The sequence below is a fragment of the Schistocerca piceifrons genome, chromosome 8, assembly GCF_021461385.2.
Source record: "Schistocerca piceifrons isolate TAMUIC-IGC-003096 chromosome 8, iqSchPice1.1, whole genome shotgun sequence".
Lineage (NCBI taxonomy): Eukaryota > Metazoa > Arthropoda > Insecta > Orthoptera > Acrididae > Schistocerca > Schistocerca piceifrons.
The window spans coordinates 119,469,097-119,712,889 of NC_060145.1; the positions used below are offsets into that span (position 1 = coordinate 119,469,097).

The following is a 243,793-nucleotide window of genomic DNA, read 5'->3' on the forward strand; positions in this document are numbered from 1 at the left end:
TTTTACCAAATAGTGAACAAAAAGCTTCCTGTCTATCCTAGTGCAGTAAACCAATAACCAGTACAAAACAAGGTCCCAGTAAGAGAACAACGAAACCTGTAAAACCATCCGGAAATGGATATGTAAGAAATTCTAAACCGTTTGATTCAGATAAAACCGTATGAAACAAAATTTGTAGCTAGTTGCTGTTTCAGTTATAAACCGTATTCATTTCTGCTTAATGCCGATAACGTATGCTTTGTTTTCCCATTCGGTAACGGGCAGGCCAAAGTTACCATCTAGTATTACAGTGTTTCTGTACTACCGAGTTTAGGCTATCTTTGAAAGAGTCTACGAGCGATGGGCCTTCATCTGGTAGTCGGTAACAACACCCAATTTTACTCACTAGACCCAATGATTATGCTAGTAGCTACGAGTATAAATACTCTTTCTCACAGAGAGTCTAGTCTATCTTCTCGATATTCATTCCATGTGTTGTCGAAAATTTCTCTACTTTCTACCTCAGCCTTCAACCAACTCTCATCAGTTCCGACTATATTCTAAGAGAGCTGTAAACTTTACTACGGATACTCCGGTTCTTAATAATATTCTGAGATCTTCAGTCTACACATTTCCTATCAAGACTGTTGAAATAATTGGCTTATCTGTTGCTGGTTTGTCTATTGGGAGTCTGAATTTGGAGGTTTAATCTAAATAACAATAATAATAAAGTGTATTCCATACATACTTTGCACCCGAGAGCCGTTTCCGGTATCTACTACAAACCTGACCCATCTTTTGAGACTTTGCGAGTCTCCACCTTGTAGCGTAGGTCGAAGATTCTGCAGACTAGTTCGTCACAGAACAGGTAAAGCGTCTGGTTTAAACCCTCTATTCGGCGCCAGATCAGAAAGCGACAATCAGTCTTCAGAACGATGCCGCAAATCGACAGCTCCACAGAGACCTGAAGACTGAGATTAGCTGCCTTCACCACTAGCAACGATCTGCAACTGACTGCAACCTCATCATCACCCTCATTCGTGGATTAGTTTCGAGGAAACTGTTCCGACTTCAGCTTCTTAGTTCTCATGTTTCCTCTGCCCGCCGTATTCCATCCTTTGAGTAATTGGCATATCAGAGGAAAAATACTCCTATCGGAACTCAAAAAAGCGAATATGCTCATCTTTATTAAAAGACTCTAATTGAAAAGTGGGGTTACCGGCTGCCTCATCCTATCTTCCTCGGCAGCTGTAATAATTTTCGCAAATATATTGGTATGCTAATATATTTGAACTCTTTTTAACATGCAACTCACCTCTTCCTCCCAAAGGCTGCCCTAACCGTAAATCGTTCACATTCACTATTCCATTCCTGCTCGCGCCCATCCACTCCCAATTGCCCGTTCTCACTCACCCATTCGAAACCAACTCATTGTCATTATCACTTTCTGAAAAATTGTCACTGTCTCCTGTCTCAAAGCCACAATTGGTTTCGTTCTTTCCTACTACCCTACTAGTACTGTCTCCTCTTACTGCCACTGTCTCCGTTTTGTTTTCTCTTACTGTTACTATCTCATTCATTCCTTCCCACTACTTCTGTGTCTTCTGACTGTCGCTCTCTCTATCTATCTATCTCTCTCTTCCTCGTTGTCATTGTCATAGACTCTGTCTCTGATTATCATTGGCCCTCACGCACTTACACTTTCTCCTTCTCTTTTTTCCTCTCCCTCTGGCTCCGTCTCCTTCACTCTTTTCCTAGCGCTGTTCTCTCACTGTCTGCTACGTTCTGCTGCCACTGTGTCCCTCTCTTTCTCTCATACTGTCATTGTCTCCTTCGCTCTTTCTGTCCCACAATATCGCTGTCTACTACCTTCCAGTATCTGTTGCCTCTCCATCTCTTCCCGCTGCCACTGTCTCGTTCTGTCTCAGCATAAAAAAGTGCGAATATGTTCGCATACCGATATTTTTGCGAATTTTTTTAAAGGTGTTGACGAATTGAGAACGAAGCGCTGGTACATCACTTTTCAGTCAGAGCCTTTTAATAAAGAGGGGCATATTCGCGTTTTTTGTGCTCTGGTACGAGCATTTTTCCACTGTCTCCCTTCTTTTCCCTACCATGAGGGCATGTCACTCATATGAAAAGAACTTGATGGGTTAGTAAATTTAAGATAATTTTCTTCAATGAAATTAAAATAATGCAAAAATAATATTTCATCTCAGATCTGATTTTACACGCACCAAAATTTTACATGTGCTTCAGTACGTCAACCTGGAGTTCCCAGAATCCTTCTGATAATGACGGAGACTTGCTACATCGTATTTCTTTGTGCTACATCACTTAATAAACTACGTTTTCGCCTCACACCGCCCTCTACGAGGACAAGTAGGGTAACTTCGAATTTCTGTATCTCGGAAGCTGATAAAGATACTTAGAAAATTTTCAAAGTTCCTCGAGACCGGAATCTTAGGAATGTATCGTAACATTGCAGCCATTTTCTGTGGGTAGCCGTCTCAGAATCCGCATCTGGTTGCTGCATATTTGGTAATTTTGTGGTTTACGGTCGCTGCACGACTTGGGAACCACATGGAGCCCACCATTGATAAATTTATTTAATGTTTACGTGCATATTTTAGGTGTACGAGTAACGTAATTTTGAAACTCAATATCTGGAAAAGAGATAAATATATCACGAAAACTTTCAAATTTGTTCGAGATCGGGATCTTAGGAATACATCGTAAAAATTTCTGCCATTTTTGTGCATAGCTATCTCGGAATCCTCGGCTGGGGTTTGGTCCGCTGGTGACAGCGAAAAATCGTAAGAAATCCCTTTTCTTGGAAGCTTCCGGAGAACTGTCCATGAACTAATGGTGCCTGCATAATTCTGATCAAGCTGATTGTAGCTCACATCAAATGGAAAAAGATTTAACTCATTTACTCCATTTGCCTAAGTAGGGGGAAGTGTTTAATATTCATACTTTGACCTTTGACCTTGTACTATGGGACAGTGAGTGTAAGATGAAACTTCTGTCGTGTATACAAATGGTCCCTGGCCAGAGGAATATCCAGAACACTTGACCCTACCTTTCCCACGTCAGTAGAACCAGAGGTATGAGGACCGAAAAATCCCGTTTTTATGCACGGCGTTGTTGAACGTATTGGTAAGCATGTTGTCGCATGCACAAAACTGCAAAGCTTTTCAGGATACTTGCTTTGTTTCACTCTGTTAACATGTTCCCTACATTTCTAGTCATGTGTGTCGTAGTATATAGTATTGAAAATATTTTAAACTTATTTCTATTATCTTCGTTTCTTAATCTGTCTTCTAGTTTATATGCTTTAACTGATCTGAGGAATTTCATTTCTGGCGTCACTACCGAATTTAAGTCTTTCATGTTTGCCATCCAATCCTCAGGTCCATAAAGGAGTAAGAGAACAGGTAGTTGTTTTAATATAATTTCAGTTCAGTTTCTTCGATTGTCACAGAGAAGAGACAGGTGCACGAACAGGAGAGAGAACACCCAACGGCTCTTCTCATTACCAGCGGGAGACAATGCCTCAAACCTATTCGTTAGAGATACAGAGCTAGCTTTTGAGCCAATATCCGCACAAAGTCTTCCTCGCGAAATAACTCCACATCTGGGCACGTCCGATGGCCGCTTGGTTCCAGACAGAATTTTGTAACGTAGGAGAAGAAGTACCGTCGGGAGTATTGTCACGACTCTGATGGGTGTTGAGTCGTTCTTGGATAGCTCAGTCTGTAGAAGGCTTGCCCGAAAAAGATAAGTCGTGGTCCGGCAAACACAGTTTTAATCTGCAGGAAGTTTAAAATCAGCAGGCACTGTGCTGCGGAGCGAAAATTCAGAAGGGGCTGTCCTCTTATCATCAGACTAAATGTATTACGCAAAAACTTTGTGCACCAATGGGCGTACCTCACAAGCATCGCATGCTCATGGATCCTCTTGCCTTAGAAGAAATCTGTGTGTCAAATGGTGGTGCCCATACGTGCAGCGCGTTAACAGAACTTCGTCTCAGCTGAGTGGCTGAAGGAAGCTACGCCACAACCAGGCATCTGGCTTCACCATATGAAACTTGTTATCCCTTTCTTTGAGCCTCTTACTGATGACCAGGAACGTCATTGAAAAGATCAGCCCGTCTAGAAGGACACCACAGTGTGAATCATGTTAGCCGCTGCGTCCGACGGATTGAAACACGCCCCGCGGAGTGGTCGCGCTGTTTGAGGTGCCGTGTCACGGATTGCGCGGCCCCTCCCGCCGAAGGTTCGAGTCCTCCCTCGAGCATGGGTGCGTGTGTGTTGTTCTTAGCATAAGTTAGTTGAAGTTAGTTTAAGTAGTGTGTAAGTCTAGGGACCGATGACCTCAGCAGTTTGGTCCCTTAGGAATTCGCACACATTTGAACATTTTGAAACGCCTTCACTGACGCAAGGAATTTCGAATTTTTAATTTTTTGGGTGGAGAATGCTCGGCGTGCCTGGTCTCGCGTATAAAGACAGTTCCAAAATTTTATCGTCTGAGTGTGGTAATAAAATAAATCACTTTTTGGAAGGTGTGCAAAGTATGTAATAAAAATAGGCTACTTGCAGTAACTCAGTCCATCTCGGTAGAAACACAGCTTTCTCCGTCCGTGACAACCCAAAATCAGTGCGAGAACTGGTATTCAGCCTTTCGGATGAGAAGCATGAGGGGAAGCATCTGTTGTGATTTACAGAGATGTTTCCGTGGCCTAGAATAGCTTCTCCAGCGTCCGGGAGGAGTTTTACAACGGCAGAAGTGGGCTGGCCGGCGAGGGAGCAGAACAGGGCTGTGAAAGCTGTCCTCGCAAGAGGCTGGGTGCACGTGCACGCACACACTTACTCACGCATAAAGGAGGTGGGTACCTGTCATCTGGTGAGAGAAAGAGATCACTGAGCACTTCGTGATGATGCTTTGTATCAGTGCATGGGCACAGAGGTCCTCGTAGTAACTCTCTCTCTCTCTCTCTCTCTCTCTCTCTCTCTCTGTCTCTCTCTCTCTCTCTCTTTCTTTCCTACGATTTATACCGTAGCATGGGATCTACATCTATATACATGCTCCGCAAACCACCGTATGGTGTGTAGTGATGCTCCGATACCGTCAAAATATCGATTTCAACTCAAACGAGTAGTAAGGCTTACTCATATCATCTTGCGATACTACTAGTATGAGTAGTCCAAGGGTATTGATATATACACACATCGACACTTTTTTAATTTATTATGCAAATAAATGAATGCTGACTATACATAATATTTTACTTGTCGCTATATTTATGTATTCTAATAAAACACGTTACCTACTTTTATTTCTTTATTAATGGTAATCCGTAAACAAAACAGTAGCTTTTTGGAAGGTTTTCCAGAAAGAACTACTGCCTTAAATACTTAGGAAACGATTTATTTCTATTCTGAGTCGTAGTTGCATCAGCTTTTCAAAATACTCACTAGGCACAGATTTAGCAACGGCAATAAAGTATTGTTGAGCACGTTTGCGCAAAAGGAAAAATACTTTAATGTCTTCCCATTCTGCAAATGAGTAGCTTTTGAAATGTATTACAGGGTTTGACAATGGTGTGTTTCCTCGTTCTTTACGCGGTCGTGCGCTAGCTGTTTATATTTGCGAAACTAGAATTCCTGTGTTGCACTAGACGAAGCATCATTTCATCTTGCTCAGATTAACTTGGGCTGCTTTGTTGCTAGTAAACCATACTTCTCAGTTGTTTTATGGATCGTTCACATGTTGCTGGTTCTTGAAAGCCCAGGTTTTCAACCTTGGATCCAATAAACGAGGTGAAAAAGGTCATGGCATAGTCATGTGCACACATACCGATGGTGTTAGTATCGCGTACACAAGGTATAAGAGGACAGTGCACTGGAGGAGCTGTCATTTGTATTCAGATGATTCATGTGAAAAGGTTTCCGACGTGATTATGGCCGAAAGATGCGACTTAACAGACTCTGAACGCGGAACGGTAGTTGGAGTTAGACGCTTGGAACATTCCATTATGGAAATCGTTAGGGAATTCCATATTCCATAAACCAAAGTATCAAGAGTGTGCTGAGAACACCAAATTTCAGGAATTATCTCTCACCACGAACAACGTAGTGGCAGACGGCCTTCCCCTAACGACCGACAGCAGAGATGGTTACGTAAAGTTGTCAGTGCTAACAGACAAGAAACGCCTTTGAAGTAAACCGCAGAAATCAATGTGGGACGTACGCCGAACGTATTCGTTAGGACAGTGCAGCGGAATTTGGCGTTAATGGGCTGTGGCAGCAGCGAGTGCCTTGCTAACAGCGCGACATCGCCTGCAGGGCCTCTCTTGGGCTCGTGACCGTATCGGTTGGACCCTAGACGACAACCGTTGCATGGTTAGATGAGCCTCGATTTCAAGTGGTAAGAGCTGACGCTACGAAGGCATGGACCCATGCTGTTAACAAGGCACTGTTCAAGCTAGTGGTAGCTTCATGATGGTGTGTGCTGTGTTTATATGCAATGGACTGGGTCCTCTGGTCCAACTGGACCGATAACGGACTGTAAATTGTTGTGTTCGGCTACTTGGAGATCGTCTACAGCCATTCATGGATTTGATGTTTCCAAACAACGATACCGTTTCCACGGATGACAATGCGCTATGTCAACAGGCCACAACTGTTTGCGACTGGATTGAGAAACATTCTGGACAGTTCGAGCGAATGATTTGGCCACCCAGATCGCCCGACATGAATCCCATTGAACTTTTATAAGACGTAATCGAGAAGTCAGTTCTTGCAAAAAGTCCTAAACCGGCAACACTTCCACAATTATGAACTGCTAAAGAGACACAGTGGCTCAGTATTTCTGCAGCGGATTTGCAACAACTTGTTGAGTTCACGGTACGTCTAGTTGCTGCACTATGCCGGGCAAAACGAGGTCCGACACGATATTTGACGGTATCCGATGATTTTTGTCGCCTCACTGTATTGCAACAATGGCTGCTTGGCCAATTAACTCAATTAATCCGTACTTTTCTTGAGGTCTCTCAGTGAAACTCCTTTGCATTCTTTGATAATTGGTAAGAATGATACTAAACTATTAAGTTCTCTTCCAAAAAAATTAATCATTGTTGTAATTTGTATATTGTAACATATTTTTGTCTTGCGAGGTATCCAAAAGGATAAGAAAACTGTAGGATAGTACAGTGTTTTCATCCATAGAGGCCGGCCGAAGTGGCCGTGCGGTTCTAGGTGCTACAGTCTGGAACCGAGCGACCGTTACGGTCGCAGGTTCGAACCGTGCCTCGGGCATGGATGTGTGTGATGTCCTTAGGTTAGTTAGGTTTAATTAGTTCTAAGTTCTAGGTGACTGATGACCTCAGAAGTTAAGTCGCATAGTGCTCAGAGCCATTTGAACCATTTTCATCCATAGAGCAGACGCAAGCAGCCACTCACCCAATACTCGGATACGTGTGTGAAACTGATTCGATACAAGTATTTTTCTTTCAATGCCGAGTAAGCACCGAAAGAATTATGCGAGTCTAAAAGTACCTTGTTCTGTGTGTTACCTGTCTGTGTGTCGTGTTTTCTGAGGCAGACTGGAGACCAGTCCTGTATTAGCATAAGCGATCATGGAAAACAACCTAAAAGCCTCAATTAGGATTGCCAGAGGTGTACCACACCAAGGGTCGTTAACCCGTTGGATGGATTCGATCCGGGTCTACCTTACTTGCCAGTTGGTAAGCTAAAGCACCACGCATTAACCTGTACGGGCAGGTCGGAGTTAAATACGGCTAATTTACTAACAGAGGCAGTGTGCGGTTTGCAGGGAGGGGGGGGATGGGGGGGGGGATTTCCCCCCCTCTGCATCAGACCATCCCCTCCTCTGGTGCTAGTTTATGCGTCCCAACCTGGGATCTGCTGAACGGAATGAACAGTCTAATGAGTACACAGTATGGTTTGAGAGTAAATCGGAGAAAGACGAAGGTAATGAGAAGTAGTAGAAATGAGAACAGCGAGAAACTTAACACCAGGATTGATGATCACGAAGTCAATGAAGTTAAGGAATTCTGCTACCTAGGCAGTAAAATAACCAATGACGGACGGAGCAAGGACGACATCAAAAGCAGACTCGCTATGGCAAAAAAGGCATTTCTGGCCAAGAGAAGTCTACTAATATCAAATACCGGCCTTAATTTGAGGAAGAAATTTCTGAGGATGTACGTCTGGAGTATAGCATTGTATGGTAGTGAAACATGGACTGTGGGAAAACCGCAACAGAAGAGAATCGAAGCATTTGAGATGTGGTGCTATAGACGAATGTTGAAAATTAGGTGGACTGATAAGGTAAGAAATGAGGAAAGGAATATGTGGAAAACACTGATAAGGAGAAGGGACAGGATGATAGGACATCTACTAAGACATGAGGGAATGACTTCCAAGATACTAGAGGGAGCTGTAGAGGGTAAAAACTGTAGAGGAAGACAGAGATTGGAATACATCTTGCAAGTGCTACTCTGAGATGAAGAGGTTAGCACAGGAAAGGAATTCGTGGCAGGCCGCATCAAACCAGTCAGTAGACTGATGACCAAAAAAAAAATGTGTGTCAGTTTTCTATCGTCAGAATAAGTACAGCTTTTCACAAATGTGCCTCTACTTTTTGAATTCCCCTCGTATACCTGTATGTAGAGGATTTTGTAAATAAGCTTTACCAATCATATACTTTTAAAGATATAGCAAGGGATGGCTTTTCTGATAGTGCATACGCGTCCATAGTGAGTTTCAGCATTAACATCTGTTTATAAATAGTTGTTTAACCATGCGTAACGCCACGGTCCAAGCTACTAACATATATAATTCTAATAACCCCCGAAGACAACCCCCCCCCCCCCCCAACTGGTAAAAGCACAAATCGCACCCTGAACAGAGGTGATAAAACCGCAACAGTTACCGGTATATTTCAGTTCAGCTAGCAAAGTTTTTTTTTAGGATTATATAAAACGCAAACCTTCACCTTCTTTTTTTCTGAAGGGTTTCCAACTCTGCAGTCGGCTGTGACGTGGAAGAAATAACCAAAAGTTATAGTCTAAGGTTTAGAAGACATCGAGAATGTAAGCGACGAAGCACAAGATGTTTTTGGACAGCCATGTGGCAGGATATTAGCTTGAAGAGATTCATGAAAGCTGTTGAACGCCCAAATTTGGATAGTCGTTCTGTAATTTCTGCTCTACCTCTGCCAAACGTGAGATAAGTGTCTTGAATGACGCGCCGCTGTGCCTGGTGCGAGCCACGAAATTATAGAAATTTTCCGAGTATATGTACTCTAAAATCAAAGACATTTCAAGTCAATCGGAGTTGGTATTCAGAGATGGTCTGCTGCTGCTTTTCTCCTACCAGTCGAATGTGTAGCTAAGTGCGTAGGCTGGGTGAGTGTAACGAGTGCATATGCAATGTGTTTGTTTTGTTACGAATGATCGTGTACCGAGAAGAAGTAAAATAATGAAACGGAGAACCAGCACACATTTTACTTATTTATCATGTTCCATGGGACGATGAAAGCCAAAACTACACGACTTAGTCCATAGTTTACAAAATCCTGGTTATAAAATTTATAATGTAAACAAACAATTAAGAGAAAACACGGGAAAATTCGAGAGGGCATACGAATAAATAATACACTACAGATAATAGAACTCAACTACTGACAGGACAAGCTCCTGTACAAAATAGGATTGTGCCACATTGAAATCTTCGAACTTAAATTTGAAGTCTTGGGGTTTATCACTCAGTTTTCGCAGTTATGCTCAAATCATATCAAAAATGAGACCTGTTGAATAGTGCACCTTTCTGTACAACAATCATTCAAGTGCAAATCGTTTTTCCGCCTAGTGTTCATTGAATGAGTGTTGCAATTTCTTCCGAAAGAGTCATTATTGTCAACAACAAATCTCATGGTGGAGTCCACACTAAACTAAATTAAACTCCGCCCGAACAGGCCATGACGGCCCAAATGTACTGACCGGCCGCCGTGTCATCCTCAGCCCACACGCGTCACTGGATGTGGATATGGAGGGGCATGTTGTCAGCAAACCACTCTCCACGCCGTCTGTCAGTTTCCGAGACCGGAGCCGCTACTTCTCAAACAAGTAGCTCCTCAGTTTGCCTCACAAGGGCTGAGTGCACTTCTCTTGCCAACAGCGCTCGGCAGACCGGATGGTCACCCATCCAAGTGCTAGCCCAGCCCGACAGCGCTTAACTTCGGTTATCTGACGGGAACCGGTGTTACCACTGTGGCAAGGCCGTTGGAATGGAGGCTAAACTATCGGTTCAAAAAGTATAAGGACACCCAGAAAATGGCTCTGAGCACTATGCGACTTAACTTCGGAGGTCATCAGTCGCCTATAACTTAGAACTAATTAAACCAAACTAACCTAAGGACGTCACACACATCCATGCCCGAGGCAGGATTCGAACCTGCAACCGTAGCGGTCGCTCGGTTCCAGACTGTAGCGCCCAGAACCGCACGGCCACTCCGGCCGGCTCACCCACACGTAGCGCGGAATTGACCACCAAATCACTAGAGGCGGTCCCGCCAGTATAAAAGGAAGAGAGCAGAAAAGCAGGGTGCAGAATGAGTCGGCCCGGAGAGCTCATTGGCTTCGGTCGTCGGCTTGTTGCTGGATATCATTTGAGCAACTAATTTATCACGGAGATTCAATGCTCATAAGGTACTCAAATCGACTGCTGGTTACGTGATTGTGAAGTGGAAATGCTAAGGAACGGCCACGGGTAGACGAAGAACAAGTGGACTTCAGCTACTGACGGACTGGGGCCATCGAGTATTGTGTTGGTTGTAAGAAAATCATAAATCAGCAGTCCAGTGTGTACCAAAGTGCTCCAGGCAGTCCAGTTAATACAATGTCTATGTGTAAGAAGTTAAAACTAAAGGGGTATGATGCTCGAGCACCTCTTCATAAGCCACACGTTGCTCTAATCAGAGCTAAGCGACGCTTGAAATGTTGTAAAGTGGGACGCCACTAGGCAATGGTTGAGTGTAAATGAGTGCTTTGGATTGATTAGTGCCGACAGTTGGTTGGTTGATTGGGGTTGAAGGGACCAAACAGCAAGGTCATCAGTCCCTTGTTTCAAAGGTGGTCCATTCGGACGGATTTACATCTCAGAAGAATCATAACGATAAAAGGGAAAAGCTATAAAACGTAAAAGTGCAGTCGTGTTGTCAATGGTGAAAACAAAGGGGGGAGTCAACAAGTGGGCAACCCCAAGGCTATGCTAGATGCAGAAAATATCCCACCTCTGATGCAGTACAGGCAAGATAACCTGCTATTCAAAAACATTCAACCACTATGTAAAGCGGTATTGCAAAAGGAGACTAACCAAATCTAAAAAGCGATAAAAACAGAGTAAAAGGGAGAGGAAAGAGGATCTTGGCCAAAGAGGGAAGTCAGGACTCTCAAAACACAGCTTACAGTGGGAGAAACCCCAACCCTCACCGCCCTGCCCCTACTCCAGAGGGAGATTAAAGACCTTAGAACTGAAAATAAAAACCAATTTCACGGAGGAAACTGAGAAAAGGTTCAACCACCCAGGAATCATCTGCCAATATTAAAAGTATAGTGCGAGGATGTCTATGCTTAGTACGCAGAGCCAAAAGAAGGGGGCATTCCACCAAAATGTGGGCTACTAACTGGAAGGCTCCACAACCACAAAGTGGAGGTGGCTCATTACGCAAAAGAAGACCATGGGTCAGCCTGATATAGCCGATGTGGAGACGACACAGGGTTGTCGAGTCCATGGGACAGGTGTCATCTAAATAGCACGAAGTTTATTAGACAGGGAGGTAGCCTCCCAAGAGTTGGCCCATGATTGTGCGAAGTGGGATTTGAGATGAAGCCGTAAATCCGCCGCAGGAGGGGTTACAGAGAACGGGAGGGGGGGGGGGGATGACTGCTCCCCCAGCCAAAAGATCAGCAAGCTCATTACCTGGGATACCCCCATGGCCAGGGACCCAAGGAAGTCAACGGAACAAGCAGCATGGTGAATATCAGCGAGATGGTCATGAATGCCCAAGACCAAGGGATGGCGGGAAAAACACCGATCAATAGCCTGAAGGCCACTCATTGAGTCCATACATAACAAAACGCGGTTGAGTTGGGACTGCTTAATAAAGGTAAGGAAGGGCCTGGGAAATCCCAAGAGGTGTGGGCAAGGAAGCGAAGGACATTGGGTTAGTGCCGACAGTGAAGAAGCATGGAGAATGTGGTGTTATGGAACTGAGATGTCTAGCGTAGTTGGTCTGGGGTTTCCTAATTGCGTTAATACAACGCTAAATACAGGACAAGAACATGTTTTAAAGAACTGTGGAGTGCTTACAGAAAAGGAACAATTCGGAGACAATGGTTGTTTGTATCAGCGTGACAATACACCGTGTCAATAAGCGGCATTTGTGAGACAATGATTTGTGGACAAGAACATTCCTGGTAACGAATGGCCTGCCCACAGTCATTACCTGAACCCAACGGAACGCCTTTGTCATAAGTGTGAAAGTCGGCTTCGCTCCATATCTCAGCCTTCAACATCACTACATTGAAACTTCCTGGTAGATTAAAACAGTGTGCCGGACCGAGACTCGAACTCGGCACCTTTGCCTTTCGCGGGCAAGTGCTCTACCAACTGAGCTACCCAAGCACGACTCACGCCCCGTCCTCACAGCTTTACTTCTGCCAGTACCTCGTCTCCTACCTTCCAAACTTCTTCGCAGAAGAGCTTCTGGTACACAGTTTTAATCTGCCAGGAAGTTTCATATCAGCGCACACTCCGCTGCAGAGTGAAAATCTCATTCTGGATCACTACATTATCTGATTTACACTGCCGAGGAAGATCGGGCTGCCATTCCTCTTCAGATATTGAGGTACCTCACTGAAAGTGTCTGCAACAGAGCTGAATCTGTCATAAAGAAGAAGGATGAACACATCTCATATTAGTGCCCACTAGTAGGTACCCGGATACGTTTTACCAGATAGAGTACTTTTATCTACTTTCATACACAATTTGTCATTGTTCTTCCAACATCTGCCATACCTATCAACAAGTTTACGAATTTTGTAGTCAAAGAAATCTCCCTGACCGCACTTTTATGGACTAAAAATATTGTTATTAAGTGACCAGAGTTGTCCTAAAGCATAAAATTTTGTACCATAGGAGGAAACTGAGTGGAAGTAAACGAAACTTCACTGCTGTACTGAGCACAAGCGCCGCAAGCACACACTTAAAACAGCCGAGCAAATCTGCCATTACACAATATAGCGTTGGCATCTGTCATCCTATAGAACGCAACAACACGGTGATTCTGGCATGCACTTCCAGCTATTGGCATAGTGTTAGTAAGGAAGCAGTTGAAGTTAAATCAGCACGTGAGCTCATAAACAGAGGTGGAGGTTTTAGCTTAGAGATTATTATTATGATGAAGATAGCTAAATTCAGTCTCTGTACAAGGTCTTGCGCGTAATACTTCGAAGGACGATTTTCATCTACGCTCAGTCCTAACAAGGGAAACTCCTCGTCGTACCCCCGTCAGATTTAATGGTAAGACGGCGCAGTGGAGAGCCGGTCAAAAACTGAACACAGATTAAGCATGAAAACAGGAAGAAGGTGCACAGAACTGTGAAAAAAGAAAGCAAAATAGAAATAGGTCCAAGCTCAACAAGTGCAATATCGACAGAACTTGAAAAGCTGTGGCGTCATGTTGAAGTATCACACTGTTAGGCTGCTTGCACATTACACGATTTCGCCCGTACGGGCAAAAACCGTTCTTAGTCGACTGTTGAAGAGCATGAGACCTTTCACATTGTACGGCTACAACACGAGCACGGTTTTTAGTCGTGTTGCAGCCGTCCAGTGGCACTGCCACCACACGGCACCGTGCCGTACTCTCGGCTTAGTGGCCCACGTGACCAAGTCCACGCTTTCACACTACACGATTCCTGTCGTACGGGAGCTGTCCCCACGAACGCCTCAGCCATTTGCAGTCATCCAACCGCAACCACTTTTAAACATTCAACAACCTCCATTTCCGCCTCAACAATATGCAGGGCCTAGTTTATCCAGTCAGATTACAACTAGCGTAGAAGAACATTCCTTGTATCACCATAGGCCTATATGTTGACTGCAAAATCATTCAAAGGAAGCACACCATTCTACGACTCATCAAAAAAGTACACAATCCAAATCAGAAACACAGACAACATCACATGACCTGCACGATATTGTTCACAGTGAGTCTCCACAAAGTTTCAGGTACCTACAATCTTTGTATTTTCCGAATTTTATAATTGTTCATAACTGTATTTTTATTGATAACATAATCTCAAATCCAGCCTAATAAGTAAAATCGATAATTTTACATGTGTTTTACTGTTTTGCCTGCAACCACAATATCGCCGTACTGCATAACCATCTTTCCTGTTTGTATGGTACTTTGGTAAACATAAATATAATAATAGAATTTTATATATAGAATTTGAAAAAATACAGCGATAAGAGTTTATGCATGTATTATTTAGTTTCAATGGCATATTTGTTCAAACGCCAGTAATAACAAAGCTGTATTTAAAAACTTACCTTAAAGTCATTGCCAGAATTTCGATAGGCTGTATACAGTTTCCGAACTGCGTGTTTTGGCTCTGCAGAACATTCTTCAGTTTCCCGCGCAATTCATCGAAGGAGCCAACTGACATACGAAAGAAGTTAAAAAACTTTCGGTCGTCGTTTCTCAGGTCTACAAATAATGTGTAGAAAACCCCGACTTCCTCACGTCTCAGATTAATTGGATGAGCCCAGTGAAGGCGATTGCGCCTTCGCCTTCTCCGACGTCAATACAGTACCCATAACGCAGTGACTTGTTCACGATCCATAATAAGAAATGTACCAGGTCACACTTTGAAGGGAACTGATATTCTTGATTAACGTTTAAAAATCGTTCAGTGTGAAAATCAACTGACTACGATTTAAGCCCGTATGGTTTTTTCCCGTACGACCGAAATCGTATAACGCGCAAGCAGCCTTTGACTGTAAAGTGGACGAGTCGTGTTCAAAACTTCCTCATGCCATTCATTTTTATTTTATTTTGTTTCACATTATCAACTGTCCATCTGCTCATTGAAATGTTTGTTCTTTTTCTGTAGTCTTGCCAGTTGTCATACTTCGCATTGTTTGTGGAGTAAGAGTCATGTGGTAATAATACGTCACCGTCCAAGTAAATGTGACGAATAGTGAGAGCAGGCGAGATACCACAAAATCGTCTCACAGAAATGAAAACAACAAATAAACTGGTATGAACTATGTTACAACAAAGGAATTCAGAAATCAAAATTTCCAAAACGGAACGCAATTTCAAAAACGTTAAAAACATATGTACTTACAACGCACAGAGAAACAGTGTGACTGTGAAACTGTTGCGTTCATTTGTTGCAGCCTGTATGACAAACTATTACATTTTCATCATTTCCTTGGGAGTTATCACATTCACATTCATACGAACACCTAAATCAGGCAAGGAGACATATCTCACTCACTTACCAGGCGTATAAACTGGGTGTAGCGATAACAGATTACTATCATATGATACACGTACTGTCAGTAACGTATGACACGCCAGACGTGTTTTCCAGTGGACGATACGGTTGACTTGCCGCCATGTCATCAAACGTTTGCGGTTCACATTCGAAAGGGTAGTTACGCAGAATCAACTGTCATCATAGATACCCTGCCTTACGCCTCGCTGCTGCAAACGGACGTTACGCCACGACACAGGTACAAACTCGAATACAGCGAACAGCCACGGCTCGTGGCGCTTGACAGCCCAACCCCGTAACCACTTAACCACGCTGCCTTTGCTCTTGACTGGCTGCTCTGTATCGCTCTTCTTGTCCTTGGACCATTCACTGTATTTTGCTTTCTTTTCTTAGTTCATTATACCTTCTTCCTGTTTTCAAGCTTGATATGTGTTCAGTTTTTGACTATCACCAAAGAAGATGGTGTTGCACTTTGCTCACCAAGAAAACAACTAAAGACAGAAAATCAACGCACTAGCTCATGTTCTTGTACTGAATGATATAAACACATCGCTCACTCATGCCACTGCAGCACCTACTCGTAATAATAACCAAAACATGTACACAGTATACATTATTACTTTGCAGAATAATAGACATTAAGATAAACTGCAATCCTATGTACGCAAACAGTAGTATACTTTGAGACATGACAGCCCATTTTCATACGAGTTTGAGGCCAATTCGGATCGCTTGATCGAGCGTTATGTCATTAAGTAAGGACCCATACATGTAATTTCGCCTTTTAAGCTCTGTGATGTGATTTTCAACTACTTCATGCCAAAGTATTCGCTAATAGTACGTCCATCCATTGGTAGGAACATGTATCGTCGATTCGTTTAATTGCAACTAGCACTAATCCTTTACAAACAATTGAATAACAACTAAGCATCAAATATACTGTATTTTATAACGTTAGAAACATGTAACATCTCCGTTTGTCATACTGTCAACTTGTCATACTACTGCTGAAAATGGCGACGTCTAATTATTTCGTAATTACTGTAATTCATCATACGAAACTAAATTCAGAGTGTAAAAACAGTATTTATTTAGGCTACTGGATTGTGTACTGAAATTCCACCTACACTAAAAAAAATTGAAGCAGGAAACACGGTAGGAATACAAAATGTAATCAGCTTTCCTTATCTCAATCATTTCACTTATTTTTCCACGAAAACGACAGGTACTATGTATTTGATCTTGAATCCTTTTTCATGTGTTTCAGTTGTAACCACCGAATGAAAATATTTTCCGTAATTCTGAAGAACTTCTGTGACTGTAATTAACGAAGTTACTAAATGTAACAATGTTCTGATTGTCAGCAGATGTATATAAGACGCGCGAACGGCCCAGTACAGAATTTTGAGTTGCACTGTGACGCGTAACATCAAGTAACGAAATAAACAACATTCAGAGCTCTAAATATGACTACGCGTGAATCACTTTTTGACCATTGGAGAACCATAGTGATCTCTAGCCCTTCATCACTTACGAAATTTACAGCATGAATCAACTGCAGCGGAGCAACGAAAAGAAGTTAAGTTCACGCCAACGTCTTTTTTCCGTACATCTTCAAAAACTTTTATTTCCGCTCCCTGCTTCAGGATTAATATTTCTAAAGACTTTTAATTTTATTTATTTTTTCAACAATTATTTTCCCCAGCAAGGCGGTTACGCTGCAACTTGTCTTACTATCCTTTCACAGCTTTGACCCCAGTGAGAGTTCTGAGAGTTCATTTAGTTTATGAATATGAAAAGGTATCAGCAAGGGTCAGATTTTTATAACGTAAAAAACTGGAAAATTATCACTAAAATGACGAAAAACTTATGCAAACTATGTAATGTGAGCTATAAAATTAACTGTAGGAATGAAAAGCGTTACGCCGGCCGCTGTGGCCGAGCGGTTCTAGACGCTTCAAGTCGGGAACCGCGCTGCTGCTACGGTCGCAGGTTCGAATCCTGCCTCGGGCATGGATGTGTGTGATGTCCTTAGGTTAGTTAGGTTTAAGTGATCTAAGTCTAGGGGGCTGATGACCTCAGGCGTTAAGTCCCATAGTGCTTAGAGCCATTTGAACCATTTTTGAAAAACGTTGTAGGAATCTGAGTTTCTCCCAGCGTATACGGCAATGTAACTGAGTGACGTCTTCGACAACCGCTGGTATTTCGACACCCTGTCATTTTAAGGTAAAACTGCAGAAAGGAAGCGCTCTGCAAGGGAATTTAAAATCTCAATATGCCGAGAATTTACGTAAATATAAACCACCCATAAACGTACACTGCAAACACTAGAGCCATCACACAACCGTACATGACCGATGCCAGATGTCATCGATAGTGAATATTAATAACCAACAGGTAAGGCAGCGTTAACTCTGTCCCTATGCTTTTGACAAGGAAGAGAGCAGGATTCCATGCAGAACTTATGCTACAACCTCCATCTCCATTTATAAGCTCACCTCCTAATTTAATTTCAATGTTTCCTTAATGGTTCAAATTGCTCTGAGCACTATGGGACTTAACATCTATGGTCATCAGTCCCCTAGAACTACTTAAACCTAACTAACCTAAGGACAGCACACAACACCCAGTCATCAAGAGGCAGAGAAAATCCCTGACCCCGTCGGGAATCGAACCCGGGAACCCCGGTGTGGGAAGCGAGAACGCTACCGCACGACCACGAGCTGCGTTTCCTTAATAACACTGTCCCAATAGCTGGCAGTGCCTGCGAGAAGCTCCGTGTTGTTGTACTCCATAGGATGACCAATGCTAAGGCAATGTTCTGCAACGGATTTCTTCGGCTGTTGTACGCGTGCGTGACGTTTATGCTCAGTACAACGGACCTCCAGGGTCTTGATGACCTGACCAACATATGAAATACCATTTCTGCAAGGAATAAGATAAACACTCGCCTCACGCTAACCAAGACCATCCATTACGGATCCTAAAAAGACCATAATATTAGATAATGGTCTCAAAATACATTTCACGTCGTGTTTCTGCAAAATACCACCAGTCCCCTAACAAATTCTTCTTGCATAAGGTTAGGTTTTGTGCTGAATTAACTAACTTATTTCGACACGTGTTGACTTCAACTTACTTTTTATTCAACGCCCGGTACCACGAACAGACGGATTGATTTGCGATAGGAAGCACACTGTCACCTATTATTGTCAATTTGTTTATGGAAGACTTCAGACATGTAGGCGATACTTTTGTTGTTTGGCCTCATCGTAGTGAAAATTTGAATGGCTTTTTAGGAAATGTGAGTTCAGTCCTCCCGAATGATCATTTCACGATGAAGTTGTAAAAGTATGACTGTCTTCCCTGCCTTGATGTGTTGGTTAGGTGGATGATTGATGGCTGGGTATATGCCATTTATTGGTTGCCAACTCACACCGACTTGTATCTACAGCCTGATAGAAGTCACCATCCGGTTCAGCGTGAAGGGTTACTTCTTACCTTGACTGAGAGGGACCACGTCATCGCAGACTCTGAGAGTTCGTCAGCTGAATTAGTCTATCTTGAGGCACCTTTCGTCAGGATGGTTACAGCGAAAGACAGATCAAACGTGTGTTGCACTATCGACCAACCGTGCACATGGTGAGTGTTGATAATATGGAGGTGATACCAAGATCTGTTTCCCTTTTCCTTACGCAGGAAGCATTTCTAACAAGGATTCGGCGTATTAAAAATGGAAATATGATGGAAAATTTGTTCTTCGACCACCAGCTAAAATTAGGAGCCTTTTAAGATTCGTAAGGAATGATCTCGTTTTGCATAAGACAGGTATCTGTTGTGTTCCATGCATACTCTGCCGGAAATAAAATGCAGCAGCCTCAAGAGCTGTGTTTAGTGACACCAGGCTATGATATGTGCGTAGTCAAGGGTCGTAGTATTAGTGGTTCTTTTGTCGGGACCATCGGCATTCAGATGGCGCTATCTCTGCACCCTCTCTTTTGATTCTGCAGGCAGTAACTGCGCACAGTTTAGAAGTGAACAGTGTTTGCAAATTTATTTAGGGTACAGCTATATTGTTATTTGTATTGAATATTACGGTTTTGTAGACATTTTTCAAACGGTGTACTGAAATGTCCAGTGTGTGATTTGTCCTGTGGTAATATGTGGTAAAAGCTGTGGCAGATTTCTTGTTGTGTGCTCTTGATTCCTTTGGAACTCGCCGTACTTATTTACAGGTCCGTTAGCAAATCTCCCCAGCACCTCTCCAACTCCGCGTCGATGTAGTTTATCTGAACCTTTCTGTAGTTAGAATAAGTAGAAAGAGTAATATTTATGTTCGATTCTGACCTAATGATTTATCTGAGATGAACATACCTTTGTTTATTTCTTGAATACAACTATTACTACCGAGTTGTAATACGTAATATTCACAATTATAAGTTCCCTTCGCGTTTATCCGAGAAAAAACAAAATCGGAGTTGTTAACATTACATTCTAAAACAGAGATAAAATCAGAGACAATACAATGATAATGTTCGCTTTTCTTATGCAAGGGATAGTGTCTTTGGTTCCTACACGTAGCACAGTATCTGACACAGTTATCTCCGTAATAAAATGTGATATTATACAACCATGCCCCACTCCTCGAACATATCCGCATACTCTACACCTCCCGCCGCCTTGATCTTCCTCATCCCCTGGTTGCTCCTCTCTTCTCCAACCCCCGCCCTCTACCACGCCTTCACTGTAGTGTCCCCCCTACCCTCCACCTCTACACCCTTCTTCTCCTTTCCCAAGGTGGCGTCCGTCAACTCCCCCTCCCGGATGATGCCCTCTCTCCCTCCATTTACCCCTCCTACCCGCTCTGATCCTCATCTCCCCCTCCTTTCCTCTGTCCTTTGCCTGGGCTCCCTCTTCCCCCCATTCCATACTGTTTTTTCCCTGCCTACCCTCTCCTGCCTCTCTTCTACCCCCCCCCCCCCCCGAGTCCTTTTGCATTCCCCTCCTCTGCCTTTCCCCACTCCTTCTCACGTCTGCCCAGCCCCCCCCCCCCCCCTCCCACTTATGGGTCCTCATCCTCTGTCGGCTCCTTTGCCCCCTCCCCACCACCACTTCACTTTTCCTCCCCTTCCCCCCTTTTCTTTCCTATCATCTGTCCTGCCCCCCCCCCCATCTGCCCTCGGCTGTGGTGTGCCATATTTGTGCCAACTTTTTAGTGCAGTGATCAAGTGAGTGTTCAGTGTTGTGCGTCTTTACAAAGTGTTGCGAACAGAAATCATGCTGTCGCTGGGTGTGATTTTTATATCTCTTGTGAACAGAAACCAGAATGTCGCCATGATTTTTAATTGTCCATCTATTATTTTACCAGTTTGCTTCCTGTGTATTTTATTAGCATCACCAACCCTTTGTTTTATGTTTTAAGTTCCACAATGTTCCGCCATTTTACCATTTAAGTCACCGATTTCATCCCCTGCTTTTATTATTTATCATCTTTATTCTTTAAAACAAATTCTCTAGGCTTAAAAGCGGCATACTAAGCTGCTGCCAGCGCGCCCCCCTTTGGGGGGAATCGAAATTCAGTAAAGGAAAAAAAAAAAAACATGCCCCACCAACGAGCACGAACTTCAGTTGAACAGCTTCAGGCATTTAAACGGGGTCGCACTGTGGGCCTGTGAGCAGCTGGATGGATGTATCGACGGATTGGTGCATATGTTGGGCGCAACGCACAGGTGGTGTGTCGCCGTTGTCAACGGCGGACTGCGGAACATTACGACATCTCGTAAGGTTCTCTCAGCGTTCTTGTCTGGATGTAGTGTGTGTCCTCAATTGATATGAGACATGCAGGACAAAGTTCCGATGATGCAACATGGTTGTGTGCATACTTGAATATTAATAAAGTGTGTACTTTGCTTTTGCAGCGTCGTCTTCTTTGAGTTAGGTTATGTGCTTCAGCTTCTTTGATTCTGTGAAAATATCCTTGAGGAAACTGTCTCTATTGTTGTTCTGTAAAGCTGGTAGACATTTGGATTTATTAGCTGATACCTTTTCCATTATCCAGCCTTTGCATTGCAACACATTCCTTTTGTATTGCGCTCTCTTGTTACTGATCCCAGTACACATACGTCTGATCTCAGGAACATTCGCTTTACAAGTGCCTCTCGCGTCAGAAATGCTTTGGGTCTTCAGAACAAGTCCAAAGTCAACTGGTTGTTTACAATATTAGTTTTAGGTAAAAAATGTTAGGAAGGGTTTACAACACGTGTGAAATTTAATGCACATATTGATGTGTTTTCTACATAAATCGGATCTTATAGTATTGCTGTTTAAATATGCAGATGTGGTTTTACAAATTTTTTGTAAGTTGTACATGTAATTTGACTAGGTTTTATACTTTGGGCTATCTTGTCAACAGTGATGTTTTGTTGAAAGTTCCTAAAACTGTTGGGTTTTTAGTGTTATTTAATTAATTTGATAGTATGAAAATATATGTAGAGTTCTGAATATGACAAAGGTGAGAATCAGTTGCATTTTGAATAAGTTATTTATGACGCCAAATTCGTATTTAAATCGAATAATCCCCAATCTATCAACGTTCTAACGGAATATAAACTTCAGCAACGCAACGATAGTTAGTTTCTGATTTATGAATTTTCCTAAATTCTGTGTCACTTAAAACTGAATGTTGATTTCATCTTTCTGTGCCTTTAAAGGCTGTTTACAATTCGTGGCATATCACAGACTAGATTAGGGGAACCATACCTAAGAGTGTGAATTAAGGAACAGCCGTAAGCATATGGGTTATTATCAGCATAAAAATAAATTCACTTTAGGTTTATATTTATTAACACAAAATCTAAAAGTTCAGAAAACTACAGCAGCAGAGAGGTAATACTTTCTTTGAAGTTTTAAAAAATACAAAAAATGGGAAACGTGCGATCTTTTTTTCACCTCCGTCTAAGAGTACGCAAAACATGGCAAAAGAGTACGCATTGAGCAAATGTCACAAATGAACGCAATATCATCCGCAAACGAAGAGCGCTGTTCGTACCACCATCTTTCACACTCGATGCACTGGATACAGTCCTCTGGAAACGTCAAAATCCATGTGCTCTACTCACAGCTTTCAGCTATTCCTTGAAGCCGACTCCGTACCAGGAGCAGCGGCAGCATTTCTTTGCTGTCTCCATTTTCAATTCGTTGTGTGGTCTGATTCAACAGCTCTTCAGTTTAGATGAGCTTCCTGTCCGATTTTCTTACTTAATTTTAAGTCATTCAGAAACAAAACCTATCCTTCGGACTCCACAACGCAATTTTGCAGTTGTGCCCTAAAGAGAGGCCGAGAGTGGTGGCGCAGTGGTTACCACACTAGACTAGCATTCGGAAGGACGACGATTCAAAGCCGCGTCCGGCCACCCTGACTTAGGTTGTCCGTAATTTCCCTAAGTCGCTTCAGGCAAATTCCGCGATGGTTCCTTTGAAAGGGTGCGGCCGACTTCCTTCCCCATCCTTCCCTGATCCGATGGGACAGATGACATCTCTGTTTGGACCCCTCCCCCAAATCAACCAACCAACCCTCAAGAGAACCGACACACTCTTTCGTACAGAGATGATTCCAAGTGAAGTCAGCAGATGGTACCACAGGCTACATTTGCAAAATATGTGTACGCCGTATGGCATTTTGCAACGCAATCTTTCAAAATGCAATACACGATTCAAAGTTACTGTTCGTCTATTCTGTGTATTAACTTTCTCAACACAGTACCAGAAGTACATCAAGAAAACTGGAAATTGATTCTCACATGTTTCACTACCGAAACACAGGATTTCTTCAAACAACCTATATGAAGTGATACCAGTCTGAACACAACTACATCAGTGGTGAGCTGATCAGTGTAGTCAAATGTCAGGGAGACAAGCTGCGCTCTCTTTGGACTGCGTACTCTTTGGTAAATTTACGCTACCAGTATGTTTTGTTGTCAATTAGTATTGTTCAAATGGTTCAAAATGGCTCTGAGCACTATGGGACTTAACTGCTGTGGTCATCAGTCCCCTAGAACTTAGAACTACATAAACCTAATCAACCTAAGGACATCAAACACATCCATGCCCGAGGCAGGATTCGAACCTGCGACCGTAGCGGTCGCGCGAGTCCAGACTGTAGCGCCCAGAACCGCTCGGCCACTTCGGCCGGCCAATTAGTATTGTCTTAGTACCTAGGTTCAATCATGCTACTGATTCTGATTCATCAATAAATGTCATTACATGAAAGAGATGACTTCGTCTTTTACGCCAATGAACACATGTCGTCATTTCAGATAGTATCGAGAACATTGTTATTCAAGTTACTAACGTTAAACTTTACTTACTAGTGAAAAAATGTCTGGCGAATTTCCTCATACCACTTCTGACGAGATTAGTTGTTCGGTTACCGGATTGAGTATCAAGTGCAGGGGTCGATACCGAGCGAGCTGTGGTGGTCGACGGTATATCATTCACAGCCGTTTTAGCGACTGACGCGCAGGCTGTCGATCGCGTTTTACTTTTTATCCGCCGAAGCAATATGGCGAAGGCCATTTAATTTTTAGTTTTGGACCTCCAGTTCTGCATGGTGTCTTTTTAGCCCTTTTTCCACGTGCCTGTTTTTAGCTGTCTTCTCTTTCTTTCCATTGGGACTGTCGTATAGTCGTTTAACTCCTCTCTGTTTTTGTGTCCTATAGTTTTGATTTGGGTGCGTATGACCCGAGTTGTTTTTTGCGCCCTAAAGCAAAACAAAACAAATTCAGGGACGAACTCTGGACATACCTGCACCTGCTGAATCATAAGCGACCATTGTGAAAAAAACAAAAACGGCTTGCATCAGCATTAAGGTCACGTGTGCCTCATACCAGCATTCTAGGTTTTGCATTGAATGCTCTACGAATTTGCTGAGGCGAAAATCCATTCGCTTTAAAAATGCTCATGAGGAATGTGAGCTTTTCTTGCAAATTATCTTTATCCGATACACAGTGCGCCGTGGACATGCCGTACATCGGAAACCAACTCACCCAAATCTATGTATATATACACCACTGGCCATTAAAATTGCTACAACACGAAGATGACGTGCTACAGACACGAAATTTAACAGACATAAAGAAGATGCTGTGATATGCAAATGATTAGCTTTTCAGAGCATTCACACAAGGTTGGCGCCGGTGGCGACACCTACAACGTACCGACAGGAGGAAAGTTTCCAACCGATTTCTCATACACAAACAGCAGTTGCGTTGCTTCGTGAAACGTTGTTGTGATGTCTCGTGTAAGGAGGAGAAATGTGTACCATCACGTTTCCGTCTTTGATAAAGGTCAGATTGTAGCCTATCGCGATTGTGGTTTATCGTATCGCGACATTGCTGCTCGCGTTGGTCGAAATCCAATGACTGTTAGCAGAATATGGAATCGGTGGGTTCGGGAGGGTAATACGGAACGCCGTTCTATATCCCAACGGCCTCGTATCAGTAGCAGTCGAGATGACTGGCATCTTATTCGCATGGCTGTAACGGATCGTGCAGCCATGTCTTGATCCCTGAGTCAACAGATGGGGACGTTTGCAACACAACAACCATCTGCACGAACAGTTCGACGACGTTTACAGCAGCATGGACTATCAGCTCGGAGACCATGGCTGCGGTTACCCTTGATGCTGCATCACACACAGGAGCGCCTGCGATGGTGTACTCAACGACGAACCTGGGTGCACGAATGGCAAAACGTCATTTTTTCGGATGAACCCAGGTTCTGTTTACAGCATCATGATGATCGCATCCGTTTTTGGCGACATCGCGGTGTACGCACATTGGAAGCGTGTATTTGTCATCGCCATATTGGCGTATCACCCGCCGTGATGGTACGGGGTGCCATTGGTTACACGTCTCGGTCACCTCTTGTTCGCATTGACGGCACTTTGAACTGTGGACGTTACATTTCAGATGTGTTACGACCCGTGGCTCTACCCTTCATTCGATCCCTGCGAAACCCTACATTTCAGCAGGATAATGCACGGCCGCATGTTGCAGGATCTGTACGGGCCTTTCTGGATACAGAAAATGTTCGACTGATGCCCTGGCCAGCACATTCTCCAGATCTCTCACCAATTGAAAACGTCTGGTCAATGGTGGCCGAGCAACTGGCTCGTTACAATGCGCCAGTCACTGCTCTTGATGAACTGTGGTATCGTGTTGAAGCTGCATGGGCAGCTGTACCTGTACACGCCATCCAAGCTATGTTTGACTCAATGCCCAGGCGTATCAAGGCCGTTATTAGGGCCAGAGGTGGTTGTTCTGGGTACTGATTTCTCAGTATGTATGCACCCAAATTGCGTGAAAATGTAATCACATGTCAGTTCTAGTATAATATATTTGTCCAATGAATACCCGTTTCTCATCTGGATTTCTTCTTAGTGTAGCAATTTTAATGGCCAGTAGTGTACATACCAGTAGCTGCCATTACCCTTCACAGACCATACGTGTCCTTAAAATCTTAGTGCATAAGGCGCACTGTATATCCGATAAAGATAATTTCCAAGAAGAGCTCACATACCTTAAGAGCATTTTTAAAGTGAATGGATTTTCTCCGCAAGCAATTCTTAGAGCATTCAATTCAAAACCTAGAATGCAGGTACATGATGGGGAAGATTAGTAATTCTTTCATATCAAATGCGTTTTTGTCCTATATGGGTGCTCTTTCCTCGAAGATAGGCCGTATTCTTAAGAAACACTGTGTTGAGGTGATCTTCCGGCCCCCACGGAGATTGCAGCTTTACTTGGCTCTGTAAAGGACGATGTATTGCTTCGTAAAACGGGTGTGTATCAGATTCGTTGTGAGAAGTCATACACAGGTCAAACAACATGCACCGTTCATAAGTGTTGTGTGGAGCATCGAAGATACACACGCTTATCACAGCCAGACAAGTCAACTGTGGCCGAACATTGTATTGATACAGGGCATTCCGTGAATTACAGTGATGTGAAGGTTTTAACATCCTCCTCTTCCTTTTGGGAGTCTGTCTTCAAGGAAGCTATAGAGATTAGATTAGCTAATAATTTAATAAACAGAGACGATGGTTTTAAATTGTATAAAGCATGGAACCTGGCTCTTGGGGTAATTAAACTGCAAAGAAATCGTCATGGTATCACCGCCGCCGAACATACATTGATAGGCGAATCCAATGTCTGTACGCCTTCGCCACAAGCGGCGCAAGTGTAAGCGTATTTCTTTGCCGCCGACCAGCATCTGTGACCAGCATGCGCAGTACCGCCGCGGTGGAGCATATAAGGCCGCGCTTCGCATCTTGTCGTCAGTCTTGTGACTCACTCTGAGGATGGCCGGACGATACGCGGCCGAAATATCAGTGGAGGAAATTTTATTTGCGCGGCTGCATGCCCGAGATTTAATGGACATATAGATGTATTTATACAAAACAATCTTTGGAAAATACATTTCATAAATAAAATAAAATTGACTATCTTTTTTGAGAAGATCACAATAATCGTTGTAATTACATTAACTATTTACGAACATTATCGCATAGCTTTGTAGTAATGGATTTTTCGTTTTTATGTCTTCGGTGCTGTATCGTTCACTTCATCTGATCCAAGATCGGTTAGTACATTTATCTCACCATAACCTGTTTTATTACAGTATCGAGCGTGCAATCGTGGGTTGGATCAGTGAGCAATCATGAGGCCATGTGGAAGTAATACTCAAGTGTTGTTTAATCGAGAAAGTCCATTTGTCTGTGAATACGAACATGCCACATATATTCACCCATGCACAATATGCAGAAATGTTGTTTGTGTATGGGTACTGTAATGGCAGTGCCCGTGTGGCTGTTACAGAATACGAGAAACATTTCCCTGATGGACGAACCCTCTGAGCCAGGTTATTTCCCTGGGTTTTTCAAACATTTTGTAAATCCAGATCACTACCAAGTGTACACATAACATCAGAACATGAGGCTGTCTACTCATTTAAGGAAAGGGAAAACATTATTGCAATGATACAGTGTACTCCCACTACCGGTACATAACACATTAGCCATCAACTCAACATTCCATAAACATGAGTGTGACGAATGTTACATTACAAGGGCTTGTACCCATTCCATGTGCAGCCTGTGTAGCATCTGCATCATGTGACCTACTAAGCAGATAACAGTTTTGTAATTGTTAGGCTGTACACTTTATTTATAGATGGGGCTACATTTACATATTGTGGTATCATGAACAGCTCCAAATCTCATACATAGGTGTTAGTAAATACACATGATTCTAGGAAAATACGATTCAAAGTTAGGTTCTCAGTGAACGTCTGGTGTGGCACGATTGATGACCTGGTGTTAGGGCCTGTGTTCCCGCCAAATCGCATGACAGCCACAACATATACACATTTTCTGCTAGAAGACCTACCTGTACTTTTGGAAGGCTTGATATTAGAACAACGATGGCAAATGTGCCTGCAACATGACGGATCACTGATTCACTGTACCAGCCAAGTATCCCACTATGTGAGTAACACATATCCTCAACTTTGGGTTGGCCGTGGCGGACCCATTAAATGGTCTGCCAGATCACTCGATCTAACCTCATCAGACGAAGGTGGATACACGTGAAGAACTTATCGCTCGCATCACCGAGACTTGCTCGCATTACAGCCTGCCGGGACGATGAGCGATGTGCAACACAGCACATCCTATATTGTGTTGACAAGTGCACTCAGTTAGGTGGGGGACTTTTTGAACACCTCTTGTAGTTTGGATCAGTCGCCCGTCGCACCATTATTCTGTCAACCACAGTGTCTACACAGCATTTCGCTAAGTAACATTCACACTTGTCTTCATAATCACTCACAGATGTGTGCAGTCTTCAACCTGCTCCTGTTCTGTACCGATCGAAAACCAGACACATGTTCATAGGACTTTTTGGTTTATTGTCATGAGGAGAATCACCTCGTAAATTGTGCGAAATTCCTCCTCGATTGCCCCGTATATTTCTGTTATTGTCTGTCCTTATTATGATGGCCACTTTCATTGACACGTAACAGTTTTGTATGGAGTCTAATTATTCGCACGTTTTTACACTTACCTCGACTTTCCAAAGCACGGATAAATTTGTAAATGCAACTACTTTTGCTTCAGAAGTGAATGTACTAAGATTCTTCACGTTTGTGGCCCAGATGTAGCAGCAATAGTGGAATTGATTTTTTTCTGTGTCGGGAAACAGTTTTCTGGCTTTTGACGTTTTATTATCAAGTCTGTGTGGTTTTCTCTTCAGCTATAGTTGTGGTGGTATGTTAAATAATGTAGGTATTGCATTCCATACAAGTTTTCTGAGTTCCACACTTACTGATTTTACTGGAAGTGTAATGAACAAAACTTCACATTGTTGAGTAGGTACACGAAATCTTTCTGTAAAATGTCAGGTCTTCTGTCTGTTTATTAGTCATTTAAAAAAACATTTTTTGATAAATATCCGTAGATTACAAGAGAACTGTAAATAAACAGGTCTGTAATGCACGATTTCGTACCTTCCAAATCCTTTTGGAAACTAAAGAAAGAGAAATGTGGAGTCATTTTTTATGGAATGACATATGCACCCCATTGTAAAAACCATGTTACAACTCAGTACAAACGATTCTGCACGTACTTGTCCAATATAAGATTCGTTAAGTGTAGCTTGCTGGCCATTTGGGGCGCTGATGTCGCAGAATATAACAAACATGAACAGGAATGTCATGACTGTATGTGTTGTCTGCGTGCTGATATTAAGTATCGATACTTTTCTTAGGATACGACTCATTAGCAAATCATTGATAGTTTTTGTTAGATAACGTGCCCCTAAGACATTCCTCGCTCTCACGTAGTAAAAGATACACTGCGACCGCCCACAGCTTTTAGAACAGCACTTTAACCATTACTGATAAGAAAACATCACCAACTTAACCTCATACCTTAAGGCGAAAAAAGCACGCTTGCAAGATAACAGCTCCAGTAATTCGATCCCGCGCAAAAAATTGAGCCATAATTCGGATAGTACGCAGTTGTGTCCTTCTGAAAGTACAGCTTTTTAACTTTCGTTCGCACCGGTTATTTGTCACTCACTCCGCCCAACTGCAGCCATTTAACGTTCGACCGCGAAGTTCTGTACAGTGGAGTGAGTAAGAGGTTTGTGAAATACTATTTTGACATTGGGAACAAGCTTCGTTCATTGTGTCAAAAGCGCTACATGGTACCAAATACCTCTTTGCCTCAAACAGTCTTGTGTTGAGATTCGCAAATACATCATAAATGAATGAAACGAATGAACAATTCATTAAATAAGTAGAGTAGCGATATTTAATTACTGGAATCGCCGTTGGGGGCTATTTTCTTTGGATTTTAAGGATGGCACTGTTAACGTCAACTACATCTGCAGGAGATGCGTTGCTCTCGAACATGAAAGGCATGATTAAGTTGTGAATCGAGAATAATTACCTTCATTTCAGTGCTTAAGATATACATATGAATATCTTTAAAATATTATTGACTGTATATGTGCATGCCTACCCCCATGAACCATGGACCTTGCCGTTGGTGGGTAGGCTTGCGTGCCTCAACGTTACAGATGGCCTTACCATAGGTGCAACCACAACGGAGGGGTATCTGTTGAGAGGCCAGACAAACGTATGGTTCCTGAAGAGGGGCAGCAGCCTTTTCAGTAGTTGCAGGGGCAACAGTCTGGATGATTGACTGATCTGGCCTTGTAACACTAACCAAAACGGCCTTGCTGTGCTGGTACTGCAAACGGCTGAAAGCAAGGGGGAACTACAGCCGTCATTTTTCCCGAGGGCATGCAGCTTTACTGTATGGTTAAATAATGATGGTGTCCTCTTCGGTAAAATATTCCGGAGGTAAAATAGTCCCCCATTCGGACCTCCGGGTGGGGACTACTCAAGAGGTCGTCATTATCAGGAGAAAGGGAACTGGCGTTCTACGGATCGGAGCGTGGAATGTCAGATCCCTTAATCGAGCAGGTAGGTTAGAAAATTTAAAAAGGGAAATGGATAGGTTAAAGTTAGATATAGTGGGAATTAGTGAAGTTCGGTGGCAGGAGGAACAAGACTTCTGGTCAGGTGAACACACGGTTATAAATACAAAATCAAATAGGGGTGATGCAGGGGTGCAGGTAAGCTACTACAAACAGCATAGTGAACGCATTATTGTGGCTAAGATAGACACGAAGCCCATGCCTACTACACTAGTTCAAGTTTATATGCCAACTGGCTCTGCAGATGACGAAGAAATTGATGAAATGTATGATGAGATAAAAGAAATTATTCAGGTAGTGAAGGGAGAGAAGGAAACATAGTGGGTGAATATGGATTGGGGGAGAGAAATGAAAGAGGAAACCGTCTGGTAGAATTTTGCACAGAGCATAACTTAATCATAGCTAACACTTGGTTCAAGAATCATAAAAGAAGGTTGTATACATGGAAGAATCCTGGAGATACTAGAAGGTATCAGATAGATTACATAATGGTAAGACAGAGATTTAGGAACCAGGTTTTAAATTGTAAGACATTTACAGGGGCAGATGTGGACTCTGACCACAATCTATTGGTTATGAACTGTAGATTAAAACTGAAGATATTGCAAAAAGGTAGGAATTTAAGGAGATGGGACCTGGATAAACTGACTAAACCAGAGGTCGTACAGAGTTTCAGGGAGAGCATAAGGGAACAATTGACAGGAATGGGGGAAAGAAATACAGTAGAAGAAGAATGGGTAGCTCTGAGGGATGAAGTAGTGAAGGCAGCAGAGGATGAAGTAGGTAGAAAGACGAGGGCTAGCAGAAATCCTTTTGTAACAGAAGAAATATTGAATTTAATTGACGAAAGGAGAAAATATAAAAACGCAGTAAATGAAGCAGGCAAAAGGGAATACAAACGTCTCAAAAATGAGATCGACAGGAAGTGCAAAATGGCTAAGCAGGGATGGCTAAAGGACAAATGTAAGGATGTAGAGACTTATCTCACTAGGGGTAAGATAGATACTGCCTACAGGAAAATTAAAGAGACCTTTGGAGATAAGAGAGCCACTTGTATGAATATCAAGAGCACAGATGGAAACTCAGTTCAAATGGTTCAAATGGCTCTGAGCACTATGGGACTTAACATCTATGGTCATCAGTCCCCTAGAACTTAGAACTACTTAAACCTAACTAACCTAAGGACAGCACACAACACCCAGTCATCACGAGGCAGAGAAAATCCCTGACCCCGACGGGAATCGAACCCGGGAACCCGGGCGTGGGAAGCGAGAACGCTACCGCACGACCACGAGATGCGGGCTAAACTCAGTTCTAAGCAAAGAAGGGAAAGCAGGAAGGTGGAAGGAGTATATAGAGGGTTTATACAAGGGCGATGTATTTGAGGACAATATTATGGAAATGGAAGAGGATGTAGATGAAGATGAAATGGGAGATACGATGCTGCGTGAAGAGTTTAACAGAGCACTGAAAGACCTGAGTCGAAACAAGGCCCCGGGAGTAGACAACATTCCATTGGAACTACTGACGGCCTTGGGAGAGCCAGTCCTGACAAAACTCTACCATCTGGTGAGCAAGATGTATGAGACAGGTGAAATACCCTCGGACTTCAAGAAGAATATAATAATTCCAATTACAAAGAAAGCAGGTGTTGACAGGTGTGAAAATTACCGAACTATCAGTTTAATAAGTCACAGCTGTAAAATGCTAACGCGAATTCTTTACAGGCGAATGGAAAAACTGGTAGAAGCCGACCTTGGCGAAGCTCAGTTTGGATTCCGCAGAAATGCTGGAACACGTGAGGCAATACTGACCCTACGACTTATCTTAGAAAATAGATTAAGGAAAGGCAAACCTACGTTTCTAGCATTTGTAGACTTAGAGAAAGCTTTTGACAATGTTGACTGGAATACTCTCTTTCAAATTCTAAAGGTGGCAGGGGTAAAACACAGGGAGCGAAAGGCTATTTACAATTTGTACAGAAAGCAGATGGCAGTTATAAGAGTCGAGGGGCATGAAAGGGAAGCAGTGGTTGGGAAGGGAGTGAGACAGGGTTGTAGCCTGTCCCCTATGTTATTCAATCTGTATATTGAGCAAGCAGTAAAGGAAACAAAAGAAAAGTTCGGAGTAGGTATTAAAATCCATGGAGAAGAAATAAAAACATTGAGGTTCGCCGATGACATTGTAATTCTGTCAGAGACAGCAAAGGACTTGGAAGAGCAGTTGAACGGAATGGACAGTGTCTTGAAAGGAAGATATAAGATGAACATCAACAAATGCAAAACGAGGATAATGGAATGTAGTCGAATTTAGTCGGGTGATGCTGAGGGGATTAGATTAGGAAATGAGACACTTAAAGTGGTAAAGGAGTTTTGCTATTTGGGGAGCAAAATAACTGATGATGGTCGAAGTAGAGAGGATATAAAATGTAGACTGGCAATGGCAAGGAAAGCGTTTCTGAAGAAGAGAAATTTGTTAACATCGAGTATAGATTTAAGTGTCAGGAAGTCGTTTCTGAAAGTATTTGTATGGAGTGTAGCCTGTATGGAAGTGAAACATGGACGATAAATAGTTTGGACAAGAAGAGAATAGAAGCTTTTGAAATGTGGTGCTACAGAAGAATGCTGAAGATTAGATGGGTAGATCGCATAACTAATGAGGAGGTATTGAATAGAATTGGGGAGAAGAGGAGTTTGTGGCACAATGTGACAAGAAGAAGGGACCAGTTGGTAGGACATGTTCTGAGGCATCAAGGGATCACAAATTTAGCATTGGAAGGCAGCGTGGAGGGTAAAAATCGTAGAGGGAGACCAAGAGATGAATACACTAAGTAGATTCAGAAGGATGTAGGTTGCAGTAAGTACTGGAAGATGAAGAAGCTTGCACAGGATAGAGTAGCATGGAGAGCTGCATCAAACCAGTCTCAGGACTGAAGACAACAACAACAACAACAACAACATGTGCATGAGGTTCATATGTTATGTCTGCTCATTACTTGCTATTTTAGACGTAGAGTAACGTGTGTTGTGTTATGTTATGTTACGCTAACCGGGGACCTAGAAACAATGGAGAGGCTCTGCCTCCGCCGCAGCTCTAGTGGTCCGTAACCACACGACGACTGCCGCAGTCCACTTCACCCCGCCGCCGCCCCACACCGAACCCAGGGTTATTATGGGGTTCGACCCCTGGTGGACCCCCAGGGGACGTCTCACTCCAAGCGAGTGTAACCCCTATGTTTGCGTGGTAGAGTAATGGTGGTGTAAGCGTACGTGGAGAACTTGTTTGAGCAGCAATTGCCGTCATAGTGTAGCTGAGGTGGAATAAGAGGAACCAGCCCGCATTCGCCAATTCAAATGGAAAACCGCCTAAAAACCATCCACAGACTGGTCAGCTCACCAGACCTCGACACAAGTCCACCGGGCGGATTCGTGCCGGGGACTGGCGCTCCTTCCCGCCCAGAAAGCTGTGCATTAGACCACATGGCCAACCGGGCGGGCAACATGTGTTCTTGAAGAAGATTTCAAAACGTGTCGGACAGATGTGTAAATCTCCCTCAACTCCTCTTCCCTCATCTTTAATATACCACGAATGGGTGGTGCTCTGTTTGCCACACCGGAGTACAGTATGTTGTGCTTGGGCATTAGGCGACTGCAGTGGAGCGGAGTGAGGGACAAACAACCACTGTGTTTGAATGTTTAAAAGCTGTAATTTCAGAAGGTCATAGCTAGGTGCTATCAGAATTTTGTCCCAAATTTTCGCGCGGAGTCGATTACTGGGGCTCTTAGCTTGCAAGTGTGCATTCTTCTCCTTAAAATATGAGGTCAAGTTGGTGATGTTTACTTGTGGGGTACCCACACTGACGTCGTTGTCCCCTGCACAATGTTGTCAGTGTACACTACTGTGCAGCTAGTCAGCTTTGCTGCTGCACGGTGCAATTGTCCAATTCACGAATGGTGGCAGTTCGCGCATGTGGAGGCCCAGATGGAAGCTGCACTGTTGTCGGTTCCAAAGAATAGTTGCCGTATGCATACGCATGTGCTTTGCACTTGAACAAAGCGTTTATCCCACAACTATGTCTCTTGTTTGCTTATGTGGAATTAATCGTTCACCACCACTATTAGCAATGACAACTCACAACAAATGGAATAAAAATTCACTAAATAACGTGCTGTGATCACCTTTAATGCTTGTGTTGTCTATGAGTTTTACAGCAGATTGCTCGGAACACTACTAAACTCTCATTAGCCGTCAGAGAACTGTGCAGAACAATCCTAAACTCAACTGCCATCGTTTATGATTCCAACACAGTGTTCATGAAGTGCACACAGTGTCTAAATCTTCCTCAAAAGATTTTATGTAAGCTGTTTGGTTAAGATATTTCACAATTTCACATTTTATTCTCTGACATTGATACTTGATTATGGACTAGTTATGTTTCCATTAATAGAATTTGCAATCAAAAATGCGATTACTGGCTACTTAGTGCTACATTAGCATGACGAGCGACTTTCTTGTCCCAGTTGGCCATTCATGGCAAGTGAGTTTACTGCAGCAACCCTGGTGTTCTACTTCCGTACTGAGTCTCATCTGTCACAAGTGGTCATTTTAGTTTACATGTCTGCACCATGTCTGCTGTGAGAGTTGTCAGCTATGGAGTTTGGCAATGAAAGTGACGTTATGTAGGAAAAATCTATGAACAAGCAATGATGACAGAATTTACTAATGACTAGAGCAAAATACATATTGCATGTTCTTTATAAAGGTTTTATGTTAAATTCTTTACACTCCTAAAACTCAAAAAAGTACAAAAAGCGTTAGTCATGTAAAAAGTTCTACATTTGTTTGCGTAAGAAAATATGCACTTATAACCACATCACACAATACTTTGAAGGCCTGGCGACATGGCATCTATACGTTGCCTCTGACTGACGTAATAAACATCGCTGCCCCATGCAACAGAGTGGACAATAATATCTGTGATAACTTAGTATGTGTCAAACCAATGACCAGTTTGGTTCACGATGTAATTCTAAGAAAATGAAACGCTTACAGCCATCATAATGATCTTATTTATTGTTTAGCTGCCAGTTTCGGCACTTCAGTGCGCCATTTTCAGGCCGTAGTTGATACTGAAGGGGTTATCACGACCCATATATACATTGCATCAGTGATCAAAATAACCGGTTTATGCAGACTATCTATAACTGTGATGTCAGCCCTCCTATCAGACTAGGTAGCTATTCAATAAATAAGATCATACAGACGGGTGTAGGAGTTTCATTTTCTTACGACAGTGAACAGCTACAGTCTCTGAGACCTCCAGTCAAAAGGATGGACATACTAAAACATGATACAATTCTGTCCAGCAAATACAGTAAGGATTTGTCTACCACACTCTGTGTACCATTTATTATGTATGCATTCCTCCTGCTACTGCATTTCCTACAGTGGTGACACTGTCTACTGTGTCACATCATGATTTTATGCAAATCTGCCACTTTGGTTGGGTACTCGACAACGCTGCCATTGTTCACTGGATTGGCTCACTGCGCCAACGACACCACTGAGGATATTTCGCAAACGGTGTCACGGTGTGATACAAACGTTCTTTGTGACAATTTACACTGGATTAGAGCCGCCTCAGTGCAGTGATTTGGGCAAAAACAGAATGGGGTAACAAACAATGGCCTCCGGTTTATCCCACAACTCTTACCTCATGTGCTCCTAGTTTTTCCTCTGTTCTGACTCCCGTGCCAATCCTCAAACATCCCAACCTTTCCAGTGACTTTTCGAGTGATATTCTCCAGCCACAATGCTACACGGACGCCCCCTAATGGCACCTTTCTAATGTGTCAACAAAGAACTCTGTCAAATAACCCTGTCATTATCTCATCTACCAGTTCGATGTACAGACAGCAAACTACAATGGCCAATCCCGCCACAGTGTCAGAGTCTCATATCGCAACTATTTCCGCACTGTTCGTGCCACTCAAAAGTGATCCCAGTGCATTGAACAGTGACGACATGCTCGTTCCAGCGGCGCCTCTCACGCTGCATACTGTGTTTTACCTAACGACCACCAAACACCTCGCATCTTACACCCCTCAAATGTATTCTACACACAGTGCTAACTTTCTCCACAGGCCTGAACTTTTGTAGCATTCACTGCTTCAGGTTCCATTTAACTTGCACTAACACATGACTGACATCATATCCACACCAGTCATCCCATGTACTTTTGACACCTCATATGCTGCTCATGGAGATAGGACGCATCTGTTCAATTGACAGAGCATTATTCATCCCATGCCTGATACATCAGTTTTCAAGGCACACAACACCACGCTTCTGTGACCACTTTATAAGTCCACTACATCATGAAAGGTCTATTGCTCCGTCTGACATGACATCCATGTACTACATGTCTGGCTGGGCCAACATTTACAACCCATGGACAGTTTCCATAGGCTTTAAACTGCCCCCTTCCGTAACAACCTTCTGGCTGTATGGTTTGCTCTGTGTGAGTCCTTGATGTCCACCCAGATTGATCCAATATTGATGCTTCACCACATAGTCTGGACACTGGCTATTGAAACTTCCCACACACATCCAGACCACAATGCTGTTGCATTAGGATGATGCCTTGGACACCAGACTTCACCTTGTGGACCAAATTCACACTCTGGTGCAGCATTGTACTCTCATCAACAGTTACTCTGATGTTAGCAAGGCAATCGCCCCACTCAGCTATGAGGTGGCCTGAGCTCCTCCACTAGCTGCTGGCCAGCATCACTGCCTCCAGTCCTAGCTGTGATATGTTCGAGGTCAGCTGACTCTGGCTGATCCTGCTTGGGCCCCCTCCCATAGCCATTCTGTGCGACCTTCACAGTGCCAATGGACAACACCTGTTGAATGATACAGTGAATACTAGCCTCCCGGCACTTTTTACAAACACTGTCATTTCAGAGAAAAACGCTGCCTGCCTCCACTCCTTCAATGGCTGAGTGATACTGTTGGCAACATAGCAGATTTGGACAGGACGCTGGCAACTGTAGAGTTCTGTGCGCTTACCCAAATGAGCATGGCAGCCTGCTGTGAGTGCACCAAGCTGCTCTACAACCACAAGATGCCTTAATCAATTCCACCTGCACAGTTCTGCCACCTCATGTCGCCCTTCCAACGGCTCATGCTTATTTGTTCCCAACTACACTCCTGGAAATGGAAAAAAGAACACATTGACACCGGTGTGTCAGACCCACCATACTTGCTCCGGACACTGCGAGAGGGCTGTACAAGCAATGATCACACGCACGGCACAGCGGACACACCAGGAACCGCGGTGTTGGCCGTCGAATGGCGCTAGCTGCGCAGCATTTGTGCACCGCCGCCGTCAGTGTCAGCCAGTTTGCCATGGCATACGGAGCTCCATCGCAGTAGCATGCCGCGACAGCGTGGACGTGAACCGTATGTGCAGTTGACGGACTTTGAGCGAGGGCGTATAGTGGGCATGCGGGAGGCCGGGTGGACGTACCGCCGAATTGCTCAACACGTGGGGCGTGAGGTCTCCACAGTACATCGATGTTGTCCCCAGTGGTCGGCGGAAGGTGCACGTGCCCGTCGACCTGGGACCGGACCGCAGCGACGCACGGATGCACGCCAAGACCGTAGGATCCTACGCAGTGCCGTAGGGGACCGCACCGCCACTTCCCAGCAAATTAGGGACACTGTTGCTCCTAGGGTATCGGCGAGGACCATTCGCAACCGTCTCCATGAAGCTGGGCTACGGTCCTGCACACCGTTAGGCCGTCTTCCGCTCACGCCCCAACATCGTGCAGCCCACCTCCAGTGGTGTCGTGACAGGCGTGAATGGAGGGACGAATGGAGACGTGTCGTCTTCAGCGATGAGAGTCGCTTCTGCTTTTGTGCCAATGATGGTCGTATGCGTGTTTGGCGCCGTGCAGGCGAGCGCCACAATCAGGACTGCATACGACCGAGGCACACAGGGCCAACACCCGGCATCATGGTGTGGGGAGCGATCTCCTACACTGGCCGTACACCACTGGTGATCGTCGAGGGGACACTGAATAGTGCACGGTACATCCAAACCATCATCGAACCCATCGTTCTACCATTCCTAGACCAGCAAGGGAACTTGCTGTTCCAACAGGACAATGCACGTCCACATGTATCCCATGCCACCCAACGTGCTCTAGAAGGTGTAAGTCAACTACCCTGACCAGCAAGATCTCCGGATCTGTCCCCCATTGAGCATGTTTGGGACTGGATGAAGCGTCGTCTCACGCGGTCTGCACGTCCAGCACGAACGCTGGTCCAACTGAGGCGCCAGGTGGAAATGGCATGGCAAGCCGTTCCACAGGACTATATCCAGCATCTCTACGATCGTCTCCATGGGAGAATAGCAGCCTGCATTGCTGCGAAAGGTGGATATACACTGTACTAGTGCCGACATTGTGCATGCTCTGTTGCCTGTGTCTATGTGCCTGTGGTTCTGTTAGTGTGATCATGTGATGCATCTGACCCCAGGAATGTGTCAATAAAGTTTCCCCTTCCTGCGACAATGAATTCACGGTGTTCTTATTTCAATTTCCAGGAGTGTATTTGATGCAAACCTACTTCCTTGTCAACGCAGGTGCTGATGTCAGCACCATCCAGCCATCTCCAGTACTAACTACTCTCTCACCATCATCGCTTCAATTACATGCCATGAATGACACTGTCATCATGGTCACCGGCATTGCTTCAATGACTTTGGACTTGGTGGCAGGGAGTCACAGGCACTGGACCTTCCCTGTTGCCAAGACAGTCGAGTCGGTCCTGGGAGCAGGCTTTCTGCACCACTATCACCTACTTCCTGACTTCATCCACAGTTTTTTATTAGGTCATGATGGTCAGCAGCCAATCATTGAAGTTATCAACGAAGTTCTCCCCCAACATTCTTGTCCACCTCCCGCCTCTTCATCACATAGAGATAAACGGCTTGACCTCCCCCTAAAGTGCTCAGCACTCTTCAGCAACCTTAACTGTTTGATGTCCAACTATTCTTCACTACACACCAAAATGACATCACGAGATGCAAAAACATGGATCCCTGGCAGCACATTGCTGACACTGCAGCATCACTTCACGCAGCCAAGCACAGCCTTGCTGTCTTACAATGCCTGTAGCAGCCACGCCACTTGTCTGTCTCTTTGGAGGATGCCAACCTATTTCCAGAGCCTATCTGCAAGGAATCTGAACAGGTTAGTGAAATACTGTACCCACCTTCCGTGTGTGATTCTGACAGTGTACCCACTGCTCCACCCAGGGAACCTACACTACAACACAGCATGTTTCTGGCCACAAATGTGCAACCTACTATCAGGCCACATACAGTTTGTGCTTTTCACAGTGGTCTTTATCATTTAAACACTAAACCTGGCACAGACATCAATGCCCCACTTCCCACAGACTTAGAGTGGTGAAGGCCAACATGGACAATCTAATGGGTGCAGGCATTGTCGGCCATCGGACAGTCCCTGGGTGTCCCCTATAAAGCTTGATTTAAAGAAAGACAAATCATGGCGCCTGCACGGGGACTACTGGTGGCGCAATGACAGAACTATTATAGTGTGTTATCCAGTCCCTAACTTACAGGACTCCGCTCAAATGTTAGCTGGCGCCAAAATATCCAGCAAAACAGCATACCTCCAGATTCCCGTGTCAGAAGAGGACATACCAAAGACAGTGACTACTACAATTTTCGTCTCTCTGAGTTTTTGTATATGTTTTATGGATTAAAAAATGCCACACAAATGTGACAACGTTTTATGACAAAATTTTGTTCAGTCTACCATTTGATATGCCTACATGGATGAAGTCCTTATATTCTCACCATCAGTGGAAGAGCACAGGCTCACTTACAACAAGTCCTCAACAGACTAGCTACCCATGGGGTCCTCATTAACTAAGACAAATATCAGTTTCTGCAATCCCATGTCATATTTGTTGGCGACCACATAGATGCCTCAGACATCCACCCCACTCCAGAGAAGACCAACCAGATATGACTTTTGCCACCCAACCAAGAGTTACACAGATTGTAGGTGTCATAAATTTCTACAGGAGACACAACCTGCGCACAGCTGAGACTCTCTTTCCTGTGACTGAAGTCATGCACAGGAAGAATACTGTGGAAAAACGCTAACTTGAGTGGATACATCCTATGCAATACTGCACGTGACTACACTGGCTCATGTCTCCTGACACCCACCTTACTATAAGAGCAGACAGGAGTGAACTCGCTATCAGTGCCGTGTTACAACAGGAGATAGTTGGCGTTCCTCAGCATCTGTGGTTTTTCGCTCATAAACTTTCAGACACGCAGCGTTAGTGGTCAACCATGAACTACTCGCCATCTGCGAGACTTTCAGCTACTTTCGAAAAGAGATAGAGGACAGATTTCTTACTGTTTACATGGATCACCATCCCCTGGCTGACGCATACACAGCCCATCTGCCCTCCTCCAGACATTTTCGATACCCAGTTTCATTTCACAGTTCATGACCTATGTGCACTGGCACTGGTACTGACAACATTGTTGCGGACTATTTGTTGAGCCTCTTCCACTGCCTGGCTTGGTTAAGACTGGATCACTGAGGTGCAAGAATCGGATGAAAACCTATATAACCTTCTTTGTGGCCCAGTCACAGACCTCAAACTTGACCAACATACCTTCCCTGGCTTCACCAAACTAGTTCGGTGGGATGTGTCCCATGACTGGTTCTGACCAGGCATCCCAACACCTTTCTATAAATAAGTCTTTGATCTCATCCACAAACTAGCATACCCTGGAATACAGCCCTCTGTAAATTTAGTGACAGAACGTTTCATGTGGCTCCATATGAAGGAAGTCTGCGCCACATGGAACAGAGCGTGCATCCCATGCCAGCAGAGCAAAACAGGCCGCTATTCTCAGCCCCCTTGGCAAATTCCCAACCCCAATGGGAGGTTCCAAAACGTGCACATGGACATAATAGGATTACTTCCAGTCTTGGATGGACAATGTTACATTATATCACTATGTGGGGCGGTGGGTGGAATAATAGAATAAATGTTTTGTATTTATGCTGTTGTTTGCCGTTCTCAATACTGGCTCTCTAACTACAATATTGGCAACCAGAAAGTGATTAGCAAAACGTGAAGCCTGTAATTAGAATTCCTAGTGCCCACTTCACCTGAGAAATACATTTATAGCTACAGCTTATAGCTCTGAGGAATTAGGAGATTGTCTGGGATTCATAATCAAAAACCATTCTCTCTAAAATGTTCACTATATTCTGAAAGTCACAGACCAAAAAGAATCCACAGAATCCAACTAACAGAGCAGTTCAGAGTCTGTTCTGCGGTGGCACGTGAAAATACGACATACGCAAACTAAAGATAGATCATTAAAGTCATCCCAAAATTAACACTTCATTCGAAAACGATTTCATGGTTATGCATATCCCGAGTAACTTATTACTGCATCCAAGGCTGTTTATATCAAAGATACCGACGTGACGCGATTCCCAGCACAGGTGGTGTGCTAATCAGCGTCTGGAGAGAACTGGGGCCTTCCTTCCTCGCGCAGCATTCTTACATATAAGGCCGCGGTGCGGACGGCTAAGGGAACGCCTGATCAAATCTGCTCTCCCAACTAGCCGCTGGGCAAGTAATGCACCACTTTAAGTTATCGAATAAATCATTGCTTCCTTTGCTGATGGCCGAAGAAGCTCTCAATTTAAATGTGCAATCAGCACACAGGTAAGTAATCATAATAAAAGTCTGACGTGGCTAAGTCAAATATTTTGGACGAGATAATTAATTTAATTACACTACATGCAGTAGATGAGCTCTGAACTAGCCCTTTGGAGATACGCTATTGCTATAGTTTTACAGTTATTCAGTTGAAACTTCTCACATCTTTATGATTACAGCGGATTTCCCTTCTACTTAAATTGAAACACCCTAGCTTTATTTATTTGCCTACTTAATCTGTCTTGCTTCCTTAATTTTTAAGATAAAAACCAGAAAATCATGAATTTCAACTAAAATCTTAATTTGTGAGATCTAAAATACTGTTTCTACTAAATTATTATGCAAAAGGAATCTAAATATAAATTTTTAAGTTTCTAGCTCTTTTCTGCTGCGCCAATGATTTTTACAGAAAAACGTCCAAATTTCAAAAATGGTTAAGTTATTGAACTGATATTCAACACATATTGATTTAGTATTACCCCTGACATGCTAGAAACGTTTCAGGTTATTTACTTGATTTTTAAAGTATTGCGCAACATTTATGACGTCAGAGTTAGTTATAGCGGACTGGCTGGTACACAATGGAAAGACTGATTTGAATTTTATAAGGCGTGAGTAGGCTGCTTCCCTACATCACCCTCTACTTAATTTTTTTGAATTTAAATGAAAAAAAATTAATTACAAAAAGGGAGGCAAGAGTACAGCTTAACTCCCTATGAAAAATTAAAATTGAAATGTAAACATATAGAAATATTAAAAGAAAACTTATTACCTACTTCAATTATTTAAATTGCTGGCATGTTCACTGCCTCTTAAACAACATTATCACTCAAAATTTAAGCAAAATCAATGAAACACTTTGGCATACATATTGCCTTAGACAGACAAACACATAAAAATATGTAAAATTATGAAAATCTTAAATCCATTAAATTGTCTGTAAATATTTTTACATACACAAATTCAAAGAAAATAGCACAGTTATTCATGATACATAAACAGATAATTATATCTTAGCAGTCTTTTCTAAACCTGAAAGAAAATTTCACAAATCATGACAATTTCATTTTTACACACGTGGTTGTAGCCGCTTTGGCTGGAGTTCTACACTTCCATTCACAAGGGTAGAGGGGAAGTTGCTATGGTGAACGTCCTTAACGTTCACTCTAAATTACATCGGGAAAGGGGAGGGGTCACTGTGAGTTGTGTCCAAGTCGCTCCACGCTTTCACGCAGCTACCAGGCTGCCATTATCTGGTTTGTCCTGTAGAACAAACAAAAAGAGTGCCTCAGACTCTGTTCACTTAACATCTAAGGGTGGGTCACAATGAAATGGGGATATATACATTTTATCTTTCAATATGTTACTGGAACAAAGTTAACAGAACTTTTTCAATTTTACTCTCGCGGTTACTTAACTGTCATAAAATTGGTAAACAAATGGCTCAAAACGCCGTTAGCCATGTACTAGAGAAAATTTATGCTCAAGGCATACAATCTTAAATCCTATTTAATCTCAATTTATTATTTCTGGGCCAGAACACTGAACCAATGCTCGGTACATTCTTGATACTTTTGTATTTTATTTACTTAGCTGACTCACCTTAGATTACCTTATTCTTAGAGATAGTATGAGTATATTTGATTAGTAGTTGTCTTCTCAGCTTCTTTGTACATATGAGTAACTTGTGGTAATAGTACAGTTCTGAGTGTTCAAAACACACTACGTTTAATTGACTACTAAGTCCACTTATTGGTCTTCTGCTGCTGTGTCAGTTCCATATCTGCAATTATGTACTTACTTACTTTGCTAGTGTATGAACTTAAGTAATACTCACTCCATTAAAATTTAAAGCATAGGATAACACATTTATTTCATATCTATAGTGTATTGCAGCTGATCAGTTTGCTCACGTTGCAATCCATTTCCACTTGATTGGATGCTGAAACCACAGGTAGTCTCTCTCAACCTACCACTAAAGTGCATTAAGTAATTATGGACGAGTGTAATGCTAAATTCCTTAAACCTATAGGACACCATGAGCTGCTCTGTCTCATTTAACGTAAGGGTACCATACCTACGGTCGCATTCACGCCTCCAACTCATAACCTCAATACATGTAGGTGTGTCCTGTCACACACTACACCAAATAACGGCCAGCTCCAACGTTATAAATATTTCAAGGACGTGTCCTTCACGTCTCAACCATAAACACTGTTCAATTCTATTACACTGCCATTCCTTGCTACACAAGGTGAGTTCATTCTTACAACTTATCTGCATATTTTTCATAACACTTAGCAATTTCTTTTACTGTTAATTAGTTAGCTCTATGGCATACAATAGGTTTCACTGCCACTTCAGATCCTGCTTGTACACGAATTTGTATCTCTTTTTAAATTACTGTTGGTGGACCATTACCAATAAAACAACAACTTTGTACTTATAATATTACCAGGGTTCTATACATACTTGGTACTCAAATACCTTTGTATCTTAATTACATCATACTTCTCTGTTGTTTATGTCACTGTTAGGTTTGTCACATTAGGTATTTTCTTCACTAATCGGTGGATAGAATGGTTACAGAACTCGTGACTTGATAGCCATGATGAAAAATTTTTGTATTGCAAAGAAGGAGTCGAAACTTTGGTGGACAGGAAAGATGAAGATAGAGTGAGACCTGAAATGGGAATGAAGATCTCACCCAGCTGGGACTGCACAGCTGCCACACTGTGCAGAGGTTACAGAACAACCTCCTCCCTACAGAATTCATTAGCTTAATGCTGGGAGAGAAGAGCCAAAATTTTGGTGGATAGGAAAGATGAATAATGAGTGAGACCTGAAAAGGAAAGAAGATCTCACACAGCTGGGACTGCACAGCTGCCACACTGTGTAGAGGTTACAGAACAAACTCCTCCCTACAGAATCCATTCACTACCTATGAACTTCTTTAGGTCAATCATGTTCCTGAGACCTAATAGCTTTTTACTCTTAGGGTACTCTAGCCTATATGCATTGGCATGTGGTTTTCCTATGATCCTGAAAGGTCCTTGGTATACGACCATGCATTTCTTTGTTTCTGCATTTATTTTCTTTGATTTTTCCTTGTGATTAGCTGAAATTTTATCGATTTCCTGCAATTTAGCTTCTATCTTGTCCAAAATAATTGCTTCTTCTTCTTCTTCTGTTTTTAGCTTACTTTTACTAAGATTAACACCTTTGTCCCAATATCTCCTATTTTTCGGAACTCATATAGGCAGCTCCCAAGTTTCATCATTAGTTACTACATGTTTATCAATAAAAGGTACCATAATTACTCCGGTTATCAGCAAGACCATTTTTAACTGGTTTCTTTCAAAGTCAACAACACTCTGATATTTTGAAAAGAAATCTATGCCAATTAAAACCTCAATACTGAGATTATTTACAATTAAGCCTGGATGATCAATTAAATTACCATTAATGTTAAAGGGCAGCAAAGCTTCTTGCTTTACCGTTTTTGACACCTTACCAGTAGCACCAATTATTCTTAGTCCTGATACCCTCATTACAGTAAGCTTGTCTTTTCTAGGTAATGCATCAAAGGACTGAGATATCGCACTCACCTCACTTCCACTGTCTAAGAGACAACGTACATTGATACCCAACATATTCACTATTATTATAGGGTGGCTTATTCTAGGTTGTACAGGTGGTTCCTCAAACTCATCCAATAGTTTCTTTTGGATTTGTCTCCAACTAAAGTGATCGACATCTGTCTTCATTACATTTAGGTCAAAGTGTGTAGGGGTTTCCTGAATTACATTTTCAGCTGCCTTTTCCAGTCGGTCTATTAATTTTAAATTGAAACACCACACGACTTCATTACATTTAGTTTGGCGAACATGACCCAAATTACTGTAGTCTGAGCGATTCTGTGCCTCCAGACCGGGCATAACACTAGTTACAGCTAAACCACTTTCACTATTATCGTCGGGTTCCTTCTCAAGTGACAACTGGTCACAGCTACTGGGTTCATCAACCCACAACAGGCTATCCTCTACATTCTCGCTTACCTCCTGTCCTAAATCTATTAGTACAGTATCCACATCGTGCACAGGCACTTTAGATAAGAGCACATCATCCTTATCGTAAATATAAGCACGAATTTCTTCTGCTTCTTCACCTGACAATTCAGTATTTTGTAACTCTTCCCTACCATTACACTGCTGCGCCTTCTCTTTCTCTTCCCACTTAGAAAGCGTCTCTAACATGGTATCTATTAAATACTGTGAGTGATCTAATATTTCTTCTGTATCCTTAGATGCTACCAACCCCTCATCCACATGTTCAGTCTGAGTATTCTGATCTGTCTTGCCAATTACTGTAATTACTGGCTTAGGAAAAGTAACCGCCTGGTGAGCGCCAGTGTCCTCATAGACGGGAACTAGTTTTCCTGCCTCGGCCTACTACTGTTTCTTTTATTTCCATTATAGTTAACTGGCACAACATTGCTTTCCGCACTGTTGCTTACCTACATAATTTTGTTCAGAACAAAATTACTATATCATTTGGATGCCATTGTTGGTTCTGATAATTATTTCTACAATTCCTACCTCTCTTAGGATGGCGAACACCTACTGTTATGATGTTTACAATGCCATTCTGCTCATTCTTAAAATTACTGCTACTGTTATTAGCATTTCTGTTATTACGTGCTTGCTCCTCATTGGCGGCCACATGCTCTACACATTCCAAATACTCAATGAAACGATCAAGATTGTCTCTAGGGGCAGATATAATTCTAGTTTGTCAATACCATGGCAGTTTGGCTTCAGGACATAGTATTATCATTTCAGGTTTCAGCTTTTCCGCCAAATGTGACAAACGTGAAATCCATGACCTAGCAAACTCTTTAATAGATTCCTTGCCTGCATTGAAGCGTTTTCCACTCCAAAATTCTCTCAACACTTCATTTTGCTTATTGCTAGACCAATACTCATTAATGAAAGCTGTTTTAAATTCCGCTAATGTTTTACACTTCAACATAACATCAGCTGACCAACGCATGGTGTCACCCACTAAATGGCTTCTAATAAATGAGATTTTCTCTCGTTCAGACCAAGTTGGTGGAATCACATCTTCAGAATCATTCCAGAAATCTAGCGGGTGGATATTTTTATCTGGATCGAACTGCAAGAACTGCCGACATCCGATAAATGCGGCATTTGCAGCTAAAACTTGTTGTATACTACCATTACCAGAAGTTACTGAAGCTACTTTACTCTCAATGTTAGCAATGTTAGTACTAATATTTTCTACTCTCATTTCAACATTATCTACTCTTTGCACAATATGAGTAGTATCAGTTTTGATTGCATCTACTTCTGCTTGACATATGTTTACTTTTATATTAACATCTTTAAACCTATCTGAGCACAGTTCAGATTCCGCCTCGATCTTTTCTGTTAACTTGTGCTCCAGCTTCGCATCTTCCATTTGGAAGTCTGTGAACCTCAGCAACTTTGGATTTCACTGTTTTATACATTTCAGAAAATTGTTGAGCAACCTTTTTCTTAATATCCTCATGATTGTAATCAATTTTATAATTCAAACTGTCCAGATCCTCTTTCAACTTATTGCAACCAACCTTGAAGGTGTTGTCCATTACCTCCAATCGTTTATTAAAATTAGTTTGGCTGGCCACAATTTCAGACTTTAATTCAGCTGTCATTTTAGCATTACTGGTAGCTATTGCTTGTAATATAACATTTAAATCAATAGCCCCAGTATCTTTGGGTTGCTCACTAGCTGGTTTTTTATCACACTCAGGTGACGAAAAACTAGCTCCAATACCAGAATCATCAAAACGAAATGAAACATCTGATTGATCAGTCATATCTAACATATCCTTTTTAAACTCTACCACCTCTGATGACTGTTTCGTTTTTAACTCATCAGATAAACTATCATCCAATAAATTAACAATTTCTCATTTCTGCTTTACTACAGCGGTCTCTATTATTGAATCATTGCCCCTTTTTACACTACTGTTAGGAGACAATACTTCATATTTCACTTTAACATTACTATTTTCATGCATATTTACACTTGAACCTTTGTCTGGATTTAAAGTTCCTTCAACAGACATAGGTCCTGATTTAGGTTTAACTTCTGTTTCTTTTTGTGGTTCCATCGCCGACAGTCTTTTAGTGCAGGTTAGTAAAAGTTTTAACAGCTTTTCGCTTAACTCAGTTCCTTCTGCACGACGTATGGTGCTGCCGGCACGGCGTACCAGGGTTACTGATGTTGAACTGCAGACGGCACCTCGACAACTGCTGTGTTGTGGGCGTAGCCCGCAACAGCAGACGCAGCTCCGGTCGCTCCGAAGGATGACTGCGGTGCAGCGGACTGACTTCTCACGATGCCAGCAGTGCAGCTAGACTCAGCGCTAGCTCCGTCATCCAGATGAATTGTTAATCCAATTGCGTCATCCACATGCACACGTAACACTGTCTATCACTGTTCCATTGCTCAGTTGCGTGTCGCATTTCACTTCCGAATCCGAATATTTAAAAATCACTTTCACTTTTACTCAGTTTGTTTCCCGGCCAATGGCACCATACGTGGGGTGGTGGGTGGAATAATTGGTAATGTTCCTATTATTTATTTAATGCTGTTGTTTGCCGTTCTCAACACTGGCTCTCTAACTACAATATTGGTAACCAGAAAGTGATTAGCAAAACGTGAAGCCTGTAATTAGAATTCCTAGTGCCCACTTCACCTGAGAAATACATTTATAGCTACAGCTTATAGCTCTGAGGAATTAGGAGATTGTCTGGGATTCATAATCAAAAACCATTCTCTCTAAAATGTTCACTATATTCTGAAAGTCACAGACCAAAAAGAATCCACAGAATCCAACTAACAGAGCAGTTCAGAGTCTGTTCTGCGGCGGCACGTGAAAATACGACATACGCAAACTGAAGATAGATCATTAAAGTCATCCCAAAATTAACACTTCACTCAAAAACGATTTCATGATTACGCATATCCCGAGTAACTTATTACTGCATCCAAGGCTGTTTATATCAACGATACCGACGTGACGTGACTCCCAGCACAGGTGGTGCGCTAATCAGCGTCTGGAGAGAACTGGGGCCTTCCTTCCTCGTGCAGCATTCTTACATATAAAGCCGCGGTGCGGACGGCTAAGGGAACGCCTGATCAAATCTGCTCTCCCAACTAGTCGCTGGGCAAGTAATGCACCACTTTAAGTTATCGAATAAATCATTGCTTCCTTTGCTGATGGCTGATGAAGCTCTCAATTTAAATGTGCAATCAGCACACAGGTAAGTAATCATAATAAAAGTCTGACGTGGCTAAGTCAAATATTTTGTGCAAGATAATTAATTTAATTACACTACACGCAGTAGACGAGCTCTGAACTTGCCCTTTGGAGATACGCTATTGCTATAGTTTTACAGTTATTCAGTTGAAACGTCTCACATCTTTATGATTATAGTGGATTTCCCTTCTACTTAAATTGAAACATCCTAGCTTTATTTATTTGCCTACTTAATCTGTCTTGCTTCCTTAATTTTTAAGATAAAAACCAGAAAATCATGAATTTCAACTAAAATCTTAATTTGTGAGATCCAGAATACTGTTTCTACTAAATTATTATGCAAAAGGAATCTAAATATAAATTTTTAAGTTTCTAGCTCTTTTCTGCTGCGCCAATGATTTTTACAGAAAAACGTCCAAATTTCAAAAATGGTTAAAGTTATTGAACTGATATTCAACACATATTGATTTAGTATTACTCCTGACATGCTAGAAACGTTTCAGGTTATTTACTTGATTTTTAAAGTATTGCACAACATTTATGACGTCAGAGCTAGTTACAGCGGACTGGCTGGCACACAATGGAAAGACTGATTTGAATTTTATAAGGCGTGAGTAGGCTGCTTTCCTACAACTAACTGTAGAGTCATGCAGTGTGTCAAAGCCACACCTCTTGCGATATATCTGCAGAGAGACTGTTACCAAAGTTTTCGTCAACACATGGATTCCATGTTGCGGCTGCCCTGTGTCTCTCACTATTGACAGGCCAGACAGTTTGAGTCCTATCTATTCAATGAACTGCGCCATCTTGCAGCTGTCACAATTTCCATACCACCTCATATCACCTGATGTCGAACAGTCTCATTGAAAGATGGCACCACACATTAAAAACGGCGCTAATGGGCCATCCTGAATCATGGACAGAAGATCTTCCCTGGGTATTGATCAGCGCCTGCATGGAGCATACAGAACATCTTGGTGCATCTTTAGCCAAGATCCTATATGGCAAGATCTGAATTCTTACCACAGATTTCGCCATACAGGCTACATCCCCCAACCACTGTGACTTGCCAGATCTCATCACCTGCATCAGATGCTGTATAAAGAACCTGCATATACCCACTGCCTCTCCTCCCCCAATCATACCATGGAATGCTGTGAGTCTTCGTTGATAAGGACCTGCCCACTTTCCCACATGCAATGCTACACGTTGATGCTGTGAGACTGGCCCTGCATCCCCTGTATACAGGACCTCATAAAGTAATTACTTGCAGCACAAACACATTCGACATCATGATTGGTGGAAACAACCCACAGTGTTTGTTAATAGATTGAAGCCGGATCGGACCATTGCAGTATGGTCTATGCAGCCACCATCTAGCGCTGCACCTGACCAGCTGTCTTCTACCCCTTTTCACACTACAGGTCAACCTCTCCGACTTTCTCCCCGAGTATATATCTGTGGCGCCCATTGACAAAAACCAGGTCGTTTTTGTGCAATATGATGACAGGAGATCAGGGGCGAGCACTATTTCGCATTGTTACCACACCTAGCCCATACCAGCCAATGCAGACATGATGGAATTCACCTGCTGACTCACTACCGAGGGCTCTCTCATCATAACGAGAGTGTATAGCATGGCTGCCCCAGCTACACCTGACAATAGAACTACACTGTTGGTCACTTCACCCTCGTTGCCCACCACTGAAGCACTGAAGCTGCTACCAACAACAGTGCACTGGTACTGGGTACTTCCTGCTTTGGACACACCCTCTGGCCTCCTGCTCGCCTCAGGGACTATGAGATCTCTGGAATCACTGTGGCCCTTGCCCCATGACAGCAACACCAACATCTCACATCACATCCTCACAACACTTCCCCTTCGCCCAAGCTCCACACTACTGGGAGGGGAGGGGGGGGGGGGGTGTCTATGGTGACATAGCTACCATACATAACCTCTAACTGACAAAAGAAACATCTCTACCCTGTGCAGTAGACTGGACAAAAATACTTGTGACGGCTGTGACCTCTGACCAAAAAATGGTTCAAATGGCTCTGAGCACTATGGGACTCAACATCTGTGGTCATCAGTCCCCTAGAACTTAGAACTACTTAAACCTAACTAACCTAAGGACATCACACACATCCATGCCCGAGGCAGGATTCGAACCTGCGACCGTAGCAGTCGCGCAGTTCCGGACTGAGTGCCTAGAACCGCTAGACCACCGCGACCGGCGACCTCTGACCAGTGTAGACCACGAAGCAATTCTGTCCAGCAAATAAAGTAAGGATTTTTCTACCACATTCCATGTACTGTTTTTTACCTATGCACTCCCGCTAGTACTGAATTTCCTGCAAAGGCAGTAAATAGTTCCTTTTTAGTTTCCCCTCTGCTTCCTTCTTTAGACACAATTTTACTTTATTCTTTTGAAATTTTTTTCCCATTGAAGAGGTCTGATATCTTCACTGTCTAAACAAGTTTTCTTAAATATGAATTTTTATTTACATTCTTATTAATGCTCAGTATAGGCATTTTCTCCATCCTTGTGCTGTAAAATGTAATTACAGTATTGTTTTCAAATATTACATCTCTCATGGAGAAAACTAGTAGGAAAAGTACCAGACCCTCATGCAACCTTTGCAATGTGTCATGAAAACAGTGCAAATAACAAAATAAAGATTAAGAAGGCACAAAATCCATTGAAGTAATAGGAGTGACCTCAGTGACAATAGCTTAATTCCTGATGCTAGCAGATGGTCTCGCATTCCCCCATCTCTGCACATGCACCTATTCAAAATTTTACACTCCACAGTTGACACAATCAATTGATAATTGACATCACTGACTCATTTACAACATTGATTTACATGGAAGCACATGATGTGCAACCATAGTGAGTATGGTAGTCGATTTTGACCAGATAGTCACTTTTGTAAAATGAGTTTTACATTTGGTGTGATTAAAGTCATACACTGACGTGTAAGAAATGTTACTAACATTTCTGTTTCCCGAGTAGACTAAATACATTTAAGTTGTGGAGGTATGTGGTGGAGCTGTTCTGAGTGGTCCTGCACCCCTAGCAGAACTGATGATGCTGTGTGTGTCCCCTCCCCTACTCCTTCTAAAACTACCTCTTTGCAATTTTTTATCCATATCTACATAAGTATTCTGCAACTCACACTCAAGTGACTGGCAGAGGTTCATCAAAGCACCTTCAGACTATCTCTCTACCATTCCACATTTAAACACTGAGTGCAAAAAATGAACACCTAAATATTTGTATATGTGCTCTGATTTATTTTATTATGGTAATCACTTCTTCCTAGGTAGGATGGCATCAAAAAAGTATTTCCTAATTCAGAGTAGAAAGATGGTGACTGACATTTCATGAAAAGATGCCACTTCATGTCACTTATCATATCTGTGACACTCTCTCAACTATTTCGTGACAATACAAAAAGAGCTTCCCTTCTTTGGACTTTTCCGATACCCTTCATCAATCCTCTCTGGTAAGGATATCATACTACACAGCAATACTCTAGCAGAGTATGGTCAAATGTAGTGTGGGCAGTACCTTTAGTAAACATGTTGCAGTTTATAAGTGTTCTACGAATAAAATGGGATCTTTGGTTCGCCTTCCCCATAACATTATCTCTGTGATCATTCCATTATAAGTTGTTTCTAATTCCATGGCAGTTACTTGAATTGATATCCTTTAGATTTGTGTGATTTCTCATGTAAGCGAAACTTAATGAATTCCTCTTCATGCTCATGTAATCCCTTTAGTATTTTTCTTTATTCGGCCAGTTGAACAAAACAGATATTGTGTCCAAATCATTTTGTAATTGGTTTTGATCTGATGACTTTGCTAAATGTAAATAGCTGTATCAGTTGCAACCAATGTAAGAGGCTTTCTCACCTTGGCTCCTAAATTGTTTATATAGATTAGGAAAAGCTGTGTGCCTATAAGATTTCTTTGTACAATGCCAGAGATCACTTCTGTCGATTACTATGAACAGTGATCTTTCTGACAGTAAATCATAAATCCAGTCACACAACTGAGACAACACGCCATAGGCACACAATGTGATTAGAACCCACTTGTGAGGTGAAGTATTCAAAGCCTTCTGGAAATGAAAAAAATATGGAATTAATTTGAGATTCCATCAATAGTATTCATTTCTTCTTATGAACAGAGAGGAAGTTGAGTTTCACAAGAATAGTGTTTTCTGAATCCGTGTTGACTATGTGTCAATAGACCATTTTCTCTGACGTCATTAATAATGTTCAAATGCAGTATATGTTCCAAAATCATAACACAAATTGATGTCAGTGATATGGGTCTGTAACTGATTGGATTATTCATTTTCCCTTTCTTCAGTATTGGTGTGACTTGTGCAGCTTTCCAGTCTTTAGATATGGGTATTTCATCGAGCAAGCAGTTGTATATGATTGATATGTATGGACTATTGTGTCAGAATACTCTGAAAGAAATGTAACTGATATACAATTTGGCTTGGAAGACTTGCCTTATTAAGGGATTTAAGCCACTTCACTTCACTGAGGATATCTACTTCTAAGTTATTCATCTTAGCAGCTCTTCTTGACTTGATTTCTGGAATATTTACTTTGTCTTCTTTGGTGAAGGAATTTCAGTAAACTGCGTCTCTTACTGCTTTAGTGGCACTGTCACTGGTAATATTGACATGGGTATGGTGCAGTGAGGGTATTAATTGCATCTTGCTGCTGTTGTATGTTGAATTTTCTGCCAGATTTCAAGACAGAATTCTGTTGTGGAAGCTATTAAAAGCATATTGCTCCCATTAATATTTGGCCGCAGGACTGGGTCTGGTCCATCAGACTGGTTAGCCTGGCATTTAGATAAAAATAAAAAATGCACAAAATGATATCTCTTTCGCTGGAATGACAACTTTATTCATTCGTAGGTCAAGTAATACAGAATGTCATTTTTGTGCCACAACAAACTTGTGAGAGACAAATAATACACTTATTGACTGGTTACTAAGGGCTATTCACAATCACAGAACTCAAGAAGAGTAAACATGACCATATAACTTGTTATGAACCAAGAGCAAATGGCACACAGTTTATAGACAAAACACATCACTCCTGGCGGCTGGCGTAGTGTTGATTTGACAGCATGAAATCGAACACTTGCAGCATGACATGTGTGAGACACTCGTGCACTGCACTGTACAGAACTGTTGGCCACAGTTGCTACAACAGCCGTCTAGGTGGAAGCAAAGCACCATTCAGGAAGAGTGCTGTGATATGGATACGTCGACCAGATCTCAGTGCACTGGTCCTGTGGAGCTGATGTTATGGTTGCTGATGGTGCCAGAGTTGCTCTTGCTGATCCAAGTGCTGGGTGAGGCTGTGTCCATCAAGTCTTGGCAGGTTGGGGGTTGCCTCATTGCTCATTGAAGATGTATGCCTGCTTGACCCTGTATATTGTAACAATATTGTGTTTGCCATTGACCGTAATGTCCAGAATGTAAATTTCATTCTTGATGACATGTTGCGGACTGGTGTATGGTGGTTGTAGGACCTGTTCACACCATCAAAACATCATGTGTGAGCATGTACCAAGGTCTTTGTGGACAAATATGGTGACAGTTCCATGTCTGCATAGCTGTGGAGTTTGGACCTTCTTGATATGATCTTTAAGGCAACTGACAATGATAGGTGGTTCTGAACCAATCTGTGGAGCCATATCTGCCAATTCACCAGCAGTTGCAGGGACACTCTGTACACTAGTTCTGCAAATTGGGTTTGTATGCGTTCAGGAGGTGCAGTAGAATCATCAGCAGAGCTTCTGTCCACCTGGCAACATGGCACATCAGAGCTGCTTTTAGTGTTTGGTGACAACACTATCATTCCATTGCTGACTGGGTGATAGATGGTTGTTTTGTGATGATTCATGCCACAGAGTGCTGCCACTTTGGTGAACAATTCCAACTCAAACTGCTTGCCACGATCTGTTGTAATGTGCAGAGGACAGCTGAAACATGATACCCAGTTTAGCACGAAGGCATGCACCAACGTTTCTGCAGAGATATTGTCTACAGATGCCACTTTTAGCCAATGATAAATTATTTTCAGCTGGTTGAATGTTCAAAGTCAGTAGTGGACCAATGATGTCCACATGCACGTGAGAGAAATGCATGATAGCGTTCGAGAAGTTGCCGATTAGTGCATGTACATGCCGGCTAGCCTTGCAATGCTGACACTGTACACATCATGTCTAGTCACGGCAGTCTCTTCATTCCTGGCCACATGAAGAGATCTGTGATGAGGCGTAATGTAGATTGTGAACTAGAGTAATACAGAGTGTGTAAAGATTTGAAGGCTTTCTTCTGAAATTTTGCTGCTAAAAATAGCAGTTGGTTTGATGTTGATACGTTGCGGTATAACTTGTTGCCAGTGCCAGGAACACTGACTAATTGCAAGTCTAATGATGAAGTTGTTTCCTGCGACAGCTCATGCTGTTCCTAGTTGGTACTTTGTGCTTCTGCAAGCTCTGAGTAGTTAATAGTGGAGACACTGTTAATTCAGGAGAGGCAGTCTGCTACCACATTCTCGATCCCAGATACGTGCTGGACGTCTGAGCTCAATTGTGTGATAAGTATAAGCTGGTTATGCTGCCACAGCAAACAATTGATGATGTTCTGACAAAATGCATATGAGAGTGGCTTGTGTTCAGTGAAGACTGTAAACTCATGGGTTCCCAGCTGAGGTTGGAAGTACTTAACTGCCTATGTATAGCTAACAGTTTGCTGTCATCAGAACTCCATGACTGTTTAGATGTTTGACAGTTTCCAAGAGAAAAAGGCTAGAGGCTATCACATATCATTGTTGCATTGCAACAGCACTGCAGCTCACATCTACAACCAGTGCTAATGGCGCACTTGGCTCAGGGTGCACCAACAATGCGGCATCCACTATTGCTTGAATGGAGGCAGCAGTCATGTGATCTGCCAAAGTCATTGCTGCGTTCCCTTCAAATTTCGGACCTGCAAGCACAGCCATTAACAGTTCTTGAATTTCTGCTGCCTATGGTATATGGCGATGAAAAAGTTTAGCATCCCTAGAAATTGTTGCAACTCCTTAATTGTGGAAGGCCTCGTGATGTGCAGAATGACTTCCACTTTTTCAGGCAGCTATGTAGAGCCTGATGAGATAATGCAGTGGCCAAGAAAACTGATCTGTTGCTGGCTAAAAATATGCTCCAATGTGTTCAGAACATCATATTCATCCAGCTGTTTGAAAATTTCTATGAGATGGTGGCGATGTCCTGGCAAGGCTGAGAATACCAATAAGACGTCATGGTAAGCGAAACAGAATGGCAGGCCTTGAAACATTGAATTTATCAAACTCTTCTGCATCTGCATGGCATTCCTGAGGCCAAATGTCATGAATTTGCTTTCATACAGCCCAAACAGTGTAATTATGGCAATCTTGAAATATTTTCCTCAGCAACAAGTATCCGCATGTATGCTTTGGCGCAATCCAACTCACTGCACAGGTGGGCAGCAGTCAATGTGTAGTTGTAATCACGGAGTAATGGCAGTGGATAACATTCTGACACCCAGATTTTAAGTGATCTAGTCACCACAAGGGCACCATGCACCACAGTTTTTTTTTGTGCACTAGATGAAGTGCCAAAGACCAAGGACTACAGGACGGTCACATGATGGCCTCTCGAACTATGCTGTCGAGGGGGCTTATCATCACAGACTACAAGATATCGGAGGTCCATCATCAGTCTTTATAGAATGCATTGTGTTATGCTTCACAGCTTTGCTTTCATACAGCCCAAACAGTGTAATTATGGCCATCATGAGATATTTTCCTCAACAACAAGTATTTCCATGTATGCTTTGGTGCAATCCAACTCACTGTACAGGTGGGCAACAGTCTTGTCAGTGCCAGGAAATTTCTAAGTAGGGTGACATACTCACTGTCTATGGCTTGTCAGTTTGGTGGATTGGTTGGTTGTGTGGCACCAGAATCCTGCAGCCGCCAGTCTGGCGGTTCGGTCAACCAGGCGTGTGTTGGTGATGTCAGGCACAAGTTTGTAGTATGCCTGGAAGTCGTTCCTGTTATTGACCCTGCGAGGTAAACAAACGGTAGCCCCATGCATATTCCTGGTGTAGGTATAGGTCCAGCTTTAATCAGTGTCTGCCGTATATCATGACAGACAAATTGTTTGTGGCAGCTAGACAGAACAACGTACACGGCCTGCACCAGTGTAGCATTGTGCACAGGAATACACGGACTACACACAGACTGGAGCCAGTGTCAACCAGGTATTTCTGTCCTGTATGTTGATCACTTACCAACAAACACAAACAAACACAATGACTCAGATCAGCAATTGGATGAAGTGTCTACATCTGACTGCCACTGGTATTTGAGTACGCACAGCGTTTGATGTAGCGACATGTTGGATCACCAAATCTACTGTGGTTCCGGCATACCTCCTGCTGCATTTCTGTCCCAGGCAAAGTCAAGGTGGTTAACAATCTGCTAAGTGAATGATTCCAGAATCTGGACTGGCCATGGTCACTGCTGGCATCACGACGAGATAACAACTTCCCAATCTGCTGTGTCAATAGGTCCACTTTTGCCGTCAGAGCATCATAGTAAGTGCACGATACCGTGGCAGACATGCTTGTGCACTGTGCAGTTGTTACACTGACAGGTATAGGTGACATAGCATCTTGCACTTGTCTGCTTTCTCTGCCACTGTGGCTAAAGACAGGTTAGACTGCAATGTGATGATTGCTTCAAAAGCAGGTGGCAATCAACTATTCCAGATAGTTTTCAGCAGGCTGTATGGACTATGCTAGTATCAATCTTACTTCGCAAAGGCTGCAGGTACTGGGGTGGCTTACAATCCCCAATGTCTTCCTGCATAAGAATACAGCAGAGGCATTATTTTTGGGAAGTAGACACACTGCGAATTAGCTCAGCTTTGAGATGGTTGTACAAGCCATTCTCTCATGGTGAAGTTATCACATCTTGGACTTCAGCTGCATACTGATGGTCAAGTTGGTTCACAACCAGTGTGAAGTTGGTAGCATTGGCAGTTATTTCCAAATAAAAGAAACTTGCAAGGTGGTGAGGCCAGAAAGGTGGTAATCCCATAACGATCCTGGACACAGCAAGGTTGGTCATTGCCTATTTTCCATCATCCTGTAAAAGTACCTCTTTAGGCAAGCAGGCATAAATAATTCCAGGGTCACTGATTTTGGCGGTAGGGCTGAGTCATAGGTCAAGGAATATAGCATGTCATTTAGACACAGTGTTTGGTAAGACTAACTCATGAGAGACGAATAAGACTCGTGTTGGTAGGTTACTAAGGGCTATACAGAATCACAGAATGCAACATGGAATAAATTGGAACATATAAATTCTTATAAACTAAGAGTAAATGGCACTGCATGTATGGACAAAACACAGTGTTCCTGGCAGCCGGCATGGTACTAATTTGACAATGCAAAATTGAACACTGTGGCACAATACACATATCAAACACTCATGCACTACACTGTACAGAATTGCTGGACATGGTTGTTACAGACATATCAAATTTGATGATCTCCTAAATACATTTAATAAAAATGATCCATTGCTGAATAATATTCCTGGCACCCATTTCCACACACAGCGATTTGTCGTTTCATTTGTATCACATCTTACTGGGTGTTCACCTGACTAAATATCGCCAGTTTATGAGGATGTTACCTGACTGCATTCCCTTAAGTTATCTGAACATTCAGTGCAACAAGAGATTCTCAAGTTTCAGAACAAAGGTACTGGCTGAAGGGGCAAGTAAATTATATATCCATTCCACATTTTTTAGGTGCTTCGAGAAAAACCTGAAGTCTTCAGTGAAATAGTATATTTGCTTCAGCACCTGCTAGGAGGCAACTGTGTGGATTGTATGCACTGTTGCTTCATAAAACATATTATTGATAAACATCTGTTTGGTAGTAGTCATTTCTATGTGATGCTAATTGAATGAAATGACACTGTTGCAGCAGCATGTATTTACAGTTGAACGCAAATGGAAATGCTTCTTCTACCAGATAGAAGATAGGAATATGAAAAGTAGGAGAACTCATGTACTTTTTTTTTTTTTTTTTTAAAAAAAAAAAAAAAAAAAAGATCTTATGGGACCAAATTGCTGAGGTCATTGGTCCCTAAGCTTACGCACTACTTAATCTAATTTAAACTAACTTATGCTAAGGACAACACACACACAACTATGCCCAAGATAGGACTCAAACCTCTGACAGGATGCAAGCACAAGATTTTTCATATTCTATTGCTCACTATGCTCAAACTATTGATCATACAGAAGAAATTAACAGGATCTTTATAGTTAAATTCTATGCTGGGATATGTTTTTCTACAGACTGCAGTTTTCAGATTATTGAAGAGAAACATTAGAAAGTGACTTTCCGATGCATTTGTCGTGAATAACTACACCTGTGGCCTCTAGCAAAAACATATCCTATTATTAAGATTAACTACATTAAATTTACTTCAAAAAGGTCCTGTTCATTTTTGCTGTAGGACCAGTAGTTTGCGCACAGCAAGTAAGAGAATATGAAACTCTCTCTCATGTGTGGTTTTTGAAGGCATTGCAAGTTGTATGAAATCTGTCAGGAGGTGCAGCTGAATTTCTCTGTACATCCAGTGGTATATTTATTTAAGCAGAAGATATTCATTATTGGCTGTAGTGTAAAAACTTTATTTACAAAATTACATCTAGCAATGTTGCTTGTAGTAATATGTTGGCATCAGTTTGAAGAGAGTAAATACTTATCAGTTTGATAATGTTCAGCAAACACAATCATTAATGAAAGAGAAAAATATGATTTCCCTTTTTTTTTTTTTTTTTGGTTCACTCAGGTTGAAGCAAGTTTATTTTATTCAGAAATAGCTACTGACACTATCAAGTTCACACTGGTTGTTAGCCAACTTGAGCATCAGTACATGGTTCAAGTGCAAGATGTAACTTCACCAAAAGAGTGTGGTTTGTACAATCGTCTCAAAGCAGAGTTAATCCATAGTGTACCAACTTTGTAAGATGCTTGTACACGTAGATAACATCATGATCTTGGTCTTCCCTAGGAGTGGATGGTTTTTACCAACTTCATCCCTGGTAAGTGCAAAATTATTGTAAATCTTGTGCCTGCGCATTAGTTTTGTGTTCCGTATCACCAAACCCTTACACACACCTTGACCATGCCATTTTTTCCTGAAATGTGTTTTCATCACTCTCCCATATTCTTGTCACAGGCTCAGTCACGCTTTATCCTGTTCTTTGGAGACCAAGTTCACTGTACCACAGTTCATTAGGCTATAACTTACAGTCCCTGCTTTGTTTCTTCACCATGGACATCAAATGTTCATAGTAAAACGAAGATAGGTAACAAATTTACAAAACGATAGTGCCCTTTGTAAGCATCATAGTCATACATCAAAACAGACATAGGCTTATAATCATTGAATATCTTTCATAATATTACTCTGGCCTGACTTTATGTACTTATATACCATGTAAGAATTACGTATCACACAGGCAGGACAATATTGTCTATTTATAGCATAAATTCAGTCTTTGCATAGTGTTACATCAAATGGGGAACTCTGAAAAGCAGAGTGAAAACAAAAGAAAAATTAGCCTCAAAGCTGAGCAGAACTCATACTTAAAGGTCACGGGAACTAGGGGAAACTACTCATTCAAAACTGGTTTGCTTTACAAAAGCCATTTTTACATGGTTATCAAGAGTACTAGGTCTAAGTCATTTTATTAAGGCTACCTTACAGTAACGTGACAGATTAATATTTAAACAAGGTTTCCAATCAAAGAATTATGTTTCTGTGCCATGTTTTCCTTTTAGTGGTCCAAGAGGTACTGGGAGAATATTTACATTTATAAGCTATGCAGCTGCTACTAAGTACTGCAGACATCACAGTAGGATTTTCACATTGTGAAGTTAGCTCATATAAATAGATTAGTTAACTCATATAAACAGATTAGTGTCTTCTTTTTCTCTTCTGAACACAAATATGCTAATCCTCAGTGGGACAGCATGATATCATTATTAATTAGTAATCAAAAGCAGTGAATCTTCTCACTTATTTCACTGGTCAAAGCAGCTACATGACTAAGCATTACAGCGCTCACATTCAATGTTATGACTAACAGTTAATTCATTCACCTACGTAATCAGTAGGTATGGACGAATTGCACCTTGATATTACCATCTTAAACTTTCTTTTCCTAATGTATGTCCAAGCTCTGTGAGTATCAGTTTCATAGCATTCATTCAGTTCACACAGATGTGGTACTAAGATTTCTACTGACAACACTGGTTAAATCAGTCACAGATTACAATTAATAACAACATTTAAACATTCTGTATTTTGTAATGTTGTTTTAACTTATCTGTAGGACTGTGAGAAAATAGTGTCTCACACTTGTAACAATGCTCATCAGCATTCTGTAAATCAACCATGTTTCTAAACATATCTAAATAACATTTGTGGTAATTGCTATCCTTCATGAGTAAAACATGGTAGCAAGTGGACTGTTCTAACTGTTCTATATGCTCTGACTATTCAGGTAAACCCTGCCATGACGTTATCTTTCCCTGAAATGTGAATGATCTCAAAATTGTATTCTTGTAAAATCAAAGACCAATGGACTAAGAGTGCATGAAGTAATTTTGTATGACATTAGGAAGCTTTGTGCCTGACCATCACAGTAAACTTTAATGTTTTTTCCATAAGTATAATAAATGTTATTAAAGGCCCACATTACTGCTAGTGTGTCAAACTCTGTAGCAAATTTGGGACATTCACACACTGATGATGTGTGACTAACAAAACTAATAACATGAATATCTTGCTTAGCATACTCTTCATTTACTTGAAATAGACAGGCTCCTAGGCCTGCGATATGGACGTCTGAGTCACAGCTCTCGTACAAGATAAGTAATTTAAGTAGTAATAAACTGTTTTTAACACTTTAAACTAATTTATTATGTTAATTATAGTGCTCTTCAAGCGTACCATTAAAGGTTTTTGTCTTACTTGCGTATTTTCACAGTAATCACATAAAGTTCGTTTTGTTTACATATCGCGGCCAGGCCGAACTTTTGAGTTTTCAGATTAAACTTCATACCGCAATTTTAAGTGCATTTACTGATAGTTTAGTGTGCTAGATACGTTTGCTGCCCCTTTATATCTGTAGAGTATCATCATCTCTTAAGTAATTTCCAGTAATAAACTTCTGAACCGCTGTTTACATTGTCGCGAGTAGGCCTAATTTTTCGTACACGTATTTTCATTGTTTTCCAGTAACTTAATTGTCTTTCTGTCACTAAAATCGATTTGTACCATGCATGTAAAGTGCCTGACGTGCTGTAGAATCATTAGCTCCGGGGTCTGGTGTGATGAATGTAGTAACTTTTTTCATTGCTGCGATTGTAGTGGCGTGGGAATTGGGAAAATGAGCGAGACTCATCAGTGGTTCTGTAGGCTATGCAGTAGAGATAGAAAGATTGTGTAACAGGAGGGGAAAATTGCTGCCCTTCAGGCTGAGTTAGATGAGGCTAGGCGAGAACTGGGCAGGTTAAGGGGGGGGAGAAGGGTAAACAGGGGTGGGAAGTGGCAACAGGCACAAGGAACAGGCCAAGAAATTCTTCTGACAGCTTTGTTATTAATGTACAAAATAGGTTTGACCTGTTGCCTCAGTCAGAAACTGATGAGCCTCTCACAGAAGTAGATGTAGACAGGGCTCAACAAGCTTTCAGCAGCAAATTGAGTAAGAATGTAGGGAAGTCTGCAAAGAGAAAGAAAGTCTTGTTGCTAGGTAGTTCGCATGCTAGGGGTGTGGGCCAACTTCTGCAGGATGAATTAGGGTCATAATACCAGGTCACAAGTTTTTTCAAACCTAGTGCTGGACTGGGGCAGGTTACAGAGGATTTAGGTTCACTATGTAGAGGCTTTACTAAGGAAGATACCGTGGTTATTGTGGGTGGGCCAGGCAACAGTATTTACAGAGATCCGGGGTACAGCATAGAGTGTGACCTGGCAAAGATTGCATCAACATCAAGTCATACCGGTGTTGGGTTTGTATCGGTTCTGGAGCGCCACGACCAACCTCATTTGAGCTCTTCTGTCAGGAGAGTTAATTTGGAGTTGGAACGGCTACTTGGATCTGGTGCAGGGTCACGCATTGGTGTGGTTCCTGTTGATTCACTCTGTAGGTGGGACTATACTAGACATGGGCTACACCTCAACAAGAAAGGGAAGGGTAAACTGGCTGGGCTGATAGCAGGAAATTTAAAGGGGGAGGAACTACATCTCATGGTGGAAACTCTTTTTTAGTGTAAGATCAGTGTCCAGTGGGAAACTCAGCCAGGCAAGTACTAAAGATGTTAAAAAAGTTCAAGATACTCACAAAAGTAAAGTGAAAAATAATGTTAGCATATTTCATCAAAATATTGGGGGATTGAAGAATAAAACTGATGAGTTTCTGCTTTGTTTTGAAGATATAGAAACTGACAATGTAATAGATGTACTACGCCTGTCTGAGCATCACATTGTCACTGATATGCAAAAGGTTAGCATTAATGGGTGCAAATTAGCTGCACATGTAAGTAGAGATAATATGATGAGAGGAGGAGTTGCCACATATGTCAAAAGCTTCCACAGTGTAAAAAATTTAGAAATTAAAAAATTTTGTGTAGAGCAACATGTGGAAGCATGTGCCACTGAACTAAAACTAAATGATGGCACTTTCATAATTGTAACAGTGTATAGGTCCCCCTCAGGGAATTTCCAGCTATTTCTAGAAAACTTGGATGCTTTGTTGTGCTATCTGTCAGACGAGGGGAAGTAAATTATCATTTGTGGGGATTTCAATGTTGATTCCCTGAAAGAGTGTAATAGGAAGAATGACCTTGTAGTATTACTCAGTTCTTTCAATTTGAGCTCCATCATTGATTTTCCTACTTGGATAACAAAGAACAGCAGGACATTGATAGATAACTTTTTTATAGACCAAGATAAGTTTAAGGACATAAATGCTTATCCTGTTGAGAATGGTCTTTCAGATCATGGTGCACAGCTAGTTACAGAACATGACATAGCTCCATGCAGTATATCAAATCAGAATTTCAAAGCAGTGCGTTCAATTAACAATATAAATATTGCAAACTTTAGGGAAAGCCTAAAGCAGCTAGACTGGGATGAAGTGTATAAGGAACCCGATGCAAACTTGAAATATAACTTATTTCACGATACATTTTTAAGGGTATTTGAAAATTGTTTTCCCAAGAAAATAGTTAAACAAAATTCCAAGAAAACATATAAAAAACCTTGGCTAACTAAAGGAATAAGAATATCTTGCAACCGTAAAAGAGAACTGTATCTAACAGCAAGAGGGAGTACTGACCCCGAAATTGTTCAATATTATAAAAACTATTGTTCGGTACTAAGAAAAGTTATTAAAAAGTCCAGAAGCATGTGTATCATGTCTGAGATCAGTAATTCTGATAATAAAATTAAAGCAATTTGGAATATTATTGAAAGGGAAACAGGGCAACCAAGAGCACGGGAAGACTTTCGTGCCATAAAACTGAATGACAAGTGTACTAACAAACAATCAGAAATTGAAAATATTACCAATATAATAATTTTTTAAATGTTGTGAAGAAAATAGGATCTAGATCTTCACTAGAAGAGGCACGGCTTTTAATAGAAGAGGCCATACCTGTGCAGTTTGAAACAACTGTAATTCCACCAACCTCTCCCTCTGAAATCAGTAAAATAATAAACTCACTGAAAAGTAAAAGCTCTTACGGAATTGATGGCATTTCCAGCAAGGTACTTAAAGCTTGTTCCCCACAGATAAGTAGGATTCTCAGCCACGTATGTAATAGCTCTTTGGAGCAAGGTGTTTTCCCTGATGGACTGAAATATGCCATTGTAAAACCATTTCATAAAAAGGGGGATACATCGGATGTCAACAACTATCGCCCAATCTCTCTTCTGACAGCCCTATCAAAAATTTTTGAGAAAGTAATGTATTCAAGAGTAGCCTCCCATATTTGTAAAAATAAAGTACTAACAAAATGTCAGTTTGGTTTTCAGAAAGGCTTTTCAACAGGAAATGCTATATACGCTTTCACTGATCAAATATTAAATGATCTGAATAACCGGACATCACCCATTGGTATTTTTTGTGATCTCTCAAAGGCCTTTGATTGTGTAAATCACGGAATTATTTTAGATAAGCTAAATAATTATGGTTTGAGGGGGGCAGTGCACAAATGGTTTAATTCATACTTAACTGGAAGAGTGCAGAAAGTTGAAATAAGTGGTTCATGTAATGTTAAAACAACAGCTGATTCCTCAAACTGGGGGGTGGCTATCAAGTACGGGGTCCCACAGGGTTCAGTCTTAGGTCCTTTACTGTTCTTGATATGCATTAATGACTTACCATTCCACATTGATGAAGATGCAAAGTTAGTTCTTTTTGCTGATGATACAAGTATAGCAAAAACATCCAAAAACCAAGAACTAAGTGATGTAATTGTAAATGATGTTTTTCACAAAATTATTAAGTGGTTCTCAGCAAATGGACTCTCTTTAAATTTTGATAAAACACAGTATATACAGTTCCGTACAATAAATGGCACAACTCCAGTAATAAATATAGACTTTGAACAGAAGTCTGTAGCTAAGGTAGAATTTTTAAAATTTTTAGGTGTGTCCATTGATGAGAGGTTAAACTGGAAGCAACACATTGATGGTCTGCTGAAACGTCTGAGTTCAGCTATGTATGCTATTAGGGTTATTGGAAATTTTGGTGATAATAATCTCAGTAAATTAGTTTACTATGCCTACTTTCATTCACTGCTTTCATATGGCATCATATTCTGGGGTAATTCATCGTTGAGTAGAAAAGTATTCATTGCTCAAAAACATGTAATCAGCCCACCCACGGTCATCCTGCAGACATCTATTTAAGGATCTAGGCATCCTCTCAGTAACCTCACAGTATATATATTCACTTATGAAATTTGTTGTTAATAATCCAACCCAGTTCAAAAGTAATAGCAGTGTGCATAGCTATAACACCAGGAGGAAGGATGATCTTCACTATGCAGGGTTAAATCTGACTTTGGCACAGGAAGGGGTAAATTATGCTGCCACAAAAGTCTTTGGTCACCTACCAAACAGCATCAAAAGCCTGACAGATAGTCAACCAACATTTAAAAATAAATGAAAAGAATTTCTAGATGACAACTCCTTCTACTCATTGGCTGAATTTTTAGATATAAATTAAGGGAGCAAAAAAAAGAACCAACTTAAACATTAGTGTCATGCAATATTTTGTGTAATGTAATATCTTGTACAGACATCTTTTATTAACCTGACACGTTCCACATCATTACGAAGTGTCATATTCATGATCTATGGAACAAGTATTAATCTAATCTAATCTAATCTAATCCAGAAAACAAGACATCAGTCAAAATCTTTCATCATGTCTAGATCGCATAAAATATCAGACTTAACTAAAGCATCTTTTATAGTATCAAAATCTGTTTTTTCCACACCAACAGCACATTTTTCTTCAACAGATTTAGCAGAACTGTAGTATTTAAAAGCTGATTTGGTACAAACCTTTTTAAAAGGATTAACACAAACCAAAAAATGCTGTAAGCTGTTTTCAAGCTGGGATAAGAGAAATCCTTTATGAAATTATGTTCCCAAGAAACTTAATTTTGCCTCTCACAAATTTCAGCTTTTGCAGATTCATTGTAATCCGTTTCCAAAAATTTGTATAATGTCTTTCCTAACAAATCTACCATATTATTTATTTATTTATTTATTTATTTATTCATCCGTAGACAACTTGTGTTGTATGGATGTCGTCAACTGTATACATGGAATGAGTATATACATAATAGTACTTCTGGTAGCACATATTTCTATGGTGCAACTTAATCATTTGTACACAAAACAAATACAGACCAATCTTAGTTACAAATAAATATAAATTTACAAATGTATTCTTGCATGGATTACACAAAACAAATACATACCAATCTTAATTAAAGATAAATATAAATTTACAAAGGTACTCTCATGAAGTGAGGTGAACACATGTCATTTACAGTATTCTTTGACAGTATAGTAACATTTATCTGCTAAATAATTTTTTGCAGCTTTCCTAAAGGCATGTATTCCAGTTTCAGCTTTGATCTCCTCTGGAAGTCTATTATACATTTTTAATCCATTAAATAATAAACTATTTTGGGTTTTTGTTTTGTTTTTTCGTATGAGATGCAAATGGTGGCAGGATCTAGTCCAGTGTTGGTGTATAGATCTGTTTTGTGTGTACTGGTCAATGTGTTTCTTTATATATATCACAGTCTGAAAGATGTATTCACATGGTACTGTCAAGATTCCCATGGTTTTGAATAAATCAGTACAGTGAGCTCTCTTGCTGCTTTTTGTTATTATTCGTACTGCCCTCTTTTGGAGCTTGAAAATTGCTTGTATGTTCTGCACATTTGTACCCCAGAAGGTTATGCCATAACTAATTATTGAATGCACATATGCAAAGTATGTCGTCTTAGCACATGAACTATTACATACTGACATAATTATCCGGAGTGCATAGCAAGCAGTAGCAATTTTCTTTTCTAGTGCTGCAATATGGTCAGTCCAGTTAAGCTGTGAGTCAACATGCATTCCTAGGAATTTTGTGTTTATGACACAATCTATAAGTTCATCTTTAACTCTTAGGCCTATGTTATTATGTTTTTTATTTATGTGGAAATTAATACTGTTTGTTTTTTTAATATTGAGAGTTAATTTGTTGCTTACTACCCACTTGCATACATGATCGAGAGTTTCTTCAGCTTTGTCTCTCAATTTGTCTGGTGACTCGTCACTGATAAGGATGCTGCTATCATCTGCAAATAGTATTGCTTCCCCGTATTTGACACTCTGGGGAAAATCATTGATATATATTAGGAAGAGTATTGGCCCTAACACACTTCCCTGAGGGACTCCTATGTTAATATGTTCTGGTTTGGAAATGTGTTTTGTCAATCTGCTGAACTTCGTTTGTGAGATCTCTACACACTGTACCCTATTTTCCAAGTACGATTGAAACCAATTATTTACTGTTCCCCTTATTCCTAGTGCCTCCATTTTGTTTAGTAGTATTTTGTGGTCTACCGTGTCAAATGCTTTGCTAAGGTCAAGGAATATGCCTGTTACATGTTCACCTTCGTCAAGTGCTTCTAAGACAAAATTTGTGAAGTGAGCTACTGCTGTACCTGTGCTTCTTCCTGGCCTGAAACCAAACTGTTCTTTACACAGTAGGTTGTACTTGTTTAGGAAATCCATTAGTCTCTTTTTCATTATATTTTCTATTACCTTGGAAAAGGATGGGAGTAATGAGATGGGCCTATAGTTTTCTATATTTTCTGGATCACCTTTCTTAAATAGAGGCAGGACTTTTGCACATTTTAAGTATTCTGGGAAGCAGCCTGCAGTGAAAGATTCATTTATGATGTGTGCCAAAGGATGTTGTATGCTGTCAATGCAGTCCTTCAGTAAGCACACTGGCACTTCATCTAAACCTGCTGATGTTTTATTCTTTAGATTCTTCACAACCATCCTAACTTCTTCTGTAGAAGTCGGTAACAGTAACATTGAGTTATCCATATAGTTCAATTTTTGTTCAGGCTGTTTTTTGCCAAACTTTTGCTGTAGCTTGGTAGCAACACTGCTGAAGTACTCATTTACAGTATTTACTAGTGTATTCGGGTTATGTATAATAGCACCATTATGTTTAATTTGAATGTTTACTGTTTTTAATTTATTACTGTTTGTTTCCTGTTTGGTAACAGTCCAGGCTGCTTTAATTTTATTTTCTGCCTTTTCTATAATACTGTCATTGTGGACTTTTTTTGCATCTTGTAATACTCTTCTGTATATTCTTTTGTATGTGTGGTAGTAGTTTAGGAAACCAGGATCACTATGGTAGTTTTTTAACCTGTTCAGTTGTTTGAGTGTTGCAGAGGATTTCCTTATTCCTTTGGTCACCCAGGTATTTCTTTTGTGTGAGTGTACTGCAGTTTGCACCTTTGGGAATGCTTCATCAAATCTGAGTTTAAATAGTGACATGAATTTAGAAAATTTCTTATTTACACTAGTTTCAGCATACACTTCTTCCCAAGTTATACTGTTTATTTGCTTGGCAAATTCTGATCTGTTTGGTTTGGAGAAAACCCTTCTGTATGTGTATGTTTTAGTTGTATTGTCTATATTTATGTTTAATTTTAGGATTTGACAGGAGTGATCAGAAAGGCCAAGGTTATCTACAATAATTTCACAACTTTCTTTATCTATGTCTGTGATGATGTGATCAATTGTTGATGATGAGTTTTTGGCTATCCTCATGGCTCTGTTAACTAATGGTGATAACTTATAACAGCGCAATATATTCAAGAATGAGTTACAGAATCTATCTGGGTTTTGTGTGTTTATATTTAAGTCTCCACAAATGAGAACCTTCCCTTTAGGATTCGAAGCCATGTCTAGAATCTGGATTAGTTTTGCAGTGAAAGTATCTATATCACCACTGGGTGAACGGTAAATACATATTATAGTTAACCTTTGTGCCTCATCTGTCTTGCTTATCTCTATGGCTGATATTTCTATGTGTTTTTCCTCACTTACAGAATTAATATCATTTCTAATTTTATAGGCAAGTGTGGGTTGCTATTAACAAATCACCAATGTATGATGTAGCTCTGCCTAGTAGTTCAGGCCATAAAACAGTATCTAACGCTGTAATAAAAATCTACCTGAGCTCACATTTTGACCAAATGGTAGTACCCAAAATTAGTAAAAACTTTCTAAAGCCAAGATCGTATGAATATCTATTTAGGACAATCAGTTTTGACACATTTTACAAGATGTTCATTTTGAGTTGGAACCTCATACCAAGTTTTCATGTTAGTGGATAAAATGTAGCACATTATATTAAAGGTTTGTCATAAATAAAACATTTAAAATCAAAAAGCACCTTGCAGACATGTCCATGTCCACATAGATAGTGCTCCCAGATGATTGTTACGTCGTCAGAGCACAAAAAAAAAAAAAAAAAAAAAAAAAAAAAAAAAAAAAAAAAAAAAAAAAAAAAAAAAATAAAAATAAAATAAAATAAAAATAAAAATGCACAGTAGTACATCCGTTTATGATAGCTGGATATTTCTAATCATTGAAGACCCACCTTAGGTGGCATATACGGTACAACTAGAAAGGAGTATTGCCAAAATTGGTAACTTCTCCCACCAAAATAAAGACTGTACATTTTCTTGATTCCTTAGTGAGACATACCTGCCAGTATGAACTCTCCAGTCAATGGATGTAAGATATTTAACTCCATGGAACTTGTTCAATTGTTCATCTAGGTTTTGAGGTGGATTCTTCCAGTAATGATCCTATTAATGGCCCTCACATCTAAAACTAGGTGAATGCTTCCATCTGGCTTTGTCACAACTAATAGTGGACTACAATAAGGTGACATAAAAGCCTCAGTTATTCTCCAGTCAAGCAGCAATTTTATGACTGCTGCCCTCTTGGTCCATGGGATATAATTGTGTTATAACAATAGATCCCACAGGGAAGAAATTCCATTTGATGCTGGTGTATGTTGATAGTACCAGACTCACCTCCAAATACATGCACATACTTTAATAAAAATATTCTTTTCATTATGCTTGTTGCAATGAGTCAATGCTAGTAGATACTATGATTTTTCAATATTTTCAAAATGTTTCAGTGTGGGGGTGTGCTGTAGGTACATGTCGTCCTCAGTTAACTTTACCCTTAAGCTTTGGCCCTCTTACCAAGCTCTATCACAAATCTTATTGAACAAAATAGAAACTATAACACTCACCTTAGCACTCATGTCTCTTACAAGTGTAATCAATATTTTCCCACTATTGCATATAAATTAGTGGCTCGGACAATCTCTATTCTGAAAACAATATTTAAAATGTTTGTAGTTACTTCCTCCCTGATGTTCAAGTTGTCTTTTTTGAGTCATCAGTCTGCAGACTGGTTTGATGCAACATGCCATGAATTCCTCTCCTGTGCCAACCTCTTCATCTCAGAGTAGCACTTGCAACCTGCATCCTCAATTATTTACTGGGTGTATTCTACTCTCTGCCTTCGTCTACAGTTTTTGCCCTATGCAGCTCCCTCTAGTACCATAGAAGTCATTCGCTGATGTCTTAACAGATGTCCTATCATCCTGTCCCTTCTCCTTGTTAGTGTTTTCCACATATTCCTTTTCTCTCCAATTCTGTGCAGAACACCCTCCCCCCCCCCCCCCATTCCTCACCTTATCAGTCCACTTAATTTTCAACATTTGTCTGTAGCACCACATCACAAATGCTTTGAATCTCTTCTGTTCCAGTTTTCCCACAGTCCACGTTTCACTACCATACAATGCTTCATTCCAAACTTACATTCTCAGAAATTTCTTCCTCAAATTATGGCCTATGTTTGATATAGTGGACATCTCTTGGCCAGGAACACCCTTTTTTGTCAGTGCTGGTCTGCTTTTGATATCCTCTTTGCTCCATCTGTCACTGGTTATTTTGCTGTCTAGGTAGCAGAACTCCTTAACTTCATCTACTTCATAACCATCAACCTTGATGTTAAGTTTCTCACTGTTCTCAATTCTGTTACTTTTCATTACTTTTGTCTTTCTTTGAGTTACTCTCATGTAATTCTCCTTCAGTTTCACTCAGGAAAGCAATGTCATCAGCATATTGTACCACTGACATACTTTCACACTGAATTTTAATTCCACTCCTGAACCTTTCTTTCATTTCCATCATTGCTTCTTCCATGTGCATATTGAACAGTAGAGGCAAAGGACTATAGTCCTGTCTTATACCCTTTTCAATCCAAGCACTTTGTTCTTGGTCATCCATGATTATTATTCTCTCTTGGCTCTTGTACATATTGTATATTACTAGTCTTCTCATATAGCTTATCCCTATTTTCTTAGAATTTCAAACGTCTTCCATCATTTTACATCATTGAATGCTTTTCTCAGGTCAACAAACTCTATGAACATGTCTTAATTTTTCTTTAGTCTTGCATCCTTTATCAACCGCAATGCCAGAATTGCCTTCCTGGTGCTTTTACCTGCAAACTGATTGTTATCTAACATATACTCAATTTTCTTTTCCATTCTTCTGTATATTATTCTCGTGAGCAACTTCCGATGCATGAGCTGTTAAGCTGATTGTGCGATAATTCTCACTCTTGTCAGCTCTTCCAGTCTTTACAATTGTGTGGATGATATTCTTCCGAAAGTCAGATAGCATGCTGCCAGACTCATACACTCTACACAGCAATGTGATCAATCATTTTGTTGCCAGTTCCTCCAATGAACTTAGAAATTCTGATGGAATGTTACCTATCCCTTATGCCTTATTTGGTCTTAAGTCCTCCAAAACTCTCTTAAATTCTGGTTTTAATACAGAATTCCCTCTCTCTTCCAAATTGACTCCTGTTTGTTCTTATCTTGCATCAGACATATCTTCCCCCTCACAGTGGTCTTCAATGTGCTCCTTCCCCCTATCTGCCCCCTTCGCTGCATTTAACAATGGAATTTCCATTGCACTCTTAAAGTTATCATTCTCACTTTTAATTTCAGTGAAGGCTGTTTTGACTTCCCTACATACTGAGTCAGTTTCATTTTGTCTTAGCTTCCCTGCACTTCCTATTTATTTCATTGCTCAGCAACTTGTATTTCCGTATTCCTGAATTTCCCTGAACATTTCTGTACTTCCTTCTTTCATTGATCAATGGAAGTATTTCTCCTGCTACCCATGGTTTCTTCACAGTTACCTTCTTTGTACCTATGATTTTCTTTCCATGTCATCATTGTAACTGAATAGATTTACAGTATGATATTCATTGCTCAATCCACCCCAAGAGTTACCATTTGTGCTCACTCTTAATCTATTATTTTTAATGTTGCGTGATGTGACATCTTCACCAGTTCAGCTTAAGAGTACAGTTTAGTACTAAAATTCTATGTAAAAATGTCTAGTTCATTCTCCTGTTTGTGTAGGTACCATAATCATGGTATTGTCTTAGACCCTCATGACAGTAATTGATAGGGTTTCTGTCACACACCACTCTTTTAACACTAGGTGAACCGCATTCTGCATGCTGAGTATAGCACAGCAGTAGTGTCACTGGTTGTGTAACAGGATTGATGTTGTGGTACTTTGATATGTCATGACAACAAAACCTTAAGTGCACCAGAGAGAAGTGAGCCACACCACTATTGTTACTGGTACTCTTATTCTTATTATTATTATTAGCAATGATGACCTGCAACTGTTCATATTCAGACAAGCATGCACTTAATAGAACTGACTGCAATGAAAGTGCTGCCCCCATGCCATAGGTCACATGTTTGGGTGACAGGCCTGCACAATTTCTTTTGTTGGTTGATTGGTTTGGGAGAGGGGGTCAAACAACGAAGTCATCAGTCCCATTGGATTAGGGAAGAATGAGGAAGGAAGTCAGCTGTGCCCTTTCAAAGGAACCATCCTGGTATTTTCCTGAAGCGAGGTAGGGAAATCATGGGAAACCTAAATCAGGATGACTGGATGTGAGTTTGAATCATTGCCATCTTGCTCAGTTTTGCATTGTTAATAGAGATCCTACTGTGTGATGTGGGATAAATATTTTTACTACATGTGGTAACGACGGATGGGAGTGCATTTAGTATTGTTTGTTTCTCATTGGATTCTTCCTGTGTTGCATTACTGATTTGCATTGTAATGTTATTATTGTCTTGTCATTCCAGTAAATGCTCACTTAATGTGCTCTCAGAAGGATTCACTTCAGGGTTCTAAACTTTTTCCGAAGCAGTATTACTGTTAATTAATATTTCTGTATTAGATGACACAGTTTCTGGTGTAATCAACACTCTATTTATGCCAGATGTAGTTTTATTACATGCAGATGGATCACTAAATCCTCAAGGGCAGCCATTGGTAACATTTTTATACACAGATCAAAGGAACAAAATCATATCATAAAACCTGTAACAAATGGACTATCAGATCATGACATGCAGCTCCTTGTTTAAGATGTAAATTCTAATCAGATTATCAAGACTGCTAAATGTGAGTACAGGAGAGTAGTCAGTCAACCAAAAATTGAGTATTTTAGAAAACTGCTCAAAGATATGAACTGGAAAGATGTTTATAGTGCTCATGACATGAATGAAAAATATAACACATTCATAAACAATGTCAGTACCATGTTTGAAAACTGTTTTCCTCTAAAAGTTACTCAAATTAAACAGAAGTATATAATAAAACCATGGATTACACAACGAATAAAGATTTCCTGTAAGACAAAAAGGAAAATGTATCTGTCGACCAAGAATAGCTCCAAGGCTGATGATTTAGCTAAATAAAAGGAATACTGTAAAATACTAAAAAAAGTAATTCAGACATCTAAACAAATGCACTACGAGAAGAACATAGCAATGTCAGGGAACAAAATAAAAACAATATGGGATATAGTGAAAGAGGAGACTTGCAGAACCGGAAAGGAACAAGAGCAAATAGCATTAAGGGTAGATGACACATTAGTAACCGATGGGCATAGTGTGGCAAATCTATTTAACAAGTACTTTATATCCGTTACTGATAGAATGGGATTGTCAGGATCAGTAAATAATGCCCTTGAATATCTGAAACTAGCCTTTACAAATAGCTTCAGGTACATGAATATGTCACTCACTTCACCAAAAGAAATAACTTTCATAATAAAATCTTTAAGAACAAAGCATTCTAGTGGTTACGATGAAATATTAACAAAGTTAATTAAGGCATGTTCTTGTGAGTTTAGTACAATTCTAAGTTACTTGTGTAACCAGTCAATTATAACTGGGACATTTCCTGACTGGCTAAAATATGCAGATATTAAGCCTCTATTCAAGAAAGGGGATAAAGAGATACCATCAAACTACAGACCGATTTCACTTTTACCATCATTCTCAAAATTTTTAGAAAAAGTAATGTACAGGCAGCTTCTCAACCATCTGACCACAAATAACATGTTATCAAGAACACAGTTTGGATTTCTGAAGGGTTCTGATACTGAGAAGGCTATTTACACCTACAGTGAAAATGTACTTAATTCATTAAATAACAAATTACAAACAGCAGGTATTTTCTGTGATTTGTCAAAGGCATTTGATTGTGTGAACCACAACATCCTTCTAAATAAATTAGAATTCTATGGTGTCACGGGCAGTGCTGCAAAATGGTTCAAGTCATACCTCACTAACAGGAAACAAAGGGTGTCAGTACAAGGTACTAGTGAATTAAGTCATCAGTCATCATCAGAATGGGAAGAAATTACATGTGGTGTCCCACAAGGATTCATCTTAGGGCCATTGCTTTTTCTAGTGTACATTACTGATCTTTCATCAGTTACACTGCCAGAAGCAGAGTTTGTTTTGTTTGCAGATGACACAAGTATTGCAATAAATAGTATGTCGAGTGTAGTTCTAGAAATATCTGCTAATGATATTTTCATGGATATTAATAAATGGTTTAAAGCCAACTCACTGACATTAAACTTCGAGTAAGAAGTTTCCACCCAGCATATGCATAAAGTGTGAAGAAGAGCAGATAGAAGAGGTTGACAGTCTTAAATTCCTAGGATTACAACTTGATAATAAATTCAGTTGGGAGGTGCACACCACAGAACTGCAGAAATGCCTTAACAAATCTGTTTTTGCAATTCGAGTGTTAGCTGACATAGGTGACATAAAAATGAAAAAGCTTGCATACTTTGCCTACTTTCATTCCATAATGTCATATGGTATAATATTTTGGGGTAACTCTTCAAGCAAAACAAAAGTTTTCAGAGTCCAAGAGCGTGTAATACGTATTATTTGTGGAGTAAATTCACGGACGTCATGTAGAAACCTCTTCAAAGAACTGGGTATACTAACTACTGCCTCTCAGTATATTTACTCCTAAATGAAATTTGTCCTAAATAATATATCTCTTTTTCCAACAAACAGCTCAGTTCATACATACGATACCAGGAACAAAAATGATCTGCACGAGGACTAAAAAGCACTTACTTTAGTTCAAAAAGGGGTCCACTACTCCGGAACACTCATCTTCAATAATTTGCCATCGAACATAAAAAATTTTGTTACAAATAAAGATCAGTTTAAAAGGAGCCTGAAAGACTCACTAGTGGCCAACTCCTTCTACTCCATTGACGAATTTTTTAATAGAAACAAATGATGTATTGTATATATTCATACTATTAGTATTGTTATTTCTGCTTTAAAAAAATATTGACATGTTCCACATCCACGAGGTTCTCCTCAGCACGGATCTATGGAACGAAAAACTAATCTAATCTAATCTAATCTCTAAGATGATATTTTCTTGTTCTGAATTGACATTTCACCATATTTAGTGGACACTTCAATACACTAGGTTGCTGGCCTTTTTGTTTGAGAAGTAGTACCATTATACTTGGTTGACATTCATCACTTTAAGTGGACATTTCATCGAATTTAGTTGACATCTCTTTATGGAATTGATCATTTTTAGTTGAAATTTGCTTCATCACCTCCATTAAATTGTGAAGCTATCTGGTATTTGAATCTTTTACTTGGCTGGTAGTAGGATCAACCATGGGATTAATTACTTCACTTTCAGCACGCAATTTAGTTTCATGATACAAAGTGCCTACACCATCTATAGTAGAGGTTGTCAACCTATGGCCCATGGGCCGCATGTGGCCCAGATCATGTTTTCGTGCAGCCCGCGAACCTCCTCGACTTTGCACAGGTAACATTAGTTATCTAATTGTCTAGCTTAGCAGTGATTTGTATACGTAAACTACGTAGAATTGTGATTAAAGTTGGGGAAGTGATTAGGTAACTGAAAACCACCCACCACTTTCATTTAATGTGCCACTTGCTGGTGATCCGCAGCGCTAAAGACGTGAGCCATGCATCAAACGTGCCACACGCCCACAACTGGTCATTTGTCGGCAGCGCACTCGTCCCGCAGCTGCCTCATTGTTAGCTTTGTTGTGTCAGTGTGTCAGTTGTGAACTAAATTTTCGGTACCCCTGAGCATTCGTCGCGTATTGAGTATATTTGTGCTCATCACTGAAAGACCTAAGTCGAAACAAGGCCCCAGGAGTAGAAAATATTCCATTAGAACCAATGATAGCCTTGGGAGAGTCAGGCCTAACAAAACTCTACCATCTAGTGAGCAAGATGTATGAGACAGGTGAAATACCCTCAGACTTCAAGAAAAATATAATAATTCCAATCCCAAAGAAAGCAAGTGTTGACAGATGTGAAAACTGCCGAACTATCAGTTTAATAAGCCATGACTGCAAAATACTAACACGAATTCTTTACAGACGAATGGAAAAACTGGTAGAAGCCGACCTCAGGGAAGATCAGTTTGGATTCCATAGAAATACTGGAACACGTGTGGCAATAGTGTCCCTACGACTTATCTTAGAAAATAGATTAAGGAAAGACAAACCTACATTTCTAGCATTTGTAGACTTAGAGAAAGCTTTTGACAATGTTGACTGGAATACTCTCTTTCAAATTCTGAGGGTGCAGAGTTAAAATACAGGGAGCGAAAGGCTATTTACAATTTGTACAGAAACCAGACGGCAGTTATAAGAGTCAAGGGACAAGAAAGGAAAGCAGTGGTTGGGAAGGGAGTGAGACAGGGTTGTAGCCTATCCCCAATGTTATTCAATCTGTATATTGAGCAAGCAGTAAAGGAAACAAAAGAGAAATTCGGAGTAGGAATTAAAACCCATGGAGAAGAAATAAAAACTTTGAGGTTCGCTGACGACACTGTAATTCTGTCAGAGACAGTAAAGGACCTGGAAGAGCAGTTGAACGGAATGGGCAGTGACTTGAAAGGAGGATATAAGATGAACATCAACAAAAGCAAAGCAAGGATAATGGAATGTAGACGAATTAAATCGGGTGATGCTACCGGAATTAGATTAGGAAATGAGACACTTAAAGTAGTAAAGGAGTTTTGCTATTTGGGGAGCAAAATAACTGATGATGGTCGAAGTAGAGAGGATATAAAATGTAGACTGGCAATGTCAATGAAAGCGTTTCTGAAGAAGAGAAATTTGTTAACATTGAGTATAGATTTAAGGGTCAGGAAGTCATTTCTGAAAGTATTTGTATGGAGTGTAGCCATGTATGGAAGTGAAACGTGGACAATAAATAGTCTAGACAAGAAGAGAATAGAAGCTTTTGAAATGTGGTGCTACAGAAGAAAGCTGAAGATTAGATGGGTAGATCACATAACTAATGAGGAGGTATTGAATAGAATTGGAGAGAAGAGAAATTTGTGGCACAACTTGACTAGAAGAAGGGATCGGCTGGTAGGGCATATTCTGAGGCATCAAGGAATCACAAATTTAGTAATGGATGGCAGCGTGGAGGGTAAAAATCGTAGAAGGAGACCAAGAGATGAATACACTAAACAGATTCAGAAGGATGTAGGTTGCAGTAGGTACTGGGAGATGAAGAAGCTTGCACAGGATAGAGTAGCATGGAGAGCTGCATCAAACCAGATTCTGGACTGAAGACCACAATAACATTTGGTGATATAATTATTAGTGGAATAAATAATGTCTGATGTACCCTCAAGAACAGTGATTAAGAGGAAAATATGTGAAGAGAAAAGAAGTTTCCAAGAAATATGGGAAGAAGAGTTTTGCTTTATAAGTGGACACAAAGAAGGTACTGCTACTTGCTTAATATGTTGGGATACGATTGTGGGACTGAAGAGATTCAATTTATTTCACACTACACAAGTAAGCACAATTCATTTACAGTAGCTTTTTCTTTCAATTCAAATGAAAGAAAGGAAAAAATTGCTCATCTAAAACCTACCGTTCGTCGTCAACAAAATGTTATGTTAGCAGCAGTTGGGCAAAGTGAGGCTGTCACAAGAGCATCATACCAAGTATGTAATATTCTGGCAAAAAATATGAAAGGTTTCACTGATGCTGAATTAGTGAAGCAATGTATGATGACTGAAACAAATATCAGCTGAGATAAATAAGCTAGAGGGGCTGGCCAGTACTTACCTCAGCTCAGTACAGCTGATAGATACACAAAACAGAACAGAAAATTTATGTATCCTAGCTTTCGGAACTTTGTTCCTCGACCAGGGAGGAGAGAGGGGGGGAAAAGGGGAAGAAGGGAAAGTGGATTCAGTTACTCTCAACCCTGGTTATGAAGCAACAGGGGAAAGGTAAACAGGGAGGGTAGCAACGATGGAGGCATGGGTGCCAGAGGGAAGCCAAAGATATTCTAGTGTAAGTACTGTGCCAGCTTCAAACCAAAGAGGATGCATACAGAAGTAAAGAGGTATGTAGTATAAAGATAAACACAACTATGTAGGATGAAAAGATACATGAATGGCTAAAGAGGAAAGGGAAAGAGGAGAAGACTGAAGAAGAGTAAATGGGAGTGAGGTTCTTTAACGTAGGTTCAGTCCAGGGGGATGGTGGGATGAAAGGATGTGTTGGAGAGCAAGTTCCCATCTCCGCAGTTTCGAGGGACTGGTGTTGGGTGGAAGAAACCAAATGGCACATATGGTGTAGCAGCTTCCTAGGTCCCTAGAATTATGCTGGAGGGCATGCTCCTCTACTGGATATTGGACATCTCCTTCACGGACAGTTCGTCTGTGCCCGTTCATGTGCTCAGCGAGTTTAGTTGTCGTCATACCAATGTAAAAGGCTGTACAGTGCAGGCATGTCACCTGATAAATGGCATGTGTTGTTTCACATGTGGCCCTGCCTTGAATTGTGTACGTTTTACCAGTAGCGGGACTGGAGTAGGTGGTTATGGGGGGATGAATGGGGCAGGTTTTGCAGTGGGGTCTGTTACAGTGGTAGGAATCACTGGGTAGAGAAAGTGGTCTGGGAATATTGTATGGTTTGACAAGGATGTTACGGAGGTTAGGGGGGCGACGAAAGGCAACTGTGGGTGGTGTGGGGAGAATATTGTCAAGGGATGATCACATTTCAGGGCTTGACTGTAGAAAGTCATATCCTTGGCAGAGTAATTTCTTGATGTATTCGAGGCCAGGATAATATTGGGTGACAAGGAGTATGCTTCTGTGTGGTCTGGAGGTAGGAACATTGTTGTTGGATGGGGAGGAATGTATTACTCGGGAGATCTGTTTGTGGACAAGGTCTGCAGGATAGTTGTGGGAGATGAAAGCACTGGTCCAGTTATTGGTGTGATTGTTGAGGGATTCGTCACTGGAGAAGATACGTTTGCCACGAATACCTAGGCTGTAGGGAAGGGAGCGTTTGATGTGGAATAGATGGCAGCTATCAAAGTGAAGGTACTGTTGTTTGTTTGTGGGTTTGATGTGGACAGAGGTCTGGATGTGAGCTTCAACAAGATGAAGGTCAACATCCAGGAAGGTGGTTTGGGTTTTGGAGAAAGACCAGGTGAAATTCAGATTCAAAAAGGAGTTTGAGTTTATGGAGGATGTTAAGGAGTGTTTCTTCACCATGAGTACAGACCACAAAGATGTCATCTATAAACCTATACCAGGCCGGGGGAAGCAGCTGTTGGGTCTTCAGGAAAGCCTCTTCCACGCGGCCCATGAAGAGGCTGGCATAGGACGGAGCCATCCTGGTTCCCATGGCCATTCCCCTGATTTGTTTGTAGGTCTGGCCTTCAGAAGTGAAGTAATTATGGGTGAGGATGAAGTTGGTTAGTGTGATAAGGAACGGAGGTTTTTGGAAGATCTTCGGGTGGGCATTGGGAGAGGTAATGTTCAAGGGCAGAGATACCTGGAACTGTTGGCCAATTTGAAATCTGCAATTATTTCATTCTTACAACAAAGTGGCAAAAATTATCCTGAACTTGATGATGATGAATGGTGGATACTTACAGCTTTTTTGACCAATATTACACAAAAATTCAACACACATAACTTGGAATTACAAGGACCAAACAAGATAATTGGGCAAATGACTAACAAAATATTTGCATTTGAAGCCAAACTGCAAATATATATAAATGAACTCTAAGTAAAAGATCTGTCTAATTTTCCAACTGTTGCTATGCTCCAATCAGACTTAACTATCAACAAAACAATTTACCAAAACATGAAAAAATACTTGGAAGCCTATTTGGAAGAAATAACAAACAGATTTGCAGATGTTAGAAATATTCGAAGCTGTTTCATTCTCGTAGAGAACCCTTGGCGTGTTGGAGATGATGATCTCAAATTATTCTGCCAATTTGGATTTCCTAAAACTAATTTGCTAAATGAAATAATCAAACTTCAGCATGATACACAGCTTAAAGCTCTGTTTATAGAACATCATGAAACACAACAGTACTCTGAATTTTGAAAATGTATGTCTAACAATTATAAAAATTTTATGAGACTGTGCACAGTTTATTTTAACACTATTTCCTTCAACTTACCTGAATGAAGATTCATTTTCAAAAATGAAGTACTGGAAAAATAAATATTGTAATCAGTTGTCTAGTCATTTAGAAGACACAATGAGAATTGCATGCAGCCCAAAGGACGCAGATATAGATGATGTAGCCAAAAAAGTTCATCACAAGTCACATTAATGAAAAATTAAATATTTGTATTAACATTTGTTTTGCAATTATAATGAATAAAAACCAGATTCAATAAGAGACCTGTGGCTTTCTTATAAAGCCTGTTGCATGTGCAGTGCATCTTTCCTTTTCTTATTTTTTAAATTTCTTATTTATTTCTACATTTTTTGAAAGTTTGAGATTAATGCAATTAGAATAAAGTTTTTGTAGCCATTTGAATTATGTAATATAATATTTTAATAACACATCTATCTCATCTTGCACGAAAGTACTTTAAAATAAATTTCATGAACAAGATACAATGATCCCAGATTTGTTTTTGGTAGTGGCTCAGAATTACTAATGATTCCCTTCCTTCCCTTCACCCTTCATATGCTCCTGCCTAGCTACATGAATATTGTAAGATTATGCAAGTCATGTGAATTTTATTTTAACAGAGATAATTAAACTGGAATGAATTAGTCAGATGCACTGTATGCTTTTTTCCAGTTTATTTAAATTTGATCAGCAGCATTTTATGCAGTTTTCAACACTCATAAACATGGTGACAGTCATTCTGTGAATAGTGCATGTCATCATTGACTCATGCTACCACAACGATTATTCCAGTAGGTCTCAACGCTCAACTCCTGTGAAGCCTGACTAAAAATGTAATTGTTGACAACGTGACAACTACTCGTATGTCTCCTACGAATATGTCCCTCATAATCTAATATTTGTCAAACTGGCAGATGGGTATTTAAAAATCTTTTACCCTGTGTTGCAGAATTTCAGTGTGATAAACATGGCTTATTGTTGTCAGCAACTGCACAGCAATATTATTTGGTGAAGGAGTAACATACATCCAACAGTTGCAAGTGCTTCGTTTCCGAAAGTATTATTTCATTTTTAACAGGTGCTAATGTTTACAGTTTCTGAAGAACAATAAATGATATATATCCAAATCCAGTAAAGAATAAATGGTTTGCAGATGCTGGCTGTACCTGTCTGCTTCGTCAAATGAAAAACATACTGGAAGAATTGTAAGTAGGAGCGCGTAAAGTTGTTCTATCACCTTTACATGTGCCACTTGGTACAGGGCAGATAGATTTGTCATTGTGGTGGGAGGGGACGTAATAATGGAAATGTTTTCTTGTTTGTTTCTCAGTGCTCACAACAAATGGGTGCATGTGCCTCGTACCAATTACAAGTGTAATACCAAAAGTAAGGTCTCCTATTTTTTTGTAAGTACATAGACCTGTTCATTTTTACAATGGTTTACATCATTTTACAGCTTGAACATTTAGTCATTTTTTGCCATAATCACCATTTCTGTCGATGCATTTTTGCAGATGCTGTGGCAGTTTTTGTTTGCCTACGTCATACCAGCTCGCCGCCATGCTGTCCAGAAAGTTATGAACCTCTTCTTTCATCTCGTCATCGGAGCTATATCGCTTTCCGAACAAATGTTCTTTTAACCTAGGGAACAGGTGTTAAACGCTGGGTGCCAAGTTAGGACTATAGGGTGGGTGGGTGATTATGTTCCACTGAAACTGTTGCAGGAGAGCTACAGTTTGCCGAGAGATGTGTGGGCGAGTGTTGTCATGGAGAATGTGTACGCTCTTGCTCAACATTCCTCTTCTCCAGTTCTGAATTGCCTGTTTGAGTTCTAGAGTCTCACAGTACCTGTCAGCGTTAATTGTGGTCCCAGAGGGCATAAAGTCGACCAACAATACCCCTTTCCAATATCAAAAAACGGTTGTCATGACTTTACCGGCAGACTGTATTTGTTTGAATTTCCACGGCTTTGGCGAAGATGTTCGGCTGCAAGGTGGTGAGGAAATGTGCGGGAAGCATCAACTCATTGCCGCATGTGGTCCTCACTCAGCATGCGTGGCACCCAATCTTGCGCACACCTTCCGGTAGTTCAATGTTTCCATTAAAATTCTGAGCGGTGCTTCAGGAAACCTCAGGAACCAACGTGCAGAGATCATCCAGAGTGATCTGCCGACCTTCACACATGCTTTGCTCTACCTTCAACACTGTCTCCTCAGAAATTGATGGTCTCCTACTACTATTTTTGTTGTGAATTTCGGTCCGACCAGCTGCAAAGTCTCTACACCACTTCCGAACATTTTTGACATCCATGAGCGACTCACAATACACTTCTGTCAATTGGTGATGGATTTGAGTCAGCACTGTGCCCTTTGCATTCAAAAACCAAATAACTGCATGCAATTCACATTTGGCGGTAACATCCAATGGGAGCTCCATTCTCAATGGCTGCCAAGCCAAGACTGAGTGCCTCAGGGCCGCGTGTGCATGTTTACACACAGTACATGAAGCACTCTCCATAACAGTGTGATCAACTGGCACACAAACAGAGTTGTGTACTTATAAAAAAAATAGGAGTGACCTTACTTTTGGGATTACCCTCGTATCAAGCTTATATGAAAGTGCATTGGATTCATGAATACGCATTATAGAATCAGTCATCTACGGTACATACTTGTTAAAAGAAATAGTCATTAGCTCTTAAGTGTGTGTGTGTGTGTGTGTGTGTGTGTGTGTGTGTGTGTGTGTGTGTGTGTGTGTCCTCCACTTCTCCTCCAAAACCTTCGGATCGATTTCCACCACACTGATACACACATTATTTTCAATCTGTTAAGAAATATTGTGGGGTAAGCAAAGGCAATGTCTTATTGGGGGTGGGGGATGGTAATGTGGAGGGAGAAGGGGGAGGAGGAGGACATGGACACACACAGGGGGAGTGCGAAATGGACAGATAAAGGGGTGAAGAGATGGTGAATGAGGGGAAAGTTGAGATCAACGACAGAGAGTGAAGGAAGGAAGATACAGAATAACATAAGATTGGAATAAATTCATATCTACCCAATGCCAGGTACCTCATCGAGTATGAAATAAAATTAAGGCTGTTGTAGTTCAGCCAAGTGAGTTGAAGAAAAATGACTTTCAAAACATGTAGAAAACAGCTGTGACCGTGTCTCATGTTACATAATACATTTAAGTATAAGTCCATTTGCTGTTATTAACCATCTGTTCACAAAGACAAGGCAACAACATTTTGTTGGGCAATTACATTGTTACAATTTACGAGTCATTGAGGGCGGCAAAAATCTGAAACAGAGAACATTCTACATGTAGTGGTCCGAATGGTATCGACTTTAATAAGTGCTAGAAAGTCTGTGGTAAACCTCTCGCTTCTTTACTATAGCTAGTCTATTGGAGGTTCATAACATACCATTTATGCGGTTTGCCAGTTAATTAAAAGATCTGGAAATTTGCACCCTGAGGTGCCACATCTTATTGTTAGTTTTGACCCTTGAACAAAAAAGTTTGATGACCACTGATCTATAGCCACATCAGTGAACTCAGCATCAATGGCATCAAATTCTATTTTATGTAACGTTTCTGGTTCCATTTTGGACAGTACCCTGATTTTTGCCGTAACACGTAAAATGACTGAAATCACTTAATCCAAAATAGTATCAGCGCACAAATGATTAATATTGCTGAACAAAAATGTGTTAGAATACAATGTTAAAATTCTCCACCAGGACTGGATGGTTGAAGACAATGACTAACGAAGGTTGAGGCCAGGGGGTTATGGGAATGTAGGATATATTGCAGGGTGCAGGGAAAGTTCCCATCTGCGCAATTCACAAAAGCTGGTGTTGGTGGGAACATACTCAGAATCTTGGTGGAGAATGTAAATTTCAACTATCTCTCATCGTGCTCTGAAATGAGAAATTTCCTGCCCACTATCCTTACCACCCCTCCCACACTAGTATTCTGCCGACTGCCAAACCTACACAATATTCTCATCCATTCCTACAAAACCCCTGCTCCCAACACTTTGCCTCATGGCTCATATCCCTGTAATAAACCTAGCTGCAAGACCTGTCTCATACATCATCCCACCACCACCTACTCCAGTTCGGTCACAAACATCTCCTACCCCATCAAAGGCAGGGCTACCTGTGAAACAGTCATGTGATCTACAATATCAGCTGCAACCACTGTCTTGCATTCTAAGTGGGCATGACAACCAACAAGCTGTCTGTCCACATGAATGGCAACTGTGGCCAAGAACCAAGTGCACCACCCTGTTGCTGAACTCACAGCCCAACATGACATCCTTCATTTCAATGACTGCTTCACAGCCTGTGCCATATGGATCCTTCCCACCAAACCCAGGTTTTCTGAATTGTGCAGGAGGGAACTTTCCCTGCAATATATCCTACATGCCTGTAACCCTCCTGGCCTCAACCTTCATTAGTCATAATCCACATCCATCCCGCCCCTTCCCTGTTCCCATTCTAGCACTACACAGCTCTCATTCAACCATCGCACCCAGTCCTTTTTACTTCTCTTCTTTTCCACTACCCCTCCTCGCCCCCAACCTCTCCCATGCCCTCTGCGCAACCTCCTGATGCCTCAGAACATGTCCGACCAACCGGTCCCTTCTTCTTGTCAAATTATGACACAAACTCTAGTGGTACTCAACTTGGAAATCTGTCCTTAACATGTTCTCAAAGTGTGCTACATACTGAAGTACAGTAGAGCGTCGATTATCCGAAGTAATTGGGGGACATGGGTGTTCGGAAAACTGGTTTGTTCTGATATTCGAACTGTACATGTTTATTTGCCAAAAAGAAGTACTGTACAGTAAATTTATTAATAAAAACAGGCATCTCTTTTAGTATTACAAAGTAACATACAACGGCAACTTCAGTAGGAATATATAGTAATAATCTCGTACTTGTCACTCATAGAAAGGACAACACGTTTACGTTTAAGCATTTTGTGTCGTCAAGTTCACTTCTTCACGCAGCAGCACACAAGTGGTTGTAACAGAGAACAGAAGGTGACTGTTTGCACCGTGAGAAGTTCTTCTTGGGGGCGCACAATCCTTCAAACTGCGCGGAGCGGCACACCAACTCTAAGCTGGCGCAGCTGTTGCTGTGAACAGCTTTGATACTGCCGCTACTTCTACTGCCAGAGCCAAGCCGACTGAAGTGTGTCGATTGTTGAAACACAGCGACTGGCGGCTTGGCCGATCAGCAGCGCCTTGTGAAGGCCCCATTAGAAGCAATGTTCCGCCGCCGGTGACCCAGTGCGGCGACTACTGTGGGAAACTTGGTTAGGGAGTGAGGGAGATGATGGACGGTAGGGTGGGAAAGTAACAGGTACAAGCGAGTACACAGTTCGGTTAAGCGATCGTTCGGTTGACCGACATTCGGATAATCAATGCTCTACTGTATATTATGCAGAACATTCATGTTGTATAGAATGCTCAAATCAGGCTGAATTCAATGGATTGCACAGGATAGAGTAGCATGGAGAGCTGCATCAAACCAGTCTCAGGACTGAAGACCACAACAACAACATTTAGCACATTTTGAGAATGTGTTAAGCACAGATTTCCAAGTTGAGTACCACTATGGAAGCTTATAGGGAAATCATATTATCACTCCCGCCCTCTGTCTAACCTCCTTGCTCACTCTCTCTCTCTTTCTTTCCACGTCGTCCCTGCGTGCTTCTCAAAAGCAATGCACTGTCTGGCACCCCCACCCTACCTACTATCCCTCACCCTCCCTTTTCCAAGATGAAATTTTCACTCTGCAGTGGAGTGTGCGCTGATGTGAAACTTCCTGGCTGATTAAAACTGTGTGCCAGACCGAGACTCAAACTCGGGACCTTTGCATTTCACGGGCAAGCACTCTGTCAGCTGAGCTAACCAAGCACGACACACAACCTGTCCCCACAGCTTTAATTCTGCCACTACCCAAGTTTGGAAGATAGGAAGAAGTAGTACTAGCAGAATCAAGACTGTGGGGATGGGTCGTGAACCGTGCTTGGGTAGCTCAGTTGGTAGAGCATTTGCCTGCGAAAGTTCCAGAGTTTGAGTTCCGGTCCGGCACACAGTCTTAATCTATCAGGAAGTTTCAACTTTCCTTTTCATAATATTGTTACTTCACATATTAATAATAAAGGATATTGGTACCTTATCTTAGAAATGAGACATATTTCAACTTATTATTATTACAGAGCAAGGAAAATTGTGTTCTTACATGATGCAAGACATAAGAAAAGGATAGGACTATCAGTTGGTTTGTGCTTCAATTATTTACTAAAGATTGAAAATGAAAGTGCTTAATGATGATATACATTACTTGTACTAGAGAGTACAATTTGATCTCTGAGTTTGAGAGAGAATGGTTAGTTTGTTACAGTACCACAGCAGCAAATTTTGCTACAGTGTGGGGTTCTCAACTAAATTAGTGATGCTGCTGTGGTGTCACTGTGTCAAAGTTTGCCCTGTACAAAACAATGTCAGTGTGGGGTAACCACTAAAACAGTGCAATCAAGTAAACAGCTTACATGCTGTTACAAACTTCGCACAACTTTATAACTGTTAATTCTTTAATCAGCCCTGAGGTTAATATGGTACAGTTCTCCATTCCACTCCCTTGCTGCAATCCATTGAATTCAGCCTGATTTGAGCATTCTAAACAACATGAATGTTCTGCATAATATACTTCAGTATGTAGCACACTTTGAGAAAATGTTAAGGACATATTTCCAAGTTGAGTACCACTAGAGCTTGTGTCACAATTTGACTAGAAGAAGGGACTGGTTGGTAGGACATGTTCTGAGGCAGCAAGGGATCACAAATTTAGCATTGGAGGGCAGCGTGGAGGGTAAAAATCATAGAGGGAGACCAAGAGATGAATACACTAAGCAGATTCAGAAGGATGTAGGTTGCAGTAAGTACTGCAAGATGAAGAAGCCTGCACAGGATAGAGTAGCATGGAGAGCTGCATCAAACCAGTCTCAGGACTGAAGACCACAACAACAATAACAACAACAACAACATGTAGCACATTTTGAGAACATGTTAAGCACAAATTTCCAAGTTGAGTACCACTATGGAAGCTTATAGGGAAATCGTATTATCACCCCGTTCATAGAACACACGAAGGGTTGAAGCACACATCCGTTCAGCATACTTGAAATCACTTCCACATTTGCCAGTTACTTTCCACACAAAATAATATAATATAATGGATCCTCCTGACAAAGAAATTTCAATCCAGTCACAAATTTTGTAAACTGGTGTGATACCGAGTTGAATGCTTCTTGGAAGGCAAGAAATACTTCGTTTGTCCAGACTCTCTTCATCTATGACTTTCAGGATTTTGCGAGAAAAGCTTGAGTTTCAAATGTCTGATGTTTCCAAAATCCATGCTGGTTGACATGCACAAGATTATTTTGTTTGACACAGCACACTGTTTCAGCTCAGATTATGTTCTAAGATTCTACAGCACCTGGATACCAATGTTATTAGGTGAATGTTTTGTGGATTACTTTTGCTATCCTTGTACATGGATCACATTTACAGCATCTGAATTATGGACACCTTGTTTACACTTCTTTGTTCATCCTACGATACACATGTGCCATAATATTATACATAAAATCTGGCAAACATACAGTTCAGTATTCTGACAAGTCTGTTAATGCATTCCCTGCCAAATCAGTTAACAGGGCAAGAGTGTCATGTTATATGGCCTAATAGCTTGTCACATGTGGAAACAGTGCACCACCATATGCCAGGTAAAACTACTCACCTTGTCATGAATGCATGGGGAGTCACATGCACAGCCTCTGTAGGTGAAGCCATACATCTGTGTGTAATGCCAAGTTTGGCAACATACTGATGAATTGAACTTCTTGTTTAATTTTTTACTTACTTACAGTTTCCAAGAAACGCACATTTATAACAAGTCCAGAATTTATTTTACCCTGTAAGAAATGATGTTTGTGAAAATACTCTGTTTTTATAAAGTTTTTAAGAGTACTGAGTGTTTCCCTTTTTGTCTTCAGCATATATTGATATATCCAGATGCATGTAACAAGTATTTTTATTATATTTGAAAAGCATAATTTTTGTGCCAGTAATGCAGGGGACTTGGTCATTTTATATAGATAGGCTACAGGTATCAACCATGAAATCATTTCATAAAGGAAGAGAAAAGGAAGGTCAGCATTGGCCGTAATATTGATGTTTTACTGATAGCAGAATGGATTTTCGATCACATGGTGATCATCTTCAGTGCTGTACAAATTAAACTCAGACACTGGTATCAAGTTATCAATAACCAAAACTGAGAAGCAATCACAATAAGGATCTAGGATTTTGAGTGGGATGTATAAAGAAGCACGCTCTGAAGACTACAGAAATACTGGTTTAGTCTCAACATTAAATATTACTTTAACACGATGATACAGTTCAAAGCAGACAGTATAAAATCAGTTATTGTGATCGCTTCTCAGTTTTGGATATTGATAACTTGATGCCAGTGTCCGAGTTTAATTTGTACAGCACTGAAGGTTATCACCTTGTGATCGAAAATCGATTCTGCTATCAATAAAACATCAATATTATGGCCAACACTGACCTTCCTTTTAATTGAACATATATGGTCGTTGTATACACAGCACTCCATGGAGTCGCCAATCGATAGAATGATTTCTTATTTTGGTCCAGCAGTTTAATGAGAACACATTCAACCTGCTGTGATGGGATCAGAACAGGCAAATCAGTATCTCACTAGTAATATTTGTGTGAAGAATTTTGGAGTACAAGGAAATCATGACACTGCAGACTAAATGACTGAAGAAATAAATGAAGATATGGAAGATCTAGAATTTTGAGTGGGATGCATAAAGAAGTGAGCTTTGAAGACTACAGAAATATTGGCTTAGTCTCAACATTAAATACTACTTTAACATAATGATACAGTTCAAAGCAGACAGTATAAAAATATACAGAAATATTTTAGTTGAGAGAGGTTACATACACAACCCTTCACCTGTGACAATATAAGAAGTAAATTACAACAGCAAGCATTTGAAATATTTTATTTATTTAAGAAGAATGCAAAAATATAAATAGCAATCTTTTCACATTAATACATGTAAGTGCAAACAGTGTATGAAAATATATAAAAATCTGTACAAAATATACATTCATAGGTAAATGTCAGTGCAATAGCACACCCTGTTGCCAAGTAATGTTCACAATGAAAATGTAGATATAATTATATAATTTCATCCCTTTGCAGACAACATAAATAATGCTAAAGGCATTCATAAATAAGTCAATATTTGGCAAGCACATGAAACTGACACAGCAGCATGCTTCATTCCATACTAGACAAAAATTATAGATAAATTACTTTACAATATAAATAATATTACCACAAAGATTTCTCATATCTGACAGAAACACATACTAATTGTTTTACTTCATACTTTGAGACCAAGTGATTCAACAATGCATTATTGGAATGTCATTCTGTCAAAGGAAACCCCAGGAGAAAATCAGCAATTAACTACAGTTAAGTAACTCAAATTATTACGAACTGGAGTCACAATCACTGCAGCGAATGGGGCTGATTTTAGGTTGACTTGTGAAATTAATTAAGGATCAAATGTGAAACATGAGACACTAGCTTATCTGGGCCTCAGATGTCAAGAGCAGGTGTTTCAGTTTACGCAATCTAGAATACATGACAGTTTTTGCTACCTACTGAAGCTGGAAATACCCAATTTGTGTGTCAGAAACATGTGCAAGAAATGTTTACATTCCACGATTATTCTGCTTGATTGAACTAAAGGTAAGATTTTCATTAAATCTTGAGAACTAAATGTTCTATTCTGCTTGATAACAAAACAGTAAAAACACAACTTAGCCGTATTACAAAAAGAAAAGTATGTTTTGTAATGCAGCTGTTTCAACGTAAAAAGTGAAATTTTTCAGGTCATTGTTGTCTACACACTTTCTTTTTATAGTATGGCACCACTTTTTAACTGTAATATTGACAGCGGAAAAAACAGTGTAGTATTACCTAACCATCCATAGGTTTCAAAATTATAGTAACTGCACTGAAACACAATATGAAGCAATGAAGGGGAACTTGTTTTGCATCTTGATAAGTGGTGAACTACAAGAATTTTCAAAAGTTCCGTTCATTAAGTTACTATCAATTTTCATTCACAGATTTAATAGTGACAGGTTTCGATTTGACACCAAGTTCACTGAATACATTTTCTACAAGTGGTTTCCATAAAAATTCTTTGCTATTATCATGTACAGAAAGTACCAGTCCTTTCTTGTCCAAAAGTTCAAATGCTCGAAAAAATGGTTTATGGTGTCGCAAAGTCTCACGATCACCAAACATTACCAACTTATGCTTAGCACGCGTCACAGCAACAGTCAATCGACGTATGTCATCAAGGATGGCAGTATCCTGTAAAAAAATTTTAAAAAAATTATTTTCAATTTGAACATTCTCCTTCATTCCTTTAAAACCTATTGGTTGTTGCTAGACGCTGACTAAAATTCATGGTGCAAAATGTTAACAAAGGAAAAAGATTGATAATGACACTGACACAGCTTTTCAGGTCCAAGTTTTAGTCTTGATGTACTGGAATAGCAATGGTTTATCATCCATTCAAATTACTTCAAATGTCATGTTCACATTCTCAATTAACTCCCTAAGTCTGGACTCAGCCCTACTGAATGGCTTATTTAATAATGATGGCAGCAGTCAAAACCTTGTTATAAATAAAATGAAGCAGTATGCCGTCTACGACAACTTTACTCACTCTTCAAATGTATCAACTACTTTCTAAGTTATAAGAGTATGAAAAATAATTTGCACTTTTTCTTGGCCCAATAGTATATATAGCTCATATAACTAGTTCTGTCACCGAAAATCACATAAGTCGAAGTAAATGGTGTATTTTATCAGCAGCCATCAACCACTGCATTAAAAAACATTTCCATGCACAAGCTGCCAGTGACCGTTTAATTTATATGTTTATAGGTTACTTTGGTTGACAAGCATGTACCAATTACCTACAGTCTCCATCCCTACATCCAAATCTCCACTCCTATCCCTCCCTCTATTCTTTCTCTCTACAATCAGACTCTTTACTCATTAATGTGGATGCTATGCATCCTCTTACAGTCTATACCAACGTCTGACACCAACTGCACAACCCCCTCCTAAACGATGTTGGCCAACCAGATTCCAGTCTATAAATGTTTGCAGTTTATAAACCAAATCTACAAAAAAACTCCACAAAATTTCCATGGGAAGCCCAGTATGAGTTTCTACTCATCATATAGCAGAGATGTTGAGTCACAGATAGGCACAACAAAAAGACTCAAAATTATAGCTTTCGGCTATTTAAGGCCTTTGTCAACAGTAGACACACAAGCACATGCACTCACGCAAATGCAACTCACACACGACTGCAGACAACTGAAACTACACTGCGAGCACACCAGTGCATGATGAGAGTGGCTATTGGGTGGTTATAAGGAGGAGGCTGGAGTGGGGAGGGGGATGGTTAGTATGATGGGTGTGGCGGACAGTGCTGGAGGTTAGATGGAGGGCAGGGGAGAGGTGGGGAGGGTGGGGAGAAGTAGCAGAAAAAGAGAGAAAAAGACTGGGTGTGGTGGTAGAATGACAGCTGTGTAGTGCTGGAACAAGCCCCTTCCCAGGTTGGTTGGGTGACGACAGTCACTGTTGTCACCCATACAGTCCCTTCCCTGTTCTCATTCCAGCCCTACACAGCCATCATTCCACCACCACACCTAGTCTTTTTATTTCTCTCCTTTATCACTACTTCTCTGGCCTTGACTGCATCTAGTTGTGCCCCGAGACGTGAAGGATACCCTAACCGAAATTCTACACTCATCCCTCAAGCTAGTATTCCGTTACACAATTAACCCATACAATGTTTCCAGAATGAGATTTTCACTCTGCAGTGGTGTGTACACTGATATGAAACTTCCTGGCAGATTAAAACTGTGTGCCGCACTGAGACTCTAACTTGAGACCTTTGCCTTTCATGGGCAAGTGCTCTACCAACTGAGTTACCCAAGCACAAATTATGACGCATCCTCATTGCCTTAATTCTGCCAGTACCTCGTCTCCCACCTTCAAAACTTCACAGAAGCTCTTCTGCGAACTTTGCAGAACTAGCACTTCTGGAAAAAAGGATATTGCGGAGACACGGCTTAGCCACAGCCTGGGGGATGTTTCCAGAATGAGATTTTTCAAGACGATATTATTGTCCATCCCTATGCTTCCTTTACTCCAAATCCTATGCTCCATGACCCATTTCTCTGTGGACAAACAAGGGGTAAGCCCTATGTCATACATACAGCCATGCATCACTTCCTACAGCAGCTAAGTCACAGGCATTTCCTGTTCAATCAAAGGATGGGTCACATAAGAATATAGTCATCTTATTCCAACAGTGATGCAGTTACAGTGAAGCACTGTATCCAAGTACAGCAGTTACCACTGCTAGGAAAAGAAAGCAAGTGTAATGTTAGACAAAGCAAATGGATGGTATAACGGAGGCACTAGGAATCAAAGTTTCTGGGACATCCAGATGAGATGAGTGACAATAACAACCAGGTGGAAAAGTGCCCATGCTACATCTGCTGGCAAGAATTACAATCCCAGAGGGTCTTACAAACACCACACAGTAACCATTAGGAGCAATACATTCGAAACATCCAGATTATTTTAGAAAAATTTCAATATTTAGAAGCCCTTCTGAAGAGTCCAGTGAAAGTGAAACTATGAGAGGCACTATATAAGAAGACAGCACAAACAGCCCATGAAGTTAGAAGCAATTGTTACCAGAAAGCAGTCACAGTTAGTAGTCATTGGGAGCAGTTCCACAGCCGACCCTCAAGGCACTTTGCTGCAGTAAAGATTCTGCAAAGTCTGTGGATGGACTAGTAGCAACAAGTAGTATTTGATATTTTCTGTCTGTCAGAACAGAGGGGAGAACAAGTGCTGTTTTGCACTTGTCTCCAGTTGTGGTTAAAGTATCTGACTGCATATTGGAGGAAAGAATTGCAAGCAGACCGATCATCTCCGGCAGATCAAGGTAGGGTGAAGAAGAATGAAGAAACTGTGAGTTGCTGAAAAGGCAAAACATACAGAGTGGCTGGGTGTACTCACTGGTTTTCAAAGATGTACAGCCACTGTAAGACACCTTTCTGAATAAGGTTAAATTACTGTGAAAATTAATAGTTTTTTTTTAACTGAATCCTTAAGCTTTTGCACTCTTATTCAAGTTCCATGAATCAGAACTTATTGTCCCCATTTCAGAATCGCCTGTGCTAAGCAACCTAGGAGACTTTCTCCCTCTTACTCCATTAAAGGTGACTCAGTAGACCCTCAACCTATATGAAAGTATTGCCGTCAACATCCTGACAGCACTACAAAGGCCATGTCTTCACCCAAGCTGGTGGCACAACTTGTACCAGGATGTGAGGCAGCAACTACCCTGCTGTCTACACCTCAGATTGGTTACCAGCCAAACTTTCTCCCACCCTTCCTGGCTCTCCTCCTTTAGTTTTGTCTCTTGGCACCAATGGCTTTCTTTAGGCCACTGCTACTGAGAGCTACATGTCTAACCGTTCCTCCTTTCCAATGTCATTCAGATCCTTCTTTGCCTTGCCGATTTCACGTGTGTGTGTGTGTGTGTGTGTGTGTGTGTGTGTGTGTGTGTGTGTGAGAGAGAGAGAGAGAGAGAGAGAGAGAGAGAGAGAGAGAGAGAAGGAAATTTGCTGAGGGCAAGAGAACTCCAGAGAGGCTGCAGAAATGGATACTTAGATTACAAGAAGAATAATACCACATTTGAAAGCCAGTGCCATTTTCTCAACTGTTGCATCTATCTATGTAATCAGTTACCTATCTTCAGTTATGTTTTTACTGCAGGGAGAGGAAATGTTTAGTTCCAGGAGTTTATGACCCTGTGTCTTTCTCAATGCTGTCACCCATTCACTACCACATAGTTTGATATAACTAATTCAGTTGTTTTAATGCAGACTGAACTGGTCCATATGTATAACTTTATTATTTGTATATAAAAACAAAGATGAGGTGACTTACCGAACAAAAGCGCTGGCAGGTCGATAGACACACAAACAAACACAAACATACACACAAAATTCAAGCTTTCGCAACAAACTGTTGCCTCATCAGGAAAGAGGGAAGGAGAGGGGAAGACGAAAGGAAGTGGGTTTTAAGGGAGAGGGTAAGGAGTCATTCCAATCCCGGGAGCGGAAAGACTTACCTTAGGGGGAAAAAAGGACAGGTATACACTCGCACACACGCACATATCCATCCACACATACAGACACAAGCAGATGTGTGCGAGTGTATACCTGTCCTTTTTTCCCCCTAAGGTAAGTCTTTCCGCTCCCGGGATTGGAATGACTCCTTACCCTCTCCCTTAAAACCCACTTCCTTTCGTCTTCCCCTCTCCTTCCCTCTTTCCTGATGAGGCAACAGTTTGTTGCGAAAGCTTGAATTTTGTGTGTGTGTGTTTGTGTTTGTTTGTGTGTCTATCGACCTGCCAGCGCTTTTGTTCGGTAAGTCACCTCATCTTTGTTTTTATATATAATTTTTCCCACGTGGAATGTTTCCTTCCATTATACTTTATTATTTGTTATTTACAGGTTTTAAATATAAGTATGTATGCCAGAGACTAGAGTGTCAGAAGTAAGTCACATGTAGATCTGTACCCTGAATATAATATTCTGAATTCTAATGGAAACCTTTACATATTTAAATTGTTGAAAAAGATGTGTATGTTTCCATTGGTATATTCTTACAAGCTTGCAGCTGTACCTTTATTTCATCCTCCTCTTCTTTCTTCAGACTGGCTGTCTCATTGTCTTTGGCAGAGTTTTTAGCAATTGATTTCTGTTAACAGATAATAATGAATTAAAGTTTACAGCAAAATATACTGGAGCTAACTTTTCCCAAATAAGAGCCGAGAATAGAAACAACTAACCTTACTACGTGTACATGACAAAAGTATAACAGATTTGTCACGTCCTTGAAACTGATCAACAGTGTTGACCTCATGAGAAGGCAGTGCTTTCCTTATCAAATTAACTTGTGCTCTGAATGGTGCAATGATTCCAATATCTTTTGTATCTACACCACCCTGTAACCAGTAACAAAATTTTATTGTGTAAATTATGGCCAAGCAAAACCAGTGAAACATATCGCTAATTATGTGGCATTATTTATAAAATTTACAAACACACATGACTGATACACACACATGAAAAAGCAAATGGCAGGTGTTGGTTTACTGAGCATTCTGACACAATTCACCCATACTCACAATTCACCCATACATAACATTAGCTGCAAAAACAACCAACCTTAGATCTGAAACTTCCTGGCAGATTAAACTGTGTGCCGGACCAAGACTCGAAATCGAGACCTTTGCCCTTCGCGGGCAAGTGCTCTACCAACTGAGCTACCAAAGCACGACTCACGCCCCATCCTCACAGCTTTAAATCCGCCAGTACCTTGTCTCCTACCTTCCAAACTTCACAGAAGCCCTCCTGCGAACCATGCAAAACTAGCACTCCTGGAAGAAAGGATATTGCGGAGACATGGCTTAGCCACAGCAAAGGTCCCGGGTTTGAGTCTTGGTCCGGCACACAGTTTTAATCTGCCAGGAAGTTTCATATCAGTGCACACTCCACTGTAGAGTGAAAAATTTCATTCTTGGAACCTTAGATCTATTTAATTTACTAAACGTCTTTCTTTAATGAACTTTATTGGCATTTTACAGCAAACAATACACCCATTACAACTGCTTAAGTTAGCGACTACAGTTAGATTTTAAACACAACTATTTGTGGACAGAAGTATACAATTACTATGCATCAGCAATTGTCGTCTGTGGGAAAATCTACAGACACACATTCTAATGAAAATGCCTAGAAGATTACAAGATAAGTTGGGAAAGGTGTAGACTGCTACTGCTGATCATGACCACCCGTTAGTGAACTGCCATTCAATTATAACGCAAGGCAGGGTCTCTCAAGAACCTTACAGTAGGGCTGGTAATGCCAAACTGCAATAAGATGAGTGCGATGCTGGACTGTGTGGGCACACACAGTCATACATACATGCCTGAGCATGCATGCACTTAGATTTTTATGTCTTGTGTAGAATCACAAAACTGTGGACACTTTAACTCCTACTGCTTTCGCAATGACAAGTGATTTCAAACTGTATTATGTAAAATATCTGAGAAAGAGAATGTCCACATATTTGTGATCTCCACTGAGCAAAATGCAATGTAGAAAATGTGATATTAATACAATGATGTGCACAACTTAAGAACAAAAGCAACTTTTGCATCACGTTTCACTGCCAAGTAAAACAGCTTGGTGGAACTTGGACCATACATAGAAAGGACTGCTGCAATACAGTACAGTACAAAAAGTAACTGAGCAAAATATGCAATGAAATGACCAGCAATGATGCTATTATCCAAAAGACAACAACTACACTGAAATCAGTGCGGTTCATGACGGTCCACTGGACATTGCAGATGGTGGGACGTGGGTCTTAATAACGTGTGTGGTCACCACAGATGGCAATGCATGCTCTGCAATGTGCTCCCATGTTGGTAAGGACTGCTTGTGGTAGGGCATTCCATTCCTCCACCAGCATGGTCAACAACTGCTGAATGATCATTGGTGCCTGTTGATGTGCTGCAATACGTCTCCCCAATTCATCCCACCCTTGCTCAATAGGATTTAAGCTGTGGGAATGGGCAGGCCAGTCCATTTATCAAATATCTTCTAAATACAAGAGCTGCTCCATCTGTGCTGTTCCAAGTGGTTGTGCAGAGCCATCCATAAAAATGAAGTCTGGCCCAAATGTACTCTTGAGATGATGCACATGGAAGTAGTACAGTGTCACAATAAAGTTGATCATAGGGTGTACCGTGTTTACGATTTGGAAGCTAATACGCCCATTCAACATTACACATGGACCACCAAAACTATCACTGCTGGGCGTACCCTCATGTGGCGAGAGGCGGGGACACCTCATGCACCAGGAACATTATTGAACATGACCATTGTGGTAGTCCTGGTGTTGTTGTGTGGGTACATGTTGTTGTCTTTGGCATTGCGTGGGTATCTTCACATCCAAATCTTTGAACACGGTAACACTCGCCAGCCAGTATTATTTGACACTGTACTCCTTCCCCTGTGCATCTTTTCTGGAGTGCGTTTTACCCTGACTTAATTTTTATGGATGACAATGGGCGATCACATTGAACAGTGCAGGTGGAGCAGCTCTTGGAACGAGAAGCTGTTCAGTGAATGGGCTAGCCTGCCCGTTGCAGTGAACTAAAAATGGAGAAATGGAAAGCCCTACCAAAGAACTCTTTACATACCTTGTGGCCAACATGGGAACATGTTGTAGTGCATATACTGCAATCCGTGGTGATCACATACCTTTTTACAAACTGTGTTTTGCCTTTTGTAACGCCCAAGGAACCATAATGAATTGTCGTGACTCGCATGTAAATACTGTCCTTGAATGAAAGTGTCATTTCTATTTGTCTCACAGCATATTTTGTCAGTTACCTTCTCTACTATACTGCACCAGTTCTTTCTATGGATGGTCCAAGCTTCATCAAGCTATGTTACTTAGTGGTGACATGTCGTGTGAAAGTTACTTTCATTGTTTAGTTTTGCACACCACAGTATATCAGCAACATATGAAACAAATTAGTTTTATACTGACTTCAATTTTTACTATGCAGGGAACGAAAATACAAATATAGTTTTTTTGAGTTAGCATCCTTTCGAAAATGGTCACCTATTTCGCAATCAAAAGTTCTGAGAGACAGACCGCTTCACACGGACACCATGGAGAGATGGTTAAAGGATCAAGAAATTACGCTTAATGTCAATAAAATTGCAACATTATAAACTGATGTCAGAAGTATGTGGTGTACGCTGTCAATCTGTAGGTGACTACATTAAAACAGTAATTCTGGAGAAAATTTCGTCATACGACAGCCAGACACTGGTCAAAATATAAGTTTACTAAATGCCATTTCTTATGATCTCTGATACAGTGTCGCATTTCATAAAAAAAAAAAAAAAAAAAACTCTAGGACAATTAAGAAATTAACTTTTGCAGTGTTGACAGCAATGACACTAAGAACAACAACAACAACAACAACAACAACAACAACAACTACTACTACTACTGCTACTAAAAGTTACTTACTTTCTCCCAAATGCTGGTCACTGCAGCCAGAAGTGCAAGCTCATGAATGTTGGTGCATCTACCATTTTTGTTGCTGTTTTCTTCTAATAATGGAACTACACCAGTGTCAACAAACAACACAGCATCTGACATATCTGGAGAAACAATCCTCGACATCCATTGTGGAACCTTCTAAACAAATAACGAAAATGTTATGTCTGGAATCTCATAATGTAATAAGAAGTACCATTTCTAGAAAAATGCAGTTATAGGAACATGTTATGAACGAGACTTAACACTTTCAATATGAAAAGCAATTTAACAATCCTACTTTTATTATTATTGTCATCAACAGATGTCTCCTTTAATATGGTATTGGTTCACATGTTGCTTAAGTTCCATATTATTGCTGGGAATTGGGAAGCTGTACTGCTACAAATTCTCACAGCTTGCCACCGCTCTTAAAGTCAACACATTGAGCAACATGCAGTAAATAAAAGTTCTATCTAGGAAAAGCTAATCCAACATGAGTTTCAACTTTATTCATCGCACAGTCCCCCTACCAAAAAACAATCGTTAGTATGTACAGTAAAACTCTTTGGCCAGTAATTATATGAACACGTGATATGATTACCAATGTGCAGTTTGTAACATTTCTCTCTTGAAGACTAATGTCAGAAGTACCCAAAAGCAAAAAAATTTTTCCTCTCCTTTATTCTGCAAACTGTATTACATCTGCTCATCAATACAATTTAGTGCACCTAAACTTAAAAAAAAAAGGGAAAGCCTACAATGTTAGTAAGTGTTTAGCCTTTTAAGATGAGGCAAGCTGGTGATTTTGTACCCTCAACATGAGACTCATATGATAGGCGGATTTTTATTATACCTGAATGGTCAATATTCAAAGACTTCAAGGGCATTATCGTGTTTAGCAAATAAGTTATTACATAATTAATAAATGAAAAAAATTTTGTAAATATTTTACATGCAACCTCATGATGAGAGACCAAATTAAATTTTGAAACTTCGTGGCAGATTAAAACTGTGTGCCGGACCAAGACTCGAACAAGGGACCTATTCCTTACGCGGGCAAGTGCTCTACCAACTAAGCTACCCAAGCGTGACTCACAACCCATCCCCACAGCTTCAATTCTGCCAGTACTTCATCTCCTGCCTTCCAAACTTCACAGAAGCTCTTCTGCGAACTTGGTAGAGCACTTGCTCACGAAAGACAAAGATCCCGAGTTCGAGTCGCGGTCTGGCACACAGTTTTAATCTGCCAGGAAGTTTCATATCAGCCCACACTCTGCTGCAAAGCAAAAATCTCATTCTCGAATAAAATTTAACTTAGTAGGTACAGAAATCTTTTTGAATGGTTTTAATTTTGATATGCCCTACAATTTATAATTGTTGACTTTCACTAAATTGGTTGCAAGTGATAGATACATTCATTTGTATGAAGTGCTAGAACCCCTCTGCTAGGAGACAGTTTGTGATTACAACCAGTCAGATAATGGCAACCTAAGAGTTATTTAGAGTGCCTTTTTTTTTTAATGGATGCTGCATGTTGAATTCTCAGATACTGTAGCCATTATGGAGCTTGGCTATCAAATGCCCAGCATTACATGTCTTTAATGACAGAAGATAAATTACATAGATTTCTACAAGTGAATGTATCTTTAAGACAACAATACAAAACTAACATGGTGAAAGATATGTTTTTGCATAGCAAGTGGTAGCAGATATAATTACAAATAAAATCTAATTAAAATACATGCTGCAGATGTACTTCACACTGTTCTAGCAACAATCTGTTTTTGAATTTCAAAGAAAAACTTAAGCAAAACAGATCACTTTGATTGCCCATGTAAGCAAGCCGGCCATAAGCAATGAGTTCAAGATAAAAAAGCGCATTACAAGATACTTCCTTCCGAGCACTTTTATATCACTCACAATTGGTTAGGCAGAGGTATTGTCAATTGTTGCAAGCTGAACACAAGAAACAGTAATGCTATTTCCCACTGATGGTTTCTATCCTACAAAATAATTTTACACACCTTGTACACTGTCTTGTTAGTCTTAGTATTTAAATGTATCAGCCTGTAAGAAAAAGGTCTCTGAATCATTAAAACCGGTATACTTAATTGCCCATATGACAATTTTAATTTAAATACACCGTATTTGGTAGCAAAATTTAATTTTTTTAACAGACAGTCTAAATGTCTATCACCTACGGACACAATCAAGTGAGAAAGTCAAATGAAACAATGAAAAATCAAAGACAGGATAATGACAGTATTACAAAGAGGATAGATTGCTATTCACCATATAGTAGAGATGCTGAGTAGTAGACAGGCACAACAAAAAGATTGCTAAACAAGTTGGTTTCGGCCAAAAGGCTACCTTCTGAAAAATACACACACACACACACACACACACACACACACACACACACAACCACTGTATCTGGTCACTGAGACCAGACTGTGAGCAACTGCGCACGGGATGTGGTGCAGAAAGGGTAGGGCAGTTAGGTGCGGTCGGAAGGATAGACAGTGGACAGGGGGGGAGGGGAAGGGGGGGGGGGGCAGAAAAGGAGAGAAGTAAAACGACTGTAGGTGCACTGATGGAATAGAAGGTTATGTAGTGCTGGAGTTGGAACACGGAAGGACAGTGACTAGCAAAAATTGAGGCCAGGGCATTATGGGAATGTAGGATATATAACAGGGCGAGTTCCAACCTCTGCAATTCAGATAAGCTGGTATTGGAAGGAAGGACAAAAATGGCACAGGCTGTGAAGCAGTCACTGAAGTGAAGAACATTGTGTTGGGGAGCGTGCTCAGCAACTGGTTGGTCCAGTCGGTTCTTGGCTACAGTTTGTCAGTGGCCACTCATGCACACAGACAGCTTTGCTGATTGTCAAGCCCAGTAGAATGCAGCACAGTGGCTGTACAAGTTGTAGATCACGTTACTGATTTCACTGATAGCCCTGCCTTCGAAGGGGTAAGTGATGCTTGTGACTGAAGTGGAAGTGGTGTTGGTGGGAGGATGTATGGGACAGGTCTTGCATCTAGGTCTATTACAGTGATATGAGCCATGAGGCAAGGGACAAGGTGTTGGGATCAGAGGTGGAGTAGGGACAGACAAGGATGTTGTGTTGGTTTGGTGGGTGGTAGAACAGCACTGTGGGAAGGGTGAGAGGGATAGTAGGTAACATATTCCTCATTTCAGAACATGATGAGAGGTAGTTGAAACAGTGGCAGAAAATGTGATTCAGTTGCTCCAGTGCTGGGTGGTACAAAGTCGTGAGGTGTATGCTGCTTTGTGGCCAGATGGTGGGATTCTTGGAGGTAGTGGGTGACTGGATAGCGAAGGTATGGCAGATCTGTTTCTGTATAAGGTTGGGAGGGTAAATACTGTCTGTAAAGGGCTCAGTGAGAACCTTGGTACTTTTTGAGAGGAACTGCTCATCACTACATGTGACGGCTATGGTGGCTAGGCTGTATGAAAGTGACTACTTGGTATGGAATAGATGGCAACTGTTGAAGTGGAGGTGCTGTATTGCTGGTGGTTGGTAGGTTTGACATGGATGGAGGTACTGATGTAACCATCTTTCAGGTAGAGGTCAACATAAAGGAAAATGGCTTTTTGGGTTGAGGAGGACCAGGTTAAGCGAAGAATGGGGGGAGGCATTGAGGTTCTGCATAAATGTGGATAAGGTGTTCTCACAATCCAGATCACAAAGATGTCACCAGTGAATCTGAACCTGGTGAGGGATTTGACATTCGGGATGGTTAGGAAGGATTCTTCTCAGTGGCCCACAAATAGGTTGGCATAGGATGGTGTCTTACGGTTGCCCATTGTCAAACCATGGATTTGCTGGTGATGCCTTCAAAGGTGAAGTAGTTGTGGGTGAGGATACAGTTGGTCATGTTGACCAGGAAGAAGGTTGTAGGTTGGGAATCCATTAGGCATTGGGAAGGGCAGTGTTCAGTAGTGGCAATGCCATGGACATTAGGAATGTTAGTGTAAACGAAGGTGACATCAATAGTGACGAGTAGGGCACCATGTGGTAAAGGAACAGAACTGTAGAGTGTCAGTGGAGGAGCAAGTTGGTGTCTTTTATATAGGTGGGTAGGTCGTGGATAATAGGATGAAAGAATTAGTCTATAAGAGCAGAGGTTCTCTCAGTGGAGAGGATTCAACCGACCTACAAACAATCTATTTTTCTCCCCCTCCCCCCGTTTTCCTCCCTACGCCTACTGTCTTGACTTCCAACTGTTCCTAGCTGCCCTACCCTCTCCCCACCTTTTCCTCGTATGTTCCCACAAGCAACACTTTACCGTCCCCCACCCCTACCCTCGCATCTCTCTCCACCCTAGTCTCCTCCTTACCCCCACTACCCATACTGCTTTTCCCATCATGTACAGTTGCTCTCAGTCCCAGTCCATCCTTGGAGGCTAGACAGTGTGTGCGCGTGTGTGTGTGTGTTCATCTACTTTAGAAGAAGGCCTTTTGGCTGAAACCTTACTTGTTTAGCACTCTTTTTGTTGCGCCTGTCGATTCAACGTCTCAATTATATGGCGGGCAGCAATCTATCCTTTTCATAATATTGTCATTATTCCATCCTGGCTTTTCCATTGTTTGATTTTGTCTATTGGCTTTATCTTCATCCAGTACCCCAGTGCTGTTTTCCTTTGTTACTATTTTCTAACACATTGCTTTATTCAGTGTCCATCCTTTCCTTTCTCTTTTCACACACACACACACACACACACACACACACACACACACACAATTACGTGACTGTGCTGATTGTTGGTGCAGCATCTTATGTCCTATGATACACCCAATGATATCATTAACCTAGACCTTCAATTCATCACTCTTCCTGCTTCACTACTGTGTATTTTCACAAGTTATTTTCCATACCTTCCTGTGCTACACAAACTTGTACTTCATCCTTCCAAACCCCTCCCCATTCTTTCTCCTCTCTTATTCCAGTTCGCACTTGCTAACCTCACCTAATCCAGTCACATCTGCTGCTACCTCCTTCATACATTTCCAGCCACTGACTTGTAACCTACATTATTGTCTTTTTTATTTATTTTTATTTTTACCTCATTGTGTTTTCACATTTATTTCTGTTTGTTTTCACGTTTCACTACTGGCCCATGAACTGGAGTGCACACACCATTCCACCTCAAAAATTTCTCCAGCCTGCTCATCTCCTATTACTGTCTATGACTACCACTGTCCACCACCTCTACAACAGTCTTCAAACCTTCCCTATAATCCCTAATAGCTGACAAATCCTGCCTCACAGACCTACTACATTTACCACACCCTCTAGCTCCCTCCCACCACCATAAACAATCCAAAACCTAAACAGATCCTAAACACAGTCACAAACCTTTCTGCCAATAGCTTTAGTCCCACAGAGGTATCAGCCCTTTCCAAAGGCCTTATCTTCTGTTTCACTTCCAAATTTAATCATGCTTGACCTGTTAAACACCTTCTCTCCTTCTACCAGGCCCCACAGTGGGAATACATTTTTGCCGCCAACCCTACCAATCAGACTCAACACAAAACCAATATTGAACTCTGCCTGACTCAGTTCACTCCTCCATCCAACCGAGATCCATTCCCCCTGCCCACAAATTACCCCCTCTTAACATTCCAGAACTTCTTAACCTTGAACCTTGCCTCACCATCATTTCCCAAATCGCTCAACATGCATGCTAACCTTACATCTGCAGAAATAACTGCAACCCATCACCTAAAAACTGATCCCGACCTTCAGATCCTACCTGCTGACAAATGCTTCACCACTGTTTTTTTGAACTGAAAGCATTATCTGGCAGAAGGACTTTCCAAGGTCAGATTCGTCCACCTACAAATCCTGACTCAGTGATATAATTCCACACATCCAAAGGATCTCTAGTCTCTCCTCAAATCCCTAAGCCCATTCCAGAACCTCTTTCCTGTTTTTGCCTCTCTCCTCATTTCTACATTTCCACCTTCTACATGCTTCCTGAAGTCCATAAACCCAACTATCCAGGATGCCCTATTGTGGCTGGTTACTGTGCCTCCACTGAAAGTATCTCTGCTCTCATACACTAACATCTTCAGCATATTACTTGCAACCTACCCTCCTACATAAAAGACAGTTGATGTTCCTATACCACACGGTGCTCTGCTCATGAGTACTGATGGCACCTCCCTTTTCATTAACATCCCTAATGTTCATGACTTTGCTGGTATTTAACACTATCCTTCCCAATGTCCAATGGACTCCTAATCTATAAGCTCCATTCTGGCCAACACTGTCAACTAGATCCTCACCCACAACTACTTCACCTTTGAAGGCACTGCCTACAAACAAATCCATGGTATGACACTGTGCACTTGCAAGACACCATCCTATTCATGGATCACCTAGAGGAATGCTTCCTCACCACCAAGGATACCAACCTCTTGCCTGGTTCAGATTCACTGATGACATCTTCATGATCTGGACTGAGGGTGAGGACATCCTATCCACATTCTTCCACAATCTCAACAGTTCCTCCCCCATGGCCCTCCTCAATCCAACAAGCCACCTTCCTTGATGTTGACCTCCACCTGAAAGATGGCTACATCAGTACCTCTGTCCATATCAAACCTACAAACCAAAGGCAGCACAGTACAGTTTCTCCAGTTTTACAGCTGTCATCCATTCAATGCCAAGAAGTCCCTTCCATACAGCCTAGCCACCCTCGGCCGTCGCTGTAGTGACAAGCAGTCCTCCACAAAATACACAAAGGTTCTTACTGAGGCCTTCGCAGACCATATCTACCCTCCCAACCCTATATAGAAACATATTTCTATTGCCTACAAGACTCTCACTGTCTGGCCACAAAAAAACATTTGCCTAATGACTGGAGCAACTGAATCACATTCTCTGCCAGTGTTTTGACAATCTCTCGTCATGTCCTGAAATGAGGAATGTCACACCTACCGTTCCACCCCTCCCACAGTGATACTCCACTGAACCTACACAATATTCTTGTCCACCCCTACTCCAAACCCTTTACACCCCCCCCCCCCCCACCTCATGGCTCAAATCCCTGTAACTCATCTAGATGCAAGACCTGTCTCATACATCCTCTCACCAACACCACCTCCAATCCAAGCACAAGCATCACTTATCCTGTCAAAGGCAGGGCTATCTGTGAAAGCAGTAATGTTATCTACAAGCTAAACTGCAATCACTATGCTGCATTCGACATGGGTGCGACAACCAACCAGCTAGCTCTCTGCATGAGTGGCCACCGACAAACTACAGCCAAGAAACAGCTGGACCACCTAGCTTCTGGAAACGCTGTCCAACACAATGATTGCTTCACATGTGCCAACTGGATCCTTCCTATTAACAACAGCTTTTCTGAACTGCGCAGGCAAGAACTCTCCCTGTGATATATACTACATTACCGTAACTCTCTGGCCTCATCCTCTGTTAGTCACTGTCCTTCACTCACAATCAGCTTCCCTGTTCCTACTCCAGCACTACACAGCCTTTTATTCCACCAACACACCTACAGTTTTTTTACTTCTCCTGCAGTATCACCAATGACCACACCACAGCGTTTTGGGGCCAGGAATCATATGGAGTTCAGCTCACAGGCAATAGGTGGCAGCACCACCGCTGCTTAACAGTGCAGGCATGACCACCACTAGGCCGCTTCTATGGCAATCCCAGCAATGCCACCTGGCATACATACAGAATTTAGCAACCTACCGACTACAAGCCAATCATGCTATGCCATACCATGCCACTGCAGGCTCACCGGTAGCCTGTGTACTCCTGCAGGCCCGGGCTAGTTAAAAACAAATGCACCTCTGCGGATGGCACTGAGACATCAGACTGCAGTCTCCAGAAGTGTTTGGACTCACTGCTTGTAACTACACACACATACAGACTTGACGTGACAGTGTTGTACGACTGTGTCAAGGACTCAGTGTACAATTCCGTTTGGCAGTATGTGTGTTCAGATCTTGTGTGAACTTCAGTTGGGAGATTAAACTTGTTTTTCCACTTATGTCTCCAGTCTTCTTTGTTCCACACTTCCTGGATACAGCATCTCTCTCTCTCCCTTCCTGCTCACCATCCACCCTCCCGACTGCACCTAGCTGCCCTACCCTCACCTCACTACATTCCTCTGTAGTCCCACAAGCAGCATTTTACCATCTTCCCCCCTCCCCTGATATCCCTCCCCCTCTGCATCACAGTCTCCTAATCACCCACATTGCTTCTCCCATCATTCACAGTTGTTCACAGTCTGGCCTCAGTGGCCAGAGGCAGTGGTCATTGTGTGTGTGTGTGTGTGTGTGTGTGTGTGTGTGTGTGTGTGTGTATTGTCTATTTCAGAAGACAGCCTTTTGGCTGAACGCTTTCTTGTTCAGCAGTCATTTTCTTGTGTCTGTCTGCGACTCACATCTCCTACTATATGGTGAATAGCTACATTATTTTCACAATACTGAACAAGTAAAATGATTATGGTGATAAATTTTCTACCTAATGACTCAAGCATAGTAAGATGGACCTGGGCCTACGCTGACACTGCTTTTGGTATAGTTTCTAAATCACCAGCTGTTTCTGCATTCTCTCTCCTTTGTTGGCCCACGTGTTACTTTCAGTCCCATAACAATTCCAGATTCCTTGCAATAAGATAAGTAAGGATCATAGTGAACAGAAGTAAATCAATCAAAACTCAATTGTAAAATTTTTTGCGGGAAGAACTTCATGTATCAGATTAAGAACTTTTCTGCTTATCTCACCAATGCAGTTTTGGATATTGTTTATTGCATGAAGTGTGTGTGCGTGTGTGTGTGCGCGTGTGTGTGCGCGTGTGTGCGAGAGAGAGAGAGAGAGAGAGAGAGAGAGAGAGAGAGAGAGAGAGAGAGAGAGAGAGATATTAGTGTTCCCACTGCTTGGTTTTTTTATCTGTAGAATAAACTGAGGTGAAAAAGAGTCATGGGATTGTGATACACACATAAACAGATGACAGTAGTATTGTGTACACAGGTTATATAGGGGAAGTACATTGGCAGAGCTGTTATATGACCTCAGGTTGTTCATGTGGAAAGGTTTCCAACGTAATTATGGCTACACGACAGGAATTATTTAAAATTTTAAAGGTGTATTTGTTTTTAATATATCTTAAAGAGTAACACATGCAAAAAAAGACAGGTAATATATGTGAAAGCTTAGCTTCTCTTGTAGCTACACTATAACATTTCCTATTTGTGTGGTTGCACTACTTAACAGTGATGTTGCTATTGGCTCACTACATCACGTGTCCTATGCTCTGAATATCTGCTGTCATTGGCTGGTGAGATAACGTGATGTGAGCTAAGATTAGCTGACAAAAGTGCGTCTCGATTTCAATGCTTCAGAAACTAACATGCTGTGTTTGGTGGAATTCATATTCATACTTTCAAAATACGAGAATATCAGTGTACATGTTGCTGTGCATCACAGATTTTTCCAAAATGCATTGTTTTATTTCTGGGTTTTGTTTCATCAAGTACTGGGAAGTCATACACCAGTGTATAAAACATTTACCATTCAAAGGACTATTTAGTTTTACAGCTCCAAGGGATCGTATACTGCCACTTACCACAGAAAATGTGTATTTTTACCTGGGGAGAAAGTGTATTTTTAACTGGAAAATCTGGGATTTTTTTTTCCTTATCTGCATTTACACCCTGATATCTGATTGGAATAAAGGACATTGCACTAACACACTTGAGTTGTGGAAATCAGATGGAAAAAAACTGCAAGTTTTAAAAGAATGTGTAAATTACAAGAGATTTTTGTTTTTACTCTCATGTATGTGATTTGATGACAAAGAAACACGAACTGAAAGAAGAAAAATAGACAAATTTGCTGGCACTCGTCCTTTCTTGCAGCTGTTTGTTCTCAACTGTAGAAATTCATACAACCTGGAGACGTATGCGACTACTGATGAGACACTGGAGGCTTTCCGTGGGTGTTGCAATACATTACTAGTAAGCCTGGAAAGTATGGAACCAAGAGTTTTGCTATCTGTGGCTCAAAAACAGTTTTTACAAGTAACTTGGAAGTATACTGTGGAAAACAAGAACATGGCCGCTATCAGACCTCAAACAAGCCAAGTGACATAGTGATGCTCCTGTTTCCTGACTCTGAAACTAGAAATTGGAACATGTCATGTTGGAACCCCATTATCATCTGAGGCTTCTTTGTTTTATCATAAAGTTTTGATAGTTCATTCATTGGAGACAGCAATAACATACATGTATGTATGCATGTATGACATGAAAGAGAAGCAATGACTAATGTGTGTCTTTTTCTACTTCATGAATGTAGCAGGAATCAATGCACAGATTGTTTGTTCGTAACACAGATTATGCAAGAACAATTTTTTTTAAGGCTCTGGCAATGCCACTGATGAAAGATCCAAAATAATGTGCTTGGATGGTGACATTTCAGCCCTCGGAAAAGGAAGACGTATGTCAGTCTACTTCTCAAGGATAAGCAAACAAGAAACATGGGAGGTGTGTAACTTGCACGTGAACAAAAGATGTATTAACAATCATTACACTTAATACATGCAAAAAGTTAGTTTGTAAGAAACACGCGACAGTTGCTTACACTTGCAACAACTAAATTCTTTATTCGACTGAGGCTTATATTCATGAGGCCTGAAATGTAGGGAACATGTACTAAACTGGAAAACAGAGTATGTAAACCTCAAGTGAAACACTTTGAATTAACTTTTCATGAAATATTTAAATACTATTCTAAAAAAGTTCAAAGTTCATAAAAACATGCAATTAAAGCAATAGTATCCACAAAATAAACACCATTTTTTCAAGGTATGTAATCGTTCACGTAAATTATGTTATTAGGTATAAAATACACTGCATGCCTGTTCAACTAATGGAAACTTGGTGCACCTACTCAAGGGTTAACTATAAATCAAACCAATTAAGTAATAAACTTCAACATTATCAGGTGGACACTCAAATGATATTTGTGTCGTTTATCAAATCAGGGTACATAAACTAATAAGATCTTTAACGAAATGTTGGTCGTGTATTATGAGGATCATTATTTACCAGTAACCAAGTTTCATGGTCCACTTATTTAAAACTGTTAAGTCCAAACCTGTATATTCTCAACACGCAGAGTTGCATTTGCAATATCCGCATTTGCACAGCGTAACCGACCACCATATGCCAAGTGATTGGCAAGTTTTACAATGGCACGATTCATACGATATTGCAAGTCAAGTATTACTGTTGCTCCCAGTCCATCCAGTCGAGTAAACAGACTCTCATCAAGACCGAGCTGCCTGCGCAATAAACAGAACAAACACAAGAAAATTAAGGGTGTTACTAACAAAATGTATTTCATACATAAACACAAGGTATGTCTGAATTTAATAATTATACATCCAATGCTAACAAACAGATCTTGCATACTGTATAAACCCGCTAAGTCCCTACCAACAACTTTGACCTTCATCACTTCAATCACACAACATAATAATGTACAAATGTACAAATAAAAGAGGTAAAGTAAATCAGAAATACAAGCCAAATGTGACAAGTTGAACGTAATCATTCTACATGTATATATTACCTCCAATTAGATACTTCAAGCAAGTAACTACACACAATGTATGTGATATACATAAGCTTCTTGCTCATGCTAAGAGCAAGAGCATGGTAAGAGCAAGAGCATGGTAAGAGATGCAAATTGTCTAGACTCAAGTTGATTAGCCATTTCAGTGCCATGTGGAACTATGTCATTCTACAACAAAACCAGTATCATTCAGAACATTCCCAAATGTCAGAACAAATCAGGTAATTTTGCATTGTTTGGAGGTGGAATCTGTGTTACTTGAAAACCTGTATACCTGTACATGTAGTGGTGCAGGACTTTTAATGATGTCTACAATGTCTCTTCCTCCTCCAAGAATGTTCCTTAAGAAGGCCAACATTAAGCACTCTTGCTATCATTGGGTGTTGTTTGTTAAAATACTCAAACTTTATTCATATAATAAGGAAAGGGCAACCACCCACACAAAGCAGACCGAAGCACTGAGCTCAGAGACATATAACAGAAAACAGCTTTCACACAAGTTTTCGAGCTATTGCTACTACTCATCCCTCGAACAAACAACTTAGGAGCACACTTCTTGTCACTCAGTATTATCCTTGTCATGAATGTATTAATCATCCACTGTGACACGGCTATGGCTTCCTAAAATCATGCCCTGAAACGAGGTCCATTCTCTCTGACACTTTGCCCACCACACTTAGAATAGGGTTCCGTTGCCCTCCCCATCTCCGCAATATCTTTTCAAACACTATGCTCTCTCTGCACCCATCTCCCTATCCAATGACTCCTACCCCTGTGACTTGCCCCACTTACCCTCCTACCACCACCTATACCAGCCCCGTAACTGGGCTAACATATACTACCAAAGGGATGGTCACCTGTGAAACGACACATCATATATGAGCTGCTATGAATAGGCAGAGGGTGTAAACTGGCAACATCAGTATCCTGTTGCAAAGCATTCTCTACAACATGACAGTCATGACCTTGGTGCCTGTTCCACCAGATGTGCCATCTGGATTCTTTCTACAGACACCGGGTGGAAACTGGTACTACAATGTGTCCTTGGTTCTTGTCATCCACTTGGCCTTAATTTGCATTTATTTCTTCAGTTTCAGCATTTCTTTACAGTAACTATTCATGTTTTCAGTCCCTTTTTGTTTTCTGTCTTTCATTTTCTGATCTATCTATTTTTCACCGTCTGCTCGCACCCATATCACCTACAATGTACTTAGCTTTCCCCTCTTATTAATTTTTGCAGTATGTTCTGGCAGTTCTGTCTTGCGTATTGTCCTGCCTTCTGCCTTTATGTTCTCAAGTTTTCAAATCTTGTCTGGTACAGTCCTCAACCACAAATCTTTCCTTCTTATCCTGTACATTACGTCTCCCCTGACCTGGAGTTCTGGCCGACTTTTATGAAATCTACTCCTTTTCCTAAGCCTCAACAGTCCTTTTCCTTCACCCCTCTTCCCTCTGCTTCACCCCTTCTGCCGGAGGAAGGAACCATAGGCTCTGAAAGCTTGCAGACTTAAATACCTTCAAATGTGTGTTCTCCTGCAGCTGCTTGGTGAGTTGATTTCTTACCTATCCAAGAACAATATACGAAGATATTTTCTATGATTGTGTTGTGTACCCATGAACAATAGTTGGGAAACATACTGTCTTTAACAGGTTGTAAAATTCAATTACGTCCATAAATTTTGGTTTCTCTGGAGAAATAGCCACAGAATCAACTTCATGTCTTAAGAACCAAGTGTACAACAACATCAGCATTGACACAGCTAATGAAATGTTTGTTGAAGAAGTCCATATACGGTGAATAACTTTTTAATCAAAGATTTCACTATTGAGGTGAGCAAGGAACTTTGACAAAAAACTTTCATTTCCAGTAACCATTAATTTTTGACAAACATGGCTCAAAGAAAAACTAGAGTAAAAACTTTTCAGGAAAATTAACAGATTGCTAAGATTTTGTATTGAAGAGCTTATCCTTTGAGTGCGACTGAGATGTCAGAATGAAACATAATCTGACTGACACTTAAGCAGTAGCTAAGCATACCTTAAATTTCACACTGACAGTTTCACAAAAGCTACATGGAGAAACAAATCCCAACTTTCCAGCACTCATTAATCCAAACATCCAACGAATTCACCGCAAATAGCATCTATCTCATGGGGGCGTTTGGTTGCCATGCACATCCACACTTCATCAATGTGATGCCAATATTCAATATATAAAAAGAAGAAAGAATTTGCTTTCTGAACATGCTATCATTTCTTAGGATAATTTTTCCTCATCAAAAATAGATATTTAAGTTCTGTCATCACTAAATACAAACAAAAAAAGATGATGACTTCTCTTTTTTTTTAATAAATTAGCGTGAGACTATTTTTTCACCTAGAAGTGTGTGCTTACACTGTAACAAGTTTCATCAAACTCAATCAACTCATTGACAGTGGTCAAGCAGTTAACTACTGTTTACAGAGTTGTGTGGATACAACTGGGTTCTACACTGAAGACACACACATTTAGTAGGTATAAAAATTGCAGCACCAGTCTTGTTTATTTTATGTTTACCATTTAAGATATATTCCAATGGAGTGCACAAATACATCTGTAGTGAACTGCTGAGCAACAGTTAGTGTGTTCACTGATTCTGATAAAATTTGTCACAGCCGTAAGTCACATGGACCAAAATAATTTTTTTATATTTACTTTTACTACCTAATGTATTTTTGCTGTTCGCTACACTCTTCTCATGAAAGTTCAGCCATATGAGATTTTGCTTGACACTTACATGTAATGTCTGTAGATAAATTTCCCTTGTGACATGTTAGACCTGTTACCACCAGCTCCCCCACAGTATTCCACTGGTATAATTTTTCTGTCTTTTACTCCTTCCACTGGATAACAGCCAATTTCTATTTGCAAATTCTTTTAGTCGCACTACCTTTTTTTACAAATCACTGTTTATCCAATTAGGGTACCATTACAAAAAACAATTTCTCACTATTCTGGACAAAGAAAAATCCAGCCATCTTATACATAATACTGATTACTGTTTTGATAATACTATACTGAAGAGCTAACACAAAAATAACTGATTTCCCTGACAGAGGAGGCTGGAGGAGGCGAGGGTATACATGTTTGTGCACTTCATTCAAAAATGAATATATACCATCAGAGGAAATGCCCTTACCGCTCTCAAGAAGAAGAAAACTACGTTAACGAAGTATTCAAAAGACAGTCATGAATGCTTTTCAGACACAGTCTATTGCATTTTAACAAGATATTTAAAAAATCCTACCTTTTTATTTATCTAAAAACAAAGATGATGTGACTTGCCAAACGAAAGCGCTGGCAGGTCGATAGACACACAAACAAACACAAACACACACACAAAATTCAAGCTTTCTTAACCAATGGTTGCTTCATCAAGAAAGAGGGAAGGAGAGGGAAAGACGAAAGGATGTGGGTTTTAAGGGAGAGGGTAAGGAGTCATTCCAATCCCGGGAGTGGAAAGACTTACCTTAGGGGGAAAAAAGGACAGGTATACACTCGTGCACACACCCATATCCAACTGCGCATACACAGACACAAGCAGACATTTGTAAAGGCAAAGAGTTTGGTAAGTCACATCATCTTTGTTTTTAGATATATTTTTCCCACGTGGAATGTTTCCCTCTATTATATCCATACCTTTTTATTTATATTCATACGTGTAATTTGTATTACCTAGCTTTCAAAGAAGTCACAACTGGTGGCAGCTGCTGTGGATCACCAACAAGAATGAACCGTTCACAGAGAAGTAATGGCCTCATCAGCATTACCTGCAGGGTCTGAGTGCTCTCATCAACTAAGCACACAGAAAATCGCCGGCCTGTCAGCAAAGGGCTATTTGTACCCAAGCACGTTGATCCAACAATTAGCTGTTCAGGACAAGATGATGATAAGCATGAATAAAAGACCACATTACATTACATTAGATTTGTAGACAAACTTCCAAATCTCTCACCTTGTTTCAGATGACAACAAAATTTGATTTAATATGCAATAGCAAAATGGTAACACAGTTACAGCAGCCTACAACTGCAATAATAAATTATAACAACATACTATTTCTTTCTCTTAATTGAGAACATTTGTAACTAAGAAAGTAACTTTTATTGAGTAAGGTGTTAATAAATGTGAAGCTCAATCTCAGATTGGGCAACAGGGAAGGGAATCTGCATATTACTCTCAAAAGAACTATCCCAGCATTCACATCAAGAAATTTAAATAACAGCTGGATGGCTTTAAAATGGTCGAAATGTCAAACTGAAAATTCAGTAAGAATGATGGAATAACATTACCCATGAGCTTTTGTCACTAAGAATGCGCTCCAAGGCTGATGTTCATAAGAGAGTCAAATAGTTCATCACTAAAGCTGCACTTGGTTTTTTGGTGATCTCCATAAATTGTTCTAAGTAAAATCTTTGAACGGTTCATTCCATGAGGCCGAAACATATCTCTTCCCTCACCTTTGTCTAGTAGAAGCGACATTTCATAATCAGAAGATGATCAAATACACAGTGATTACAAACATTTTAAATTATTGGGACTGAAGAAGATGAAAAACTTTGGTGGAAGCATTGGGGTCAGGATTTTCAGCAGAAACTCATAGGTGTTGTCTTCACAAAGTTGGTCATTGTTTATGACCCTGAAATGCAAAAATTTGTTTACACTGTTTATTTTGATTCTTTTATATCCTAAGGTGCAATACTTTGCTCCACTTGTGTTTATAAACATAAAACATTCTTTGTTTGAAAAAGGATGATTAAGAAAGATCTGCAATGTCAGTTTGTCAACTTTGTGAAGAGTTGTGTCTGAATTGCAGTCCTGCCATGCACAGCACCAAGACAAGAGATGTAAAAGAGAGAGAAGGTGGTGGTGGTGGTGGTGGTGGTGGTGGTGGTGGTAGTTGTAGTAATAGTAGTAGTAGTAGTAGTAGTAGTAGTAGGAGGAGGAGGAGGAGGAAGAGCAGGAGAAATACAGCGTGTCCGTAACTAAAATTCCAGTTTCAAATTACTGTAGAGAGAGAACCACTGCTTAGAATGACATCAAATTTGAACAGCATATTACTGATGCAGGGGGAAAAGTCATAGGGGAAAAAAGTTAATGAAAATTTTACCAGTAGATGGTGTCTTAACATAATTGGGGTCGGCTACAAATGACAGATTATCTGAAATTCGAAGGCTATGGTTCGAGTAGCACATTACACCATCTGTACTGTTCAATGTGCTTGACTACACAACTTGGGCAATCAATAGTTGTTGCACTGTTAGTTAGGTAAGCCCATCCACTACGGCAAGGTACCACATTGGAAGGGAAAAATCTGTTTTTAATTGTACTGAGGCTGAAAGTTGCATAAACAGCAAAATGACATCAGTTTCTAGTTATCGTGAGACTAGTACAAGACATGTTCAATATGTTGTCCATTTTCTGCCACAAGTTGAAACTGAAAAACAACATGTTCCACAAAAGATTAGAATGTCTCAGGGATCATGTTCAGAAGGTGTTGTGCAGCACATTTCTTCAATTCAGCAATATTCATAACAGGAACCCTGAACACAACATCTTTCCTATAAACCCACAGCCAGAAGTTCCACAGATTAATATCGGGTTATCTGGATGGCCAAGCTGTAGGGAAATTATGACTGATAATTCTATCATTTCAGAAAAACCTTTGCAGCGGCCATGTCACTAGCTGTACAAAGTGCAGAGGAGCACCATCTTGCATAAAAATGGTCCTACCCATAGATCCACACTGTTGAAGGGTTGGAATTATGTTGTGCAAAAGACTCACAGCATTTATCAATGATTGTATAGGTAACAGGACCTGCAGAACTCATCTCTTTGATAAAATATCGCCCTTAGATAAACAATGCCATGGACCCACACCACAAAGCCACCTTTGAAGAATGATGTAGTACTAATTAATGTGCATACAGGTTTTCTGTTGCCCATATTCTGCAATCCTGCATATCAACATGTACTTGGATATGGAAATGGGCTTTGCCTGTCCACAGAATGTTCCTTGGGCGTTCATTGTCCACTTCCATGTAAGCAAGAAATTCCAGAGCAAACATCTGCCTTGGTCACAGGTCAGCAAGAAGCATCTCCTGAACACGAGTGATTGCAAACCATTGCTCGGCCCCTCAGCAATGCTGTGGCCCCATCTTCAACTGACGTTAGATCAACTGCTTTCCCCCCTCTGCCACACTGCACTTCAAAAGAACCTGTCTGTTCGAATTTTGTAATAATTTTCTCTTTTTTCATACCCTTGAGTGTCCGGGACTTCTGCAGGGCTAGTGGTGTACCGTCACCATCCTTGTAAAAGAACTTTACCAGCAGCATGCAACTGTTTCGACAGACAGTTACATTGAGTGTCTTGGATGCAAACTGAGAAACTGCTGTGTGCCATGCATCTGTTGAAGTGCCCTATTCTGACATTTAGATTACTACCTATTGGTCAAATTTTCATTAATTTTTTTTCCTCCGTGATGTTCCCCCCAGCAACAATAATATGCTGCTCAAATTAAGGATACACTGTATGTGATGAAAAAGCTTTTTCTTTTTCTTCCTTTTTTTAATAACTTTGATTTGATCTCTCTTTCTTTTAATATTCCTCGTCTTTTTTTGTGTTACTTATAAAACTACTCTATCTTTAGCATTATTAAATAATCATAGCTCTGCACAGTACATTCACAAAATCATACTTAACTGACCCTGGAATTGAGTCTCTTAGTAAGTTCTTCAGGTGTCTTACAACCCTTACTGAGCTCTGCTTCTGAAAAACAACGGAGTTCAGGATGGATGCGTTGTTCAGAACCCAGCCGCAGAATAGGCAAATTATGTTTCTTCAGACGAAGCAGCAAGTTGTCAACAGCTGAATGAGTGTTGCTTGTAATCAGCACTGAAGCACCACGTCCTACAAGGACGCGTACTAGAGATGCTAACATTTCAGTCTTTCCTGTGAAAGAATATTAATTCCAGAAGAGCCTTTATTTTATCAAAATTATAACAAAATTAACATAATCATAAGCCAACTAAGGGCAGGGGAAAGGTGACTATGTCCAACATCTAACTGCTGCTGTTCTTTGTTCCATGAGTGGGTGTTGTGGCCATAACTAAAATTTGTAATTCACAGTTTTGTGACAAGAAAAAAGTTGTGAACTCTATCAAGCATTTCTCCCTGAAAGGTAACAGGTTTCTTTTCATTGTAGGGGGTGGGGCTGTAGGAAGCGTGCAAACAATTTAACAATTTGATAGTAAGTTTTATTGTATACATACACATTTTTGAGCCTCTAAAGAGTCTAAAGGCTAAACAAATATAATTATCAGAATGAGATTTTCACTCTGCAGCGGAGTGTGCGCTGATATGAAACTTCCTGGCAGATTAAAACTGTGTGCCCGACCGAGACTCGAACTCGGGACCTTTGCCTTTCGCGGTCAAGTGCTCTACCAACTGAGCTATCGAAGCGAGACTCACTCCCGGTACTCACAGCTTTACTTCTGCCAGTACGTCGTCTCCTACCTTCCAAACTTTACAGAAGCTCTCCTGCGAACCATGCAGAACTAGCATTCCTGAAAGAAAGGATATTGCGGAGACATGGCTTAGCCACAGCCTGGGGGATGTTTCCAGAATGAGATTTTCACTCTGCAGCGGAGTGTGCGCTGATATGAAACTTCCTGGCAGATTAAAACTGTGTGCCCGACCGAGACTCGAACTCGGGACCTTTGCCTTTCGCGGGCAAGTGCTCTACCAACTGAGCTACCGAAGCACAACTCACACCCGGTACTCACAGCTTTACTTCTGTCAGCACCTCGTCTCCTACCTTCCAAACTTTACAGAAGCTCTCCTGCGAACCATGCAGAACTAGCACTCCTGAAAGAAAGGATATTGCGGAGACATGGCTTAGCCACAGCCTGGGGGATGTTTCCAGAATGAGATTTTCACTCTGCAGCGGAGTGTGCACTGATATGAAACTTCCTGGCAGATTAAAACTGTGTGCCCGACCGAGACTCGAACTCGGGACCTTTGCCTTTCGCGGGCAAGTGCTCTACCAACTGAGCTACCGAAGCACGACTCACGCCCGGTACTCACAGCTTTACTTCTGCCAGTTGGTAGAGCACTTGCCCACGAAAGGCAAAGGTCCCGAGTTCGAGTCTCGGTCGGGCACACAGTTTTAATCTGCCAGGAAGTTTCAAATATAATTATAACTACAATTATAAAAATACTGTTGAAGCTCCAGACAGTTTGTTGCTCTGAATGGTGATTCAAGCTTCCCATGCATTTATTTACATTAAAATAATGTGCAATGTATAACAACAATTAAAAACAATAAATGTTACAAACTCTCTAACCAGAACTAACCTGTGCCTGGCATTCCACAAATAAGCAAGTAATTCTTGGAAGCGACTGATTTGCGAATTGCATTCAGTTGAGCAATGTTGAGGTGCTGCGTAATCGTCTTTTCTGAACCGCTCAAGCGTCCAATTTCTTCAGACGAAAATTCTGGCTTCGCCCTGGTAAATACAGTCTGAATTTTTAAAATGAAAAAATTAATATCTATCATTCTCAGAAAAACATTGCAAGAAATTATAACAGTTTCTGCATCTACTCACAACCATTAACATTACTCTTTCCAAAGAGTACTGTCACATCTTTCGATGATCAATCTAATTGCTTTTACTTTCATTGTTGCAAGTGGTGTATGATGTAAAATTACTTACATCTCAGCATCATATAACCAATATCAGTAAACGGTACAATTATTTGCTAAGCCACATGGGCAGTGCCAATCAGTTGCCTATTATTTTGATGTACTAATAAATGTTACAGCTTATGTGAAGGACATTGAAAGTGATCCCTGGCAACAAAAAGGTCAGAATAAGGTAATGCTGGGTGCACAAGCAGATGGTAGGAAGCCCCCCTCCCCTCCCACGGATTATTCTTCTCAAGAAAATGACAATGAAAGTAAAACTGCCTTTATGATTTATCTTTAGATGCCAAGGAGAGGGTTGGATGACAAATTATTTTATGCTACAAAGGTTGAAGGTTGTTTTGAACATAATATCAGTCTGTATTTTTAACAGAAGGAAGATGTTGCTGCTGGATTTTTTCAGGGACTTCGTATCCAGAAAGTTAAGCAACTGATCACAAAGTACAGCACAGACCCGGTATTAATTCCTGGTGCCATGACCTCACAAATTCAAATTACAGATGATGATGTGAATAGATCTTCTAACACTCACATTTCTGAGGAGACCATGCCCTCACTTTAGTTAGGGTAGTAAAGAGGATGGGGGGAGGGCGGGGTGCCACGCACCTCAATATCCATACAGTATTAGCGGATTCTTATTTTCTGGGGCCGAATATCAAGCAAATCTATTACGAAAGGACTCAAGTGCTGCACATCCAATACTATGAATGGCTCAGAAGAGGGAATATTTTGCGTGGATTGCCAGGAAGGAATGCCATTAGGTTTACAAACAAAGTGGTGGTGGTGATGGTGATTCACAACAGTGATACAACAGATGACTAACTTGGATAATGATCAGGAAAGGAAGGGAAGATAAAATTAATGTATTCCCACATACCCATGGTCTCTCTGCCCTTGAGCACTACCTCTCCCAACGCCCACCCGAAGATCTTCCAAAAACCTCGTTCCTTATCACACTTACCAACTTCATCCTCACTCATAATTACTTCACTTTTGAAGGCCAGACCTACAAACGAATCAGGGGAACGGCCATGGGAACCAGGATGGCTCCGTCCTATGCCAACCTCTTCATGGGCCGCATGGAGGAGGCTTTCCTGAAGACCCAACAGCTGCTTCCCCTGGCCTGGTATAGGTTATAGATGACATCTTTGTGGTCTGGACTCATGGTGAAGAAACACTCCTTAATTTCCTCCATAACCTCAACTCCTTTTCGAATCTGAATTTCACCTGGTCCTTCTCCAAAACCCAAGCCACCTTCCTGGATGTTGACCTTCATCTTGTTGAAGCTCACATCCACACCTCTGTCCATATCAAACCCACAAACAAACAACAGTACCTTCACTTTGATAGCTGCCATCCTTTCCACATCAAACGCTCCCTTCCCTACAGCCTAGGTATTCGTGGCAAACGTATCTTCTCCAGTGACGAATCCCTCAACAATCACACCAATAACTGGACCAGTGCTTTCCTCTCCCACAACTATCCTGCAGACCTTGTCCACAAACAGATTTCCCGAGCAATACATTCCTCCCCGTCCAACAACAATGTTCCTACCCCCAGACCACACAGAAGCATCCCCCTTGTCACCCAATATTATCCTGGCCTCAAAAACATCAACAAATTACTTCACCAGGGATATGACTTTCTCAAGTCAACCCCTGAAATGAGATCATCCCTTGACAAAATTCTCCACACACCACCCAGAGTCGCCTTTCGTCGCCCCCCTAACCTCCGTAACATCCTTGTTAAACCCTACAATATTCCCAGACTACCTTCTCTACCCAGCGGTTCCTACCCCTGTAACCGAACCCGCTGCAAAACCTGCGCCATGCATCCCCCCACAACCACCTACTCCAGCCCCGCTACTGGTAAAACATACACAATTCAAGGCAGGGCCACATGTGAAACTACACATGTCATTTATCAACTGACATGCCTGCACTGCACAGCCTTTCACATCGGCATGACAACAACTAAACTGGCTGAGCGCATGAACGGACACAGACGAACTGTCTGCCAAGGAGATGCCCAATACCCAGTAGCGGAGCATGCCCTCCAGCATAATTCTAGGAACCTAGGAACCTGCTACACCGTATGTGCCATTTGGCTTCTCCCACCCAACACCAGTCCCTCTAAACTGCGGAGATGGGAACTTGCACTCCAACACATCCTTTCATCCCGCCATCCCCCTGGACTGAACCTACATTAAACAACCTCACTCCCATTTACTCTTCAGTCTTCTCCTCTTTCCCTTTCCTCTTTAGCCATTCACGCATCTTTTCATCCTACATAGTTGTGTTTATCTTTATACTATATACCTCTTTACTTCTGTATGCATCCTCTTTGGTCTGAAGTTGGCACAGTACTTACAGTAGAATATCTTTGGCTTCCCTCTGACAACCATGCCTCCATCCTTGCTACCCTCCCTATTTTCCTTTCCCTGTTGCTTCATAACCTGGGTTGTGAGTAACTGAATCTCCTTTCCCTTCTTCCCTTTCTTTCCCCTCTCTCCTCCGTGATGAAGGAACATTTGTTCCGAAAGCTAGGAACGTAAATTTTCGGTTCTGTTTTATGTGTATCTATCGGCTGTACTGAGCTGAGGTAAGTATTGGCCAGCCCCTCTATCTCTTTGTTAGTATTTGTATACCATCTCCATTTGTTTATTTTGGTTTTACTTGTATTATCAAAATGTAGACAATCAATTAACAGCTCATTAAGTTGATAATAGTTACAACATTAACATTTATAGGCAGGTATTTCACAGCAATAAAACAGTTTGTAATTTTAATGTATCAGAATACATGAAAATGATATTTTCTGTAGGAGTGTCTTCAGGAAATTAAAAAAAAATTAATAAATAAAAAGGAACATTATCTTATATTCATGTTTGTCTTATATTCAGGTAAATATGGTACATCTTCCTTCCACTGCTCTTATCTATTGATAACTCTACAATACTGAACCTTCAGCTCTGGACCTAACACAACAGTTATCACAGCCTTTGGCACGGGGTCTTCTATATGCCAGTTAAATGTTCCTAACAGTGTTTGAAACTGGAGTTTTGCATAGACTTTACGAAGCTGCAATAGCAGTATTACATCACAGTGCCATATGTGGTTTACCACATGGAGCAGAACTATGAACATTGATATTAAATTATTGGAATTAGCATGCATAAGTGATGGCCAGGTTGAAAACTTCAGCAGGTAATTGCTGAAGAGACAAGAGCATGAAGGTTGGCTTTTTCAGCCATCTACCTCCTGCTTAATAAAAGGAATTCGTTCTCAATACAGTCAGTTTATAATTAAGTGTTGATATCTTCAAATAACTGGAAAAGACAGAAAGGTAACTGCAATACTGCATGGCACATGGTGCTGGCAAGAGGCACATGTGCTGCACTTACACAGCGCCATGGTAGCAACTCCCATGCAAGGCAAGTAACTTAACACTGAAAGGAATATGCCTTCTGCTCCTCTCAGTCTCAACCAGACAGACATGAGAATACAAAGTGAGCCCCATAACAGCTCATTAACTGTGATCCTTTCTTTGTTTTTTTGCAGTGAGTTTTATTTGACACTGTATCCTGTAATCACAAACCAAACTCTCACTCTGTCATTCCACACAGACACAAGTATCAATTTAGTATCAGTTCAGACATAGCCAGAGTTACTGCTTGACAGAGGGGTTAACAGGGTTATTTTTCAAGTGGCATCAGAAAAGAAGCATGTCAAACTTCAGCAGCTTGTAATGTGGTGGCCCTTTGAAATACACTACTGGCCAGTAAAATTGCTACACCAAGAAGAAATGCAGATGATAAACAGGTATTCACTGGAAAATATATTATACTAGAAATGACATGTGAATACATTTTCATGCAATTTGGGTGCATAGATCCTGAGAAATCAGTACCCAGAACAACCACCTCTGGCCGTAAGAACGGCCTTGACACGCCTGGGCATTGAGTCAAACAGAGCTTGGATGGTGTGTACAGGTACAGCTGACCATGCAGTTTCAACACGATACCACAGTTCATCAAGAGTAGTGACTGGCGTATTGTGACGAGCCAGTTGCTCGGCCACCATTGACCAGAAGTTTTCAATTGGTCAGAGATCTGGAGAATGTGATGGCCAGGGCAGCAGTCAAACATTTTCTGTATCCAGAAAGGCCCGTACAGGACCTGCAACATGCGGTCGTGCATTATCCTGCTGAAATGTAGGGTTTCGCAGGAATCAATTGAAGGGTAGAGCCATGGGTCGTAACACATCTGAAATGTAACGTCCACTGTTCAAAGTGCCGCCAATGCAAACAAGAGGTGACCAAGACGTGTAACCAATGGCACCCCATACCATCACAATGGTGATACACCAGTATGGCGATGACAAATACACGCTTCCAATGTGCGTTCACCGCCATGTTGCCAAACACAGATGCGACCATCCGAAAAAATGACGTTTTGCCATTCATGCACCCAGGTTCGTCGTTGAGTACACCATCGCAGGCGCTCCTGTCTGTGATGCAGCGTCAAGGGTAACTGCAGTCATGGTCTCCGAGATGATAATCCATGCTGCTGCAAACGTCGTCAAACTGTTCGTGCAGATGGTTGTTGTCTTGCAAACGTCCCCACCTGTTGACTCAGGGATCGAGACATGGCTGCACGATCCGCTACAGCCAAGCGGATAAGATTCCTGTCATCTTGACTGCTAGTGATACGAGGCTGTTGGGATCCAGCACGGCATTCTGTATCACCCTCCCTGAACCCATCGATTCCATATTCTGCTAACAGTCATTGGATCTCGACCAACGGGAGCAGCAATGTCACGATACGATAAACCACAATCGTGATAGGCTACAATCCGACCCTTATCAAAGTCGGAAACGTGATGGTACGCATTTCTCCTCCTTACACGAGGCATCACACCAACATTTCACCAGGCAAACTGCTGTTTGTGTATGAGAAATCGGTTGGAAACTTTCATGTCAGCACTTTGTAGGTGTCGCCACCGGTGCCAACCTTGTGTGAATGCTCTGAAAGCTAATCATTTTCATATCATGGAATCTTCTTCCTGTCTCTTAAATTTCGCGTCTGTAGCATGTCATCTTCATGGTGTAGTAATTTTAAAGGCCAGTAGTGTATGTGGCATGATGGTGACAACAGAAGAGTACAGCCACATGTCTCAGTCCTCAAATCAAGTTAAATTAAATAGCTTGTTGAGTAGGGAATGTTCAAAACACTTCATGAAACATATTTTTTGTGTGAAGTGTAATTGTTAGTTATACGAAAACTGTGCGAAAGTGAATTTGAAATTCATAAAAGAAGATCATCCATGCTTGTGTACGTATTATTTATGTATTGAACCTGCTGACCTCTTAAACACAATTGACTCTAAGGAAAAAATTACTAAATCACTTCAAAGTGATACTGAAATGCTGAAAATAGAAATATTAACACTAAAAGTAGAAAATGTTAAAATTATTGTTGAAATAACTCTCTCTCTCTCTCTCTCTCTCTCTCTCTCTCTCTCTGTCTGTCTGTCTGTCTGTCTGTCTGTGTGTGTGTGTGTGTGTGTGTGTGTGTGTGTGTGTGTGTGTGTGTGTTGTAACGAGCAAAAAGAGAGGGAGGGGCAATGGGTTAAGACAAGGGTCAAAATTTCGTGTGGCACGGCCAAGAGTGGAAAATAAAATGCTAAATTATGTCAGGATGAGGGATGAATTGGTATCAGTAGGAATAAATATAACTGTCGGAGGAAAGAATCTGGGGCATCAGCTGGTGCACAACAATCCTTGCAGTCACAAAGTGTGCATTGTGTGTCAACAATCGTTGATACAGTGTGAGTCTGAACTAATTGCAGTGTGGAAGGCGATAAGTAAGCACAGGAAATAAGAGAAAGAATGGACAATGAAAACAGTAATGCTATAGAGAAGAGTGCTGAAGGTCTCATAAATGCCTTCATAGATAGGCATTATCCCCCAAACCTAATCTGCAAACAGATCTCCCATGTCATTTCTCCTCATATCCCCAATCTAACATCTTGACCAGAAATGAGTGTCATCGTACCCGTGATACTTCCTACCATTCCTAAAGTGGTGTTCCATCGCCTACCCAACCTGCACAACATCCTAGTCCATCCCTACGCCAATCCCAGTCCCTTGCCACAGGTATCATATCCATGTGGAAGACCCTGGAGGGAGCGCTGTCCAATCCACCCAGCCAACACTTCCTATTCTAATCCTGTAACAAGTCTATACTACCCCATCAGGGACCAGGCCGCCTATGAAAGCAGCCTTGTCATTTATCGCCTCTGCTGCAGTCATTGCACAACTTTTTATATTGGTGTGGCTACCAAGGTGTGCACCCGTGGTCTAGGGATAGCATCTTTGACTAGTAGTCAAAACGTCATCGGTTCTGGGTTCTAAACCTGACACCACTTAAATTTTGACCAATAAACAGCATTAGCAGCTGAAGACTTCCAGCATAAGAAGTCCCCCTCATTCTGCCAACGACCCTGTCAAAGAGGGCACAGGAGCGGACAGAAGTTCAGGGCACTCCTTTGTCTTTGCGGTGGGAAACTGCCCCTAAAGGTGGAACAATCAGCAATGATCAACAGCATCAGGATGCAGAAGACAATGGAAATGACTGCATTATAGGCAGATAATGTGTATGCACAGGCCATGTGGCCTGTAATTGAAAAATGTGTCGTCATGATTTCACCATTGGCTAAAGATTAAGAATAGTCCACCATTTGGCTCTCTGGGAAGGGACTGCCAAAGGGAAGAGGGTGGGATGACCATGAGAAAAAGATTGAATAACCAACGAAAGGATAATGTTCTGTGAGTCAGGGTGTGGAATGTTGGAAGCTTGAATGTGATAGGGAAGCTAGAAAATCAGAAGAGGGAAATACAAAGGTTCAGTCTAAATATAGTAGTGGTCAGTGAAGTGGATTGGAAATAAGACACGGATTTCTGGTCAGATGAGTATAGGGTAATATTGGAAATGAAAATGCTGTGTGGCTAGGGCCTTCCGTCAGGTAGAGCGTTTGCCTGGTACAAGTCTTTAGAGTTGACGCCACTTCGGCGACTTGTGTCGTTCCTCCCTCCCCCCCATGTTTCTGTACATTTTTAACGTATTTGTGCATGGTGCATGTTTTCACATGGTTTCATGCAGTTATGCACATTATTATGTATCTGCATGTGTTTCTGCTTGTCTTTAATTATTTTTTAGACATTATTTACACTTCTTTTCACAACCATCAACACCTATTTTGCCCATTTCTGCATCATTCCAGTTTACTTTACGCCAGCCTGTCACAATGGATCCCTCCTCCATCTTTCTGCACCAGTTCATAAAAGTATTCCTTCCCTGGCTAAAACCCAGTTCCATGTACTGTTCCACAAATGCTGCCTACACTATGGAATCTCCCTGAACAACCTAAACATGAAGATTCCTTTCTTTGGATCCCACCCCTCCTTTCACAATGACCTACACATTTTCACATTCCATCAATTCCTGGTCCTCACAAACCTAGTACTGCGAAATCACATCTCCATAGTACAGGTATCCCTGAATTATCCCTGCCCCTCCACATTGTACAACTGCCGTGCAATCCCTTTCCACAAATCACATCTGTGAAATTGAATCCCTTGTTTTCCATCACCTCAAGGAGCATTCCAGACCCGACTCCATAAATTATCCAACCTGTTGACATGCTACTGCAGTCTCGGGGCACCACAATCCAACCCCTATTGTACCCACAGTGTTACTTCTTGTCCACCCCTCATAGCAACTAAACCCTGCCTAGCTGACCTTTTCAACTTACCAGATCTCCCAAAATGCCCTACCATCTCTACCAAAACCAGAGACAAAACATTACTAAAACACTTCCTATCCAAAAGCCTCACCTTCAGTCCCACACCAAAATTTAACCATTCTTCATTTATCAAAGGCCTTCTGTCTTCCTCCCGATCCCTGCAATTGAAGCACTTCTTTGCCACCAATTCCTCCAACCAAAACCAGCCTAAAACCAACACTGAACCCTGACTCTTCCCAAGATCCCTTTCTCAGAACACCAACTTTTCAGTAGAAGAAACAACTTGTGATCAGATCATCCTACCTGCAGACAAAGATTTCAACACAGGCATTATGAATCACAGTGACTACCAGGCAGAAGGCCTCCACCAGCTATCTGACTACTACACCTGTAAACTCTACCAGAGTGGTCCCATCCCAGAAGTACACCTCTGGCCGTAATAACGGCCTTGATACGCCTGGGCATTGAGTCATATACCCACATAACTTCTTGTGCCCTTCCCAGACCCTCGCTCCTGAATAAATTTGCCTCCTCACCGCTGTGACGCCCTTCACACCCACCTTTAACATGCCCTCAAAATCTACAAACCCAACAATCCTGGATGCCCCATTGTGGCTGGTTATTGAGCCCACCCTGAAAGAATTTTGGCCCTCGTTTGTCAACACCTCCAACCAACTGTCTGTAATCTAGCCTCCCACATTACACACACCAGCCACTTCCTTCACCAACTCTTCGCCATCCCACCTCTTTACCTCCTGGATCTGTATTCACCACTGTTAACACCAGCCCCCTATACATCAACATCCCTCACGCTCACTGACTTACCATTCTTGAACTTTACCTTTCCCAGTGCCCTTCAGATTCCAAACCCACTCTCTCATTCCTCATACACCTTACTAACTTTGTCCCAACCTGTAACTACTACTACTTTGAAGGGAAGGTATATAAACAAATTGGCAGCACAGCCATGGGGACTTTCATGGTATCCTGTGCTAACCTTTTTATGGGCCATCTAGAGGAGACCTTCCTATCATGTCAAACACCAAACACTTTGTCTGGTTTAGGTTTGTTCACATCTCCATGATCTGAACTCAGGGCCAAGACACCCTGTCTTCATTCCCTCACAACCTCAACACCTTTCTCTCATCTGCCATCTGTGAAAGTAGCCATGTCATTTACCAGCTCTGCTGCAATCACTGCACAGCATTTCATATTGGTATGACCACCAGGATGAACAGCCACCACCAAATTGTAGCCAAGAACGAAGTAGTCCACCCTGTGCTGCAACATGCAGCTGAACATAACTTGCTTCATTTCAAAGGCTGCTTCGCTACCTGACCAATCAGGATTATTCCTCCACCACCAGATTTTCTGAACTGCGCATATGGCAGTTACCCTTACAACACATTCTCTGCTGCCATAATTATCCTGGCCTCAAATATGGTAACATACTGTCCCACACCTTCCACTCAACATTTCCACCCCCTCTGTCCTATCATCTCCTCACCATTCTCGTCTCTCACCCTGTTTGTTTCTCACTCTCTGTTGGTGCACCTGCCGATCTTCCCCTGTTCCTCTTCATCTCCCTCCCCCACAACCACCTGACATTGCACCTGTTAGCGTTCTAGTCCCTGCACACTTCACCAGACAGCGTCTCTCTCTCTCTCTCTCTCTCTCACCCCAACCATACACTACTATCCCTAACCCTTCCCAGCCACCTCCAGATTGCTGCTTGCATCCCAAATGATAGTTGCATTCTGGCCCAAGATTCTGGAGTTGCCAGTTGTGCATGCATGATGTGTGCTTCCTTGTGTGTATGAAGAATGTGTGCGTGTCTTTTGCTGATGAAGGCTGTGGCTGAAAGCTTTATGTACGTGTCTTTTAATAGTGCCTACCTGCAACTTAATGTGTCTTCTATATGATAAGTAGCAATCTATCTTTTCCTACACTGTGTATATTCCTAACTAGGTTGCCACTGTTATAATTCAGAAACTAAATTTCAAATTTTTTTTCTCATATTACATTTTTACAGCAAATGCTCCAATTCATGCATCCAACATCACCACAAAATTGACAGAAGGTCTACTCAAGTTGTAACCAACAAATCCTGCCCAGACATTAACCAAAAGCATTTTATGGTGACCACAAACCAGAAAGTAATGGCAACATTAATATGCCAAGTGTTGCAGGTTGTTGACATTCAAAGCTTGAATCTTCTGTGCATGGTATGGATATAAACCATTTTCTTTCACAAAATTGCAAACAAACTAATTGTTTAATATGAATTTGTGAGCTGCAGTTCTGATACTGCTGTATCTCCATCAAATTCCGGAGTCCTCGTTTTATTCATTGTCCTGCATCAGACTTTTTGGTGCAAGCATGCCCACTTCTGTCAACTGATTGGTCCACAGCCCTGAATGTGTTGACTGCTGTGTTCAGCATGAGAGTAAGAGATACTTTCAGCACCCATTGCTGGAGAGACCTCTCAGCTGTTGACCGAACTGCAACACTGATTCCTGCCCATATTGCAGCAGTTGCACATGCACTGGGTCACAAGGCACATATCATCTTTCAAGTGATTTGACTGCAATGAAGATGGATCAATCAGCTCAGGATCTCGCCGGCAGCTCTCATTTGTTCATCAACATCTATTCATACTCTCTGATCTTGAGTTTGTACATGAGCATGCTGCACCAACTAGTTGTTGCACCGCTCCCCCACCCCCTTCCACCCAGCACTACAGTTGCAATCAACAACAGAAAGAGAACCCCAGCAGCAAGGCCATGACTGCCAGCCACCACTGCAAATTCAGCATCAGCTACATCTGGCAGTACTGTGTTAGCCTAATGCCACCGCCAGGTCTGGGCATTGTGGCACAATTCCATGGTACACCACAGCTGCTGCTGCTTTACGAGCCAGAGGTTGATGCCAGATAGCATTTGCAGCTTTCATCACAGGCAATTTAGTAAAGTCCTGTGGTTAACAATGGACATTTTTTTAGCTGTTGGCACCTTGATGACTGATTCTTGACCAACTCAACTGCAGTCCAAACTGAAACACCTGGGTTGCGAGAGCAATACTATCCTGACAACAGAAGAATGGCCCTGCATCCCTTCAGTAGTTGCTGTATGAAAATCTATCTTTATGGCTTTTAACACTCTGTTTGGGAAATGCACTACATATTATCTTCTAGCACCCATAGCACTGCAGCCCACTGGCTTGTAAGCAATGTGAATATAAGCTAGCTCATTGCCTGTGCTCCTGTTCACGGTGAGTGTGGCATGTTACCGCACACGCCAACATGTTCATTGAAGTAGAACAACCATAACATAACACTACAGCAGCTTAGTTAGCCAAAAGTGCACTGTTAGATGTACCCAAACATATTCATCGTGACAAGCAGGAAAGTGAAAGTGTGCTGTCTTGCTGCGCATTAAAGCAGGTAGTATTTGATATTCTTGTGAAATACTAACATAATTCTCACTTGAGAAACGTTGATCCAATTCTGTGTCACTGGATGGTGATTGCTGAAATCTTCTGTACTTTTATTGTGATTTTGCTTATGGTGTTGTGTGTGAATGCTGCACAAAAAATGAAATGAAATGATCCGTGTGGCATTGTTGGTCCTGAGGCCCCATCCAGAGAAGTTCAGCCACCAGGTTGCAAGTCTTATTTCAGGCGACACTGCATTGAACGACTTGCACATTGGTGATATTGAGATCATGGTGATGATAACTATCCCCAAACAGAGAAAATTTCCAACCTGGTCAGGAATCAAATCCAGGCTTGCTGCACGACGGGCAAACACGTTATCACTCATGTAAGCAGGTGGACAAAACTGCACAGAGAAGGTACACTATTGGCCATTAAAATTGCTACACCAGGAAGAAATGCAGATGATAAACAGGTATTCATTGGACAAATATATTAAACTAGAACTGACATGTGATTACATTTTCACACAATTTGGGTGCATAGATCCTGAGAAATCAGTACCCAGAACAACCACCTCTGGCCGTAATAACGGCCTTGATACGCCTGGGCATTGTGTCAAATGAGCTTGGATGGCGTGTACAGGTACAGCTACCCATGCAGCTTCAACACGATACCACAGTTTATTAAGAGTAGTGACTGGTGTATGTGACAAGCCAGTTGCTCGGCCACAATGGGCCACACATTTTCAATTGGTCAGAGATCTGGAGAATGTGCTGGCCAGGGCAGCAGTCAAACATTTTCTGTATCCAGAACGACACGTACAGGACCTGCAACAAGGGGTCGTGCATTATCATGCTGAAATGTAGGGTTTCGCAGGGATCGAATGAAGTGTAGAGCCACGGGTCGTAACACATCTGAAATGTAACGTCCACTGTTCAAAGTGCCGTCTATGCGAACAAGAGGTGACCGAGATGTGTAACCAATGGCACCCCATACCATCACACCGTGTGATATGCCAATATGGCGATGACAAATACACGCTTCCAATATGTGTTCACCGTGATGGCGTCAAACACGGATGCGAGCATCATGATGCTGTAAACAGAACCTGGATTCATCCGAAAAAATTTGCCATTCGTGCACCAGGTTCGTCATTGAGTACACTATCGCAGGCACTCCTGTCTGTGATGCAGTGTCAAGGGTAACCGCAGCAATGGTCTCCGAGCCGATAGTCCATGCTGCTGCAAATGTCATCAAACTGTTCGTGCAGATGGTTGTTATCTTGCAAACGTCCCCATCTGTTGACTCAGGGATCGAGACATGGCTGCACGATCTGTTAAAGCCATGCGGATAAGATGCCTGTCATCTCGACGGCTAGTGATACGAGGCTGTTGGGATCCAGCACGGCATTCTGTATTACCCTCCTGAACCCACCGATTCCATATTCTGCAAAAAGTCATTGGATCTCAACCAACATGAGCAGCAATGTCACGATACGATAAACCGCAATCGCGATAGGCTACAATCCGACCTTTATCAAAGTCAGAAACATGATGATACGCATTTTTCCTCCTTACACGAGGCATCACAACAATGTTACACCAGGCAACGCTGGTCAACTGCTGTTTGTGTATGAGAAATTGGTTGGAAACTTTCCTCATGTCAGCACGTTGTACGTGTCGCCACCGGCGCCAACCTTGTGTGAATGCTCTGAAAAGCTAACCATTTGCATATCACAGCATCTTCTTCCTGTCGGTTAAATTTCGCGTCTGTAGCATGTCATCTTCGTGGTGTACCAATTTTAATGGCCAGTAGTGTAATATTAGGACTATGAATTACTCTTACTTACCAGAAAAGAAGGAAAAATGCTCATGTACTTTTGTCCAGAAAAAATAATGGCTAATATTTATTTAGACCTATCGAAACCAAAGTAAAATTATTGAAATGAGTGAGAAACAACGAATGTGACTCCTAAGTGGTTTGCTTGTAGTTCTCATTTCAAAGAGTAACTTAGAATTATTTATCATTACCAATAAACAAGACCAAATTCCAGGAGAAAGATGGTCTCTGTGACAAGGATCAGTTTCTCATTTACTACCCAGTTCAACGAAAAACATTTCCAAAACATTTTGCAGGAAAGATTGTAAACTGGAAGTACATAATAATTGTGATGTTTGACAGTCTTTCTTCTGTCCAAGATAGTGTACAGAATCAGCAGGTTCCACACGCAGCAGTAATTTCATTAAAAACACACTGAATTTGGGGAACTAGAAGCACAGCGATTACAAAAGAGACTGAGCTCAGTCACTACTATAATTAATCTCAGTGAAAGCAGCTCACAGACAAAAAGCAGAAGATGACTCAAATCTCCTAGATCATTCTAAATCCAGTAAAAAATAGAAAATCATAGATGATGTAACATTAAAGGAATTGAAAATAGTGAGGGAATACAGTATTACAATGTTACCTCCTGACAAAGCCCTCTCAAAAATGACACACTCAAGGGATACAGATAGTGTCTCACACAAGAATGATTGCAGTTCCTTTGGAAAGAATCCCCAAAGTTGGTTATGATTCTCAAAAGCCCATATGAAATTTATACAAATGCTGTCAAACCAACTGGGATCTATTTTCAGGAAGAACAAGATTACAACAAATGCTTTTGTGAGCTAATTCTTGATGAAGTGGCAAAGTTCAATGACACTTCACTGAAAGTTGATCGTTTTGCCAATTTAGGGAAAATAATCCGAATTATTGTAAGAATGAACTTGCAGATCATACTCTAGTGTTTATGGTTGTTCACGTACTGCACCATTGGATTCAATCTTTTGCCATGCATGCATGCCACAAAATAACTAACGACTACATTGCTTTGCAAATAATAAGGATCCAGCTAGAACAAGCTGAAACAAGAATTATTGCATTCACTTCAGATGGCAGCCACTAAAAAGGTCTGGGCATGTCTAGGAATTAGAGGCATAGAACTTAAAGTTATTTGTTATATATAAAATCTAATTAAAGAAACAAGAATAATGTGGGCATTTTCGGATGCCACTCAATGTAATAAAGTGCATAAGAACTAATTTTTGTGATAAAACTGGTGTACTTTTTAATTATGAGATGATCAAATCAAATTTCTATTAACAACTTTATCAACAAGAGGTTCCCCAGAGCTCATCTGACTGAAATTTTGCAGCAGGTTAACCTCCATTTAATTGGATATGACATTTCAGTGAATGAACTTAAAATTAGTTTTGCAGGAATTCAGTTGCCAACACCACTAATTTTTTCAGGGAAGTAAATGCTGTAGGATTTGAACTTGGAAAGTTTGTGGAATCATTCAAATTGAATATGAACAATTTCATACACACAGTTAACTCATTTTTCTTTTCCGTGATAGTCCTTTGTATAAGAGCCTATAATACTGTCAATGACAAACTGAAACTGAATATACAGGGTGTCCCACGAGGAATGGGCAACACTCAGACATATGACAGCAATGACTATTTGGAAAATTAAACAAGCACTCTATAATGCATACAGTGAGAGCTACAAGCACTTGCTCAGTAGAAGAGATGTGTTTCACAGTAGTAAAGATCAAAAGTGTTCATAGTTCTTAACAGTATGCATTTTACAACCTTTATTTACTAGACTTTTTTGTTTGAATGTTTTTTGTTTTTTTGTTTTTTGTCATATCCGTTAATACTGATCATTCCACTTTGGACACCCTATGTAAACATGATTGTTCATTGACATCAAACATAAATCGAATGTGGATATAAGCTAGAAATCTGGAGCAAAAGAAAAGAGAGAGAAACAGTGAGTTTTTAAAATGGAAACTACAACTAAGCAAACACAGTGTTTTGCATATTCTCACAGCATCTCAATCAGATTCAGAATGTATGATGAACACTGAGGAAAGCAAGGAAGGAGAGGAAAGTTGGTTTATCATCTGTCAGGTTGTGAGGCTCATCAAGCAAGAAAAGTTACAATGCCTGAAGTGTTTGTGCCTTTTAAGTGTGAACTCACCTCACATGACATTATCTTTGTCTATGTCTATTAGAGATGGCATCTCTATTATAGGAAAAACATTGCTCGCATATCTATCAAAAGGCATCTTCCATGTTCTGGTAGAACTTCTCATTGACAGTTTATGAAGTGACATTTTATGAATGTCGAAAGAGTTAGGATCTCATTAGAGCTGAAATTACTGACACAGGATGCAGCGAAGATCAAATAATCCACATCATTCATACACTAATTCTTCATTACATGACATGCCAATTTTTCGTAAGCATTACAAAAATTCTGAAGGATCTGAAGCCTGCAAAAACTTCAAAATCTGATCAGAGACTATATGAGAGATGATGATCATAATTTATTTATTTCATTACATAAAATTGTGTTCATGATAAAATTAGTTCCACTGTAGCAGTGCTCCCTTCTGTCACAAGCAGAGCATCCGACATATTGCGGCAAAACCAGTGAACTACGGCACAGTCTCTTCTACTGGATATGAATTGGTTCACTGAAAAAACTTCTAAATGCTCATTGCTGAATGGCAGTTATTTTGCAAACATATCTTCACAACGGCATATTTCCAATCTATGGTTATTTGGCGAATAATGTTCGGCTCTGAATACCCCGCCCTTCCCTCACCATGCATGATTTTGAGAGTCCTGGTTGATTTTCATTAGTTCATTGGGGAATATCAAAGAAATTTTAGCATCTTAAATGTTGTTGGCATTGCTGCTTCTGTGTAGTATTGTTTTCCTCCTGCTTACATTTTTCACTTTTTTTACAAAAGCAATCATTACTAATGTCTATGATGTATTCTATTTTCTTTAATGGAAAGTGTGACATCATCTATGGCTTCTCACACTATTTCTCTTTTAACAGTATACGTAAATACTTAACATCTGTATAGTAGCATATATCTTCGAGTTTGTGAGTAAGTTTGATATTGGTGGTGGTGTAAGGGAGGGGGAGGGGGGGGGGGGAGCAATGCACAAGTGTAACAATACATTTTTTATGTTCCTAGACAGGCTACTTGCAGCTGCCCTAGATACCACCATCCGATTTTCTTTGCTGTGGGAAATCTCTGCTTGGTATTTTAGTTAGTAATCTTGGTTCTGGTTATACTGAACACTTTATACTTATATAATGGAAGGAAACATTCCACGTGGGAAAAATTATATATAAAAACAAAGATGAGGTGACTTACCGAACAAAAGCGCTGGCAGGTCGATAGACACACAAACAAACACAAACATACACACAAAATTCAAGCTTTCGCAACAAACTGTTGCCTCATCAGGAACGAGGGAAGGAGAGGGGAAGACGAAAGGAAGTGGGTTTTAAGGGAGAGGGTAAGGAGTCATTCCAATCCCGGGAGCGGAAATACTTACCTTAGGGGGAAAAAAGGACAGGTATACACTCGCACACACGCACATATCCATCCACACATACAGACACAAGCAGACATATTTAAAGACAAAGAGTTTGGGCAGAGATGTCAGTCGAGGCAGAAGTGTAGAGGCAAAGAAGTTGTTGAAAGACAGGTGAGGTATGAGTGGCGGCAACTTGAAATTAGCGGAGATTGAGGCCTGGCAGATGACAAGAAGAGAGGATATACTGAAGGGCAAGTTCCCATCTCCGGAGTTCGGATAGGTTGGTGTTGGTGGGAAGTATCCAGATAACCCGGACGGTGTAACACTGTGCCAAGATGTGCTGGCTGTGCACCAAGGCATGTTTAGCCACAGGGTGATCCTCATGCCTTGGTGCACAGCCAGCACATCTTGGCACAGTGTTACACCGTCCGGGTTATCTGGATACTTCCCACCAACACCAACCTATCCGAACTCCGGAGATGGGAACTTGCCCTTCAGTATATCCTCTCTTCTCGTCATCCGCCAGGCCTCAATCTCCGCTAATTTCAAGTTGCCGCCACTCATACCTCACCTGTCTTTCAACAACTTCTTTGCCTCTACACTTCTGCCTCGACTGACATCTCTGCCCAAACTCTTTGTCTTTAAATATGTCTGCTTGTGTCTGTATGTGTGGATGGATATGTGCGTGTGTGCGAGTGTATACCTGTCCTTTTTTCCCCCTAAGGTAAGTCTTTCCGCTCCCGGGATTGGAATGACTCCTTACCCTCTCCCTTAAAACCCACTTCCTTTCGTCTTCCCCTCTCCTTCCCTCTTTCCTGATGAGGCAACAGTTTGTTGCGAAAGCTTGAATTTTGTGTGTATGTTTGTGTTTGTTTGTGTGTCTATCGACCTGCCAGCGCTTTTGTTCGGTAAGTCACCTCATCTTTGTTTTTATATACACTTTATACTTATTTACGTTAGACCATTATTTCAGAAATTTACCTGTCAACAACAATACTGCGCAACTTGGCAGCTGCTTCTGTATTATCCATAAGCAGTCCTAAATTAGTCATAAGATATGACAAAGAACTCTGACTCTCATAAACATCTATGTGAAATTTATCACCATAATGCCGGCTTCTGAGATCTCTGAAAACAATAATAAAGAAAAATATGAACACATGTTGAAGTGCATAAATGAATTATTGACAATGGAATGAGGCCATAAATCAACAGATCATCATAAAAACAAGAACATGACAGCTCAACTTACAAACATGTGCTATTTTTCAGAGAACACAGATGCATGCAGTGTTCTGCAGCTTGTGGCTCAAGTGAAATGATGAGTACTACTGCACAAAGGAGGAGGTGAGATGAACGAGGAAGAAGTGAAGGAATATCAATGCCTAAAAGAGGCAGGGACAGCAACATAAGGGGATGGGAATATGACCTCAAAGATGTTGGCTTGATGTAAGCATGAATAGAGGCAGATTTTGAACATGGAAATACAGGGTGTTAGCTAGAGACTCTTTGGCATATAATGCCAAAGAAATGAAAGTCTTAGAACATGCAATGTGACATATAAAGGTAATGTGAGAAGCACAGTGCACTGTAGCCATGTGGCCAACACCAGCGAGCTTGCTGTTACATGGTTGGGGTCTCTTTCACTTGCAACTGGGTAAGTACTTGGTGAGTGTAACCCAACAGCTACATGGTCCCTTCCACACGGCTAATGAAACATGGCAGCTAGCTACATCACCATGCACTGTAACATATAGAGGAAGGGCATCAAGCATGTGTAGATGGCAACTTTGCATCCTGTGAACATCTGCGTGGTTGCCATGTGGCTATGCAAGCCAAGCCAAATGGCTGTATCTTAAAACGAGGCAGTCTTGGTCATCTTTGGCAACAGCTTCCAAGATGTGCAAAGCACGGTTACTAGAATAAACAGTAAGTATCATGTGCAAATGTGCTACAAGTGGCGACGTAACCACTGACCCTCTTGCCTCAATGCACCAAATGGAAGCTTATATGCACACTGCTCACACATGTTTAATTCATACAAGTTATGAATAAAGTCAGGATTTGTAATGTTAGAGATTATTATTATTATTATTATTATTATTATTACTACTACTATTATTACTAACTAACTTATTGGCTAAGCAAACAAAAACAAATTTACAAAATATACAGTATAAAGCTGTTGTCTTTGCAACACCTTCAGATGACCACCTGTCCTTTTGTAACTGCTTGTCATTAAGAGGCAACTCTTTGTGAAAATGTTTTAGACAGCATATTTTGTCTCACAGTTTATTTTTTTTTTCATTTGTTGGAATATATTTATGTATAAAAATCTCTTCCACTTGGTAAGTAGTGATATGGGCTGCCAAAAGTTTATTTCTACTTGATAGGAGGAAAATGTGCTGCCAAAAGTTTACTTTCCACACAGACAAACTGTATTCTCACTGCTGGCATGTAAGGCATCACTTAGCACATAAACTCTCCAGAACTTATGAAGTATGAGTAACCGCGGTGGAAAGCATGCTGCATATTTATTTATCTCATGGATTTGTTCTTTGTCTTTCACTCCCAGCTTGAGAGAGAAGGCCAGGCTGTTGTACGACTTTGTCCTTTTCACAGGCCCAGATCTAGGAGGGGGCACACTAGGGTATCTGACCTGGGTGGCAATTTCAGGAGGTGCCAAATTCATTATGGAGGAGGAAAAAAAAAACTTTGTTCCACATAGCACCTACCTAGCATTCAGCGCAAGTTGGTCTATTGATTATTCCTATGATTTTGAAACACATCTCTTTTTGTTTTTGAACATTTCTGAATACATTCTAAGTTGATTTATGGACGAATCGTTAGTTGATTTTTGAATGCATGCATAGTGTACCTGATGTCTGCCAGGGGGATCCCCGTCGCATCTACAAAAAAAAAAAACTTTCTGCCAACAAATGGGGATGGGGCTATACGAGTTGAGCTAAGTAAACCCAAATGGGTGAATGCCAATTGCTGTTTGTTTATGTGGTTGACTGGGTGTACAAATGACCAACATTGTTATAATTATTAGTAAAATCCATAGATCTGACTACCAGAGTGGAAATAAATGACTAACAGGAATAACAGGTACGAAAGATCACAAATTATCTTCTTGATGTATCCAATAAAATGAAATTTTGACAGAAAATTTTTGCCAGAATGCTACACTACTAAGGACCAGTTGTACAGGCCTTGGTTAGCAGCTGCGTATGTTCTATTCTCGGAATAACGCAGAAAAGGCGATGTACGAACAAGTAATAATGCCTAACTGGACAACAAACATGGAGTAATTAAACTGGTGATTCTGGCAGGGTTAGTGGAGTTAACAGGAAAATAAGTTTTAACAATGGCAGGAATAGTTGCAGAATTAGTGATGACATGGTTGTTTGTTGGAACGAAGAAGGAGAAGAGATGGGGACATCATACAAATTACATAGAAGAATATGACTACCGCAAATTCATATAAAAATTTTGTACTACTATTTTTTGATCTCATGCTTAAGAAACTGGGACGTATGAATGAAATGTGAAACTATTTCCTAAAACAAAATTTTTGCTTGTAAAAGTCTAACAGGCCTTTGATATCGGTATTTTGTTAATTATATTCTGTTGTGTTATTTGTGTAAATGAGGTACATAAAAATGACGATTTGTGCCAAAAACGTCTCGCTTATTTGGCGTGTATTACAATTGCTGCAATATTAGAAAGACCTATTTCGTTTTATTTAGCAGATAGTGACAATGTAGACGTAATCAAATTGAGAAACCACACCAGTCATTGATACTATTCGTATTAACAGCTTTTTCAGTATTACACAATGACATTTTAATTTTTCAGGTAGCCAAACATTCGATTAACTTTGACAATGTAACAGACTCTTTCGCAGAAAGGAAATCACGCCATGTAACATTGTAGCAAGATTAGAGAGAAAAAACTGCTGGGACCTAATGATTGAAGAAATGTGTACTGTGTTGCTTGTCACTTGTCTTTGCTGGTTTTGTGTTTCCTATTATTAACGGTGTATCACATAAAAGAGAAAGTTATTAGCTGATAGGCAATAAAGAGCGCAAATTTTCTGAAGATTTTTTATTCTGCTGGTCACAAATAATCCCACCCAGTATTAATTGAGAGTTTTTTTGGTCAAGAGGGGAAGGGGGGGGGGGGGGGTAGTATGTCAAACTGGGAGCAGGAGAGGCACCACAGGACATTTTAATTTACACTGTCCTAAATATAGGTTTGATGACTTTCATTACAAAATATGTACTTCTGAAGTCCACAGGCCTAAGTTCAGTGACGTGCAATAGAAGAATGCTGTGTAAAGGGGTGTAGCACTGCACTTTGGTGCACTTAAGATGAAATAACATGTATCACATTTCCTCAGCCATAAATGTTTTATGTATCAACTCTTCTGGAAGTTGTGCACTAAAAATTGAACATATTTTTTGAAAAATTGACTTTTTCAAAATTTTTGATGTTCTATCCCTAAGAATTGGGACCAAGGGGGTGGAGGGGGGCACCCACGGTCAAATTTTTGCCCCAGTTCGGAAATATCATAGATCTGGGGCTGCCTTTTCAGCCAGATGTCCTGACAGCCTGGAAGTGGGGCAAAGGGAATCCTAATTTGGAATCTTGACCTAGTTGTCTTTTTTCAGTGCCATAGCAATAGTCTTAAACCATGTTACCTTCTACCAGTGAGGTTGTAGTTCAAAGAGCAAAGAATATCTAGGCATTCACTTGCAACACTTGACAAAGTCAACTAGTCCATGCTTGAAACATTGCATACAAAACTGAAATCAGAAACACCTCTGGACACAGGTACATATACCTTCTGTTATTTTCACACTGCTGGTATCAGTAAGACCATAATAGTTCTATCAAGCAAGTAAGATTTAAGGCAATCTATGGCATGAAACTCAGCCTGAAAATGTATGTAAAAGTTCATTTGACAGTTGAGACAGTCTGAACGACTTGATTAAACAGTGATTTATGACACTTTATTCAGTTCTGAATAACATGCTATGGCTTCATTCAATGATTATTTCTAGTCATCTCAATGATAGTAAATTATTTACTGTTAACTGCATTTATCAGTCAGTTACAAGAAGAATTTTGAGTGAAGTTGAAGCTTAATATGACCTGTCAATGGCTAGGTGAAAATTTCACTGGATTCTACAGGCAGACCAATGGCATTGAACCTTGGAGCCAAAGAAGTGTGGTTGGTGACTGGCTAGAAGACCATGTCTGATCCAATTCTCAGCATCACTGCACCTTGGCCATACTCTTTGGTGACACCCCTCACTGCAAGTAGAGAGGCATTTGTGACATCCTCAGACTGAGATATGTAGCTTTTTGTTGGTGATGGCATGCTGTAACAACCCTAGGCTGATGCTCCGTAACCAGTTTTGAACTTATCGATGCCCAAGTTCTAAAATGAAGATTCCGGTACTGTTTTTCAGTTTTGGCAAGAGAGTCCATTTTTTCTACTCAACTTTTGATATTTGCATGCTCGTTTTCTTATTAATATTTGTATATTTTCTTTTTATGTTCAGACAGTATAAAAGCTGTAGCTCCGAGAACAATCAAGCAGGAACTTCACATTTGATCTACATCACAGTTGAATAAAAACAATAATTTAATATATGTATTAACAAAAATCATATTTTGAAATAAGGCATAAATTTCTATGCCACAGATTATATTTTCATATCAATGTAATTTCTTGGAAGCCTACCTTTGGTTTTGAAAGTATGGTCAACTCGGCATGTATGTATTGATCTGTGTAGAAGGAACTCTGTTGACATGCTTGTAACATGGGACTAGTTGCTTATCAGCTATGGACAGCTGTTGGTATTTGGATTATACAGAAGAAAGGTTTTTTTTGCCATCTGTAAACAGAATGTCTCATCTATGTCAAAAGAACACAAGAGAGATTTTTCTTGGATTGAATAAAAGAGTCAAAAAGATAGTTTGTGTTATATTCAAGCAACTGATAAAATACCCGGCTCTTATTACCACCAGGTCAACAGAAGAAATCATCCTCAAGACGACACTGCCAAAGTTAAGTATCTGCAACCTGTAACTGAATTTACTACTCTCGAAATTAATTTACAATGTAAAATATATGCTTTCATTGATTAATTGTTTTCAGTTTTATCATTGTGGGAGATGGGTGCATTTCAATGCACAACCACTTCATGCAACACTGTGTTGACATGTTATTACAGGATTCTTGCCACTTGTTGACGTAGTCTGGGGTAGTTTGCAGGTCAACTGTGTCGTAAGTCACAGGTCTTTGGGAAGTACTGTGTCCCAAAATTCCACCTGCACTACAACACAACCATAAAAACTTGTTGATACCATATTGTACAGTCAGCTGTCTGTTCTGATTATACAAACAATCTCGCAAAGTTAGTCATTTTTTCTATAGTGAGCATCATATGTAGGTAAATGCTGCTGTTCCTATCACCAACTCCATGTTTAGTTTGATCCAACTCTGTAGTGCCTTTACTTACACAGTATCCTCTTCATTTCAGGATCAGCAATGAATCATCTACAGAGATGTGTGCAACCATTATATCTTTTTGATTCATCATATTATTTATTAGTTTTTGTTATGCCATGGCCTAGTTTGGAGCACTGAACTGCCTGGCATCATATGGAGAAATGTGCTGCCATTAGATGACCAAACTATGGAATAAGAAGACACATCCAGAGTGCAAGAGGACTTATTCAGAATGCTGACATTGGAAAATATGACCCCCCCCCCCCCCTTCCTTCAGAAACACAAAGTTGGGATACTTCTCAGCCATGACAGGGCACCCAGAAAATCTGATTGGATGAGAAAAGCAGGCAAGTGAGGTCACTACTGCTTCATGGTGGCAAGCAAGCACACTAACTTGTTTTGGATTTCAGACTAAAGAGTTGGCAAGAAGAAAACACTAGTTGCCTTGGTTCACATTAATAGCACTTGAATCGGATCCTCTCTCTCTCTCATTGTGTTCAGATATTCTCAGATTGTATCCAGACAGTATGTTATACTGAAGTACACCTCCAGTGCCAGCCTCTTAACTTCAAGATGAAGACCGGCTGCAGTACACTGTGATGTAGCCAGTTACCTATCCTGTATTTAGGCTCCAGAAGCTACAGACAGCTGCCTGAGCCAAAGATTATATGTGGGCTACCTATCATATTCAATCCCCAAGTAACCCATGGGTCATTCACCTCCCTGATGGGACGTATGTATGAGTCCGGACTGTCAGCTGCCTGGCTACCCTGTCACTGCACTTGTAGACCACCTAGTCACTGACCACTGCCCAGGAGAGCACATGCCTTCTGCCCAGGAGAGCACTTGCCTTCAATGTCGATCATGCTGGAGAGTACATTTGAGTACTGTCCTTCCCTGTGTTGTATTTTGTGGTACGAGGTGGGCAAGCAGCCTGGACATGGCTGCCATTCATTGGCTGCGTCACGCAGTCTCTGTCAGATATTGCTGTGCTGCTGACATCAGCAGGTGATGTTCCTTATGCATGCCCAGATGGTCTTGCAGACTGTGGCTTGCTGAGCCTCTGTCATCTCAAGGCCAGAGGCTTCTACTCCAGTGGCAACCATACCTCTGCATCTAACATGATGTTTCACTAGTGGGCCACTGCTCCATTTCAGTCCCCACTACCACAAATCTCAATGCATGTTCAGACGAAGTAAGCATTACTTCATCTTCTTCTTCATGCAGCTGTTTTCTCTGTCACTGTTGAGTTCACCTCTCAATCCCAGCAGTGCCTCCTCTCACTCACTCATTGTAGGATGTTTTCATACTTTACACAATAAATCTTTCTGACTGTCATGTCTGCTGCAGCACTACATTGCACAGTTTTTCATCAGTTTGTCTTCTTGCACCATCCCCTCAGTTTCAACTGGCTTAATTTCTATTGAGCAACTATAAAGTTTCTCCATATATTGCTTTCAATCCTCAGCTTATTTTGTGCATCTATAAGCCAATTACGTTTTTGTTCTCCAGTCACAGAGCTACTTGATCTAGGCTCCTGAAGGCAACATTCATTGATTTGTGTGCATTGTCCATGTTACCCTGTTTAAATATTTTATGCACATCACAACATTTATTATCCATTCAGGGAACTGGGCGGAATGAATACGATAAAAAGATGGAATTTAACATTTTTTAATTTTTTAATAGAACTAAGAGCAACTTTTCTTTTCTTTCAGTGCAGTTTACCTTCCACTTTATTTTTTCCTTTTTGCACATTTTCTACCTTCTTATTGAACAACTGGTAAAAATTCGTGCACTGAAATATCGAATTATGTTTTCTTATCAGTGTCTCTTCAGCTATTGCAATGCCGACTGCCTTGATTAAGTTATACATGCAAGGTTGGTATACGAAGATATTATTAGGAGGGTTAAAGAGAAAATGTTCTTGCAGAGCATTGCATTGTTTCAAATAAATACAGAAATGTGCAGCTCTTACATATACAGAAAGCAGGAAATTAAGAAAATCACCGTACCTGTTAAGTATGATATTTATACCAAATGGATCAATTTTATCAATAGTTCCTGTTGTAACTGCAATCCGTAAGTTGCTGCTTACTAAAACAAAATCACCTTCTGCAAGGCCTCCAATAGTGGTCAAATCACGATCTCTATTGCTAACAACCAATCGTTGACGGAAGACACTGCCGCACTGAATAGCTTTACCTTCGAGAGAAAGTTCTGAAGCACAACTACCTCTCTTTTCCCTGAAAATAGAAAATAGGTACACCAATAAATGTGTTCTAAATGCCATCAAGTAAAGTCAGAGTGTTCATTTATAGTTAACAGTACTTCATAAGCAAGGTCCAAATACATTATCTACTTAGAAAAGTGAACTAAATATTCACAAGATCAGTATAGTGGATTCTATTTTATAAAAGTTATTTTTCAGCTTACTTTCCTGCAGTTCCTCAGTCTAGACTCATGTGTATGATAGTGCATTCACGCGGCATTCTTACTTTTTTTTAAAATTTGGTTACTGTGAGCTTCATTAAAGTGTGTGTGCACCTGCACACCTAGTGCCTAGTCGCTGTGTGTCTGTGCTTGCCCCACACACATGGAAAGGAATGTGCGTAAGTGCATGCTTCTTTCCTAACTTGTGTATATGAGTGGTCCTGTTCACACCTGAGTGATCTCTCAGGGTTCCTTGGACACGTGACAGCTGGGATAACGGGGAAAGCCTCTTTTCCCATTTTCATACTTTAAACACACTTGGGGATAGATAAGGCAATGCCATATTATTTTGCAAACTTATTTTTTCATCAAAAGCTATAGTTTCCTTGTGAAGAAAGAAAATGGCTACTTTTCATTTTGCACTATAATTTAGTTGCATGAAGTTTCTCAATCAATTTTGAAGAAACTATTCCATTTCACATCTGTTTATTTCATACGTGGTAGTGTCGGATATAAGCTTCTTAATAAACCACTTCTTGTCGTACTTTGTAACAGTCATTGTAAAATGACACTACTTGTTAAGTGTGCGCACTTGATTTACAAATCTTGTATAGCAAAAGTCTGATAGTGTGTAGGTTACTGGTGAATATGTTTTAGCCCATACATTATTGTGAGTGAAATGTAGCTTAAAGTATAAAACAGTTATTGAAGTAGTCGTCTTCTTTCACAAGTATAACAGTATAAGTGAGTTATTGAATGGCGACAATGCCGCGAGAGCATGGCGATGGTGTTTGCATCGGTTTAGTGCAATGCCATGAATACTACAGGACAGAATAATGAATTATTATTAACAATGCAGCCCTAGCATCATATCCCCCTAATCTTAATCATCTGTGTTCAAAAAATTCCTAACAAGAATGAAGTTTTCCTTGGTGTTCACTGATTACACTGGACAATCATCTGCAATGGTCTAACAGTAGCCCACACATTACACCATAAAAGGCAAGCAATTAATTTATGTTCTTATCTTTCAACTATGTGGAAAGACCATTTCATACATGAAACTAGAAGAGGAGAATAAATTAATATAAGATGAGACCTCGCTACAACAAAAGCTTGTGACATTCTATTTTACTGCCTTCTAGTTGGAGATGAAAACCAGCAGAGGTCAAAAATGGAAGTACATTTACAGATGTTTCTACATCTAAAATGATTAATACACAAAATCATCCTGTTGGTATTTTTAGTTTTTGTACTTCTGGGTGAGTACAGTACACAAGTCTTTAAGGATTACCATTTGTCCACTTCCAAAGAATTGTGCACAGCTCTTAGCAATAGTATTTCCTTTAGAAAGTTCATATAATGAACCAAGGCCAAGTGGAACTTGGTGTTAAGATACCTTCCCTTGGATCACCTTATTTCATCTCGCCAAATTTCTTAATTCTTTTCTCTGGTGTTCCATTCCCATGTTTCTCTTTTAACAGAAAGAATAATGGGGAGATTCAACATTGCATCGAACACTGCAGGCCAGGTAAATGAATTACTATTGATCAGTGCAGGTGTACTGTTGTATCCTTGTGCAGTTCAAACTGTAGATGTGCATGTTTTTCCTTTTGATGTGCGTTGGCTGATCAACACCAGCAAAAGAATTTCCACTCTTCAACAGCTGACATACAAGGTCGTAGATACAAAGGTGCAGCCATCAGTCATTCAACATCAACCTGTCTCACAAGGAGCCCTCCGAGTGTGAGGTCATGAAGACCAATGATATTTACAGCATGTTATGCCCCATACAAGCACGATATTGGCTGTTAATGGCAGCAAGAAGTGGGACAGGAGGTATCAAGGAGTGAGCCCAGCATGAGGCTATGGAGCACAGTTGAACTGCTTAGTTGATGAGTAACTCACAACAGTGCTAGCAGTGTTGATACAAAGCAAAACAATGGCAATTACCGTATTTACTCGAATCTAAGCCACACTCGAATCTAAGCCGCACATGAAAAAATGAGACTCGAAATCAAGGAAAAAAAATTTCCCGAATCTAAGCCGCACATGAAATTTGAGACTCTAAATTCAAGGGGAGATAAAAGTTTTAGGCCGCACCTCCAAATCGAAACAAAGTTGGTCCATTGTAATATGAGACACAATTTAGGTCGAATGAATGACGATACAGCTACATTAGTTTGGTTTGAGTCGTAAGCTTAGCACTTAAGCTTTACCAGGTAGCTATTACTATTCGTCAGGCGCTCCGCCCGTATTTATACAGGTACCCTTCCTTTTTCCCGTGCTTCGTCTGGTTTGAATTGATTGCTTATTTTTCTTTGATCTGATAAGTGCCGCCGGCTGAAGTGGCCGTGCGGTTCTTGGCGCTACAGTCTGGAGCCGCGTGACCGTTACGGTCGCAGGTTCGAATCCTGCCTTGGGCATGGATGTGTGTGATGTCCTTATGTTAGTTACGTTTAAGTAGTTCTAAGTTCTAGGGGACTGATGACCACAGCAGTTACGTCCCATAGTGCTCAGAGCCATTTGAACCATTTGATAACTGCCATTCTTTTTGTTATAGGTGTTTACTTCACTCTAAGTTGAAAATGCATTATTGTACTGCATCATGCATTGTTTGTCACATTCTGATAACGAGTGCTTACAGCCTGTCGCCGCTCGCGGCATGGCTTGCTTTTGTGCACGCTACCGCCGCTTACAATTTAAAAAAAGAGAGAGAGAGAGAGAGAGAGAGAGAGAGAGAGAGAGAGAGAGAGAGAAATCGTCGTATTAGCGAAACAATGGCAAGAGACTGCTATTTGTTGTTACTTACATTGTTACTTACACTGCTGCTTTCTTTGATAATGATCAACAAGAGCTAAATAATAGATTGCGTATGATAGAAGATGTTCTGAACAAGAGTTTAGCGAAAATTTTTCTCCATTTGAAAATCTTTGCAGACGCCTCTTTAGTACATTACATTCTGCACAGAAATTAGAGTCATTTAGATTTAAAAATCTAGTCAACTGTCGTGCTTCATTTCTGACTGTATCACTATTAGGCATAAGAATAATACGGATATAAACATGACATGATACGTATATTCTTCCGCGTTTGCTGTTGTCTCACTCTAGTTTCCTAGTTTATTAGGCAGACAGGATTTAAATGAGATAGCAGCAAACACGAAATAATACATGGCAAATGTTTATATTCATATTATTCTTATGGTGAAGAGAATACTGCATGTGATACACAATTCAAAAAGTTCCTATTAGCAACCATCTCTTCTCACAGGTAGGAAAAAAATTCAGAACGTAGAGTTGGCCATATTGACAAACATCCCAAACAGTCGTGCCAGTCGGATTTTCGCAGTACATTGAAATGCTGCTACATTCGAAGATGAACAATATGGAATTTGTATTTACTTTGTTGGATAATGTATGAAAATGCAGTGGTCGAAACTCGGGGCGGAGAAAAAAGCTCGTCTTCCACCTTCTCTCTCTCTCTCTCTCTCTCTCTCTCTCTCTCTCTCTCTCAATTCGTTTACTGGCGCAGAGGTTTTGGCGCCAGTATTTATCATTGTGCCTGCAAAACATGCCTGTGTAGCACTACATACATTCGACGGCAGAAGTTAGTTGTGGCAGCACCTACCAACATTTCTCAGAACTTCCGATTACTTTGCACTCGATTTTAAGCCGCATGCGATTTTTTGGATTACAAAAACCGGAAAAAAGTCCGCCTTAGATTCGAGTAAATACGGTATAAACAAAGCAAACACTGCTTATATCTTGCAACAACAGTTGCCGAAGTTGAGATTTTTTCAGAAAGGAACTCAATGAATTTTGCAGAGTGAAAAAGAGCGGGCAGATGAAATATTAGTGTTTTTGCAAGATGAGTCAGTGAAATGTGTGGTGGTGTGTATGCTCGATAGTGCAGACAATGTACATGACAAGTTCAGTGATGACAAAATGTGCTTAACAAGTGAAAGTGATACAGATACAAGTGTCCAGCCATGTAGTTCATCATCCTTGTCGAACAGGGAGCCATAAATCCCACCTCCAGTGAGTTTCAAGAGTGCTCGATACCAATTTACAGGATGTGCATGATAGTGACATTCTACAGTATGCCCATCAAACTGCATGCGACATAGATTACAGTGATTTAAAGGGAAGCAGTGGACGGTTGCATAATTTCAAACAGTGCTACAGAATTGGAAGACTTAAGATAATGAAATTTCAAACAAAGCATCAACTTCGTGATGCAAAGAAAACTGTGGAATCGGCCTGAAAATTTGTAGATGAGATAAACTTATCCCATCATTCAGTAAGGAATTTGTTTTCAACTCTGACCAACAGGGATTTGAAGAGGAAATGCACATGAAAGGATCCCTGGACGTTAGAGGTACCAAGAAAAGTTATATCAAGATCAACTAAGATCAATGCCTTAACACATTTGTAGACAATTATGAGAACTGTTAATGTGGATGGTAAATTGGCTGTTGTTATTTATTGTGCTGCGAGAAGTTGGAGGTGCTTTGTCCCCTATAGTTATTTCTTGGGTGCATGATCTTGCTAGGGCTGTAGGGAATATTTACGTCACAGCAAGGAAGAATGGGAAAATGGGCTTAAGAGAACTACAACTATGGTTTGAACACTGTTTTTGGCCAATAGACAGTAAAAATAATTTTCTTTTGCTTGATTACTGGTCTGCATATAAAAATCATACTCCTTTAGGGCAAACTATCCCTCCTTAAAAGTGTAGGACATTGCAATTCATACCACCTGTAACCACTGGACAAATTCACCCTCTGGATGTTTGGTTTTTCTGTGCCTATAAAACGTTATTGCACTATCTGCAGCTACGCATTAAAGGATAGCTAGTTTCACAGTACACTCCACGACAGCCAATTTCGCATTCAGCTGTATGCTACGACATTCCACACGTTCTGATCCGTATTGTAGCACCAATACGATTCTACATACATTCTTTAAGAATGGATACCTAGCTAAATGTCCTGCATTGTTTGTAACTCTCAAGGAGTTTGCCTTTGATCTCAATGGTGTGGACCTTTGTGATCACTGTTGTGCGTCATTTTTCATTCGGTGTTCACGGTGAAAGTTAATGGTTTGCTCTGAACATTTCTTATATGTTGATGATGTCCATTTTGTGAAGCGTAACACACATGTTCCATGGAAGGCTGCTCTCTGCTCTAGTTAACACAACACTTTAAAATGAGTTACTATTGCTTGATCTTGTGACTGCGTACTCAAGAGGGTTCATTGTGAGCCAGCTTACAAAAAAATGACTCCACTCTTTTACTGAAACTGTTTTGACTGTACAGTGGTTCACTGAATTTGTAAGAACAGAAGAAATGGAGGATATGGACTCAGTCCATGAACACTGATCAACATTTAGAAACTTTTTTTCCTTGCATACAGAACTAAAGACTTTTTCTGGAAAATGTTAATTCATATTACAGGATGAACCACAGGACAGTTCAGTATCTGCTGCAGAATGTTAAAAAAAATTTTAAAACAATAAATTTACATAAAAATATAAGAGCCGAAGAAAAGTTGTATGCAATGATAAAGTAAAATGAATTAGTGCACATTATTTTGAAGGAAAACTTTGCACAGAATTCGCTGTGTTCCATTCATTATACAGAAGCTCTTTTATTTTTAGTTTTAAGAGTATCTGCCTTAGAAGAAGAAATGTGTTTCAGGAGTGCAATAGACTCCTGAAGTAACATATGTCGCCGTCTTGGATGGCACTTTTGTGAGGCTTCATTGACTGAAGCTAATAATGATCTCTCAGAATTATCACCTTGTGACATAGACAGATTGAAAAATGAAAATCATTGAGATAATCCCATTTGGTTCACTGGTTCTGTGCGAACTACGAAGGAACTATAGATTGGGCTTGGAATTAAGACATCTTTTAAGAAAGTCATGTGATGAAAGAAAGTTCAAGGGGAATTGCATTATGATGGACTTTTCCATGGATCACCATAACTCACTTTCACAAGGGGTGTTTTTTTTTTTAGCTCTTCTCTGCAACTCTCTCTGGGATGTTTCATGTCAATTTCAACCTTTTAATTGAAATAATAATTAAAAAGAATAAGAAAATATGACTCTTTAGTACAACAATAACACAAATTCCTGGATGGAGCAATAAAATAAGAGAAATGGGGAAAATATGGGGAAGCGGATCAATGAACACACAACACATGAGAAAACAGCATTCACACTAGCTTTCGAGCACTAGTTCTTTTTTCAGGAAATGTGGACACACGCGCACGCACATGCGCACACCCACGCACGCATGCACACACGCGTACACAGACAAACAGACACACACACACACACACACACACACACACACACGTGCACACAAAATTACATAGCCACCCAAACACACAGCCCTGTGGCTACTATTAATATCTGATTATTGAAAGCAGTTGCCTGAGCTGATGTGGGTCGGATGGGGGTACGGAAAGACAAAAAGGAGACAGTACCGGGAAAGAGAGAGGTCTTTGGATGGATGACTTCACAGCCACACAACAAGACGAAAAATGTACAGAGGGTACAACAAAGAGAGTTTAAAGAAGAGATGTGTTTCACAAAGGGTGGAAGAAGTTTTTTAAAAGTGCACAGGGGCAAAAAGAGGAGTAGGGAAAAGGAGAGAAGAGGGGTAAAGAGAGGGGAGAGAGAAGGGAAAGGGATTGGAAAGGGGGAGAAGAAGGGGAGAGGAAGAATTTCCACCTGGTGGGAAGGGACAGAAAGAGTAGTGGGAGAAGGCAGTGCACGATCTGGATGGAGGAGTGTATGGAGAGGTGAGAGAAGGGAAATGCTCAAGGTGAGGCAGTAGGAACAGGTTAGCAGAGGTTTTGGCCTGGGGGATTATGAAAGCAAAGGATGTGTTAGAGAGAGAATTCCCATCTGTGTAGTTCAGAGAAACTTGTGGTGGAAGAAAGCAACCAAAATGGTTCACATAATGAAGCAGCCGATGAAGACATTTGTGTTGTTATGTGCAGCATGTTCAGCAACTGGGTGGTCTTGTTTGCAGCTTGCCAGTAATTGCAGCATAGCTGGCTATAACTTGGCTGGGTGTATGGGACAGGTCTTGCACTTGGAACAACAAGTGAGGTGCAGGATTGGGAGTATGGTTGTAATAAGGGTGGACAAGGATATTTTGTAGGTTGGGTGGGCAGCAGAACACTTCTCTGTTTGATGTGGGGAGGATTTAGGGTAGGATATCCCTCATCTCAGGGGATGGCATGAGGTAGTCAAAATTCTGGTGAATGATATGGTTAGCTTTTCAAGGCCAGGGATGATCAGTAGTACTGGTCAGCAGCTGGACAACAGATTTACTTGTTTCAGAAGAACAGATGGCACATGAGACTTTATGGATGATCTAAATAGGATATTGTTTGCCAGTAAATGCTCTGGTAAGGGAATCAGTATATTTCAGCAACTCCTGCTTTCCTCTGCAGATGCAGCATCAATGGATGGTGATGCTCTGTGGCTTGATGAGTGCATTTGGGAATAGGTGTTGAGGTTATGGAGGTAAGAGCAGAAGTTGTCCTTGCTGTGAGTTTAGACACGAAAATATCAATGAATCTGAACCAGGGAAGGAGTTTTAAGTATTGACTGGATAGGAAGGATTCCTGTAGACGGCCCATAAGTTTGCATAGGATGGTTCTATGTGAGTACCCACAGCAGAAGCACAGATTTGTTTGCAAATTTGGGCTACAAAACTGAAAATTTTGTGGGTTGAGATGATGTTGGCTAGGAGGATTAGGAAACAGGTGGTGTGTTTGGTATCAGGGAAGGTAATGTTTCATAACCACAAGGCCATGGACATGGGTGATACTGGTGTACAAGGACATCACATGCACAGTGGCTAAGAATGAGTTTGGTGGTAATGGGGTATGCACTATGGTGAGGTGGTGAAGGAAGTGAGCAGCATCTTGGATATAGGATGGGAGCCGACAGACAACAGTTTGGAGGTGTTGGTCAACAAAAGTAGAGTTTTGTTCTGTGGGAGCATTGTACCCAGCCACAACAGGATGACCTGCAGGGAGATGTGTAGAATGGCTTTAGTCGATTTTGGGGAGTAGGTAAAAAGTAACAGTGCATGGGGTTACTGGTGTGAGGTGGGAGATGGATTCAGCTGTCAGATTTTGATGTGGATCTAAGGCTTTGAGAAGCTGCTTGAGATTATATTGGACTTATGGGATGGTGTCATGGTGATAAGGTCTGTAAAGAGAGGTACTGGAAAACTGGCAGAGACCCTCAACCATATTGTCACTATGGTTCATGACCACTGTGGTGGAGCCTTTGTCTGCAGGAAGGACATTAAGGTCTGGATTGTTTTTCAGGTTAAGGATACAAGTGTGTTCCCTAGGACTGATGTTGGGCTCACCAAGGAAGGATACAGGAAAGAGAGGTAAGACCACATTAGAAGTGAGTAATACCTGAAAAATTACAATGGCATGACTGGGTGGAAGGGAAAGGAGGATCACAGTTGGAGGAAGGTTGGGACTGTTGTAAACAACTTTCTATATAGAGTTAGAGTGGCTGTTGTCAGTGAGATGTGTGGTGAAGAAATGTTGTCACTCCAAAGAAATAGTAAAGGAAAGAAGGCCCTTTACAAGTCCAGTGTGGTTGAAATCAGATTTGGGGCTAAAGGTGAGGTTTTTAGAAAGCCAGTACTTCTGCAGGTCTAGGAGTTTTTGCAGAAAGACTGACAACAGTGTTCCAGAATGAGTGTTTAAGAGTAGTGTGTTTCACAGAGGGTGGAGGATGTTTCTGGGGACATGGAAAGCCGAGTAAGGCAGCAAGGCAGGGTTGGAGAGCAATGAGGGTCTGAGGGGAAGAGAGATCAGAGTGGTAGGCTTTTTCATAGCTATAGGTAGTTCCATGCAGGCAGAAGACAGGAGTACCTGGGACAGGTCCCACAGATGGTGTTGGGAATGCCGTTCCAATAGTTGGACAACAGTTCCTATTGCAGTGATGGCATTTAGGAAGCTGGGGTCAAAGAGTAAAAGGATCTTACGAAAGGAGTACATACTAAGAAGTAGGACTGAGCTTGGATTGTATGATTACATGAAATTAGATCGGTGAGGGCGAGGGACTGATGGAACTGGGAAACATTAAGGTTCTTACGGTAGGATGCCAATTTTAATGGTAGGGCCATTAGGTGCGATACCGTGTGTCAGACAAAATATGGAAGAACTAACCTTAAAACTTGGTCTTTTTTAGCGTGTGTTACCCTCTACGATATATCAAACACAAACGTGCCAGCAAAATTTTAATTAATGGCTGGCCTTTTGGACTTGAAATTTTTCTAAGTGGCTCATCCTCAGTGTTAAGTAATAAATGAGAGTCTAACACTATGTGATTTAAGAAATTCATTACGCACTATCACGCATAACATAATTAATCCTGCATAAGGGGAAATTTAGTTTTAAGTAATGCTTCTCAAACCACCATTCACAATATTTTCCCACAATCTATTAGAAATATAAACATTTGTGACATCATGCACATCGACCGCAGTTGTACTGTGTAATCTTTGTCATGCTTATCAGAACAAGGCTAATGAGAAAGCCACATCGAAGTATTGCATAGTCTCTGACAAATTTTGCTGTCGACACACAATTGTGTGTATGCTGTGTTTTGTTGTTGGTGCATTTTTTCTACAAGTGAAGTTTTATTATGGTATTATTCTCTTGTTTCCTAACTAACCTAAGGACATCACAAACATCCATGCCCGAGGCAGGATTCGAACCTGCGACCGTAGCGGTTGCGTGGTTCCAGACTGTAGAGTCTAGAACTGCTCGGCCACCCCGGCCGGCGAATTCTTTGCAGACAAATGGAAAAACTGGTAGAAGCCGACCTTGGGGAAATCAGTTTGGACTCCATAGAAATGTTGGAACAAGGAAGGCAATACTGACCCTACGCCTTATCTTAGAAGATAGATTAAGGAAAGGCAAACCTACGTTTCTAGCATTCGTAGTCTTGGGGAAAGCTTTTGACAATGTTAACTGCAATAGTCTGTTTCAAATTCTGAAGGTGGCAGAGGTAAAATACAGGAAGCGAAAGGCTATTTACAATTTGTATAGAAATCAGATGGCAGTTAGAAGAGTCGAGGGGCACAAAATGGAAGCAGTGATAGGAAATGGAGTGAGACAGGGTTGTAGCCTATCCCTTAAGTCAGGCTGTTCCAGCTCATCGGCTCCGTTGCGAGCCGTGGAGCGCTCCCTGCTCCAGGGAGCCGTGTCGCTCGCTGTGACCATTCTAGTGGGCTGGCACGTGGCACGGCTGGCTGAGGCAGGCGGCAAGGCAAGCGTTTTGATGTGCCAGCTGCATCTTACAAGATCGACAACCTCATACTCTTAGCTGCTAAGAAGTGGTGACATGCTACACCAGGAAATATGATGTTCAATAAATAAATAAGAAACAACTGTTTTAAAAGAAATTACATACTAAATTTATTGGGCCTTTGTAGCTTGACATTTTCTTTTCATTACAAGATCGGAAATATCAGGCATCAAAGCGTTCGCAGCGTTAATGAAGAGGATGGCCTTCATTGTTGCATCCTGAAGAAACGATCGTTCCTTACTTTTTACTCCTTTCATTGTTGAGAAAAGCTGCTCACAGCAATACGTAGATCCAAATATGCACATGATCTGAGCGGCATTGTTGTGAAGCTTGGGAAATGATTTTTGCTGTAATGAACAATGCCTCTCTTTCAACAAAGTTGAATTTTGCAAATCAATACTCTCCAATTGAAGTGACGATGACAAGTCATCGGAGGAAACTGAAAAAGGAGTGCTGAACACCTTAAGTTCCATTTCCAAACTAGTGAGGTCTCGGAATCGTGTTTCAAATGACGCGATGAGCTGCTTTAACTTTGCTTGGTAATCGCCGAAAGTACTACTTTCGGGTAGTTTTAAAGAAGCAAGACGACCGAAGAACGTTAAATGTCCAGTACTCACATGTCTCTCGAATAAACGTAACTTTTCCATGAACGGTTTGATTTGGTCGTGCATGTCAACGATTAGCTACCCTTTGCCCTGCAATGACAGATTTAAATTATTCAGATGCATAGTGTTGTCAGCTAGGAACCCCAGGTCTGATATTCATTTTATATCTTTCAGACAACGCATTTCTTCCCCTTTCATTTCGAGAAAAAGGGATATTTCCTCACGAATGGCAAAGAAAGCATCAAGAATTTTTCCCTGACTCAGCCAATGATCTGTACTGTGGTAAGGTATATCCCCACACTCCGCTTCCATATCTTTCAGGAATCCTTTGAACTGGCGATGATTCATACCGTGAAGCCGCACAAAATTCACACACTTCACGACATCTTTCATTACGCCACCTAGCTCTACTGTTTCAGCACACAGTGCCTCTTGGTGAGAAACAATGAAGAGTAAAAATGTCTTTCCCGAATTCGTCCCCGAGTTTATTTTTCAAACGAGAAGCAAAACCTTGGTGACGCCAGATCATTTTTGGTGCACCGTCTGTCGCTACAGAATGGAGCTTATCCCACGGCAAATTCATATTGTCCACTGATTCACAAACAGCTTCAAAAATGTCACGTCCTGTTGCGGTGTGATCGAGCGGTACCACATCCAAGAGTTCTTCAGTTACTTGCAGCTCCATGTCGACACCACGCACAAAGACTGCAATCTGAGCACAGTCCGATATGTCGGTAGTTTCGTCAAGTGCTAACGAAAATGCAACAAAGCTCTCCGGCTTTTTCCTGAGCTGTGCCTCTAAATCCACTGCCATGTCCAGGATTCAACGAGACATTGTCTGCTTCGACAGGCAAACCCCTTCAATTGCCTGCATCTCCCTTGGAAACATACATTCTGCAACTGCTACTATGCACTATTTTATGAGTGGTCCCACCGAAAACGGCTTGCCACTGGTGGCAATGATGTGAGTGACCCTGTAGCTTGCTCTAATTGCAGATTCAGTAGTGTTTTCTCCGCTCTCATTCACCTAAAAATTATAAACGCATTACAGAACACGAACTATGTTGCATGTTTTAATACCCTCCATATTACGAAACCGTTTTTAAACTTACGTCTCCTGGTATGTCGTTCTTAAGCCTGGCTACCAGTTCTCTGCGTGCAACGTCTTCTACCCGATCATAGTGCTCTGCGTGAAGACGTGTATAATGTCGTTGTATATTGTACCTCTTCGCAGAATTAAATACTTTATGACAAACAAGACACTGAGGACGACCATCCCCCTCAATGAATAGAAAGGTATCCTCCAATAGAGGATACCTAGTCATAGCTGTCATTGAACACGGATTATTGCGTCAGTTGCGGCTGCATGCCGCCAGGGGGCAGAGTGCGCTTTCCCCCTCCACGCGGGCTCCGAGCTGCCGCAGTGAGCGCTCCGGAGCGTTCTGGCTCCCTGGAGCTCGGTTGGAACAGCCTGCCTTAAGTTATTCAATCTGTGTATTGAGTAAGCAGTAAAGGAAACAAAAGAAAAATTTGGAGCTGGAATTACAATCCATGGAGAAGAAATAAAAACTTTGAGGTTTGTCGATGACATTGTATTTCTATCAGAGAAAGCAAAGGAAATGAAACACTTAAGGTAGTAGATGAGGTTTGCTATATGGGGAGCAAAATAACAGGTCGAAGTAGAGAGGGTATAAAATGTAGATTGGCTTTGTTGAGGAAATCATTTCTGAAGAAGAGAAATTTGTTAACATCAAGTATAGATTTAAGTGTCAGGAAGTCCTTCCTGAAAGTATTTGTATGGACGATAAAAAGTTTAGACAAGAAGAGAATAGAAGCTTTTGAAGTGTGGTGCTACAGAAGAATGCTTAAGATTAGATGGGAGGATCACGTAGCTAATGAGAATATGCTGTACAGAGTTGGGGAGAAGATGAATCTGTGGCACAACCTGACAAAAGGAAGGGATTGGTTGGTAGGTCACATTCTGAGGCATCAAAGAAACACCAATTTAATATTGGATGGAAGTGTGGAGAGTAATAATTGTAGAGGGAGACCGAGAGATGAATACACTAAGCAGATTCAGAAGGATGTAGATTGCAGTAAGTACTGGGAGATGAAGAAACTTGCTCTGGATAGAGTAGTATGGAGAGCTGCATCAAACCAATCTCTGGACTGAAGACCACAACAACAACATCCTCTTCTTTATGTCTTATTGCTGCAGTATTATTCTGAAATAGCAGGCTAAAGTAAAATTCTTTGTTAGAGTATTAGTTTTTATCAGTCAAAATTACAAAAAAATTAACTGTAAAGTAAAACAATAAAGATTCCCAGAATTCTAAAAATTTACTACATTTTTCCCAAATTTCTCCCAGATGAAAAAATTCCCAGATTTCCCAGTTGTCCCAGAGCATATACTTCCTGTTAATGCAAAGTCAAATTTAATTTGTGTGTGTGTGTGTGTGTGTGTGTGTGTGTGTGTGTGTGTGTGTGTGTGTGTGTGTGTGTGTGTGTGTGTGTGAAAAACTGAATCTTAACAATGGGATAGAGTAAAACAAAGCAGCAAATAGGAAGAACTGCAGACAGGTGCACGAGTACTGCATGTGCCTGCACATGATGGTTTGTGCACATCAGTCAGAGCAGTATATGACTTTGCACTGGTGCATGCACCTCCCTACCTCTTCCTGCAACAGCTGCATGCATTTAGAATACACGGAAATTCACAAATGTGTAAATGCACCTTTAATGTGTTAATTTTGAAGGGATCTTAACACACCCTCATTCTCTAAGCATACCTGTCTGCTGCTGATAATTTCCACAGGTCAGCAAGTTTAGAGTTGCTGAGCCTCTGGGCCTCCTCTAATCCCAGAAGTCCTGTCCACCACAAAAAATAATTAATAGATTCTTCACTCAGATGTGCTGCACCACCAACTTCAAGCAAGGGATGTGATGGGTCTGTTGCCCTAATAGAAGGGGAAAAAAACAGATAATATATATTAACAGAAACACAAAAAACATGGATCATATTTATTCTGTCATCAATCAAGAGACAACAAAAATTATGGATGATCTGAAGCAAGAACATGAACAAATTCATGGTGAACTAGTACGAGGTGCCAAAATGTAGCTACATCATATCCATCAAGTCTGACTCTTAAGAAAACTAAGGAGTTAAGAGATAGAATCAAGAACATAAACATACCAGACACAACAAGCCTTATATCATTTGAAGTCTTGTAATATACACTTGCATTCCAATAGGTGAAACAATCAAAATCACCACACAAAAACTAAAACAACAAGGCAACACACCAGACACACATTGATGAAACAGCCTTCATACTCATACTCAAGACCATAACAGTACAAAATTACTTTGTGTTCAATAGAGAATTTTGCTCTCGACATGAAGGACTGCCAACAGGACTGCATAAAGGTGGCCTCTTCACCGACATATTCATGACCAGGTCAGAGAACAAGATCTTCACACACACAATAAAACCAGGAAACACGAAGTCCTGTACTGGTACCTTTATGTCAATGACGTAATATGCCTGATCAGTGAACCACATACGCATGTAAAACAGATACACAATGAAATAAACAATTTACACCCAAAAATTTGCTTCACGTTAGAGATAGAGACAAACTAAAATTTCTGGATCTCACCATACAAAAAAACAATTAATGACTCCACGATATTCAGGAAACCAACAACCATGAGCATGATGATTCACAATCAATCAAATCACCCACTGACACACAAATAAGTAAGCTTCAAATTCATGTTCCGCGGATTAAACATAACACCCATAAGCCAAGTAATTACACACAGGAGGCAAACACAATACAACAAATAGCAGTGAGAAAAGGTTGTGATACCCATATGACAGAGAAACTGATCCAGCGAATACGTAAATGAACAGACCATATGTATGCACGACCTTGCACAGAAACACAGAACAACAACAGACAATGACCAAGTACAAGAAACAACTCACACACAAAACAATATGGCACATATTCATCATCTGCAATAATGAAATAGTACACAAATCAGGCAGCATTTTAAAGAAACATGTCCTTTAAATACGATACGAGACAGATGACAACGCAGACAAAGCTCAGAACACAGGAAACACCCACAGACAAATCCAACAAATCAGGCATATATGATCTCACATGCAACACTTCACAGTTAATACATGCAGGGAAAAAATGCACAAACTTTAAAACAAGATCTTTAGAACACTCAGATCCCTAAGAAGTAACAGCTTCCATAGCATACTTGCTTACCACGTAATAGACCAGGACCGTCACCCAACTAAAATAGAGAGTTAAAAATACTACAATCCAGCTACAGCCATCATAGGCTTACAATAGAAGAAAACTTGCGCACAAGGAGGAGGCTGAGGTGTGGAAGGGGAGCGATAAGAGGGTAGAAGTGGGGGATGGTAAAGTGCTGTTTGTGGGAGCATATAGGGACATGGTGGAAATAGGACAGGACAGTTAGGTGCAGTCAGGAGGTTGGACGGGGGTGGTGGGGGGTGAGGGGGGGGGTGAGGGGGGGGGGGGGGTGAAGGAGTGGGACAGGGGAGAGGAAAAGGAGAGGAGTAAGTAGACTCTGGGTGCACTGACGGAATAGAAGAAGACAGTGTAGTACTGAAGTTGGAGCAGGGAAAGGAATGGGTGGGTGAAAGACAGTGACTAGGAAAGGTTGGGGGCCAGAAGGGTGATGGGAATCTAGGATACATTGCAGGGATAGTTCCCACCTGCTCAATTCAGAAAAGCTGGTGTTGGCAGTCACTAAAGTGAAGAATGTTATGTTCGGCAGCGTACTCAGCAACTGGATGGTCCAGCTGTTTCTTGGCCACAGTTTCTCTGTAGCCATTCACGCAGACAGACAGCACAATGATTGTCATGCCACGTAGAACACAGCATAATGGTTGGAGCTTAGCTTGTAGATCGCATGTCTGTTTTCACAGGTAGCCCTGTCTTTGCTGTGATAGGTGATGCTTGTGACTAGACTGCAATCATGGAAGGGACTATGGGACAGGTCATGCATTTAGTTCTATTACATTTATACGAGTCAGGAGGCAAAGAGTTGGGAGCATGGGTGGAGAAGGGATGGACGAGGATATCATATAGGTTCAGTGTGTGGTGGAACACACTGTGGGAGGGCTGCGAAGGACAGTGAGTAGGATATTCCTCATTTCATTTCAGAGCAATATTGCTATCCCCCCCCCTCCCCCTTCCCATCCCAGCCTCCTCCTTACCCCCACCACTCGGACTGCTCCTCCCATCATGTGCAGTTGCTGATAGTTCGGACTTGACGGCCAGAGGCCATGGTCATGTGTGCGAGTTGTTTGTTTTAAGGTACAAAAACAGCTAAGGTAATAAGCACCTATGTCACAACCTCAGATCATCAAGAAGTAAATACACTTGAAAGTAACTATATATTAAGCCCAACTGACAGAAGCAAAGTGAGCTAAGAACAAGGACTACTTCGTTGAGAAAGGTATACAAAGCATGCTGGAGAGATAGCGGTGGTCCTGAACCAGAAGATTAAATGTCCTTCACCATATTGCTACAATGGATAGAAAGTAAAACATCATTCGCTAAAACATCCGGGAATAACTCAGACAGCAAACATACATGAGAATGTAAGTGGTTCAAAAAAGGGCATTCAGCCAAGAAAGGGCGAACTGTTATCTGTTGACAATGAGCACAAAGTGGCGGAGGATCACCCCTTAAAAAATGGCAATGGCTAAAATGACAATGCCCAATATACAACCTAGTTAAATGGTCTCCTCGTGGCGAGAAGACCAAGATGAGGTCAACCAAGCTGCTGGGAGAGGTTTGATTCCCCAGAACTTGTTCCCGTGAAGGGAAGACCAGTGGCGATGCCAAAGTGACACCACCTGCTGACAGACAACAACACAAAGATCATCTGAAGGGATGGAAGAGCTATAGTGGGTCAAGATACGAGGACATAACCTTGGCAGCAGCCTTATTTACCACCAGACCGATTCGACTAGGAACACCCACAAGAATATGACAGTGGCTACCTCTACAGTGAGCAAATGGAAGCTTTCTTGGACCTGTGGCACTAAAGGATGGACAGCCAAATGTACTGATTAGCCTGATAGCGAAAGACAACCTCTGACATAAATATTGAACAGTTCTGGAAGCCGATACTGAGAATGGTCACTGCCAATGATGAAGGGAGACCCAACACCATAGTCAGTCTTGGCGCCATCGGTGTTCACATAGGTACTATTGCTAAGTTGTGTGCGAAGGTTGAGAAACTTAAAGTGATAGATTAAATCTGGAATAGTTTCCTTCAGAGGGAAATGAAGTCTAAGATGAACACGGGCTGCTGCATGAAGCCAGGAACGTGGCAGGTAGCAAGAAGCTGCTGGAGCAATAGCTGAAAGTGAACTCCGGGAGGTAACAGAGAAGAAGGACACACCCCATACTGGCAGTCAAGGGAGTCATCAAAGAATGAGCCACAGGATTTGTGGCCAGGCATGGCAGACTAATAGGATGCATATCCACTGACGAGAACATCACAATGGTATGACAGCAGTAGTTCAGAGCTTCTGCATAGAGACTCTCAGCTGGACTAGTGAAAAGGCGCCAGTGCCCAAATGTACTCCACGATGGTGGAATGTATTCAGACGGCATAAGACATGCAGGTGCATAAACAAAACAACCATAGTCTAGTTTTGAACAGACAAGAGACCAGTACAAACAGACATGCAGATGCATAAACAAAACAACCATAGTCTAGTTTTGAACAGACAAGAGACCAGTACAAACAGAGGAGGACGGTCCAATCTGCTCCCCAGAAAGTACAGCTTGGAACACATAGGACACTGAGAGATAAGGTATAGCGTTTGAACAGGTAAGACACATGGGACGACCAAGAAAGTTTTCTACCATGCATGAGCCCCAGGCATTTCGTAGTTTCAGGGAATGGGAGAACAACAGGCCCAAGATGTATAAAGGTGGAGGAAGAAACTGCTTGTGCTACCAGAAATTCATATAAACTGTTTTGTCAGTGGAAAAGCGAAACTCAATGTCGATACACGATGAGTAAAGATGATTGGGAACACTGCTGAGGACACTGCTTGAGGAAACAAGTCTGGGATACCAGCAATGAGCTAATCACCATCTCAGCCTACATCTACTAAACGTAAACGGAATGAGGCTAAAGATTCCAAGAATCTCTCAGCTGCACCTCAGTTTATTGTGGTATCACATACTGGAGGAGATCAGTCCTTTAATAAGGTTAATCCGTTTATTATTCAGAAAGGTGTTGATGTACTTGCAGGCCCCATGAAATCCTGCTCTTGTTCACAAAATAGCACTTTGCTTTTGGAGACCAATTGTGATTTTCAAGCCCAACAACTGCTTGTATCTTCGCTCCTCCACAGCTATCCTCTTCATGTCGAGGCCCATCAAATGCTGAATCCTTTCCATGGTATTATTTATAGTAGCCTGCTCGATGGTCTGACCATGGAAGATATCCAAGCTTACCTCTCTAATCAGGGTGCCACAGCAGTCAATCAGGTAATGAAAAAAGTTGATGCAGCCTTAATGACTACACACATTTGAACTGCTTCAGGTTGACATGGGTTGTGTGGTGCTTTGTTTTACTTCACCTCACACACAAAACACTTAAATAAGTTGCCACTTGAACACTCCTTTTATGTATGGTGAATGTTACTTAATGAATATTTGATCACCATTAAGTATTAATAATCAGGGTCCAGCTACACTGTACCCTGAATCCATGTGGCTTCTTCCTCCAACTTGGCTTAGACTTTCCATCTTTATGGGCTGCAGATAAAGCAGCTGAAAATTAACTTCTTGTTCTTATTCACTCCACCACATGAATAAAAAGTTAGATTCAATTCACCGTCTTCCATTATCTTCAAAATTAGAACTCAATACATAATAAATGAGGATGGCTACCAACCAGTACGCTGCCTCTCTGTACTACGTACCTAACAGATCTGATATTCAATTTGATAATGAACAATTACAATACATTTATTATCTGTGACATTTCACGTTCTTAGATTTCATGGATCTCTTTTCTTAAACACCACCCACTCCACAGAGATCCTATCTCCACCACAGCAGGTAGGGTCATTTGACTCACATCGATACAGTCACTGGATCCTTAGGTCTGGTATCAGCACCTACAATTTAAAACATTTCCCAACAGTAGGATGCTCACCACTTAACTACTGTGTCATGCACATTTTTTCTCTGACATATATTTAAGGACATGAAATGTCTCATTCAAGGAATGGGATGTATCACTACACTTTTTTCCCTCATGTTTGATTGAATAGTGCTTCCATCGAAGATCAAAGCAGGCTATGAAGTCATCTCGGTCCAACTGTACACTCCAAACCCGAAGTGCTGTTACCGATGTCATTGTTACAACCACACTCTAATGTCCTGTTGAAACACAGCCAAATGTGTTACTTGTAGTAGGAATGCTCACGAGAGTGATTGCTCACCTCCTCCTCCCCACTGTATCGATTGCAATAGTGACCATGCACCCTCATCCTGAGAATTTTCCATGTATCTCAATAACAGAACCATCCAGAAGACCCACGTGAAGGAAAAATTGCCTTTCCCTGTCGTTCACAAATTGCTGGATAGTCGAAAACCCTGATTTTTACCATCTGGCATTTACAGTATCATTCTTGCTACGTGACACTCCACAACGGACATGGCCACACAGACATGCGATCTCAAATTCAGCACAGCAGTTGTCAAATTGCCCAGTGTCACAGTAACATCCCCATCTCCTTCTCCTCCAGCTTTGCAACTAGCCACCAAAGCTTCACCTCCAGCGGCGAAATCATCTGCTACAAATTGGTAGGCTGGAAAGGGCAGAAGGAATACTCCCATGCAGACGTTTTACACCCCTCCAGCCAACAAACATCTGTCTTCACCTGCCAACCACCTCACCCAGCCGACCTTCATTTCACCGATGCGCACAGCGCACCATTTTTCTGCCCTTGAATCCACAGGCCGACTCAGAGAGAATTCCAATGCCTAATGCCTCCATAGAGCTCATGGAACAACATCTTCCAGTCTCTGTTCCCTGTAGCAATGAGTCTTTGAATGCTGACACTCGGTAACCACGTGACTACCCTTCCTTTGTTCCCTCCTCCCCAATCATTATGACTTCTCCAATGGAACATTCACAGCATTAGATCCAATAAGAAGAATTATGGCTGCTCTCTGAATCGCGTGTCCATTTGTTTGCTGCCACCAAGAAACAAAATTATATTCTCGTTACGACTTTGATCTTTTGCATTTCCTTTCGGTCCGCTTTGACCTCCCCCAAAGGACAACATTCCATCTCATGGGGGAGTCATACTACTAATCTGAAATGGCATTCATAGCTAAACGACCTCACTGAACAGTCCATTGAAAGCTGTTGCAGTGCGCATTATCATTCCTCGCCTCACCTTTTCTTTTTGCAGCAATTACATCCTTCCATCATTTGGTGTCACCAGAGTAAACTTCCTTCAGTTTATTGATCAACGCTATCACCCTTTTTGCTGCTCAGTGACTTTAATGCACACCATCCCCTTTAGGGCTCTTCCAGAATCTGTCCGAGAGCTGCCCTCTTGGCTGACATTCTGAATCAACTCAACCTCATTTGTCTTAACACTGGAGCACCCATGTTTCTTTCAGACTCCATGCACACCTATTCCTATTTGGACCTCTTGTTCTACACTGCCCAGCTTGCCGTCACCTCTAGTCACCCGTTCTCTCTACACGTGCTCTAGTAACCGTTTCTCATGTGCTGGCCATCTGCTGACTCCTTCCTCATCTATACGTAAATGCAACTGGCAGCTTTCTAAGGTCGACTGGAGGTTTTATTGCTCCCTGGTGACCTTCAACAAACAACATTTCCCCAGCTGTCCTGACCAGGTAGAGTACCTCAAGAACATTATCCTTACCACCACAGAATGTTCCATGCCTCGCACTTTTATCTTCTCCACTCTGTGTCCTAGTCCCCTGATGGATTGAGGTGTGCCACAACACGCTTCGTGCACAGAGACGTGCTTTCCGTGTTTTTAACAGTCATCCTACGAAGGTAAACTGTATTAGTTACAAACAGTTGCATGTGCAGTGTCATCACATTCTTCCTGATAGCAAAATCATTTACTAGTTCTTTTAACAGTTCCATTCCCCCTTCTGTCGTGTGGCACAACCTCCACTGGCTCTCTGGGATCAAGGTTCATTCCCCGATTTATGGCCTGACTGTAGCAGATGATGTCATTGTGGACACTACAGCTATCTCCAATGCCTTGGGCTGCTGTTTTGAGGAGAGTTCGAGCTCCATCCACTATCACCTCACTGTCCTCTCTCAAAAACAGGTGGAGGAGGCTCAGGTATTACCCTTCTCTCCAAATCACAAATACTACAATGCCACCTTTACTGTGAGGGAGCTATATCATGCTCTCACTTCTGGCCCCAGGGCCAGACAGATATTGGAGCACCTTTCTCTTGCAGACAAGCATTTTCTCCTTGATATGTATAGTCGCATTTGAGCAGATAGCATGTTTCCCAGAGGCTAGTGTGAAGCCCTACCCATACCCAAGCCAGGCAAGGGCAAACACCTTCCTTCTGGCTACAGCCCTTTTTCTTGGACTAGCTGTATTTGTAAGGCGATGGAATGTATCATTCATGGCCAGTTGGTATGGTGGCTCAAATCTCACAATTTACTAACCACTTCACAATGTGGATTTTGAGCACGCCATTCTGCAGTTGACCATCTCGTCATTGTCAGCCAATGTCACAAACGGTTTCCTGCAGAAATACCACACTGTGGCCACGAATTCAGATTTCTAGAAAGCCTATGACATGATTGTCAACATCTCCAATGGTGCTCCTTCCAACAGGTGGGGGGCTGACCTGCCTTAGGCAACTGTTCACACCTTAGGTCACACCTCCTGAACTCCTGACAAGGGGACCAACTGACAATTTGGGAAGGTAACAGTTCAGGCAATCACCGCTCCCTCGGCCTGGCCTGTGCCAGGGGCCACGTGCGAATCCCATCTGTTGACTCGAGGCTGGGAATTATGTGATACCCAGTCACCTGTTACATGTCAGATGTTTGGGTCAGCCTTCAGGAATGCACAGGGAGGAAGAAGAAACAACAGAGAGGAACCTCAAATGCTGAATTAGAGGCAGGATAGGAGATGGAGAACGAAGAAAGAAATAAAGAACAGTGGAAGGACTGTTCTGATGTCAGGCTACTGAAACTTCAGAACACATTCCCAAAAATATCCCAGAGATGTTCCTCAAGGGAGGGGAAAAAGAATAGCAGGAGGATAGATGTGGAACACAGAAAGGGAAAAGGTGCTGCAAAGGCTGGGGCCCCATGGCCCCAAGTACGAACTCTTCAAAGCGAGGTGAGCTCCGTAGGGGGAGGTGTGTGTGTGTGTGTGTGTGTGTGTGTGTGTGTGTGTGTGTGTGTGTGTGTGTGTCTACTTTAGACATAGGCCTTTTGGCCGAAAGCTCTCATTTAGCAGTCTTTTTGTTGTGCCCTTGCGCGGCTCTACATCTCCTTTATGGAGTATAATATTGTCAAAGTTGAAAATCGCAAATATAGTCTCAAAATATTCTCACACAACAAAATTATGTTAGGATAAAAGTGAAGTGTTAACTCCCTGCCTAAATACACATTAACATCATTTAGCTGCAGATGACAAGTTACCAGTACCTGATAATGCAGAGTGTCCTGTGTAGCTCTGTGATGTAAAATCAAGGCAATGAGAACAATAAGCAAAAACTGTTTTCATGCCTAATTTCTGCATAAGAATTATCACTGCATTTTACAGATCTGAATAAAGAAAACCCACTGATGATGGCACAAAGGTGCTGAAACATGTTTCGGTCTATGTGAAAAATCAGGGTTTTGCACAACAGGCAGGCCTTATATCAACTAACAATTTAAAAAGTTTGCAACTTTTCAGATTCAGGAATATGTTTACCTTCAAATGTTGCAAGAATATTGTAGCAGCTTTGCTGTAATAGATAATTAGATATGATGATAGGAGAGTGATGACCACTGGAATTCATAAAAAGAGTGTGGCATTTAAAAAAGACAGCAAAGCTGAAGTATGTGCCTTAGGAAGAGAGCAATACATGTTTGCAATACTGATGAACCTTCACACTGTCACCTTCCAGGTGGGGGGGCGGGGAAAAAAAAAAAAAAAAAAACCACACACTTTGATTTTCGGTGCAGAAAATGCCAGTAATTACACTCATTCACAACAAAACAAACTTAATTTTGCATTGTTCATGTCATCTCACTACTTCTTACCGCTGATAGGCAGAGCATTCAATAAGGTATGGACATTTGCTGCACCCATTAGTTCGAGAGATGGGTTTTGGAAGTACTGGTGGCTGGCCCATCTCGCTGGGCATTGCAGTACGCAAGTTGTTTGCTAGTTCATTTCGGAGCTGAATTAAATCACGACTTTCAGGATGAGAAAATGGTATTTCCATAAGTGACACGTCATCCCTGTAAAAACAGACATATATTAAATTTTTTACTTCTCATGAATGACAAAAAAAGCAAAACGTGGCATAAATCTTACTATAAAGACAATTAAACATATCTGATCATAACACCACAGTAATTGATACAATTCACAATCAGAAGCCTGAACACAAAATGTGACTGTCATTTACTGTCATCCAGTTTAAATTATTGCAATAATCACTCACACCATCACTGTGCTACAGGAGCAAAACTGAACACAGAAAAGCAACACACAAGTCTCTGTGCTTTGTCTGCTTATATTATTGACCATAATCAGTTTACTCAGTTCAGGACACATTGCACTTAGGACTACTTCTGACTGCACTGACCAGTAGACAAACACTGCACTGTTTTTACTTTCAAACCTTTATGCCCAAAATAATTACCTCCTTGTATAATGATGCAGAACCTCTCCAGGGGACACCACCTTGAAGTAGTACTGTCCATGCAGGTGGAGAGGCTTGTGTGTTCACATGAAACTGAGGCCTATGTCAGCTGCGGGAACCTACAGTCCGTAAGGTCTTGGTCGAGGGACCAGACTAAGTGTGTCCCACATCAACCTGTCATTCCACATCAATTCCTTGTCCTTTCCCAACTCCTGAATACCCAATCCAAGGTGTGATGCGATCCGTGCCAAGGGGTGCATGGCACATGAGAAGATGTGTAATGAAAGGAGCCTCAGGGATACCAGGCGACCTCCCCGAGTCATTAGCCTTGCATCGCATGGGGTTTCCATGGTGTGGACTAATTAAATTCCCAACTCTTGTGGGACCAAAATGGAATGAAAGAAAATAGCAATACTGAGGGGCAAGTTGAGAACTCAGACATCCAAACATCTGGGCTGGAACCAATTGAAAACCTGCCCTCAGCTGAACAGGGGGACGGACCTGTTCAAGAAGTGGGAGTGGTTACTAAGAAGATGGACCAGATTAAGATCAAAGACTTGTGTGGGACTCATAAGGAAACTTCTTAAAGAACAAAAGCTAAAAAGGAAGGAAAAAGAGTGGCTTCCTAAACAAAAGTGGAGGGAACTCCGAGAAAAGACTGTCCCAGGTTGAAGGGGGTGTACAAATCCCTTGTACATTGACGGCAGACTGTAAGAGAAAAAAGAAGGAATCTAAGACTCCCACTTCTCAGGAAAAGTGTATCCAGAAAAAGCTGAGACAAGAAATAGGGAATCAGACCTATATTACTTCAGTCTCAGTTTTTAGGATGATTATCCTGCAAGGCTATCTACTGGTCAAGAGCACCTCATAGCAGGTGGAGCTCATGAAAATGGCTCTCTTTGAGAAGATTGGGGGGATGCTGGTCCCCTGAGTCATCTTCTGGGAAGACAAGAAGTGGACATGGCCACGATTCAAGAACCCTACTTATATACAGGTGGTGTATCGGGTCTTGGTGGCACTGGAGGTAAGCTGGTTTATGCTAGAATTATAAGAAACTCCAGAATGTGCATTTATGTAAAAAATGGAATCCTCTTCATGCCGATGGCAGACTTTTGTTCTAAGAACTTAGTGACCAGATGGATGCGGCAACATGAGGTAGGTATCACGAGGGAGTTTGTAATGGTCTCAGCATACCTTTCTTACAAGGACAGTGCTGCTTCTTCTCAGGAAGTGAGGAGACTGACTGAAGCCTCTGCACAACAGGGCGACCAACTATTGGTTGGATACAATGCTAATGCCCACAAGTTAGTGTGGGGCAGCTCTGACAAGCACAGTAGAGGTGAGTACCTTCCAGAATTTCTTCTAGCTAATAACTTACAGATCCTCAATAGGGCAAGGAACTTACATTCAGGAATATAAGAAGGGAAAAGGTAATTGACATAACCTTCAGTTCCACTTTGGTGGGTAGTTATGTCAAACAATGGCATGTGGCTTTAGAGCCATCCTCATCAGACCACATGTATATATTAAGTTCATGGTTGAAATGAGCATCAGCCAGACCATGTCCTATAGGAATCCCAGGAAAATGGACTGGGAGGTGTATATGAGAGACCTTGACTCAAGCCTATTGGAAGTCAGTACTCATCATGACTTCATACCATGAAAACTGCTCAATCAGCAAGAAGTACACAAATGGGAATGTATCTTGGTGGAACAACAACATGTAATCACAGAGGAAACCGGTATGAAGACTGTTTAACCTTGCGAGAAGGAGAGGAAAATGGGCAGAATATCAGGTGGCCCTTGTGAAATACAATCTTGCAACTAAGCAATCAAAGCAGGCTTCCAGGAAGGTATTCTTTGAAGAGGTAGAGGGTACGGCTGTTCAGGCCAGACTTCACAAAATCCTCACTAGGATACCAACTAATCCAGGAGGAACTTTAAGGAAAGAGGATGGGGAGTATACATGGACAGCACATGAAACACTGGAACTGCTACTCAAGACTCCTTTTTCTCAATGTGCTCTGACAGACAACATAGACCAGGACGAGAACCCTGTGAGATATTGGTTTTCAGGTGTTCGAAGGGAGAACTTTGAATCTGCCAGAGAATGTGTTGACCTGCTTAGCCATTATAGGCGGAATTAGCAGCATACCCACTACCGGGATGGAAACCATGCTGGACATGTCCCATTACGCCTGTGGGTAAAGAGGGAGGCAGCAGCTGCAGCACACAGGTTAAAGATAAGCAAAAACTGGAACTCACTGGGTATCCAGGATCTCACACTAAGATACTGAGTGAGGTAGGCATAGGTATGGTGGGGAAATTCCGGCCAACTATATACTAACTCCCAGCTGCTTCACGAAGTCTTTCAGTGTAGTAATCGGAAGTAGAGATCTCTGCGAGAACAAATTTCAACAATGTACTGGGGACATAGTCTGGTTCATTAACGGTTGGAAAACAGACTACGATGTTGGGGCTGGGACATACGAGGTGTGGCCCAGGTTGGAGAGTGCAATCTCTCTACGGGAGATGGCCACTATGTTTCAAGCAGAAATATCTGCTGTCAGGATGTGCATGGAGGAGAATTTGCGGAGGCACTACAGAAGTCATAGCACTTTCATTTATTCAGACAGTCAGGTAGCCCTGAAAGCACTGGCTGCCTTTGCAACAAGATCAAAGATTGGGGCAGAATGCCACAAAGTCCTTATGGAGCTAGGGGAAAACAACAGGGTAAACCTATAGTGGGTCCCTGGTCACTCAGGGATTAGTGTTAACGAGCAAGCTGATGGGTTGGCCAGAATAGGGGCGATGACACCATTTATTGAACCGGAACCTATCCTGACAACCCTTACAGCGATGATCAAAATAGAACCACGAGACTGGACAAGGAGACAGCATGCAAAATACTGGGGCTAAGGTCCAAAAGCAAAAATATGGCAAGGTATTGATGCCAAAGCCATGTTCTAAGAGAAGTCTCTCAATCCTGGGCTTGAACAGGAGAGAAATGAAACTCATGGTTGGACTATTGACAGGCCATGGGAATTTCAAAAAACATCTACATACAATGGACGTAATAGAAGAAGACAACCAAATGTAAGACGTGTGGTGTGGGTGAGGAACCCTCATCACATTTGATCCACGAATGCAAGGCATTGGAGATTAAAAGTCACAGAATATTCAGATCAACTAGACCTGAAGAAGTTGTGTCTACCAAAGCACTGGTAAAGGATCTCCTTGCACTGTTCAAGCGCATTGGTTGGCTTTACTAGAGACACAGAGAACAATACCACACAATAAACTCTGTTTCGGTGCGAGAAGCAGTGGGCTTGATCAATGTTGTTTTTGCTTCCCTGATAAAATCAAATCAAATCAATGCTGCAGAAGCCAACAAATTTTTCATTCTGACAAACCAGTCATAGAGGTATTGTGTAACTGGAAGAAATATGAGAGCATAAACAAACACATAGGGTGACTTAAGCTAGACAAGTGAGCATCTTGCACAGAAACTGGTCTCCCTGCAAATTTCAAACTATACTTGAGTAATTATTCGTTCTATAAATGTCTTATTATCTAGATCCAGTGATAAAAAGTAAATCTGTATGGCATTGTTGACTAGGAGACTTCCTTTGATACTTTTTCTTAGTGAAGGGAGAGTGCTGTGACTCTGAAGTGTGTCTGCCCATTTTGGAAGGCTGTGAAGAGCAGCTGCAGAGTTTAGTGTCACATTTATTCAACAAGAAAGTGGACAGAGGGAGTGAAGCCCAGTACTGGTACATACCCTGCTCGTCTTGAATAGCAAACAAGGGCACTGCCAATTTTATTGTTTCCATGTAACAGATTATCAGCAGTCTCACATATCTTCATTCCATGAAAGACTGGAGAATTTTGTAGTTTAATCTAAGTATTAGTGCAGAGTCTGGTGATCACAAATTTTACACCATCACCTCTCTTCCCACTGCTGGCCAAATCTGGTGAAAATTTCTTCCATCATCAGCATTCAAACTGACTATCCCAGAGTCAAGCACCACTACACAAGTTATCAACCCCAACTAAGAAAGCAGATGATGCAGTGATTATAAGACTTAATTGTGCAACAGATAATCACAGTTACTGTAAATATCATTACTGTAGATTATGTGGACAACTACTAACATTTGTCTTCTCAGTGCATCACATAAATGCGAAGCAGATAATTCATCTGGTCATGTACCCATCACATGGCCAAAACTTGTATTCAAAGTGAGCAGTCAGGTTTGGAATGTAATGCCTGTTCTAAAGCAAGTACAACCTGATTCTGTTACATGAATTTTCTTATTTCTTTCATGGAGAGTGAAATGAGATTAGAGTGGGTACTGAAATATGTAAGTCATTTTTCCTCTCACTCATATCCAAATGGAACGGGACAGCAATTTGCTAATATTGGTACTACGTACATTCGGGAATGATCCATATAGTGGGTTGCAGATTACGTTTATACAGATGCAGATAAAAATTAAGACATACAGCTGTTTTCTCAAACTTGTCATTGATGTTAAGAGCTTCACAGAGTCCAATGTCTCTGAAGTCTTTGTTTTCAGAAACTCTACCCTAATGAAGCCTCAATGTTAAAATTGTATTTCCTAGAATTTATTATTTAGGAGATTGATCTTATCCACCAGCTTCTATAACAAGGGCTTCAACAGGGAATCTTTCCACAGTACTCAGTGTTGCAGTGTTCTTTGGTTACATTGCAATACAGAATGGGAATGCATTACTATTATCCCATTTTCCAATTTTTTTAAAAAAAAAAAAAAAAAAAAAAAAAAAATCAACATTCTTGATGTATCTCATGAAACACTTTTTGCAATGTGTAAAATGTTAGTAGTATTCTTGCAGCTTCAAAGTTGATTACGGATACAAGGTTTTGAATACCTCTAACATCGTTATCATCAGGAACTGCCATGACTAGTACTGTGATTTTTGTAACTAGTAGCCAGATTGTAATCAGACATATTGCACTGAGAAGACACAAATGGGCTTGGAATAAAATCTCCCCTTACTAACAGAGATTACACTGATATAAAAAAAATGTTCAGACAGGGAAATGAACCCTGGTCAACCCAAATGTATGTCCAGTAGTTAACCAATTCATCATCTCATTCAGTCAGCACCAAATTCTCAGTTATACACATTACTAAACACATAATTATTGCCCAGTTAAACTGTTACTATGAACTGATATTTCAGTTTTTTATGACAAATGGCAATAAGTAGATGTGTAGTATAAAACATTTCTATCATTACACGTAACTGATTTTTGAAAATGCAGCTGGATAGACAAAAAAAATCTTATCACGAAGCAATGGCAAAAGAACACACATATAAAAGGTATTACACATGCAAGCTTTCGGAGCCAGTGGCTCCTCCTGGCAGAGGGATTGAAGGAGAAAGAAGAGGGGTGCAGGAAAAGGACTGGTGAGGTTTAGGAAAAGCGGTCTAGTTTGGGAAAGTCACCCAGAACCCTGCGTCAGGGGAGACTTACCGGAGAGGAGAGAAGTCATGCCACCTCCTCATCCCATCTGGTAAGTCCTGCCTGACTTGGGGTTCTGTGTAATTTTACTGAACTCTACCTCTTTTCATAAACATCATCAGTCCTTTTCCTGCATCCCTCTTCTTTCCCCTTCACCCCTCCTGCCAGAAGGAGCAGCCACTGGTTCTGAAAGCTTGCTTAAGTAATACCTTTAATGTGTGTTTTCTGCTGCTGCTGCTCCTGCATGGTGAGTAGACTTTTTTATCCATCTGATTACATTATATTACACACAACTGTGTGCTTCATAAAACTATCCTTGCTTGCTACAAAGCTGTTAAATTTTCTAAATGTATGGAACACAACCAGCACATTACACAACAATCTGTTATGATATGTACAGATTACCCAATACAATTTTAATTGGATTCAGGAGTAATAACACAATTTTCATAAATATGAGGCTGTCTGTCTTTGATTAGGTGCAGACTCTAGTTAATCTTGTGTGATTTTTAAATACATCAATGATGCAGAGAGATATATATAAATTTATACTTCAGCATGAAGAGCTTGATCATTTGTGCTATAAATTAAAATTTTAAATACTGTTGGCAAGAGCTGAAGTGATTTTAAATACAGGCAATTTCAATACCAAATTTAGATATCTGAAGATCGTGTTGAAAAAAAGAACACTATGGTGCACTTCGAGCAGAACTCTGAAGCATCAGACAATTAAACATACCAGACCTCATCCCTTGACACTCTCCCACCTGTCTGCCACTCACCTTGAGGTTGACAGGTTCTCTCTCTCACAAATATTTCTATCCATCTCTTAATTCAGGCAACACAGCAGGAATCTCCTCTACTATTAATACACAGTATTGTAATGTGATATATAAAAATTAACACTAAAGTGGTCTAACAGCTAGTAATTTTATACAGCCAGTAATGCCCAATCTAATCTTTAAATTGCAAGTTTTTCAATATGGTAGCAGTTTCATCAAATCAGATTCACTAGTATCTCCAAATGCCCACTGTTTGCCTAGCAAAATACCTACAAAATTATCTACTGTTTAAGTGTCAAAAACAATGTAAACAACTGATTAAGTATGTCAAATTAAAACACATGTAACATATAAATGACAAGAGACATATACCTCAAGTAAAGTAATAGGCCCTTGTTAACATTGTAGCCCAAGTCTTGCAACATTAGTATATATAACATAACCTGGCCCCTGTGCTCTGAAGAAGCTGTCGCTCTGCCTGTCTTCAGTTCTAATGGAGCTAACTGAAATAAGCCAAAAATATGATTGTTTTAACAGGATGCACACTGTCATATATATCATTTCAGATTACATTTCCTGAATTCTTATTCTTAAACAACCTGAGAACTGTTAGCAGGTGACTTCATCTTCACAGTGACATCTATTTTTCCTTTTACTCCTAGTCGTGGAGACCATATATTCTCCTCCACATCCTCAATATCGGTCACTGCAAGGCCACGATTCTTATGTGGATGTGTCACGTGCTGTGACACAAACTGCACAATTCGAGGCACAAATGGCATTATCTCTGCTCGAGCTTTATCACTTGACAGTCCGCACAGAAGCAGCTGACGTAAATTATCAGGATTTTCCAAGGTTTTCATCACTAACTGTTCCACACTGTTCTTATCCTGAATTTTGTTCTGAAGTACCTGCAATGAGTGGCAACACATGTAATTAGCATGGCGGAAGTCAAACAGTAACATCTGATAACGCTAAATAAAACTCTATTGAAATTATATACACAGCACCAAAGTCTTATTGCACTTCTTAGCGTTTTTCAGTCACTTATATTGGAGACACTGACACAAATGTAAAAAACTCACTGTAACAGTTATTTACATGCTACAGAAAAGACAAAAAGATCAGAAATAAAATACTCGGGTAAGCCCACAGAGTAGTATAAATAAAAAGTAGCTCCTGGTTTTGTACAGTCCCTCTTAAAAAAGAAAGAGTCTACAGTATATTTAAAATTACTGGGAAACAGAACAGCTGGCCAGAGCTTACTTTCAGGAGATGAAACTACAATGCTGCCAATGGACACTTCTAAAAGAAGAAGAAAAAAAACTTTTTTCTCGCTTTTATATGCATATTTCGGCAGTGCTATATATTCAACTTCTGGAAGGTATGTACTGGCTCACTTCTCTGTATAATTTTGCGGTTTTCTCAAGAGACTTGTCTTTAGTTAGACATCTATAGGCAAATAAATTTATACAACTTAAGCAGGTAACTAGTTACGATCTTAACCATGGAAATGAACTGCTTGTAAAGTTTTCAATCAACAAAAAATTTAGATGCAACACATACATCTTTATGAGGAAATATTATTGCTCAAATGGAAGTATTGCGCAGCAGATAGGCATTTGGTCAAGGAAACCTGCATGAGCTATCAGAAAAAGTTATTTTACAGGGAACTTGTATGTCTCCTAGCTGTCTAAAGGATGACTTTTTCTGAAAGTTTAGCTAGAAAATGTCCTCTTTCATGTGTGTCTGGGCTCCTCAATGCCTCTTCAATACAGTATGTAGTAATTTATCATTATAAAGACAAGTGCATGTTTCATTTTATTTATTTATTTTAATATGTTTAAATAACATGTGCTTCTGACCAAGCTGAAGCTGAAGTACTGAAGCAATCAATAAAGGAACTGATAGAAGGTAGAAAAGTATAACCACAACAGAGACAAACAAACTCAGATCATTTGGGGATAAAATACATCTCTCTCTCTCTCTCTCTCTCTCTCTCTGTCCCTTCCTCTCCCCCCCCCCCCCCCCCTCCCCACTCTGGAAGGAGATATAGAAGATTTTTAATAGCTAGGAGAAGTTATTGAAACATATCCCACTCTCCTCCACACACAATTCCTGAATGTCACATCCTTCAATTCAAATTATTGTAAGCTACAGTCATTACAACCACAGCACTTTGCAAGAAGTGAGTAACTATCAAGTTGTTTCACTGTTTACTGCAAGAATATTTCCTCAAATGAGAGAGAGAGAGAGAGAGGAGGAATACTAGGACTACATGTACTTTTGCTCTACTAAGAAAATATAGTTTCTCACTAATAATGCTAGGAGTAGCTGTGAGATTCACTACATAGGTCAGTTGATGCAAAGAACAATATTTTTCCACTAGGACCAAATGAAGTCATCTCATCTGTAATACTGTAAGATCCAGTTATCCAGTAACAAACCTCCTGGAGAATTGTATGCACTAATGATCCAATGACAGCACAGGCAGCTGTAACATCCACCCCACGAAACCACTCTGCAAGGACAGCACGTCGCCTGCAGAAAAGTGATCCAACAACAGAAGTTCCAGACACAAGTAGATCTGAGTGGTGGACAAGTATTCCTGCCTTCAAATCTAGGTACCATGTTTCTTTTTCATATTTTGCTCCAATGATGCTCACAACATCCCCTTCTTTGACTGGTAAACTGGACCTGTACAAGAGGAAGATATAAATAAATAATAAAATGGATGAAACATGAAAATTTTTTCCTATCTAAGTTGAGCTCTATACGTATGCACATTCCCAGACAGCAACAATGTTTCTCTGTTCGTACAATTTGACCTAACAGATAACATCAGAGACTGGGAAATCCAAGATGAAATAGTGACAATGATATGAAAAGGATAGATTGCTATTCATTATATAGTGGAGATAATGTGTCTCAGACAAGCACATTGTGACGTTCAGCTCCTTTATTTCTTCATTGATTGTCCTCTGTGTCAATGTACTGTTTTGCTATACTGGCTGAAAAATGGGGGATGGAAGTTCTACACTGCCTATTTTAAGTGATGTAGCCGACGGGTGCACAGCTGCGTTTCACAGTTCTTTCACTGTTCACAACCCCCCCCCCCCCCCCCCCCAATACACACAGTTAATATGGCCAGTGGACTATTGTTAACTTTTGATAAGCTTCATTGATAGTCTGCAGGTATACATCAGCATACTGCTACAATAGTTTTCTGTTTAATATCTATGAGCAGTAAAACCTAACCACACAGTTCACAGTTCTTGCCGAATAATACGGTACGTATCGAACATACACTGACATTGTTTTAACACATGGCCTATTTCTGTTACACTTATTTCACAGATAAATTGATCTATTGTTGTTGATCTAACTAATATGGACTGACTGATGGACTAACTCAAGCCCAGTAATAGGGCCTTTATATATCATCACAATAATAGGTACTGAAACTACACATTGTTCCATGTTTAATTTACAGAAATTACAATTGAAACATACCTCATTAAATTAACTGAGTGCATTGAAACATTTGTCCTTTTTAACAGTTTCTTCTACCACAAGGGTTAAATCAAATTATTTGTTTAAGTCATGAAATTAACAGATATAGTTACGCAAACAATACTTTTGACAGAACTGGTAATTACTTTGGAATTAATTAATGGTTGGCTTGGTAACATGTTTTCGAACAGGGCCAAACAGATCCTGTAAGAATACTATTAGTTGTTCCTCCAAATGTTTAGAATTATTATAGAATTTATATTTGCTTATAAGTCAACAACAGAATTTACAATTACTGATTTCATCCTATAGTGGAAGATATTAACTAGGAATAGTCAAAATAAATTAGGAAATCAATTACATACATAAAACTATGCACAAAATTAGATCTGGTGCTATATTCTTTAAGACTGAGGGCCAACCTGTCTCTTTTATGGAAATGCAGATTATACTCATGTATGTTAATGGTAATTAATCAAAAATGAAAAAACGAATTTTAAGAAGGCAGATTATAATACAAGAGGGGAAGTAAAAATATCCCAGCTTGCTTCATCAGAACTTTAGAAAGACTGCTAAACAAGGAAGTTTTTGGAAAAAAAGGCCTCCTCCTGAATTAGACAGAAAGGCCAAGACAGCCAGAGACAGTGGTAATGTGTGTGGTAGTTGTGTTTGCGTAAATGTTTTTGTGTATAGTGTCTGATTCAGAAGAAAGCCTTTTGGTTGAAACCTTCCTTGGTTAGCAGTCTTTTTAGTGTGCCTGTCTGCAACTCAACATCTCCATTACATGGTGAACTAAACATAACTGAGTGAAGAATTTAACATTTGAAATACAGCAAGATTATTAGATGCAGAATAGCTGGAGAAGAAATGTAATGGAATCAGCAATGGTCTATAACAGGTGCCCTTCATCATTTGCCTTATATCCTCAAAGAACAAGTGAAAAAAAAAAATTTTTTTTAATGATTGCACCAGGTTTGTAACTTAACTCATCTAAATAAGTGTCCAAGACCTTGGCCAATGCCTTCTTCACTCTGAGAGAAAATTATATATGTAGGATAACATTAGAAAAGCAAGTAACAATGTAGCCTACTTAAGACCCATATTTGGCATGTGTATTTCATGCCACTAATGCAGCAACTACAATATCAAATGAACTTGTTCTTAAATACAGTCATTCCAATAACTTTTCTGTTACATACTGAAAATACAGTTAATCGAGTTAACACATTATCAGCCACATACCATGGTGGTCGTAACTGGCACACAGCAGTTCGATTTGTTTCACATGACCTCAATTGCAAAAACATATTTACTGGCACTTCAGGATCCTTCCATGTTTGAACAACATAGCACATTTCACTACCAGAGAGATTTAAAGTCTCCTCTTTGCTGAAAAAAAAAAAGACAAAACAAATCCTGTTAATTCACATAACCATCATTCTCAAGAAAGAAAGTGCTAGAAATATAAGGGCTTATCACTGATAATGATCTAACATTGTCAATGGAAAAAGTACAACCCCTCAGAAGATTACTAAATTCATCAAGTTACTAAACAGTACTTATTCTACAGGCTTCAAGGGTGTTACTGGTAGTGCTCACTTGAGAGAATAACCCCTGAGATACAATTGTAATCAAGCAATGATTCAGAGCATATTCCCAACAGATTTAAATATGTTACCAATCGTTAAGAAAGGTAGTGAGACAAGATTGTAGCCAATCCTCCATACTGTTCTATCTGCACATTGTTCAAACACTAAAGGAAAAATGAAAAAATTGGAAAGGGAATTTAAGTTCAAGGAGGGAAAAGAAAAATGTTGAGGGTTGCTGAACCTGAAAACACTATAATTCTGTCAGATGACAAATGACTTAAGATCAGCTGAACTGAATAGAAAAAGTCCTCATGAGAGGTTATGAAGTATCAATAAACATGAAACAAGGGTAATGGCATTTAGTCAAATAACGTGACGCTGAGTGAATCAGAAAGCAAATGAGACACCAGCAGAAGATTTTTGTTAGACAGCAAAAGAATTAATGATGGACAAAGTAGAGACTACACAAAATACCGACTAGCAATAGCAGGAAAAGTGTTCCTGAAAAACAGAAGTTTGATAACAATGAATATAAAATTAATGAGTCAGAAACTTTTTTCAGAAGGTATTTTCTGGAAGTCTTGTGTGGAAGTAAATGTGGATGATACACAATACAGATGAGAAAAGAATAGAAGCTTATGAAATTTAGTGCTGCAGGAGAATACCGAAGATTACACAGTTACATAGAACTACTAACAAGGATGTAATCAACTGAACTACGGAAAAAAGCAATTTATGACAATTTGGCTGAAGGAACCTGTAGGCAGGACGCATTCTGATGTATCACAGAATCCTCAACTTAAAAGTATGAAGTCTTTTTCATTGTTCCTGTCTGTGACTCAAACAGGGTGTATACGTGGACGAGGAAAAAAAAATCCCGGATTTTTCCCGGATTTCCCGGTTAAAAATACGCTTTCTTCTGGATGAAAATACATTTTCTCCATGTTACTTAACAGTATACTTTTCCTCAGAACTGTTAAACTTATCAATCCTTTCAATGATAGTGGTTTTATTCACTGGCGTAGAATTTCCCAGCACTTCAAAAAACAAAACTCAGGGGAAAAAACGTGTTTTGGAAATATCTCCGATGTGCAGCAACATGTACACTGCATATTTTCTTATTACGAAAGTATAAATTCGAATTCCACCAAACACCACATGTTACTTTCCAAAGGATAGAAATCAAGATTGCGATGCGCTTTTGTAAGCCAGTTGAGCTCATGTTAAGCGACCTCGCCAGCCAATGACAGCGGATATTCAGAGCATAGGACATGTGATGCAGCCAGCCAATAGCAACATCACTGTTAAGAAGCACAAACACACAAATAGGAAAAGGTAATGGTTTAAATTAATATACGTAGTGTTGCTACAAGAAAAGAAAAACTTTCACGTATAATATTGGTCTCTAAGATTAATAAGCTGCAAGACAAGCTATGCTGTCACACATAAAGTTGATCTTTTTTGAGCGAGTTACACTTTAAGATAGATCACACAAATATGCCAGTAAAATTTTTAACAACGACAAAAATGTGATCTTTTGGGCTCAAAAATAATCTAAATGGTCATCTTCAAAGATTTGATTTTTTAATGAGAGCCAAACGCTCTGTGGTTTTAGAAATTCATTGGACATTCGAGCACAGAGTCCATCTAGCAAAATAGGAAATTTACTTTGAAAGTAACGCTTTTCAAACAACTATTCGGAATATTTTCCCGTGACCTGTTAGAAGTAAATTCGTTTCAGCAGTTGCCAGAGAGCACCAGATAACAGGCGTCGCCGCGCTCGCGCAGCTACGATGATGCAGGAAGTCTGTACATTCGTACGTATAAAACATTGGAAGATCTTACATTATGTCATAAAAGAAACAAGACATGGGAATTTTGTGAACCATACTAAAATTCATAATCCGGCTTACAGCGCACATTCGTATGTACAGATTCAGATGTAAATTTTCTTGGAGTACCAGTACTGTATTATCTCATGTTTGGTTCTTTATTATGGCATAACTCGATACGTGCTAGAAGCTGAATACGTGATCTTGAAATGCAGCGAACAGTTGAAACTAGCCAATAGTGCTGAATTAAACACTTCATTTCAAATAAATTAACTGCCTCAGCAGAAAAGATTAATAAATGTGAAATTTCTTTAACTTCACTCTTCTGCAAGGCAATTAACGCTTGACTGTCAGAAAGGTGGAAACAAAATACAATCTGAAACTAATAACATATTTTACCCTTCCGTAATTATATGAATGTATTTTAATTCACTTGATAGCTCCCGGCCACAGAAATCAGTTTTGTTTTCAATTGATGTGAGAGCAATAAACGAAGAGGAAACAGCAAAATCACTTAACATAAACATGGGTCACTACCACCTTCCCACTACAACTCAGATTGCTCTGTGCAGCAGGTCCAGATCTACAATATTTCCGAACCAGGGCAATATTAGATAGTGGCACTCCCCTCACCTCAAGCGTTTGAGGTAGGATGCAAAAAATTTAAAAACCATCTTTTCAAAGATATCTTCATTTTTTAGCACTCATCTTTCTGAAGAGTCTGTTCATAAAACGTTTATGTTCGAGGGCACGTAACACATGTTATTTGGTCTTCAGTGTGCTGAAGTGCAGTGCCACGCCTCTTCATACAGCATTCTTCCATCGCACGTCTCTGTATTTCGCTCTGTGGAATTCAAACGTGCAATATTATGTAAAGGGGCCATCAAACTATATTCAGGCAAGTTGAAATTAAAATGTCCTGTGGTGCCTCTCCTGCTTCCAGTCGGCCGGTTTGACATCCTGCTCCTCTTTTAAAAAATCTTGCAGTTAATACTGGATGGGACTATTTGTAACCGGCAGAACAAGAGCTCTTCAGAAAATTTGCAGTCTTTACTGCCTGTTAGCTAATAACTGTTTTGTGTGACAAAATTAAATATAGGATACGTAAAACGAGTAAAAACAAGAGACAAGAAAGACAGTACACATTTCTTCAATCCTTACATTTGTTCTCTCTAATCTTGCCACAGTTTTATATGGCGTACTTTCCTTTCTGAGAAAGAATCTATTACCTCATCGAAGTTCGTCAACACTTTGCTACATGAAAAAATGAAATGTCGTCTAATACTAGAAACTCTGTTAATACAAATAGTACCTAAGACTGGTGTGGCTTCTCGATCTGATTACGTGTATTTTGTCACTGTCTGCTAGATAAAATGAAATACGCCTGGCTAATATTGCGGCAATTGTTACACACACCAAGTAAATGAGACTGTTTAGGCATAAATGGTCATTTTTATAACACGACAGAATATAATTCACGAAGTACTAATATCAAATGCCTATTAGGCCTACTACAAGCAAAAATTTTTATGTTAGGAAATAGTTTCACATTTTATTCATACACTCTAGCTTCTGAAGCAGGAGATCGAAAAGTAGTAGTACGAAATTTTTGTATACATTTTAAATAGTCATATTCATCCGTAATTTGTGCGAGTCCCCTTTTCTTCTCCTTCCTCGTTCTAACAAACAATCTTGTCATCACTTACTCTGTAACTATTCCTGCCAGTATCAAAACTTATTCTCTGGTTAACTTCAAAACCCTGCCACAATCATCTGTTTAGTTATCCCACATTTATTCTCCAGTTAGGCATTATTATGTGTTCGTACAAAGCATTTTCTGCACAACTACCAGAATAGAACTTTAGCGGCTGCTAGCTGGGGACTATATACCTGACCGTTAATAGTGTAGAGGTTTGGCCAAGAACTTTCTGTCAAAATTTCATTTCTTTGGATATTCAGACATATTCTTTGTTGCCTGTTATTCCTGTTAGTCATTTATTTCCACTCTGTTAGTCTGAAGCTATGGAATTCGCTAGTAGTTATAACAACGCTGATCATTTGCAAACCCACTCAACCACATAAACAGTGATTGCCATTCACCCGTTTGGCTCTATTCGCTCAGCTTGTATAGCCCCGACCTCTTTTGTCTGCAGGGAAGTTTATTTCTAGATGCGACGGGGGTTCCCCTTGCAGAGACATCATGTGAACTATGCACGCATTCAAAAATCAACTTACGATTCATTCAGAAATCAACTTAGAATTTGATAAAAAATGTTAAAAAACCAACAGAGAGGCATTAAAAATCATATGAGTAAACAACAGACCAATGTGCGCTGGATGCTAGGCGCTTTGTGAAATGAGGTCTTTTTCCTCAGTTCCACAGTAAACACCCCACACATGGCAGGCAGGAAATCTTATTCCATGCCAACAGAAGATCTGACAGCATATCCCGTGTGACTGGCGGATTTACAGGCATTGTAAAAATCAACAGCATCCTGAGACTCCAATAAGAGCAGGCAGAACAAATGATGGAACACCACTGGAGCAGTGGAGGCATTCAGGTCCCAGAAGAGATCCATCCAAATCTGGTGCCTAACCAAGGGCAGGAGGTCGGTAGAGTATGTGGAGAAGAGGGCAAGGAAGGAAGATGGAAATTGCAAAGGAGAGAAGCCAGATGGAGCCCAATCTGTAAACCTACCTAAGGCAGGCAATGGGCAACTGACGTTCCAAAGCTGCAAAAAGGATAGAACAGGAGAGGTTAGCAGGAGAAGAGCGCATAATGACTGCATAGGGAACAGGAGCTGGGACCACCAAACTGAAAGAGGAGGGACCCCGTGTGAACCTAGGGCGAAAGGCACCAGAGGCTAAATGGATACCACAATGGAAACCTGGTCTGAGACAGAACTTATGCCCGATAAAGGCAGACAAGAGTCAAACAATCTGCACCTCAAGAGGTCTGGGCAAGGAAGCGAAGAACATAGAGTTTACAAAAACAGCCAACCTTCAAAAAGTGGATATGGGGCAAACAAGTAAGCTTGTTTCAAAAAGAAGATTCAAGAAACAGAACAGGGGGACCATGCCAGACACTGTGCATAGAGGTAGATCACAGCACAATGTCAAAAGTGAACCACCATCTATTTAAGGGGAAAGAATTGAAAACCATGCAAGAGTGTCCATGCTGAAGCTGACCCTGGATTTGTCACTCTACAGAGGCGACCAGCTGGGAGTTAGCCCACTTACAGAGATCATCCACATACAGAGCAGGGCCGACCAATGGTCCAGTGGAGGCCAAAAGTTCTTGATAGTGATGAGAAAAAGGACACTTCACACACAGCGCTGTGGAATGCCTTCTCCTGGGTCTGCAGAAAGCTGAGAATTGTGCCAAACCAAACTAGGAATGACTGGTACGACAAGAAATAGTGAATAAAAATCTGGAGGGGCCCATGAAGATCCCACTCGTGGAGCTTAAGTAGGATGTTATGGCGCCAAGCCTTACAAAGATCAAAGTAAACTGCAACAAGATGATGGCATTGTGGAAAGGACTGCAGAACTGCTGTTTCCAACGAAGCAGATGATCAATCAGAGACTACCCCCCACTAACCCCCTCCCCATCCCTGAAAGAGACACTGGTAAGGAGATAAAAGGTCCTGAGATTCGAGGAACCAACTGAGCCGATGAGCCACCATCCATTCAAATAACTTGCAGGGGATACTGGTCAGACTGTTTAGCTAGTAAATATCAAGGGACAACGGACCCTTCCTGGGCTTACGGACAGGAATCACAATAGTGTCTCTCCGTTGAAAGGGGAAAATACCTTGGAACAAGTATCGTTGAACACCTGAAGGAGTTATTGTCATTGTGGGCCAGAAGATGTTCCCATTCAGTAAAAGATTCATTGTAGTATTCTCCCTGACACGCGGTAAAATGTAAGTGGGAAGCTTCAGCCCACTGTTTCCAGAGGAAAGCAATTGGATAGGAGATAGAAGGCTAACACGCATGCAGTTACAAAATGGGTCTCAATGTATTCTGCAAGAACTGATGGATCCATACGAAGGTCACCTGAAAGGGCAAGGTTCAGAATGGAAGACTGCCACTGACTATCTACGAGAGTGCGGAGTGTAGCCTTCCCTGTGGCATAGGCACAGAAGAACTTAGGGAGGAGACAAAGCATTTCCAACATGCCCACTTGCTACGTTTGATTAAGTAATGAGCTTTGGTGATCAAGGGCAGTGGTGGCAATGGCCATACTCCACCACAGAATTGGCCAACAGTGAGCAGGGCCCACTGAGCGAAGAACAGCAATGCCAGCAATGCAAATTATCTTATCAGACATATCACAAATGACTTCATCAATACAAACGGACAAAGAATGTATAAATACAAACTGGTAGGTATACAGAGGCCAATCAGCATACGGAAAACCCTGCTGGGAACCTGGTCATCGGGATGTGGGAAGGGAACATGAGGCGCAGGGAAGTGATCACTATCCAGAGGTCATTGTGTGGTCACCAGTGTAACGAAGGAAGGAGGAGAGGATGTAAGTGAAAGATCAATAGCAGAGAAAGTGCCACACGTGGCACTAGGAGAACCATCATTAAGAAGGTACAGGTTGGTTGGCTCGTTGGTTTAAAAGGATGGGAAAGGGATCAAACTGCAAGGTCATCGGTCCCTTGTTCCCAGTAGAACAATTACCCAAGGGAAAGAAGAAAACAAAGTAGACATACGGCACAATATCAGAAGAAAGGAAGAACCAGAAGAACAACAGAAGGACAACGAACACTACAATGGACAAAACAGGACGAGAAAACCAGAGAGAGCCACAAGAAACAGAGAGAGGAGATTAAAAACAAGAAAGCAGATTACCATGGCTGGCTGACCATGAGAATAAAAAACGAGAAGCCAGCCACACTGCAACACATTAAAACCTCCACCCTAAAAGCCCTAAGGTGGAGGACACAGAGGGACAAAGGACATGTGCTAAAACTCAGATCGAATGATAAAACCCATCCTCACGAATAAAACATAAAACTAAAGCTGCTGTTGAGGCATTGTCGACCAACACCAAAGGTAGGATGCAGGGAAAGTTAAAAGTCCACTACAGATTGGCTAAAAGTGGCAGTCCAGCAAGACGTGGATGACAGTCATTTGAGAGCCACAGCAACACTGAGGTTCGTCCTCGTGATGGAGGAGGTAACCATGTATGAGCCACATATGGCCAATGTGGAGTCTATAAAAGACAACTGATTCCATGCGAGAAGCCCCCAGGGAAGACTTCCACACATTCGCAGTCTCCTTAATGACACGCAGTTTGTTGTGCATACTGTTATGCCACTCCGACTCCCAAAGCTGAAAAACCTTGCAGCATAAGACAGAACGCAGGTCAGTTACAGAGATGCTCACTTCCAGGAGCAGTTTCCGTGTAGCCTGTTTGGCCAGCCTGTCAGTAGGTTCGTTGCCTGGGATTCCGACATGTCCTGGGGTTCCACGCAAACACCACTGAATGACTAGATCGTTTGAGGGCAGATATGGAGTCCTGGATGTTCACTACCAAAGAATGGTGAGGGTAGCAGTGGTCAATAGCTTGTAAGCTGCTCAGGGAGTCATAACAGATAAGAAACAACTCACCATAACAGGAACGTATGTACTGAAGTGAACGAGATATGGCCACAAGCTCTGCAGAGAATAAACTGCAGCCAGTGGACAAGGAATGCTGTTCAATATGGCCTCTGCGGACATAGGCAAAGACAACATTACCATCAGCCATTGAGCTGTCTGTGTAAACAACTTCAGAGCCCTGGAACATGTCAAGAATCGAGAGGTAGTGACAGCGGAGAGTGGTGGGGTTAACGGAGTCCTTAGGGCCATGCAAAAGGTCTAGACAAAGCTTCGGCCAAGGTGTACACCATGGACGTGTATGTGAAGGGAAGGACTCCAGTTCGGAGAGAAGGGATCACACGCAAACCGCAATCGTGACCCCTGACCAGGGCTGCCGATGCGGGAGTTGAACTGCCATGGGTGGGAAAAGGAGATGGTAATTCAGACGTGCAGGATAACTACGAATGTATGCAACATACCTGGTGAGCAGTTGTGCACATTGGATCTGCAATGGAGGACACTGTTCACCGGAGTTGTTCTAAAAGCTGCAGCACACCATATTGGTGCACTGGGTCAAGGAAACGCAATGCTGAGGATGCCGCCGAACTCTAAACCAGACTCCCATAGTCAAGACAGAATTGGACAAGGGCTCTGTAGAGCTGCAGCAGCTTAGAGCGATATGCAGAGCTCAGGAAGAGGAGAGGGTTGAGGTGCTGCCAGCACTCCCGCTTTAGCTGACAAAGGTGAGGTAGCCAAGTCAATAGGGCATCGAAAACCAGTCCTAATCGATACCTACAGTGGGTGGATCATCATTAAGATAAAGTTCAGGTTCTGGATGAACGGTACAATGCCAACAAAAGTGCATGACACATGACATCGCGGCTGAAAACTGGAAACCGTGGGGTGGAGCCCATGATTGCTTCTTGTGAATGGCTCCCTGTAGGTGCCGCTCAGCAACACCAGTAGCGGAACAGCAATACGAAATGCAGAAGTCATCCACATACAGAGAAGGGGAGACTGACCACCCTACAGCTGCTGCTAGGCTGTTGATGGCCACTAAAAATAGACACACACACAATACGGAACCCTGCGGAACACCATTCTCCCGAATACGGGGGGAGCTAAGGGAGGCACCAATTTAGACACGGAAAGTACAAAGCGACAGGAAGTTTTGGATAAAAATCTGGAGCGCGCCCACTCAAACAATTTGGCAAGGATATGAATGTTGCCAGGTTGCATCGTATGCTTTATCCAAGTAAAAAAAAAAAAAAAACGGCAACCATGTGTTGGTGTCTGGAGAAGGCTGTTTGGATGGGAGACTCAAGGGACACAAAATTATCAGTGGCAGAGCAACCCTGGCGGAAGCTGCCCTGACATGGAGCCAGTAGGCCACGTGACTCCAGGACACAATACAATCACCAACACACCATACATTCCAGCAGCTTACAGAGAATGTTGGTGATGCTGATGGGCTGATAGCTATCTGGGTTTTAGCACCAGAATGATGGTGCTCTCCTGCCATTACGATGTAAAGATTCCATCGCAACAGATCTGGTTGAAAATGATGAGGAGATGTCGCTTGTAGTAAGATGAGAGATGGTTAATCATCTAACTGTGGATCTGATCCAGCCCAGGAGCTGTGTCAGTGCAATATGCAAGGGCGCTGAGGAGAGCCAACTCTGTAAATGGGGTGTTATAGGGTTCACTGTGGCATGCAGTGAACGAGAGGACTTTCCCTTCCATCCGCCATTTGAGGGTGCGAAGGCTGGAGGGTACTTCTTCGATGCAGAGGCTCGAGCATAGTGCTCAGCAATCACGTTTGTGTCGATAGAGAGCATTCCATTGATGTTAAAGCCAGGGACACTTGTTGGGGTCTGGTACCCAAAAAGACATCTGATCTTCGTCCCGACTTGGGAAGGTGATGTATGGCACCCAATGGTCGACACGTACCTCTTCCAGCACTCCTGTTTCCATCATTTCATAAGCAGGTGAATGCAGGCATGGCGCTGCTTTAAAGCTGTTAGGTGCTCTAGGGAAGGGTGCCGCTTATGTCGCTGTAGAGCTCATCGACAATCTTTAATTGCCTCAGCGACTTCCAGCGACCACCTAGGGACTGTCTTTCTCTGGGGTCTCCCTAAGAGAACAAGGGATCACGTTTTCTGCTGCAGAAATTATCATTGTAGTGACCTGGTCAATCACAGCAATGATGGCACCACATAGAGGAGATTCAATGGTGACAGCAGAGGTGAAGGGCTACCCAGTCTGCTTTGTTAAACGCCCATCTGGGTAGGCATCTGTGGGCATGGCACCAGGGGAGTGACAGGAAGATGAGGAAGTCATAAAAACTACACAGGTTGTCATCTGCTCTCCAGTGGATAGATGGGAGGAGTCCTGGGCTGCAAATTGATAAATCAATGGCTGATTAACTACCATGAGCCACAATGAAATACGTGGCGGCCCCAGGGAAGAGGTCGAGTTGGGACAGTAAATTTTCAACATCTCTGCCACGGCCAGTAAACGTGGTGCTATGCCACTGAGGTTATGGGTGTTAAAATCTCCCAAAAGTACGATAGGTTTAGGGAGTTCATCAACCGGTGCAGCTAATACATTCAGGGTACCGCACCATCTGGAGGGAGATATACGTTGCAGACAGTTATTTCCTGTGTTGTTCGTATCCTGACAGCCACAGCTTCAGGAGGAGTTTGAAGGGGCACAGGTTCACTACATACTGAATTCAGGACATAAACGCAAACTCCACCTGACACACTATTACATTCGCTACGGTTCTTCTGCTTATAGATGTTGACTCTGCTTATAGATGTTGACTCTGAAATTATTGGTATATCTGAACACTTCTTAAATAAGGAGATAATTCAGAGGCTTCCTTTACTGGGATACAGGTTGGCTGGCAGCTTTTCTAGGAACTCTTTGCAGTGTGGGGGAGTAGCCATGTATGTGAAAAACGGCATCCCATTTGAGTCAATTGATGTTTCAAAGTGCTGCGCTGGAAAGGTGCTCGAATGTTGCGCAGGTGTAGTTAAATTTAGTGGAGCTAAACTTTTAACTGTTGTTATTTATAGATGCCCAGACTCAGATTTCACAACATTTTTGCTAAAGCTAGAGGAGGTTCTTGGTTCACTTTATAGGAAATACAAAAAGTTAGTTATCTGTGGTGACTTCAATATTATTGTATAAGTGATTGTGCAAGGAAAAGGATGCTGGTAGACCTCCTTAATTCATATAATCTTGTGCAAACCGTATTCTTTCCAACGAGAGTGCAAGGGAACAGTAGAACAACCATAGACAACATTTTTGTTCATTCCTCATTACTAGAAGGGCATTCTGTTAGCAAAAAGGTGAATGGCCTTTCAGATCATGATGCACAAATTTTAACTCTAAAAGATTCTTGTGCTGCAACACATGTTAAATATAGTTATCAACTGTTTAGGAAAGCTGATCCACTTGCTGTAGACCTTTGTACACCTTATCAAGGAACAAGAGTCACAAGATGTTTATAGTGCTGATACAGTAGGCGATAAGTATAATGCTTTCCTCAAGACTGTTCTCGTGCTCTTTGAAAGTTGCTTTCCGTTAGAACGTTCAAAACGGGGGTACTTGCACAAGCAGGCAGCCTGGGTGGCTGACTAGAGGGATAAGAATATCTTGTAGAACAAAGTGGCAATTATATCAAAACGTTAGAAACAGTCAAAGTCTAAATGCAGCAGCCCATTACAAACAGTATTGTAAGGTGCTTAAAAATGTTATTAGGAAGGCAAAAAGTATGTGGTATGCAGATAGAATAGCTAATTCTCTGGATAAAATTAAAACCATATGGTCAGTCGTAAAGGAAGTGGCTGGTCTGCAGAGACAGGTCGAGGATATAAAATCAGTGCGTAGTGGGAATGTCCATGTTACTCATAAGTCACATATATGTACAGTATTTAATAATCACTTTCTGAATATAGCAGGTGCACTAAATAGAAACCTAGTCCCAACAGGGAATCATATAGCGCTCTTAGAAAAAAGTGTTCCGAGACTGTTACCTGAAATGTTCCTCCATGATACTGACAAGAGGGAGATTGATTTAATAATTAAATCACTAAAGACCAAGAACTCTCATGGATATGACGGGGTATCTAGCAGAATACATAAGTATTGTTCTATGTATGTTAGCCCAGTACTTAGCCATATCTGTAACTTTTCCTTTAGGAGTGGTCGGTTTCCTGACCGATTAAAGTAGTGAAGCCACTTTATAAAAAGGGAGACAGGGATAATGTTGACAATTTTAGACCTATTTCTATGCCATCGGTGTTTGCTAAAGTTATTGAGAAGGTTGTATATACACGATTACTGGAGCATTTAAATTCACAAAATGTGCTGTCAAATGTACAGTTTGGTTTTAGAAATGGTTTAAAAACTGAAAATACTATATTCTCTTTTCTCTGTGAGGTTTTGGATGGATTAAATAAAAGGTTGCAAATGCTAGTTGTTTTCTTTGATTTAATGAAGGCTTTTGACTGTGTTGACCACAAAATATTACTACAGAAGTTGGACCATTATGGAGTAAGGGGAATAGCTTACAATTGGTTCGCCTCTTACTTTAAGAACAGAAAGCAGAAGGTAATTCTCCGTAATATTGAGAGTGGTAGTGATGTTCAGTCCCAATGGGGCACTGTTAAGAGGGGCGTTCCCCAAGGGTCGGTGCTGGGGCCACTGCTGCTTCTTATTTATATAAATGATAAGCCTTCTAGTATAACAGGTGATTCAAAAATATTTCTGTTTGCTGATGACACCAGCTTGGTAGTGAAGGATCTTGTGTGTAATACTGAAACAGTATCAAATAATGTAGTTGATGAAATAAGTTCGTGGCTTGTGGAAAATAATTTGATGCTAAATCACAGTAAGACTCAGTTTTTAGTTTCTAACTCATAATTCAACAACGACCGATATTTTGATCAGACAGAATGGGCATATTATAAGCGAGACGGAACAGTTCAAGTTCCTAGGGGTTCGGATAGATAGTAAACTATTGTGGAAAGCCCATGTTCAGGATCTTGTTCAGAAACTAAATGCTGCTTTATTTACCATTAGAACAACATCTGAAATAAGTGACAGTTCAACACAAAAAGTAGTCTACTTCACATATTTTCATACGCTTATGTCATATGGTATTATTTTCTGGGGTAATTCTTCTGATTCAGAAAGGGTACTTTTGGCTCAAAAACGGGCTGTTTGAGCTATATGTGGTGCAAGTTCGAGAACCTCTTGTCGACCCCTACTCAATAGTCTGGGAATTCTGACATTGCCCTCACAGTATATATTTTCTTTAATGTCGTTTGTGTTAGCAATGTTAGCTTATTCCCAAGAGTTAGCAGCTTTCACTCAGTTAATACTAGGCAGAAATCAAATCTGCATGTGGAATGCACTTCCATGACTCTTGTACCGAAAGGAGTGCAGTATTCTGCTGCATCCATTTTCAATAAGCTACCACAAGAACTCAAAAATCTTAGCAGTAGCCCAAACACTTTTAAGTCTAAACTGAAGAGTTTCCTCATGGCTCACGCCCCCTATTCTGTCGAGGAGCTCCTGGAAGAGCTGAAAAATTAAGCAAATTCCAGTGTTACATTGTTGATTTTCTTTATTTAAACTTATGACTTGTTGCCTGAATATGTTTCTTACATTTCATTTTATCTGTTTCTACTATCATGTTATAATTCCATGTACTGACTCATTCCATGACCATGGAGACTTCTCCTTAATTTGGTCCCACGGAACAATAAATAAATAAATAAAATAAAATAAAAATAAAATCCCCTGTAGTCGCGAAGGGCAGGGGTCTGCATTGCCAGGAACAAGGTTTCCTAAAGCAGGTGTAAAGCTTAACAGTTGCTGTAGCTCAGCCAGGTGGTGGAAAATACCACCGCAATTTCACTGGAGGATGATGTGATTGTGAGACTGGGAAGGCATGAAACACTCAATGAGGTAGTCCACACCTTAGGGTCACCTGCTGCCACCGACTTATTTCCTGAACAGGAATTGCGTCTGAGGGTCTGGTGAGATCTAGGACCCCAGCAGACACCAGAATCTTCACCTCATCCTCAGACACAGAGCTTGTGGGCAGTGGTGGTGCGGGTGCCACTGCAATTCCCTTGGTCTTGGGGGTCTTCTTTCTGGATGTCTCTCACTGATCCTTGGGTTTCTCTGGCTGCGAGGGCTTCACTGATTAAGTCTCCAGGACTGAGGATGATCATGAAGCCCTACGACCAGCTGCTTTTGGGCATTTCAGCAGCTGGCAGATTTCATCTTTCCCACTAGCAGAAACCCTTCCTAGTGAGAGAAGCCAAGAAGACTTACACTTATCTGGCTGAGAAGTAGGGACTGGTGTCACCGATGGGTGGGGGGACAGTGCTCCCAAGGTAGGTGGTGCAGGAGCAACAGGGAGGGAAGTGCCCCCCCCCCCCCCCCCCACCACCACCACCACCACCACCACCACCATCAAGGGGCAGGTGTAGTCTTCCAGCTCTGGAACTCGCAGAACTGATAGGGCTACAACTGTTCCCGTAGTGGTGGTGTAAGAGGTGGTCATAGCCACAGGATGTAGGTGCTCAAATTTCCTCTTGGCCTCAGTGCAGGTCAGTCGGTCCAGGGTCTTCTTTTCCATGATTTTTCTTTCTCGGTGCAAAATCCTGCAGTCTGATAAGCAAGGGGAATGATGCTCTCTGCAGTTGAGGGGAGGTGGGGCACATGGAGTATTGGGATGGGATGGACATCCCCAATCTCGATATGAGATGCTGGAAATACAGCGGGAAGATATATGGTCAAACTTCTAGAACTTAAAGTACCACATTGGGGGAGGGATATACGGCTTGACATCACAGTGGTAGACCATCACCTTGACCTCCTCAGGTAATGTGTCACCCTTGAAGGCCAAAATGAAGGCACCGGTGGCAACCTTATTATCCCTCGCACCCCGATGGATGCGCCAGACAAAATGAACTCCTTGTCACTCTAAGTTGGCGTGCAGCTCGTCAGCAGACTGCAAAAGAAGGTCCCTGTGGAATATAATACAATGGACCATATTTAAGCTCTTATGAGCCATGATGGTAACAGAAACATCCCCCAGCTTGTCACAAGCGAGTAATGCCCATGACTGGGCAGAGAATGCCGTTTTTATCAAGACTGACCCTGACCGCATTTTGGCCAAGCCCTCCACCTCCCCAAACTCGTTCTCTAAATGCTCTACAAAAAACTGATGCTTCATCAAGACAAAGGAGTCCCCAACAGGCCTCTTACATATGAGGTACCGGGGCGAATAAGGTTCGCTGCCATCCTTATTAGCCTAGCATTCCTCACATGGTGTAGCCAGGGAGGGGATCGATTTAGGATCATACTTCCTTGCAATGTACTGAGACTTGGAATGTTTAGAGGCTGCTGGCGTTTGACCACCAGCAAATGATGACAAGGTATGCTTCATTGCGCGTCATCTGCCCTGATGCCACCCACTGCGACCAGGAGCCCTACCCCATGGGTGCCACCCAGCCACAGCAAAGGCCACCTGGCAGGATGGCCATTGCTGGGAGTCCCAATGCACCAGGATGATGGGCATCTACTCCTTGGCATACATGGGGAGTTGACGGTGCAGGCATCAGTAGAGTGAACCCTGTGTAGTCGGGGGGCTACAACCAACAGGGTACATGGTGGCCCCACCACAATGGACAGGCTACAATGCTGGATATCAGGTGCAAGTAATTCCATGGCCCTCATTGGCACAGAAATCAACACTGCATAGTGGGTGGAGGAAAATGCACCCAGGAAGGTGTCCTCACTCAAGAGATGGAGGATGGGTGGGACCTGCTATGTCACAACGAGAAAGTGGGCTAAAGATCTCAATGCATGATGGACACGATGCACCATGCGCCTTTCTCCAATTGGCTAGCTCTTCCAGAAAATTTTGAAAAATGGAGGTCAAACCCTACAGGAGACCATCATATAAAGGTCGAAAGGTGAGAGACTCCTTTTAGTCGCCTCTTAAAACCGGCAAGAATATCTAGGGCCTATTCTAACCCACGGGCCTGCAGGGGTGGGGGGGAAGGTACAGGTCATGGTCCACAAGGAATTGGTCAATGAGGAGCCCCGAAATAGACAGCCTCACACATGGTGATGGGCATTAAGTTCCCCAAGGAGGGGAAAGGAGGGGGTAGTTGCTGAAGAAGGGCAGTTAGAGGCAGCAGGTGTAGGTGGTCTGTCAGGAGGGAGTTAGATACTGCAAATCGTGACAGCAGCTGCTTTCAATGGGGTACAAAAAGGGATCTGTGTACTAACAACATCCAAGTGGACCAACGTGCAAACACCCCTGGAACCCATCAAAGGGAGGACACGGTTCTGACATAATGCATGCAACCAATGAACGGTCGATGAGAGAGGATCAATAAAATGAGATTCCTGGAGAATGACACAAGCTGCCAAGTGTAACGAAATGAGAGGTTGCAACTTTGTTAAGTGACAGTAGTATCTAAGCACAGAATAGGGACCCAAATGGGAGGTGAGTGAAATGGAGCCAATCATGACACTGAGTCATCATCCATCAACAACAAGGATGGAGTGATTGCCACAAAAAGGAGGTCAGACACAGGTTGCAAGGGGGAGATGGCACCCCATGGCACCGGAGGGGCCTTGTCCTGGGACTTATGTTTCTCTTCTTCACGTTAATGGGTCAAGGAGCCCCGGGCCACGAAGAGAGAGAAGGCTTCTGAAAGGCCCAGTACTGAAAGAAAAAGAGGGTGGCCTTGGGGTGCATGGACTCTGGGTCCCACAGCTGAGTTGCTGTAGCAGGCCTCCAGCCTCAGAGAGACAGGAGGAGAGGGGTCCTGCGATCAAACCCCACCTCTGGCAGATGCTGAAAAAAAAGGGGGACACTTATCCAGCCAGGGAGGGGGAGCGGCACCCGGAGGGGAGAACTTGAGAACTGCAGGGGAAGAGGAGAGGAGAGGAGAGGAGGGGGGGGGGGAGACAGGATTAAGGACGAGGTAGGTGGGGGAAAGGACACAAAAGAGAAAGTTTGATGTAAGCGAGACGAGGTGAAGACAGTCACATTTCTAATGAGCCTCAGTGTGATATAAACAATCAAGTGACTTATACTCCTGTATCTTCTTTTCCTTCTCATAAATCAGGCAATCTGGTGAGAGTGGAAAGTGACTTTCATGACAATTAACACACACAGGTGGCAGGACATAGGGGCTCCCTCTTGGAGTGTATGTCCAGATTTACCACACACAAGGTTCACCATAGAGCAGGAAGACATGTCCCCAAAACGCAAACACCGAAAACACTTCATGGATGGTGGGACATACAGCTTCACATCACACTGATAATGCATAACCTTAACCTTCTCCGGGATGGTATCTCCCTCAAATTTCAGAATAAAGGTGACAGTTTCAATGTGATTGTCCTTACGAACTTTCTGAACACACCGAACAAAGTGAGTGCCCCGTCATTCCAGAGTGGCCCAGACTTGTTCACCAGCTTGAAAAATGTCTCCCAGTACCATATTCAAAGAGTGGTGAGGAGTAACGGGCACTATATGTCGCCAAGAACATCACGAGTATGAAGGGCTGCAGAGTGGAGGGGGGGGGGGGGGGGGGGGGATAGATTTGATCAACAGCAAACTGAACTGCACCTTACCAAGTGAGTTTCATGGTAAACACATCTGTCACAGCTGTAAAATACTTTACTGGTGGAAGTCTTGCATGATGAACCCCTCCATCAGGTGTATCTGAAGTAAAGAACAGTTCTATCCTACTCCATTAAGCAATTGAGAAATTAAAACACAAATTAAAGATTGACATTTAGAAGCTGAAAAACAGTTAAAATGACTGAACAATAGCTCACCTAGCAGTAGTAGGACATCATGCCCATGCCCTAATGACTAATAGGCAAGCATCTACCTTAAGTGGACTGTCAAAAAGCATCTCAAACTGTGGCTGTGAAAAACTCCAACTTTCAGCCACAGCCTGGAAAAATTCCTCTTGTCTAAAAACTGCCACCAGGAATGCATACAGGGTACAGGATGGTCTGTAAGTCCAGAAATCCTCATAAAATCCAAACAGAGCAGCAAACAGTAAAACAAAGTTCCTGCACCTGAGGAAGGGGAGGGGGGAAAAAACTTGTAAGCTATGTCACCAACATACTGGTCACCTTGTAAGCCATCTTGGATTCAACTCAAAACCGGATGGCTAACTATTACATTTTATATGACATCGTCGGTTTGAACACAGCTTTATTCATTTTCAAGTTACAATGAATTGTCATCGTTTTTCTGGTGAAATTCTCTATCTGTCTTATATATCACACGACCAACTTCCCATTGGAAATTTTAGAGTTGAATCAAAGATGGTGGGTTTTAAGATGGCCATCATGTTGGTGACATAGCCTATAAGCTCCCCTCCCCCCCCCCCCCCCCCTTCTTCGTGTGTAGGACTTTGTTTTACTGTTTGCTACTCTTTTGGACCACCCTGTATAACAACAGCCACCATAAGACATTAGGTGGAAGTCACATGCTAAACCAAAGTTAAACTAAATACTGATACAATGCATCTGTCTGACCCACACAGCTACAGCAAGTAGACTGAGCAGAAGTGCTGTGGGCTCTATTTGTAGCTAACACCGTGAAGATTCCAAAGTTACATGTGGAATAGAGAGGATCCACTAAAACTGGACGGATCCAGTCAGAGGAGTCAAACTATAAAACAAGGAAGTTAAAACACACAAAGCAGAAGGTATAAAAGGGTAGACCAAGTCTAAAAACTGGGAAAACAGAGGGATAAAAGAGTGGTCTTTGCAAGGGGGAGTGGTCGTGGGTCCCAGACCAAGAAAACATGATGAGAGGCCCCAACCACAATCACCTCGCCCCTGCTCCAGCAGTAAAGCAAAACCTTCTGTCTTGAAAATAAAAACCACTTTCACAGAGAAAACTGCGAACCAGTTCAACCATCTGTGAATTGTCTGCTAATATTAAAATTAAGGAATCTGGAAGACTATATTTAAAATGAAGGGCCAAAAGAATGGGACATTCCACCAATATATGGGATACAGTCAGTCTGGCTCCACAACCACATTGTGGGGGTGATTCATTACGCAAGAGGAAACAACGAGTGACTCCTGAGAAGAGCGGAAGAAAGAGCGCCAAACTGCAGTAGACTCCTTGATTGTGCAGAGTTCAAGTGAGAGCAGTAGCCCACCAGATGACTTTCCACTTTTGGTCCGAGAGACATTTGGTGTAGATCTGCATATCCGCAGCTGGGATCATGTAAGGGAAGGGGGGTACGTATTGGCTTCTCTAGGCAAATGGTCAGACAGTTCATTGCCTGTGATGCCCACATGACTTGGAATCCAGAGAAAGACAACTGAGCAGGCGACATGGCCAAGGGCAGAGAGATGGCCGTGGACAATAGAGACTAAAGGGTGACAAAGAGTAGCAGCTGTCGATAGCCTGCAAGCTGCTCACTGAGTTGGGACATATTAAAACACAGTGGAGGGACGCCTGAGGAACAAAAAGCATGGCCCTGTGACCAGCAGCTCTGCTGTGAACACACTACATGATCCCAGCAATAAATTGTGTTCCAGCCAGTAGGAGCCTTGTCTATTGTCTTAGAATCATCTATGTAGAAGATGGTGGTGCCCTGGAACTCTGCAAGGATGGAACGTGCAAGGCGTCAGAATATCATAGGGTCGACAGAGAACTTAGGACCCTGGAATATGTCAGTCCTAATCCATGGTCTAGGCATCATCGGAGGAGGGTGTGTGGGAGGAAATACATGAGGCTTGTTCCAATGAGTGGAGATGGAGATCCCGACAGAAGGAAGTGAGATGCATTCCAACTGGCATCCAACTCGAGGGCAGTAATCAGGAGAGAGACATCCCTTGTTTGAAAGACAACAGGGTACTGCAGATGGTCAGGGAATCCATGAATGGTGCTTGCGTAAGAAACCAGGAGTTGGATCTGTCGTATTTTTAGAGGAGGATCCCCACTTCTGTGAGGAGACTGCCAACGGGACTAGTGCAAAAGGCACCAATAACCAGACGCACCTCACAATGGTGAACAGGGTCAAGTATTTTCAGAGTGAAAGGAGTCGCTGACCCTTAAAACTGATCACCGCAATCTAGTCTGGACAACACTAAGGCATGGTAAAGATGGAGAAGAGTATCATGGTTTGCACCCCAAAATATGTGGGCCAGGAAGCAGAGAGCATTAAGCTTCTGCTTGCATGTAGTCTTCAGATGGCAAATATGGGGCAGCCATATCAGCTTTTTATTAAAAATACGTCCGAGAAATGGGGCTGTATACAACATCTAGGAGCTGATCGTCTATAAAGTTTTGGATCAGAGTGTATTATCGGTCGACAACAAAAATGCAAAACCCACATTTTGGAGGGACAAAACTGGAAGCCATGGGGGACAGGGGGAAAAACTGAACAGTGAGGGCATTATCTTGTTGGGATTAATCCGTAAAAGCAATGATAAAATTGTGGTACATACTTAAAATTAAAGAAAACAGAATTTTCTTATACTGCACCAAGTTTAAAATCTCTCTGGGACTATGAAGACACCAAGGGGGCAACTTGCTCCATCCATGGTTGTGCATTCAGAAGTGTGATTCATAAAGATCCTTAAAACAGTCAGTAGCATTATTCCCAACGGCTTAGTCGCGTGAGGCCTATTCCTAAACATCTGCTCAAAGTTGACGTGGACAGCCATACTAAATGCCAATGTCTAAGGTAATGCTAAGATTTCAAAGGCCTATCAAGCCAGAAGGAGGTGCTGCCGACTCCAGAGTGGCAGTTAACCAGCCATTGCAAACAGACTCTGAATTGGGCTGGTCCAAAAAGCTATAGCCCTCATGGCTGACAGCATCTAACATCTTCAGGTAGGAAATAAGGGCTGATCTCTGGTTAATTAAAACTCTGATGAGTACAGTTACAATTAATGCACAGTCTTCTCTGGTGATAACCTAAACTAGTTTTATTGGTCCAAGCTTCCAGCCTCTTGATGGTCAGCTGTAGTTGCCTTGTGGATAAGTAGAAGACTGTGAAGCCATCCACAACCAATATTTAACAGGGCTCCCGGCTGCAGAGGAGATCGTATACACAAAGGGCATTTAACATGGCTCCTGACTGCAAAGGAGATGCCACTGATAGTTACTGCAAACAAGGTGACAAGTACACTGTCTTGAGTGATCCCATTCTCCTGAACATAGCAATTAGACATGGCATCATCAAGGAGGACTGGATAAGGAGTGGCAGATGTCCATATCATCCTCATTCATGAAGTTAGCAAAGCCTGTCTTTAAGTGGAGCCTTAAACTTTTTTTGAGGTAAAAAAAAAACCCACGCACAATTAAATGATTTTGGCATAAAAAGGAATCCTGTGTCACTGTCTTCAGCAGAATTAAGTGGTGAAGAGAACATTGGTAGCACCTGAAACAGCACTGGGAGTGACACAGGTGACCTCATGATTTGACGACGCAAACTAGCGGGTAGTTGACCATGCACTCAAGAGTCCTATCCATAAAACTGGTAAGGGCTACACTCCGAAGACTTATGATCAATACAATCCTTGCATGGTTTCCATAATCAAATTCATATTGCCTCCTTCCAAGATGTGCAGTACTGTCCATCAAATGAGATCTGATTGAAACAAGATAAGCATGCCTTAGCCTTCAGGGCACAGGCGACAGAGCATGGAATAATGAATCTGATTTGGTCTTTGAGCAGGATGTCTGGCTGCAGACAGAGCTGATTCCAGTCCCCCCAGGGAGAATGGAACATTTTGACCTACCAGTCACCCCACTTATGCTCTCACGGACCTGAAGGCACAAAGGTTTTCTGTAGATGAATGGTGTCTGACTTTCCAGAAAACTGTGCACTTAGCTCCAAGTGTTGAATTACAATCATCATTCCACCAAGGGATGATTATGATTTGAGGTGAGGGGAACTCAACTTCATGGTCATCCATGCCCTGACGAAAAGTCAGCAAGCTAATCTCGTGGGTGGGGAGGAAGGCTGTCCCCACATGTGGAGCAGTTTATAATATATTGAAGTCTGCCTCCCTTCCCCACCAATTTAGGGATGAGACTTGACAGTTCACAACATTTCACCACCCTCATAACACTGGAATCAGTATCTGCAAGGATGGTGGTCAGGTCTCTGTTGAGATTGAGGGCTGTCCTAATATCAGGATACAGGACAGATGTAGCCACAATATGCTGAACTGAAAGTGGCATGCCACAAACTTCACAGAGTGGTGGATCCTTCTACCAGAGAAGAAAGCCATGTGTTTAAGAGCTGTGCTTGATGTGCAGCCTGGCAAGTAGAAACTCCTTCCGGCAGTGAGGCTGACATGGAAGCCAGCCATGTCTTTGTGGTTGATTGGAGCAACCGCAGTTTGCTGTCTGTCACCTGCAACCATTCAGCCTCCCACTGACACATGATGTGTGTGTCAGAAAATGAGATGATGACATGCAACTGGATGGGTCATTGATAGACAGCACCATCCCAACAAGCTTCTTTGTCAGCTCTGTCGGCCATGTCTTTGCCCTGTATCCTAATGTGGCCAGGTACGCAGCAAATGGTCAACCCTTTGCCATGGTGTTGGAGGCGCTGTAAGGGTCATGGATGAGCTGAATCAATGAGTCTACTGGATACAATGCATTTGGTGAAGTGCTTGCAGTGCACTATGTGAATCGGAACAGACAAGAAACCTTTTATGGTGATGTCTGTGAACCGTCTCCAGTGCCATCAGAATGCCATATAATTCTGCATCACAATTTGTAAATTGTTACAGAAGACACACTTTAAAAACCCTGTCAGGGACACACTCTTGTTGTGATCACTCTGTATACACAACAATAAAACTGTGGTACATAATTAAAATGGAAGGAAACAAAGTTGTAAAAACAAAATCTGGAGTACAAGCTTTCTTATACTGTGTCAAGCTTAGAATCACTTTGGGCCTCTGAAGACACGAAGGCGGCAATGTGTTCCATCCCTGGATGTGTATTTTGATGCTTGATAGATACAGATCCTTGAGACAGTCTGTAGCATATATCCAAAATGCTAGGTCGCATGGGGCCGATGTCTGAACAGCCATTCAAGGGTGTGTTGGACCACTGAACTAAATGTCAACGACTGAGGTAGCACTCAGATTTTTAGCACCTGTCGAGCCAAAAGGATACGTCGCTGAATAAAGAGTGGTGGTTCACCAGCCTCTGCACACAGACTCTGAACTTGGCTGGGGTGAAAGGCTCCAGTCAATATCTGAATACCCTCATGGTGGACAGCATATAACATTCTGAGGTAGGAAGGACGGGCCGATCCGTAAACCTTGCTGCCATAATGTAAATGTGATCAAACAATTGCCCTATAAAACTGCAGGAGACGGGGCCTGTCAGTTCCCAATGTTTTTCCGCTAAGGCATTTCAAAATATCCAGTCAATATCTGAATACCCTCATGGTGGACAGCATATAACATTGTGAGGTAGGAAGGACGGGCCGATCCGTAAACCTTGCTGCCATAATGTAAATGTGATCAAACAATTGCCCTATAAAACTGCAGGAGACGGGGCCTGTCAGTTCCCAATGTTTTTCCGCTAAGGCATTTCAAAATATTCAATGACGGGAAGCCCTTTGTTCATAAGTCTTTTAGGTGTGGAAGCAAAGTTAATTCTGAGTCAAATAATAAACTCAAAAAGCGCACGGGGTCTTGAAAACGTAAAATATTGCCCCCTATTGTGATCATTGGTTGGTTAAAAATTTGATGAGCATGGTTAAAATTGCTATATATAGTCTTCTGTGATGACAACCGAAAACCAGTTGTCTTGGCCCAGGTTTCCAGCCTCCTAATGGTCAGCCGTAGCTGCCTCATCATCGTTATTAGAACAGAGGAAGGGTAGAAGATTGAAAAGTCATCCACAAACAAAGACCATTTGACAGAGCTCCTGACTGCGGAGGTAATGCCACTGATAGTGATGGCAAACAATGTGACACTGAGGACACTGCCTTGGGGGACACCATTCTCTTGAACTTAGCGTCTGACAATGCATTGTCAATGCGATATTGAAAATGCTGATCCTTGATAAAGAACTGGATAAGAAGGGGCAGGTGTCCACTTAGTCCCAATTCATGAAGCTTGTGAAGGATGTTGTACCTCCAAGTAGTGTCATATGCTTTTTTGAGGTCAAAAAACACACAAATCAAATGGTTTTGGCCTAAGAAGGACTCCTGTATCGCCATCTCCAGTAGAATAAAGTTGTTAAGGGTGAAACAGTAGCATCTGAAACCGCACTGGGAGTGGCTCAGGTGACCTTGGGATTCAAGCAGCCGGACAAGGTGGCAAATGACCATACATTTAAGAGTCTTACCCATAGAACTAGTAAGGGCTACATTCCAGTAACTGTTATGGGTGCTATGGTCTTTGCCTGGTTTCCAGAATGGAATTCATATTGCCTCCTTCCAAGTGGTGGAATACTGTCCATCAAAGCAGATCTGATTGAAAAAAGAGAGGAGCTGACCTTTCGCGTCAGGGCACAGATGCTGAAGCATGGTATAATGGATCTCCATCAGGTCCTGGAGCAGTGTCTCTGGCTGCAGACAATGCTGATTCCAGTTCCCACATGGAGAACAGAAAGTTATAGACTTCCTCATTATGTGAGAAGAAATTGAGCTTCCTCACCTCTGCAGCCCAAAGGAACACCTAAAAAGATGGAGCTTATCTGTATGACGTAGCAACAGTAAAGAAGTGTTCAGCTAAAACCTGAGCCATGTCTTATGGCATGTCCACCAAGGACCCCATTACTGAACAAGGCCATAAGGGGACGAGTTCCAAACTTGCGCAGTGAAAGTGGACCAATAAATGGAAGTCATGAATTCCCTCCACAAAGCCCCCTTCCATTCTTTTACCACTTGCCTTGCATGTGCTCTTGAAGATCAGAAGGCGTGTATGTTTTCTGTAGTTGGAAGGTGTTTGAAGTTCCACAGAGTTGTTCGTCTGGCCCTGGTTGCCAATCGACAGTGGTCATTCCACCAAGTTACAGGCCGTCGTCTGAGGTGGTTACTAGACTGGGGATGGACTCTGCAATAGCCCTTGGATCTCACGAATGAAATGGGCCACCGTCTCCTGACCACAATCCTTTTGTTCAAAAATAGCCTGTCAACTATATGGCAACCAATTTGCCCTTTGTATCATCCACCTGCGTAATCTCCTGTCAGCCACCGTCCTAGCCAGCAGACAGATCCACACTGGGGCACTGTCAATAGGATGTGAATCTGTAGCCGTTTCCCACTGAACTGAATCTGCAATACCTGGGGAACAAAAACAAAGGTCAATAGCTGAAAAAGACCCTGTATCTATGGAAAAGTGTGTGTCTGACCCACATTCAGAAGGCAGATATTTACAGAATGGAGAATGGGTGAATCGCTCGATCATGTGACCCCTGGAGCAAGTGCCAGCCAAGCCCCACAGCGCACTGTGTGCGCTGATGTCCCCCACAAGGAGGAACGGGCATGGCAGTGCCCAGAAGAGTTCTGCAAGTGCATCTGCATCCAAAGCATCATTACAGGGAAGGTACAAAGAACACATTGTGATATTAAAGGGTGTGAGAACTTTCACGGAAATTGCTTGCATGGTTGTGGTACGAGGGATGGGAGAGCAGTGACCTCTTTCATCAGTGAAAACAGACATTCCACCTTTAGCCCTGTCTCCAGTAGTATCATCCTTCCTGTATGGGTGGTAAAACTGTAATGCAGGTGTGTTGTCGACTAAGATGTGTTTCTCGTAATCAGATGCAGAAAGCGTTCTCCTAGACCAGGAGCTGTAATTCTTCCAAATGTGAGCAATATCCATTTAAATTCCACTGCAACACAGAAGTTCCTGTGTACGCCATTGTTTGGTGACGGTTGCCCTTTTCTTTCTCCCTCGGAGGCGGTGGTTTACCGGGGAGGTCGGGGAATGTTAGCCAGTTCCCTGCTCTCTGGTTCCTCCGATTGGAAGTCCACATCCTCAAAGAGTGTAATCCCCATTAGAGAAGGAGAGAGCTCACCAATCTGAAAGTTTAACTACTACTTTCTTGGACTTGGAACTATGTTTCGAAGGACCTTTTTCTTTACTTATGGGAGGAAGTGGTAGCCTGGATTGTGGGGATGACAGTTGGCTCCTTTGTGGGGTAGTGATATGTGGCTTAGGTGGCAAGCTCATTGCTGACAGTTCCTGAATGACTTCAGTTTCAAGTGGAGCATTGCCCCCACAGGTACACCGGCCCGTTCGTGTGTGTGTTCGTACTTGAACTGTGGTCTGAGTTTGTGTGGAGCCATCACACTTAGCAATAGGTGTCTTAAAGGTCGATGCAAAAGAAGTAGCAAAAATTGGTGGTTGCACAGCTTTGAAAGCTTTTTTAGTTTTTCTGTAGGGTATGTGTCTCTTGACTTACAACTCCTAAATTTTCCTTTCTTATTGTAATCCTCACTTTCTGATCCATACTGGGTGGTCCCCAGAGCAGTTTGCACATTTCGGAGGAAGTGTACAAGAAGTGGCTGATCCGTGAGATGAGCCTCTGCAATTACCACATGAAGCTTTCCCATTACATTCCATAGTGGCATGGCCAAATCTTTGACATTTGTACCATCACATTGGGTTAGGAGCAAAAGAGTGAACCTGAAGATGGATATAACCTGCAAGGATATGTTCAGGTAATTCTGGAGTACTAAATTTTAGAATGTTTCCGATTTTTCCAATTTGCCAGTGACTCTCCTCATATAGTTATGCACTTCCGTGACGCCCACATTTTTCCATTCTTCACGTAACTCTGCAGAGTCCAACTCCATTACACTGGAGCAGGTAACCACATCCTTACTAAAGTTAAGGGTGTTGTGCAACTTGACAGGACCGGGTAGTCACCTAAGGCCTTACATCCCATTAGCTTAGATATTTGGGTTGAATTAGCGGTTTCGACTAGAAGTGTTCCATTACAAAGCCGTTTGACACTTCTTAGAGACACACCAATACCTTCCACTGCCTTGTGAATATAGAAAGGGGCTACAATTCTCACAGGTTCTTTCTGTTCGCTTGATTACAATGAAAGTGTTATGGCACACAAATGCCCTATTACTATGATTCTGAGGCTACTTTTTTGGGTGTACTGACCAATCGAGCTCTCTTTGATGGGTGGGTGTAGGTACTACCTGACGGTACACCCGCCCTGTCAGGAGTAGTAGTCTGATGAGACTGTTCCATAGGGATCCCACGAGATGCTAAGGAAACAACTGTCAACACAAGCAGAGCCCTCCATACCTGAGCAAGCCTTACACAACTGGGAGGCAGCAGATGCCCCACAGGTTGTTCGCTGAGGACTGTTTTACCTCAACAGCCATTCACCTCATCAGCACGTAGCACACCTTGACACCTTGAGGTTCAAGGTGCTTTTTTTTTCCTTCTTCTTCATTTTTTTGAGGTATGTACCTTCCTCGCAGTCCAGGCAGTGAAGCCAACATCCCCGTTCTCCAAAACACACAACATTCTACAACCGTGCCACACTGTGGTTGCTGACGCATGCCCAGAGCTTATGGTGACAGAGGGCTGGCGGCACTTATCAGTCCCCAACTCAGGAACCCCAGTGTTGCCAAGCCCCTACTCAGCAAACGAATGCTGAGCCCCTGACGGGTACACCACGGGACAGGTCATCCTCTAAGGTGCTTGCTAGACTAGGGAATGGGATCTTTGGGAGCTAATTGGGTCTAACAGGAAAAATAGTTCGCTGTTTCCTGGGCACAATACTTTTCTACAAAGATGGCCTGCCGACTGAATCACAACCAATTTGCCCTTTGAAGCATACACCTTTGTGTTCTCCTGTAGACCACCGAAGAGTCAGCAGACGAATCCAGACCAGGAAGTGGTCACTGGAATGCAAATTTGTGGTCACCTCCCACTGAACTAAGTCTGCAATAGGTGGGGAGCAAAAACAAGTCAGTGGCTGAAGATGACCCTTAGCTTCGGGAAAGTGTGTCATTTGACCAAAGAACAAAAAGCAGATATTCTTGAATGAATGATGCACTTGGTGATTTGACTCTCTGAGCAAGTGGTAACTGAACCACACAGCACATTGTGTTTGCTGTACCCACGACAAACAATAGGTTGGGGAGTGCCTGGAAGAGCTTTGTCAGTGCATCCAAATCCAATGGATCATGAGGTGGAAGGTATAAAGAACACACACTAATTTTAACTGGTGTGCTTCCAGTGCAACTACTTGCATGGCTATGGTAAGATGGACATGAGAGGAGTGGTATGTCATCGACAAATCAGGTACTCTACCCTTTGCCGTCCTCCTTAATGCAGGTGCACCAGTGACTTTAAAATGAGTTTCTTGTAAGCCATCAATTAGCAAAAGTCATCCTCCCACCATGTGATGTAATTTAGCCAAGAGATCAGAGGAACACTGGAAGCTGCCTGGATCTCCAGTTCTTCTACATGGATCTCAATATCCTCAGCAGTAAAATTACCATCGGAAAGAGAGAATTCTCGCCACTACAAAGATTTTGCTGCCACTTTCTTTGATTTCGAATAACTTTGTATGTGACATTGTTTCTTACTAATGGGCGGAGTTGCTTACATGGGTAATGAGGACTGTTTAGTGGGCTGCTGGTGTGCAATGGTATGTGGCTGAGGTTCTAAGTCCATCATCGTGGATAGCTTGCAAATGTTTTCGGATTAAAGTGTAGCTTTTGTCGCCACAGGAACATTTACAAATGCATGTACTCACTTGAATCTGTGCTCTGGGTTTGTGTGAATGTATCACACTTGATGACTAGCTTCTTGGAGGTCAGTGCAAAAGAAGTAACAAACAATAAAAGTTGCATAGCTTTGAAAGCGTTTTTCAGCTTCATCATAGGGTATGTATCTTATCTTTCAACTCCTGAATTTTCCTTTCCTCGTTATATACTGCACACCTCCTGCTCCCTACTGGGTGGCACTCAGAGAAGTTTATACATTTCGAAGGAAGTGAACAAGAGTCATCCGATTCACAAGTTGAGCCTCCACTATTCCCACACATAGCCTACCCCTTACATGCCGTTGTGGTATGATTAATCTTTGACATTTGAAACATCGCATTGGGGTGGAAGCAAATGGTCAACTCTTAAGATGGATGTAGCCAGCAAGAATATGTTCAGATAATTCTAGACTGCTGAACATTTATTCTAATGTTGCAGTTTTTTCCGATGTGCCATTTGACTCTTCTCATAGTCCCACACTTCTTTGACACCCCTATTTTTCCATTCCTGATTTAACTCCTCAAGGCCCATCTCCATTATATGGGAGCAGGTAACCACGCCTTTACAAGAGTTAAGGCTGTTATACAACTCAGTTACAACGGAGTATTCACCTACGGCATTGCATCCCAGAAAATTTGATACTTGATTTGACATGAGCTTCAACTAAAAGTGACAGTGTCAATTAAAATTGTTCCATTACAAAGTTGTTTAACACTTTTTAAGGTGCCAGAAATACCCTCCATTGCCCTGCAAATATAGAAAGAAGAGACCTTCTCAAATGTTCCCTTGGCTCTCTTCATTACAATGGAAGTATTATGGGAGACTACTGCCCAGTTAGTATAATTCTGAGACTACTTCTCAGGCAGATGCACCAATCAAGCTCTCTTTGTTGGGTGGGTGTAGGTACTATCTAATGGTACCCCCATCCTGTCAGGAGTAGATGTCAATTTAGGTCGCTCCATAGGAGCAGAGGGATCCCACGAACTGCTAGAGACTGTTTTATCTCAAGAGCCATTCATCTCAATAGCACGTAGCACACCTTGAGGGGATTTTTTTTTTTATTTTTTTTTTTTAGGTATGTACCTTCCTCACAGTTCAGGCAGTGAAGCCAAGGCCCCCATTTTCCAAAAAATACAACATTTCTCCACTACAGTTAATGATGGTCCAGTATTTCCAGAGTTTATGGTAGAAGTGATCTGCCGGCACTGCCCAGTCCCCAGTTCAGGAAATCTGGGATTACCATACCAGCACCCATAGCCAGCCACTGTTGATTGAGCTCCCCAAGAAACACACAGCCCTCCCGTCCCTAAGCTGTGGGACACTTCACTGGGACCCTCTCTGGGCACTGTCTGACTTGGGTGACCCTACCACCAACTATGCTGCTGCCAGCACAGCCCTAAACAACAATGAGGCACACAAACACCCCTACCTGGCATCAAAGGTGCTTACAAAAAGACTTCCCGCAAGAGTTCCCAATGTGTGTGTGTGTGTGTGTGTGTGTGTGTGTGTGTGTGTGTGTGTGTACACACTATATGGTGATGATAAATTTACAGTAATGTCTGCAAAAGTTACAGGATGCATGATAAGCTACAAATCCCACTATCAGCCCATAAATGCAGTTTGATGTGATCAAAAGAAGAGTGCTCTTCTTGGTTGCAGGGATGTAAGAGTAATGTAGCTCTTTGCTCAGTTTTTGTCTGATAGAGTACATACGTTTACTCATCCTGGAGGTGAAACTAACAAGAATACAACCATTTTGTTTGCACAGGATTAACATTGTATGCTTTCTCATCTTAAGTGTGGACTTTAGCACAGAATTTTTTTTCTGACATCGTCATTCCTCTAATGGAACACATATGCAATTGTGTACACAGTATCATTTGATTTAAGTCTTACACCCACCACAATCTCACAAAACACAGCTTTATTAGAGGCCATCTGATCTCAACAATGGGACACTCCACCCTTTAAGAGTTACGCTACAACAGCGAGATCATGCACTCAGTCCTGTACTAAGCTATGACTAGCCTCATTAGAACACACTTTGGTGAGAGAAAACAAGTCAGTTATTACTAACTCACTGCAGTGCCACCATTCTCAGACTACTCATGCTTGTGGAACTACAGCAGGAAGAAAGGAAGATGATTCAGTACCAATGTAACAGTAGCACCTTCATTTCTAACTTTTACATTCCTCGACATTAGACAGGTAAGACTCCAATTATAATCAGTGAGAGGAAAGCAGTGTATAATTGCCGACACCGTTGAGTTTGAATGGCACATGATATAACATAGGAGAGTGGGTTCAAAGGTGTTACAGAACAGTGGAAAGGGGGACTGTGGGGCAGAGGGTATAGGTGAGGGTAAGTGAAGTTCAGTCATGGGAAAGGGTGGAAGTGGGTATGGAACAATCAAGTCCATGAGGATTATAGGAACGAAGGGTGTGTTGCAGGGATTACTCCCATCCAGATAGCTCAGAAAAGCTGATGATTGGGGGAAGGATCCAGATGGTATGAGTTATGAAGCAGCCATTGAAATTGAGCATGTTAAACTCAGCTGCGAGTTCAGCCACTGGGTTGTTAACAACCCTGCTCTTGGCCACAGTTTAGCAGATACCATTCATTCAGGTAAACAGTTGGTTGATGGTCATGTCCACATAAAATCCTGTGCAAGAATTATAGCAGAGCTGGTGTATGATATGGCAGCTTTCACTAATGGCCTTCTGATGGGACAGGATACTTTTCCATGTGCCACAGTCCCTGAAACTCCTTCCCAGCATCCCATAAGACCCAGAACCTAAATAAACCAGAATCACTGTGGTCAACAAATACACCAAAAACTTCAATCCTACAGAAGTTTCAAACCTATCCAAAGACTTCACCATCAGTCCCACATTCAAGTTCAATCATGCTGGACTCCTAGAGACCAACTCTCCCCCTCCTGACCACTAAAACTGAAACAATCTGCTCTCTTCCTCCCAATCCCTACAATCAATATGTATTTTTGCTACCAGTCTTTCCAACCAAACAAAGCCAACTGAATCCCAACACTGAACCTTGTCTCTGCTGTTTAACACTACCATCCAACAGTGCTCCCCCCCCCTCCCTCCCTGCCCCCACCTAAATATCCCCTGGTCACTTTCCAGTAGTTCTCTACCTCCAACTTTGCCTCACCATGCTTTCCTGAGAACAAAAATCTCTCCACAGAAGAAAGGACAGCCACTCACAACCTCAAGACAGACTCTGATATAATCGCCCGACCTGCAATCAAGGACTACTCCACGGTCACGAGGATTCACAGTGATCAGCTGACAGAAGATATCTGCCAACAGTCAGATTCCTCTATCTACAGGCACTGCCGCAGTGATCCCATTTCAGAAGTCTAGTATAATCTCTAATTTCTACTCTAATCCGTAGGTCCATTCCAGAACCTTTCTGCCAAATCCATACTCCCTCACCATCACAGACTCTGACACACCAACTTCTACATGCTTCCTAAAATTCAAAAAGTCAACCATCTTGGAGGCTCCATTTTAGCTGGTGCGTTCTCACTGAATGAATCTCTGCTCTTGTCAACCAACAGTTCCAACCAACTGCTCAATGTCTAGCCTCTCATATCAAAGATATGAACCACTTCCTTCACTGACTCAACAAGCCCCAATCTATCACCAGCTGGATCTTTACCTGTCGCTGTTAATGTCACCTCCCGGTACATCAACACTGACCGTGCCCTTGCTGCTATCGAACACCACTCTCCCAACTTCCTTCCAAATCCAAACTTACCACCTAATGCCTCGTGCATATAACCAATTAAATTCTCACACAGAACTTCTTTTGAGGGGAATACATAGAAAACATCTGCAGCACTGCCAGTCTGTTTATGGGCCCTCAAGAGTCTTATCATATACCTGGTCATCATCATCATCATCATCATCATCATCATCATTTAAGACTGATTATGCCTTTCAGCGTTCAGTCTGGAGCATAGCCCCCCTTATAAAATTCCTCCATGATCCCCTATTCAGTGCTAACATTGGTGCCTCTTCTGATGTTAAACCTATTACTTCAAAATCATTCTTAACCGAATCCAGGTACCTTCTTCTTGGTCTGCCCCGACTCCTCCTACCCTCTACTGCTGAACCAATGAGTCTCTTGGGTAACCTTGCTTCTCCCACGCGTGTAACATGACCCCACCATCTAAGCCTGTTCGCCCTGACTGCTACATCTATAGAGTTCATTCCCAGTTTTTCTTTGATTTCCTCATTGTGGACACCCTCCTGCCATTGTTCCCATCTACTAGTACCTGCAATCATCCTAGCTACTTTCATATCCGTAACCTCAACCTTATTGATAAGGTAACCTGAATCCACCCAGCTTTCGCTCCCATACAACAAAGTTGTTCGAAAGATTGAACGGTGCACAGATAACTTAGTCTTGGTACTGACTTCCTTCTTGCAGAAGAGAGTAGATCGTAGCTGATCTAGCTCTGAAATATTACTCTGCAAACTTTCAATCGAATCTGGCATCACAACTAAGTCATCCGCATATGCAAGACTGCTTATTTTGTGTTCACATATCTTAATCTCACCCAGCCAGTCTACTGTTTTCAACATATGATCCATAAATAATATGAACAACAGTGGAGACAGGTTGCAGCCTTGTCTTACCCCTGAAACTACTCTGAACCACGAACTCGTTTACCGTCAACTCTAACTGCTGCGTGACTATCCATGTAAAGACCTTTAATTGCTTGCAAAAGTTTGCCTCCTATTCCATAATCTTGTAGAACAGACAATAACTTCCTCCCAGGAACCCGGTCATATGCCTTTTCTAGATCTATAAAGCATAGATACAATTCCCTGTTCCACTCATAACACTTCTCCATTATTTGCCGTAAGCTAAAGATCTGGTCCTGACAACCTCTAAGAGGCCTAAACCCACACTGATTTTCATCCAATTGCTCCTCAACTAATACTCGCACTTTCCTTTCAACAATACCTGAGAAGATTTTACCCACAACGCTGATTAAAGAGATACCTCTGTAGTTGTTACAATCTTTTCTGTTTCCATGTTTAAAGATTGGTGTGATTACTGCTTTTGTCCAGTCTGATGGAACCTGTCCCGACTCCCAGGCCATTTCAATTATCCTGTGTAGCCATTTAAGACCTGACATTCCACTGTACTTGATGAGTTCCAACTTAATTTCATCCACCCCAGCTGCTTTATTGCACTGCAATCTATTGACCATTTTCTCCACTTCCTCAAACGTGATCCTATTTCCATCATCATTCCTATCCCATTCTACCTCGAAATCTGAAACATTACTGATCGTATTTTCACCTACATTGAGCAACTCTTCAAAATATTCCCTCCATCTGCCCAAGGCATCCACAGGATTCACCAGCAGTTTTCCTGACCTGTCCAAAATACTTGTCATTTCCTTCTTACCTCCCTTTCGAAGACTGCTAATTACACTCCAGAATGGTTTTCCAGCAGCTTGACCCAATGTCTCCAACCTGTTTCCAGTCTTCCCAAGATTTCTTCTTGGATGCTGCAATTATCTGTTTGGCTTTGTTTCTTTCTTCAACATAACTTTCCCTGTCTACCTGAGTTCTAGTATGTAGCCATTTTTTATACGCCTTCTTTTTCCTTTTACAAGCTGCCTTGACTGTGTCATTCCACCAAGCTGTTTGCTTCCTCCTACTTTTACACACTACTGTTCCAAGACATTCTTTAGCCACATCTAGTACTGTGTCCCTGTACCTTGTCCATTCCTTTTCCAATGACTGTAATTGACTACATTCAACTAACTGGTACCTTTCCGAGATCGCTGTTATGTACTTGTGCCTGATTTCCTTATCCTGAAGTTTCTCCACTCTTATCCTCCTACATATGGACCTGACCTCCTGCACTTTCGGCCTCGCAATCCCAATTTCACTGCAGATTAAATAATGATCAGTGTCATCAAAGAATCCCCTGAGTACACGTGTGTCCCTCACAGCCTTCCTGAATTCCTGATCTGTTATTATATAGTCAATGACAGATCTGGTTCCCCTGCTTTCCCAAGTATACCGGTGAATGTTCTTATGTTTAAAAAAGGAGTTTGTGATTACTAAGCCCATACTGGCACAGAAATCCAAGAGTTGCTGCCCGTTCCTGTTGGCCTCCATATCCTCTCCAAATTTACCCATAACCTTTTCATACCCTTCTGTTCGATTTCCAATCCTGGCGTTAAAATCACCCATGAGCAGAACACTGTCCTTGTCCTTTACTCTAACAACTACATCACTGAGTGCCTCATAAAAACTATCCATCTTATCTTGATCAGTCCCTCCACAATGCGAATATACTGACAAAATCCTAATTTTCTTGCTAGACACTGTCAAATCTATCCACATCAGTCGTTCGTTTACATACCTTATTGCAACTACGCTGGGTTCCATTTCTTTCCTGATGTAAAACCCTACACCCCATTGTGCTATTCCTGCTTTGACTCCTGACAAGTAGACCTTGTATTCTCCCACTTCTTCTTCTTTCTCACCCCTTACCCGAATGTCACTAACAGCTAAAACGTCCAGCCCCATCTTACTTGCAGTCTCTGCCAGCTCTACCTTCTTCCAAGAGTAGCCCCCATTGATATTAATAGCTCCCCATCTCATTACCATTTGTTTGCCAAGTCGTATCTTAGGGGTCCCTGGTTTGTCAGTTAGAGGTGGGACTCCGTCACCTCCAAAGGTCTGAGGCATTTTGCTCTGATTGTTGCCAGCATCATATTTAAAGTACCAGGGAAGCAGGTTGCTAGCCTTACTTGCCCCGAGTCCCATTGGGTTTTACCCCTAACGGCTGAGGGACTAACCGGTGGATTTGGTAGTCTTTACCGTACGAGCACAAAGGTGACCACGACTCAGAATATGTCCGAGATGCCCAGCCTTATTCCAAAGTAACTGGTATCCCGACTGTCGGGACCACTTACTTGGCCACTCATACGTTGCCCGTGGTTCATGAACTAGGACATGACTACAGGAACCCACACCATGAACCACATATACCTGGTATCCTGCAATTTTTGCACAGCATTTTCTGTGGTGTCACCGTTGCCCAACTGTTCATTTGGATGAATGGTCACTGCCAAACTCTCAAATTATTTACTTCTGGCAGAACTTTCCATTCCTTAACTAAATTCAAGTGGGCCCCTCTCAGAGTGTGAGTGACCTGCCCTTGCTCTTTAACCTTCCCCAACATATCCCTCTCTCCTTACTGACATAGGAACTATTTGTTCTGAAAGCTAGGATAACATGTCACTTACGTATGTGTAATGGCAGTACTACACATTTTGCCTACTGACAGTATGTATTGGACAGTTGTCCCAAATTATAAATAATCTTCCAGTGACTTTAAAGGGTGATTAAAAATCTTGATTTTTTGCTGTTCACACATGCATTCTAGTCAAGGGTCCAACCTCAGCTTCAAAAGAGCTCAAATGATAACTGCATAACTGCACAGGCCTAACAGTGCTTCACAGCTTTTATGTCTTGACCTCAAAAAAAGTGAGACTGGGCTATTTCGAACAAGTTGAAATGACTTACTGGCACCAGATGAGGACATTAATGGTCATATACTAAATGAAGCACACTGCATAAAATTCTTTGGGGTCCAGTTGCATAACACATTAAAATGGAGTCAACAAATAGATACATTAATCATGAATACACATTTATCGTGTTTTACACTCTGAAGTATATCTAATTGTATTAACACATGGAAGAACATTGGCTTATTTAGCATATATCCACTCCTTGCTGCCTTATGAAATTACCTTTGTGGCAGTGCACCTTATATAAATAAAGTGTTTATTCAGCATAAGCAATCAGTAACAATAATGAGTAAATTAGACCATCAAACTTCTTGCAGAAAACTTTTACAGATCACTGAATTCGTACAATCAATTCTCAACAAATACTTCTGAATGGTTTTCTGTCTTGGTAATAAAAACTATTTCAACTGTATTATCACATACACCAACTCAATACAAGACACAAAAATAACTTCCATTTATACCTAAGATATTTGCCTAAGGTCCAGTGCAACGCTCTTTAATAAGCTCCCACCAAACAGAAAGCAGAAATTGGAAGTCCCAACTATTTCAAAATAACATTAAAAGTGTACCCACATCTACATCTACATACATACTCCGCAATCCACCATACGGTGCGTGGCGGAGGGTACCTCGTACCATAACTAGCATCATCTCTCCCTGTTCGACTCCCAAACAGAACGAGGGAAAAATGACTGCCTATATGCCTCTGTACGAGCCCTAATCTCTCTTTTCTTATGTTTGTGGTGTTTTTGCAAAATATAAGTTGGCGGCAGTAAAATTGTACTGCGGTCAGTCTCAAATGCTGGTTCTCTAAATTTCCTCAGTAGCGATTCACAAAAAGAACACCTCCTTTCCATCAGAGACTCCCACCTGAGTTCCTGAAGCATTTCCGTAACATTTGCATGATGATCAAACCTACCAGTAACAAATATAGCAGCCCGCCTCTGAATTGCTTCTACGTCCTCCCTCAATCCGACCTGATAGGTATCCCAAACACTCGAGCAGTCCTCAAGAATAGGTTGTATTAGTGTTTTATAAGTGGTCTCCTTTACAGATGAACCACATCTTCCCAAAATTCTACCAATGAACCAAAGATGACTATCCGCCTTCCTCACAACTGCCATTATATGCTTGTCCCAGTTCATATCGCTCTGCAATGTTACGCCCAAATATTTAATCGACGTGACTGTGTCAAGCGCTACACTACTAATGGAGTATTCAAACATTACAGAATTCTTTTTCCTATTCATCTGCATTAATTTACATTTATCTATGTTTTGAGTTAGCTGCCATTCTTTACACCGATCAAAAATCCTGTCCAAGTCATCTTGTGTCCTCCTACAGTCACTCAACAACGACACCTTCCCGTACACCACAGCATCATCAGCAAACAGCCGCACATTGCTATCCACCCTATCCAAAAGATCATTTATGTAGATAGAAGACAACAGCGGACCTACAACACTTCCCTGGGGCACTCCAGATGATACCCTCACCTCCAATGAACACTCACCATCGAGGACAACATACTGGGTTCTATTACTTAAGAAGTCTTTGAGCCACTCACATATTTGGGAACCAATCCCATATACTCATACCTTAGTTAGGAGTCTGCAGTGGGGCACCGAGTCAAATGCTTTCCGGAAGTCAAGAAACATGGCATCCGTCTGAAACCCTTCATCCATGGTTCGCAAGATAGCATGTGAAAAAAGGGCGAGTTGCTTTCTAAAGCTGTGCTGATGCATGGACAGCAACTTCTCAGTCTTAAGGAAATTCATTATATTCGAATTGAGAATATGTTCGAGAATCCTGCAACAAACCGATGTTAAGGATATTGGTCTGTAATTTTGAGGATCCGTCCTTCTACCCTTCTTATATACAGGCATCACCTGCGCTTTTCTCCAGTCGCTCGGGACTTTACGCTGGGCAAGAGATTTGTGATAAATGCAAGCTAAGTAAGGAGCCAATGCAGTAGAATACTCTCTGTAAAACCGAATTGTAATCCCATCAGGACCTGGCGATTTATTTGTTTTCAACCCATTCAGCTGCTTCACAACCCCAGGGATGTCTATCACTATGTCCTCCACACGGGAATCTGTACCAGATTCAAACGGTGGCATATTTGTACGATCCTCCTGTGTGAAAGATTTTTCAAATGCTAAATTTAAAATTTCAGCTTTCGTTTTGCTGTCTTCCGTTGCCAGGCCAAACTGATCGGTGAGTGACTGGATGGAAGCCTTCGACCCACTTACCGATTTTATGTAAGACCAGAATTTCCTTGGGTTTTCAGCAAGGTCTTTTGCTAAGGTAAGATGGTGGTAGTGGTTGTATGCTTCGCACATCGCTCTTTTTACAGCAGCACGAATCTCTACTAACTTTTGCCTGTCCTCATTCTCCCGATCTTTCTTGTACTACGAGTGCAACTATCTTTGCTTCCTGAGCATTCTCCGAATTGTGCTGTCAAACCACGGTGGGTCTTTTCTGTCCGTAACCCACTTTTTCGGTACATACTTCTCCAATGCGTGATTTACAATGTGTTTAAAATTTGCCCATTACTCTTCCACATCCATCGTACCGGAAGTAAATGAAGTCGATTCATTTACTAAGTGGGATGCTAACAACTGCTTATCTGTTCTTTCTAGTAAGAATACTCTCCTAGCCTTCTTGACCAACTTTTTAACTTTCGTAACCATAGTCGTAATGACAACATCATGATTACTAATCCCCGTCTCAACACTCCCACCGTCGATGAGGTCTGGTCAGTTCGTGGCTACCAGATCTAAAATATTTCCATTACACGTTGGCTGTCGATTTAGCTGCTCAAGACAGTTTTCGGATAATGTGTTCAAAAGTAATTCACACGACAGCTTGTCTGTACCACCTGAAATGAATACACAGACATCCCAGTCTATACTAGCGACTCTTCCTATAAATTATTCAAATACTGAATTTAAAAAACAAGAAAGTTCTGACAGCTACAAGACAAGTAGCACACTTCATTGTACAGCTCCATGGGCATAAAGTGTTGTAAAAAGGCCTCATTATTTACAGGTGTAGGTAACCATTTTCTTTGAAAATACCAGTCTCATCAAGTTAATACTAAAACACCAAAAATAAACAAATAGTAGCTGTTTAGAATAACTGAGCATGAACAGCACGAAGCAATATAGTGATTGTTCATTGTTAATACACTACACTGATTAACTTGACACTATTTGTGTTTTGGTGATTAATATCTTCGCTTGTTACAAATTCCTAAAGGCTTCCATTTTTGGTAAGAATTTACGGAACATGATAAATGTGCTAACAGTTTTGTCGGGATATACAATTGTTTTAATAATTGCATCAATCTATGACTATCTTAACTCTCTGCGGTTAAGACATTGTATGACGCATCATCCTTCCAATTTAGTCCTTTTCAACAATTCATTATTGCCTCAATAACAAAGATGCATATTGGGACATAGTACATCTTCCCATGAGATCCAGGTAGATATATCTTAAACACTGTGGGTTCCAAACATTTTTGTTGCCTGCATGATGTGTAACACAATGCTCTACACAAACTCCTGAAGCTTTTCCTTTTTCTGCAACTGTCACAGGATTGTACACAGGATCAGACTTTATACAAATAAAAGATTCCACATTTGGTAAATAAACAGAACATAATTACAAGGAAGTACTCCACTCAAAGGATGCAATGAAGCCTGTTGTGCCAAACAACCCATCAACAAATCAAATACTTTATAATTATATGGACCATCACATACAGACTACTAAAGCTCTTTGACGACATACAGCCTTTACTCTGGTCAACAGATGACACCAAATCAATGATACCTGATCTTTCCCTAAACTTTCCAACACATCAAACAAGCAGCAACGAAGTACTAAATCCAAACTGCACAAGCCAATCAAATTGCACTATTTCTGATTCACAGCTCCAGTCTCATATTTATTGTTTTTCAAAGCCAAATTTGTACATCCTAAATCAACTCTGTGCAGCATGGAACTTCTCTTCCACTGTTTCTAGAATATCATTTGCTTACAATTCTTCACAATTTCATCATTACAAAATTTTTGTCATGCCATCTGTGGTTCTGCTGCATATTTTTGCTGAGCCTTTTCAGGACATACACTCCTTCGCAGCAGTTAATGACATCAGGATTAGAAATAAGTTTTGAGTATGCTGTACAGTAGCTGAGACTATGTCTACTGGCAACAAAGAGTCACTATCTAAGTTACATCTGGTTATAGCAACTGTTGCATGTGTTGTTACTCACTCTTTTAAAAGCAGCTGGACTTCCAAGACAAAGGAGGAGTTGGAAAACTTGTAGTTATTAAAATAACTTCTCTAGGTGTATATTACAAGTGAGTTTCCCTAGGTGTATTTTACAAATAAGAAGAAATACACATCAAAAGGCTGCAAACTTAAAAACTCCCCTAGGGAAATATGATCGAAATGCTTTTTCCACTTCACCACAGATCAGCTACTTCTACCAAAACAAGAGGGCCTACAATTATGTCACAAATGTGCAGCTGCTGCCACAGTTCAGGTGAGAGAGTATGATTAACAGTTTCACTGCTTCAAGAATAATTAACCACAAAGCTATAAGGGGTGGTCAAAAAGTCTCTTATTTCAGCTAGTGACATGCAGGCTGCCCTGCATGACAGGCATATTGTGTGTGAGTAGTATTGCCCTGCCTTATCGATCTACTCTGCAGGGCAGCCTACACATCAGGGGTAAGAAAAGGTCCAGCCCCTGATGTGTAGGCTGCCCTGCATTACAAGTAGTAGCGACCTGCCTTGGGGAGGCTACACATGCAGATCGAAATGGCTGAGAAGAGGAAGGAGGGTGACAGATAGTAGGAGACGGGGGGGGGGGGGGGGGGGGAGGATGAAGTGAATAGAGAAAGGGGTGAGGAAGATATGGCAGAGAGAGGGGGACAAGGAGATATACAGTGAAAGGGAAAGGAGAAGATCAACAGCAAGATTGTGGAGGATCACATAGAGAGAGGTGGTCAAGGATATGGTCGAAGAGAAGAGGGAAGGGGGGGGGGGGGTGGCAGAGGTGATGGACAAAGAGGAGGGAAGAAGAAATACACACATACAGGGAGAGGTGGTGGATGAGATGGACAGAAAGAGCAGGTAGGAGGAGAGGGCAGACAGACAGGGGAGCAGAAGATGGACAGAGAGAGAAGAATGGAGGAAACGTGAGCAAACGAATACAGGGAAAAGGCCACTCATTCATAATGTATTTATCTTTTCTACTTAAATGCAGTTGTTTGGCACCAAGCGTAGATGCAGGTTTATAATGCTTCACGAATAAATTACTTGATGCAGTTAATTATTGCCAACATTGATTTCTTCGTTATTTCAGTTAATAAAATAAAACACTAAGCCACTTAGATTTAGCACTTCGCTGTAAACATTTTCACAGTCAACTAAAGCTCGCTCTCGGAGTAGTGTTGTGTATGGTCCCGAGCTTTTCTACCACCTACTCATTACCCTCCAACACACAATATTTTCACCCAAACAGAGACACTTGGAACCTCCAAACTCAGCAAAACTAAGACAAAATTTTAAGATAATTTTTTCAAATGTTGGCAAGACAATGCCAGTGAGTTAGACCAAGAAGCGTCTCAGCAACACCATCTGAAAGTAATAGGCCACATCTCCCTTTGCCTTAACACATTCTGTTCCTGCATGTTTCTGAACTTAGAGGAGTACTTCAGCACCTGAAGCAATTTAGCAAATCTCTCTTCCATAAAATAGAGAATTTAATAACCAAATAAGTAAAATATCTCCTACAAGCAAGGGGAACAATATTCAGGAAACGAAGATAAAAAAATTACTGTGCACAGACAAAAAGCACACATTATGTCTAAAGCGAAGGAACTGTGCACACATACCTTTCAGGTGCAGTGAAACTGGATTCTTCCTCAGAAAAAAGCATGTCATCAAACATGGAACCATCAATATCCAGCAAATCTTCATTATCATGTCTTTCAGCTGTTATCTTTTCACTGCAAATAATGATATGATGATAGTGTGTAATGTAAGAATACAATGAAAACAAGGCAAAGCCAAAATATGATCTAATATCAACTAACTATACAAGTCAAGAACTTATAATTATAACACTGACTATAAAACATGATAAAAGCAGAACACTGTAGTGACAGGTCACACTCATGTTATACAACAACTGATTTTTCTATTAGATGGCTTTTATTTAACAGGTATACAACTGTAAAATTGACTATTGTTAATGATAACAGTGACAGTTAGAACTCCTTTATGAAGCTTTATCAATTGTTAATGATTCACTCCGTTAAGAAGTCTTAATGCAGCAATTATTTGTGATTCATATGTATAAAGTAGTGACAGTTTCTCAAATTATTAATATATTTCTGTGACTTTAAGCAGTTTTTTCTAGTAAAATTAGTCCATTTGCTTGTCAGAAATTTTTTAAGTCAGCATTTCTCTTTTTCAAGTGTTACACTTCAAATTTATCAACAATATTACAAGTTCAATTGACATGAGCAATAAACTGACATAAATTACAGTTTGTAACACAAAAATTTTCTTAGATCCACAAAGTGCTAGGAAAACAAAATACCTCTGTAAGGAACATACAACTAGGAAGTGACAGGTGCCCCGAATGTTAAATGCAAAATGCGCCAAATCAAATGGTCACTCACTTCACAAACCATAATCGACATGGTGCAGACAGAACCCCACCGTATTATTGACAAAATGCTCTACCACTGCAAATTTCAATGATTACTGCAGCATGCATAGTATTTAAAAGCAGTCAAATGTGGACAATGTCAACGAGTCCTGGCTCATGACGCTTACTTTGTGAAGTCAGATATGCAATAAACAATAACACAACTTGTGAAAAATCATCAAATTACCACTGGATAAAGGAACGCAAGTAATCCAATGGAGCTATTATGTAAGAAGAAAATGAAGAAGAATTAGAAACAAAAGAATACACACAAACATCTTACATATCACAAGACTAGTATAGTTCCCTCAGATGGACAACTGTGAAAGGAGCCATTCCATTCTGGCATTCATCTGGAGACATCTTGAGAAATCACAAAACTTAAATAGTAGAAAGTAGACAATAATTTCAACCTTGCTCTTCAATCACTTACCTTGCTCTTTGATTACTTATTTTCTGGTTTCACTACATTACCTTGCTCTTCCTGGTTTCACTACGATTTAGAAGTTCATCCATCAAGGCACAATTAGAAAAATATTTTAACGAAAGGTGACACCATCACATTGAAGTAGAAAGTGACCCAATGTTGACAGTTTGTGGAATTGAAAACCACCACTTTTTTCCTTATTTTGTCATCAGGTTTGATCCGGAAGATCACCAGAAGCATCTACCTCCCTAAACTATTATCCAAAACACAGCAACCTTGTGGCAAACAAAGGCACCATCAAAAGACATATAAACATAATAAACTGTGATAAAACAAAACTGACACCTACTGCAGGACCAATTGTGTATCATCACAGTTTTTTATGTTTTGGCTCATTCTGTGTGGAATCAACTAACAAAGAAGTAAATTTGAACCTTAATGGTTAATAATTACATTATTTTTTGCCATTTTATTCTGCCTATCAAAACAAAGTACAATCTAAAACTTATGATTTTTTTGGGCATTTGGCTTTTGAGTTGTTAATTCCTTATATTTCTAAAATTTTGCAATTTTTTTCACATCTGAAACTTTAAAATTGTAGCATCTCAAAAACTCGCAGACCTAAATTTTGTAGAATTTTATTTGGTTTCTTTTCAACTGTAAAAATTGATGCCACTTCGTCACATTCATAAAAAAATTTTATTTGTTAAGATTTCAAAATCAGATTTTTTTTTTTAATGTGTATGCCAAATTTCTTGATGGTGTTCTACTGGGAACATACTGTAATAAATTTTATTTTACTAGTAAGTGCAGCATCCAGTATGCAGTCTGTAGGACTTTAGACTCATTACTAGATTGTAACAAAATCATAAACTGCAAAAACCAAATAAGGCTCTCAAGTCACTGCCATTTGTAATTTATATATTAGAATTACAGATTTAAATTTAAATTCAGGTTTGGCTCTCTACATAGTAACTGTAAAAATACTTTTACATACACTATGATGCATGCTCAACAAAGACTACAACCCGGAATATAAGACGACACCCCCCCCCCCCTCCTCCATTTTTAATAGGCTTCTTGAGAGAAATTTATAACAAATTCTGACTAATCAAAATTACAAACTGTTTTATTGAGAAAGTATCTGCCAAAAGTTAACATTGTACCTATTCTAAACTTATATTATGAAAAGGATAGTTGCTACTCCCCCTCACACAAACACAACTCACGTACACATGCCTACAGTCTCTGGACGCTGGAGCCAGGCTGTGAGCAGCAGTGCATTATTGGAAAGGCATGCAGGGACAAGGTGGAGACAGTCAGGTGCAGTCGGGAGGTTAGACGGTGGGCAGGGGACAGAGGGGTGGAGTGATTAGCATAACAAACATTATCAAAAACTATATTTAAACTAAAATTTTTTTAGAATAATGCTTATCACAGACAATATAAGTTCCATCAACAGTTTTAACAAAATATGAAAAACCCAGCTCATTTTAGAAATATCTGTGAAATATCAGCTATTCAAGGAAAATGTTCTACCTGCCACTCTGCTCCATTTTAGTGCAACTGTTCTCTGCATTCTTCGCAGCTTCAAGCAGCAATAAATCACAGTCTGATACAATTCCAGAATCTCTGTCACTGAAGCCCCAGTCATCATTTTCTTTGTCTCCTAAAACAAGCATACATCAATATGGAAAATTTTACATTAATTCTATTTTCTGTGTGTGGCCAGCAAGCTGGCACCACCATTCCATTCACTTTCTCAGACAGAAAATTATTTTAAAATACTGTGTAATGTGGCACAATCTATCTTTTAGACAACATATTTTATCCTTTAACCATGAACTAAGTAAGCAGAATTGAATTCAACTGAGTCTGAACACCAGTATGCAATAATTATTTAAAATACAGTAATTGATTACAAGCATACAGAAGTGTTTAATTACTATTGTTGGCTATGCTCATGGTAGTTCACTCTAATGCAACCATTATTTTGCTTTTTAGTGCACCTGAAATAGATATGTGAGAACTTACACAAACCAACACCTATTGACGTTTATACCTGGATCGGAATAACAGAGTAAGTGACAGTTACTTGTTTACAACAGGAACAACTGGTTGTAGAATGAGCTCAGTTGCACTTTCTGTACTATACATCATTGACATGTTACAGCGCTACCTCTGTTCTCACTTACCACAGTCAGTTGCAGACAAATCTACACCTGGTAACCAATTGTTGTCATGAAATCCCATTATTTCTATCTGCAACATGTTCCATTAAGGCAACAGAATGTCTGACATTAGCAATTAAAATGCATTGAAACATAATGAGACTATAATGGTGATGCAAAGCGAACTCAATGCAGTGCATCAATAAGGAATGAGTGGACATATTCAGTACAGAACTACTCAGCTGTTACTGCCACAGTCATATAATGCACACAAATAGCGACAAACTGACATCACCCCCTCCCCTTTCTGTTAAACTTTCATTTGCTATGAACCCGTTATAACTACACGAAACAAAATTACTTTCTCAGATTCAATTAACAAAGAAATTTTACAAGGATGGCTTTTTCATCTCTTCAATATAATGTTGCATCAACATCTTCCTGACTGATGCAATATGTATGTTGTTCTTCTCCCCCCCCCCCCCTTTTTTTGCTGTGAATGTTCTTTTGCCTGTCCACAATTGGTCTGTTGTTTTATTTTTCTTCCAAGGTAGCAGAATTTCTGAATTCCATCCTACTGTGTGATCCCCAGTTTACTGCTAATCTCATTTTGCTACTCCTCATTGTTGACGTGTTCCTTTGGTTTATTCTCAGTCCATATTCTGGGCTCACTCAGACTGATCATTCCCAAATTTTTATCTACTTTCATTTATAACCTTAACTGCTTCTTCAATATACTGGCTAAAAAGAAGGAAAGACTGTATTCTTACCGCACTATGCCCTTTTAATTGCAGTTCCTCTCTCTTGGTCTAACCCTCTATATCACTCTTGGTTCTTGTACATACTGCAGATTGCCTGGTAAAATTTTTCACCCTTTTTTTTTCTGGATTAGCAAAACAATGAAGAAATGGTTCAAATGGCTCTGAGCACTATGGGACTTAACATCTGATGTCATCAGTCCCCTAGAACTTAGAACTACTTAAACCTAACTAACCTAAGGACATCACACACATCCAGGCCCGAGGCAGGATTCGAACCTGACTGTAGTGGTCGCACAGTTCCAGACTGAGGTGTCGAGAACCGCCCGGCCACACCAGCCGGTAAAACCAATGAAGAGCCCATAGTTTTCTTAAGTCTTCATTCCATTATCAAGCAGAACATCAAAACTCTGTATCTGGTGCATTTTACCATTCTTAATGTGAAACTGACAATTATTTAATGTGATTTTAATTTTCTTTACTATTCTTCTGAATACTATTCTTGGCAGCAACTTTGATGCACGAGCTGAGTCTTTGACAGTTCTTACACTTACCTGCCAATGATTTCAGATTTTGTGGATGATATCCTTCCAAATATCTGAAGATATGTCTCTAATCACAGATTCTTTGCATTGACTTAAATAACTGGTTGCCCGTCCCCAAACTATTCTAAAAATTCCGAAGTATTGTTATCTATGCTTTCTACCTTTCTTCATCACAAGTCTTCAACAGATTTTTCAGAATGACTAACACGAGATTTCTGCTTGTGTTACAAATTAGCACCCATTTTCTTCTTCGATTTCATCAACTTAAGGTTTTCCCCCTTAGTACCCTTTCCTCCTCTTTACTCCACCCTGTATTTAACAGTAGCAGTACTCTAGCACTTTTAATGTTGGCAGCTTTGATTTTAATTTTACCATAAGTTATTTTCACTTTTATATATCCTGAAACTTCCCTTCTGATGACCATTTCATTTTAGATTTCTTCTCCTTTTTTTTTCAGCCCTACTGCTTGAGATTCCTTGATTTTCCGTATCAATTACATTCTTACACGATTCCTATTGCTCTATTCTTTTCTTTTTCATATCATTTTTGCATTTCTTTCTTTCTTTCTTTGATCAGCTGAAGTATTTATTCATCAACACTATGGAATAGCTTCCCTGTACCTATTTTTGGTTTCCAACTTCTGCCATTGCTCTTTCTAGAGATATTCATTCCTCTTTGCTACACTGCGTAATGCAACACACTGCGAATCACAAACTGTAGAATATGATAGACCTGTAAACAATACAATGCACTACAATTCTGTTATGTACATTCATGGTAATATATATTGTCATCTTACAATAATGATTGCTAAGTGATATTTAATGCAACACACAGAAATTACTTCAACGAGAAGAATTTGCAAAAAATATGAAGGCAACTGCCCATAAAATAAGGATGTAGCATGTACTAATTACTAGTTTTAAATAGAAGATTAAATGGACGTGTCTGTATAAAATAATAACAGTTGTAATATGGAATTACCTTAACTGTAGGCAAGGGAACTATCAATTTTTATGATCAAAATTAGTATACTGCAATATAAAATTGTTAAGAATACTCATTCTGTAGTTTCTAGACCTGTGAACCCTTTCCTGTGCCATCAGAATGCCATATAACTCCGCATCATAATTTGTAAATTGTTCTGGAAGACGCACTTTGAAAACCCTATCAGGAAAAACAGCAGAACAACCGAGAGCATTTTCCTGCTGGGATCCATCTGTATACATAATGATAAAACTATGGTAAGCACTTAAAATAGACGAAAACAAATTTGTAAAAACCAAATCTGGAGTACAACTTTTCTTGTACTGTGCCAAGCTTGAAATCACTTTGGGCCTCTGAAGACACCAAAGCGGCAGTGTGTTCCATCCCTGGGTGTGTAATTTCATGCCTGAGAGATCCAGATCCTTGAGACAGTGTGTAGCATGAATACCAAATGGCTTGGTCACTTGCGGCCGATTCCTGAACAGTCATTTGAAGGTGGGTTGGATCACTGAACTAAATGCCAATGACTGAGGTGATACTGAGATTCTCAGCACCTGTCGAGCCAAAAGGTTATGTCGCTGAATAAAGAGTGGTGGTTCACCAGCCTCTGCACACAAGACTCTGAACTGAGCTGGTCCGAAAGGCTCCAGTCGATATCCGAATGCCCTCATGATGGACAGCATTTAACATTCGGAGGTAGGAAGGATGGGTCGATTTGTAGACCACGCTGCCATAGTCTAAATGTGATCAAATAAATGCCCTATAAAACTACAGCAGGTGGGACCTGTCAGCTCCCCATGTTTTTCTGCCAAGGCATCTCAAAATGTTCAACAACCGGAAGCCTTGGTTTATAGGTCTTTCAGGTGTGGGAGCCATGTTAATTTAGAGTCAAATAATAAACCCAAAAAGTGCACAGTGTCTTGAAAATGTAAAATACGGTCACCCATTGTAAGCACTGGTTGGTTAAAACTCCGACGAGCACAGTTAAAATTAACACACATAGTCTTCTCAGGTGAGAACCGAAAACCAGTTGTCTGGGCCCACGTTTCCAGCCTCCTAATGGTCAGCTGTAGCTGCCTCAGCGTCATAAGACCAGAGGAAGAGTAAGAGTAAAAGATTGCAAAGTCACCCACAAACAAAGAGCATTTGACAGGGCTCCTGACTGTGGAGAAAATGGCATTGATAGTGATGGCAAACAATGTGACACTGAGGGCACTGCCCTGGGGAACACCATTCTCCTGAACATAGCAATCAGACATGGCACTGCCAATGCGATAACGAAAACGCCAGTCCTCGAGAAAGGACTGGATCAGATGCGGCAGGCATCCACGCAGTTCCTATTCATGAAGTTGGCGAAAGATGATGTAACTCCAAGTAGTGTCATATGCTTTTTCGAGGTAGAGCACTTGCCCGCAAAAGGCAAAGGTCCCGAGTTAGAGTCTCGGTCCGGCACACAGTTTTAATCTGCCAGGAAGTTTCATATCAGCGCACACTCCGCTGCGGAGTGAAAAATCTCATTCTGGAAACATTCCCCATGCTGTGGTTAAGCCATGTCTCCGCAATATCCTTTCTCTCAGGAGTGCTAGTTCTGCAAGGTTCACAGGAGAGCTTCTGTAAAGTTTGGAAGGTAGGAGACGAGGTACTGGCAGAAGTAAAGCTGTGAGGACAGGACGTGAGTCGTGCTTGGGTAGCTCAGATGGTAGAGCACTTGCCCACGAAAGGCAAAGGTTCCGAGTTCGAGTCTCGGTCGGGCACACAGTTTTAATCTGCCAGGAAGTTTCAGTAATGGGATACTTAGTAAATCACAGTTTGGATTTCAGAAATGCTGTTCTACTGAGACAGCAATTTACAATTTCACTGTCCACATAATAGTCTTTAAATAGTAAAATGTCACCAGCAGGAATATTCTGTGACTTATCCAAAGCATTTGATTGTGTGAACTATGACATTATGTTAGAGAAATTACAATTCTATGATATAAATGGAACAGCATATGTGTGGTTTACGTCATATCTACAAAACAGGAAGCAAAAAGTCTCTTTATATGCTTCACGTGATTCAAAGGAGTTTGCACTTCATCTAACTGGGGTGAAATTATATTAGGTGTTCCACAAGGTTTGATCATGGGTCCCCTACTGTTCTTGATATATGTGAATGACATCCCTTCTTATGTGAAACAAGATGCTGAACTGACACTGTGTGCTGATGATACCAGCATATAATTATTAATCCAGTAAAAGAAAGTCAGATAGAAAATGATACAAATAAGGTCTTTGGAAAAGTTATTAATTGGTTTTCTGTGAATGGGCTTGCTCTGAACTATAAAGAAAACACAGTACATCCAATTTTCTGCTGCAAAAAGTATAAGTCCTTCAATAAACATAACAGACCAAAATAAGTCAGCAGCCAGGGTAAAGCATATTAAGTTTTTGGGTGTACATATAGATGAGAATCTTAATTGGAAAATCCATATTTTGGATCTCCTAAAGCAACTAGGTTCAGCAACTTTTGCAATCAGAATAATTGCCAATTTTGAGGACGTAGAAATTAGTAAGCTAACATACTTTGCATACTTCCACTCTCTGATGTTATACAGAATAATATTCTGGGGCAACTCGACACTTAGGCAAAAGGTATTCACCGCTCAAAAGAAAGTAGAATAATGTGTGGGGTTCATAGTCACACATCTTGTAGGCATCTGTTTAAAAGGTTAGGAATTCTTACAACTGCTTCACAGTACATTTACTCAGTAATGAAATTTTTTTCTCAACAACATGGACCAGTTTAAAATCAACAGCGACATTCATGATTACATGATATTGATATGATTTATTTAAGTTCCATGTAACTACAGTTATTACACCTAGACTGAGCGTTTTCATTTCTCTTTCCAGATTTTATGGCTTCTCGAGGACTTTAATATTTCTGACATTCTGCACACCAACTCTGCAAAGTAACAGTTTCATTGGTTTTTCCAATCTTTTTCTCATAGTCACTTCCCCTTTGCACTCTCCTCCAGCAGGTTTGAGTTGGAGGCTAATCTAGAATCTCTTGCCAATAGGTCGGGATGGTAAAAGTATAGAGCAGGTCCAGTAGTGTACTTAGCCTATGAGTTTCATGCACAATGTCAGAACTTGTTTTGAGGTATGTGAGCCGTGGTGTGTCTTTTCTGGCACACCAGTTCTTTGGCACGACTATCGACTACCCGGCTGTATTAATATCTTTGTCCCTGTTGTGATCTGGCGGCAGGTATTTGCAGTTGGCGAGTTGGTCATCAGACACTCCACGAGGCGCTAGGACATGCTTGAGGGGATGAAGGAGCAAAACACGTGGGCGCGGTCAGCAGTGGCATGGCCGGTCTATCTTGCAGGACAGACAGGAGTTTGTGGTGCACCTGCCTGATGTAAACTCCGGGCGCTGCTCGTCGCATTGCCTTGGCGCCTGTTTTCTCAGACAGATCCATTCCTCGAGATCATCTCGAACAACGCTCTCCATCGAAGGTGTAAGTGGTTTTGGTGCCTTTGTTTCACGGAACTATTTGCGTTGTAGCGACTGTCGCTTGTTGGTTGGTTGTCCTAATGTGTGTGTTGAAGTAAGAGCAGCCGGCAAGGTGTGTGATCGCACGGGGACCAGCAGTCACTACTTCCTCTAAGGAAATCAGTGTCCCCAAAAGTTGTAACTGTAAGGTATTGAACATACTAGGTCATAGTCTAGTTATTTTCTGCATATCAAGCTTGCACAACTGGCAGTTACATTGCAGACCTATGCACAAAACCTAGTTTTGTTGTGTATTTGAATAATGTGATATTATCTTGAAATTATTTCTATTTCATCTTTGTACACATTGTCGGCATTATTCATATGTGCAAATATTGTTGGGCAAAATATAGGAGTGTGAAGTCTGATACTATTTTACAGCATTGCATTTGTGTATAAGTCCTAGTTTAAATGTTTTACAGCATTGATATTGCTGCAAAATTTAAGTTGTTTACATTGAAAGCACTTGTTGGTTTTTTTAACTTATATTGTTTATTGATCTCTTAACTTATTGATGTTTGTTTGGTGTTTGCTGTGTTTTCTGTGGTCTGTGTTCCAGTTTTCAGCGAGTTGGGGTGCGTGGGAGCAGCTCCACATTCCGCTTAGGTACACTGAAGCTGCAACATGTCATCTAATGGAAGTGACTACAGGTTGGACCCCCAGCATTTAGGTGTTGTTTTGGACAGCTAGTCTTCTGCTTCTGGCATTTCAAGTTAAGTCACCTTTTGCCCAGGGCAGCCTGGCCTCACTGCCCATTTGATAAACATTTAACATCTCTCAAGCATATTTAAAAAAAAAATTAAATTTGCTTGTCAATGAATTAAATTAAGTGTAATGTATTGTGCTAGTTGTGTTGTCGGAAAAAAAAAAAATTAATCTGAGCCACACTTTTAAATTACTTCAGATTGTAATTTATTGTTCATTAAGTAATTCTAATTTGCTGCTTGCTTGAGAAGGAAGCTATTTGTTATTTTGGATGTTGTTTTTTAAGATGGCCAAGTGTTGATTGTATGTTAGCTGTTTTATAAATGTGGTCTTGAATAAATTGTTAAATTATTGATCTGCTAGTAGTTGTGTTTAAGGAGCAACATTATAGCGGCCTTGACCTTCCATGCTAATCCTGACTTCCTAAGTCACAGTATGACAGCAATCAAATGACACATGTCAGCTACTGGTCACACAGTATAAGTGAAAGAATAGCAGACAGACAACGTTTTTTTGAGCAAGAAGCAAAGAAATACTGTGACATTCTCATGTCAGTATCCCACAACATCAGATATCTTAACACATTTGGAAGAAATAATCAAATATTTGTGGTAACCAAAACCACAAATTTAAATGCTGCATTTCACTCACAGCAGTTTGAGCTGTGCTATTAGGTCTGAACTTAACCGCATACTCTTAATTCATAACATATTTGTAAAAAGAAGTCAAATATTTTCAACAACAGTGCTGATGAGAATTATTCAATTTCAACACTAGAAATTCATTGCCTGTTTGCTCACCTTTGATTGGTTATGTGAAAGTATCATCACACTGGCTATATGAAACTGATGTGTTAATCTATGAACAACAGAGAAACATCATAGTGACTGGTGATATCCCTGATCTAGACTGTAGTCCATCATAATACTTTTTCACTTTTAGGTCACAATCCCTATGGTTACACAGTGCAGTGGTTTCCACTGTCTTCTGCACCCTCATGTTGTTGATAATTGCTGATCTTTCTACCTTTATGGGCAGTTTCCCACCTACAGCCAGCGGGTGCCCTCAAACTCTAATCATTCTTCCACACTCTTTCACAAGGGCATTTCCAGCATAAGGGTGACTCCTAGTCCCAAAAGTTATCACCCATCACTGTTGATTATTTATATGTGCAAACTAAACGGTGATTGCGATCAATCAAGAGAGAGAAGACATTTTAACTAGTAGTCAGAGGTTTAAACTTAAGACTACAGTGACCTTACATCAACATGAGCCCATAATCCAATCAGAGCTCTACAAACTTTGATTCCATTAATCTCAATCGACAACCACAAAGACTTTATAAAGCTTAAAATCAAGCAAGTATACTTTGAATCACTTGTTTTATCAGGGCCTTCTGTAGTGTGCTATATCAACTGTTTGAATAATGTGGCCAGTGCTTAAGGTTGCAGTCTCACAACAGCACATTGTGAACTAGCTATACTGGGCATCTCTCCTTGGAGTCATAAAAAGCAATTTTTCTGGTGTTGGATCGGATACATATTTGCAGTTTAATTTTTGTAACACACAGATTGGGTAAGCTCACACAAACACTTATCACTGTGGGGTTCATGCAACACCTAAGATGAAAATGTCAGTTTGTTCCTTGTAACACACAAAATGATTTTACACACTGTTTCATGTGCATTAGTGATTTGGTCTTTAGGACTCTCTCTAGTGCAGACAATGACAACAATGGATATCAGTGAACTCCTGTTGGCCACATATTCATTGCTCCTTTTTGTATACAAGCCTCAAGCTATTTGCCTGCCATCATTATGCAACAATTTTATTCAGGCATTGCTGGAGTACTGATTATCCCCCCCCCCCCCCCCCTTAAATGTACTTGTAAAAATTACGTATCACACAAGATCAATTCGGGAATGTTCCATTGAAGGGGCACATAAATTCCAGTTTAAAAATATACATAATATTTCTCTGGGTTGACTTCATTCAGTATAGCTCCAGCTATTGCCTGTGACGTATATCTTGCTGAAAACGTGCAACAGCCTAGATCGCATAAAGACTTCTTTAAGACAACCAGTTTCAACTTTGCTGTCATATTCAGGTCAGCAATGTCAGTCAGAACTGGCCGTCTCAAAGAAATATTTATACAATCTAGGCTGTTGACTTTATTTAGCAAGAAAACAGATGCTCCTTCAGTCTTCTCAAAATGGGAAAATTCAAAGTAACACATCTCTAGGATAGCAAGTTATGTATTTAGCTTTGCCTGTGTTTTCTTCATAGCATGTATGGCTTAAATTTTGTGCGTTTTTTTTTGCATTTAAGAGGGTTAATCTTGGGTTGGTTTTGTAAGTGTATACTCAGGCAGCCAGGAGCGTATGGATTGCATATTTGTTTGTTTCAAAGATAAGTAACTGTTTGGTTCAGCCTAGTTAGCGACTCAGTCTGGCTCCATCCGCCATCTGTGACACATCTCCAGAGCAGCAGGTTACTTATTTAGTTTTTCCTGTGTTTTCTTAGTAGTATGTATTGCTTACATGTTGTGCATGTCTTTCTTTGTAAGAGGTTTAATACACATTTTGTAAGTGTAAATTCAGGCAGTCTGTAGCTCAACTGTAATTTCTTCTGCACAGCCAGCTACACTGTTCATTAACGTATCAGCATCCATTAGTGATTTGTCAGAAGGGTAACAAGTTGGATACCTAAGTATTTGTCAGCTTTTATAGTTTACTTCTCCAGTTAGTCTTACTAGGATGGGTAGAATGTGAGCATACTGTGTGTGGATGAAGGAGGGGCTGGCTGAAGTTTGTGAACAGTTGAATGCGGTTTTGGTTATGATCAGCTACCTTCAGGCTGCTGCCCCAGGCTGTAGGAGGGGCAGGAAATCTGGCGTGGCTCATGGGACACTTCCAGTGTCACTTATTTCGCCCATGGGCTCTGCTGCTGAGGCACCTCCTAGTGTAAATGGTGTGATGGATCAGCCCTCACATCAGGCTGAGTAGTAGGTGATAATGTGTTTGCTTCACTCGAGATGAAGGGCCAATGTGGGGGCTGGGCACCTGGCCTCACCTATTCATCCTGTAAATGAACAAGTGGCTGTTGCTTCAGCAGGGTCCAAGTAAGCACAAGTGGACAGGACTTAGCAAGTTATTGAGAGCTCCAACATTAGGCACATTATGGAGGCCTTTAGGAAGATAGCATTCAAAGGTGGGAAGAAAGCCACTGCGCACTCTTTATGTCTGCCAGGCAGCCTCACCTGAGGCGTGCAGGCAGCGCAACTGCAGCTATCAACCATGCGGGGTGCAGTCATATGTCTGCTGGGGCTGTCACATGGGTTCTGAGGTCATCCTCGGTTCACACAGGCAGCTGGATTTGCATGCAGGGTGGAAACAGAACTTGCTATTGACCACATTGTTCCCAGAGATGACTGAGGTCTTTTTGTTCTGAGCCGAGTGGTGAGTCTCAGCCAAAGGCTTCATCAACTATGTGACAGTCTTGGTAGCAGATTTCTGGACCTGCGTTATCAGATGGGGAATTGTAGGACTCCCCTTGACAGGTCAAAGGTGCAATACACAAAGGCAGCAGCTACTCGGGTAGCAGAGTACTTGTGGAGTACATAAGGGAGTGTTTTAGGCTAGACAGTAGTCTGAGGCATTCTAATGAACACTTTCCAGTCAATACACAGATAGGGAAATGAAACTGTGTTCACAGTAGACACATTTAAGCCACCAAAATTTTATCGGCAAATTGTCGAAGTATTGACAGCAAAATTCCCAAATTTACTGCCATGCAGGAAGGTTCTCATGCTCAAATTACTCTTGGGACTAAGAGATAGCTAAAACCCAAAGTAGAAAGCTGCAAGATATTTAGTATTTATCAGAAGAACACATTAGACACCACAGGAGGGGGAGTGTTCATTGCAGATGACAGAAACATTGTCTCTATTGAGGTTGAAATTGAGTATGACAATGAAATTACCAAGTTAGCCATTGGACGTTAGACACTGGTCTTTTTTACTGGCCACTCAATTCCACTGTGACAGTTCTAGTATCATTCAACGAAAGTCTACAGTCAGTAGTGTATAATACCCAGTCCATTCAATACTACTTGGAGGTGACTTTAACCTACCGAGTATAAACTGGGATATCTATGGTTTCATTGCGGGGAAATGAAAATGGAGAGTTTTGGGAAATAGTTTTGAACAAGTTTTCCAAAAACCTGTCTTGAGCAGCTAGTTCAGCAGCCCACACACAATGGAAATATCTTAGACCTTGTAGCTATCATACTGATGGCATCAGTATAGAGACAGGAATTAGTGATCATGGTATCATAGCGACTATGACTGTGAAGGTTTATATATCAGTCAAGAAGGCTAGGAGGAAGTGTCTGCTAAAAAGAGCAGATAAGCAGTTGCTAGCATCTCACTTTGACAATGACTTGCAATCATTCAGTTCCAGTACAGTGACCATAGAAGAATTAGGGCAAAGTTTAAACAGACTGCAAATTGTGTTCTGGACAAGTGCGTGACTGGTATAGTGCCCTTGGATCAAAAGAGAATGTGCAAATTGGGGACAGGTAAAGATTACTGGAGATTCTTTCATATGTGGAAAGATCTATGGCCAAAACAACAATTACCATCATCATATATTACCATGAGATTTGGCCAAGAATCTGGGAAATTCTGGTCCTACATAAAATCAGTAAGCAGGTCTAAGGCGTCTATCAAGTCATTCATTGAGCAATCTGGTGTGCCGTTAAAGTTTAGCAAAACAAAAGCCAAAGTTCCAAATTTTGTGTTTAAAAAAACATTCACGCAGGAGAATTATACAGAGTCCCACATGGATGACATGGTAATAAGCGATCCTGCTGGAGAGAAACAACTAAAGGAGTTGAAAATAAATGTCACCATATCCGGATGGAATCCCAAAATGGTTTACAAAGAATACTCTATTGCAGTCACCCCTTACTTTACCATTTACCGCAAATCTCTCACTCAGCACAAACTCCCAAGCAACTGGAAAGAAGTGCAGGTGACTTCTTGACTCCTGTATATAAGAAGGGTAAAAGGACAAACCCACGGACCCATAAGATCCATTTGCTGCAGAGTTCTAGAACATATTGTGAGTTCGAATACAATAAATTTCCTAGACACTGAAAAGTTTATGTCCATGAATCAGCATGGTTTTAGAAAGCATCACTCGTGCAAATCTCAGCTTGCCCGTTTTTCACACGATACACTACAAACTATGGACGATTGGCAACAGGCTTATTTCATATTTCTAGCTTCCCGAAAAGCGTCCGACATGGTGCCCCACTGCAGACTGTTAATGAAGGTATGAACATATGGATAAGGTTTCCAGATATGCGAGTGACTTTAAGACTTCTTAAGTAATAGAACCAAGTATGCTGTTCTCAACAACCAGTGTTTATCAGAGAAAAGGGTATCACGAGAAGTACACCAGGGAAGTGTGATAGGACTGCTATTATTTTCTACACACATTTTAAAAATGATTTGGCGGACAGGATGGGCAGCATTCTGTGGTTGTTTGCTGATGCTCCTGTGGTGTATGGAAAGGTGTCGATGATGAGAGACTCCAGGATGATAGAAGATTACTTAGACGAAATTTCTAGGACAAAAATGTAAGTTAATGCAGACAAGTAGGGAAAACAAGCCCATAATGTTTGGATACAGTATTAATAATGTCCTGCTTGATGCAGTCATGCCATTTCATTATCTGGATATAACTTTACAAAAGACATGAAATGGAATGATTGGGGTAGGGAAGGTGAACACTTGACTTCACTTAATTGGGAGAATTTTAGGAAAGTACAGTTCTATTGTAGAGGAGTGCACATGCAACTATTCTTGAGTACTGCTCAAATGTTTACGATCAGTACCAACAAAAGGAAGACACTGAAGCAATTCAGAGATGGGCTTCCAGATTTAAACAACTTGGAAATATTATGAAGATGCTTCAGCAACAACTCAAGATGGGAATCCCTGGAGGGATGATGACATTCTTTTCAAGGAACACTACTGAGAAAATTTAGGGAAATAGCATTGAAGCTTACTGCAAAACAATCCAACCTCCGTGAACACATTTTCGCATATGGGCCATGAAGATAAGAGAAATTAGGGCTCACACAGAGGCATACAGACTCTCTCTTTCCCTCACTATCTGCGAGTGGAATAGGAAAGGAAATGACTAGTATTGGTACAGGGTACTCTCCGCCAGGAACCAAATGGTGGCTTGCAGAGTGTGTAAGTGGGTATAGATACAGATTCATCTTTTCTGTACGTCCCATCAACAAGGGGAACCTTTAGGAATGTGTAACAAGTCAAGGTAGGTCTACAAATTAACAAAAGGAAAGCAAATGGTAGAAAATGTGTTTTGAATTACTAATAAATTATCACCATACTTATTGATGCCATTCATGCTTATACCACCTAAACTGAATCGAGCAAATTAGAAATGTACAATAGTGGGAGCAGAATTGTTGCTCAGTTTTCCTCTCACCTGATTCTCTAAATTTAGCCAACATTATTTAGCAAGAGAAACAGTGGCTTTTCAGTCAGCAGTGCACATAGCAGAGGAAGGCACTACACGCACTGAATGAAGTTTTCCAAATGACAGGGATAACAAACACATTAGTGATTAAAAAGATGAAGTTGAAACTATTTCTAGTTTTAATTGCAACCCTGTCAACTTTACAGAGATACTGTTAAACACTATGATGGCAGCCAAAACATGAATGTTTATTGATGACTATCCTTGGTGTTTTCATAAGCATAAATTCTAATACAGCTCTGACACTAGATTATCTGGACACTTAATAGCCTTCTCAGCAATGCTTTAGCACCAATATAACAACACTTTTGAATAACTCATTAAATATTTGATAATACAAAGTTATATTTTCCAAGTGTATTCACCAGTTTCTCGCTTTACAAATACGGATAATTTTTGTACCTCACAAGGAAGATTGAATTTAAGAGATGAATCTGGATGCTGTGTGTGATGAAGTATGATACACTACACGTAAGTACTGACTCTGTGCAAAATGCTATATACATGGAGAAAGCACAGGAACCCACATTAAGTTCATAAAGCACACTTCTAAACAGATTAATTTTAACACTTAACTTTTGATCTATGTATGTAACTTGCTATCACATTTACATCAGTTACGCAGGATTTCATAAGCACGGCAGGTGTAATGGCCTCTTCTGCAGAGTAGACAGTGGGGTGTGGCACCCTTCTGCTGGAAAGTGGTATTGGGAGGCAACTGTGGAACTACACAGTTCACCAACAGGTTACGCCCTATCATTGTAGACTACATAAAAAAGGATGACTAATCACACCATGTTTATGTAATCCCAACCAACAGCAAAAACACACCATCTACAGTGTTCCTCATGGGGCATTTGAAACCAAATGTGCTGTTTCTCGATAAGTTCTGTACCACTGATAAATGGATTTACGTGTGGGAGAATCCAATTTCTTACATGCCTCGAAATGAAATGATCTTATGGTGTTGTTGGCCAGGATGTCCCATTTGGGTTTGGCTGCCAAGTGCAAGTCTTATTTCATTCGACGTGACATTGGGTGACTTGCAGTTGATGAGGACAACACAACACCCAGCCCATGAACGGAGAAAATCTCCCACTCGTCCGGGAATCGAACAAGGGCCCAGTGCATGGGAGGCAAGCATGTTATCACCAAGCTAAGAAGGCAGACTACATGTCTCAGAACACGTGTTATGAATTTAACTCTGTTGACCATAGCATACACTACACCTTCTGTTATGGCATCCACACGCTGACTGCCAGGAGTAAGTCAATTTGTGCACAGATGCCATAAGACTCAATGCTGTTCATGGAAATGATGTGGATCACATTATGGAGACTATGTCTATCGACTGCATATTTACCCAATAATGCAACATGTCAAGTTCTTTTGTCATAAGCATTTTTGGGTCGACAGAAGCGTCCGATCCAACGCGTCGGATTTGACCCGTGACGTAAGGGTGTTGTCGTGTGTGACGTCATGACGGTGCGGAGTTTGGTTTGAATGTGGCTGTCTCCAGTTCTGTTTTATCTTATTTTATTTACTTTTACTGATCTGTTCGTTCTATCTCGTGAGATTTTTTTTTTAAATTTAAAAACACTTATTACTTATTTTAATTATCTGTTTCCTCCAATTTCTGTTTTAGTTTATTATATTTATCTTTCTGATCTGTTCGTTCTATCCCGTGAGATTTTTCTTTTTTTTAAAGACAAAAAACACTGATCAGCTACTGAAGCATCTTTATCTTCTATGGGTTGCAGGGGTTACAACCCCTGGGGAGATGGGTGGGTATTCATGCATGGCTGACTTCACTTACACGTTGTAGCTACGCAAGGCGTCTAAATTTGTTTATATTTAGTATGCCCCCCACCCAAAACACCCCATTTCCCGCGCTTGTCATTAGGCTTATTGTAGAAAGTGTGTGTGTTTGTTTTTGTTTCCGCCATATTTGTGACGTCATGGGTCAAAGACGGGTGGGATCGGACGCTTCCGTATTTCCGCATTTTTATGTATAAATGTCTAGTCCAGACACCTCCTAAATTCCCTGTGCCCACCCGAATAAGCCAGGTTTCGAGATTGTATCAGCAAGCCAATTAACTGTTCATAGACAGCACTCACAGCCACATACAGTAAACAAAATATTTTGTTTACATGACAGCGATCACTGTATTCGAAAGTAAGCAAAATGCCTCTATCTTTCTTACATGGTTGCGATCAGTACCTACTTCAGAAACAAGAGTTATGCAAATATAATTTGAAAAATGGTAACATACCTGCATATGAATTTGGTGATATACGCCTCTTTTTTGGGCTCTTCGTCAGTTCTTCCCGACAGTTTCCCTTTCTTTTTATTTGCAGACGCTCATTTCTTTCTTTCAGCGGTGAAACAGGTACAGGAGACCCAAACTGTATAAAAAATAGTCAGCCATGGAACATTACAGCATCCATCGAACATTACAGACTCGGCGAAAACAGCAGAACAATATTGATGACTGTGGATTCAAGTTTGGTTTACAGAATGAAGACGTTTATCAGTTATAGGCATGTAGACGTGATGTACGGCTATTACATAAGTTATATGAAAAGCTAGTCAATAAAACTCAAACACCAAAAGTATACGTCAAATCAACAAAACTTTCATTACGGAGACAAACTAGTGATCCGAGAACTAAGGTAGACTGACTTACACAACTTCCATTCACGTCCATTGTAAACAAACAAGCTTCACATCCGCCACACCGTTTGACAGTATGTTTCTCATCAAGTGTTATCTTATTTCCCGCCTAAACCAAACATCTTCAAATAGTATTTCCTATCGACCGTTATGATGCGTGAGAAATATTTGTATTAAATTACGTTAGTGGTTCATATTATAGATTGTAAAAATCAGAATTTCACGGAACTGATGATCAACTAAAAGCTCTGAAAACAAGAGAAATATTTCATACAAAAAAGGATAGCTTTGGAAAGGAATCCAATAGCTGCCTAGATGATACACGGTAAGTTTTCGATGGTTGGAGCTGAGAACTTGAACAATGACGGAAAGTTACGTACAAACCGTTGTTGCATCACAGTAAAACTACTGAACAGAATTTTTTGTAATCATACGGAACTCTTGATGTTAGCATAAAACAAAATGTTTTGTTGTGCTTAGGTACTGGAATATGCGATATGTAGGTTCACTTCATCAATGTTTCATTTACTTACATACATTGGCATATCTCAAGAAGTTTATATATCAAAAATGAAAGTTCTAAGAAATCTTCTAATAGTATAAGCACATTTTCGTTTACAAGTTACGTCACGTCAAAACATTCCACAATGCATTTCAAACGGCAGCCTTCACACAGGCCGTCAACAGACCGTCACGTCACGTTACATCACGTTAGGATTTGTCGGGAAGACAGTCTTCACAACGTCTTCGCCTGCTTGCATCGGA

At 41.2% G+C, this 243,793-nt stretch overlaps 1 protein-coding gene and 1 pseudogene across 3 annotated transcripts; both read right to left on the reverse strand.

Annotated features, from left to right (window-relative positions):
• Positions 1-10,175: 10,175 nt before the first annotated feature.
• Positions 10,176-10,293, reverse strand: LOC124712619 (annotated as a pseudogene).
• An 81,209-nt stretch (positions 10,294-91,502) lies between these two features.
• On the reverse strand, positions 91,503-243,130 carry LOC124711903 (DNA replication ATP-dependent helicase/nuclease DNA2-like). Of its 3 annotated transcripts, none has more exons than XM_047242153.1 (20): positions 243,042-243,130; positions 242,628-242,760; positions 226,619-226,748; positions 223,832-223,945; positions 181,738-181,884; positions 179,430-179,679; positions 177,582-177,893; positions 177,355-177,485; positions 170,081-170,281; positions 160,506-160,673; positions 146,330-146,560; positions 138,770-138,916; positions 120,810-120,961; positions 119,161-119,405; positions 116,129-116,322; positions 111,934-112,120; positions 100,761-100,928; positions 97,495-97,650; positions 97,329-97,403; positions 91,503-92,909 (listed from the first exon to the last, which is right to left on the reverse strand). In XM_047242153.1, exons 1-20 carry the CDS (start codon positions 243,060-243,062, stop codon positions 92,643-92,645), a joined length of 3,429 nt encoding a protein of 1,142 aa, XP_047098109.1. In that variant the 5' UTR covers positions 243,063-243,130; the 3' UTR covers positions 91,503-92,642. The 3 variants fall into 3 exon arrangements, with proteins under 3 accessions (XP_047098109.1, XP_047098108.1, XP_047098110.1); XM_047242152.1 differs by having other exon boundaries at positions 100,761-100,931; XM_047242154.1 differs by lacking the exon at positions 181,738-181,884 and having other exon boundaries at positions 100,761-100,931.
• Positions 243,131-243,793: the final 663 nt, after the last annotated feature.

Bases quoted from the DNA above. Each gene is read 5' to 3' on its own strand.
- LOC124711903 (XM_047242152.1), bottom strand. From the start codon at position 243,062: ATGGACGTGAATGGAAGTTGT. The intron at 242,761-243,041 runs GTAAGTCAGTCT...TTTTTTATACAG, and splicing joins TGGACGTGAATGGAAGTTGT to TTTGGGTCTCCTGTACCTGT. The intron at 179,680-181,737 runs GTATGTGGCTGA...CCTCTTGTACAG, and splicing joins TGCCAGTTACGACCACCATG to GTCCAGTTTACCAGTCAAAG.